This window comes from Myotis nattereri (assembly GCF_964212035.1).
Source record: "Myotis nattereri genome assembly, chromosome: 4".
In the NCBI taxonomy this organism is placed as follows: Eukaryota; Metazoa; Chordata; class Mammalia; order Chiroptera; family Vespertilionidae; genus Myotis; species Myotis nattereri.
The window spans coordinates 88,271,960-88,560,317 of record NC_138079.1 but is presented as its reverse complement, the minus strand read 5'-3'; the positions used below and the strand labels follow the sequence as shown (position 1 = coordinate 88,560,317).

General features: G+C 46.4%; 5 protein-coding genes across 12 annotated transcripts; all 5 read right to left on the bottom strand.

Annotated features, from left to right (window-relative positions):
- Positions 1-36,000: 36,000 nt before the first annotated feature.
- On the bottom strand, positions 36,001-55,418 carry CLEC19A (C-type lectin domain containing 19A; the record flags this gene model as incomplete). The annotated part of the gene is given in 9 exon segments (XM_081090277.1): positions 36,001-36,038; positions 36,041-36,079; positions 36,819-36,828; positions 37,812-37,902; positions 41,573-41,738; positions 48,516-48,545; positions 48,548-48,621; positions 53,948-54,005; positions 55,337-55,418. Coding segments are annotated over 9 exon segments (588 nt in total).
- Positions 54,447-129,311, bottom strand: SYT17 (synaptotagmin 17). Of its 6 annotated transcripts, none has more exons than XM_081089845.1 (8): positions 128,924-129,311; positions 125,229-125,246; positions 124,432-124,580; positions 117,699-117,847; positions 115,657-116,276; positions 88,055-88,175; positions 86,114-86,269; positions 54,447-55,792 (listed from the first exon to the last, which is right to left on the bottom strand). In XM_081089845.1, the coding sequence occupies exons 1-8, from the start codon at positions 128,936-128,938 to the stop codon at positions 55,596-55,598; spliced, it is 1,425 nt and encodes a 474-aa protein (XP_080945971.1). In that variant the 5' UTR covers positions 128,939-129,311; the 3' UTR covers positions 54,447-55,595. The 6 variants fall into 6 exon arrangements, with proteins under 6 accessions (XP_080945971.1, XP_080945975.1, XP_080945972.1 ...); XM_081089849.1 differs by having other exon boundaries at positions 124,432-124,542; positions 128,924-129,307; XM_081089846.1 differs by lacking the exon at positions 128,924-129,311 and adding an exon at positions 125,385-125,708.
- Positions 129,312-138,316: 9,005 nt separating this feature from the next.
- COQ7 (coenzyme Q7, hydroxylase) lies at positions 138,317-218,385 on the bottom strand. Of its 3 annotated transcripts, none has more exons than XM_081089842.1 (7): positions 218,237-218,385; positions 213,076-213,254; positions 211,384-211,498; positions 210,544-210,683; positions 209,244-209,312; positions 208,585-208,663; positions 138,317-139,285 (listed from the first exon to the last, which is right to left on the bottom strand). In XM_081089842.1, exons 1-6 carry the CDS (start codon positions 218,307-218,309, stop codon positions 208,586-208,588), a joined length of 654 nt encoding a protein of 217 aa, XP_080945968.1. In that variant the 5' UTR covers positions 218,310-218,385; the 3' UTR covers positions 138,317-139,285; position 208,585. The 3 variants fall into 3 exon arrangements, with proteins under 3 accessions (XP_080945968.1, XP_080945967.1, XP_080945969.1); XM_081089841.1 differs by lacking the exon at positions 138,317-139,285 and adding an exon at positions 190,678-190,960; XM_081089843.1 differs by lacking the exon at positions 138,317-139,285 and adding an exon at positions 190,678-190,960 and having other exon boundaries at positions 213,076-213,307; positions 218,237-218,354.
- Positions 176,352-177,959, bottom strand: ITPRIPL2 (ITPRIP like 2; the record flags this gene model as incomplete). Its single annotated transcript, XM_081088584.1, has 1 exon — positions 176,352-177,959. The coding sequence occupies one exon, from the start codon at positions 177,957-177,959 to the stop codon at positions 176,352-176,354; it is 1,608 nt and encodes a 535-aa protein (XP_080944710.1).
- A 3,616-nt stretch (positions 218,386-222,001) lies between the features above and the next one.
- On the bottom strand, positions 222,002-275,596 carry TMC7 (transmembrane channel like 7). The gene is made up of 17 exons (XM_081089920.1): positions 275,359-275,596; positions 258,273-258,516; positions 256,986-257,134; positions 254,780-254,947; positions 251,725-251,807; positions 246,724-246,869; positions 242,960-243,107; positions 241,878-242,051; positions 240,675-240,832; positions 237,937-238,054; positions 237,545-237,642; positions 235,339-235,525; positions 232,398-232,528; positions 229,887-230,042; positions 226,809-226,887; positions 225,829-225,961; positions 222,002-222,149 (listed from the first exon to the last, which is right to left on the bottom strand). Exons 1-16 carry the CDS (start codon positions 275,423-275,425, stop codon positions 225,896-225,898), a joined length of 2,172 nt encoding a protein of 723 aa, XP_080946046.1. The 5' UTR covers positions 275,426-275,596; the 3' UTR covers positions 222,002-222,149; positions 225,829-225,895.
- Positions 275,597-288,358: the final 12,762 nt, after the last annotated feature.

The following is a 288,358-nucleotide window of genomic DNA, read 5'->3' as shown; positions in this document are numbered from 1 at the left end:
ACCAACAGCCCCAAGTCCCCTAAGAAGCAGCAACCAGGAAGGTAGGAATTCTTGGGGAAATCCCGGGAGCTCCCCGTTTTCTCTCTCATCCTGCAATTAGAAAGGCCCAACTGCTTCTTGGAAACCCCAGTGTAGCATCACATGACCTAGTTGTCAAACTGAGACTAGTTAAAACAGGATTTAAGCCCTAGCCAGTTTGGCTCAGCGGATAGAGCATTGGCCTGTGGACTCAAGTGTCCCGGGTTTGATTCTGATCAAGGCACATGCCCAGGTTGCAGGCTGGGTCCCCAGTGGGGGATGGGCAGGAGGCAGCCAATCAATGATTCTCTCTCATCATTTGTGTTTCTATCTCTCGCTTTACCTCTCCATTCCTCTCTGAAATAATTAAAAAATATTCTAAAACACGCGCGCGCACACACACACACACACACCACCACCACCACCACCACCACCAGTATTTAAGACTTTGAAAATGGTCAGGGAAGATGGATGCATCTAGAAAAAACAGAAGGACTTGGGAGCACCCACCATCTCTGTAGATTCAAGGTATCTCCTGTGAATAAATGAATAAAGACACAATACTTGCCCAAGGTCACACAGCCAGTTAGCCAGGGCTGGAGCTCAACCCCAGGACGGCAGCCACGGCTGCTGGAAACTTCTATAGTACAGTGTAATCATCTGGAATTTCTTTCTTCTTTTTTATTTATTTTTATTTTATTTTTTATTTATTGTCTTAAGTTTTATATATGTCTCCTTTTCCCCCCATTGACCCCCCCATCAGTCATTCCCACCCTGTGCAAGCCCCGACAGCCCCAGTGTCTGTGTCCATTGGTTATGCTAATATGCATGCATATAAGTCCTTTGGTTGCTCTCTATCCCTTCCCCCCCTACCATTTGTCTCTGGATCTATTCTTGTTCATCAAATTATGTTGGTCATTATATCCCACATATGAGTGAGATCATGTGATATTTATCTTTCTCCAACTGGCTTATTTCACTTAGCATAATGCTCTCCAATTCCATCCATGCTGTTGCAAATGGTAAAAGTTCCTTCTTTTTTATAACAGCACAGTATGGAATTTCCTTCTTCCATGAGCATCTGTCTGCCAGGGCATTGCCCACACTAGAATGCAATGATGTGTGACTTGTCTGTCTTCGCCATATGGCTTTGAGCTCCTGTGACATATTATCTATTTACCTATGGGTTACTTTCAATCTACTCCCATTAGGATGCAAACTCTATAAAGGCAGGGCCTTTCCTTTTTAGTTGATGTGAAACTCACATAACATGAACGTAGCCATTGTAAAGTGTACATTGTTTCAGTGGCACTAAGTACATCACAACGCTGTGCAGCCATCACCTCCGCGTAGTTCCAAAACTTTTCCATCGCCCTAACGGAGACCAGGACCAATGAAGCAGTCCCTCCCCAACCCCCTTCCCTCCAGCCCTGGCCACCATTGTCTGCCTTCTCTGCCTACGGATCTGCCTCTTCTGGGCATTTCATATAAATGAAGCCATACAATATGTGATGGCCTCTTTCACTTAGCATTCTGCTTTTGAGATTTATTCATTCTGTTTTTGAGATTTATTCAGGATGTAGTATGTATCAGTATTTTATTCCTTTTTATGGCTGAGTAATATTCCATTGTATGGATAGACCACCCGTTATTTATCTAGTCAGTTCTTACGGCATTTGGATGTTTCTTTTTTTTTTTTTTTTTAAACTGATGCTCCGAGAAGATAATTCCTTCCGTTTTCTTTTTTTTTTTTTTAATATATTTTATTGAGTTTTTACAGAGAGGAAAGGAGACAGAGTCAGAAACATCGATGAGAGAGAAACATCGACCAGCTGCCTCCTGCACACTCCCCACTGGGGATGTGGCCGCAACCAAGGTACATGCCCTTGACCAGAATTGAACCTGGGACCCTTCAGTCCGCAGGCCAACGCTCTATCCACTGAGCCAAACCGGTTTCGGCGGATGTTTCTATCTTTTGGTGACCGTGAACAGGGTAGGATTTTTATTTCTATTTTTTTGTCCACTTGTTTTCCCCAGTGCCTAGAACTGAGGAATGAAGGACAGGCCAGGCGTTACACATTTCTGGTACAGCACAGGCCCTACCAAAACGCTTATAGATCTGAGATCAAAAGGTGATCAGAGAGTCAATAACAGTAGAAGCCACTTCAGGGGAGGAAGGCGGGGGGAGGAGAGGCATCGGGAGAAAAGCTTTCTATTTTCTCCCTTTTGAACCTGAAAAAGTGAATCATGATGGGAACAGACAGACATATTTATATACCCAGTTCTGAGGAAGGAGGTCATCTATCATCAGACAGCAAAGGCAACACGATGCATTAAGATGTTGGGAGAGTCACAGTAAATCAAAAGGAGGCGGAGAAGGCAGAGCCTACCTGTGGGCGAGCTCCAGGGAGCAAGCCACTGCAATCCAATTGCTTCCCCACAGAGGACTTCATCACATTGCTGAAATTACCACGGAGCCTACTGCAGAAAAAAATAGAAAGGGCGAGGGAGTAATTTCTCTTTAATTGTTGATGCAATTTGGAAGAAATTAAATTGCAATTATGTTCGTTTACTTATGAGGAGAAGGAGTGTGAACACCCTGTGGGGCCCCCTATCAGCCTTTTGAAAATAAGAAGGCTCTTTGTTCGGAATGGTTCCCTTGGGACCGCCCTGGTCCTTAGCGGGTTTGGCTGCTTCGGGGCGCCCTCTCGTGGCCATGAGTGGAAGGTTTGTCAATTACTTTCCGTTCCCCATCACAGGCAACCACAAATTAATGCAAACCTTTTTAAAAAAATATTTTTATTGATTTCAGAGAGGATAGGAGGGAGAGAGAGAGAGAGAGAGAGAGAGAGAGAGAGAGAGAGAGAGAGAGAGAGGGAGGGAGGGAGGGAGAGAGAGAGAGAGAGAGAGAGAGAGAGAGAGAGAAACATCAATGATGAGAATCATTGATTGGCCGCCTCCTGCACGCCCCCCACTGGGGATCGAGCCGGCAATCTGGAATCGAACCCGGGACCCTCCAGTCTGCAGGCCAATGCTTTATCCACTGAGCCAAACCAGCCAGGGCCAAACTTATTTTTTTTTAATATTTTATTGAGTTTTTACAGAGAGGAAGGGAGAGGGATAGTTAGAAACACAGATGAGAGAGAAACATCGATCAGCTGCCTCCTGTACACCCCCCACTGGGGACTTAAACTGGAAAGTACGTCTCAGCATGTGCCACTTGGGGGTGCAGGAACGGCTATCTAGGTCAACAGACTTTAAAAACTGTAATTATAAAGTTAATTATGTTTATAATTTCAAGTAGTTTTGAAGATCGTAAAATGAAAAGTTAGGTTCCTGGACCAGCTTTCTCCCATCCCAAATGGGATTGATCAAGTGTGTATTTCAGAAAATTCCAGTTTTCCTAGGCATAGCCTCCTTTTCCTTCTTCCTCTTTCTCCTCCTCCACCGCCCCCCGTTCCTTTTCCTCCTTTCCCCACTTCTCAATTACAACAGTGCAGCAGCTATCCTTCTGTCTTTGCTCATATTCCTGGTAGTGGGGCAGGCACATCACTGAGGAAACAATAAAGCTAAGAGGCCACTGCTGACACTGCGAGTGCCTCTCCCCTCCCTCCCTTCTTGTCACAGCAGTCACTGAGAACCTCCTGGTTGTTGGGCCGGGAGCTGAGGATAGGGAGGTCCATGAGCCGTGGCCCCCACCCTAAGGTGCTGTGTATTTGGGCAGATGGACCCTTGAGCAAATCAACACCTGTGGTGTAATGTGCTTTACATACGAGGTGGAATAGAATGTACTGTGTGGACCTGGGCGAATCAGGAAGGCATCTCGGAGGAAGCAACACATTTTAGATGTCCAAAGAACTCTCTGAGATGGGAGGGGTGACATCCATTGCACACGCCCTGGTGGAGCCATAATTCAATGTGGCAAGAGTGATGGGAGGAATTAGGCAAGAAAGGACAGGGCCATATAAACAGGGGCCTTGTCAATCATTCTAGGGAGTGTGGGTCTCATCTTGTGAGCCTCTGGAGACCACCTATTTCAGAATTCCCTAGGGGAGAAGGATGTCTTTATTTAAAAATGGAGAGCCCAGCTGTGGTAGGCAGTTAGACAGACATGAGCAGATCAGGGACGACGGGCCAGGTGCAGAAGGTCACCAGGTTGGAAGGCCTTGAGTGACGAGCAAAGGACAAATGTAAGGTGTAACCTTGCCTCCAGGGCGACCTTTCCTCCCCTAGCATATTGCTGATCAAATGGTTTGGACTCCCTGGTCTTTCCTCCCTAGAGATAACATCTAGGTCTCAGTTGTATTTCAGCTCCAGGCCCCGAAAAGCAACAAAACCAGCCTGGGCTGACCTCAGGAACAGCTGCTTTGGATAATGACCCCTGCCCTGGCGTGGACCAATCAATCAGTGGAGACCTGGACCCTGATGAATATTCTGAGATCTTCCCCTGCGACCTCCCCTAAAATCTCCACCTTTAAGACGCTTTTTCCAGAGGATCCAGAGTGCTTCCTCCAGGGAACACACCTGCACCTTTCCCTTCTTTACCCCCCACCCCAACTTCCCAGGCGCTTACCTTTACCTTCACTTCCAAGCTTCAAGGGTCCTTCCTTTACCTCTATATCTTGTTTCCTAAGCTCATTTCTTCCAGGAATTACTCTAGCTCTGTGATTTTATAAATAAACTAGAGGCCTGGTGCACAAAAATTTGTGCACTTGGGGGGGGGGGTCCCTCAGTCTGTGCCCTCTCGCAGTCTGGGACCCCTTGGGGGATATCCACCCACTGGCTTAGGCCGGCTCCCCAGGAGATCGGGCATAAGCTGGCAGTCAGACATCCCTCTGGAAGCCCGGCAGCCCTCGGGGGATGTCCACTTGCCAGTGGGGAGCAGGCCTAAGTTGCAGTCAGACATCCTTAATGCTGCTGAGGAGGCGGGAGAGTCTCCCGCCACCACCGCTGGGCTGGTAGCCATCAGCCTGGCTTGTGGCTGAGCAGAGCTCCCCCTGTGGGAGCTCACTGACCACCAGAGGGCAGCTCCTGCATTGAGTGTCTGCCCCCTGGTGGTCAGTGTGTGTCATAGTGACCAGTCATTCCCAGTCTTTCTGCTGTTAGGGTCAGTTTTCATATTACCCTTTTACTATATAGGATAGAGGCCTGGTGCACGGGTGGGGGCCGGCTGGTTTGCCCTGAAGGGTGTCCCGGATCAGGGTGGGGGTCCCGCTGGGGTGCCTGGCCAGCCTGGGTGAGGGGCTGAGGGTCGTTTTCAGACTGGCCATACCCCCTTCAGAGTGGGGGTCCCCACTGGGATGCCTGGCCAGCCTGGGTGAGGGGCAAATGGCTGTTTGCAGGCTGGCCACCGCCACAGGCTGGAAGCAGGTATCTGGGATTTATTTAACTTCTATAATTGAAACTTTGTAGCCTGAGCAGAGCTCAGGGATGGCCAGGGCAGGCAGGAAGCTTGGCTTCCTCCATCGCCGGGGGCAATGCAAGCCTCCTGCTTGCTCCAGTTCCGCGGCTGCAGCCATCTTTGTGACGGACTGATGGAGTGAGGAGTGATGGTTAATTTGCATATTACTCTTTTATTAGATAGGACTAGGGGCACAGTGCACAGATTTGTGCACCTTGAAAGGAACAGTGGGCCACGAGGCTGCAGTGGGCACAGGGGCGGGTCTCAGCCCATCCTGCCGCGCCCCCATCCCCTGTCTGCCGGCAGCCCTGTCTGCTGACAGGGGGGAGTGATTGGGGCCAGGTGCAAGCAGGGCTGGTGCCATCAGTGGGTGCGAGCAGCGGCTGCTGCCCCTATGGCCCCTCAAGGGCAATTGGGGCTGGCAGCCGCTGTTCACACCTGTGATCAGGACTGGCGCCAGGCGCCGACAGCACGTGCAAGCAGAGCTGTCGCTGGCAGCGGGTGTGAGCACTTGGTGGGACCGTAGCGTGTCAGAGCAAAGAATTTTCAATAACGACTAGAGGCTCGCCCTGATGACAGTGACTGGCACCCCGCCTTGGTCTGGCGCCCCCGCTCACCTGCTCCACCATCCCGCTGCTGCCTATACCCACCATGTTCCACATGCGCCCCCTGGTGGTCAGTGCACAGTTGTTTGGTCCATTTGCATATTAGGGTTTTATATATATAGATATTCTCTGATACTTCGAGTCTTGGCTCTGAATTCTTTCCTAGCCAGAACTTGAGCCCTGAGGTTGCTGAACCAAGTTCCAGTCTGACCCCACAGGCCTGACACCCGGTGCTGTTCCCACCACCTAAAACACAAGGACTCACCCAGATCTACCAAGACATACTCTCTGGAGACAGAGCTTTGGCTTCTGTATTTTTAAAATCAAGTTCCTTTGGCTATTTTTAGATTCACTAAAGCCTGAGGACCCTGATGTTGGCAAATGTAAATGTGTAATTGCTCATTACCAGGCGTCATTGTTTACTTAGGTTATGTGGATGAAAAGGGGGCCACATACTAAACCCAACAAGCTCAGGGACTGCATGGCGAGCCTTACAAACTCAGAGACCAAAAGTAACCACATAGGATGGTCTGAACTTAAAAATTCCTAACTGAAAGTGAGTCATGGTGGGTAGTCACATCCTAGGCTGATACCTTTCTTTACCTGAACTGAGCCTGCCTATGATCTTTCTGCATCTATGATAACATGCCTTTGTAACAACAGAGTAATCCCTTTTTTCCAGACCCTTCAGGGCACAAGACCACAGGACCCTGAACTGTCATTGGTATCTTGTTCTCCTGCATACCATCTCTATGTGCTGTGCATGTCAATTGTTAACTATCCTGTACCCACCAATGTAAAAGAAGCATGTGTCCTCCATTTTACTCTTTATCTAATCCCATAGATTTCCCCGCTTAGCTTTCTCCTGCCTCCCTAATCTACCACTGTAAGGACAGGGAAAAGGCCTTTCCTTTTTTTTGCTGAGGTCTTCCACAATTTATGAGAAGCATCTGGTAATTAAGTCCCAAGATTGTTGGCTCCTCTGATTCAAACGGCTCCTCTGTTCAAACTGCGGGACAAGATAAGCTACTCTCAAGGCTACATTCTTGCATCCCCCTCCTCCCTTCTGTTTTCACAACTCAGGGATAACTCCTTTCTCCCTCCCCTTCAAATAAGCCTCTTTTAAACTCTTCATAACTTTTACTCTAAGCATGTTTTACAGGGTTGTGAAAAGTACTGATAAGACACCTCCCTAGGACCGTGGCTGGCAAACCACGGCTCGTGAGCCACATGCGGTTCTTTGGCCCCTTGGGTGTGGCTCTTCCACAAAATATCATGTGCGGGCGTGCACATACAGTGCGACTGAAACTTCATGGCCCATGCACAGAAGTCGGTATTTTGTGGAACAGCCGGTATTTTGTGGAAGAGCCACACTCAAGGGGCCAAAGAGCCGCAAGTGGCTCGTAAGCCCCGGTTTGCTGAGCTGCAGTTTGCCAACCACTGCCCTAGGACATCTACCAGACTGTCTCCTGGAAAGCAGACAAACTAACTTTTCAAGACAAACTCCCAGTATCTGTTCAACTTCAACTAAATCCTCCTCCCTTCCTTTTTGCTTAGCAACAGCCACTGCTTAGAAGAGCAGGCCACCCTTTCTCCCTCGCCCATTGACTAGCAATAGTTGGCCCTTTCCTCTCTTGGAAAGTAAAATAAACTTCCTCTCTGCATCTCTTCTTTTAATTGTGAATTCTTTCACAGCCCAGGCAAACCCTAACAATCACCAATGAATTTCATGTAACCCTCTTTATGCCACCTCTTTTGATTCTAATGTATAAAACAAACTGCAAAACTGTCTTTCTCCAGAGCATTTTCTCAACCCATTGAGATTTTGCCTCCTGGCATTGTCGTCAGTTTGGCTCAAATGAACTCATAAAAATTCTTACAGATTTGGTTGTTTCTTACTAATGAGAGAAACAGCCAGAAGCAAACAAACAAACAAACAAATAAAACAAAAACAAACAAGTAACTGTTTTGAAGAGTATTTGAGGGACAAGGTTTACATATCTGTCAGAAAAATAATGAAACAAATTAGATTAAGTTAGATAAGGCTGGGTAATTTTCTACAAGTCAAAACTCAAAAGTCATGTTTGGAGTTAACTTTGTTACTGGGCTGTAAAGTCATAACATATCACAATCTTACAGGACAGTGAACGGACTATGTTTGATCAACTGTGTTTTGTTCATCAAAATCCCATGACAAAAAGCTAGATTTTCCCAAAGTGTCAACTAGCGAGTCAAACAGGCTAATTAGTAAAGGTTCTCTCAGGGATCAGCAAACCTTTTCCATAAAGGGCCAGGTGGTAAATAATTTAAACTTCACCAAAGCAGGTGTTGGTCATATGTAAGTGAATGGGCATGGCTGTGTCCCAATAAAACTTCACAAAACCAGGTCAGAGGCCAGATGTGGCCTATGGCCCTAGTTTGTGAAGGCCTGCTAGGATTTAAACTCCAGCGGCTGTGCCCCTAACTACTAGGTGCGTGGCATCAGGTGCACTGCCTCTCTCTCTGGCCAGCCAGTCCTCTACTAGGGCACGGACATCAGCCAGTGGGGGTCCTGGAGCTCCAGGGAGTGATCAGGCTGAGCAGCTGTGCCGGGCACAGATGCAATGGATCCTTTTTTGTTCAGAAGAGCCTTTAACTTTAAACACACCAATGCCAGGGACAGTCATTTCACAGAGCAGCAAAGCCTCGGGCTTGCTTAGCAACGGCCACTGCTTAGAAGAGCAGGCCACCCTTCTCTAAGTGACACATGAACTTAGCTGCCGACTCTGGAGCAGTTATGGAAATTCCAGAGAAGGGCTCCATTTTTTATAATCCCCACCTGAGAATATGCCCATTGATCTTTAGAGAGAGGAAGAGAGAGAGAAATATCGATGTGAGAGAGAAACATTGATCCGTTACCTCCCATACACACCACATGAGACGTAACCCAGGTATGTGCCCTGACAGGGAATCGAACACACAACCCTTTGGCGTATGGGACAATGCTCCAACCAACTGAGCCACCCAGCTAGCGCAAGAACTTCATTTTTAAGGGCGAGCACCAAGCACCCAACGCCACTTAGGAATGTTCTGTTCTCATCAGAAGATGGCAAACGTTGGGAAGCATGGAATAGTTTTGTTCTCTTTGCAGTAACAATCTCAAGTTCTTGGGGATAATTCTTGACTGACTAGGTTGCATTTCACAGTCAGTGTGATAGAAGTGGCAGAATCACCAGGTCAACTCGGGCCTCAGGTATTTTCATTGTACCAACTGGAACCCTGAACCCATCATGATTGCAGATTTTCCCCTCCCTGAACTTCAGGAACTAGGTTGCAAGCGAATGAGTATGACAGGAGCCTTATCAGAGGTTGTCACATGGCCGAGGGGACTCAGATGTCCAAGGAAGCTCGCTCACAGGGCTGTGGACTGGAGGCCTCAGCTTCTCGCCACAGGAACGTTTCAGCAGGGTTGTCTGTGTCCTCACAACCTGAGGGATGATGTTCCCCAGTGAGGGACTCAAGACAGAGCAAGGAGAAACACACATTGTCTTCGATGACCTACTAGTAGACTTGGAAGTCACACGCAGTCATTCCCCCAGTGTCTTAAAGGTCCCACAGCTCTGCTCAGTGTGGGAAAGGACGCCAAGGGGCATGAGCACCAGGAGGTGACGATCACTGGTGGCCGCCTTGGAGTAACATTCTGGAGGAGCTGAGTCTGACAGAAGCAGAGCACGCCTAGGAACAGATGTGGCAGGAATTAGGGGGTGGTGGTGGGGGAGAGAAGCAGTTTCTGGCTAGGGTTGTGAGATCTATGTCCGCCAAATATAAGAGTTTTAACTGGAATCCAACAAACATTATTAATACAGGGGCATGACATGACCTGTTTCAGGATGCTCATTTGCTGGCAATATCTCTAGCAGATGGAGAGAAACATGAGGGACTGGAGGTAGCAGGTCTATCAGGGGATTGTTGTAACAATGTGAGTGGTCAGGAGACAGGTAGGGGCTGCTGCAACAAAGAGACCTTAGAATAGGTGTTTGTTTCTCTCTCATATAAGAGTCTAAGTTGGAGGTCGAGGGCTGGAATTTTGAGATGATCAGGTTGGGACACAGGCTCTTCCCATCTTCCCATTTTGCATGCTCAACACAGGGTCTCCACCTTATGATCGATGATCCAGAATCAAGTGCTCTTGCTGAGGGAGATATGATAGGATTTGGTGATTGGATGAATGAGGGGGGTGAGGGAAAAAGGTATCTCAGATGACAGTGAGCTTTCTAACTTACAGTGTAGAAGGCACCTTGCCCCTGGGTCCTGAGCATGTACTTACAGATACGTGCCTCTCCTTCCTCAGAAAACACTAACCCTCCCGATGAGTCTTCTCTTGTACCCAGCTTGTTCTGGCTGCTCTCCACCCCCAAGTGTACTGCCAGCTGCTGTTTACTTAGGAAATAAAAACTAATTTTAGTGTTAGCTTTAGCAGAAACCAATCTCAGAGCAAATCAGCTGCTGCCACCATCACACAAGTAACCAGGGACTTCAGAGCCAAATGGAAACGGTTTCTGACTTATCGGCTCTCTGGGGTTATCTATGCCTCAGCACAACCCTACAGTGGAGTTAAAAATGACTGTTTCACCCCCTCCCCCCCGAACTCTGAAAATACCACGTTCATTATATTTGCTTTTTCCTCCATCTGGGATACTTCTTCAGGTCTCAGGGATGGCGGTGACTACCCCGTGCAAACTAGCACCCCAGACTCCGCTCATAGTCACCGGCCCCTTGACTGCTCTAGTTGACTTCACAGCACCCATCACCAACTGACAAGTGATAGATTTACTTGCCAAGCAGGTTATCAGATCTCCTCACCCCTTCGGTAGATGATGTGCCCATGAGGGCAGCAACTTGTGTGTTCTGGTCTCTGCTGTGTCCCCAGTGCCTTGAGCCGTGGGACACCTTGACCTCTATTGGCATAGGGGCCGGTGCCAGCAAAGCTGGGAGGTACGGGAAATGGATCCTTCAAACAAACTGCTGGTGGCAATGTTGTTCAGAATCAACTTTCTGGAAACCAATTTGGCTTGATTCTCTTCCATGCTTATCCTAAGGATATAATCAGTGATGCTGACAAATATTTAGAACAGAGGTCAGCAGAGCTTTCTATAGAGAGCCAGATCATAAGGAGCTGAGGTTTTGTGGGACATATGGTCTCTTTTACAACAACTCAACTCAGCAGTGAGAGCAGCCATAGATTATATATAAATGAATGTGTGTGGCTGTCTGTGTTCCAGTAAAACTTTATTTATAAACACAGGCCGAGGGCCAGTTTTGGCCCACAAAACTGTAGGCCATTTATATTTAAGACAAAATGTCATTTATAATGGCATATGTTGAAAATATCCTAACTATTCAACAATTGGAAATTATTTAAACCAGATTACATCCACAAGGTGAAATAATGTAGCCACTAGAATTTTTTTTTAAAAGAAATCATAATGCGCTGGGGATTTGTTTAGTGCATAATCATGTGGATGAGAACCAGTTTAGACCAGTGATGGCGAACCTTTTGAGCTCGGCATGTCAGCATTTTGAAAAACCCTAACTTAACTCTGGTGCCGTGTCACATATAGAAATTTTTTTATATTTGCAATCATAGTAAAACAAAGATTTATAGTTTTGATATTTATTTTATATATTTAAATGCCATTTAACAAAGAAAAATCAACCAAAAAATGAATTCGCATGTCACCTCTGACTCGCGTGTCATAGGTTCGCCATCACTGGTTTAGACATTAATAAGAGCTTGAATTCTGAAGTCAAAGAAATCTAAGCTTGATTCCAAGCTTCCTGGCTGTTTGACCTTGGGAAAATTGCTTAATTTCTGGTAAATCTTGGTTTCTTCATTTGAAAAAAATGGAGGAAAAAAAAAGATCTATCTTGCAAGGTTAAGAGATAATGCATATATCATATTACTTAGCATATAATAATTACTTAACAAATAATTGTCCTAAAATGGTGAAATTAAGTATGGAGCCCTGGCTGGGTACCTCAGTTGGTTAGAGCTTGATTGGTTAGACCAGTGGTTCTCAACCTGTGGGTCACTACCCCTTTGGGGGGTCAAACGACCCTTTCACAGGGGTCGCCTAAGACCATTGGAAAACACATATATAATTACATATTGTTTTTGTGATTAATCACTATGCTTTAATTATGTTCAATTTGTAACAATGAAATTGGGGGTCACCACAACATGAGGAACTGTATTAAAGGGTCGCGGCATTAGGAAGGTTGAGAACCACTGGGTTAGAGCATCGTTCCAATAAGCCAAGGTTGCAGGTTTGATCCCCAGTCAGGGCACATACAGCTATCAGCCAATGAATGCATAAATAAGTGGAACAACAAATCGATGCTTCTCTCTCTCTCACTCACTCCAAAATCAATTTGAAAAAAGAAATTAAAAATGTATTTGCTTTTATAGTTTTGTGGATTGACAAAATATGTAATCCTAGATTCACTTTGTATCATGGCCCTGTGCCAGGTGGTGCTGAAGTCACAGCTACTGTTTCGATCCTCTTGGGCCTTTAAAATATACATGGTGCGATGATTGACAGTGGTAGGGGTTGAGTATACTGTGTTTCTGAAAATCCGATTCCTCCCTCTCCCCCATTTTTTTCTCTCCTTCCTTTTCCCCACATAAAACTTCATTCTCTGCTTTGTGCTATCTCTGTTTACTTCTCTGTCTCTCTCAAAATACTTGACAACTTTCTCCAATTATAACTGCCCTATTACCCCGATGATTTCCACCTGACATCTTTGCTTTACTTAGATTTCTATTCTTAGTGCATTTAAAATAAAATTCAACTTTCCAAGTTCCCTTTGCAATAACCCTCCCAAAACCAATCTACCCTGTCCACACTCATGTATGCATCAAAAGTCTTATTGAGTGTTGGTAGAAAATACAGATTCCCTGGGCCCCAACCCAGGCATATGGACTCAAATCTCTGGGAGAGGAAAATTTGGTAAAGGTTATTCTAATAAGATTCTCACACAGGATCTGACTAACAGCCAGGTTAGGGGATTACTTCTCACTGTTGAATTTATTACATTTGCAATTTTTCATTGATTATATGTGGGTGAATGTCTGCCTCGTATGCAAGATCCTGAACCTCACAGATATAAGACTGTGTGTGTCCAGCACATATAATGCATTCAGTATGTGTTTGCTGAAATGAATGAATGCCTGCAACAGGATGCAGTGATGAGGTTCCCACAACCAACCAGCAGGTGGCACAAGAGGCCAGGCCACAACTGAGAACTTAACATAAATTGTTTCCATTCTTTCTAAGATTTAGAATCATGGGTGGGTTTACAGTTTTAAAAATGTTTCTTACCAACAAGTCCACAAATTTAAGGAAGGGTTTCTATTTATGGCATATTTAAAGCCCTCTTGGGGATCCTTTTGACACTCATTTTGAAAAGGAAATGTCAAATGAATTTCTCTAGAAGAGGAGTGATTTTCTTTCCTCCAACAATTTCATCTATTAAGTATTTTCAGAGTGCTTGGTATTTGAAACATGCATCTTTTAAAAACATGGTGGGGAAAAAAGGTGGTACTGCTTGCACTTCCCTGGGCTTCAATTCTTCTTTCTGCAAAATGGAGTCAGAAAAGATGGTTTCACCGAGGGTCCTGGGGGGTGTGGGGTTGGAGTTGAAAAATTCTTAATCTGGGGGCTGGTTATACAGGTGTGCTCAGATTGCGGAAAATTTATAAAGCTGTATACTTACAATAGGTGCATTTTTCTGTGTGTATGTGATACTTCAAAATGGGTAAAAAAAAAAAAAAATCAATAAAGGCCCAATAATAGTTTCCTACTGCCGCCATAACAAATGGCCACACATTTAGTGGCTTAAAACAACAGACATGTATGGTGCAGTTGCTATGTAAAACATTATGTAGGTTCCTCACAAAAGTAAATAGAAGTACCATGTGATCCAGCAATCCCACTTCTGGGTATATATCCAAAATATTGCAAAAACAAGATCTCGAAGACATATTTGCACACTGGTGTTCACTGCAGCATTGTTCACAAATGCCAAGAGGTGGAAGCAACCTAAATGTCTATCAACCAATGAATGGGTAAATAAAGTGTGGTACATACGTGTAAAGGAATATTATTCAGCCTTAAAAAGGAAGGGAATCCTGTCACATGCCTCGACATGGATGAACCTGGGGACATTATGCTGGGTGAATGAGCAGACCATATAAGGCCAAACATTGCATGCTTCCACTTATATGAGTTATCTAAAGTAGTCAAACTCTTAGAAACAGAGTAGAAAGGCGGTTGCCTGGGGTCGGGGGCAGGGGGGGGGGGTCGGCAGGGGGAGGGGGGAGCGGAGAGAAAAACAGAGAGGTGGTTTTCAATGGTATAAAGTTTTAGTTTTGCAAAGTGAAAAAGTACTAGAGATTTGTTGCACAACAATGCGCATGCGGTTAACACTATTATACTTATGATTAAAGATGGTTAAGATGGTAGGTACATTTTACCTTATGTGTTTTTTTTTTTAACCACAATAACTTCCCTCCCCCAACTTATTATCATATGGATCTTTAGGTCAGAAATCCCAAATGGATTTTCCTGGGCTAAAACCAAAGTGTTGGCAGGGCTGCATTCCTTTCTGGAAGTTCCAAGGGAGAGGCAGTCTCCTGCACATTTGTGTTGTGGGCAGAACATAGTTCTTGTGATTATGGGGCCAAAGCCCCAGTTTCCTTGCTGGCTGTCAGCTGTTTTCGCTTCTGGATGCTGCCATGTCCCTTGGTCCCCTCGATCTATCTTCAAAGCCAGCGATGGTGAGTGGAGTCTTTCTCCTGTTGAATCTCTCTGACCCCTTCTTGTCCCTCTCTCTTCCATTTTTAGGACTCAAGTAATTAGATTGGGCCCTCCTGGATAATCCATTTCAAGATCTGTAACTGCCACACGTCCAAAACAGAAACCATCACCACATGCCATAATATTTTGAATTTAATTTAAAAAAATCAATTTGCAATGAATATTATAAAAATAAATATATTACAATTCGGGTGTTCTTGAATATTTTCAGTTGAAAATTCTTACGAAAAAATTATTTTAAAGCATCTAGAGATGCTTATAGTGTACAAAGTGTTCAATTTGCCACATAAAGTAACACATTCCCAAGCAAGTCCTGGGGAATTGGGGCGCGGGCATCTTTGGGGAGTCCATTATTCCCCCCACCACAGGCCCCTTTCGGCCCTCACCTGGTCATTCTAATGTATCGCCACACGAAAGCAGGAGAGATGATATGAGAACAGTATTGATTCTCATATGAATATAAGACTTCAGATTTATTGAGTGTTTGTGTGCCACACGGATTTGAGGTACATCACAAGCCTCATCTCAGATAGTTCTTCTAGGGGGTAAATGCAGCTTTACAGCCATGAAAACTGAAGCCACAGTGGTTAATTAACCTGCTTAACGTCACACTGACATTAGTAGTAGATTAATAAATTTGAGATCTACGTTCAGTCTGTGTAATCAGTTGGCTATAATGCCTCTCAAATAAATGTAATAATATTGATGGCAAAATATTAATTAAAAGATCATCACAGCCCCAGCTGGTTTAGCTCAGTAGATAGAGCACCGGCCTGTGGACAGAGGGGTCTTGGGTTCGATTCTCGTCAAGGGCACCTACTCGGGTTTCAGGCTTGATCCCCAGTGGGGGGCATGCAGGAGGCAGCCAATAAATGATTCTCTCTCATCATTGATGTATCTATCTATCTATCTATCTATCATCTCTCCTTTCCTCTGAAATCAATAAAAATATAAATTAAAAAATAAATAAAAAATAAAAGGTCATCACACTTGTATATTTCAAAGAACTATTAGTGAGCAGTGAGTTCACGAGAGTGGGGAGACATAGGACCATATTTATTTTATGATCAAAGACTGTGGAGCTCAGAGGGAGAAAGTTACTTGTCCAAGGCCATGCAGCCAGATGAGGCCTTAGATCAGCGGTTCTCAACCTGTGGGTCGCGACCCCTTTGGGGGTCAAACGACCCTTTCACAGGGGTCGCCCAACACCATCGGAAAACACATATATAATTACATATTGTTTTTGTGATTAATCACTATGCTTTAATTATGTTCAATTTGTAACAATGAAAATACATCCTGCGTATCAGATATTTACATTATGATTCATAACAGTAGCAAAATTACAGTTCTGAAGTAGCAACGAAAATAATTTTATGGTTGGGGCTCACCACAACATGAGGAACTGTATTAAAGGGTCGCGGCATTAGGAAGGTTGAGAACCACTGCCTTAGACTCTTAGTCCCGCTAGACTAGAAGCATCTTGTAATGGTAATCTTTCCCATCTCTCTGCATGTGGGTAGGACATTATATAACCCAGTTTACAGAGAAAACTCTGGCTTTGCGGGTGTAAGTGATAGTGCTGAGATAATGATGATTAACTTGCTTTCCTAATTGCACATGAAAGGAAGGGTTCTTTCAACTCCTGCTTCATTCAAAAGATCACACTGGGGAAGACCTGGTTTGCCCACCTGCAGCCTGAGTCCTGATTTTTATCCTGTGTCCTCCTCCCCATGGGACTCCAGAATAACCCCTGATTGATTCAAGCCCCTCGTGGTGGCACCAGGCTTAGCAATGGGGATTTGGTCCTGATCTGGCTCATGGGACACCAGGGGAGTCTGGTAGGAGTTTGTCCTAACTCCCCTGGGATTATAAGGATACATGTGGCAAGATGTTCATCCCCAGACTGACTCTGCCGATATTTGGCTCCCCTTTCTGTGGCTGGAGTATACTTTTTTGCCATCTGAACTCAGGCAAGGTCATGCGACTCGTTTCAGGGAAAGAAAATGGAGCAGGTGACTTGGGTCACCTGGGGCGTTAAGCCAGTGTGTGCTCTGTCACCCTCTCTTTTCTCTCTGTCACACTGTCCTGCTAATTCAGATAATGGCTGCGCTCTATCAGCCTGGTTCCTGGAGTGAGGATGACACAGGGCAGAGCCCAGGTGGCCAGCAGAGGAAATACAATAAGCAAAAATAAATAAGCCTTTCTTGTTTTCATCTAAGACTTGAAATACTCATCACAGCAGCCTAACCTAGCCCATCCAGACTGATGGAGTTTGTAACAGTGAAAATTGGAAGTAATGCTAAATCTACCACAGAGGACTAAGTTAATACATTATAGTACATTTCAACAACAGTCTAGTAGCACAGTCATGCCGCACCACGTCCCCGCAAAGCCCATCTCTATTACTGAGATGGAAAACTGTCCATATTGTTAAGTTAAAAAAAAAAGCAAGCTGTGGCACTGGACGGTGTGGCTCAGTTGGTTGAGCTTTGTCACATTTACCAAAAGGTCACCAGTTCAATTCCCGGTCAGCAGTCAGGGCACAAGCCAGCTCGATCCTCAGTGGGGGGCATGCTGGAGGCAGCTGATCTCACATCGATATTTCTCTTTCTCTCTCGCTCTTTCTCTCCCTCCCTCTCTTTCTTCCTCTCTCTCTAAAAATCAGTAAAAGCATATTTTTTTAAAAAGCAAGCGGTGGAACAGTTTATTCAGTATGATCACATTGTTGTAAAACAAAAAAACTTATGTCCATGCTAGCATGTGCATGGGAAAGAGCCCACTAGAGGAAGACATAGCACTGGCAGCAGCAGCAAGCCCTCCAGATCAGATTTCTGTATTGTTTCCATTTTTACAAAATCTGAGTCAAGATTCCCTTTGGTCTGGTGGGTCTGTTTCATCTGTCAGTTGGCAGCTAGACTGGATTATGCAAATTGGCTTTCCCCTTGGATGGATTTAACAACCGACAAGGTTAAGTCTGGAGGCGAACTCGTGGATTTGTTAAGTGGGAACAGGCTAATAAATAAGGCGATTTGAGCAGCATTCCTGTATTTTTTCTAAGCCCATCAAAAGCGCAGAATATAATTAGCAGTCATCTCAATTCCCAGCGTAAACAACGATGATTACAAACTGATGAAGACTTAGGCGGCCTCGGTGCCTCCATTTGTCACTTATGACTCCAGGACCATTGTTTTCACAGAGCGGCTTTCACAGCAGTGCGGAACCTGGCTGGGAGTGGGGGTTTGTCTTATTCATCGCTGAATCCTCAGCACCTGCTTCTGCCTTGGCCTAGGGTAGGTATTCATATAATGTGATTCAGAAAATGTCTGTTTTCAATAATAATTATTACTTTAAAGATATTTAGCCCTAGCTGGTTTGGCTCAGTGGATAGAGCATTGGCCTGAGGACTGAAGGGTCCCAGGTTCAATTCTGGTCAAGGGTATGTACCTTGGTTGCAGGATCGATCCCCAGCCCTGGTCAGGGTGCATGCAGGAGGCAACCAATCGATGTGTCTCTCTCACATTGATGTTTCTCTCTCTGTGTGTCTTTTCCCTTCCTTTCTACTCGCTCTAAAAATCAATGGAAAAATATCCTTGGGTGAGGGTTAACAAAAAATAAAAATATTTTACTTTTAAAATGATCATACAGCAAAATGGGCCTCTTCTTTTTGGCATGCAGATCTATGAATTCTAGCACATGTATAGATTCTATAACCACCACCTCAATCAGAATGGAGACCAGTTGCATCACCCCCAACTCCTGGCAAACAGGTAGGCTCTGTGTCACTACAGCTTTATCTTCTCAAGAACGTCATATAGATGTGATCATACATTAGATAATCTTGTGATACTGGCTTCTGTCACTTGGTTGGTTTTTTTTATTTTATTGCTGATTACTATTCCTCAACAACATTTTTTAAGCACCTACTATGTGTCAGACACTGTGCTAGGTACTGAAGATACAACAAAAGACACGGCAGATACGGTTCTTATTGGTTTAGAGCTTGTAGACATCCACCATAGATTCACAGAATGCCAGAGTCCTAAGGGGGCCCAGAGATCATCTAACCATAGCTACTCAAAGTGTGGTCTGTGGGCCAGGATCACCAGCATCCCCTGAGAACCTGACAGAAATGCAGAACCTCAGGCCCCACCCAGGACCCGCGGATCGCACTCTGCCCACTCACAGGATCCCAGGTGATTCCTCTGCCCAGGCGCTCTGAGAAGTCTTCCCTTGCCCTCCGTGGAGTACAGCAAATCCTGCATCCCGGCCCAACACCTGTGCGGTCTTTGCATGAAACCTCAGTCATGGGGAGCTGTTTCGTGCTTCAGCAGCCAGCCCCTTCATGATGAGCAGTGCAAATAAATTGTTTTTTCTTTGTCTCAATGGAAATTTGCTTTTGTATAAATTCCACACTCTGGGTCTCGTTCTGACCTTGGGTCAATCCAAAGCACACACATTCTTCTTTCACCTAATATCTCTGGTTATTTAGAGACTTAGTGTCCTTATCTCCAGGCTGAATACCTCCAGATGCTACAGTCATTTTTTATATTCATTTATTCACCCACTTAGTATATATTTATTGGTACTGACTATATCCAGTCACTGAACTTGACCTATTTAAAAACATGTTGACAGTTAAAATGGGTTAACTGGACATTACAGTTCTGAGTACTTATTTTTTATAATATAATGGGTTTATATTATAATGGGTTTATAATATCAACACCATTGGGGTATTACTCAGTTAACATAAAGGCTTTTAAAAAAAAACATCAAATCTCTCCTCTCTTTTAATGTCAAAACAAAGTATTTTTAAAAAATATATATATTTTATTGATTTTTTACAGAGAGGAAGGGAGAGGGATAGAGAGTTAGAAACATCAATCAGATGCCTCCTGCACACTCCCTACTGGGGATGTGCCTGCAACCAAGGTTCATGCCCTTGACCGGAATCGAACCTGAGACCCTTGAGTTCGCAGGCCGACGCTCTATCCACTGAGCCAAACCGGTTAGGGCACAAAGTATTTTTTTACAGTAAATCTTTTCTCCATTTCAATGTTAGATACACTGAATACATTTTTAATCTTTTTCCCCCAAAAGATATGAAAGTTTTAAGTCTTGACTGACTGTACTTTACATCTAATATCGAAGTACAATATTAACTTGGGAGATAAAACAAAAATCTAATAAAAATATGGAGACAAGACTCCTGAATGATGCAGGAGGCAGTGATTAGAGCTGAACAGGGGTGGCTTCCTAGGACTCTGGGCAAGAGTTTCCTGCTTCCAATTTCATGTCTTTGAGAATTTTGAGACTATTAAATATTATTATGCAAGTTTCAACCATCTTACTTCTCCGACCCTTTTTCTAACCAGCAAATACAAATTACAGAGTGCATTTTAAAAATATTTTATTTTATTATTTTTTTTAATCCTCACCTAAGTATATTTTTCCATTAATTTTTAGAGAGAGTGGAAGAGAGAGGAAAATACAGAAAGCAATATTGATGTGAGAGAAACACATTAATTGTCTCCTGCACACGCCCCAACCAGGACCTGGGCTGGGGAGGAGCCTGCAACCGAGGGACATGCCCTTAACCAGAATTGAACCTGAGACCTTTCGGTCCACAGGCCAACGCTCTATCCACAGAGCCAAACCAGCTAGGGCAGAGTGCATTTTTCAGTGCATTATTTGTTATTAAATTTTTTTCCCCATTCAACATATATACACTTATAGGGAAACTAAGAATGTAGAATTACCCTATTTACTGTTTCTTGGGAACAGTAAAGACACCAGAGCTCAGTTTTAACCTCAATAGCACAAATATTTTCAGGGCAAGGTTTGATTCAGGGGGCCCTTCAAGTCACACCTCTCCATTTCTCTTCATGCATGTGCCCCAGATTCGTGTAATGCTAAGAACCACGCCTAACAAGAGAGCGGCTGCATCTCTGGCTGCTGCTTCAACAACGGGCAGCGCCAAAAGCAGTGAAATGAGGACTGAGAACAATTGTGCTGAAACTGAGGTCATGATGCTGGGACCTGGAGGCAGCTGGACGTTGCGTGTGGAAGATTTCAAAGAAACAGTCTACAATAATAAAAGCGTAATATACTAATTAGCCCACACGTCCTTCCGGACGACCTTCCCGACAAACCCGGGGCTGTGAGGGAAGCCCAGGTCCCGGGTGCCGGCAGCCGGCAGCCCGGGGAAGGAAGGCCTACTCTTGCATGAATTTTGTGCATCGGGCCTCTAGTGTGTGTATAATTCTATCTGACCTGCAACACTCCCTCCTGGAGCTCAGAACGCTGAGGCTAAGAGGTTCCACGTGACTGCACCTTCCAGGAGCAGCCATACAGGAGTCTAGGTCTGAGGACTTTTCCCCCCATATGTTCTTATTTATTTCATAGAGAGGAAGGGAGATAGAAACATCAGTGATGAGAGAGAATCATGGATTGGCTGCCTCCTGCACGCCCCACACTGGGGATCGAGCCTGTAACCCAGGCATGTGCACTGTCTGAGAATCAAACCATGACTCCCTGGTTCATAGGTCAACCCTCAACCACTGAGCCACACTGGCCAGGCTAATTCTGAGTACTTTTGATAAGACATAAATGAAGGTTTAACATGGCTAGCTGGGACTGGAAGACACAAGCCCACACGCCAGGTAACCAAAATACACCATTTAAAGGGGCGTGGTGGCTGCTGTTCAGCACCAGTCTGTCGTCCCCCTTTGGAAAGTAAGCTCCACTACTGCACAGCCTTCTCATTTTTCAAGATGTGTCAGAGATGTAGACTTTGATGTGAATTTTCTAATTTTCAGATATGTGCAATTATCCCAGTCAGGGGTATCAACTGCTAACAGATCCTCTGTGGTTGGCTTTAAGCAGAGAAAAGGCTTATGGGAAAGGTATGTCAGGTAGCATAGACGGTGGGGAACTGGACTCAGGAAGTGGGCAAGAACCACGGGAGCCCAGCAGCTGGGAACACAGCTGGAACTTGCCAAAGGAACAGGCTGGTAAGAGCTAACACTGGCACTGCTGCACAGGACATGGAGCAGCACCCCCCTAGCTCATCAATCCCACCTCCTTTGACATCTTCCAACTACCCGCTGTGTTCAAAATGCTGGGTGTGGCCCTAGCTGGTTTGGCTCAGTGGATAGAGTGTCAGCCTGTGGACTGAAGGGTCCTGGGTTTGATTCTGGTCATGGGCACATGCCCGGGTTGTGGGCTCGATCCCCAGTAGGGGGTGTGCAGGAGGCATCCGATCGATGATTCTCTCTCATCACTGATGTTTCTAACTCTCCTTCTTCCCTCCTTTCTGAAGTCAATAAAAATATATTTTTAAAAAATTTCCTTCTATTTTTTCTTAGCAAGTTTATTTTGAAATAATTTCAGACTTAGAGCAAAGTGGCAGGAATAATATAAAGCATTTCCACATATCCGTCACCCATGTTCCCCAATTAACTTTTTGCCATATTTGCTTAATAAGTCTTTATTTTTTCTAAATTGTTTAAAAATAAATTGCAGGCCGTGCCCTCGGCAGTCCAGGATCTGCCTCTTGCTTCCACAGTGTTTGGGGAGCAGACCCAGGGCCGCCGCTTCCTCCCGCCTCCGGCCTCTCTCCGGTCTCATCCAGCGCCACCTCCAGCACCACCTCCAGGACCAGCCTCCCGCCGTGTGTCTCTCCTGCCTGACTCCTTACTGCCCACAGCCACGGGCTCCCGGACTCCTCGGGATGACCCCCGAGGCGGAGGCTCCCACCTACCTCTCTCTGGGGCTTCTGTCCCCCGACGCCGGGGCCTGGAGGGCGAGGCCGCCTCCCCTCGAGCTGGCGGAGAGGAAGCGCCAGGCGCCGAGCGGCCCTGACAGCGGCGCAGCCGGCGCGGTGGCCGGTCCTCCTCCAGGACGGGCGGAGGCCGCCCCACGGCGAGTGGGCGAAGCTCGGACGCCACGGGGCCGCCCTGGCCGTGGAGAGGGGCCTGAGCCGGAGGCCCTGGTGGAGCTGCCGCCCGGGTTCCGCCCCGCAGACCCTCAGCTCCGTGACCCCTGGGGAACCACTTCCGGGTGAGCAGGTGAGACTCACCAAGAACATGGGCGACACCTGACTCACCTCCGCGGGCGGCCGGCCCGGGCCCGGGCCCGTGGGCGAGGATCTCCTCAGAAGGCTCACCCGCAAGCACGGCCAGGCGCCTGGGAGCCCAGAGGCCTTTGAGGGGCCCCTCTGCACCCCCCAGTGTCTGGCTTTTACCTGAGCCTCTCCCCAAAACTACTAGCCATTCTCTTAGCCACCCTGGAGCCCTCTCCCATGCATTGGGCCAAATGAAACAATGAAGATTTTTGCAGGGAAAACACACACACACACACACAAAACACATTTAAAAAAATTGCAAACAGAGTGCTCTTACCTGTACACATTTTAGAGTGTATTGCCCAAGTACTGGTTTATTCTTACATATAACCATGGTAGAATAATCAAAGTCAGAAGTGACACATCAATACATGTGTGTTTTTTTTTAATCTCTATAGTGGACAATCTCTGTTCCGTGGGCAAGAGAGAAGGGAGTTGGGAATGGCCATCAGGGTAACTGGCCACAGCAACCAATTTTTTAAAAGTTCCATCAAACAGCCTGTGTCTACGGACCACAGAAGCCATCAATTTGCCTTAACAACCAAAACTTCTTGCTGAACTCTCTTTTGATTGGAATAGTGAGAATATTTCTATGGTACACACTTCACATGGATGCATTTTGTTCTCTAAATGGTGTTGAAAAGAATCTGTGGGAGATAACAGGCAAGTCTGGACACAGAGGATTATTCTCTCCGAAGTTCACTGAACAGATGAAAAATGGACAGGGTTCCTTTTTCTTCAGTTCCCTTTTAATGTCAATTTCCTAAAAACCTTCCCTAAATGATATAATTATATCGCTTTAATTCTCACAATTTATAATGGAATCAGAGGCTAGAAGAGGGATATTGAGAGTTCTTCCTTGTCTCCTAGCAAAATTCAATTCAAATTGTGCTGCAGAGATAGGAGACTGTACAGGTGGGGTAATATTTTCATATTATCCCTTTTAATGAAATTGAGGATAGGAAGTGTTCTTTAAAAAGTGGTGCAACGGCGGCCTGGCCTCTGGTCTGTTTGGGGACGGTTATGTGCGACTGGCTAACGAGAGAGTCAGGGATGGGAGGGTGGGGACAGGGACAGTGAATTTCCAATTGAGAGGGGGAGAGACATTTTTACCACACCCAGCCCTTTGCTCACCCCAATCTGCACTCCCCCTCACCCCCTCCTTTCATAGATCTGCCAGATGTGCCGAGGTCCAGGCTCAAGGTTTAATTGAAGCACAGCATGTGAAAGATGGGATAGAATGCACATGATTTCTCCACCCGGACAGGGAGGGAGGTCTTCTTGGAGGTGGGGTGGGTTTCGAAGCCAGGTTCCCAGAGTGCGGGACCAGAAAAAGAGCAAACAAGTTTCTTGTTTTAACCGATAAAATAATAACATCTCCAGTTGCTTCTAACTGCAGTCTGTGGGCTCCCTGCGAGAATACAGCTTCCTTGCTCCTGCGGAAACGGCTGTTCTCAGTGATGCTGAGAACGGAGGTTTGACGTGGGCTGGCCTGACCTGTCTCCTGGAGAAACTGGAGCCTGGTCGCATCTGCCACAGAATCAAGAAAGTACTTCCACTGCCACACATGGCTGAGAAGGGCTCCCCCGTCTCCCAGGAGGAAGGCTGGAATTTATTGAGCTCACTGATGCCAATTACCCAAAGAGGATGTGATCTAGAAGCAAGATAAGGATCAGCAGGACTCAGCTGGGGTTTGGCCTTTCCCAAGTGGAAGGAAGAAAATCTTCCATTGGCTCTGAAACTAAAACGGAAACACAGTCAGGCAATCGCAGACACAGTGTTTTGCTATCTCTAAGCTTAAAAAAAAATTTTTTTTTAAAACAAATGTTAAGCTTTTCCTGTGAGGATCTCAGACTCCAGCTTTTACACTGAAACCCAACGTCGCATTCAAAACACCTGTGAGCCATATGTGCTCCTGCAAGGGCTTTGGGAATGTCAGGTGCCCACCTGCTACCACACGAATGCCAAGACACATGGCCACCAGTGCCCCTCTGAGCCGTCGCCCAGAAGCCTTGCCAAAATCGACTGATGCCAATCAAATGAACACAGGACACGTGGCTTTTACCTGCAGCGCCACCTTTCAAACACCAGAGGCTTTGGGTTTTCAGTTCTTAAAGCCACATGGCAGCTCTGAGCCTGGAGAGAAGTGGCAGCCTTCCAAAGCCTGCATTGCCGTCGCTTTGGATAACGGGGTTTTAAAATGCTGGAGCTTGTCAGACCCTTTCCAGCCTGATATTTTGGAGGAGGCGTGTCTAACTTTATACAGTTATGGTGCATTGTGGACCCCAGAGAAATCGTTTAGAAAGTGAACTCAGGAGGCTTCTAAAGGGCCACTCCCACGGCTGCTGACGCAGGTCACCGATGGGGGTTGTGCACAGTCACGCCCTCTCATTGGGCCCTGGATCTGAGCAGAGCTGAGCTCTGCCTGGCGGCATGTACTTATGGTTTCACCATTAGTCAACAGCACACACGCACGAGACCGCAGCCTGCGAAACTGCTCTCAAAGCAAGGGAACAGTCTGCTTGTTCAAATACCACTGTAAGGTCAGCAGTGTCCTCCACATAAAATAGTAAATATGAAACCCACGGATCAATCACTCAACATCTGTCCAGAATAGTCCAGACTTTGTGACACTTCTAGGGTGAAAAATGAGCGGGTAGAATACTTTTTAAAAAATGTCATCGTCTGAGGATATGTTCATTGATTTTTAGAGAGAGGGGAAGAGAGAGAAAAAGAGAGAGAGGGAGAGACATTGATGCCTCATACATGGCCCAACTGGGGATCAAACTTGAAACCTGGGTATGTGCCCTGACCGGGAATCCAACCTGAGAACTTCTGGTGTACATGACCACACTCCAACCAACCAAGCCACACCAACCAAGGCAAAAAACTTTTTTTTTAAATTGTGATAAAATACACACAACATAATACTTACCATTTTATACTAAGTGACACTGAATTGTCCACAATAGCCACTCTTGCTTTGTTGTAATAGGATGTGATTAAAAAGAAGCCCATTTGGCAAAATCTTTTTTAAAATATATTTTTATTGATTTCAGAGAGGAAGAGAGAGGGAGAGATAGAAACATCAATGATGAGAGAGAATCATTGATTGGCTGCCTCCTACACGTCACCCACCAGGGATCAAGCCCACAACCTGGGTGTGTGCCCTGACCGGGAATCGAACCTTGTCCTCCTGGTTCATACATAGGTCAATGCTTAACCACCGAGCCCACCGGTCTAGCCATTTTGCAGAATCTTAATATCCATCTGCCAAAGCCAAGGCAGAGGTGGAATGGGACATGTTGCCTCTCTGCTGTCATGATTTTGAAAATCATTATGAGCATTTAGTGTGGACTGGGGTCCTAAAATTTTATATATTTTAACTAATTAAAATGTGGGTGTTATTAGTACTCCACTCACAGACAAGAACGCTGAGGTTAACTAACGACTCTGAAGGTCTCACAGCTGTGAACCCAGGTGGGCTGTGGAGTCTGTGTGCTTGGCCAATAGGCTAACCTGCTACATCTGCCGCTGCCACTGAGGGCTGGCTGTGTGCCCTTCCAGCAGTGGTTCCCAACCTTGGCTGCACATTAGCATCACCTGGGAATCTTTTTAAAATCCTGATTTCTGGGCCTCATCCTCCAGAAATTCTGTTTCTTTGTGATGGGGTGGGGCCACAACATTAGTAACAAAGAAACAGAATTTCCGGAGGATGAGGCCCAGAAATCAGGATTTTTAAAAGATTCCGAGGTGATTCTAATGTGCAACCAAGGTTGAGGACCACTGCCTTACAGACACATGGATATGCTCATTCTGACAGCTCAGCAAGGCAAGGCATTACCAATGCCTTTTTCTCAGACATGGAAACCGAAGTTCAGAGAGGTGAGTGCCCAAGGCCACAGGCAGTGGCCGACTCAGGATTTGAACTCGGCTCCTCTGCCCTGGCTCCTTCCATCACCCCAGGCTGCCTCTGTTGAGGGAATTAGCAAGCGGAAAGTGGCATCGTCAGCTCTGTAAGGGACGCAGGAAGAAGGGCGCTAAGAAGATGGCTGGGCCTGGTTTGAAATGCACATCACTGCCACTTGGGGACCAGTTCAAAACCAGTTCCAGAGAGAGAAAGATGACAACGGACTGACTGTTCTTCCTTCTGTGGGTGCTATCACCGGGGTTGGACCAAGACATGTGGGCACCTGGACAAGCAAATGACACAGTGTCCAGTTGAGTCAGGTGGTCAGGGTTAAAAACCTGGCTCCATCCCCTACCAGGTTTGTGGCTTTGAGAAAGTTTCTGGAGCTCTGTGCCTCGGGTTCGTCATCTGCAAATGGTATTAATACATAGTTTCTACCTTGTAGGGTTGTGATGAGGATCAACTCATCTGTATGCACAGTAAGAGCCCTGTAAGTCATTGTTAAAAATGACAGCTTTCTCTACCTGGTTACATTTCCAGGGATGTTCTAGGCCCAGTCCTCTGGCGTGGCACTTACTGTCCCACCCCTTAACCCAGTTCAGGCTGCAGCCTGGACCCTCTCCAAGCTCCAGCCTCTTTGCTAATCAGGATCTTATCGCATCTCAGTCTGGGCTCTCCCAGACCAGGCCGGGAGCCCCTGGGTCCTGCTGTCCTCCTGTCACCCTCTGCGTGGCTCCTAGCCAGGGAGACAGTAACCGAATCCTTGCCCAAGACACAGGGAAATTAGTTTAGCACCGTCTGACAGTGTGCGGTGACTCAGAGGCTGCCAGCCCAGCAGGGCTCACGGGCTCTGGGGTTTGAACAAGATTGATGTTGTCGTGAATGCAAAGCAGAGGAGAGAGCTGTGGGGCTGGGAGGCAGGGAGCGCCAGGGCCTTCCGTTTGTTTCCTGCTCCCGTTCTAGGTGAGCTGAGGGTTTCGGGAAGCAGGGCTGCCTCAGCTGCTCACCACGATGGCAGAGAAGCCAGGGGATCTGAGGAGAGGCATTGGGGTCCAGGGGAAAGCTAGCAGTTGGTTGCACGAATGTGAGTGGGCATCCCATACCGGTCACTTGCTGTGTGACCTTGGGCAAGTAGCTTAATTTCTCTGAGCCCCCAACTCCTGGTCATTCAACTAGGTATAATAATGGCGACTGGGGCTGCTGTGAGGATGTGAGATGAGGGATATAAAGTGCTTAGCCTAGCACAGCACATGGGAAGTGCTCAGTAGTCATGAGCAATTAATAACATTGGGATTTACAAGCCCCCATCCCATCAGAGCCTTAAAACTACACTCTGAAAGCCTGGCCAGCGTGGGTCAGTGGTTGAGCATCGACCTATGAACCAGGAGGTCACAGTTCAATTCCTGGTCAGGGCACATGCCCAGGTTTCAGGCTCGATTCCCAATAGGGGATGTGCAGGAGGCAGCCGATCAATGATTCTCTCCCATCATTTCTCATCATTGCTGTTTCTATCTCTCCCTCTCCCTTTCTCTCTGAAATCAATAAAAAGATTTTTGTTTTTTTTAAAGTAACTGAGCTCAACCAATAAATCTTGGGAGAGGCCCCAGCCTTAGGTGAGACTCCAGCTGCAGCTTACACTTGGAATTCAGACAGGTGAATCCAGAGCCATACCTTCTGACCCACAGAAACTGAGATACTACTAAATTTGTGTTGGTTTAAGCAACTACAGTATATTTGTGGTAATTTGTCATGCAGCATAGAAAACAATTACTCTGGTTTTTCAAATTGTGCTTATAAACACTATAATAAGTATCCTATATAATAAAGAGCTAATATGCTAATTAGACCAGCCAGTGGAACAACCTTCTGGAACAACCTTCCGGAATGACCAGTGGGTGGGGCTGCGGGGCAGCCAGGCTGCAAGGGCCAAGCCCCTTGCAAGAATTTCATGTGTCAGGCCTCTAGTGTAATAATAATATGAAATTTAAAATCATATCAAAGATAGCAAAAATAACAAAACAAAACACCTATTTATTATCTCACAATTCTGCAGGTCAGAGAAGTGTGGGCAGGCTTAGCTGGGCTCATTGCTTGGGGTCTCCCAAGTTGAAATCAAGATGCCAGCTGAAAAAAAAAAGATGCCAGCTGAGCTGAGTTTTTTTCTGGAGGTCCTGGGGAAGAATCTATTTCCAAGCTCACTCAAATTGGCGTAATTCAGTTCCTTGTGGTTGTAGGACTGACATCCCAGTCTCCTATTGGCTATGGCGGGGGGTGGGGGGAGCGGGGGGCGCTACTCTCACTTCCTAGCATCTCCTCCTCTTCAGAGCTATCAAATAGTTCTCACACTTGGTGTCTCTTTGATTTCCTCTTCTGCTACCAGCTAGAGAAAATATTCTGCTTGTAAAGGGCTCATGTGACCATATGAGACCCACTTGGATGATCTCCATTTTTATGTCAACTGATTAGTAACCTTAATTACATCTGCTAAATCCATTCTGCTACATAACATAACAGAATCATGGGTGTGATACTTTATCATAATCACGGAGTCCACCAACATTTAAGGGGAAGGGATTATACAAGGACAAGGCTCATTGTGGGTCATTTTAGAACTCTGCCTGCCACACTGAGCTTGTCCCTGTCCTTTCAAGTCCTGGCTCTCCTGTTTTCCTTCCTTACTGTGAGATATTCTATATGCTCTCCATAAATTTTTGCTTCTTTGTTTAAGGTAGACATTGTTTGTTTCTATTGTTTAAAGCCCCAGACCCTAACTAATTCATCTCCATTTTCTAAGATTTCCATCTACATAATTTCACTTTAATCCATCCAACCCTCTGGTGAGGTAAGCATCATTACACTCATCTATATATATAAAAGCCTAAGCAACTGTCTGACCGACACCTGACCACCTGACCGGTAGCTATGATGTGCAAGGTCAGATGCTCCAACCCCCAAGGTCAGATGCTCCAACCAGTAGTTATGATGCACACTGACCACCAGGGGGCAGACACTCAATGCAGGATCTGCCAAGCTGTGGTGACTTGGCAGCTGCAGTTCTCGGGTGATGCACCTGGAACCAGAGAGGAAGGAGCCCAATTCTAGTGCATCACCTGAGAACTGCCCTCTCGCAACAATCCAGGGACCCCTCGGGGGAAGTCAGAGAGCTGGTTTTGGCCTGATCCCTGCAGGCCAATCCAAGGGACCCCACCTGTGCACGAATCCCTGCACCGGGCCTCTAGTTTTAGAAATAAAGAGCTTGGCATGCAATCAAATGATTCACCTAAGATTACACTTGGTGAGTTTGCAGTGTGGTGAGGTGCTGAGCCTTATGATATCAAAACCTTTTTGGTCATACCAACTGGACATAGCTGTGGTTGCCACTTGTCCTCTGGACTGCCAGAAACAGCGGAGGTCATAACGACATCTGGGTGATCAACCACAGCCTCCCATCACTGCTGGATGGGAGGACAAAGGGACCGGGATGTGCTCGGCGAGGGCAGCGAGCCCATCAGCAGACGATGGGCATCTGCTCCTTCATGCCGGCCTCCTAGGAGGGCAGATTGAAATTCCAGAAATATGCACCTGTTCTGTCTTCAGGAGATTGTTTGTGCATAAAGAGACCCCTTGAGGTCTGTGACAAAGGTAATGGAGCTGAGTCAAAGTCTGGGAATTGATGAACGGAGGTCCTCAGTTGGCGATGACTCGTGAGCATACACTAACAGAGCAAATGCCATCGTGTTGAAATGACATTGCAGTTAAAAAGCACTTTCCCGTCCTGCGGGGCCTGCTACCCACACAAGGCAGATACTCAGCCTTTCCGGAGGTTGTATTTATCTTGGAAATTTACTCTAGCATTCTTTTTTCCAGAGACCAGAAGTTCTCTGAACACAGGAGAAAGTGGATGACATCACATCGTGTCGGTTATCACGGGGTGTGACTGCCCCACCTGACAGCCATTCCTGTCCCTGCTCCTACTTCCTTCACTCTGGGCTCGGAGTTTGAGATCAGAGAGCTCTGCATTCGAGTAGTGGCTTCCCTGTCACACTCTGAGTGCTGAGCATGGTGCATGATATGTAAGGAGAACTCAATAAGCAGTTTAAACTTCAATGACCTGCCTGCTGCTCAAAGTGTGGCCCCTGGACCAGCAGCTTACCCATCTCCTGGGATCTTGTTAGAAATGCAGGATCGCAGTCCCTGCTCCAGACCTACCGAAGCAGGATGTGCATTGTAAGAGGATCCCCTTCTTCATGTGCACCTTAGAATTTGAGAACCACTGGCCCGATTCATAGACTTGTTCTGACTTTTTTAACCTACTCCTCAGGAAGCAGTGACCTGCTGGACTATGAATTGTATATCATAATAAATCCCTGAGTCCGTAATACTTAATAATCTTTTGGTTCCAAGTGTTAAGAACAATTATCTGAAAGTTGAAAATAAAGTAAAAAGATGGCTGTATAATCTTTCAAAATCAAATTAAAACCCTGTCTGCTTAAAGGTTATCTGATTTTCCAGGGGATGTAAGTTTGACTTTGTTATTGATTAGGTCCAGATGCTGTAAAGTTAGATGTGAAATTGTAGAAAATTAAGTTGCAAATGATTTTTGTCCAGGAGAGAAGATCATCTCCAAGGGTATTGGCACGTTATTCCCCTACAGCAGGCGAAGGGCTGGATGATGAATATTGTAGGCTTTGCGGGCCACACAGTCTCCGTTGCAAGCATTCAACTCTGCCATCGCATTGTGGAAGCAGCCAGACTGCTACGAATGTGCATGGCTGAGCTCCAATACTATTTGAATTTCATGTCAGTTTCACGTGTTATGAAATATTGTCCTTTCTTTTTCCAACTGTTTAAAAATGTAAAAAACACTCTTAGCTCATGGGCATACAAAAATGGGTGGTGGGTCTGATTCGATGAGCAGGTCATCATTTGCTAATTCTTGGCCTAAAGGTTTCATTGCCCTATTGATCACTACCTTGTTTTGTATTTATCTTGGAAATTTTCTCTAGCATTCTTTCCCCCCTAAATGTATATGTGATGGTGTGTGTATATTCGTTTATCCTGTCCTTTGACCCAGTTTTTCCCCCCATCCTGCTGGTTCCTTCATGGATGAATTAAATAAATCTCTGACACATGACAGCCATAGATTCCCAATTCATTTAGAATCGGGAGTAGTTTGACCATCTCTTCCGTCACTTTGGCTCCCCTCCCCACCCAGTGTTTGATCAAGATGTTGTCCTAATAAAGATAAGTCTGTCCCTAATTGAAATTCGGATGCCTACAATGTTACCTCTACCGCTCTGTTAGTACTGGGGGGGCCCTTTTGCAACAACACTCTTCTCCGTAAAGCCCGTGGCTGGGGCTGGCGATGGGCTGGCCTGCGTGGATGAAAGGTAATGAGTTAATGACACTGGTGGTAGCTAATGCACTGTGGGGCTTGGCAAGGAGGTACCAGCAAATGTCAGGCTACCAGGGCCCACGTGGAGGGGAGCAGGCACGAGGGGACTCTCCTCATCTCTCCCCTGCACCTGTGTTTGCCGCACAGCTGGGGCCTTGCACCTGTGGATATACGGTGGCATCAACACCCACCAGCGCTCCCTACAAGACTTGGCTCTGACAGGCCAATGTTACTGTGGCAGTCTTTCTATTGCAACGCCAAGAGCAATAACTCTAGAGGGCGTGGGAGAAATATAGGCTCCTGCAGAGGGGAAGTTTGCCGGGTGCCTGGTTGGTTCTGGGCTGTGGGAGGCGGGGGGCATTTCCCAGCCACGGGGAGACTGGAAAAACTGGTACCCCCCGCCCCCTCCAATTCAAGAGGGCCCAAAACACTATGATACTGTTACAATGCTCATCCTCAATGGCAATCAAAGTCATATTACTTAAAACCAGTTTCAGCAAAGAATGTTATTATTTGCATAGGTAAGGGTGGAAATTGGAACTACCCTCTTAAAAGCATTTGGGCCAAAACCGGTTTGGCTCAGTGGATAGAGCGTCGGCCTGCGGACTGAAAGGTCCCAGGTTCGGTTCTGGTCAAGGGCATGTACCAGGGTTGCGGGCACATCCCCAGTGGGAGATGTGCAGGAGGCAGCTGATAGATGTTTCTCTCTCATCGATATTTCTAACTCTCTATCTCTCTCCCTTCCTCTCTGTAAAAAATCAATAAAATATATTAAAAAAAAAGCATTTGGTAATAAATATATTAAACATATCAGTGTTTGTCTCAATCACTAGCTGGTCCTGGGTTCTTGGCCAAGTCAAACCCAGCCCTGGAGGATGTGAGAGCGCATGGACTAAAACGTATAATATTTTTAACGCAGCTCTATATTTTTAACTACACAAGGATATATGAATTTTTGATCATTGTCAAACATTAAAAATTACAGAGCACACTTAAGTTCACCCCGTGGGACTGTTTCCCCCATCCCCGAGGCCCTTAGTTTTACACTTTTGTGTGAATCCTTCCAGACTTTTTATTCCATATTTACAGTTATATGTGTCTACAGAAATAAGAAGTGTAATTCTGTGGGGGAGATTTTAGATATGTAAGTGATATAATATTTTATCCATATTCCTGCAACTTGCTTTTTCCCTCAACAATGTGCCTCCTACATGTTCTCAGTCTGTATGTAAAGGCTGCATAGAGCCTCCTGAACTAACGGGCCATAGTTTATCTGTCAGTTACTTTAGGGCAGTGGTCCCCCACCTTACCACGCCATAGACGACGGGAGATGTCCACATTCATAACACATGGCTGGCAGAGCTCCTGTGTGGGGTTGTTGAAAGAAATGAGCTTCCATGGCTAAAGTCCCTGATGCTCAGTAGATGTTAGGAAGAAGAGCTCTGTGGCTAAGCCTGGGTTGGAAAAGAAAGCCCTGGAATCTTCTGTGAACATGCTAACATGTTAACTCATTTGTGAGGCCTGGGAGAGGGAAGATAGGGCTTCCTCAGAGAGCACCCGAGCTGGTTGGACACTCTTTAAAAAGATGGATATTGGGCTGTTGAATCTGAAATTTGCTTCAAAATAACATAAGGTCTGACTTCCCTGTTTCTTTAAAAAAAAATTATTATCCTTCAAATTGTTCAAATCACTTAACTATGCCCTATCTGATTATTTTGACAGTTGACGCATCTCCAGAGTCTCTTTTATAGCTGCCCCCCCCCCCCCCGAGAACACCCCACTTATACACTGAGCACAGGAGAAGCACACTCCCTCCAAGGGCCCCTCACAGGGGTGAGGTGCAGCCCTGCCCTTCTCTGAGAAGACTGCCCTGAGGGTGCGGTCAGCCTTCTGTGTTTTTGACCTCTTCCCAGTTTGAAATTTAGAGTTGATTCCTCATTGCCTTCTTGTCTGCCTATCTATCCATCCACCATCTAGATCTCTATAAATATCTGTCATCTCCATTCATTCACCTATTCCTCTATCCATGCATCTATTCATCCATGCATGCATCCATCCATCCATTAGTTGTCACTAATCTCTCTCTCATTATTCCCTCCCACAGCATCTCAGCAGTAACATCCTAGAAAAGGTGGGGGATTCTGTGAGCTGTCAGAGACTGGCACAATGACAGGAGACAAAAATACCCGAGGTAGACGCAGCCCACATGACCCTGAGTCACCAAGAGAAGACGAATCTCTTGGTATCTTCCGTTTAAGAAAGCAGGAAAATGCAGAAGATGGTTTAGAAAGATTTCCTGCCAAAGTGGAGAAAATAGAGATAGTTGTGATGCTCGAGGAATGAATGTTAGTTTTCTGGAGAAAACTAACTTTTTATTTCCCAAAGCTGCCTGATAACCCACAGCAAGAGCTGGAAGGGGCTGTTTCCATTTTACGAAGGAGGAAACCGAAACTCAGAAAGGACAAGCCACTTCCGTGAGGGCACACAGTAGGTGGCAGTGGTGGGATCTGAACCCACGTCTGTTTTATTTCAGATGTGTTAACACGGAGATGCACACCCAGGTGCTTCTTCAAGGAAGGAGGAAGCTGGACCTGCAGCCGGCATCTCCTTCAGGGTCAGCCTCATCCCAGAGAGCTGCTGTAACTGAAGTCACATCCTTTTCCGGGAAGCCCACATCAGTGACTGAGTGAAGTCCATCTGGGCCTAAAGCCCTGGCCGTTCCAGCCCTATGCGGTCCACTCTGATGGCCAATATTTGTCCCACATCTCCCTAGCAGGTTGGCGGATAATTTGCCAGGCCATGGCTCAGTTCCACTTCTTCCTCTGCCTTCTCTTTGCAAGTGTTGATCCCTAATAAACATCTACTCCAAACTCTGTCTCAGCAACCACTTCCGGAGGCCTGATCTGGAACCACCGATGCTGGGAGCAGCCCGAGGAAGCAGGCAGCCCGGTGGGGCTCAGGAGCTGGATCGCCTCCCTCCAGGCTGGCGGCGAGCGATGGCGTGGGGAGCACAGACTGCCCCCGGCACAAGGCGGTGTCCAGTTGTCCAAACGTTCATGGAGGGATCCAGGAGGGTGTCCTGGGGGAGGGAATACACTCGCAGGAGGGATGAATCAGATAGCCAATGACTAGAGAAACTAGATCTATAAGCATAACTAGATTGGATGGCTAGTGCTACAGGTTTTCTGCTACAGAAACAAAAGAAACAGCTCAGGACAAGGAACAGACATTTGCTCCAGGAATGAAAGCCAAGAGCCTGTGTGTGTGTGTGTTTTAATTGATTTCAGAAAGGAAGGGAGAGGGAGAGAGAGATAGAGACATCAATGATGAGAGAGAATCATGGATGGGCTGCCTCCTGCATGCCTCCTACTGGAGATTGAACCCACAACCCAGGCATATGCCCTGACCAGGAATCCAACTGTGACCTCCTGGTTCATGGGTCGATGCTCAACCACTGAGTAATACCAGCCAGACCCACCACCCTTTTTATTTATTAAGCCACTTATAATTGGGTTTCCTGTTACTTATGACCAAGCAACCACTCTGTGTCAAGATTCTTTTTTCAAATCTCTTTCTGGAGGATTTATCTCTTCTGTGCTTTACAGTTATTGAGTATAAACTCTACACTAGGCACAGCTACAAGATGATGCTAGAGTTGGGCTCACTCCAACAGGGCAGGACTGGCTCAATGAATGGTCAGAGATGCAATCTTGCAAACAAAAGCAACTTCCGGCTGCAGGTGCTGTCATTCCATGATCTCATTTCTCCATTTATTCAGTGTTTAGAAAAGTCTGCCCAAAGCACTGATGATTATGGAGACCATGTCATATAATGGGAATAGCTGAGAGAGAGAGAGAGAGAGAGAGAGAGAGAGAGAGAGAGAGAGAGAGAGAGAGACTAGAGCTTGAGATTCCAGCTCCACCCACTTCCTGGCTCTGCAATCTAGACAAGTTACTTAGCCTCTCTGAGCCTCAGTTTCCACACCTGTAAAATGGAGTTGGTATCTTGCTCAGAGAGTTATTGTGAGGATTGAATGACTAAAGCATGCAAAGGACTTAGCTAGTGCTTGGCACATGGTGCCTAGCCCTCAAAAGAAAAAAGTAAAACCAGCCCTTTTGCTGTATTTTTTTCATTATTAGTCTTAGAGCTTGTAATAAAAGTTCCTTATACTCTAAAAAAAGTGTATTCTTAATTCAATTTTAAAGTTACTATTATAAATGGAAATTTTTTTATTACAACTTTTATATGGGTTCTTGCCACATGAATTCTTTGATTTAAAAAAGGTATCTCTACTGAGTTTGGCCACTACTGTTACTTCTGCTACTTTGCAAGCCATTTGTACCCTCCATAATGAGCTCTGATACAGTACCAGGCCAAGCCCTTTGCACACAGCGGCTCATTTACTTTTTTACGATGAGGCACCATTATTGTCACCCTGATTTTATAGCTGAGGAAACTGGAGATCAGAGAGGCAAAAAAAAAAAAAAATTTGCTCAAAGTCACCTGGCGGCCACTAAGTGGCAGATTAGGAGCTGGGACTGGAACCCTGTCCCCTACAGTGCTCTGAGGCAGGGCCAGAAGCATGCATGCAAAATAGAGACGGTTTGCGGCTTGCCCAGGCAAAGTCTGGGGGCCACATCTCTGGGTGGAGTCTGCTGTGGTCTTGCCAGGTCTGAGGTCCAGCCCCAGCCATCTTCTGCAACCTTATCCTTCACCATCCCCCCCCCCCACCCCCCCGCCCCACTGTGTATCCCAGACACACTGGTCTTTAATGTCCTCGAAAGTGCCATGATCTCTCTCACCTCAGGACCTTTGCCCATGCTGTTCCCTCTACCTGGAATGCTCTTCCTCTGGCTGACTCCTGTTTGTCCATTAGACATTAGCTTAAATGTCTCTTATGCAGGGGGGCTGTGGCAGCCACGGACCGCACTGCTTAGAGCCAGAGAACCAGCTGCAGGGAGCATGGTTGACTGACAGCCTCAGCTCCCGGCCCCTTTGGACCCAGGGCCCCTTTGGATCCACCACTGCCTTCACAGCCAGACCACGCTTCCTCCGGGCTGTGCCATAACTTGTCAGTTACTCAGTATGTCAGGGTACGGGCACTGGCCCAATTCTGTCATGGGCATCCTTTGCCTGGGGACTCCCCAGGGGCCTAGCCAAGACCTTCTCACCACTGTGTTGTGGTCTGAGACTCTTCCTACCCGGGCCTTCCCTCCCCTCTCCTTTCACAGGTCTCAGACCCACATCACTGTCTGAAGACATTCCCTCTGTCTGTTTTTGGAGCACCCAAGCCAAACAGAGGCCTTCCCTGACCATGCTACCTGTTCCCACCATATCCTCTGCCACCATATTTGTGGAATTCTAACTGGGCACCTTGGTGTCTGATTTCTCTCTGTCTGCTGGGCACCCAGCACGACCTGGCACCCAAGTTCCACATGAAAGGCTGGTTAAATGACAATGGAATCTTGGCCGGAGCTTTGGCCATCGCTTCCTCACCTGTCTGTGGTCGTGAAGGCCCATCCAGGTGTCAGCTGGGATCTCAGGAACACAGCTGTTCATGAGGTCATTCATGAAGACATTCTCCCAGCTGTGAAGGTAAGAAACAGCAGCGTGTCACCTGTTGCCTCTGCTCGCAGGGTGGAGTTGAAGTCTGAAAGCAATCCTTGTTAACTGTCCTGGACCAGAGTAAATAGAGGACAGGATACAATCCTGCCTTTTTCTCCTTTTTCTTTTTTCATTAGGTCACCTGGATGTGACTGTCATCCCAGGGGCACCTCTGGATTTGATCCTCGCCAGCTCAGAGCAGGCCTCAGTAATGCCGTTCATCCTAAAAATGTAGAGCCACCTCAAAAAAAACTAGCAAACAAGGTGGGTTATATTGGCGATGCCATGAAGAGACAAAAAAGGAGTGGTGGGGCCCTACATGGTTTTGCTCAGAGGTTAGAGCATTGGCCCGTGGACCAAAGGGTTCCAGTTGTATTCCCCATCAAGGGCACATACCTGGGTTGTAGGTTTGATCCCTGACCCCAGTTGGGGCACATGTGGGAGGCAGCCAGTTGGTGTGTGTCTCTCACATGGTGTGTGTTTTCTCTCCCCCCCGCCCTCCTCCCTCCCTCCCACTCTCTCTAAAAATCAATTGAAAAATATCTTCAGGTGAGGATTTAAAAAACAGGAGTGGGAGGATTTCTGGGGACAAAGTGTTCTTTGGTCCAACAGGTCTTTGACCTTGGTCCCCCCCCCCCCCAGCTGAGCACTGGCATCCCAAGTGCCCTCTGATGCACCCTCCAGGGGCGCCTGCATCAGCTGCCGAGCATGCATCTGGGCAGCCATCTGTGGAGGGGCCGCCCGCTCAGTTTGGCGCTATCGCTGTCTTTGTTCGACAGCTCCTGCTTGAGAAACGATTTCAATATTTTATTGCATTTTCCCCATATCTGGCCAAAATAACTAGAAAATAGAAAGGCCCAAGTGTAACTGCGAGTGATAAGGAGATCGGACAGACTTACTTCAATTCAGCTGATGCTTGAAACAAAGACGGAAATTATTAGGTAAGAACCATGAACTTGAACTTCAACCAGCCGCTCCACAGACATAAGCTGATGTGTGGTTCATTGTGAAGGGAAGGTCGAAATTAAAAAGCATGAAGAAAATTCCAGAATTATAGAACTGGATTGTGTCTCAAAGACAAGATATAATTGGAAATTTTATAATAGTGTCCAGTTTTACGAGAACAAAACCTCATTGATAACGAATCATTGTTGGAATTCCAGGAAGGCATTCTGTGCCAAAGTGGAAAACTGCCTGTAAGAGAGAGGAGAGGGGGAGGATGTCAGTGTAAGAGAAAAAGGGAGGGGAGTTCAGAAGAGAGGAAGAAGGTAAGTTGAGGCAGAACAGGGGTTGGGCCGGAGATTGCTGGAAGACCCCTGGATTCGCAGAAAGTCCTTCTGATGCCCAGTTAACGGAGGTTTAGCTTCCAGGCACCACGAGACAGCCTGACTGCCCTTCGCGAGGGCCGGCTAGAGGAAAGGCTTCCGCTGGAATCAGTGGCACGTTTGCTCTTCAGTGGACGTACCTCATTTTCTCCTGTAGGCTGAGAATTTCTGAGAACTCATTTTATCCACCTTTATATGTGCCAGGCTTGCGCTGTGCTCTGTATCACAGGGCACTTGACTTTTCAAGGCTGCCTTTCCCTGTCAGGTCAGCCGCCCTCCTCGTAAGGGAGGCACGGATGGAGCACGGGAGGGAGAGAGAAGTCAGGGTATTTCTTTCCCTTCCTGCCTAGGGAGTCGGGGCTGGTGCTTCTCTCTGCCTAGGGACTGGCCTCGTTAGCGCTGGGATGGTCTTTCCTGCTGTTGCGAATCTCTAGATCACCTCACTACCGTCTCTTTAGGTTCTCAGATCCCATCACCTATGGAGATATATTCAATTCTCTGTTTTAAATATTTGTAGTGGTTCCTGTTCTCCTGGTTAGAACCTTTATTCTCACTATATTCTTTATTCTCACTATATTCTTCAGCACCACCAAGAACACAGTGGGTGCTCAATCTATCTGTTGGCTGAATAGATGGGAAGATTCAAGACTCCCTTGGAAACTAAGAGAGAACGAGGACCCCTTCTTGTTTTTAGCAAAACTCAGTGACTCTAAAGCACGAAGAACCAACTGTCTTTCTAACTCCAAGTCTCTGAGATTCTTGAAAAGCAGAGGCCAGTTGTGAATTCGTAGCTCGGGTGGCATGGAACATAGCACACCTGGCTTCAGGGAGCCCACAAGTCAGCAAGGACGTCAGATGGGAACACAGGTCATTAAATGCGGTGGAGAAAGTGCTCTAGGCGAGTGGCCGATGAGTGTAAACAGGCTGCCATGGAGACAGGGAGACTTTGGTGAAGAGATGTTATCAGAGCTATGTCTTTAAAAAATATTTTATGGATTTCCGAGAGGAAGGGAGAGGGGAAAAGATAGAAATATCAATAATGAGAGAGAATCATTGATTAACTGCCTCCTGCACAACCCCCACTAGGGATTGAGCCTGCAACCCGGGCATGTGCCCTGACCAGGAATTGAACCGTGGCCTCCTGGTTCATAGGTCAATGCTCAACCACTGAGCCATGCCGGCCCAGGCAGAGTTATGTCTTTTTTTTTTTAATTTATTTTTATTTTTTTCAAAGAGGAAGGAAGAGGGAGATAGAAACATCAATGATGAAGAGAGAGTCATTAACCGGCTGCCTCCTGCACACCCCCAACTGGGGATCAAGCCCGCAACTCGGGCATGTGCCTTTGACCAGAATTGAACCCGGTACCTTCAGTCCGCAGTCCAATGCTCTATCCACTGAGCCAAAGCAGCTAGGACAGCAGAGCTATGTCTTGGAGGTTGAGGAGCTATCTACCTGGAGTAGAAGATATGGATGGGAATTCCCAGCAGAAGGAACAGAATGTGCGAAGGTATGGCGGTGTAAAAGGGTTGAACCAGACTGCAGAACTCTGAGACGGTCAGTGTGGCTGGGGCTTAGGAGACAGAGGGTGCCTTGGTGGGTAAACTATGGAATTTGGCCGCTTAGGTTCAAACCAAGCTTCACCACTTTATAGCTTGCTCAAAGGAACTTTGAGCAAGTTACTTACCTTTTTGGAGACTCAGATTCCATATCTGTAAAATGGAGATGCCTACCTAATTTAATTTGAGGAAGGCTTAATAAGATGATGTACACCAACACTTAGCAAATAAACATCAGCTATTACTCCTTATGTTCTTTGTGTGTATATTGTGTGAGCTACCGTACAGGGCTAACCCCCTATGATTAAAGAGCAGGGAGGGCACAGCGCAAGGTCGACAATTATAAAGATGGATCTTCCAGCACACTCTTTGCTCCTCTTACTAAATGCTTTGCCTTCTATTGCCAACGACAGTTTTGATGAGAAATTGAGCTGGGTAAAGTTCAGTTTTGCCTAGCTGCCATGGCTCAGTGGTTGTTGACCTACGAACCAGGAGGTCACAGTTCAATATCCAGGTTCAATTCCCAGACAGGGCACATGCCCAGGTTGCAGACTCCATCCCCAGTAGGGGGCATTCAGGAGACAGCCAATCAATGATTCTCTCTCATCATTGACGTTTCTCTCCCTTCCTCTCTGAAATCAATAAAAATATATTTTTTAAAAAGTCAGCTTCAATTACTAAAGAGAAGCGCCAGTGGCAAATGCCATTCTCCACTCCCCTTTCCAAAGGGGGTGCTTGGTTGGGCTGTGGAGGACCAAGACGTCTACTCACCTGTGGGTGGAGGCCAGTTTGGTGCACTTCTTGCTGGCGGAGAACTCAGAACAGTACAAGCCAGCCTCGGCCCAGGTCTTATTGAGAGGGAAAAATCGGTAGCAGTGGCCTTTGAACTCCATCCAGAACAGCGGGCGCAGGGAAGCCTGGGGCAGTGCTGGCATGGCTAGGGGCAGAGAGGAAACAGGCTGGGAGGAAGGCGGGCACTGCCAACATTGTTTCTACAGCTTCTGACATATTTTCAAGAATGAAAGTAAAACATGTCCATTATGATTAATGCATTTCTACCCTTGAGGTCCAAAAAACACATGCATACCAAACATTTACAAATTAATCAAAGTCATATACGCTCATTATAGAACACCAGGAAAATGTCACTACTTTGATACATTTTTCTTCATGCCATGCTTGAATGAAGTGATTTTTTAAAAACACAATTGTGGCGCTAGCCGGTTTGGCTCAGTGGATAGAGCATCAGCCTGCGGACTGAAGGGTCCCAGGTTTGATTCCGGTTAAGGGCACGTGCCTGAGTTGCGGCCCTGACCCCCAGTGGGTGGGTGGGTGCGGTGTAGGAGGCAGCCAATCAATGATTCTCTCTCATCATTGATATTTCTTGAGTCTGCAGGCTGACGCTCTATCCACTGAGCCAAACCGGTTAGGGCTCATTATTGATATTTCTATCTCTCTCGCTCCCTCTTCCTTCCTCTCTGAATCAATAAAAATATATTTTAAAAAATACAATTGTGGCTCTGGCCACTTTGTTCATTGGTTAGAGAGTTGGCCTATGGACTGAAGGGTCTTGGGTTCGATGTACCTCAGTTGTAGGCTCCATCCCCAGCCGGGGTCAAGGCTTGTCTCTCTCACATCAATGTTTCTCTCTCTCTCTCCTCCTCCCCCCCTCCTCCATAAAAATCAATGGGAAAATATCCTCGGGTAATGATTTTTTAAAAATACAATTGTGATTATATTGTATTATACACACCAGTTAATATTCTGATTTCTAAAAATTAGAGTATGAGCATTCCCCCACACATGGTAAGTTTTATTAAACATTGTTTTAAATAGCTCTTGAAGACTCCGCTGAGTGGCCCCTCTAGAGTTTATGTAATCATTCCCCTATTTGTGGGTAATTAGATCGTTTCCCCTTTTAAACAACAATTACCCATTATGCGGAGATGAACAGCCATGAGCATAAAGCCTTTTCAGCATTTCTCATCATTTTCTGAGGAGAGATTTTGAAGGTTTGATACAATTTGCTAAATTGCCTCCTGAAAGCAATCTGTGCTCCCACGTTAATGTCTGAGTGCCCGTCTCACAGTGTTGCCACTTTCATGGCAATCTTGGCCAATTTTATAAGCAAAACATGGTATCTTGTTTCCCTTTGCAAGTCTGGGCTCTCTTGCAAGGGTGGGCATTTCTTCCACGTGTTTATTGACAAACTACAGCCAACACTATTTATATCGTCAGCCCATCGAACTGCTGGGGTTTGTTCTTAATTCTGAAGAGGCTTAAAGGGAAAACCCACATTTGAGACAATAAAGTTCTCCCGAACTCCAGCCCCTCTGGCGGCCCCTTAGGGAACGCGTGTTGTTGTTTTTTAAGCCATAAGTCCAGATGGCTGGCGGGAGGAAGGCATGCTGAGAACCATCCTTGAACTAGGTTGAGTGGCTAATCTGTGAGGTCAGACAGTGGCCAGAGGTGACATTTGATGCCCGAGTCCCAGCCACCAGCTCTCCACCTGAGGAGCTGTGTGATGCGCACACTCCTTCCCTTCTCAGCTGTCAAATTGGCTGATCTTTGGGGTTCCTTCTGCAGTGCTCAGGGGTGTAGAGCCTTTGCCTTTTAAGCCACTATAATAGCGGAATAAAAAAGGGAGTAGACAACAGTTATTGAGCATTTATGATGTGCCAAGTTCATACTGGGGAAACTGTGGCTCAGACAGGTTGACTTGCCCAAGGTTATCCTGCTAGCGAGTGGCAGAGCAGGGACTTGAACCGTGGCCTCCTGACGCCAAAGTCTTTGATCTTACAGCCCACGCCTGTGATGCTTCCTCATGGGGAAACCAGCCGGCCTGAGGATGGTTAATCATCTTTTAGCACCCATTTCACTGGGTTGAACACTGGGGACATTGCTAGAACATTGTATTTAAATTTAATGGTACAGACCTCACCGAAGGTTGCTAGTTGGGCCGAATAAATCTGGGGAGCACTTGGCATATATGGATCACTCTGTAACAGTATGATTATTAATGACTAGCTTAGGGTTTCATAATCGTGCTGATGTGCTTCAGGAGTCTAGGGAATCCCCCGAAATTAAATGCAAAATTGACAGTGTGCGTGCGCGTGCCTCCGTGCATTTTTCTGAAAAAGGGGACGGTTGCATTAATCAACAGAGCTCCGCTAAGCAGGCAGGTTCCAAGCCGTGCTTCCTGTCAGAGCCACTGAGCTTCTCCACTGACCAGGGTCAGCCTGGTGTGTCCCACCCGCTGGTTGGTCCTGGCCAGCTGTCTTTCAGTGTGCGCTATTTTCTAAACTGATGCACAATTTGCCGCCTTGATTCTCCTCTACATGGCAAAGGAGAGAGCTGCGCGTGAGCTCAGCGGGCTCCGTGTCCTCGGGTCCCTGCCCCTCAGGGTGCGGTCTCCTCCTTTCTCAGCTGAGGGCACTGGTCCAGGAGGCCATTGCTGCGATGCCTTTGCGCGGTGCTGGCCAAGAGGCTGCAGGACCCCTTGGGACTCTGTGTGTTATGAGCTCTTTGTGGGGACTTGCGGCACTGCCTTCCACACAGGCAGCTCGGCTACTTTGGAGCAGTTTCCCCTTCACGTGGATGGAAGCAGCAAACCGTTTCCACCTCCTTTCCACCCATCACTGTAACCACATTGGTTTGTCCAGGAGTTGGCTGGACTAATGGGCAAAGAGGATGGTATTTCTGGTGCTAAGCCGCCTCCCACTGAACTATTCCTCTTAGAGATGGAAGGAAGTAGGGTAGCCCAATCATCCCAGTGTGCCTGGGGCAGTCCCAGTTTTAAAAGTGAAAGTCCCACATCCTAGGCCTCCCTCGCTGCTCACCCTGGAGCAATGGTTTAGGGGCAATTTTCACCCCCAGGGACATTGAACAATGTCTAGAGACATTTTTGGTTGTTAAACACTGGGGGAGTACTTAGTTAAACTGGGGGTGTAACTCATATGGTTGCGTGTTATCCCATGCACCAAGAGGTCACCGGTTCAATTCCCAGTCAAGGCACATGCCCCGGCTCTGGCTCAATACCCAGTAGGGGGCATGCAGGAGGCCGCCGATTGATATTTCTCTCTCACTGATGTTCCTCTCTCTTCCTCTAAAATCAATAAAAACATATTTTTAAAAATGGGGTGCTATAGGTATCCAATTGGTAGAGGCCAGGGTTGCTGCTGAACATCCTACAATGAACAGGACAGCCCTCCCCCACCCCCCACCACAGAGAACTTTCCAACCCCAAATGTCAATAGGAACCCAGCCCTGGATGGAAGGCAGAACTCCAAAAATATAAAATAACCCCACAGCGCAGCAACACAAAACATCACAGCAGATATCCACGTTTCTCAGCCTATCTGTATTTTAACAAAAATTAAGCCACAGGCCACGCAACTGAGTAAAAGTAGAGTTTGGGTTATTTCTCTAATTTCAGAGTTAAAACATATTATTATTATACACTATGGCTTAAAAGCACTGGGGACATTGCTAGAACACTGGGTGTAAAGGTAATGGTGCAGACCTCACCAAGGATGCTGGAGAAGGCAGGGCTTGCTTTTCCTCCCTGAGTTTGGGATGAAACACATTTGTCATCCCTCTCTGGCAGTGGGAGGAGCTTTCTGTGTTCGGTTTTCCTCCTGGAGCCCCTTTCCCATAAGGTGGACCATCAAGGGTTCTGCTCTGTGAGGCCCCAGTCTCATCCCGGCTCCTTTCACACGTCCCCGTCTTGTTCAGGGCTGATCCCTCTGCCCAACTCAGGCCAACGACTATTGTAACAACCCTCTCCCAGTGCCTGGCACATACTAGGCACAAAATAACTAATATTCAATGACTAAATACGTGCCAGGGAATCACACACTGTTTCTTTTGGACAACTGCCCCCCTTTTGGGGACAGTGGAGAGAAGGGTGTGTGCCCCACCCACGTGTCCTGACTCTGGGATGGTTTTTCTCACTGAGCACTGAAGGCAGGCTGCTGCTTGATTTTCCAGATTATTTAGCAGAACAGCTGGGAAGGGCAGCATCAGCATGGTCAGGGAGCTTGTTAGAGATGCAGGATCTTGCCCTAGCCAGTTTGGCTCCGTGGATAGAGTGTCAGCTTGCGGATTAAAGAGTCCCAGGTACAATTTCTGGTCAGGGGCACGTACCTTGGTTGCAGGCTCCTCCCAGGCCCGGGCCCTGGTCAGGGCGCGTGCAGGAGGCAACCAATTGATGTTTTTCTCTCACATTGATGTTTCTCTCTGTCCTTCCCTCTCTCTTCCACTTTCTCTAAATTCAATGGATTGAGGATAAAAAAAGAAAAAGAAAAAAGAAATGCAGCATCTCAGCACCCCTGCCCCAGACTCACCAAGTCAGAATCTGCATCTTAACAAGACTCCCAATGGTTCGCGTGCACGGAAGGTCTGGGAGCACTGGTCTACCGTGTGCCAGGCCAAAGGGCAGAGCCCTGTAGAATCACTCACTCATTCACTCACTCCCTGCATCAGGCTTGGCCAGGAGGACTGGATGATTAATTAAATGCTTAGGGGGCAGCTGGGAGGGGAGGGGAGGATCCCAGCTCCCAGGAAGCTCTGAGGCTTCCCCAGGGCCCGAAGCCTGAGGACTGCTTTAAGAGCAAGTCCCCCTGTGGACAACTCTCTCCCACAGAGCTATTAACACCCCCTCCCGGCTCCTCACTCCTGATCCTTTTGATTTTCTCCCCCAAGCAAATGATGGTGATGGGTTCCTGGGGTGAAACATACCAGAAAATGAGGCTGTGACAGGTCATTGCTCAATTACTCCCCTTTCCAGGTGAGCAGGCAAAGGCCTTTAACTGGGAGGATCTGGGAGGCAGCAGGAGCCTGTGCTTGCACTGGGAAGGTAATGAACTCCACTCTGCCTGGTATCCACACACACACCCCCTCCCCCGCTTCTCATACTCACTTTTCCTCTGGGATTTTAGAAACTTGGAATAGAAGGATACCGGGAACATCTGTCATCAACCTAAACCCAAAAGTAGCCTTTGTTAAATGCCTTTCCTGTGAAGGGAATTCTACAGTTTTATAGCTTGACAGGTAGTAACGGCAACAGAATAACCAGGCCAACTGAGTTTTCATCGGAGCTAGGCATTGCGTCAAGTGCTGTGCACTTATCCATTTATTAGTCTTCACACGCCCTATGATGTAGGTCGCCCCCAGTTTACAGACTGAGAAACCAGAATCACAGAGAGGCTGAGTAACGTGCCTAAGAGCACACAGCTCCTCCGGGGCAGAGCTAAGGGATGAAGCCAGGCTGTCTGGCCCCAGGTCTCACTGAGAGATTTCAGCGGCATTCATGCCCTCTTCCTTTCGTCTCAGTCGTGACTGGCTGAACCTGCATGCGTTCCCTTATTCATGTAACAAGGCCTAGGTGAGCACTTCCTTGGTCTCAGGCAGCCGGTCGCAGGCTGGAGACGCTGTGTGGCAAACGACACAGAGGTGGCTCTGCCCTCAGGTCCATGGACCCCGATATTAAGAAAAATCAGCGCACACACAAAGATGTCACTAGTATGTAATTTGTGGATGTGTGTCATACAGGCAAGAACTTGAGGGAGCAGCCCCCAAATTATTTTGGCAGCTGATTGCTTGCCTCTTTTCTCTTCCTAGTTGAACTGGTGGCTGCCTTGCCCCTGTCTTCAAGGAGGTGATTATAACAGGCACCAGAATCCCCTTCCCCAGACGGAGGAAATATAGGATGTTGTCACAGGGGCACCTAAAAGGGACGCATCACCTCCATGTGGAGATCAGAGAGGCTCCCTGGAGTTGAATAAGAATCAGAGAAAAAGTTTCCCAGGTAGCAGAACAGTATGTGCAAAGGTATAAGAGAAAAAAGCATTTGGGGTAAGGGGGGGTGGGGGGCCGTTATGAGAAGAGGCCCAGGAGGTGACAGAGGGAGGGTAGGAAAAGGATGCACAAAGGAGCTTGTTGCTCTGGAAACCAAGCTGCCAAACTGCAAGGTCTTTTGCTTCAATTAGCAGCACCAAAGGCCCCCAAGGTCCCCCGGCAGGGACGGGAGTCGGAGCCTTTGGGACCACTGAGCTTATTAAGGAAAGAACACACCAGTGGAGCTCAAGGCTCATTTTCTTTCCCACTTTCTCTCTTTAAAAGAATAAATTGTCACCCTCCCACTCAATCTGGCTGCTCGCTCCTCTGGCCCCAATCCAGCCACCCACAAACTCGCTGCCCTGCTGCCTCCTGCCCAGATCGGCGTTGGGAGCCAGCCAGGGGAGGAGGAGGGGAGGCTCTGGGGGCCACCTTGGTGTGGGTCGCCCCACCCACCCACACTGCTGGACCCCAGGTGTCCCAGAGGGCCGGGAGGAAGTGTCTCTCAGTGTCCGGGAAGGTGGCCCGTAGGAGGGCTCCATCACTTTCATCACCTCCGCTTCCTGCTGCCTCCCTGGGTCCACACGTCCCACTGCCAGCCCATCCTCCTTCCCAGGGAGTCCTGGCTCTGGTGAACGGGACTGGGGGTCCACACCTCGCATGCCTGAGCTCTGCTTTCCCTGGGCTGCCTTAGTGGCCACACGATACAGAGGAGAACAGCGCCCATGAGGCGGGGGGAGGGGCGCTGGAGGGCTGTCAGGAGGCTCAGCCTGGCCCCCAACACCCCTCAGGTCAGGCGGCCTGCAGCCCAGGCAGCTGGGCCTCACTGAGAGCACCTCAGAGCCCAGGGGGTGTCCTCCTCTCCACGCGTGCTCACCTGGGCTGATACTGATGTCCGCTTTGGGCAGGCCTGTGCAGGGAGGAGGGTCAGGGCAGCCGGGGCCCACAGCTCCCACCTCTGCGTCCTGGGCCCCCAGAAGCCCCTAGTGGAGGAAGGAGGCCCCCCGGGGAGCTTGGGTCCGGACTGCTCTCCTGGGCACAGGTGGGGGCGGCCAGAGCTGGAAGGAACAGGGCAGACCCGTCTTCTCCTCCTCCCCTCCCTTCTCCCTGGGCCAGCCCCTCAGGGGAGCTAAGAGAAGCGGCAGCCCTGCTGCTGAGCCCCGGAGGCCCTGGCTGTGCACTTACTTCTGAGACTCAGTTTCCCCCTCTGTAAAATGGGGTGATAACAGAGCTCATGTCCCAGCTGTTTCAGGAGATAAGGCATTTCGGCCCCTCGGAGGAAATATGAACCAGAAGGTAAAAATGCAAGTTACCATTGAGGGCAGGGGTCTCTCGGCCAAAGCCCAGGGCAGTGAGGTGTTTGGTCCATGCTGTGTTTTAAAAAAATTTTTTTTAAATTGTTGCCAGGGTATTAAATCAGGAGATTTTAGGTGTAAGTCCAGATTTCTGCCTTCTGTTGAAAATCTGAAGATCTGGTCAGAGCGCCCTCATTGACACTGAGCCATGGGAACAATTGGTCAGAGCTGGGAAAGGGCACCCCCTGCAGGTGGGGCCTGTGGACTTCAGCTCAGCTGGTCCCCACCCTGTCCCCCTGGTCCCCAAAGCACTGGAGACCTGGTGGCGCAGGCGGCTCAGAGGAAGGGGCGTGTGCAGGCTCCCTTCAGAGTCTCTTGGAGGTTAAAGAAGGCTCGGTAGGAGGTTCTTGCTCAACAAAGAGGAGCAAATGTTATTGTTAATAAACAGTGCTAGTGTGTGGTTTGCTCAGACTTACAAGCTTTTAAACCCGCTGGTTTCATGGGGATCTCACTGCATTTACGGAGAATTATTACCGCTAAAAACCAGTCTTCCCCACACTTCGCGTCCCCTCAGTAAGTCACTGCCTCTCTGAGCCTCACTTTCCTCCTTTATACAATAGAAGTTGTAACAGTACCGACCTCAAAGACTAAGTGAAATAATCTGCTTAGAAAACTTAGTATAGATGCTGGCAAGTGGTAGGTGTCCAATAAATGACAGCAAACTTTGCTGTGATTATCACTGACCTCGTGCCTTTTCCTGGCATTCCACACTCCACGCACCCTGCACCACCCCCTTTCTTTCCCGAAATCTCAGCCGGGTGCCCTGACACTCTGTGCAACTGGCATTCACTCCCTCTCTCCCTGGAACACTCACTGGTGTGCCTGCGAGAATAACTTGTGCCAAGGCCTGACTCAGGCTCATAGCGCAGCCCAGCCACGTTTCAGCGGGCAGCGGGCCTCACGTCACCACTTGCCTTAATACTCCGTGCTGGTGCGCACGCGGAGCATGCACACTTATTATCTGTAAACGATAAACATTATTCTGTAAGTGATGTGTATGTGCTGCCTACTGTGCTAGCACACTGTGTCTGTTAGAACACACCTTTCCCCAAACTTTTTAAACATTTTAAAAAGTTGGCACAAAATATAAATCTAGAAGAAGGTTTGGATATTTTCTCCCCACCGCCTCTCACCGGGTGCACTCTACTTTGGGGGCCCTGCTGTCATGGAGATTACTCTCCAGTGAGAACCTAGCCAGTGGGGAGAAAGGGGGTAGTCAGATGCAGACCACTGAGATGTGAAGGATCCTTTGATTTGGCAAATAAACCTCCTAATGATCTGTTGATAATGCGTGCATGTGTGATGGCTGAAGGTGTTGGTAGATGGGTTCATGCCTGTCTCTGGATGGAAACTCAAAGTGTTCATTATAGGCTCAATCCTGAGTGTCTGCAGACCAGCAGGAGCACCTGAGAGCATGTGAAAAATGCAGACCCCCGGCCCCAAACCAGACCTGCCCAGTCAAACCTGCTTTGTCACTAGCTCCCATGGTGGAGGTAGGGGGAGGGGGTTATATGTACATTAACATTTATGAAGCATTGCTCTAGACAGGGGTAGGCAAGCTTTTCAAAAATTATATATTAAAAATATTTTTATTGATTTCAGAGAGGAAAGGGGAGGGAAAGAGAGAGAAACATCAAGGAGAGAGAATCATTGATCAGCTGCCTCCTGCATGTCCCACACTGGGGATCGAACTCGCAACTCGGGCATGTGCCCTGACCGGGAATCAAACCTTGACCTCCTGGTTCATAGGTTGATGCTCAACCACTGAGCCTCAATGGCTGGGCTAAAATTGTATTTTTAAATAAAATATTTAAGGTGTATGACAGGGTTTGATATACATACACATAGTGAAGTGATACCACAGTCAAACCAATTAACGTATCATCTCCTCCTGTGGTTACCTTTCTTTTGCGATGAGAGCACCTGAAGTCTATTCTTAGCAAATCTCCAGTCCTCAGTGCAGCGTGATTAACTATAGTCACCTGCTCTGCATTAGCTCTGTAGAATGTACTCATCCTACATAACTGTAACTAAACTTCTGTAAAAAGCCAGATAGTAAATATTTTAGGCTTTGTGGGCCATACGGTCTCAGTCACAACTATTCAACGTGGCCAGAGATTATAGGAATGGGCCTGGTTGGGGTCCAATAAAACTTTATTTACAAAAACAAGCAGTGGGCAGGATTTGGCCCGTGGGCCATAGTTTGCCAACCCCTGCTTGAGACCTCAAATTTACTGGCCATAAAGTAGGCAACTCCTTCAGTATATATTTTCTGGCTTCCTGAAGTTGTCTTTATCATGTGATGGCATTACCCATCCTCCCCCCTCTACACACACACACACTCATACATGTACTGTGCTCATGGTAGCCTGGGGGTTCAGTGAAGATCTATCACCTATCTATCCATCATCTATCTATCTATCTATCTATCTATCTATCTATCTATCTATCTATCTATCATCTCCTTAATGTCTTAGTTTTTTTAAAATGTTGTTTATTTACCAATAAAAAAAGTCTCCTGGCCTCTCACCACCATTAGAAAAGGGACAACAGAGGCTAGTTCATTCATGGCTTTCAATTCCGGCAGATCCGTGTTCAAATTCCAGACCTGTTTCTGTGTGACCTTATGTGGGGTGCGGTTACGGTGTTTGGCCAGGTTTAAGCCTCGGACTAATGAAAGGACAGGGTCCTCTCATTGCCACGTGCAAGTCCCAGCTGGAGGGCAGGGCCCTCCCAGCACAATTACAGCCAACGGCTGTGGTTGTGAGCTTGAACCTATGGTCCGAACACGTGGCCCCATGTGCCTTGTGATAGAGTTCGGGTGCATGTAGTTGAGTGAGGTTGGAACTCACGAGAATGCTGTAAACAACGTGATCACGCCCCTACTTTGCCTCGTGGCATCTGCTATAAAATAGAGACACGGCTTGTGGGCGCCGTCGTTGTCTCCTCATCAGGGAGGCAGCGTCCCACCGAGACCCAGCTTTCATTCTCTTGTCTGTCTTTCCTTAATCCTTTCACCCCCCACTCGGGATCACCCTTGGTCGTGCTGGGGCGGCACAACCATACGCTGATTACTTAATCCCGTTAACCCTCAGTTCCCTCATCTGCAAAATGGGAACAAATCAATACTTCCCTCACACAAGTGCTCAGAGCAATGCCTGGTACACGATCGGCACTCAGTGTGAGTTAGCTACTATTGGGCCACTCTGAGCCCCGGGAAAACACCGCACAGGAAGGTAGAGAATCGAGTAGCCAAACAACTTCCCGAAGGATAGCCCTGCCGACCTTCAGGACAATGCCTTCCAGACGTTTTCTAGGCAGACGTTTTTCGTTTTCACACAGCAGCGATCATTCCTGAGTTACTTTCAATGGCCCTGGGGAAATAGACAAGGCTTTCAAACTCCTACCCCACCTCCTCCTTTGAACGGGGGTCCTGCACCCCAAAGATGGTGCGCAGGTGGCCTGTGCATCTCCTTTCCCGTCTCCCGCTGAGGAGAAGGATGCTAATTAAAATGAGTGGGTGGCCCACAACAGGGCACCTTGGGCCCCGGTTTCTATAGAAACCAAGTCACTCCTTCACCTTTCAACACATTTCCCCGTCTCCTGACAAACTCTATCCTCAGAGACGTGGACGGCTCTGACATCTATTCCCCTCTCCGCATTAGTCCACAGCAAGCATTGCCTGATGCGCGCTGAGCAGGAGCAGCCATGGAGGACGGTGTTAGGCTTTGCAGGCGCTGTCCCGGGTTATCCTCACGCCAAGCATATGGGGCAAGAACTGTCACCCTATTTTCAGCTGAGACGGCCCGGCAGCACAGTTAGCCACACCAGCTCTGGATTAGTGACGGAGGGCTCCCGTAACCAAGTGCCGCAGGCTAGGCGGCTTAAACAGCAGAAATTCATGCTCACAGTTCTGGGGGTCAGAAGTCTGAAATCAAGATGTTGGGGGAGGGCCGTGGGGAAGGAGCTGTTGCAGGCCTCCGTGCTGGGCTTGTAGATGGCCGCCTTCTCCCGTGCCGCTTCACATCCTCTTTCTGTGCGTCTGTCAGTCTCTGGGTCCTGCCTTCCCCCTTTTATAAGGACGCCAGTCATACTGGATTAGGGCCCACCCTGATGACCTCACTTTAACTTGATTGCCTCGGTATATGGACCCTGTCTCCAGCCCTGTCCTGTGCTGCTCAGTGGTTAAAGCCTCGGCCCGTGCACTGAAGGATCACGGGTTTGATTCCCAGTCCAGGGCACGTACCTAGATTGCAGGTTCGATCCCTGCAATTGATGCGTCTCTCTCACATAGATGTTCCTCTCTCTCTTCCTCCTCCCTTTTCCGTTCTCTCCGAAAACAATGGAAAAAATATTCTCGATTGAGGATTAATAAAACAAAACAAAAAGATCCTGTCTTCCAAGAAGGTCACAGATTTAAGTTCTGGGGGTGAGGATACCTACATATCTTTTGTGAGGGGGGCACGGTGCAGCCTGTAACAGGCAGTCTGGCTCTATCATGGCCAGCCACTCTATCTCATTAAACCCTGGTTTCCTTCTCTGTTAAAGGGGAATACTATCTCCCATGTGGGTTGCTGCATGAGGACTAAATGAGATATCTGGCACTTCCCCTGGTGCTAGCCAGCCCTCTTGTTATCGAGGGCAGTAGGTGCTGGGCATGCCCACCGCAGAGCCCCCAGACCACCTGAGCTCCCCTGTGGCTGCGGGGACCCGGCCGTGCACAGAGACGCTTACCTGACTCAGCACATGTACCTCGTTCTCAGCCGGGGATTTCTCGGTGCTGCGGGAGCTTGCTCAGCCTGCACGGGACAGTCGAAAAGTACCAAACATTTAAAGCCCCCAGTGGCAACCCCAAGCCCTGAGGGACAGGGTCAGCAGTTCAACACTCCAGAAGTTGCCTGACAGTTCTTACCCCATATGCTTCCCATAATGATCATTCCCTAGTGTGTCCTACCTGGGTCCCAGCGTGATTGAACCCAGCTGCCCGCACTGGCAGTTGATGCCGCCCTCACCTGCTGCGCAGGAGACAGAGTGATAAACAAAGCCTGATGACTTCGTTTGAGCACCTGGATCCAGCTATGCCTGAAGGCAGGACTTCTTTTGTAACAAACGAATTTGTGTTAAACCCTTCTCTTCTCTGTGTAAGGTTTCTCTTATCAGTCATCAGATTAATATACTTTAGTGTTTCAACTGTTCTTCCTTCTAAGACCACACTAATGTTACCAACAATGTCTAGCACAGCTGGCTGTCTAGTTCTACCCCTTGAGTCTCCCAGCTGAGGGCCTAGGTACTATGGAGCGGAGATGAGCCAACCCTGGTGTGTCTGGTCTCAATTCTTGACCCACAAAATCCATGAACATAATAAATATAGGTGCTCCGAGTCATCAGGATGGTAACCAAACCAACTTCCCACTCTATGCGCCGTGTCCCTGAAGAAAAAGATAACTCGAATGCATGGCACAAATAAATAATCTTTAATTTCAACAGACAGCTCCCCAGCATACCAGACGATATGCTGTGGGAAAAGCTACAGAAGCATCCAACGGAGATACCTATTCTAACTACGCTAACTCCTTAGCACAAGAGAAAGAACTCTGGTTCGCACAAATACGGGAAGATCCTCAGCTATGACAGGAAGGAGCGCGTCCTGGATGAGGGTGCGGTGGCCGTTCTAACCCATGTCACTGTCCTCGGCAGGTCAAAGCCACCAGGATTTGGTTGAAAAAAAATGCTGCTTTTGCTCTACCATGTTCTATTTTCTTGACATACATACACGCTACTATTACTGAAGGCGGGGTCTTGGCCGACAGGACACAGGGTGAAATTTCACTGATGGGAGAGGCAGAGAGAGGGAGGCTCAGGACAGAGTCCTGGCCACTGCCTTGCTCACCAAGAGGACACACGGGCACACACGTTCACCGGTGAGGGCACACGCATGGAACATCCACGCACACCCACAGGGAGTGCCCGGGAATCGGCTGGCACAGGGAGACATTCAGTTAAGCCAGGAGAGGCTCCTTACGCTGCCAGCTGTTGGTTGCCCACTGGTTCTCCAAATGGTCTAATCTAGCTATCACGCCCCCGAAATAGAAGACAAGGGGCATACGCTCTGGGGAAAAGATACCAGGTTCGTAGCACCCCAGGGCACAGCAGCCTGCTCCAGTCACCCGGTGGGTGTGCATTTTGGCGTGGGGGTCGGGCCTTGCCCACACTGGCCAACTCTCGGAAGAGGTCCCCTTGGTGGAGCCGGCCCCCCTTTGGGACGCCCTTTCTCTGGCTTGAAGACTGAAAAGTGCATTTTTCGGGGGAGAGGGGTGTCAACAAGAGCAAGCACTGCCAGTACATCTCAGCAGCGCGCACTCACTCACGGCACATGGATGGGGCTTCCGGAAAGTTCTCAGGCCTCGCTCATCGAGGATGGCCATTTCGTGATCAATAGTCAGCTTCCTCTCAGGTCTGGGAGGATTTGGGGTGAGTGTGCGTGTGTGTGTGTGTATGTAATAGGTAGATGACACGATGACACATTTTTTTGTCTTAAATTTTCTTTCTTTTTCTTATTTTTTTTTTTCTTTTTACAACTGACTGGTGCCTTCCCTGCAGCCTCAGGTCACCTCCAGCGACGCAGGAGACACGCGGTCACACTCGGCCCGGGACCGCAGGCTGTGCCACTGCTCCACGGCCGTGCGGTGGGTGTTGAGCATCCGCCGCCAGTGGTTGGATTCCGAGGGGCCCGAAGAGTACTGGCCGATGACAATCCTCCCGATGAAGTCGTTGCTGCTCTTCATGTTGTGCCCGAACACTAGAGAGCCACAGGGACGAGGGTGGGGGTGGGGGTGGGGCGTGAGGCAGGAGGAGGAGGGGGACAGAGCAGGAGGCAGGAACAAGACAGGCCATTAGGCTACACATTCCGCAGCGGCAGACACGGGTCCTGGCCTTCAGGACACAGTCTGTCTTTGAATGGTGAGAACTCCCGATTCCCTCAGCTCTTCTCCCACAGGCTCTGCTCCAGGGGCACTGGGCTTGGCACGGGCTTCCTGCTTCTCCCCAGGCCAGGCACGTCCTGCCCCCCTCCCCCGCCCCCCATGCCTCGCACTGGATGCTGGACAGCTGCCCCTGCGATACGCAGCTTGGAACTCTGTCCCGTTGCCATGCTGCCTGCAGAGCTCGAGTACCGGACAGTCCTGGTGGGACGGTCACCGTCACCGAGTCCTGACATGGTGACACCAGGGTTTCTCAGCCTCAACACTGATGACACTTGGGGCTGGATAATTCTTGGTTGTGGGGGCCTGACCTGTACACAGAGAGGTTTAGCAGCACCTCAGGCCTCTACCTGCTAGATGCCAAGTAGCACCCCTCCCCCCACTTGTCACAACCCAGAATGACCATCCCCTGGGGGGCGGGTGGTCAGGACATTCCCATTGAAAACCACCAGGCTTAGCTGCGGGTCAAGGGGCCACACACCCCACGGGAATCCTGGCCATCATTTGACCAGCTCTGGGGCCCCGAGGCAAGTAAGGGAACTGCCCTGAAACTCAGCTTCCTGTTGGTTCAATCGCAATCCTAATGGCACCTTACCTTTAAGGTTTCGATGAGATAATGCATGTAAAGCTCCTAGCACGCAGTGCTTACTTCGCACACAGTAAGCGCTCCTTTCACGCACTGCTATTTCACATGTTCTGTTGACCCTTTTTAATGTTTATTATTTATTTATTTTCCCTTTTTATTGAATGTACAGGGGTGACACTGGCTAACAGAAATTACACAGGTTTCAGGTGCACAGTTCTACAACACATCATCTGCACCCGTCTCCGTCTCTGGACCTTTGTGAAAAGAGACTTCGTGTTCGCTCTGTTCCAGGCAACAGAAGCAAGTTTCCTGAGAAAAACAGCTGTGGCAGTTCCTTCCATCCCTGGCTGTACTGCATGTCTCTTTGGAAAGCTTTTCTGTTAATTCCAATGCAAGATTAATTTGTGTCTTTCAAGCCTAATGAGATAGTTAGCTTGATTTATCTTCCCAGCCAAGTTCCGCCTAATTCTTTATCTGCATGTGGGTAGTCCAGGCATGCCATCTCGCTACTGGGAAAGCAGGCCGCGTCTGTTAAAAATGAAGGACTCCAGAATGGGAAATATCACAGATTCACCCAGCGTGAGCCCAGCAAAGGCAGGCTGCATCCCAGGAGGGAAGCCATTATCAAATAAACCAGCTAAAATATGCAGCCCCAAACAGAGCTTGAATGCTAACGAGCCTCTGTTCTCCCCTGTGGGGTTCACATCAGAAATTCCAAATGATAAAAATGGTGTGTGTGTGTGTGCGTGTGCGCATGTGTGCGCGTGTGTGCACATGTGGAAAAACAAGAACAAAAACCTCATCCATTGTCTAAAAACCAAAAGACCTAGAGTGAACTAAGCTGAGTGAGCGAGGCTGAGTGAAACGCTGAGGGACCCGTGTCTATTGGCTCCATAGACAAAAATTGGACCATGTATATTTTTTGTACATTTGGTAAAGTGCTCAGTATGCATAGGTGGACTTCATTTTCATGAAAGTTGGGAATGGAATCTTTTGCTAAGGAGCTTTCTGATGCATTTGAAAAAAATTGTTTTTGAATAGGTAACACTCAGGACTGTTTTGAACCACACCTGGTGGGCAGTGCAAGGTTTGATTTCACCAAATAAGAAGTTATCAGAGTCCCCTTCTCTGTGGACCTCAAATCTAAAGCAAGATATTATTATTATTTTAGCAAGATATATGAGACCATTTCAGGCTCCATTTGGTGCCTGAAAATATTTGGGGCAAAATATTCTCTCTTTCTCTGCCTCCCCAGCATTCAAATGAAAGTGCAGAAGCATCTTAGTAAATAAGTACAGGTTTTGCTCCCCTGGGGTAAGGGTTTTAAGAAAGGAAATCTCTAACACTGATCATGCATTGTTGGTGAAAGAGGAAGTTGGTTCAACTTTGGAGAGAAGTTCACAGTATCTGCGCAAAATAAAAATGTCGTAACTCGTGATCCAGCAATTCTAGCTCTAGGGATTTACCCCACAGAATTATCTGCTCCAATGGATGAAGATATACAACCGAGGAGAGTTTCTGCAAATCTGGCTGCCACCTGATTTTTGTGAGTTTTATGGGGACCCCGTCAAGCCGGCTTGTTCACATCTGTCCACCGGCTGCCTTTGCACAGCAGCCCCCAGCTGAGTAGTTTCAACACAGACCATGTGGCCTAAAATTGAAAATAGTTACTGCCTGGCCTTGTACGAAACCTCTGCTGATCCCTGCTCCAGAATAGTGTTTATAAGAATGAAAAACGGAAATAACAAAAATGTCCATGAGGAAGTGTGGCCCAGGCTGTTGATGTCTTAACCCACCCCCCTCAGCCCGCTACCTGCAGCTTCTGTGGATGGTGCCCCACCACAGCCCCCATGGCTCTCTGCCTGGGCCCCCAGTCTATGCTAACAGGTGATTTATTGGGGGGGGGGTGTCCCTTGGGCCACTCGATATCAACTTGACCTTGGAAGGGTGGGGAGACTAGATGAAGCCACTTGGACGGGCAGCCATACAAGGTGGACACCAGGGCCTGAGTGAGCGTCCCCGGTGGGCAGGACTCTGAGTGTGTTGCCAACGCTGTTACAGGTGGAATGGACTGCTGTCCACAGGACTCCCCTGGGGAGGACGACTGGAAGCTCCTGCCTGGGCCCTCCTGGACTCTGCCCTCATGCCTTTCCCTTCGCTGGTATTAGTCTGGATCCGTTTGCTGGAATAAATGGTAACCATGAGTATAACAAGTCTTCTGCATTTCCTGAGTCCTTCCAGCTTCTATGACAGTACCGAACCCGAGGGTGGTCTTGGGGCCCCCTGAGCTGCAGTTACACACGCAAAATAACTGCTTCCGTCTCCTGCCCCCCTTCCCCACCCGCTTGCCAGTGCTTCCTGGGATCCCCTTCCTAGTGGCTTGCCTGCACCCAAGTCATTGTTTTAGGATCAAATTTGGGAGGCACCCAGACTAGGACTGGCGGGGACTAATCAGATAATTTCTGATGTAACAATACCATGGAAACCAATGCCACAGTTAAAAATGACACAGACCTACATATACAAATGGAAAAATCTTCCAAGACCAATTGCTAGGAGACAAAAGCAAGTTGCAAAGCAATATATGTCAACACAATCTCGTTTTGCTAAAAACATACTAATATACCGAATCGAAAACAGTATCTGGAGGAATGTTCCCCAAACTCTTAAGAGTGACTCTCTCTAGGGAGGAAAAACAGAGGGAACCTTCGCTTTTCTCTTAGGTCAGTGTGTACAGTTGACACTGCTCACAAGTGCATATTGTGATGGAAAGGAAACAGGAAGAAATTAAGCGCCTGTCAGAGAATCCACATCTAAGTCGCCAGAAGGGGAAGAAGACTGAAAGGAAATCATATCCTATGCTCCCTTCGTATCCCCATTTGCAAAGTGCGTGGGGAGTCACTTGGCTGGGAAAGGTGGGAAGCAGCTGCGGCTGTCCTGGTCCGAGTTAACTGGCAGGCTCCGCACTCACGAGTCACTTGGTCAAGTTACTCGGACAAATCAGTTGGCAACTTTGAAAGTCTTTGAGAAAGCAAACATTCAAAATGCAAATTACAGTAAGCTGAAGCTGAATAAAACCAATGCCTTCTAGTATAAAAGCTAACTGGGAGAATGTCAAGGTTTGCCATCACTGAACATTCTAGGCTAGGGACTGGCTACTTGCAGAAGACAGACAGGGGCTCAGCAACAGTGGGCCAGACACCTGCCCCCTCCCCTTTATACGTCAGGAGACCAAGTCACTGAGCCGGCTGGTACTAAAACTCGCAGTATTTGCAGCAAACAACCTGTAAAGGAAGCACATTCCTCATAACGAGGTCCCTACAATCCTCCTCTTCAGAAACAATCACACCTAGACATTTTGTTGTAAGGTACCCCAAATGTCCCCACCGGCTGCGACAGGGGACTCCCTTTTACTGTAGTCACTATATATATGACAATGTACATGCTCCAATGTACCTTAGTCATCTGGAAGCACCTTCCCAACAGTGTGTACAATTAGAGAGTGGCAACAGGCGTCTGAACAGTCAGAACAGATGTCACAAAGTCATGCACAAATCCCAGGAAGAGGGCTCCTCACACTTTCTCTAAGGACCTACAACCTATTCATGGATTTAGACACCCTTCGACTGAACGTGGTCGTCTGGTTTCCCCACCTGCAGTCATTTAAATTAACTTAGTGGACTGTGACTACCTGACAGACACAAGAACTTTAGAAAGTACGGCAGAACTGAGCCATTTGGTGAAGGGCAAACCCTCTTTACTCCTTCACAGAGCCCAGGGATACTCACTGTGTGACCGGGCTTTGAGGAAGTATGGAGAGTGGCACTGCTTTGTTAAGCACCTACTATGTGCATGGCCCAGGGCTAAGCAGGCCGCGTGGATTAACTTAGTCTTCACGTCCACCCTCTAGCGGGGCGTGTCCCATCCTCAGCACTACTGACATTCTGGGCCAGACCGTCCTGGGCTGTGAGGGGCTGTTCCGAGCATCGCAGGAAGTTTAGCAGCACATCTGGCCTCTGCCGACCAGATACCATTGGCAGCCCTCTCTAGTTGCAACAAGCAAATGTATCTCCAGACTCTGCCCAATGTCCCCGGGGAGCATACTCTCCCCCCCTCCACTCCCCAATGAGAAACACTGCTCTAAGGGGTTGCTATCAGCGGCCCATCTTGCAGGTGGGAGAGCAGGGCCTGGGGTGCAGGGAGAGCATGCACCGCTCCAGCCAAGATCCAGTTGCCCCGAGTGAGTCAGAGGCAAGTTGGGTCTTTCACATGTTGATATTTGCCGCAAAAATGAATTTGTTCTTCCCTTTCAGAGCTAAACTCTTTGGCTTGCTAATTTAGTTTGCCAAGATGATTCTGGAAGGGGAGCTGGATGACTTAGCGTGTGGGTGTGATAAATACTGCGAATTAAAAGGGAAAAAGAAACTTTACCAATGGGAGCCCATGTGACAGCTCCCCATTTTGCATGTTTGGTTCACAAGGTGAAGCCCCATCTGCAGCTCTGAGCCTGACAGCACAGTGCAGGGTGCCCCCAGATCATGGCTGTCCCCCGTAATCCACCTCTTGGGTGCTGGATGCACTAAGCCAGCAAAACCCATCCAGGCTGGTTCATGGTCTCCCTAATTCCTCACCACGGAGGGATCCCCACACTCATCAGGATGTTCATCGGTTATCTCAACCCTTGGAGGAGCCCCAAGCAGCCTACACAGCCCTGTTTCCTGCCCTCCCCTACCCTCCCTACAGGCCACCTCTGACACCCCAACAAAGGTGGTACCCATTCTTCAGCTTCTACAAAACTTCCCCAAATGACAACACTCCCTCTTTTTCCTGCTTCTCTCTGAAACCTAGAAGCTGTTTCAGGTTTTTCTTCAAAACAAGGTAGATCAGGTCCCTCCCCAGAGCCTCCGTTTCCCCATTTACACAACAGGTGAGTGCCTGTAGGTTTGAAGGCCTCTTTAGCTATGACATTTCTTTGGCTCTAAGAAATTTCTTCCATGACTTAAGGGTGATGTTTTTTAAGCTCTTTCGGCTCATTTTGTGATTCATAGCAGCTGCTTGGACAGAACTTTTTTCTTCATGTTTTTCCTTCCAAGAGTTAGTATGACAATTTAGATAACAGTATTATAATAATTAAAGAGCAGCCATAGTGAATCCTGAGTTCTGTAAACGAGGCACTGAGCAAAGTGCTTTAGATATACATTTTTTTACTTAATCCAAACCACAATCCTGCCAGGGGAGGTACTATTTACATCCCCATTTTAGAGGCTTAGAGGGTTAAGATGTTGAGGGCTCCAGGTCAACATGTGGCACCGCAGGAAAGAAACTCAAAGGTCAGCATCATTTTTCCTTCTCCCACCCCAGAAAGAAGTCTTACCCTCCCCCTCTTTCACTGACCCTGCCATGTGATCAGGACAAGATCAGAGGTAGGTATGTATTGTGCCATGTGCATTGAAAGGGAGTTAGATCCTCAAGCCAGCATGTAAGACAAGAGGTCCCACCAGTCAATGGCCCTCAAGAATCCCTCATGAAGGTGCCATGCTGGAGACCTTCACACCGTCTCTCTCGGGTCGGGTATGGTCAGGTTTGCCTCCAGTGTCTGAATGGATGGCTGCTTTTTCAAGCAAGCAGCAGACAAGGAAGTTGTCTTATGTTTAGGGGCTATCGATATGAACAAAATAATAACGGCACCTAACACTTACATAGCACTTATCATGTGTTTAACCTACACAATGACGCTATTCATAAGAAAAGTACCATTGTCTCCTTGGGCCAAAACAAGGAGACGAAATTCCAGAACAAATTCAGGGTAAGAGAAAATTGGGAAGTGGAGGGAAGGAGCCCCTGAAAAAGGTCGCCGTGGCTTATGAATTAAATCTGTCTCTCCTTCCTCAAGACATAGAAGTCAAGGTTGAAAATTCTTTTAAAGCTCCTTTGGACCACAGCTGGACCACTGCTGTACGCCTGTGTGTGGGAACTGAGCCATGGGGAATCTGCGTGGAGGAAGCCGACATATGGTTTGAAGAATCACTTTCAGATCTGTGTGTGAATCACGCCGTCCTGGAGGATGCATTTAAAGTGTGGCTATAAAGTAATGAGCTTGTTTTTACAAGAACAGCCAAAATTGATACATCTGAGCGAGGATCGTCTTTGTACATTTGTTTTAGAGATGCTGGTGTTGCTTGGGGGAAATGTTCTCTCCAGACAAGACACAAGACACCTACTGAAGCTTTACGGGGATAATCAGTCAAATCTTCCCCTTCCAGCTTCTAAAATAATTGAGGAATAGCTGAGAATATAAAGTAAAAATATCATGAACGCGAAAATCACTTGTGTGAAAGGTGACGTGAGTGGAGTCATATTAAAATAGAGCCAGAGTAGCAGTTCAGAGAAACTGCCCTTCACATCTTATTTTCTTTATCTTCTGAACTTGACTAAACTGCTACATTCCAAGAAGTCAATAAGAATGAAAATATCCTGTTTTTTTTATTTGTTTATTTGTTAATCCTCACCCAAGGATATTTTTCCATTGATTTTCAGGGAGAGTGGAAGGGAGGAAGATAGAGAGAAACATCAATGCAAAAGAGTCACATTGACTGGATGCCTCCAGCATGCACCCTGGCCTGGGTCAGGGATAGAGCCTGCAACCAAGGCACGTGCTGTTGGCTGGAATCGAACCCACAACCCTTCAGTCCACAGGCCGATGTTCTATCCACTGAGCCAAACCAGCTAGGGAGAAAATATCCTGTTTTTAAGGGCTGATGAAATTAGACCTTGTGATGACCAAGTCGCTGACCAATCAATGAAGTATAAATCTAGCCTTTTTCCTAATGACTGAATCTCAAGCCAACCTGTGAAGAAGGAATCTAACTTTACCTTATCTTGCACCAATGAACTCTTCTTTAAAACAACTTATCTCATTTTCTTCCCTTTTTTCCTCATAAAAACCCTGGGCCCCTCTCCTGCAAGAGGGGACACTATTCGGGCTTCTGTCTGAATTGGTGTCCCAAGAATTGCAATTCCTTTGATCCCAAACAAATGCTTTTTGTTTGATTCTTACCTCCGAGATTTCTTTGGTTGAGACTTAGAAGACTTTTTAAAAATACCAGTGCTGGGGTCTTACCCCAGGAGATGCTGTTGACTGGTTTAGGGGTGAGGGACTGGATGTTTTTCAAATGTTCCCCTGGTAATTCTCAGGTGCAGTCAGGTTAGATACACTATGTTAGATACAAATCAAAATATCATTTCGGCCTGGCTGGTGTGGCACAGTTGGTTTGAGCTCCATCCTGTGCACCAAAAGGTCGTGGGTTCAATTCCTGGTCAAGGCACGTATCTAGGATGCAGGTTTGATCCCTGTTGGGGTGCATAAAGGCGATCCATCAATGTTTCTCTCTCACATTGATCTCCCCCCCCCTTCTTCTTTCTCAAAAAATCAATGAAAAAAACACCCCAGTTTGATTTTGGTGGTTTGGTTGGACTGTAGAAAGGGGCCTGACCCCCCTATGTGCTCTCCTTGAATTAAACTTCTCTGACCTGCAGGGTTAAGCCTGACCAGCAGGCTCACTAAAGGAGTGACAGCGAATGCTGCTTATTGTGTGCAGGTAGGTCCTGGAGAGAGGAGGAGGCCTGGGAGACCTTTAACACCTTAATCTTATCCAGCAGAGGTCCATGGTCCTGTCCATACAAACTCACCAGCTGCCCAATCAGATAAGTCAGTGTTCCCTGGGAGGAGTGAATAAAGGAAGAAGAGAATCAATGAAATAATAAAAGAGAGCCCAGAGGTGTTTCTTTAGGGCATGGGTAGGCACCTTTTCCATAAAGGGTCAAATAGTAAATGTAGGCTATAGTCTCGGTCACAGCTACTCTGCCAGAGTCACAGAAAACAGCCACAGATAATATGTAAATGAGGGGGCATGGCTATGTGACATAATACAAATACAAATATCTGGTATTTACCCCCACTTCCTGACAACAGAGCTCCTAAAAGCCTTGTTATTTCCTGAGTGATGGGGGTGAGAGGAGCATCTTCTGTTATATTTGGTCTTAGTTCATGACACAAGAGTTCCTAGGAGGGATACGACTGTCTTCCGTAGGCTAATGAGATGCTGGTGGTGGGGTCTCCAGACAGTTTCAGGAGGGAGGCTGGTTGCAAGAAAGACCAAGGCGTGATGAGAGGGTTGGCACTTTCAGCTCCAACCCCCAATCTCTGGAGAAAGGAGAGGGCAGAGGATTGACTTGATCACTAGTGGTCAATGCCTTCATCAATCATGCCTGTGTAATGGTTTTCTGTACATATGTATGTTACATTTCAACAAAAAGTCAACTTTAAAAGACAAACAAATGGGACTTATAGCTGCAACTGACCTTGAAATGCATGAAAAAAATAAATTGAGAGATAGAGGGATGGATAGATGTATGATAAAGAAAATGCAAAATTTTATTGCAAAATCTAGGTGGTAGGAACATAGGTGTTGACTGAACAATTCTTTCAGGTGTTTTTTTTTTTTTTTTAAGTTTCTTTTAAAAATGTTGAGATTTTAAAACCCAAACCCACAATAGGCTCAATTTCCTACTTTTAGAGCCTTCGTTTGCTTTTTTATGCCACAGAAACATAAACGTCCAGGTCTGTGTGGCTAGGCAGTTCACAGGCTGGCCCCAGGCTGCTGGATCCTAGAGCAGGAAGGGAACTTGGTGAACCACTGAACGCGGGGAATGAGCAAGACAGACTATCTGGAGAGATGGCAAGGAGCTCCTAGTGGGTTCTGCTAGGTTTATCCCACGACAACCAAACCACACATGGCCAGAGCCGCTGTCCTGGGCCTGAACGGAGGGTCCAGCACCCTGATGTTTGGTCTATCACAACACAAATCAAAAGGTTCAAATCTCCTTTGGACCAGTGAGCACACATGTCCCTGCTCCTTCCCCATAAAAGATGTCCCACACCACGAGTCACCAGAGAACTGCCAATGAAAATCACAACCACTCGTTTCACTTTTGTAAAATTTCCCCTCGATTTTGTTTTCTAAAGTATTATTTACAAAAATATAATCCATCCACTTAAGTATACAACTGGATGAATTATAATCATTTTATACACATGTGTAACCACCACCACCCTCGAGATATAGTTCTCCCCCTGAAAAAACCCCCTCTTGCCCCTTACTCCTCCATCCCCTCCCATCCAAGCAGGCCCTCCACCCAGGCAGCCACAGATCTGCTGCTTTCTGTCCTATAGTTTTTTGCCTTTTCTAGAATTCCATTGGAATAGAATCATACAGAATTATAGTCGTTTCCTTAATGTTTTTTTTAAAATATATTTTATTGATTTTTTACAGAGAGGAAGGGAGAGAGATGAGAGTTAGAAACATCGATGAGAGAGAAACATCGATCAGCTGCCTCCTGCACATCCCCCACTGGGGATATGCCCGCAACCCATGCACATGCCCCTGACCGGAATCGAACCCGGGACCCTTCAGTCCGCAGGCCGACGCTCTATCCACTGAGCCAAACCGGTTTCGGCCTTAATGTTTTTTTTTAGATTATCCATGTGTATGTGCATTAATATTTTCTCCTTTTTTACTGCTGGGTAGTATTCTAAGGTATGGCTCTATCACAATTTGGTCATCCATTTGCAAGTTGATGAACATTTGTATTGTTTCCACTTTTTGGCTCTTACAAATGATGCTTCTAGAAACATATGTGTACATGATTTTTTTGTAAACATGTTTTCATTCCTCTTGGGTATTTACCTTGGATTGGAGTTGCTGATTTGTAAGGTAAATATGTATTTAACTTTATAAGACAATGGCACACTATTTTCCAAAATGGTTACAGCATCTTGCATTCCCACTCATTTTATTACTTTTTCACTCATTTTATTTTTAAAAAATTTCACACCCAGGTTTTGGAAGCCAGCAACCAATGTGGAGCTGCGTTGCCTATGCCAACTAAGAAATACAAATTGTAATAAAATCTGAAGTAGATCTGAGGGGGGCGGGGGAGGGTCAGGAGGGTCCATGGCTGCCTGTGATTGTTCTTCTGCACATTTCCATATGTTTGAATGATTAATAATGCATAATTAAAACTCAAAACAATTTCAAGGTAAAAAGAATGATTACAAAATCACCTCGTAGTTGTTCAGCACTTAATTTTCCAAGCTTGCTTAATTCACCCTTACAAGAATCCTTTTAAGGGGACAGGAGTTGGGGCCTCTCTGGGCCACAGGATGACATTTGCCTTGCCCAAGTCATCTGTTTCAATTGCATGCTTCAAGAAGGCACAAAATGTAAACAACTGTGCCACTTTTTGGAATTGCAAATTTTGATAATAGCTATCAAAATCGACAAACGTGGATGCTCTAACCAAACAGTCCCACGGCTAGGATTTTAGCTCGCGGTGCACTTGGGCATATAAGCAGAGAGACAGGTGCGTGGATGCTCAGTCCAATCGTGTTTGTAACTGCAAATAACGGGGATTAACCCCAATGTTACCAACAGGGGACTGACTACATAAATTGTTCTTCAACTCATGGGCTTAATGGAATATCATGCACCATTAAAAATACTTACGGGGCCTGGCTGGTGTGGCTCAGTGGTTGAGCATTGACCCATGAATCTGGAGGTCATGGTTCGATTCCTGGTCAGGGCATAAGTCCAGGTTGCAGGCTCATATCCCCAGTAAGGGGTGTGCAGGAGGCAGCCGATCAATGATTCTCTCTCATCACTGATGTTTCTCTCTCCCTCTCCCTCTCCTTTCCTCTCTCTGAAATCAATAAAAAAATACTTTAAAAAATACTTAGGGGGATCTGCAGTCCCCATCAGCCACACTGACCTCCTTGCTGCTCCCCCACGGAGGGGCCTTTGCACTGCCGTTCCCTGTGGCTACAACACACTTCCCACAAAAACCCACAGAGCCCATTCCTGACCTCTCTCACGTCTTGGTTCAAATGTCACATTCTCTGTGAGGCCTTCCCCACCACCTTTTCAACAATGGCAACCCTTACCCACCTGTCACACTCCCCTCCCCCTGCTGCTGTTTTTTCCTTAGCATTTAACATCATCTCTACGGGGCATAATTCAGTTATTTGCTCGTTGTCTATCTTCCTACATTCAAGTATGAGCCTGATGAAACCAGGATTCCATCTAATCTGTTCACTGCGGTAGCCACAGTGCCTGGCTCGTAAGAGGTGCTCAATGAATATTGGAGAACAAATATACATATGCTGATATGGAAACATGGGCAAGATATATTAAATCAAAAGAACAACTTGCAGGAAAAAAATATATGTTCTGGATGCTAACAACAGAGGATAGAGATATATACATACATATGCACAGATGCACACATACCACATATATGTCTAGATACAGCACACACATATCTATAATAATAAAAGGGTAACATGCTAAGTAGGGTGGACGTCTTCCTTGAGACCCGGTGGGTGCGAGGCCTGGGGCTCAGGCAGCTGTGGGCTCAGACAGCATGAGCCCTGGCAGCTGCAGAGGGAGGCCAGACTGCGGCTTACAGGCCTAAGCCGTCAGTAGGACATCCCCTGAGGGCTCCCAGACTGTGAAAGGGGGCAGGCCAGGCTGAAGGACCTCCCCGCCCCCCCTCGGCCCAGTGCACAAATTTTCGTGCACCGGGTCTCTAGTATACATATAGTAACAATCCTAAAAGCCATCAGCCCCCTTTTCCCCATGTATCCCTTCACATCACCACATGCACCCTTAAACCACAAGGTTGGGAAGAAGTAGAGATCTGACTTAAAAATACTGCACCCCTCTTCCCAAGAGGGCTCCCACCCCATCTCCCGCTGAGCTGGCTACAGTCTACCCGCCCAGGCCACACCACCTGGGAAGCGGGGCTTGTTTGCAGAGCCAGATGTTTCTGTCTGCCCACATTTTTATGGGCAGAAACAGGGAAGTCTTCTGAAAAATCTACCCAGGTGAGCAGGAATTCACTACTGGCTCTGCCTCCAAGTTCTGCACACTCAGGCAGCTAAAGAGGAACCAGTGGGAACGATGAGCGGTTAAAATGCCACAAGGAGAATAAACCAGACTCAACAGGAACATAACAAAAGCCACTGACTCCGAGCCAAGCCAACCTGCCTTTCAGAGCTGCCGAGGTCACCACCCCATCCCAGCAAGCTCCAGGAGGCTCTCGCTCAGGGCTCCCCACCTCTGCACCACTGACGTTCTCTGTTGTGGGTGGTCCTGTGCATGGCAGGATGTTTGGCAGCAGCCCTGGCCTATGCCCACTTGATGGCAATGGCATCCCTGAGTTGTGACAACCCAAACTGCCTCCAGACATTGCCAAGAGTCTGCTGGGGGAAATAATCAGCCTGGCTGGCAACCACTGATATAACGACTTTCCTATGTTAGCAGGGACCTGAGGCTTGCCAGACAAAAGGTATTTGGCGAATTTTTTGTAGGGACAGCTCTAGTTGGGCTGAATTCCACAAACCTGGAATTTGGTGGTGTGGGACCACCCCATGAACTTATGGGCAACAGGCACTCAGGGTGGCAGCTGAGCAAGTTAGTTCAGGGTCCAGGCTGGCTCTTTTATTTACCTGCCTGGATACCTGTGGCACCCGTGGCTGTGTTGTCACCAAAGCCTTCTCTTCCTGGACAAGCAGCTAGACTACATTTTCCAGCCTTCCTTGCAGGCAGCTGTAGCCAGTGGAGCCTGAGTGAAGTAGAAGTGATGTGAATAACTTGCAGGCACGGCCCATTAAAATTTCCCATTCAATCCTCAACTTTCTCTCTCAACCCTTGACCAGCTGGAGGGGAAATGCTCCAAGGCCGGGGAAGGTGGCAGAGCCACAAGATGGAAGGGGTCTGGGTCACTGAATCACCACACAGAAGGCCACTCGTAAAAGGAAAAAAAGCTTCTATTGTGTTAAACCACAAAACCTTGGGGGCTGACCTGTTATAGCAGCTAGCCTCCTCTTAACTAATACAGTGACTTTTAGTAAGTCACTTGCGTTCTCCGAGCTTCAGTTAATTCCTCCGTCAAGTGGGGAGAATACCAGTCCCTCCCTCATTTGGTTGCAATGAGGATCAATTGCGATATGCTCGGCACAGTGACTGGAACAAAGGTTGGTTCTTGTTACTTGTGGGGAGAAGAGCTACCACAGAATTCCTGCTCTCCTCAATATCCCTTTTGACTTCTTTTCCAAGTCACATGCAATAACTCAGAAAAGAATGACTTGCCCCATTGTCAATCCTTGGGGACACGTTGGATTTTAGGGATACTTCTTGAAGCAGAGAAACCTCATTTTATCGTATGGTTGCCCAGGCATCTCTTAAATGTCCTGGCCCCTCCTTACCAAAGAGGCCACTGAGAGGCCAAGGTGACCCTCAACAAGGACGGAAGGGGACCCCATCCGACTCTCCTTTGCTTCTCCAGCCCCAGTAAAATTAAAGCAGGATCAAATCTGAAAGCAGACCCACGACGGAGACTTTGGCACCAAGCCAGCGGACACCATCCCTGGGCCTGCTCTGTAACTCAAGATCCTAAAGGGAGTGGCCAGCAGTTAAGCCCCCAAAACCCTCCCTCCCCTGGCCAGTGTGGGGCACCTCCTTCTAAAGACAGAGGGAAGGCCGGGCCCTTTCACTCACTCTGCTTATTCTTCACCCAAAGGTTTGTGGTTTTTTTTCTGGTAAATAATGTCCTTCTCGCCTACGGCCATCTCCAGACATGACTGCCATGATACACTGTCCTCTTCTAACATGGGGGTGGGGGATAGGAAGGGGCCCAGGGAAGCAGTTTTCATGTCAAGTTACAAACAGGAGAAAACTGAAAGTCACACCCACTGAGCATCTGCTAAGTGCTGAGTGTCCTTGCACACATGTCCGCATCCCTTAGGAAGGCAGGAGGCACATCTGTCTTGTTCACTTCTGTTTCCCCAGGGCCTAGCAGCCTTCATAGTTGGTGCTCAATTAATACTTATCATCTAAGCTCCTTACCATGACTCCTACTTATTGCTCTGACCTCACTGGCCTTCTTCCTCTTCTTTGAACAAAATAAGCTAATTCTTGCCCCAGGGCCTTTGCATTTGCCATTCCTCTGCCTAGAATGCTCCTCGCCCCTATCTCTGCACAACTGGCCCTTTCTCAGTTTATAGCAATGCTCAGGTCCTCTCGGCTGCCTGACTCTATTATTATTTAGGTGTCTATTTTTTTGTTTGTCTCACCCCAACTAGAATGCCAGCATAACAATGGATGAATTATTTCTGTCTTTCTGCTATTTCTCCAGCAATTAGCGCAGCATCTCAATATAGTAGGGGCTTCATAAATATTTGAGGCTGTGTAACCCAGAGATTGAGAGCCCGGATTCTGAGTTCAGGCAACTTGTGTTTGAATCCTGGCTCCAGGATCTCAGGCAAGCTACTTACCCTACTGCTGCCTCAGTTTCCTCTTCCATAAAATGATGATTCCTGCACCATAGTGTTGCTATGAGGATTAAATGAGCTAATTTGTGTGAAATACTTGGAGCAGTGCCTGACACGAAGGAAGCTCCGTAGATGTGTTTGCTACTTTATTGTTGAAAACAAAATGAACAACCCTAAGGTAGTTCATTTATTATACGCATTTGAAAGATGGAAAATGGGTCCTGCTCAAGTTGATACAGCAACCAAGCTCCAGGAATCCGGTTTTCTGACGCCTAAGCCACAGCTATCTTCACTACAGCAAAAGGTTTCCTGGAAATGTATGGAGACTGGTGACGCTACCCTGCAGACCCTGGCATTTTAAAGGTTAAGCCTTCTCCCGCTCATGGGCAGCTCTGGGCTGGTGACGTCAGGACGGGTGGTGAACAGAAAGGATGCTCTTGGTCTCTGATGGTATTCCAGCATGAGCCTTCATCTCACACACCCAGGCAAACAGAGCCAGCGCCGAGGCACCAGGCAAGGCTGCTCCGGGCCTTGGCTGGCTGGGTTCCCACGCTACCCACCTCAGGCTCTGCGGGGACACGTGGGGTTGGATAAACGCCCAGCCCCCTAATGTTCTCCCCCATGAGGAGTTGCCTGGAACGAGGATCCATCCAAAGGCACCCAAATCATTAAAAAGTCATGAAAATGGGACAAAAATCCCAGGAGTCCTGGCAGCTGGCCTGGTCTTCAAAGGCTGTCACTGGAACCCGATGAATGTTTAAGATCCAGCCAAGGTTTACCACCCGGCTGGACTCGGCAGCCTCAGGGAGCTCTCCAGGGGAGAGGCTGGGGTGGAGGTGCCACTGTGGGCTCTGCGCTCTGCGAGAGAACCCCAGGGGAACAGGTCTCTGCTTCTATCCCGCAACCAGTGGCTGGAGTTCTGCCTCTGCCCACATCCAGGTTCAATGCCGCAATCCCCCGAGCCCTCCCTATATGCCTGCACTGTGCTAGCACGTTACACGCATCATTTCCTTTGTTCCCACAATGCTCTGTGAGGTGGCAACTGACATCTCAGACAAGGAAATCCTGGCTCAGAGGAGTTAAGTCACTTGTCAAGACGGGGACAGTCCTTCACAGCTGATTCACCAGCACGTTCTGTTGACTCTGCCTCTGGTGCTACAGCCCCCTGAGTTGCTTCTCTGAAACCCTCCTGCCACCTCCCTGCTCCAGGCCACCATCACCTCTGTTCTGGGCCAGCACTATGGCCTCCCAGATGGGCACTGGCTCCCCCCTTGCTCTTCTACAATCCATTCTCCACTCAACAGCTGGAATATTTTAAAACACTATCCAGATCATAGCACTTCCCTGGTCAAAACCCTCCGAAGACCTCTCTATGTACTTAGAAAGTGCGCGCGCGCACACACACACACACACACACGCACACACACACACACACACGTCTTATCGTAGGCTGGACACACTGGGGTAAAGTGGGAGGACAGAGGAAGGGTCTACTCCCTATTCATTCAAACCTGCAACGGTGTCACCCAGAGCTATTACAAATACAGATGCTCAGGCCCCACCCCACACTGACAGACTCAGAATCTGCATTAAAAAATACATATATACATATATATTATTGATTTCAGAGAGGAAGGGAGAGGGAGAGAGAGATAAAAACATCAATGATGAGAGAGAATCATTGACTGGCTGCCTCCTGCACGCCCCACACTGGGGATCGAGCCCACAATGTGGGCATGTGCCCTGACTGGGAATCGAACCGTGACCTCCTGGTTCATAGATTGACTCTCAACCACTGAGCCATGCTGGCCAGGCCAGAATCTGCATTTGAACAAGATCCCCAGGTGACCCATAGGCACTCCAGGTGTAGTGGTTAAGAGGGAGGAAGGCTTTGAAACCAAATGGCCTGCGTTGAAGCTCGGCTCAGCCACTCATGTGCTGGATGACCTGGCTGCGTGAACTCGCTTTCCTAGAAGAGAGGTCCGGTCTTTGCTCCTGGCTCCTGGCTCCTGGGAGGTGACCTCCAGGCTTCTGGAATGTCCTGCAGAAGTGCCTTTGTTTGCCTGGGGCTTGGGCCACTGGACAGTCTATGATGGCAGCTTTAGGGCCATGCATTGTCAGCTCAGACCTCGGGAGAAACTGATGGCTAAGGTATGAGGCCCTGGAGACTGAAGGTCAGTCGCCGGACCGTGACTGAGCCCCAGTAAAAACTCTGGGCGCCAAAGGCTCAGTGCGCTTCCCTGGCTCATAATACTCTGCGCACAATGTCACACTTAGCGACCAGGGGACGTAATGTGCCCATGACTCTTCAGGGAGGTGACTGGACCCTCCGCATCTGGACCCCTTGTCCTGTGTGCCTCTTTACTGGGCTGATTTTAATCTGTACCCTTTCGCTATCATAAAACTGTCGTCATAAGCAGTGCTGACCTCATTTGCTCTAGTAAATTATTGTACCCCGGGGTAGTCACAGAGATCCCAAATTTGTAGTGAACTGGTCTGAAGTGAGGGTGTCTCTGGGAAGCCCTGAGTCTACAGCTCATGTCCGAAGTGAGGCCAGTCTTGTGGGGATTGTTCTCTCAGGCTTTGTACTTCCTTACTCTGAACTTGTTTCCCTAACTGAAACGCAGGCATGAAATACATCAGACTTTAAATGCTTGTTGGAAGATTAAGTGAGACAATGAACACTTAAGAGGTTCATGATACATGTAAGTACTACTGTCCTTGTTGTTTAGACGAGGAAACTGAGCTGCAGAAGGGTAGAGACATTTGCCCGTAGTCACACAGTCTGAAGCCAGGTCTGGCTGACTTTGTCCACAGTGCAATACTGTCTGCTCATGACCGGTTAACGCTTTCTGGGAAGGGAAGGACAGCAGTGGCTCTCCTGAGCTGGGGGCCCAGGAACCTGCTAAGGAACTCAGGGATCCTCCGGGGTGAGTCACTCACCCCCATCCCAATGCTTCCAACTGTTTCTGCTTCTGGGATCCACAGGACATGAATATTGAACTTTTTAATATTATACCATAGTTCTCTCCGCTCCCCCCCCCCCGCCCTTCTGCTCCACTTTTCCCCAGTCTTTACTCTGTTGCTTAGCCTGCATACTTTCTCTTGATCTGTCTTCAAGTTCATGAACTCTTTCCTCTGTCATCTGCATTCTGCTTTTGAGCCCATCCAGTGAATATTTTGTTTCAGTTACTGTACTTTTCCATTCTAGGATTTTCATTTGGATTTTTTTTTATATCTTCTATTTCTCTTCTGATCTGCTGATATTCTCCAACTTACCATTCTTTTCTAGAGGTTCACCCTTACTTCTTGGATCATGGTTATTATAACTGCTTTAAAGTCTTTGATAATTCTAACATCTGGGTCATATTCTAGTTGGTGTCTACTGATTATATTTCCTCTAAGAATTTGCCAGCTTTTGCTGGTTCTTCATAAATCAAGTAATTTTGGATTGTATTCCAGACATTTTGAATATTATGTTACAAAGCTCTAGGTCTTGTTTAAATCCTATTTAATATGTTGATATTTTTTTTTTTTTTTTTTAGTTGTAGCTGGCAATTGACCAGATTAGGTTCAGACCACAAGTTCTAGCCAGCCTTCTGTGTGCTGTTATTCCATGTCAGTTTGGTTTTGAAAGCCTTTGCAGGTTATTTGCATCGGTCCCCCAGGAGTCAGCTCAGGACCTAGGTGGTGGTCTACCTGTAGTTTAGTTCTCACAGTCTCTGGTGTACTGTTGAGGGTCATATCCACTCACATGTAGCTCAGGAATGGGCCCAGGAGTTTATACCTAAGTTTATGGGACCCCTTCGTGAGGAGCTGCCTCCTTTCTGCAATCTTCCCCACACTCTAGCTCTTAGGGGCCCACTTTCATGCCCCTTTGGCTAGAAAGCAGTGGCTTTAGTGTCCCCACTCTGCCTCTCGCTTCCCATGACTGGGCGGGGCTTGGAGCCAAGTGCCTGCTGCCAACTCCTTTTACACATTGCCAACCCCAGGGCACTTCTGGGAGCACAAACTGGTCTGGTTCTGTGGCTGGTTGGCACAGCTTTAGTGTCAATCCCTGGCTCCCAGACTGTACCAGCTGGTAGCTTTGGGGTGATGGTGATTAGGTGAGGAAGATGAGGGGGAGATAACCATAGGCAGCTGGGCTGAGCTATTTATCTCAAAAGCCAGGGTTTCACCTCTCAGGCACATTGTGATGATTTAAAACAGCAGATGTGATCTTCCAAGTGACTCCTGGGGTGGATGGGACCACATGCTGATTTGCCTTTAGTTCCCATAGTAGGAATGATCTGCTACATTTTACACAAGAGAAAGTTGGAACTCAGAGAGGTGGAGCCATTTGCTTGAAGTCACACAGCTAGTTAACAGTAGGGCCAAGATGCAAACCCAAGTACGTGTAACTCTAGGGTCTTCTCTTCTATGGCAGGGTCCATCAATAATATCATCATCATCATCATCATCATCATCATCATCATATCTGGTATTTACTGAGCACTAACTACGAGGAAGGCCCTGTCTAAAAGCTTTTGACATGAAGTATCAAGATATGAAGGTTATACCCTAGCCAGTTTGGCTCAGTGGACAGAGCATAGGCCTGCAGAGCAAAGGGTACTCTGGTCAAGGGCAGGTACCTTGGTGCAGGCTCCTCCCTGGCCCAGGCCCTGGTTGGGGCTCATGCAGGAGGCAACCAACTGATGTGTTTCCCTCACATCAATGTTTCTTTCTGTCTTTCCCTCTCTCTTCCACTCTCCCTAAAAATCAATGGAAAAATATCCTCGGGTGAGCATTAACAACAACAACAAAAAAGATTGGAAGGTTGTAACAGAGGACACTCAAGTTCAGAAAAGGGATATCATTTGCCCAAGGTCACACATACTTGCTAAGTGGTGTGACATTTGAACCAAATTGTATCTCACTCCAATCTATGCTTTGCATGGCTGTTCAACTGTCTCTCTAGGAGGCAGAGCTGGGCCTGGTGCCCAGTACGTTGGGCTGGGAGGGTAGAAGCCATAGGCTGCTGGGAGGCTGCAGGGAGGAGGAGTGGCATGGGTGGGCTGAGACCAGAGCCAGATACTGGAGAACATCTGTGCCACAGAACAAATGCACAGCATCTCTCCATCTCAAGGGAGTTTCTGGCTCACAGAGGGGCTATGCCCCTCTCACGCTGGCTTCCTGTGCTGGAAAACCCCGGCTTCTCCACTGTCCCACTACTCAGACCCTGACACTTTCAACATGTCCTCCGATGCCCATTCAATCTGGGGTCGTCCCAGGCAAGAGGGTGGCAGCACGTGTCACAGACCTCCCATCTCATTCTCCACCATGCCTCCCCTCCCAGCTCATCTCACCAGCAGATTCAATTAACCAATTTGATGCTACAGCTGCAGAAAGCCAAGCAATTATGGAAAATAGACCAGGTGCCTTGGAACTCACTCACACGGAGGGGCCAGAGAGGCCTCCGAGCAGACAGCGGGGTGGGGTGGAGGCAGGACAGTATGGGCTCTATACTATAGACTCTACAGTGGGGCCTTGACTTACGAGTGTCCCCACTAACGAGTTTTTTGAGATACCAGCTGTCTCCCCGCCGATTTTTAACATTGAGTTGATAGAGTAATTTGAGTTAACGAGCTCCTTAACAAGCTCCTTAATGAGCTCGGTCTCGGAACGAATTAAACTCGTAAGTCAAGGCCCCACTTTATTGGGTTACTTCTGCCTTTACTTATTTATTTATTTACTTACTTACTTATTTTTATTTTTTAATCCTCACCTGAGGATATTTTTCCATTGATTTTTAGAGAGAATGGAAAAGAGAGAGAAAGACAGAGAGAAATATTGATGTGAGAGAAACAGATCGATTGGTTGCCTCCGGGGCCAGGGAGAAGCCTGCAACCGAGGTACGTGCCTTTGACCAGAATCGAACCCAGTACTCTTCAGTCTGCAGGCCAAGGCTCTATCCACTGAGCCAAACTGGCTAGGGCTGCCTCTTATTATTTAGAGAAGTTTTTCATTCAGTACAGTCTAAAATAATTATTATTTTTTTAACTTTTACAATTTTCCTGGTAATAATAGAAACTTCAAACACCTTAACTTCATTTTTGTTTTTGCATTGTTTGACATTTTCATTCTATTTATTTTAAACCCCACAAAACATTACTATCACTGTTCTGTACATCAATAGTCAATCAATATTCAGTTCTCTTATATGCCTATTAATTCTTTTGACTGTTCTTTATTACTTTATTCATTCTTTTAGTTTCCCTTTGATTATTTTTTTTTCTCTAAGAAGCTCTCCCTATAATGTAGGTCTTATAGAAACAAATTCTCCTGCTCCCCCCCCACCCCCTAAGAATAGCTTTGTTTATCTTCATTTTTAAAATATATTTTTGCTGGGTATATAAATAACAGCTGGAAGTTATTTTCTTCCAGTACTTTAAGAGAATGCCATTTATTGTGTTCTGATTCATATAATTTCTCTTGCAAAGTCAGTGGGAAGTCTTAATGTTGCTTCTTCTTCCTTGCTCCGAGATGTTTTTCTGAGAAGAGCCAATTCTTTCTCAGCAACTCAGAGCCTTATGAGCCTTAATGCTTTGCTACTCTTAGAACCCCACTCCCATAAAAACATTTTCTGAAAAAGGGAACTCTTCCTCAAAAGAAAATGTCATATGAGTTGATTAAGAGAATGTAATTTTTTCCATATCATGGTACATGTTTTATCTCTTTTGAAATTAACATTTTTTTCACTCTCCCTTTGCACATTTGAGGGGTTCTTCTTTTGAACACTATTTTGAACACTATTAAAGAGTTGGTTAGTGCTTATTTTATTTAGGACAAGGCAAGTGCTTTCATTTCCCAGTATCAATGTTTTTTAAATATCTAAGAACATTTTAACTGTATTATTGAATATTAATTATGTTCTATTTTGCATTCTTTAATTTTAAAAAATTGTTCTTTTTTTTAATATCTGAGTCTAAAGTCTTTACACCTGTCTTAACTTCTCCCATATTCTTATTTGGATTTTTCACTAGCAGAAATTTTATAAGAATTATACATTCCTCTCCAAATAACCAGTAATTCTACCTAAAACTTAATACCTACAGTCTACTTTAGAGACTGGTTATGTATTTATAAATTCTTTATGCTCTACAAATTTCTCAAAAGATTGATATAATTTAATGTGTGTATAGTTTTCCTCACACTTTCTTATGTTCCCTTGCAATTTTCTGAACTAATCTCATGAAAGCCAATGTTGTTGTTTTTAATTTGGTATAAATATACTTCGTAAAATTCACAGTTTTGACAAATGTATACACTCATGTAACCAACATCCCAACAGAGATATAGAAGATTGTCATACCACTTTAAAGCCCTCCTGTTTTCCCCTTACCAGTCAATCCCTTCCTTACCAAAAGAACCATTATTCTGATTTCCAACCTCATATATTCATTTTTTTTCATGTTTTTGAACTTGATATCAGTGGAATCATATTGTGTGTATACTTTTGTGTTTGGCTTTTCACCCAAAATTTTTTTGAGAGCAACTGATATTGTTGAATTGATTTATTCCTCTTTGTTACTGAGTAGTACTTCTCATATATCAAAATTTGTTTTTCCAGTTTCCTGCTGATGGACATTTAGGTTGCTTTGGAGTTCAAATTAGATTTTTTTTTTATTGTTTAAAGTATTACATATGTCTCCTTTTTTCCCGATTGACCCTCCACCCCAACCACTCCCACCCCCCAGGACAAGCCCCCATTGCCCCAGAGTCTGTGTCCACTGATTATGCTAATATGCATGCATACAAGTCCTTCCCTTGATCGCTTACTGTCCGCCCCCCGCCCCCCCCTCCGCCTCTGCCTTCTCTCTAAGGTTGGCCAGGCTGTTCATTGTTTCTTTGTCTCTGGATCTATTTTTGTTCATCAGTTTGTGTTGCTCATTAGTATTCCCACATATGAGTGAGAGCATGTGATATTTATGTTTCTCTGACTGGCTTATTTCACTTAGCATAATGCTCTCCAGGTCCATCCATGCTGTTGCAAAAGGTAAGAGTTCCTTTTTTTATAGCGGCGTAGTATTCCTTTATGTAGATGTACCACAGTATTTTAATCCATTCATCTGCTGATGGGCACTTAGGCTGTTTCCAAATCTTAGCTATTGTAAATTGTGCTGCTATGAACATAGGGGTGCATATGTCCTTTCTGTTTGGTGTTTCTGGTTTCTTTGGATACATTCCCAGAAGTGGGATTACTGGGTCAAATGGGAGTTCCATTTTTAATTTTTTGAGGAATCTCCCTATTGTTTTCTGCAGTGGCTGCACCAATCTGCATTCCCACAAGCAGTGCACAAGGGTTCCTTTTTCTCCACATCCTCACCAGCACTTGCCATTTGTTGGTGATAGCCATTCTGACAGGTGTGAGATGGTAGCTCATTGTCGTTCTGATTTGCATCTCTTGGATGATTAGTGACTTTGAGCATGTTTTCATATGTCTTTCGGTCTTCTTTATGTCCTCTTTCAAAAAGTGTCTATTTAGGTCCTTTGACCATTTTTTGATTGGATGGTTTATCTTCCTTTTGTTAAGTTGTATGAGTTCCCTGTAAATTCTGGAGATTAAACCCATATCTGAGATAGCATTGGCAAATATGTTCTCCCATGCAGTGGGCTTTCTTGTTGCTTTGTTGATGGTTTCTTTTGCTGTGCAGAAGCTTTTTATTTTGATGTAGTCCCATTTGTTTATTTTCTCCTTAGTCTCTCTTGCCCTAGGATCTGTGTCTGTAAAGATATTGTTACGACATATGTCTGCAATTTTGCTGCCTACAGAGTCTTATAGGATTTTTATGGTTTCCTGTCTTACATTTAAGTCCTTTAGCCATTTTGAGTTTGTTTTTGTGTATGGGGTAAGTTGGTGATCTAGTTTCATTTTTTTGCATGTATTTGACCAAATTTCCCAGCACCATTTATTAAAGAGACTGTTTTGACTGCATTGTATGCTCTTGCCTCCTTTGTCAAATATTAATTGAGTATAATGGCTTGGGTCAATTTCTGGATCCTCTATTCCAGCGGTTCTCAACCTGTGGGTCGCGAACAATGAAAATACATCCTGCATATCAAATATTTACATTACGATTCATAACAGTAGCAAAATTACAGTTATGAAGTAGCAACGAAAATAATTTTATGGTTGGGGGTCACCACAACATGAGGAACTGTATTAAAGGGTCGCGGCATTAGAGAGGTTGAGAACCACTCTAATTAGAAAAGAGGATCAGAGTGATTATTTCCATCCAATATGACTAGAACTATGACAGAGATAAGCACAGGATAGCACTGGGGCCCCAGGGGAGGGTACCTCACACAGAGAGGAGAAGGTAACTAGAAAGACTCCTAGAGTACATGCCCTTGACCGGGATTGAACCTGGGACCCTTCAGTCCGCAGGCCGACGCTCTATCCACTGAGCCAAACCAGTCAGGGCCCTTCTCCTCTCTTCTTTTTCCCTAGAAGAAGGAAAGGAGAAAGGCAGAGGGTTTTGAATCCGTACCAAAAGGAAGGAAAAGAACTCTACAGGGACACAGAGAAGTCCAAGTAAGACCCCAGAGGCTTGAAATAGTGTACAAGTTGGGGAATTATGATGTGTTCCAACCATTAAGTGAAAGAAAGGATGGAAGGAGATGAGGTTGGAGAAAGGGGTTTCAGGCTGTCCTCACATGGAAGTCATTACAAAGCCTCCCTTTCCCACACTACCTCCTCACGTTCTTTCTCCCTTTCACCAGGTTCATCTATTTGCTTTAGAATAACCCCTCAATTGAAAATTGAAAACAATTCAGGAAGGAAGACTTGCAACATAAATGGCATCTGTGAATGCTCTGGAAATTAATCCGTTATATCCATCATTCTTTTTGAGGTTGTTTTATTGTCCCTTGAAAAGCCTTGACTGGTTTGTCTCAGTGGATAGAGCGTCGGCCTGCGGACTGAAGGGTCCCGGGTTTGATTCTGGGTGAGGAAGGGGCGAGGGAGGGGCGAGGGGGGGCAGGGTGGGGGGGGGGTTGAGGGCTTGTTCCAGGCCTTTACATATATTAAGCCATTTTGGACTTGACAACTACCTACTGAAGCAAGGACCATTATCCCCCCCTGCCAGATGAGGAAGCTGAGGTACAGAGTGGCCAAGAAAAGTGCCAAGTTCACATAGTGAACCCCAGGCATCTGTGCTTGCCCTCTCAGAGGGGCAGTGAAAGAATGGTGACTGGTCTCAGGGAGACAGTCTGCAGGGGGCCAGCCTCAGCATCAGGCACTACCCTAAACTGCTCCGAGGGAGTCTGGTTTCCGTAGACATTAAGCTACATTTCTTTTCTCTTTCTTTTTCCCCCCCAAATTGTGGTAAGATAACATTTACCATTTTAATCATTTTTTAGATAAACAACTCAGTGGTATTAAAACAATTCACATTGGTTGTGCAATCACCTCTGCCATCCACCTTCAGAACCTTTTCCTCTTCCCAAACTAAAACTCTGTGCCCATGGAACAGTAACTCCCCATTCTCCCTCCTCCCCTCAGCCCTTGTAACCTCTATTCTACTTTCTGTCTCTACCAATCTGACTACTGGGGTACCTCACACCAATGGAATCATACGGTGCTTATGCTTTCAGATCTGGCTTACTTCACTTAGCGTCATGTCCTCAAGGTCCATCCATGTTGGAGCAGGTGTCAGAATCTCGTTCCTTCTAAGGCTGAATAACATTCCACCATATGCATAGACCACATTTTGCTTATCCATTTATCCACCCATCGATGGACACTTGGGTTGCTCCCGTCTTTTAGCTATTGTGAAACATGCTGCTATGAACATGGGTGTGCACATATCTGAGTCCTGCTTTCAATTCCTTTGGGTGTACACCCGGAAGTAGAATTACAGTAATTCCATTTTAAAAATTTTAGCAGCCAGCAGCAAGCTGCATATCTTTTTATGTTTCTTTTCTCTCCCCACCCCCCACTTCCAATTACAGCCCAATAACCTCAGTGGCCAACCCCACTCCACATTCCTGGACAGCCTATTGCTAGCCCAGGAGTTGAAAAGCAATTTCCTCCATTTTTTCTTTAAACTTCAGCTGCAGAAATCACTTGATTGAAGACTACAGAAGAACCCTCTCCCACACAGGAAAGGAATGGCTCAGGAGCCCAGCCCACCATAATTACAGGCTTTTTTTTTTTTTTTTTTTTTTTTTACCAGGATTCTTGGCAAATGCTCAAATTGCACATCAACCTTACTTTTCTTATGAAGTGTTTGGAAACAAGTTAATGGGCTTGGAGGTAACAGCTCTTTCCCCTCATTATAAACAACGCAAGCTAGAACCTTACGGATTTGGACTCAGGAGAACAGTGGCTTTGTCTAGATATATATCAGCTCAGTCTGTATTCTCTCATTATTCCAGCCAGTGCCCTTTATGAAAAATGTCACCCAGCTGGATTTCCACTCATAGCCATGGTTCTGAACCTGAATGAGCATTAGAAATATCTGGGGTGCTTTAGAAACATCGAGCCCAGGCCCCCCGCACAGTCTAACTGAATCATAGTCTCTGGGGTAGGGTGTGCCCCCTGGTAACATTTCAAAGTTCCCAGCTGATTCTGAAGTGTAGCCAGGGTCGAGAATCCTTACCTAAGGGGACAGGGAGGCCTGCAATCTTTCCTTGTCTATAAAGAACATTTCCAATGGGCTTTTAACCTGAGGAGGGGGAACCCTGAGCCAGGGACCCAAACCCGTGTTTAAAAGAGAGAAGCAAGTCTTCCATGAACGGAGAACACAGGCCTTGTCTGAGGGGTGCAGCTGACGACAACCACCTCAGGTAGGGTGGGTCCAACGAGAGATGTGGGGGTGAGGAGTTGGGGGTGCCGCTCCAGTTTGAGGCTTCTGCCTTATGGGGTTTATGGGTTTCAAAAAACCTCTGAACTACATGCAAAATTTTCTGTCCCCTCTGTATTTTTCTAAGGTGGGTCATCCAGAGTTCACATCACATTCTCGGAAGCTCTGTCACAAACCTCCCCCCACCACCCGGGAATGAATAACCCCCGCTTGTACCATAGTGTTCCACGCGGTGGTATATAACGCAGGTATTGAAAATAAAGAGTTAGATGCTTTCTCATTCCTGGAAGGACTGAACACACTCATTGTTAATGACGCAGAAGCACGTTTCAGAGTGATGTCTGCAGAATGGTCTGGAAGCCCACAAGAGCAGAGATGGTCTGTTTTGTCCACGACTGCATTCCAGTACTTGGAGACAGTGTCCAGCTCAGAAAAGGTGCTTCATGCACACTTCTCGAATTAATGATCACCTTCTTTTAAAGAACTGAATCCTCTACATGTGGATGATGTTTGTGTGAACAAGGAGAAGTGTGTGGAATGATTCACACCTGGACATTAAAGGTGCTGGCTTCAGAGAGAAGGGAGTGGAAGGGGGATGATGAAAACAGTAAGATTTCCTTTTAATAAGAGTTAACAGCCTGGGCCGGTTTGGCTCAGTGGATAGAGCATTGGTCTGCGGACTAAAGGGTCCTGGGTTCGATTTCGGTCAAGAGCACATGCCCGGGTGGCGGGCTCAATCCCCAGTTGTGGGTGTGCAGGATGCAGCCAATCAGTGACTCTCTCTCATCATTGATGTTTCTATCTCTCTCCCTCTCCCTTCCTCTCTAAAATCAATAAAAATATTTTTTTTTAAAAAAAGGTGCTAGGCACAGTGCTCAGCACCCCCCTCATTTAATTCATGCTACAATCCTTTGAAATGCTGTTGTACAGCGATCCCCATTTTACAGATGAGAAAAACCTAAGCACACAGATCTTGCCCAAGGCCACAAACCCAAGGGTCAGGCGCCCAACTCCCCCACATGTAGCCCATGCATTTCACCCCTCTGCTCTTCTGATTCCTTGTCCTTACACACCTTGGGTTGTGCCATTCTTTATAATACCCATGTGCTACATTCTTCATGAAATATAACAGTGTCAGGGCTTTCCCTATGGGCTCTCAATGACCTCCACCCCCACTCCCGCAACCAGTGCAACATTAAGTCCTTGATTCTCGGTAGGGATTTAGGAATCGATGTTCCATGCTTGGATCTGGTTTTGGTTCTATATAGAGTGGACCCTTGAACAAAGCTGGGGTTAGAGGTGCTGACTCCCATGCAGTCGAAATCTACGGGTAACTAGTCAGCCCTTCACATCTGTGGATTCCTAACTGTGTATCGAAAATACAATTGCCCCCTGAATGACACAGGTTTGAACAGCGTAGGTTCACTTACACACAACTTTTTCAATAAATACTTACTGAATGAAGTATAAAGACTAAATACTTATTGAAATTAACAAGTATTTATTGAATAAATAAGGTTTAACTGTAGTTCCCACTGCCTGCCAACATTTATAGATTCAGTGGAAGGTCTTGTGTTTGACCTAAAATCTCAGGGACAGCAGGGTCCTTGGACAGCAGCCACACAGGCTGCATCAGATAGAATCAGTATTACTACCTGCTTAGGGCAGGCATTCCCTAATTGGCTGCTGACTCTCCTGCTGATGGGCCCGAGAAAGCTCAGAACCAACCTGCCTGGAGGGGTCTCGGAGCACGGAACATTTCCAATCTTGGTGATGAGAAACAGTAAGCTCCTGCAGAGGAAGCTCTGCATGCAAGGGGGTTTCAGCCATGGCCTGCTTCCTTGGAGACCTGCAGCCAAGGACTCTAGACTAGATCTAAACCAATGAGAGCTGCCAATTACCCCAGAGCAGGACTCCTCAAAGTATGATGTCAGATCCCTGATGCCAGCACCACCTTGTGCTTGAGGAAATGCAGATCCTTTGATCTAACAAGAGTTAACAAGACCAGAGCTTGATTCCTAATTCTACCAGCGTGAGATGCTGGGTGGGTTGTTAAGCCTCAGTCCTCAGCCCTATAAATTGATGAGGATGATACTGACTTGACAAGGTAGGATCTAATGAATATTAACAGTAATATCAGTGAAGCCCCTGCCGTGAGTAGAACACAGGATGTAATAACCATTACTACTATGAACTCTAACCATGTTGTGGTGGGCAGCTTCTAAAAGGACTCCCAATAGGTTCTACCTTCCAGTAGTCATGCCCTCGTGCAATACCCTCCCCTTGAGTGTGAGCTGGACCAAGTGAGGTGCTTCTAATGAATAAAAGGGATAGGGTGTCATTTCTGAGATTAGGTTACAAAAAGGCTCTGGTTTCCATCCTGCTCACCCTCTCTTGCTCCCTCACTTGCCCACTCTGATGGAAGGCATCTGCCATGCTGTGAGTTGCCCTATGGTAAAGTCCATGTGGTGAGGGACTGAGGCAGGTCAACTGGTCAATGCCCAGGAAGGATCAGACCCCCAGTCTAACAGCCGCAAGAAACTGAATTCTGCCAACAACTATGTCAGTGAGCTTGAAAACAGATCCTCCCCCAGTTGAGCCTTCAGATGACAATGCAGCCCCAGCCAATACCTTGACTGCAGCCTATCCGAGAACTTTGGCTAGAAGCATCCAGCAAAGGTATTCCCAGATTCCTGACTCATAGAAACTATGAGACAATATATGCTCATTGTTTTAAGCCACTACATTTTAGAGTGATTTGTTATGCAGCAGTGGATAACTAGTATGCCCTGGAAACAATAGATTAAATCCAACCAGAGTGGCCTCTACTTAAACAAGAAGTCCTCTGGGAAGCCTTTCAAAATCCTCCTCTCTGAAGATTCTGAGGCTCCTATTTTCTGTTTCCCTATTAGATAGTAAGCTACTTGAGTAGTATCATAAAAACTTATCTAGTGAGCACTTATTATTCCAAAGTTGTAAGTCACTTAATCTTTACAACAAACCTAGAAGCAAATACTATTATTACCCACATCTGATAGCTGAAGAAACTGAGGCTCAGAGGGGTTAAGTAACTTGCTCAAGGCTTTAGTAATTATGAGGAAATATCAGGAAATACGTTTCCAAAATTTGTATTTGTAACAATTATGCTATGTGGCCCTAAGAGTCTTGCTTAAGTTCACAAAGGGTAAGTAGATTCAAAACTAGGTAGCTGAACACCAGACATGAAGGTTTTAAATATTACCCTTTCTAGGTGCCTTCTACTTCTAGGATAATAACTTGAACACACCTCACCTGGGGGGAGTCATCAGGGTCTACCTACCTGTAAACACTAGGCTGGCGTTTTCCAGTTCTTCTTGGGGAACTTTGAAGCTGAAGGATTCATTATAGAAAGGATCAATTGTGCCTCGTAAGAAGGATGTCTTTTTTGTTTTCACAAGCTTGAGTCCATGTACCAGCTGGATTTTCACAAAGGGGTCTGAGAATTGGATACAACATCACTGAACGTTAGAGATCATGAAATCCAATCCACCCATCCATTCATCCACTCAACTTCCCATCAGTTCATTCTGTTATTCATTCCTCCTTCCTTCTTTCCATCCATCTTCCCATCTATCTGACAACCCAACCATCTACCTACCCCTCCTTTCATTCATCCATTTTTTCTATCTATCTATCTATCTATCTATCTATCTATCTATCTATCTATCTATCATCTATCTATCTATGTATCTATCTTTCATTCCTCCTTTCCCCTTCCTCTCTTCCTCCAGCCATCCAATATTTATTGAGCTCCTCCTATGTGTCGGGCATTTTACAGATGAAGAAACTGAGGTCTCAAGCTGAGAAATGATTTGCTTAAGATCTGGCTAGTGGAGAAAGAGCCTGACCCAGAGCCTGTCCTGGCTTCTGTCCTAGAAACCCATTATCATGTCAGAATAGAGAAGGCAGAATTATAACTATGATTCTTAGATCACTTTACAGTGTACAAAGAGATTCATGTACATTATACAACTGAATATTGTTTAAACAACCCAATGAGAAGAATACTGTTATTATGTCAGTTTTTCAGGTAGAGAAATTGAGGCTTTTAGAGGTCAAATAACTTCCCCAAGGCTATGTTATTAGCAAGCAGTAGAAATGGGATTTGGTTCCAGGCAGTTTGACTCTGAAACCCTTAATCATTTTATCATACTGACTCTCCAGCCTTAATAACCATTCCTTCCATTGGTCCCTTCGAAACCTGCGTTTGTAATGTGATTTTTGAGAATGCAAACTGTCTTCTAAATTCAGCTGTCACCTTATAGCAAAAGTAATTTATTTTAGCTATTGCATTTAGAGAAGACAGTATTTCCACCTCTGAGCTGAAGAGATCCCAGCGACCATGGCTGCGTTCATGATAATATCCTTGCTGTCACTGGAGAAGCTACATACAGATGGAATGTAATCTGTTCCATTTCATTAAAAGTTATGTTTGAATTGGTTTGCTATAAAATAGACACTTTAAATATGACAGTCTTTTCAGAGCTTTTATTTATAAAGATTTATGGTACATTTGAAAAGAGCTGGGGGGGAAAACCTTAGGGTGTGTACACCACTCTCCCTGAGTAGGATGCAAGGCCAATGCTCACTAACGCCACCTGGAGGATGGTGTCTCTATTGCAGGCATAGCAAGGGGAAAGGCAAGTCACTTCCTCCCGGGCAGCAAGTGTACAAAGAGAATCTAAATTTCAGTAGTTATCACACCTGGTCTCAGTCAAATCCCCAATTCAAAAGGGATTATGAGATGGTATCATTTACCTGCCTCATTTAAAGAGAGATGTGATTATTTATTTTTCCTCTTGAACTAACATCCTAGTTCTGGATACTGTCTATCCTCACAAGATCTTATCTTACTAATAGTATCCAGGATGGTCTGGCTCTTTCTCCACCAGCCAGGTCTTAGGCAAATCATTTCTCAGCTGAGTCCTCAGTTTCTTCGCCTGTAAAATGCCTGACACATGGGAGGAGCTCAATAAATACTAGATGGCTAGAGGAAGAGAGGAAGGGGAAAGGAGGAATGAAAAACAGATAGATAGTTGGGGAAATGAATGAATGAAAGGAAGGGTGGGTGGGAAGATGGATGGATTGATGGAAAAATAGATGAAAGGATGGGTAGGTGGTTGGGCTGTCAGATTGTCAGAAAAAGAAAATCGGGTCCTTTGTGTCAAACAAACACAGTGCCCTGTTGAAGAAAAGGGAGAAGGAGGGAGTCACACTGTACCTGAACCTTGGCTCACATCTGTCTGAAGAAGTTGCTTGGCTCGAATGACATCAACATTTAGTCTCCCAGCACTTGGGAGATAATTCAGTGACAGAAGTAGCTCCCCCAGCTCCACTTCATTCTGCAGAAAAAGGAAATAGTCGGGAAGTTGCTTTTTTCTTTTATTTCGCACCTATTGCACAGAAAATTGATCCAGAAGCTCACAATTGGGCTTCTGTGGGTGGATCAGTTGACAGTGGGTGCTGTTTTCTTTGACTTCTTTTAGCCTCTGATCCCAATTATTTTTTTCTATCTCAGAAAGTTTTTTTCTGCTCTTAGAACACTTCACAGCAACAACAACATAATGATACCAAAAGCATCAACAGTGACAATAAATAAATGCTACAGGTCAATCAAGTATTGTGCTAAACACTTTACAGATAATAACTGGTTTAATCTACATAATAAGTTTACATAATTTAATCTACATAATACCTCATAATATGAGATATGAGTATTACTCCCATATAACAGATGGGGAAACTGAGGCTCAGAGGGATTAAATACTTAGCTGGAAAGTGACATTGCTGGCATTTGGATGCAGGAAGACTAATTCCAGATAGTATGACCACTATGGTTAATAATTTGGATTTCTAAAAAAAGGTAGTGAAGAGTCCTCTTACAAATACTGTTAACCTCACTTATTGTGTGTGTGTTTGTTAAGTGGGAAAGACAATGCTGGCTTTCCCGTCAGGTAGGACAGGTGGGTGCTCCGGGCCCTCTAAAAGCAGGGTATATCCCTCCACCTCCACTTCAAATAAAAAAGAGAAATATTATTTTTTCACAAGAATGGGATATTTGGTATTTCAGAAATAATACTGATGTAATCATTGTGGGAAACGTAGACCACTGCAATGACTTGTAGTTGACAATTATCCTAATCGACATAGATGAGAAGCTCCGTCATTTTCAGCGCTTGGAGTATCAAGGTCATAGCTTAACCCAGCCCTGGAGAAAGTGAGGGTCCTCACTTCCTGTGCCCCAGAATGTGTGACACCTCTGAGCAACAGCATCCATGTGGCATCAAAAACTGCAGCTCCGAACGGCCTGAGGACAAAACTGTCCCCGAGGGTTCCTGGGGCCAGTGTCTTCTTAGCCTCTCTTCCCTGGAAGATGCTACATTTAAAAGCTGACCAGCAGCCAGCTGGTAAGAAACGTAGGATGTGGGAACAGAAAGCAGGACCACCTACTCCAGTAGCTCCCCAACCTGACCCCTGCCCTGAAGGATCATGGAATTTATGGCGATCTTTGTGCTATGAAGTATTGGCGTATCAGACTTACATCAACCTGGGGCAATTTTACCCCCGCCCCTCCACCTCCAGGGACATGTGGCCATGTCTGGAGATATTTTTGGTTGTCACAACTGGGGAGAGGGTTGCTATGGACATCTAGTGGGTGGAAGCGCAGGACACTCCCCCTCCCCCACAACCCCACACAGAATGATCTCGCCCCAAACGTCAATAGTGCTGAGGCTGAAAATGTTAACTGAACCTGTGAACCCTGGGCTGATTCAGACTCTTCTCTTTACATGGTTCCAGCCTGAACAGGTGTTAGCGGCAACCAAAGGAAGAGCCACAGCACCAGCAGATCAAGCTTCAGTTTCCATCCTTTATCCTCCTCCTCAGGGCTTCCTCTGCTGTGAGCAGAAACCCAAGCACCAGACACAAAGCTCGCCCCAGGAAGTAGGCTACGCTGCCCCGAGGAGAATGGATTGCTTATTCTGGGAGGATCTACAACCCTTTGAAGTCTCCCTTCTCCTATCCAAATGTAGTCAGATAAGGCTGTCAGACCTGGAGTAATGTGGTCCAATACTCTAGGTTTCTAAAGGAAAACGGAACCAGCCCATTTCCCCACTTCCCTGCTTATTAACACCTGCCATCACTCTTAGAATGAAATCCCAAATCCTTAGCCTGGTCTGCAATAGGGTTTGTCAATCTTGGTCCAAAACGTGTTAGGGGTGTCGTCCTGGTCTCTACCCACTATATGCCAAAAGCCTAGGACCCCCCAACTGTAACCATCCAAAATGTCCCTACACATTACCGATCACCCACTTGAGAATCACGGGTCTACCAGGATCTAAATAATGTGGTCCTGCCTACATCTCAGACCTCACCTATTCCTTGAAAACACAAGACATCACTCTGTGTGTGCACCTGCTGTGCCCTCAGCTTGGGAATCTCAATGGAAATGCCACCACCTCATCCAGGTTTCCACCAGCACCCAGTGAAAAATAGTTCCGTCTCTATCGCTTTCCACCACATCACCTTGCTTACTTCTCCCGTGGCACTTTGTCCTTATTGGATATTTTTTCTTTTTTTTTTTTCTATGCATATATTTTTTCTTCCATTAAAAGGCATTATAATGTCAACACTATTCTGTAAACTTTTTTGTATTTAATACATTGAGGGCCTCTTTTCTTTCTTTTTTTTTTTAATTTATTGCTTAAAGTATTACAAAGGGTATTACATATGTGTCCATTTTATCCCCCTGCCCTAGACCCTCCCCTATCCCCCAGTGTCTTATGCCCATTGGTTATGCTTATATGCATGCATACAAGTCCTTTAGTTGACCTCTTACCCCCCTACCTCCTGCCCCCCAACCCTCATTGGATATTTTTTCATTCCCTATAAGGCCACCACTATACTCATAGCACCTGAATGACTTCAACAGATGACCGTGAGGACAGGCTGTGCAGCCCCGACTGGCGGCTCTGCTACCACATGATGACGGTTCCAAGGGAGTCATCGGCATGATGTCTGTCCCTGCCCTATCCAACCTCAAGAGAACGGGAGCTGAGGTGGGAGAAGGAACTGGGTGCCACTTCTACTTTTTCCTTCTCAAGGCAATGTCACAAATAAACAGGCGTTGTTTCCTTTTTTAAGATCCTGATGAGCTTAATTTGGTTGAACCACGTGGGGTAGCTTGGGAGAACCGAAATAGACTGTAAATTACTAAAATGAATCCAGAAGGCCCCCTGCAAGCTCCCAGCAGCCGGCTCGTACAGACACTCCCTCTCTTCCCAGACAAAAATTCTCTCTCCCTGCAGCCTTTGAACGCAGCTAAGTTCTAATCAATAAAAAGGAAATCAAAGAAAACCATCAGGGACAAAAGGCACTTTCTGGGGAAAACAACAGCCCGGCTCTCCTGCCGTGCTTCCTTTGAAGTACTTCTAAAGGGCCGCCTTGCTCTCGCACCCAGCGGAGGGTTTCAGGTTTGTGCGCACACTTTTACCACCGCGAACGCGCTGCTGTGAGCTCCCCTGCCTTTGTTCCCATGGGCTGGGAGAAACACTTTGTCTCTACTGCACAAATAACATCAAAATAGGAATGCGTTTTATTTATTTACTTACTGAAAATCCATTTCTTTTTTTAAAATATATTTTTGATTACAGAGAGGAAGAAAGAGGGAGAGAGAGATAGAAACATCAATAATGAGAGAGTCTTCATCAGCTGCCTCCTTCGCACCCCACACTTGAGGTAGAGCCCAGGCATGTGCTCTGACCAGGAATCCAACCGTCACCTCCTGGTTCATAGGTCAATGCTCAACCACGGACCCACACTGGCCGGACAGGAATGCATTTTTATTATTTTACTTTTATTTATTTATTATTATTATTTTTAATCCTCACCTGAGGATATTTTCCCATTGATTTTTAGAGAGAGTGGAAGAGAGAGGGAAAGACAGAGAGAAACACTGATGTGAGAGAAACATATCGATTTGTTGCCTCCTTCCTGAGCCCCGATCAGGGCCTGGGCTGGGGAGGAGCCTGCAACCAAGGTACATGCCCTTGACGGGAATCGAACCTGGGACCCTTCGGTCCTCAGGCCAATGCTCTATCCACTGAGCCAAACCGGCTAGAACAGGAATGTGTTTTTAAAAAGCAAAATCCAGCCATAATCTCTGCACTTTACATATTTCATCAAATGCTTTCTTTTCTCCAGCCCACTCCCCTTCAGGTTCTTTTCCAGTCCTTGTCATACAACCAAACTATATTTGTATAGCTGCACTGACAACACAGGCGAGTTCTGAGATCTCCCCCCGCCCCCCTTAAATTAAATAGACACTCATTTTCCATTACTACTTAGACATGGAAAGTATAATTTTTAATATCTACACAGAATATTCCATTAGGCTGAAACACTGTAATTTACTTTAAGCTTTTTCCTATTGTTAGGAAGTTAGGTTATTTCTAATGACCTAAAATCGGCAATTTGACATCTTTTATTTTTTTAGATTACATCATTCTAATAAAGCCCAGGGTGAGATCACTGGGTCAAAGAATATATCAAGATATATAAAAAACACTCAGATCTTTTTCTCCCACTCAATATGGATTGACAAAGCACTGGCCAAAAGGGCTAAACTAACCTTATGGCCAGAGAGAGAAAACAGAACCAGCACTGGGTAGTAACATTCTGATAAATGGCCTTGATTAGGGTGGTTGTTAAATATTTTTTGTTTGCATTTCTTTGAATATCTAGGCATATATTGAAATATTAATTGCATTTCCTGTTTTGCACGGAAACGATGACTTCCTGATTTCTGGTGTGAGTTCAACGCCCCTCCTCACATGTACATGGTGTGGCTACAAGGTCTGTTTCACACGGGATTGTTGTCTGTTACAGTCAGGCTTTCTAATGACTCCCGCCCCCTGGGTATTTTATTGTGGATTTAGCTTGTATGTCCCTTACTGCTTAAAAGGCTGAGCATCTTTTCAGGCTTATCAGCTATTCATGCTTTCTCTTCTTTGAAAACCCTGTTTGTTTCATATTACCCATTTTTTCTATTGGGTATTTGTCTTTCTTTTATTAATTTATAAATAGGCTTTTAAATATTATGGATACTACTAAATTATTTACCAGTTTTGTGTTGTTATGGGTTGAAATGTGTCTGGCCAATGTCCCTGTGTTCAAGTCCCAACCTCCAATATCTCAGAATGTGACCTTATTTGAAAATAAGGTCTTTGCAGATGTAATCAGTTTAGATGAGGTCCTACTGGAGTAGGGTGAGCCTCTAATCCAATATGACTGGTGTCCTTATAAAAGCGAGAAACTTGGATATGGACACACCCAGGGAGAAGACCACGTGAAGATTGAAGTTATGCTGCCACAAGCCAAGGAACTACCGGAAGCAAAGAGAGAGGCTGGAACAGATCCTTCCAAGGACCTTCAGACGGAGCATGGCCCTGCCCACACCTGGCTCTCCAACTGCTAGTCTCCAGAACTGTGAGACATTGCATGTCTGTTTAAGCCACTCCATTTGTGGTATTTTGTTACCAGCAAACTAATATGTGTGTGTTCAAACGCAGTCTCCCCGTTTGTGGGTTTGAGCAGAGTGCATGCTTTTATTGCAGAGTGCATCCATCCTTTCCCTCCATGGGGCACACTTTCTGGCCTTTCTAGAAATGCTTTGCTGCACTAAAGTCATAGGAATATTCTCCTTTTTACCCTTCTAGGACTTAAAGTGTGGCCTTTCAAATGCAAGTCCCTGGACTGCCTGGACTTAATTTTGGCATATGGTGTGAAATAAGGGCTCTGTTTTCATTTTTGAGATAGTGACCTTCTTTTCTCGGTATTTCTGCCCCACGTGGCTGTGATCTTATTGAAGGTGGTGATCTTACATTGCTTCCCCAGGGACAGAACACCCCCCTGGGGAATGTTGGCCAAGACCAACATTTGTCTACATCCTTCATAGAAGCTACACCTTCCAGGGAAGATTCAAGAGAAGCTTGATCTTTTGATGTCTGAGAGTTTATGTCTAGGGCTCAATGGCCATCCAAATTAGATCAACCTACTTCAGAACCACTCAAGCTTCTCGAAAGAGATATTGATTCCATCCTAAATTAGGCTCCCAGTGTGGCCAAGACAGCTGTTTAACAGAGATTGCGCCAGAACATGCAATGCTTTAGCCCAAACTAGATGACAGGCATGAAGCCTTGCCTCCAGCTACCTATAATGAAGGACTGAAAGTGGACAGATTATACTAGGGTGAGTCCCCCTGGAGTAGTAGCAGTAGCAGAGAGGACGGACCAGGGCACTTACAGAGAAGCAGTTGGGAGCCCTGGCTGGGTAACTCAGTTGGTTTGAGCATCATCCTGATAAGCCAGGGTTGCAGGTTTGATCCCTGGTCAGGGCACATATGGAAATCAACCAATGAGTGCATGGATAAGAGGAACAACAAATTCTCTCTCTCTCTCTCTCTCTCTCTCTCTCTCTCTCTCTCTCTCTCTCTCTCATCGATTAAAAAAAAAAGCAGCAGCTGGGAGAAGCTCTGCCAGCTAAGGGAGGACTTTTGAGCCTGGACAGTCCAGACCCCAGACCCTTCATACCTCTGCTTGTTCCATTTCTGCATAGAGAGATCCCATCTGTTCCTCTGTGTCTCACCAACCCCTACTCATTTAACTCAGATCCAGCCCAACTACCCAGTCCAACAGATATTTCCTGAGTACCTCCCACATGTCACGCACACCTAGCACACAATAGATGCACAACTAGGATCCACTGACTGGGAGATTGTACCAGGCATACAGGGCAAAGCAGCAGATAAGACAGGCAAGGGTCCTGTAATGCGGTGCCTGAGAGTAAACATTATTTAATTATTATGCAGAACTAACTGTGGGGTGATTTACTAGTAATCAGCTCTGTGGTGGGTGCTATGGGATCTGACCTTCCTCGGATAGCCCCTGTAGAAGCAGGAGCAGGAGTTACAGGGCGTCAAAGAGCACACAAGGAACAACTGGAAAGGCCAATATGGATAAGCGATGGGGCGAGGGCAGGTGGGCTGGGGAAAGACAGGTCTGCTCAGGCCTTCTTGCCAGGTACGGAGTTTGAACTTACCCTAAGGAATAAGGAGGCACCGAAGGCTTTAGGCAGAGTCACCTAATTAGATGTGCATTTTTAAAAGATCCCTCTGGCTGCACCTTCTCCCTACTTCCTTCTTCAGCCATCTTTCATTCATGTTGCAATTATTCACTTCTCTGCAGCTTTCATAACAGACTCTTTTAGGAGGCTACTTTACTTTTCATGTACTATTTTCATGTACAGATTTCTGTAGGGAAGGACTGCATCTTCTATGTTCTCACCCATCTTTCCTTTGTGCCCTAGTAATTGAAAGTAGCATGGTTGGTGCAGGTTGAATTTTGTCTCTCAAAAAATATGTTGAAGTACTAATCCCTGGCATCTATAAATGAGACCTCATTTGGAAATAAGGATTTTGCAGATGTAATCAAGTTAAGATGAGGTCATATTGGAGTATGTCTGGCCCTAAGTCCAGTATGGTGTCCTAATAAGAAGAGACAGAGAGGCAGAGGGAACAGCATATACTAACAGCGGCAGAGATTGAGGTGATACATCTATAGGTCAAGGAATGCCGAGAGCAGTCACTGGAGAACCAAGATGGCGGCATAAGGTAGAAACCTGTGTGTGCTGCCTCCCACAACAACACTGAAATTACAACTATAAGACAAAACAGCTATCATCCAGAACCACGGGAAAGCTGGCCGAGTGGAAGTTCTACAACTTGAAGGAAAGAAAGAAGCGCATTGAGACCGGGTAGGAGGTGCAGACGCGTCAAGAACACAGGTACAAAGGCGCGTGCGCGAGGCAGCTGCACCTTGATGCGCGGTTTTTTTCAATCGGAAGGGGATACAAGCTCTTCAACGCACTGAGCTCGTTTAAGGCGAGATTCTGAGGTCCCAGACTCCTACGGGGAGAAACTGGACTGTCTTGCAGCGGTTTGGAAAGTGAGGGGGGCTTTCTCGCAGAGCTGCTTGCAGGGATCATTGTTGCTGTGGGCGCAGGACTGCAGAGACATGGAGTCGCAGAGACATGAGGAGTCGCGGAGACGCTGACGACAATCAGTTGCTCTGCCCTGGTGATTCTCTGAGACCCCGCCCCACTCAATTTACATCCCCTCCCAAGCTGTGCTCAGTGGTGCAAAGGAATCACCTCGGCTTTTGCAGCCTAATCTAACTGCAGCTGGGTTGGAGAGTTCCAAAACTTCCAAATTCCAAACAAAGAGGAGAAATCTGCTGATATCGCTGTAGCTCCTGCTGGGTGGACTCACACTGTAGTTGACTTGGAGATCCAGGAGCCAGGGTACCCCTGGTCAGATACCAGATTTCAACTCCTCACATCCATTAGGGACACACTCGAGGCAGATTCAGTGAGCACCAAAGGCCCACTGAAGCAAGTCCTGCCCCATAAGGGTGTCTCCAGCACAGCAGTTCTTCTTATAGACACAGTGGGTCCTCGCAGTCAGCCAAAAATGTGAAGACAAAGAAACATGTCACAAATGAAAGAAATGGAGGAAAGCAAACTGATGGAGTACATAGAGTTCAGAACCACAGTTATAAGATTACTCAAGAATCTTCTACGAACCTCTGAGCAACTTAGTGAGACCTTCAAGGATCTTAATGAGAATGCCAAAAAAAAAAAAAAAATGGAAAAGGACCAGTCAGAAATTAAACATACACTGACTGAAATAAAGAATAATATACAGAGATCCAACAGCAGACGAGAGGATCCCAAGAATCAAGTCAAAGATTTGAAATATGAAGAAGCAAAAAACACCCAACCAGAAAAGCAAAACGAAAAAAAAGAATCCAAAAATATGAAGATAGTGTAAGGAGCCTCTGGGACAACTTCAAACATACCAACATCCGAAATATCGGGGTGCCAGAAGAAGAGAGAGAGCAAGATACTGAAAGCCTATTAGAAGAAATCATGACAGAAAACTTCCCCTACCTGATGAAAGAAATAGACTTACAAGTCCAGGAAGCAAAGAGAACCCCAAACAAGAGGAACCCAAAGAGGACCACACCAAGACACATCATAATTAAAATGCCAAGAGCTAAAGACAAAGAGAGAATCCTAAAAGCAACGAGAGAAAAACAGTTAGTTACCTACAAGGGAATACCCATACGACTGTCAGCTGATTTCTCAACAGAAACTTTGCAGGCCAGAAGGGAGTGGCAAGAAATATTCAAAGTGATGAATAGCAAGAACCTACAACCAAGATTACTCTACCCAGCAAAGCTATCATTCAGAATTGAAGGTCAGATAAAGAGCTTCACAGACAAGAAAAAGCTAAAGGAGTTCATCACCACCAAACCAGGATTATATGAAATGCTGAAGGATATTCTTTAAGAAGAGGAAGAAGAAGAAAAAGGTAAAGATAAAATCTATGAACAATAAAGTGACAAAAAATAAATACCTATCAACAAGTGAGCCTAAAAATTAAGTCAGAATAAATTGGTGAATATAATAGAAGCAGGGGCATAGAAAGGGAGTGAACTGACAATTCTTGGGGGGAAGGAAGTGTGGGGGGTGCGGGAAGAGATTGGACAAAAATCTTACACCTATGGATGAGGACAGTGGCGGGGGGTAAGGGCATGGGGTGGGGTGGGAACCAGGTGGAGGGGAGCTATGGGGGGAAAAAAGAGGAACATCTGTAATAATCTGAATAAAGATTTATTAAATAATAATAATAAAAAGGAATGCCGAGAATGACCACACCACCAGAAGTTAGGAGAAAGACATGGAACAGAATCTCCCTCAGAGCCTCCAGAAAGAACCAGCCCTGCTGACACCTTGATTTTGAACTTCCAGCCTCTAGAACTATGAGAGAATAAATTCCTGTTGTTTTAAGCCACCTGGTCTGTGGTGATTTGTTCTGGCAGCCCCAGGAAATACAGTGGGAATTAAGCAAAAGGACAGAATCGCAGACCATGTAGAGGACCTGGAAAATAGTATTTTAAACAAGTACCCCACAAGATATGCACCCCAGAAATACTGATAACATGGGTGCTTCAAGGTATGGGATCAGAAAAGATCACGTAGGGATCTTTAGTCCACTAGAAATATCCACATGAATGTGCCATACTCATGCTTAACACCCATATCCCAAACTGAACTACTCATCACCACCCCACCCCAATCTCACCTGTTCCTCCCACTTCACTGTCCAGTATCCTCACCTGGCAAACCTATCAATGTGGCAAAATGAGCAAGATCCTGGAGGTCTCCCTCACCCTCTTCCCTCCTGTCACTTCCAACTCCTAAACATCCTCAACCCCTCACCCACCACAGTCAGAGGTCATCTGCCTCTGTTCTCACACACCTCTAAACCAATGGTTCTCAACCAGGTGACTATACCCCCAGGGGAAATCTGGCAAAGTCTGCAGACATTATTTGTTGTCACCACTGGGAGAGGGGTGCTACTGGCATCTAGTGGATATAGGCCAGAGTGCTGTTGAACATCCTACAGTGCTCAGCACAGCCCCTCACAGAGGGGAGTGATCTGGCCCAAGGTATCACCAGTGCAGAGAGTGAGATCTAACTTATCTTGAACTCATCTCATCTAAATCTAACTCATGTATTGTCCCAGAAGGAGCAACCTAAAATGCAAACCTAACCAGGTTTCTCCCCCCTTTTTTTTTAAAAAAAAATATATTTTTATTGGTTTTAGAGAGGTAGGGAGAAGGATAGAGAGATAGAAACATCAATGGTGAGAATCATTGACCGGCTGCCTCCTGCATGCCCCCTACTGAGGATCGAGCCCGCAACCCAAGCATGTGCCCTTGGCTGGAATCGAACCTGGGATCCTTCAGTCCACAGGCCGACGCTCTATCCACTGAGCCAAACCGGCTAGGGCATCCCTTTTTATCTTTCAATGGTTCCTGCTTCCCCCCACAAATAAACACTATCTATGAGGTTCTTCAACCTCCAGTTCCCGTTCCCCTCAATCTCATGCTGTGACATTCCTTGTATGGACAAATTATGTGCCAGCCAAATGAAATATACCAGACCACTCAACTTCCCTCCCGCTCCTGCCCCACACTCACAAGTAGGGACAGGTGCCCATCCCCTGTGCTCCCATAGGCCTCAGACTTACCTCTTAAGGTGAATGCTACCAACAGGTCATTCATTCCACAGACAGAAGCTCTATTCTGAGCCAGGCACTGGCACAGCACTGGGTATAGAGCAGTAAATAAGACCCTCAGGAACCCCATCCCACGGAGGTGTCAGGATAGGGCATGACTTAGGACTTTGGGTTCTAACTGTCACCTTCTTTCTAAACTGTGAGCCCACGCTATAGCTGAAACCTCCTAACATATTCACTAACTAAATGAATAACCATAGCAGAGAATATTGACTGAGTACTTCTATACCACACATGAGGATGAGCATATGGCATGCATTATCCCATTCAATTCTCAAGAGAACTCTTTGGTATTGATGATGTCAATGATGGTATTGATGATGCTGCTGCTGATTTTGATGATAGTGTTGATGCTGCTGATGCTGCAGATGTTGCTGATTATAATGGTGATGAGGATGAGGATGATAACGATTACAATGATGTTGATGATGATTGTTATGATGATGATGATGATCACCATGATGGTATTGATGATAATGATTGTGATGACGTTGATGATGATTATGGTGCTGCTGCTGCTGCTGATCATGGTGTTAATGACCATCTTGATGATGATGAACATTATGGCATTGATGATAACTGTGATGATGACGATAATGTTGACGATAACTAGATGGTGCTGCTGCTGATGGTGATGTTAATCATGGTGTTAATGATTATATTGATGATGATTATAATGGTGTTGATAATGATTTTGATTATGTTAATGATGATGTTAATGATGATTAAGATGGTGCTGCTGCTGCTGATGGTGATGATGATGATAGTGTCAATGACAACGATCACCGTGTTGATGATGTTGATGATGATGATGATGTTGATGATGGCATTGATGATGATGATATTGATGATGATGATGATATTATGACGACAGTGATGCTGCTGCTGCTGCTGATAATGGTGATAATGGTGATGACAACCAACATTACTAAGAGTACATTCTGACAGGCACAGAGTTCTGAGTGCTTTCCTTTATTTTTTCATTTAATCTTCATTATAACCCTCTGAGAGCAAACCTATTATTATACTCATTGTACATATGAGTAAAAGAGACACTGGAAGTTTTAAGGCACATGCCTGACATCACACAGAAAGCAGGTAGCAGAGCCAGGGGAAGATACAATAAGAAATCTACATTTGGTTTATGTCCTCAATTCCAGGTACACAGCTCCTAAAAGCCTTGGAACCTCTGGAGTGGTAAGAGTATCTTCTGTATGCTAATGAGATTACTGGTGGCTGGAGGTTTCTGGATAATGTCAGAATGGTGGCTGGTTACCAGAAAGACAAAGGCATGATAGAGGGTTGGAACTCTCAGACCCAACCCCCATCTTCTTGGAAGAGAGAGGAGCTGAAAGCTGAATCATTACCAATGAACAATGATTTAATTAACCATGCCTACATAATGAAACTTCCATAAAAAATCCTTTAAAACAGGACTTAGAGAGCTTCTGAAGAGAGAAGGGGAAGTCTGCTCCCATCCCCCCAATACCTTGCCCTATGCATCTCTTCTATTTGGCTGTTCCTGAGTTGTAGCCCTTATTATAAACTGATAGTAGTAAGTAAAGTGCCTTGCTGAGTTATGTGAGCCATTCTAGCAAGTTCTAGAACCTGAGAAAGAGGTCACAAAAACCCCTGATTTGATCATAAGAATGAGTGACAACCTGGGACTTGCAATTGGCTTATGAACTGGGGCAGTCTTCTGGGACTGAGCCCACTCCCTGTTGGTGTGAGCTAACTCCAGGCAGTTAGTGTTAGAATTGAACTGCACGGCAGGACACCCAGTTAGTGTCCGTAGAAATGGAGAATTTGTTGGTGTGGAGGAAAACCCCACACATTTGGTGTCAGAAGTGTTATGAGTAAAAACAGTTTACGGGGTATGAACTTTTGGAGTCAGACTCCAGTTTGTGCCCTCTTGACAACTATGCTATTTGACGTTTGTCCTCACTTCCCCCCAGAGTAAACTGAGGCTGGGATAGGTCAACTAACATTACTAAGGCCACACAGCGAGTGTCCCCTGTGACAACACTACTGCTCTGCCTACGTGCTCAGTCACTATTTATGGAATGAATGAATTTAAGGGTCAAGTCAGGATTCGAACTAGAGTCTGTCAGTCTTCAAAGCCCAACCTCTTACCTAGTCCAGGGACTGGCATGTGGTGAGAGTCTAATATATCAACTGACTGACTTAGAAGGAAAGAAAGAAAAGCACAGGGCATCCCTTGTAGCTACTTAACCTTTCTTACATCTGTTGCCCTCAGAAGCCCTCCCTGTTATGAAAAATCGCACGTTTTGTCTCTTCAGAGCCTCTGCCCCCTTCTTCTGATATCAGAACCTCTTTGGAGTGGTCTGGGTGGGGCTCACCCTAGGCATTTGACCTCCCCGGCTGGAGTATGGCCCTCCTCTCCCTGGCCAGGTGATTGGCTCAGAAATGGCCATATGACCAAATCAGCCAAGCAGAGTCCTCTCCCATGGCGGGTAGGGAGACCAAATTCTAAGATGACCCCCTACGACTGGAGCCCCCGGTACTGTCACATTGAATAACTGCCCTAGGTCACACCTCACGAAGTGGTTGGGCTGACTGTTGCTTGAGGATATGGGCCATGCTCTTGACCTCCATAGGCACCACTGTATGCATGTGACAGGTTATGTGCTTGGAGCCTCATGTGAACTAGCCCTCTGGCGGCCCAGGAAAACGCTCTGAAGTTAGTACTTCCATGATCAGTGATATGCTGGTAAGTGTTTAACTCTCCAGGGGGGAAAGGCTCTCATTTGCCAATTTCATACACAAAGGCTGATTTCAAGCTAGCAATGTGAACTCAGCAGCTTGGAAAATACCTGAAAATTTTAAAATGGGCTCTATGCCCTAGCTGGTTGGGCTCAGTGGATAGAGCTTCGGCCTGTGGACTGAAGGGTCCCAGGTTCAATTCCGGTCAAAGGGCATATGCCTGGGTTGCGGGCTGGATCCTCAGTAGGGAGCATGCAGGACGCAGCCCATCAGTGATTCTCTCTCATCATTGATGTTTCTATCTCTTCTCTCTCCCTCTCCCTCTCCCTTTCTCTTTGAAATCAGTAAAATATATTAAAATAAAGAGATTTGGTGCCACATTCGCCACCCATCCTAAAAAAATAAAATAAAATAAAAATGGGCTCTATGAGCCAGTCTAAGCTAGCTCTAGCACAGAATCCCCATTCTACAGAGGAAGAAACTGAGGCTTAGAGATGGTAAGTTACCTCTCCTGGGCCCCCACCTCTAGAGGGTGGCAAAGCTGGGACCTGAACCCAGGTCTGTATGACTCCAGAGCTTGTGCTCTTGCCACAACAGATCCCTTCCCTTGAGGGGGGGCAAAGCTGTGTGGCACAGTGGCAAGACCCCCTGCCTGGAAGTCTCTAGTCTCATTTCTGTCCCTGAAGGCTGTGTAATCTTGGACAAGTCACTCAACTTCTCTGGGCTGTAGTTTTCTCCTCTATAAAATAGGGTTGGTCCAAATCATTTCTGGTTCCTCCTCTACTTCGCATTATAACTAGAAATTAAAAGCTCATGTTGAGGACTGACATGTAAACTCTGTTTCTATTTCAGGAGAAGTAAAACAAGAAGGAGCACATGAAATAAAACTTCCAGTTAATGCTGCCTTGCAAGGTTCCCGCCTGAGCCCAGGCGACTGCACGGTGTTGCCCAAACACAGCTATTCACCAAAACCTGGGCAGGAAACCCTTTTAACAGAGGCCAGGATTCTGCCAAGAGGATCAAGGCTGACAGCAGCCCACGGCAAGTTAAAGAGAGATTCTCATTTAAAAAAACAACAACCCAGAAAACAAAACACTGATGTTTGCCTTGTCAAGGGCCCTGCCTGCTATGGTACCAGGTGGTGAATGACCTCAAAATACAAAATGCAGCCAAGAGAGGCCAAGAGCATGAGTCACTCAGGCAGTTTCCAGGTACTAGGCCCAATCAGCATCTAACACTGGGCAACCAGAATTATCTACAATTTTTCCTTTTAAAAAATATCCTAAATCCCTTCTATCTTCATCTGCCTGGGGCATGGCTAAAACCAAAGTAGTCTATATTGAAAGGCAAATAGTATTCTAATGCCAATTCCTCCATCTCAGTTGCTCCCAACCTCACCTCCCTCTTTTGGTGCCCTCCCTCCCCAGGCCCTCCCCCAACCTCCCGGGGCCTCAGCTCCCAGTCACCCTGTGCTCAGTGTATGATTACACACCACGTACTTTGCCCACTTAACTAACCTTGGTTTATCAAGAGGCGATGTCTAGAGTTGGACAGCCTGGATTCAGACCTCAGTCCTGTGGTCTTGTACATGTTAGTTAATGCGTGCCTCAGTTTCCCCATGTGTAAAATGAGATGATGATTAAAATGAGGTAATGATTAAAATAAGCTGTTAATACAACATCACCATCCAGCCATCGTGCCTGGCACTCAGTGAGTGTTATGCCGGAGTTGTCTATCATTATTGTTATCTTCCTATGCCCACCCAACTCCCCGTGCATATGCATTATTATCCCTAGCTTACAGGTGAGGAGGTGGACCCAAGTTCACGCAGCCAGTAAAGGGTGAAGCTGGTCAGTGTAAATTTAAAGAGAATATTTTTTAATATAATGATATTTATTCAGTCCAAAACCATCTACCGAGTTCCCTGCCAAAGATACTGAGAATAAATAATGACAAAAGCTGAAGTTATGGAGTGTCTGCCTAAGCCTTTAGCTGTGTGTTGACAGGACAGAGGGGAACTTTTCTAGCTGACCCCAGAACTGGCTGCCTGAGCCCAAAGCTAGGGACGAGGGAGAGGTACCAAGGAGCCAGCAACAACTGGGGCAGCCCTCTGCAATTTTTTAAAGGGTAGAGACTGGGTCCTGCAGTGTTCACACCATCCTCATTCCCTGCCTCTAGAAGCAGACAGGGGGCAGACGGGGAGGCACTGGATGAGTGGGGAGAATTGGGGAGTGTCCCTGACCATCCAGCAAAAGCTGAGAGAAACGACTGCCGAGTCACTCAAAGGTCAGATTCTTCTCCAGGAAGGGGTGACTGCCGCTCTCTTCTCTATGGGCATCTGCCTAGCCAGGGGTTTTTGCTCATCTGCTTAGCACCTTCCCGACCAGAGGAAAGGAAAATGGACATAGGCTGGCCAGCGGAGAGAAGGGGTAAGTGTAGGGGTGCTGAAGGGCCCCCCACTGCCCTCCGCCCCAGCCTGACCGCATCACTGCGAGAGACCATAAGCTCCCTATTGCTAGCCCTGCATCTCTCATCTTGAGGAGTCTCTATGGCCACCAGAGTCCTTTCTTCCTGTGTCCATGAGGCAAGCCAGAGGAGCCCGGGGAATTAAGGGCTTCTGGAAGCATCCTTCAACCTGTGCCTGCTTAGAGCTGGTGAATAAACACCCCAGTGACCTCAGCCCTCAGGCTACTAAACAGTCCCAGGAGGATCACCATGCAGCTGCCCACTGTGGTAACTTGCCGATAACATGCCTTTTAGTATAGGTCTCATTCCCCCTTCCCTTCTGCTTTTTCTTGGCATCGCCACCCCCCCACCCCCCCCACCCCAAATAAAATACTTGGCCTCAGGGTCTGTTTCTAGAGGTGCCCAACCTAGGACGACAGGTGACCTTCCCACGGATCAGTGAGGCCCAGAGAAGGTAGCTGGGTTTGGGCCATCTGACCAGGGCCCATCCTCAAGGCTGGCTGCTCCCCTGGCGAAGGGATCCTTATAGTAAGAGGCCATGGGACACACTCCCGGCACCAGGGCAGCCCGCACCCACTGGCAGGACTTTTTCCTAAGCAGATTACTTCATAGAAGTTATGGGTGTGGGCATGAAGACAGCCTCAGATTCAAGTCCCCATTCTATCTGTGCAACCCTGGGTAAGTTCCCTAACCTCTCTGAGCCTTGGGGTCCTGATTTATAGGATGCAGGTGCCATTACTATCCATCTGGGAGGGTAACGTGAGTTCTGCCCCAGCCCCACAGGTGGTAGGTGGTGAGTGCCAGAACACATTTATTGCTACCATCTCTGAATCTTGGCAAAGGCAGCAAGCACAGGCTTCACTTCCTAAGCCACAGGGCCCTCAATTCTAAGCATCCAAGGTCCAAAAGGCGTTCCTTTGGACTGAGCAAATCTCAGGTTAAAGCGATTTTCTGAAACATAAATATCCAGCATCCCGGTGTGCAAATATCACTTTTGACTAAACACATTTTCTTCTTCTGGGCTCAAATCAAATATTCCTCCTCAGTGATAAATCTGGCTTGGCCATCAAAGACACACCCCACGTGACTCAGAATTATCCCCAAAGAATTCCTAAGGGCACTTAACCCGAGACTGCTCCTTTTCTGGATGGCTCCATCAACCATCATCCTAAGGGCAGCCTATATTGGGCACTCAGGCAGCCATCATCCAACCATCATAACAGCCCACCGTGAGTGGGGGAGTCACGTGTCCCACGCACCTGTCCTGCTCAAACAGCCAAACCCTTTCTGCCTTCCGCCGGCCACCTGGTGTTTCTCAGAATGACGTCCACGGTGTGCCTGCATTACAATCTGCCAGCGCATTCGTTAAAGTGCAGATTCGCCCAAGACTTAGGAAATTGGAATCTTCGAGGCAAGGGTCTGGGAAGCCCGTGGTCACAGCTCCTGGATGATCCTGAAGCTTGAGTTCAATGTCTAAGGCATCCGGGGTTCTGCCTTCACACTGTCTCCCAAGCTGACCACCTGTGCACCTGCACCTGACACCTGGGTCCAGGCTACCACCTCCAGCCTGGAGACCACAGCAAATGGCTCCTAATTGGTGGCTCTGCGTCTTTCTCTCTTTTGCTCCCCAACATTTTATCACGAACATTGTCAAATACAGGAAAGCTGAAAGAACTGTACAGTGAATCCCTCTGTACACACCACCACGATTCTACAATGAACGATTCATATGAATAAACCCTAAAACATTTTTTAAATATGCTGTTGTTTGCTTTATCACATATCTAGTGATCTTTTTAGAATGCATTTTAAAGTAACCTGCAAACATAGGGCGCTTCCCCCTAAACACTTCAGCAGGCATATCTTTAACCAGAGTTTAATATTTGTGTATGGCTCTTTTTTTCCCCCAGATAAAATTTACATACAATGAAATACATGAACCTTAAGTGTCGTAGGCGAGTTTGACTAATGCATAAACCAAAGCTCTATGGAGAGGTAGAACAGAAATGTCCCTCCTGCCCCTTCCCAGTCAATCCCCTTTCTCACTCCCCCAGTCATAATCACGGTTCTGATTTTTTTCACTATAGATTAGTTTCGACAATTCTTGAACTTCATATAAATGCAATCGTATATATGTGCTCTCTTGTGGCTGGCTTCTACTTATCATACTGTTTGTGACAGTCTGCCATGCTGTGTGTATCAGTACTTTTTTCCTTCTTATTGCTGAATAATGTTCCATTATACAAATAAACCATCGTTTGTTAGCCTTTATCCTGTTGATGGGCACCTGGCAATTTCTAGTTTGGGGCCATTATGCGCAAAGTTGCTGTGAATATTTGTGTGCAAGTTTTTGTGCAGACATAACGTTTTCATTTCTCTTACATAAATACCTAGATCATAGGACAGATAAATGTTGAGTTTTACAAGAAACTACTAGAACTTACAGTTCCTAAGTGGTTATGCCACATTATACCCCCACAGCAATGTGAGTTCCAGTTGCTCCACATCCTTACCAACATTCGGTGTTTCAACCTTTGTCATTTTAGACATTCTGGGGGTTGGCTGTGAAGTAGTATCTCACTGTGGTTTTAACCATTTGTCCGACATCAGCGTATAGACGCAAGCGGCGGGCCTTTTTAAATTAAATTCAAGCCGAACCGGTTTGGCTCAGTGGATAGAGCGTCGGCCTGCGGACTAAAGGGTCCCAGGTTCGATTCCGGTCAAGGGCATGTACCTCGGTTGCGGGCACATCCCTACTGGGGGGCGTGCAGGAGGCAGCTGATCGATGTTTCTCTCTCATCGATGTTTCTAACTCTCTATCCCTCTCTCTTCTTCTCTGTAAAAAATCAATAAAAAAAAAAAATTAAATTCAAAATATCGTGCCAGTTAACTGGCTAATCTGCATTTCCCTGATAGCTAATGATGCTGAGCACCTTTCCATGTGCTTACAGACAATTTGTTATGTGTCTTCATTTGTGAAGCATCAGTTCATAACTGTTGTCCATTTTTAAATCAGGGTGTGTTTTTTATCTTTGAGTTGTTGGCCCTGGCCAGTGTGGGTCAGTGGTGTTGGAGTTTTTTATATATTTTAGATATAAATACCTTGTCTCTGAATGTGTCCCCCAGTGACTTCTCTCCAGGGTACCCCTCCTTTTCAAAACTTTCCAGGCTTCCTATTACACTTAGGAATAAATGTCAAGTCTTTATCTCAGCCGACAAGATCAATGAGAAACGACCTTTTATACCAAGTCCACCTCATCTCCTGCTGCCTTTCCCCTTACTCACTCTACTCCCACTGTCAACATGCCACGCCAGCTCCTGCCTCAGGGCCTTTGCACCGCTTCACTCACTGTTTGGAATGGTCTTCTCCTAACAGCCTCCAGGCTTACTCCCTCATTCCATCCAGCTCTCTACTAAAATGTCATGTCCTCACCCATCTAAATAGCTTCCCCCCTCTCCCCACCCAGCATCCCTCTCCTGCTCTGTTTTCCTCTCGGCATAGACAACGCCAACACGGCATTATCTGTTAACACCTTTGTTTGCTGCATACCTCCCTCTACTAAAATGTACGCTCCCCGAGGGCAGGAAGCTTTGTTCTGCTTGCTGCAGAGAACCGGTCTAATGTCTTGGTTATGGAACATCATTTTTTTAAGCCAAATAGCCTCAGTTCCACCACTAGTAGAGAGGACAAGTTACTTAACTCCTCTCTGTCCAGCTGCCCACTTTGTAAAGGGGTCCTTGTGAGGATAAACGAGTTAACACATGTACATCCTTTAGAACGCTGCTCGGTTCACAGAAGACACTCACTGACGTACACTGTATTAGTAGCCCCAGGCCTTGGGGCTCCTAAGGATAAGCACCTAACAAATATTTATTGACTAAATAAATCAATATTTTTACACCTATAATGATTTCATTGTATATTTATTACGTACAATATATTATTATTGTCCCCAATTTGAGGGGCTTTCACTCCCAGACACTACTTTCTCCGGAGAAGGCTGTGTATCTCCACAGATGCACGGCCAGGGAGGGAAGACAGGGCTGCTGTCTCTACCTGACACGCGTGAACCCAGGCCCACAAGGCTGCGTGACTCCAGTCACAAGTGAACGTGAAAGGGCTGAAACAGCACTCTGGTCCTTCCTAATGCTCTGTGAGGTTCCCGCAGGTCCACGGGGCGTTTACTCTCTCTACCCCCCTTGCCCAAAGCCACGATCTCAACAGAAAATGAGCTGCCTTCATCCTGGATATGGTTCTGGTTCAAAAAAGAGTTGAAGAAATACCTGTACACCCACGCTCAGAGCAGCATTGCTCACAATAACCAAAACGGTGGCAACAACCCAAGTGCCCATCGATGGATGCATGAATGGACAAACAAAACGTGGTCTGTACACATAATGGAATATGAATCAGCCTCTGAAAGGAAGGCACTCCTGCCACATGTTACAATACGGATGAACCCTGGGGACGTCATACTAAGTGAAACAAGCCAGTAACAAAAAGACAACTATTGTATGATTCCATTTATATGAGGTACCTAAAGGACTCAAATTCATCGAGACACAAAGTAGAATGTTGTTTGCCAGGGGCTGGAGGAATGGGTTGCAGTTTCGCAGGATAAAAAGAGTTCTGGAGATGGATGGGGTGTTGGTTGCACAACAATGTGAATGTACTTAATACCACTAAACTATACACTTAAACATTGGTAACATAGTAAGTTTTATGTATATTTTACCACAATTATTAATTTTTTTTTAAAAAAAGAGTTGCACCTACATGGATTTCACCTCTAAATGGCCAAAGCATCAATTCACTCCAGGCCACTTGGATGAGCAGAATTTTTTTCAGTGACCAGTGTAACCTGACAGCTATGACAATCACCCAGCACACTTCCTGTTTCCTTGTCTTTATTTCCATTATCTTTTAATCAAACCTTATCAGTGAGACCAAAAAATATGCCGTAGCTCCATTAGTTGCTAAGTTCTTGAATGCTAAGATCAAAGACACAATGTTGAAAGGCACAAGACGTCTGGGACACCCTACTGTGAGCCAAGGATGCCTCTCTGTGAGACCCAGCAGCCACCCAGCCATGGGCTCTCCAAGGCAGAGAATGAGTGCCGGGAGCCGGTCCATGCTTGCTGTTTCAAGGGACCTGGCATATATGGCATACTGTTCTTAATATGTTTGCTCACCTTCTTGGCACTATGTGTTTTAACCAAGGTCGCCTCTCTGAGAAAGGTTGTTTCCCCAGGTAGGGATTTTCCCCTGAAGTTAGGGAGGGAATAAAACCTCTTAACTAAGTGCCAGGTGGGAAATTAATCACTTCAACTATGAATAATCATGCTTAAGCTACATAATCTTTACTCCCTGGAATGGAGATAAGAAACGCCCTAACCTTTGGAATAGAGATTGATAGGATTGGAATCAACTGGTATAAATACAGTTGAAACAAGACAACAGCAGACAGAACTTAGGAGACAGAGAAAGAGAGAGAGAGAGAGAGAGAGAGAGAGAGAGAACCTAGGCACAGAACCTACACAGAACGTTCACTAGAGACAGAAGAACTTCACTGGAGAGAACATGGCAAAAGATCCTGGACTGAACCTGACTACAGAAATTGGCAAGAGAACCTGACTAGAACCTGGTGACTGAACCTGGCTGGAGAACCTGGACAGAACCTGGCTGGAGAACCTAGCGAGGGAACATGGCTACAGAACCTGGCTGGAGAACCTGGAGAACCTGGCTGGAGAACCTTGCAAGAGACCATGGACACAGAACCTGGCTGGAGATCCTAAGCAGAACCTCTCTGGAGATCGAGACCAGAACTTGGCTGGAGATCCTGGCTAGGCTGCTGATCAACTGAACGCTGTCTCCATGTCATTCCTTCTTCGCCAACTCCGTCTACACCTTTGGGGACCCCTGGACCCGCTGGGGTTGGACCCCGGCATCTGGCACCCGAACAGGGACCCCTAGGTAAGCGCCCCACACTCGGGACGGATAGGACTCCACCGTAGGAAGAGGGTGGATAGTCTTCGCCGACTCCGTCCACACCTTTGGGAACTCCTGGAACAGGATTCCCCTAGGTAAGCCCCCCCCCCCCCCATTGAGAACCCCACACTCGGGACAGATAGGACTCCACCAGGGTACTGCAGACCCCCCTACAGAGGATAAGTAGGGTAAGAAGGTGGATAGTATAGAACTCAGATTGAGAAGATGTGCCATACTGAGTCCAAAGAAAGAAGACTCTGTACTGATTCTTAGATTGAGAAGATGTGCCATACTGAGTCCAAAGAAAGAAGACTCTGTATTGATTCTTAGATTAAGAAGATGTGCCATACTGAGTCTAAAGATATAAGACTCTGTATTGATCTTTTAACACATATGCTTGCTAGCAGAGGAATTAAGGTTACTCCCAGTCAGATGGAACATTTTATACAAGAAATACGTCCATGCTTTTCTGAAGAAGGAAAGGTGCCCGAAAGGTAAATGTAGAGGCATGGGAGAAGGTAGGCCCAAGGAGCCTTATCCTTAACCCCACTGCAGCCTTTCCACCCCGGGAAAGTGCAGGATTGGCAAGCTCTCCCTGGGGTGATAGATCAGGACTCAGGTAATAGCGGAAACCGCCAATCCTACTCTTAAAATGGATACAAGAGAGCATTTGGGGTTTTTCTTTTTAATGCCCGCTTTTAAAAAATAAAAAAGGGGGAATTTGCCGGGAGCCGGTCCATGCTTGCTGTTTCAAGGGACCTGGCATATATGGCATACTGTTCTTAATATGTTTGCTCACCTTCTTGGCACTATGTGTTTTAACCAAGGTCGCCTCTCTGAGAAAGGTTGTTTCCCCAGGTAGGGATTTTCCCCTGAAGTTAGGGAGGGAATAAAACCTCTTAACTAAGTGCCAGGTGGGAAATTAATCACTTCAACTATGAATAATCATGCTTAAGCTACATAATCTTTACTCCCTGGAATGGAGATAAGAAACGCCCTAACCTTTGGAATAGAGATTGATAGGATTGGAATCAACTGGTATAAATACAGTTGAAACAAGACAACAGCAGACAGAACTTAGGAGACAGAGAAAGAGAGAGAGAGAGAGAGAGAGAGAGAGAGAGAGAGAGAGAGAGAGAGAGAAAACCTAGGCACAGAACCTACACAGAACGTTCACTAGAGACAGAAGAACTTCACTGGAGAGAACATGGCAAAAGATCCTGGACTGAACCTGACTACAGAAATTGGCAAGAGAACCTGACTAGAACCTGGTGACTGAACCTGGCTGGAGAACCTGGACAGAACCTGGCTGGAGAACCTAGCGAGGGAACATGGCTACAGAACCTGGCTGGAGAACCTTGCAAGAGACCATGGACACAGAACCTGGCTGGAGATCCTAAGCAGAACCTCTCTGGAGATCGAGACCAGAACTTGGCTGGAGATCCTGGCTAGGCTGCTGATCAACTGAACGCTGTCTCCGTGTCATTCCTTCTTCGCCAACTCCGTCTACACCTTTGGGGACCCCTGGACCCGCTGGGGTTGGACCCCGGCAAATGAGAACTAGATACTAAGAGGCACTCAGACCCTGGGCACCATGAAGTCAGGTTGGAAATGAGAAACTGCAGAGTTGTGGCTTCCACCCCACTACACAACTGCATCTTCCCCTTCCATTCAACCCACCAACGAAGCGTGTTGGTGAAGGCAGATGCTGGCCTCCCACGACAGTCAGCGATGGCCTCAGCGCACTGCGCGAGGATTCTGGTTGCCGTCTCCAGTGCAGGCCTGTTTTACTTGATGTGGATTTTTGTTTAGAACCAATATCTCCTTTCCCACATATGGAATGAAAAGCAAAGCAGCAACCTGGAGATCTGCTCCTCACCCCTCCATCCTTGGCTCCCCCCCAACAACGGTCTCTCCCTGAAAAACCCTCCGCACCTTTCAGGGACCAGCCCTGCTCTCAGCTTGCCCGTCAGGGCGGATCCTGCTGCCGTTCCCCCAACCTCTGTTCCCCCATGCTTCCCCAGCAGGCTTCCACACCCTGTCTCGGCACTACGAGCATTTCTGCTCGGATCATTCTGTGTGGTGGGGCTGCCCTGTGCATTGCAGGATGGGCGGCAGCATCCCTGGTCTCCACCCAGCAGGTGTCGGTAGCACCTCCATCCACCAAACCCAGAATGTCTCCCAGCGCTGCCAAATGTCCTGAGACACAGACGTGCCCCTGGTTCAGAACCCCTGCTTATAGTGCAGGAGCTTTAGGTAGGCCCATGGCCACCCGACTGAAAATCCGATTTCCTGGTCTGATTCGCAGCCAGACTGACTTGCTTGTCTGACGGAGGAGCACTGCAGCGCACCACAGTCCAGAGTCCCCTCCCCAGCACAGATCAGGTGTAGGCCAGGCCTCACTTGATGCCATGCCGTGCCCTCCGCCCCACTGCCCCTCAGCTGTCACCCTTTACCTAGATGGTTTCACTCCCCCCCTGCAGGGTTTTCTCTGCTTCTTGTTTTGGGCTGAATTATAACCCCCGCACCCACCCCCACCCTCACCCCCCCGCCCCTGCCCAAAGATATATTGACGTCTTAACCCCCAGTGCCTCAGAATGTGACCTTATTTGGAAACAGAGTCACTGAAGATGTGATTATTTAAGATGAGGTCATAGCGGAGCAGGGTGGGTCTCTAATCCAATAGGACTGGTGTCCTTATGAGAAGAGAAGAGACAGACACACACACAGAGAACATCATGTGATGACGGAGGCAGATACGGACTGATGCAGCTTCAAGCCAGGAAACACGGACAGCCAGCAACCGCCAGAAGCCAGAGAGAGGCAGAAGGATTCCCTACAGGTTCCCCGGAGCACAGCCCTGCCAACACCTTAATCTTTGACTCCTAGCGCCCAGACTGTGAGAAGATCCATTTCTGAGTTTTAAGCCACCCGATGTGTGGTGCTTAGTCCCAGTAGCCCTAGGAAGCTAATCCACACCCAAATTCCTGTCTCGGCTCTGCTCAGGGAAACCCAGCCGCAGACGACTGGCCTGTGCTCTCAAGAGCATAAAGGCTGAGCAAGCCTGAGTCCCTTCTTCCCTCCGAGTTCCCATGAGCCTTTCTTCGTGTGACAAGAAAAGGAAGAAGGAAGAAGAAAGGAAAAATGGGAGAAAAGAAGGGACAGAGGGAGGTGAAGGGGTGCGAGAGGGAAGGAGGAAGAAGGAAAAAAGAAATCCTTCCTTCTATCCTTCATTCACCCAGCAAATCCCACTGAGCACCACCTCACGTCGGGCGCTGTTCTCGGTGCAGGGGAACAAAACAGACACCACCTCTGCCCTCGTGGGGTTTACCTGCCAGCATGGAAGACAGGCCCTAAAACGCATGCTCTGTGGGATGATGGTAAGCGCCATGGAGAAAAATAAAGCAAGGGGAGGGGTAAGTTGGACCCAAGGTGGAGGCAGCCACATGAACAGGGCGGTGCAGCGAATGCGGCCTCTGGTGTCAGCTACAGATGCTCCCATAGTCCTGCTCGATGTGGACTCAGCTCCGGCCGATACCGGCGCACCTGGTCTCCGCTCTCTCCCGCCCAGCCCTTCCGAGGGAGCCCCCTGGCCAGTGTCCACGCGCCAGCAGACAGAATGGAGACTTTCAAAACCACCACTGACTACTGACGTCCCCTCCTTCCTGTGTCCTGCTTGCCCCTCACGCCTTCTTCCTGGGATCGCCTCCGAAATATACCTGTACCCAGGTCCTCGCCTTGACCTCAGCATTCAGGAGAACCAAACTAGGGCAGATATGCCAGGAGGGCTTTGCTGAAAAGGTGATATTTCAGCCAAGACCTAAAGGAGGCAAGATTCTCTGCATCTCCGGGACCTTCCACTGATGTCAGCAATGGAGCTTGGCCATGAAGAAATTATTTTGTTGAGGGGGGGGTTTCCCTCTTTCAACTGTAACTTTTTTGACAGTTGAAAACCCAGTGATATCAAATACTGAGGAGGATACATGGAGAGCACCCAATACATTCGGATCCCGTGACATGGAGGGCTTAGGATTGTAGCAGACGCTATCAACACCTTGCCCACCATCTCTTGGCCGTGACCACGTCAGTGCACATGGGCCAGCATCTGTGGATGTCAAAGGTCTCTTCATCTGACAGTGTAACAGTCCAGAAAGGCCAGGAAATAAACCTCCTCCTCTCCCAGCAGCCCTCACCCAATAGCCGGTAACAGTTAGTGTATAAAAACGTTAGCTCCCCTGCCGGTCAGGCAGAAAGACCCTCAGGCACGTTCAATGCTGGCTCCCAGTTTTCCCAGCAAGTTGCCATTCCAGTCACCCACAGTGGTACCAGCCCCCAAATGCGCCCTTTATGTACCTTTCCCGTTCCTCCTGGTGTTCCCTCCAGTGCACAACCCTAATAAACGACCTCCCTTGCCTCAGGGTCTTCTTCTTGAGGAATCCAAACTAAGAGATGAACAATCCTCCTATCTCGGAGGATGCGCACAGACACGGACACGCTGGCAGTGGGGCAGCCCCTCCAGTCCTCATGTCCAGCATCTGTACCCTACACCTGTGGTGCTGGACCATTAAATCCCTGGCCATAGAGCTCAGCTTCGAGAAGCACCTCGGTGTGTTTGATGCAAAATAATCCCGCCTGTTATACAGGACTGCTGTCCGCAGCACAGGGGGGCTGGGCCGGCCTCCCCGGGCCGGGCTTTTCCTTCCCTCGGGCTCCCAGCACATGCTGCACCCCCAGTGGGAGCACTGTCGTCCTCCAGTCCACAGAGTGTCCAAGCGAGGGGGGGCGGGGCGGGCGGGGACTCTAACCACCATTAGGCACAGAGCTTGGTCCATGGGTGGCTTCTGAAGCAGCCAATTGCATGTTCCTGGGCTGGGATCTCACAATTTGCCTGCAAAACATCCATCTATCATCCTGTTCTTCAGCCCTCATTTTATTTTTCCCAAATCAATTTGGGAAAGTCAACATGACTGATAGCTTCCTACCCAGGCTAATCGCTCTCCTGATTAAATAACACGCCATCAATGACTGGAGAGTCCCAGGGTGGTGGTGGTTACATGCATCCATACATGTGATACAATTTCATAGGCCTACACACACACACACACACACACACACACACACACACAGCAGTGCATGTAAAAACTGGTGCAGACTGAGAAAGCCTGCAGGTTAGCTGCCACCATCACTTCCCAGTGCGAATGTACTCTGGTCGTGTAAGATTTATCACGGGGGGGGGGGGGGGGGGGGGGTTGCTGGGTGAAGGGTACATGGGAACTCCCTTCTGTGTTTGCAAGTTCTTGTAAGTAGAGAATTATTTCAAAATAAAATGTTTTAAGGCTCAAAACGATATTTTAAAATAAAAATCCTCATAACAGATCAACCACAAACTCCCAGAAGAAGGCACGGTACCCCCCGCCCCCCCTCCCCCCCCCTCCCTCCTTACCTGGGAACTGGGGATCAGCGCCTTCCACCAGTGCCCGCCTTTCACCAGGTCCACCTCGCACAGAGGCACGGACACCTTCCCGATGACGCAGTGGCGGGAGAACTTGTCGAAATCCAGCACGGTGAGGAGCAGGGTCCTCCTCTGCGCCTCGAGGAAGGGGATCTCGAAGGTGTAGCGCTCCTCGAACACGGGCTTCTGGGTCTTGCGTTTGACGCCCGTCTGCTTGGAGTTCTTCTGGTCCGGCAGGAGGCAGATCTTGACGTAGGGGTTGGAGTGCGCCATGTCCTGGCGCGAGCCGTCCTGGGCGATGGGCGGCGGCAGGTCCCGCGCCTCGATCACCCGCACCGTCAGGTGGTTGTGCAGCAGGTCGTACTGGGTGCTGAAGTGCAGCATGCCCAGCTGGTACTTGGACAAGATCTCCTCGTCCGTCAGGAAGTCCACATCGTCGCTGCTGGAGTCGAGGGAGTACAGCCGCGGCTCGAACTTTCTGAAATAGTCGTCGGGGGTATAGGTCCGTCTGAGCACCGAGGGCTGGATGGGCTCCTTCTTGGCGCTGAAGACGCCAAACTCGATGGGTTTAATATCGATGAGCGGGGAGCTGGGTCGTCTGGACTCCAGACCTAAAGAGCCGCCAGAAATAACCATGAACACCACCGCGCAGGGGACCGACCTGGCCCCTTCCTGAGGCGGGCAACATTTCCCAGCTTCTCACGTCGTCCACGCTGCTCCCTAAGGCTCTCGCCCTCTGCTCTGCACACCGGAAAGCCTCTTATTCATTCTGAGGCAGCACCGGCCCCATCACCATAGTCACCGCAGCGAAGCGCCAGGCTCTGTTCTAAACGCACTGCATGTCGCAGGTCATCTAACCTTCACAGGGCATTGGCCAATGAGTATTCCCACCACCCCCAGCCTTTTACAGAAACCCTCACCAACGGTCACACAACTAGTAAGAGGAGGAGCCGGGGTCCTGCCTGGCCTGTGTGGCTCCAGAGATGTGGCTCTAACCATTACCCTATACTGCCTCCACTTTCAGAGTGGACCCTGGGGCTGGAGTGCCTGGGTCAAATTCCAACTCAGCAACTTACTAGTGAGCCATATGACTCACTACCAATGAGCCATGTGACTTTGGCACATCTTTTAGACTCTCTGGGACTCAGTTTCCCCATCTGTGAAATGGAGCCAATAATGGCGCTTACCTCAAAGTAACTATCATACTTCTTCAACGATTCTATTTAGGGAGTCCTTAGGCTTTACCCTCCTTCCTCCTCCCCACCCAAATCATGCCATATGGTCAAACACATACGTTATACATCAGAGGGGAAAAACTCAGTGGCCTGCGAGCCAAATTCAGCCCAGAGATACATTTTATTTGGGCTTAAAAGTAAGAAAGTTTCATCTGAAAACCCAGGTTTCCAGTTTCTCTTTTAGAAAATCAGGCAATACTGGGCCCACCATCCCCCATGGCTATAGCTGAGCAGCAGCTACCCTTTCAACAGGGCATTAGCTTCCCAATTGGCCACAGTCCCCACCCTGCCCTAGTACCTCTCAAGGCTGAGAATCGGCTCCCATTTGTCATTGCATCAGGGTGATATTTATCTCTATCCAACCCTCTTTACGCAGTTACTGACACAACCCACCTGGACCCTGGAGTCACTAGAATTTGCAAGCCCTGCATGTAACATGGTGACACTTGCCTTTGGGGTCTGAAATGATATATGCTGACAATGTCAATCAGTTGAGCCAATTCAAGGAAAAGTGATCAGCAAAACCAAAAATCAGTCAAAACGATCACTGCAAGGCATTTCTGCCACGTTGTCATTATCGCTCCGTCATCCTGTCTGACTGTCATCCCACTCTACCCCTCCCAGGAACAATCGTGTCCTTCACATCGTTCCTTGGGGCTGCTGCTGAGTGTCTGGGAAAGCCAGCTCCCCTCCTCTGTCTGGGACCCCGCTAGTGGGATTAGTTCGTGGACTCTGAAGGGAGGTGAGCAGCACAAGACTGCCCGAGCCAGGACGCCCTGCCACGGCAGAGACGCTTACTTGAAATCCTCCGGGTCAGGCTGTACGTCGACTTCAACGTGTCTGAGGATGAGCATCTTCGATCTGGGGAGTTGGTACGTGGGGTCAGCGGGACGTCATTGGCTGTGTGGACAGAGTCCCCATCCTTGTCACTGCTCCTGCTGGCCATCCTGTGGGAGGGAAGAGGTCTCGATGGTTGTCAAAGAATCCCCAGGGACGGGCATCTCTGCCCTTGGAGAACAGACCACGAGGAAACCGCTCTCCTGCAGCTTATGCAGCTTGGGATCATGCAAATGTGAAATGGTGTGGTAGCCCCAAACTCTCAATAACGTCTTGCTTTTTGCACAAAATGTGAAATGATATGAATGAATATTTCCCAATTTAGAACAATCAGTCAAAGCTGGGGCCGGAGGGACAGATGTGGGGAACTTACTCAGGATGTGGCCATGGAGGCGGGGCGCCACTCTGACTAGCCAAGAGGAGACCTGTCAATCTTCAGTCCGGAAGGAACCATGTGGCTGCTCATGTGCATCCCAACTTTTACAAGTGGCTCTTGGTGAGAAATGCTCTGCTATCCCAACAGCCACTCTGTCTGCAGTTTAACATCTTTTAAAAATATCCATAACAATGTCACTCAAGGGTTCTTTGAGAGGCAGGGCTATAGCTACAAAACGGCCCTGAGAATCAATGATTGAAGAACAATAGTTGGATGTTAAGAAACAGCTAAGAATTAGCAGCAGGCACGATGCAATGTGCTCCCAATGAAAAGATGAAAAGCTTTGGGTCGGAGGGTGGGGGGACACGGAGTAGTAATGAAAGAGCAGGGCCTCTCAGCTTGAACCCTGGCTGGGTGACTTTGGGCGAGTCCCTTCCTCTCTCTGTGTCTCCCTCTCCCTCTCTGTAAAACGGTGCCCACCTGGCATGGCTGCTGTGAACACTGAACGCGTTCACACATAGGAAACGTTTAGAACAGGGCTTGGCATGCTGGAGGCAGGTGCGCAATACGTTTCAGCTCGCATTACTGGTGTCTTTAAGATCCCCCCAATATTCATAAGGTGCTGCAGGGAGGAAAAGGGAGGGGACAAAAGCTGGCAAAGTGGCCGTGAGATGGATGCTGCTAATAACATGCCCCAAGCTCTCAGCTGTGGATTGATATGTTCTAAGCCTGCATCCCCCAGCTTGACATTTAAGCCTGCAGGGAAACTAGTCCTGAAAAATGCAAGTTTCGAATTCTCCAAGGTCTTCCGACGCGTCCTGTGCATGAAATGAGATGGACCTGATGTTCTTCCAAAGTGATATAAGGGTCACGGCGAGGACAAGACCGGGGCTGTGATAAGGCCGGGAAACGCACAGTCCTCGCCTGCCCCCTGGTCCTGGTCTCTAGAACACAGCAGATGAAATGTGGGGGGTAGAAAGTTGGGGAGGTCACAGAGATGGGATCACACTGTGCCAATCGTTCTTGCTCTCCCTTAAATGAAAGCTGTAGCATCTTCCATGGAAGGAGTCACGGGGGCACCTCCACCTGCACAGCCTGTCCCCCCACTGTCATACCTCTGTGGCGGTCACCTCCACCTGTGAGGTCCCATCCAGCCTTCCAGGACCAGCTTAAATGCCATCGGCCCCCAGGGCCTGGGCTGAAGCCCTCTGACACAGCACCAGTGTAGGCCTGAGCCACCCCGCATCCTCTGCACCCACCAGGCCTCCCTGCCTTCCTCCCACACACTGCGCCGAATGCTCTTCCAGTCCCCATCGCCTGTTTGGTTCCTTGTCATCATTCAGGTCTCAGCTTCAATAGCATCTCCTCAGAGAGGCCCCACCCTGTCCCCGTCACCTCCTCCTACCCCCTTCCACCCTTATCCCAGCACCTGCTTGTCTCTCTTTGACATTGCGCATCACTTATCTTCAGTTGTGGCTTGCTTGCTTCTCTTCTGCATCTGACACCAAGCTTCAGCTCCACACGGGCAGCGACTGTATCTGTCTTATCTGTCACCACTGCCAACCTTGCCTTACTACCTGGCGCACCTGGGTGTTCCACATTTATTTTCTCAGTGAGTGAATGAATACACCCTTCCTGTGGTTCTTATCCCATTTATCTTGTGTCGCAATGATCTGAGTGCATGTCTTGTCAACCCTCCTATAACAGGATACACTTCTTAGTGGTGAGACATGTACCTACTATGATCAAAGGTACCAGGTGCTGAGTGCCCACTATGTGCTGGGCACTGGGCTAAATGTTCTGTATGAACCATCTCATTTCACCCTTAAAACAACCTGGGAGTTAGTTGTTATTAATAACCGTGCCCCTTTTACAGGTGAGGAAATATAAGCCCCAGGGTAGGGTGGGGAGAGGGATGGATAATTAATTGGCACCACTGTTAAATGGTAGAAACCCAACTGAGTCAAGCAATGCCAGGCTCCGGATCACAGTGCCACACGTCTGAGCTGGGCATCCCCTGCAAGGCCTGTGGAGCTTTGTACACAGTAGGTACTCAGCACATGCTAGTTGTAGAAACAAATAACCTGACTTTAATTCACTCTTCAATGAGGGTCTTTCTGGCACTGCCCCCAAGGAGCCAGCTGGACGGTGCAGTTTTCCTGACCCTCACTAGGCCAGCCCAGCCAAGGAAAGCTGGGGGCCCCCATGACAGAAGCACATGTGACAACTAACGATGTGTCGCCCACACAAAGAACCAGCTCATCTGCCAGCCCTGTGGTTCTGGGCTCAAACATCACAGCAGGAGCAGCACTGCAAAGCCTGTGCACTTGACATTTCTACTCCCTGCCTGTTTGATAACATGCAACTGCCCACTTGGTAAATAAAGCTGGGGAAAGCACAAGCTGTAAACTCGCTCTCTGAATGACTGAACCCGCTTCCCCTTTCCAGATTTCTCTTAACACTGTGCACTGTGCTGAGTGCCAAAAATGCACTCAGTGATGCCCAGGATTCCAGGAAGACCTGGCTCACCCTGGGAAGCATGGAGGTCATGTACAGTGTCCAGGCTGCAGACTGCACGATTGATTCTAGGTGGTACCATTCATAATAACCACCAGTCAACGGCGCCTCCAGAAGTTGCATGGTGTGTTGGCTCTGCTGGAAGTTCTCAGCCCACTTCTCTGCTTGTGGCAAAACCAAAAGAACTGTCTTCCCAGAGGGTCCTACCCCTGCCCCTGAAAGAATCCTCTGCATGCCCAAAGGGTCATCCAGCTCAGTGGCTGGGCACCTGGAACACTCCATCCAGATATCTGGGGGCAAACAGATTATGATTTGCAATGTCTATCAGGTTCCCTACTGGTTCAAAAGAAAATCCAAATTCCTTAATCTGGCATTCAAGACCCTGCATGATCAGAGTTTGCAGGCTCATTTTCTACGATCCTCACAACTCTTCCAAGACGTAGTGTCCATGTGTCGTGTTTGCCTGCTCTGGATCCAGTCACAGCATCCAAACTGTCTAGTGCAGTGATGGCGAACCTATGACACGCGTGTCAGAGGTGACACGCGAACTCATTTTTTTGGTTGATTTTTCTTTGCTAAATGGCATTTAAAGATATAAAATAAATATCAAAAATATAAGTCTTTGTTTTACTATGGTTGCAAATATCAAAAAAATTTCTGTATGTGACACGGCACCAGAGTTAAGTTAGGGTTTTTCAAAATGCTGACACGCCGAGCTCAAAAGGTTCGCCATCACTGGGCTTTTACAAAGGGCAGCGAACCACAGGGCCAAATCCACAGCCGGATTTTGTAAATGAAGTGTTACTGGAACACAGCCACGTCATTCATTAATGTATTGACTACGGTTGCTTCCGCACGGCAATGGCAGAATTGACTAGAATAAGCCCATGAGGCTGAAATATTTACTCTCGGGCCCTTTACAGGGAAAGTGTGCCAACCCTGTTCTACTAGCTTAGTTCAAGTGTTTCCAGGGGGAACGACCCTGCTCCTGGGTCCAGGATGGTCAGGCAACCCGGGGATGAATGATCCTAGCACCGTCTCCTCCAAGAAAAAGTGACTGGGCACATTTACACCAAACCAGGGCAAAGAGCGCTTCCTGGTGTTTTTGCTGCTGTTAAGAATGGGGCAGAGAAGAAGCGAGCTTAAGAATGAGGCCAGTACCCAGGACACAAGGACAGAGAGCGCACACGCATGCACGCCCAGTCAGTGTTTAAGCCTCCGGGTCCAGCTATGCCGGGGTGAAGCCATTCCCCCTGGATTTTCCCACTGGAAACTCTCTGCAGGACTGTCATATGGGTGTGCGGGGTGTGAATGCATAACTCTAGAGGGGGGCCTGGACTTGAGTACTCGCCTTATCTCCTATACGAGTTGCTTTTGTTTTAATTCTCACCCAAGGATATGTTTTTTATTGGTTTTCGAGAGACAGGAAAGGAGATAGAAACATCAGTTGGTTGTCTCCCATGCTCACACCAACAGGGGATCGAACCCCAAACTTAGGTATGTGCCCTCACTGAGAATTGAACCCACAACCTTTCAGTGAGCAGCACAACGCTCCACCAACTAAGCCACCCAACTGGGGCCCCTACACTAGACTTGAAATCCCCTGAGTACAGCAATAGGACTCTATTGAGTGCCTGCAGGGTGTACTCAAGAAATAACTACCAAAGAAACTGAGATTACATTTTTTTTTTTTTTTTTTTAGATTTTTAAAGAGGAAAGGAGAGGGATAGAGAGATAGAAACATCAATAAAAGAGAAACATCGATCGGCTGCCTCCTGCACACCGAGGCATGTGCCTGACCAGGAGGAACAGAACCAGTGACCTATTGGTTCATGGGTCGACACTCAACCACTGAGCCACCGGCCGGGCTCAATTGGATGACTGATGCTTTCAGGATTCAATTTCTGCCTGTACGTCAGTCAGCTGGCCAACAACTATTTTTTTGGAGTTAGACAGAGAGAAACCCTGCCCTCACAGAGCTGGCATTCTTTAAAGAAAAGACACCAGATGGGCTAAGCCAATCTCTGTCACACAGGGCACTGGAAAATGAGACTGAGCTCTTGATTAATGAGTCGATTTCACCAAACAATCAACTCTACACACATCTGCGGGATTAGGTCACTACCTATGAATAATGGAAGAGTGCCTTAACATCGCCTCTAAATCAGTTTAAAGAATCCCTATCAATACAATGACAGAAATGAATACTCACTACTGTGATAAGCATGGTATGTGCATATCTCATTACTCTGAATAACAGCCATATAAAATAAGTCATATTACTGTTCCCACTTCACAGATGAGGAAACTGAGACAAAAACAGGGTAAAAAGACTCTCATCTAGGTGTCAAGCGTTCTTAAGTCCTTTTCCATACACTAATTCATGCAATCACCACAACAACCCTATGAAATAAATACTATTATTTTTATCATCCCCATTTTACAGATGGGAAAATCAAGGCAAAGAGAGAGATCAAGCAATTTGCTCAAGGTCACAGAACTAGGAAAAAGTAGAAAAAATAGGATATCAACTCACAGAACCTGACACAGAACCACTTTGTTATGGAAATATGCAATACTTGCCTCTAAAAACAGAAAATGAGAGGAAGAACTGAAGCATGACCTGCCCCGCACCCCCACCCTCCCCCCAGTATGGAGGGAAAGATGGGGCACCAGAAGCTTCTGGAATGTCAGCCCAAGGATTTAGCTGAGGCGGCACTGGGTCCCCACGGAGGCTCCAGCTGTGGGCACGTGCACTGCCTCTCCTCTCGGGGCCTCCCGCTCCGTATCATAAGAAGTGGTACTCGATGATTCCCAGACCCTCTAGACCAGCCGTGGGCAAACTACGGCCCGCGGGCGGGATCTGGCCCGTTTGAAATGAATAAAACTAAAAAAAAAAAAGACCGTACCCTTTTATGTAATGATGTTTACTTTGAATTTATATTAGTTCACACAAACACTCCATCCATGCTTTTGTTTCGGCCCTCCGGTCCAGTTTAAGAACCCATTGTGGCCCTTGAGTCAAAAAGTTTGCCCACCCCTGCTCTAGACTCAACCCAGACTCTCTGGCCAAGTTCCTCTCCCAGCCACAGAGAGATGGGCCAGACACGTGGCTCAAAAGCTTCAAAACTGCGTTCCCAAAATATCTGAGGGACTGGCAGATGGAGATGTTGTATGCAGGCGCGGGAGGAGAACGAATTGGAAATAAAATGAAAGACGCCAGGGAGAGCATAAACAGCGTTGGAGGACAGGATGAAGCCCGGAGGTGCTTCTCGGCTTCCCTATTTCTGAAGCTCTTGGTCAGATCAGCTAAGATACACTTGTTTGCTCATTCCATCTACCCGGCCAGGCAACAAACATTTATAAGCATCTACCATGTGCCAAGCACTGGGTCAGCTGCCAGGCCAGTTGCCAGGTACTGACTTGGGTGGACACCTTTAGAATCGACAGCCCTTGAAGACTATAGATGCTCACAGATCGCTTTTTCCGCTTGGAATGACACCCAACGTGATTAAAAGTGCCCACATGTTTAGCATTACACAGTTCACATCTCAGAAGATGTGAAACTAGCTGAACAGAAGTCCCACCACCAGCTGGTCTCACCAGCTTGCCAAAAAAAAAAAAAAAAAAGAGAGGCACAGAGCATGTCCCATCAGTGGCAAAGAGGTCAATGGGCACCAGGCCTTCCCTGCTTTCATACCTCAAATCCTCCTTCCCCAGGTCCTACCCCCTCTCAGAAACAGACAATAAAAAAAAGGTCTTGAGATTGCTTTCAAGGCAGTTGAGAGCAGTGTTACTTACAGCCAGGGAGGAGTCTGGGCAGGAAAAGGTCCCAGAATTTCAACTTCATCCTCACTCGACTGGCAACAGCTGGACTCGTAACACTTCTGACAGCAGTGCCGGCAGGTCCATCTGCACAGCAGCAGATCAGAGATTCTAGAAAGAAAACCCTGAGGCCATTGGGGGAGGTGGGCGGGGAGGGGGGCGAGAGGAGATGCAGGAAGGGTGGAGAGGAGGAAAAGGAAAAACACCCGAATTACAAGCAGCCCATCCCTGGTGAGACATAACGACATGCAGGAGGTCTGTCAACACTTGGAACAAAATGTTTTCCATTTCTGTTTACCAATTGCAGGCACAAAGATGGCAAACACCAACTCGCCGGAGCCATTAATAGCCAGCGAGACATTTGCAGGTAGTTTCTTTTGTAGTTTATGAGAACGTCTTTCTTGACATGTGGGCGGCATACCCACCGTGGTGAGGGTTACACAATATGTTCCGAAACACAATGAATATTAGTCTGTCTTTTTGAGAGCAAAGCAAAAATAGTCTTTTTCAAAAAGATAATCTCAGTGACATGAAAGCACACAGAGATAATCAAATGGACTAAGTAGGGGGTGGGGAGGGAAACCTATCTTGTCATCTAGTGCCTTTTCACCGGGATCTCCCTGCCATAGAAAGGCATGGAAACAGTGCCCTTATCAACATCCGGTGACTGTTTAATATTCAATATTCCCCACAGCCTCACACAAGACTCCAAAATGAAAAGCAAGCATTTCTTGATTAGAAGCCAGACCAAACGAGTCATTGAATTAACCCACCTCGTTTAAAGGTTCCAACTGCCCTTTTAGAGATCCAAGATGAAGCCACGGGGTGGAGGGGGTGGGGGGCGACAAAAAGAGAGAGACAAGACCAGTTTAGCAATATTCCAGCAACTCAGAAAAGAAAAAGAAAAAGCCCTGGATCTTTCCACTTACCATCCTGGGGAGGGAGCTGACTTCCTAACTAGGTGTTGCTATCTTCAGGGCTGCGGATAGCCTCCTGGCTAGCCAACACCGAATAAATGGGAAACTTGAGCATTTCGGTTTGATGTGCACCGTATGCTGTTATGAATCAGTGCGGGTGGATAGATAGTCATGCTAGCCAATGCAGCCACACTTCAGAAGAGCAAACCTTCCTATACAGAAATAACCATGAAGCCAACCCCAAAAGACATGATTTGCTAACATGCAGGCAGGCACCGAGTGGATGTGACTTGGCTCCCCAACCCTCCTGGAGGCCCTACCTTCCAATTCTGCGCCAATGGAGATGGTGGGAAGCTTCTTAAGACCACCCACAAGTAGAGGGAGCCAAAAAGGAAGCCATAATCTGGTCCTTGGAGGAGGGACGGGCTGCCCCCCTTCTTTGCCGCCCCCCACCCCGCCCCACATCCCATCTTCTTCTCACAGGTTCCTAAGTCACAGGCTCCCTCCCCTCTTCCAGGGAAGAGTCTTGATGACTGTCCAAAGGGGCCAAGTAAACCAGGTAGGTTAGGAGGAGTTCCACATCCTAGCCTGGGACATGTCTCAGAGATGAACTGAGGCAGGACTCGAACTCAGAACTTTGAACCAAAATAACCAAAAGTTATTTTTTTTTCAATTCTCTTGCAAGGAGGAGAAAGACTCAATAACATCTTTCTAATCTTCTTCACCCCTTCCTTTTTAAACAGAGAGAAGGCCCCCAGCTCAGAGCCTTGCAGGGAGCCCTTTCTAGCTAGAATCCAAGACTGTGGCATTATTCTAATTGTGGTTCTTTTGTCCAATTGCCTTCTGCTTATATCAAGTCATCCTGGTTTTCTAAAAATGGTTTTGACATAAAGTTTCCCTTTCATATGAGTTTTTAAATTAATAAAAGTGTGAATCCATTTATAGAAAAAATATTAAGTAAATAACAGTACAGGTGGTACATAGCTCGTGAAAAATTCAAAACCCTTGAAGTGGTAAGGATATGGCTACAGCTTGGAAAACAAAGTCTCGGGCACTAATCACAAACTCTTCCAAAAGCAAAACTCAAACCAGAACAAGACCTGCTGGGTGTGCCGGGAATGCAGCAGGGGGTGGGGGGGTGGGGGTGGGGGTGGGGGGGTTACATGCAAAGAGCTGAGTAGAGACAGTGCTAGTCCTGGCCTCACCACTAGCCAATCAATCATGTGACTTGGGCAAGTGAAGGGGCCACTCTGAGCCTCAGTTACCTCTTTCCTCTATGGAAAGACTAACCCAGGACGCTGTGAAAATGCTTGTGTGTTGCCCAGCTGCAAAATATCTGCTCGCTCTCTGTGGTTCGTGAGAACAGGATGGTTTCTCAAGGCCAGTTTCTCAGGCACCAGGGACTATCTTGGTGAGCAAAGCAGCAAAAAGCTATGTCCTCATCGGGCATACAAGAGCAAGTGCTTTAAAAAGCTTCCAACAAAGTACAAGGATAAAGGGATGCTTTTTCACAATCCATGCCCATTATCTTCATTTAGGGAAGCCTTTCCTCCGTATGTGGCGATCAGAGAGCCGTTTATAAAACCGTGATGAGCAGAGATAAGGCCACCTCAGGGTCCCTGCTAAGGAACAACCAGCCAGCCTTCTCAAGACCCAGGTGCAAGGTAAGTGCCAGAGAGCAAAGAAAAACCAAGGAAGATGAAGAAAGAGGAAAGGGAAGATGCTCTGATGCTATCAGCAAGCTTTGTGAGCCTTTCCTCGCCCTGGGCCTCCTGGGTTCACGTGTTTGATCCAATGGAGGAGAACTGATTCAAGCCAGAAAGAAACAGGATGAAAGCAAACACAGACATTCTATAACAGGGCTGAGAAATCCAGCCCGCAGCCAGCCTATTTCTGTGCGGCACTTCAGCTAAGAACAGTTTGTACACTTTTAAATGTTTGAGGAAAAAAAATCAGAAGGAGATTAATACTCCTTGACTCAAAATATACAAAATTCAAATTTCAGTGTTCACAAATAAAGTTTTATTGGAACACAGCCACGCCCATTCATTGACTATTGTCTATGGCTGTTCAGCACCACAGTCAGAGCAGGATAGTTGAGACACAGACCTTGCAGCCTTCGAAGAAACAAATATGTACTACCTGGCCCTTTACAGAAAAAGTTCAACAACTTGTTCTAGAAGTGAAGGCAGCATCACCAGGCCATCCTCATACTGGACGCCTAACAAAAACCTCCCTGAGCCCCACGTTTAGATCTCACCAGAACCCCTAAGCAGCTGTGTCGCCTTGGTCCTGAAGGTGGGCAATAAGAACCGTACAAGCCTGTTCAGATGTTCTTCGTGTCTCACTAGATTTGCATTCTGAGAGGCAGGGACCATGCTGTTTTCACAGCTGTGTCCCCAGTGCGCACACATAATAGGTGGTCACCCAACTGTTTGTTGAGTGACTATTGAATAGTCCTCCTAACAACATCCAGCACACAGTGGGTGTGGACGTGACCTACAATGAACTTGAAAAGATGACCTAGGGATTTCATGAAAGGGGAGCCAATGGAGCGAACCTAAACCAGGAGAGAGATGAGGTGACAGAGCAGAGTTCCTGGCCGAATGAGAAGTCTGAGGACAAATTGAGGGGATGTGTAGGCCAGAGGGAAACTCGGGGAACAGCAGCCCCCCAACTGTGGCGGAGGAGATGAGAAGTGAGCCCAGATGCACCCTGGATGTGGGAGCCTGGAGGCTTCTCTGCCCGGCTCAGAGGAGCCAGTCCCAGAAGCAAGCAAAGGGTCTGACTGCATGACCTTGGCGCTGACCTGTCACGGCTTCCAGCCTTGTATTAAGGAGAAAGGTCTCTTAGTCAAGCAGCTCTCCCCCACTTTCCATCCCCCTCCAAAAAATCACGCTTGGAAATGATTTCGGCTGAGGATTCTTAGGGGAGTTTCCCCAAAATGATGGGGGTCCACAACTCCCAACCCCCAGACAACGGCCTTAGGCCCTAAGCAATCGGCTGCCCCACCAGCACCAGCACCAGCACCAGCACCAGCACCAGCACCAGCACCAGCACGCCCCTGGTGTGTCCCCCACCCCTAGCACCCAGTGCCCGGAAGAGACAACGTCCTTGTCCCTCCTGGCCAGAACAGCTGCCTCAGGCTCACTCCGCCTGCCAATTAGCCCGGCCGTCACCAAGGCAACCGCAGCTGGCGGGCCGGGTGGCTGGGACGCCCCGGGCCGCTCGCCTCGGCCCCTCCCTGGGGTGGGGTGCCAAGGGAGGGGAATTGGGGAGTGGGAAGAAAAGTCTGTCTCACGCTCCCCCCCCTTCCTTCCCCAGGAGGTGAAGGCGCCCGTGCAGAGTCCGCAAGGGGCCCTGCATGAGGGAATATGGGGGTACCCAGCCTCTTCTCCTGGGGCGCACAGGTTGCTGCGCTCGGGCACCCTTTTTCCCCAGGCAAGTTTGCGGGAGCGCAGCCGCGAGCCCTCTCTTACGCGCGCTCACGGTCGAAGGGGGCACGGCCTCCCCACCCACCCCGCGGACCTGGCCCCCAGCCCCAGCCCTACCTGGATGTACGCCATTTTCGCCCGCGCGACTCACTCCGGCCCGGGCATGGCGCCGCCACGGCCACTTTGCCCTCGCCGAGGGGAGCGGGGGGAGAAAGCAAAGGGGGAAAGGAAGAAAAGGCGGCCGGGCGGCCCCAGACGTGACTGGCGTGGCTGATGAGCGGCGCCCGCCCCTCCGCCGGCCGCCGGGTCCTTGCCTTTCCCTGCGTTTCGGCTCCCGGAGTCGGGGCCGCCTGCAGGTTGGGAGAGCTGAGGTGCCCAGGGCCCCCGCCTCGGCCTCCCTCGCTGTCCCGCGCTCCCCCCGAGGCGCTCCCAGGCTGGAATGAGGCCAGGGCGCCTGAGGAGGGAGCCGGGGGCAGCCGGGGACTGCAGCGACCCCGGCGCGGGAGGGGCGGAGACGCCGGGCCGGTGCGCGCGGGAGGCGGGGGAGGGGATGGGGACTGGGAAGCGGGTGGGAGAGGGCGGGCAGGGTCAGCCATCGGTCGGCGCCGGGGCTGGCACCTACCGAGAGCAGAGCCCCCGGGGTGGCAGAGGGCACAGTCCAGCCATGGAGTCTGTGGCCGGGAGGGTCCTGCCCAACCCCGCCCTCTCCCAGACCAGCTCGGGAAAACTTTATTCCCACCCCACCCGACGCGCCTAGAACTGTTGCCGTGAGGCATGCAGGGGCAAGTGAATGAGAGTCTCACGTTAAGATGGGGGTGTAGACTCCCCAGGGGAGATGCGGCCGAGGACGCAGGGGGCTCGGGGAGAGAGCGGAGCACCCCTTTCCCCTAACCTGGCCGACAAGCGCCCTCCGCGCAACAGGTTTGGCGCGGGGCGGCCCGGCAGCGCCACCCAGCGTCGTGCCCAGAGTCGTGAGCGCCTCTGCCCGCTGCAAGCTCCGCGCCACCGGTCGTGCGCCCCAGGGCGTGTCCACCCGCAGCTTCCCCACGTGGTTGGGGCGCCCTGGGCCTGGACGCCTCCTCCGAGCCGGTCCTCCCACCCCAAGGCCACTGAGCTGGGGCTGGCTCTCCTCTGGGGGAGCTGAGGTGGCCCATTGCCCGCCGCCGCTCTCTCTTTAAATGGCCAGCCGTCTCCAGTTGCCAGGCACCAGTTCATCAGCCTTGTAACCTCCCAGCACCTCTGCTTTTTCATGGTAAAAATGGCATAAAATCTCTAACCTGCCTATCCTCCAGGAATGTTTTGTGGGAATAAGTAAGAAAATGAATGTGGAGGTAATTGAAAGATGTGCTACACATGTTTATATATGTTGTGTTAAAATCTAGCATACGTGCACATTTTGAGTGTGATATACTATTTCACTTGGAGCACCTGCCATGTAACACATGTTGAACGTGTATAATTCGGCAGGCACTGTGCTCAACACATCACAAGCATTATTTCATTTCATCCTATACAGCTAGCACAGTCCCTAACCAGAATAGACACTCATTCAGTGTTTTTGTTGTTGCTGTTGACTTGATTCCTCTCAATTTTATGAGGGAGGGGCTGCAATTATCCCCAATTTACAGATGAGGAAACTGAGGTGCAGAGAGGGAAAGCCACTCTACCCAGCACAACAGCTGGCCCCTCTGGCATTTGAACCCACAGGGTCCAAACACCTAACCAGTGTATGGTATTTATCCACAGTCTTCTTCAGCACTGGTGGGAAGGAGTGATTTGACTATGGGAAGTGGGCCTCACACAGGAGGGGTGCCTTCTGGGATGGGTGCTCCTCGAGGGGACTGGCCAGAGGTGGAGGACTTTGCCAGGTGTTCCCATGAAGATAGCTAACGTTTTGGAGACTGTGTGTCCGAAAGACTGTTTTAAACCTTTTACAAAAATTCTATCTTTTAATTCTCTGATAACCATGAGGTGGGTATTAATACTATCCCACTTCTTAGAAGAGAAAAAAGGCATAAAGAAGTGAAGTAACTTGCCCAGGGGGTATGCAGCATCCAGGAGTTGGGGTTCAAAGACAGCCTAAGCCGGAACCTTCCCCTAACCACTGCACCTGGCTGCCTCACAGCGCAGATTCTTGGAGGAAAGGTGAGGGATGATACCTTTAGGGTTAGTTTGGGATCTTAGTCCCTAATGACTTAAAACTGTCTGAGAAGCACCCCTCTACCAATGGGGAGGTTTTTGGGGTGTTTTTTTAAAAATCTTTAATTTCTTTATTGGTTAAGGTATTACAAATGTGTCCTCATCCCCCCATTAACCACCACCCCCCGCCCCCCCCACACACACACACACACACTCATGCTCTCATCCCCCTGTTGTCTGTGTCCATAGGTTTGGCTTATATGTATGCATACAAGTCATTTGGTTGATCTCCCCCCTTTACCCCCACCTTCCCCTACTTTCCCTCTGGGGATTGACAGTCTGATCACTGCTTCTCTGTCTCTGGATCTGTCCCTGTTCATCAGTCTATGTTGTTCTCTATATTCCACAAATGAGTGAGATCATGTGGTATTTATCCTTCTCTGACTGGCTTATTTCACTTAGCACCAATGGGGAGGTTATTTAAAAAGGGAATAAGAGAACCTACCTCTGAAGGTATCAAATGCTTTCATGTCTGTAAAGCACCTGGCATGCAATAGGTGATTAATAAATGTTTGCTGAAAGAGGAAATGGATGATAATAATAGCTCATATGGATGCTTCTAACTCAAGTCATTATTAGGAGTGAGCACTACACATGCATTCTTGTTAAATCCTCACCAGAGCCCTACAGGTGGGCACTATTATTGTCTCATCCATTTTACAGGTGAGGAAGCTTTGAGAGGAAGTGAGTCCCCAATGTAAACAGGGAAAGGTGACAGGGACAGGATGAAAATGCAGACAGGTTTAGCTCTAAAGGACCAGCTCTTTGCGGCTGCACCATCTGCCTCAGATGTAAGAATGAATGAGAAGTCAGCCCTAAGCTATTCATCAAAAGTGTCAGCTGTCATTCCAAGGCTGGATTTCGGCATCTCCAGCTCGTCGAGCCTCTCCCTGCCCGGCTCAGGGACCCGCAGCCTGGCTTTGAGTTGTAACCTGGACTCAGACCAAGGCTGTGCCTCTGGACAAGGCAGCTGGCACTGCCACTGGCCTCGGAGGAGAAGCCCCGGGTCCAGGAGACTGACGAATGCGTGGAGTTGCCTGGGGCCTGTGGTATGATAACGGGGGCTGTGGGAGTGCATAGGAGGGGACCACACCTAGTGTATTTAAGGGCAGAGAAGGCTTTCCGGAGGGGTGACATTAAGCTGAGTCCCAAAGAACAAAAAGTGGGGAGATTACTCTAGAGCCCAGAGTTGCTTGACTGGGGGGGGGGGGGGTGTCCATGGATAGAATTCTGGAGAGTCCATGAAAGTTACAGCTCCATTGTCCCTAACCTCTACCTGAAATTCAGTATTTCCTTTCATTGTGAATACAGGCAGCAATATGGGACTTGGTTGCCAATAGAAATCATATCTATTCCTATCACATGACAGTTGTTGCAAATAACTTGAAATTTCTTTTACACTTTTTACTGCTTGAAAAGTAAAACAGTTATTAGGCTCACCACTCGCTTTTTCTATTCAATGCATTAATGATGAAGCACATACATTACCATATAAATTAGTTTGAATATTTTGATAACTAGATACCAATACAATGATAATTTCATTATAACCTTATGTATCCTAGTCTATGATTTAAAAAACATTCTTTTGAGAGGCTCTATAGGCTTCAACAGACTGGCAAGGGGTCCTTGGCACAGAAGGGGTTGAGAACCACTGAAGGTAGCATGTATGTTAGCTTAGACATGAGCGTGGGAGCTGCAAGTAGTTCTGCTGGAGACAGGAGAGAGGCTGGTGCCAGGTGCGGTTTACAGGTAGGAGGGGCCCGAAGTCCAGCAGCCTCGTGAATGACCCCACACAAGAGCAGGAAGGATCAGGCTCAGAAAGAGAGATCTTGGCTGGGGCAGGGGGTCTGTTTGTGGGCATGGAATAGACAAACGTGGAGGCAGGAGGCCACTGCCACAACCCAGTTAAATATATTTTTATTGATTTCAGAGAGGAAGGGAGAGGGAGAGAGAGAGAGAAACATCAATGATGAGAGAGAATCATTGATTGGCTGCCTTCCGCACGCCCCCTACTGGGGATCGAGACCACAACCCAGGCATGTGCCCTTGACCAGAATTGAACCTGGGACCCTTCAGTCCGCAGGCGGACACTCTAGCCACTGAGCCAAACCAGTGCCACAACCCAGCTAAGAAGTGATGCGCATCTGAACTAAGGTCACGGCAGTGAATAACGGCTGTAACTGAATGGGCAGTGATGAGGTTGTGGAAGGCAGGGGAAGCTAGAAGAAAGCAGTTTGCTGGGAGAGGAGTGGGCGTTTTGTGTTTGGATACTTTGAATCTCAGATATGTATTATCTAGGGTTCCTGCAAGAACCCAACTCCATCCAGCTTGAGCAAAGAACTACTTACGGGCTCATCAACTGGGAGTCCCAGGCAAATCCTACAGGCACGGCTGCTTAGGGATGCTGTTGATGCCATGAGGACCCATGCTCTCTCTCTCTCCATATCTCACCTTCTCCCAGCTTCTCTCTGAACATTAGAAAAATGGCCATTAATGGCCCTCAGCTTATATTTTAACACCTGATGCTCCAAAAGGAAAAGAGGCTTTTTATGAAATCTTAAGGAACAACTCTAACTGGTCCTGGGACCAAACTCTGAGGACTCGGCACTCTGCTTGGGTCGGCCTGGACCATTGACCACAGATGTGTGGGCATCGTGAGCCATGTTCCTGCAAGGACCATGTTGGGGGGCGGGGTGTGTAGGTTCTCTAAAAAAAAGAGATTCTGGCAGACAAAAAGGACACATCCGTGCTGATGGGGCTGTGGAACGTCCAGGCAGAGCTGTCCAATGGGCAGATTAGAGGGCTCTGCAGTTCAGCCCCTCCTCACACAGAACGACAGTGCTGTGATCAGGAGACGAGGCTGCAGTTACATCCTGGTGGCATTCCTGGGCTCCTCAGCCTACAGCGGCTAAACGGCTATGAGGGACCTGGCCTCTCACCTTCTGCCCTCCCAGCCCCACTCTGGATGGCAGACACAGGCACATAATAATGGTTTTCTCTGCAGGACTCTGAAGGTGGCGACGCAAACCACAGATCTCAGGACACCCATTATAGTTAAAAAGCGCCAGACTGGCAAAAGCAGTCACTGACATCCATATGGGCAATGCACATTTGGTTAAGCGACTTTCTATTTCTGCCATGCAGGTCCGTTTTAAGTATACAGCTTCCTGAACATGCCATTTAGAGCCTGTTTTAGCTGTGTCTGTAAACCTGGGCAGTGTGTCGGCACATTCAGGAAGTAAGAATTCTCCAGGCTAATGAAACGGCTGGTTTAAATAGGAAGGGCGGCTACCTTTTAAGTATAATCCTCAGGACTGACCCCTTTCATCTCCATCCTCACCAGGGGCCGTGTGATTCTATAGTAAGAGATCTGGCTTCTATTCCAGCTTCATCTACATAATAGCTGTATGGCCTGAGGCAACCCACTTAATCCCTGGGAGCCAGTTTTCCTTGCCTGCAGAATGGGTATAATATCCCTTCCCAAGGCTGGTGTAAGATAAGGCAAATTAGAAAAATGCATGTGAAGCAGTAGTGCATAGTTCAGAATTAGTGGTCGTCCCCCCGCCCCCCACCCCCACTCTGCATATATTTAATCTGTGGCCACGGTGCCTCTTATCCTGTCTCATAGTTGGAAAGGAAATGTGTGTCAGGAAGGAGAAGGGATAATGTGGAGGTTAAAATCTTGGCCAGCGTCAACCAGGCATGGGTCTAAGTCATGTTGCCTGCCATTTACCAACTGTATGACTTTGGGCATGTCTCTATGCGACTCAGACCCTCCTCAGGTGAATGGGATATGAACAGCCACTAATTTCATGGAGGTGAGGATTCCACAGGCCAATCTATATTCTTCCCTTAGCACAGTGCCTGCCGCCAAGGAGGCACTCAAGAAATGCTCGCTATTACTATTTTTTATTTCCAAAATATAAACACACCACACAGACAAGTCAATATTTTTCCTAGTAGCTGTACTCGGCACTTGATTTACCCTGAACAGTTTTCCCTTTTTGTTGGTGGCCAAGATTGAGAATAGAAAGAGCCATATCACACACTAGGACAGCCCTTCGCAAACTTGACTGTGCATATAAGTAGGAGTAGGGGAGGTGGAGTCGGGGGGCTGCCTTGTTAAACTCCCTGTTCTCAGACTCCTCACCCAAAGACTCTGATGCAGTAGGTTTAGGAGTAGGGTCTGGAGGTCTGCTTCCTAACAAGCCTCCCAGAAGATGCTGACACAGGTAGTCCAAAGTTTGGCCTTGACCTTGGGCACGCCAGGACATCATCTTTGTGATGTTCAGACACTTCCTACCTAGGAGGCTGATCACCACCAGCCGGGCTGCCCTGTGAGTGTTGTTCCATTGACTGGAATGGGTCAGGGTGGGAGACCTCACTGAGGTGGGGGTAAGCCTGATGGTGCCCATAGTCCCTGAAGATGTTTGACTCACCCGTGACGGCTGAACTCCAGCTGATTCCTGCGTCCCACCCGACAGCTCCTGATTTTGCATGCTGTTTGCCAGCGTCTCTTCTAAGGATCTTGCTTAGATGAAGGAGTCTAATGGTTTAACCTTTGAAGCCCCCACCCCATCTTACCTCCAGCCCCCACACTGGTTCAAGAATTTCCACCACATATGATCCTGTCAGAGGCTGGTAGCTATCGTCAGCCAAACCCTCTCCACCCCATGATTCAGAAAGGGTAGCTAATTATTTAGTCTTGGAGAAGGAAAATCTGAGGGCGATTTAATAATGGGCTGCACACATATGAAGAGTTAACAGCAGGGAGCTGGTGACCACCTGTTCCCGCTCTCTGCGCGGCTAGGAGAAACAGAGATGGGACTGACTGCAGAAATAGAACAGCACCAGGGTGGGCATGAGCGTGAGGGCACCGATGGGGTTCCAGGGGCAGCATATGAAACCTGCCTTCCTAGGATTTATGACAAGAAAGGAGCTTTGGCTCTGACATGTTGTTCTTCACCAGAGGCTGGGAGAAAGGCCTGATCCTGTGAGTAACTCGAAGACGGGGTTTGTCTTACTCAGCCCTCAGCCTGGCCCCAGGCACACTGTCGACCAGTGGTTCTCAAAGCATGGTCCCTGGACCAGCAGGTTCATCCGGGACCTTGCTAGAAATGCACCCGCTGAATCAGAAACTTGGGGTTCTGAACTCTGATGCACTAGTGCTTCACACGCATTTTTCTAATCTGCCTTATCTTACACCAGCCTTGGGAAGGCTGTGTTTCAACAAACCCTCCAGGTGATTCTGATCCCACTAAGGTTCCAACTTGCCTGTGCAGTGCACTTACCGGGGGAATCTTATTAAATGCAGGTTTGGATTCTGTAGGCCTGGGGCGGGGCCCGAGATGCAGCATTTCTAACAAGCTTTAAGTGATGGCGATGCTGTGGGGCCACAGACCACAGTTTGAGTATCAAGGATCTAGAATAATGTCAGCTCATGTCATTCCTCTGCTCAAAACCCTCCAGTGATTCCCATCTCATTTAAAGTGAAAGTCAAAAAGGTCCCACATAACCTGGGCCCCATTACCCACCCCTGTCCTCATTTCCACTCCCTTACCCCTTGCTCAGTGGACTCCAGCCACTTGCCTCCTCCCTATTCCTTGAACACTCAGACAAATCCTTCTGCCTTGTTCCTTCTGCTTCTTACACTGTCCACCCGCCCTGAGGTCCCCCAGGACTCACTGACAGGCAGCTTCCAAGAAGGCCCATAATGATCCTGCTTCCTGGTACTGACACCCCTGAAAAATCTCCTACCACTGAGTATAGGCAAGACCTATCACAGCTGTTGTTGGAATGTCACTTTTGTGGTCATGTTACATAAGGCAATACTTTCCTTGTTGGTGGCAGACTCCTTCCCTTGCTGGCTTTGATGATACAAGTTACTATAGAGAGACCCACGTGGCAAGGAAATGAGGGTGCCTAGCTAGGAATTGAGACCCTCAGGCCAAAAGCCCTTGAGGAACTAAGATTCTTATAATCCAATAGCTTGAAAGCAGATTCTTTCCCAGTTGAGCTTTTGGGTAGAACCCTAACCTAAGCCAACTTGATTGAAGCTGACTGTGGGAGACCCTGAAGCAGAGAATCCAGACTCCTAACCCTCATAAGCTGTGAGACAATAAATGTGTGTTGTTTTAAGCAGCTAAGTCTGTGGTGATTCGTTAGGTAGCATTAGATGACACAGCTTCCTTAAGGGTTTGCTGAAACATCACCTTCTCAATCTGATCTTCCCCAGCTTTCCCCTCTTCAAAATAGCAGTCTCTACAATGTCCCAGGAACTCCCTACTTCCCTCTTCTGCTCCATTTTTCTCCATAATACGTATCACCACGTAGCACATCTTATATTTTTCATGGTCTCCCCAACTAGAGATAAGCTCTAGGTATTTTTTGTCCATTTCTTGCACAGCTATTATTATAATACATAGACAGTGCCTAGCACCTAGAAGGCACTTAATGATATTATTGAATAAATTCAGTCTGCTTCCAAATAGTGAACAAGTGGCACTAGTGAGCACCAACTTTACATTTTCTCAGCATAGCAACCCCAATGAGAAAATAGATCATTCCAGATATCCATATATATCATATATATGTATGTGTGTGCGTGTGCGTGTGTGTGTGTGTGTGTGTGTGTATCAACCAAGGGACTAATTGGCCCCTTTTGTGTGTTGTCCTGCCTTGCTAAGGGAAATATGGGAAAATCCCTCACTTAGGGACTAAGACCTTCTGACACCCTCTATAACAATTTTGGCTTCTCAAGAGTAGCAGATGTTGCCCTAGCTGGTTTGGCTCAATGGATAAAGCGTCAGCCTGCGGACTGAAGGGTCCCGGGTTTGATTCTGGTTAAGGGCACATGCCTGGTTGTGGGCTCGATCCCCAGTAGGGAATGTGTAGGAGGCAGCCAATCAATGATTCTCTCTCATCATTGATGTTTCTCTCTCTCTCTCTCTCCCCCACTCCCTTCCTCTCTGAACCAATAAAAAAAATATTTTTTAAAAAAGAGTAGCAGATGAGTTTTATCACCCTATCCATTATTTTCAAGCAAGGTTCACAAAAGTTCTGCCAAGAGAGAGCTTGCCTTGCTGTGGTGAGGAAGGAGAATCCAGCATTGTCTAAAGAGCCATCGCTCTATGTGAGGCCTTGTGTGGGAACATTCAGAGTTGCATTATTCATAATTGCCCCGAAGTGGAAACAACCCAAATGCTCACATGGATGAATGGATAAACAAAATGTGGTGTCGGCATACAATGGGGTAATTTACAGCAATAAAAAGAAACGAACTATCAACTACTCATATAGCTACAACATAGATGAACCTCAAACACATTTTACTAAATGAAAGAAGCCAGACAAAAGCCGACCATGTATTACATCATTCTGTTTATAAGAGATATCCAGAAAAGGCAAAGCTATAGAGAGAAAAAGTAGATTAGTGGTTGCCAGGGGCCAGGGGTGGGGATGGAGAATGCATGCAGATAGGTACAAGAAATTGGAGGGAGGGGGATGAAAATGTTCTAAAATTGTACTGTGGTGATGGTAAATTACTAGAAACCATTAAATAGTACACTTAAAATGAGTGGCTTTTAAGGTATGCAAGTTATATGTCTACAAAGCTGTTTTTTAAAAGAAAACAAAATGAAAAGCCCTTGCATGGTTCCATGTCTTAAGGATCTCCTCTTAAATTCTCTTTGAGAATTATGCTTCCTCACTTTTTAGATAGCTGTTTCTATGGACGCTCAAAAAAAAAGCACCTATTGGTTCCCAAATAAATATCAATTTACTAACTAACTATATAAATAAAACAAACAAGTAGGCCTTATTTCTTCCCTATGGAAATAAAAGGGGTGGCGATATCCTGGACTTTTGCAGTGGTTTCCTGGTCCTGTTTGCAGGCCCTGTGTTGTCTGACCCCCTCCCTGAGTGAGCTGCACAGCTGCAGGGATCTGTGCCCATCAGAGCAATTGATGATTCCCACATTCAGGCAGCAACAGGAACAGTTGCATTGTGATCACAGAGAATTAAGGAAGAGCGAAATACTCTGATTAGTCTGTCTTTCAGTGACCTGCAATTTCCATCTCAATGCAATCAGAGGATGGAGATGGTTTCAACTTTGGTAGCCCCTAAACTGCCACCCTGCCTCACTCACAGACGTGGGGGTGGGTGGGGGGGATGTAGCCTTGTGATTGGTCCAGCCTGGGTCACGTGTCCATGGGCTGAGGACAGCACATCATGATTAGCAGTCCCACTGGAAACTCATGGAAAAGAGAAGGAGAGTTCCTGCAAAGGAAATAAGGATGCTGAGAAGGCAGAAACAGTATACAGTCATTACATTATTCCCATGTGCAGAAAAAAAAATCATAATAGGGCAAAATGTCCTATGGGCGAGGGCAGCCAGTGCGGACTTCTGATAGCATAAATCCACCATAGGTGCCAGCCTAACAGCTGCTCATAGGGAAATGCCTTCTGCCAGGGCTGATCAGCAGATCCTGAGCCACGGATGAATGAATTATTCTGACAGAACTTTTGCTGTGAAAGAGAGGCTAAGGGACTGCCTGGCTATAGCAACCAGACAGCCCCAATTGCCTGCCTCCTTAGGCTTTTATTGCAGTTTTTATCTTTAGATACAATCAATGGGGTGAGTAATCTTTGGGAGGACACATGTGTTTGCATTGGTCCTCAAGGCAAAGGCACCCAAAGATTAGGCATAGGATTCCAGTAAACACCTGGGGGTCTGCACATGCACATACTTGTTTGGAAAGGCCAGGGAATAACTAGGGGCGCCACCTTCGACACTCCCCTAAGTCTCCCCTAAGTTGGAATTCTGATAAACAGGGCAGGCGGCCTTCCACACACTTCCCTTTTCTCAGAATGTCCTCCTTACAAACTTTCCAACCAAGTCTCATGTGCTCCCCAACAGCCTTCCTGGTTATATCAGATCCACCTTGATCAGGGACAACAAGATTCCCCATTCTTAAAGACACCCATACACATCCAAGTCCTCCTTCCTCTCAAGGGGATTAAAAAGTGTTGATTCTGGGATACCTCGTGGTTCAAAGGTGATGATCACTGGGTAATCCACAGGGGCAGGCAGCTCAAGCTACACTGAGCCCCTTCCACTCCTCACCCTTATACTTATGCAGGACTGGACATATAAGAACATTTTCAGAGCTCAGTGCAAAATGAAAATTCAGGGCCCTTAATTAAAACTATTAATTTCAAGATGACAATGACGGCACAACATCGAACTAAGCATGGGATCTTTCTGAAAAGGGGTTTCTGTGTCATGGCTACTAAATGGACATTGTCTTCATGACATAAATTCTTCTTCTTTATCCCACCTGGAGGACTCCAGTACCTCATCTCCTTCCCTGAGTCACTCCTGCAGCCCTCTTCCTTCACCCAGCTCCACTCCTATCCACTATTAGAAACTTAAAAAAACAACTCTAAAAAAAAACCACACCACCTCCTCCTGCAAGCTGAAATCCAAATATCTCTGAGACAAGAAGCTGTGAGGAAACAGAGATATACAATTTAAGAGTGTTATTCTTAAAGTATGTCTTGTAATGTTTACCTTCATCTTTGCCCAGTAGTTTTTGTGGGCCATGGGCTGAAGATGATGAGTGGCTTTCTGAATGGAGCCCCCATCACCATGGCTGCTGCCACTTGATAGTGTTTAATAATAACCATTTCCATTTACTGAGCACTTACTGTGTGCCCAAGCGCTGCCCCTTAATACATGTTTTCATTCCATCTTCACAGCAACTCTGTAAGCCAGGCACAGAGACAATACCCGCTTTTCAAGAAAAAACTGAGGCTAAGAGATATTGTCCCAGATCAGACAGCTCATAAGTGGCAGAGCTGGGATGTGAATCCAGGTGTGACAGTGAGCACAGTTCCTGCCCTTTCTGCTACACCAAATAAAGTTTGATCATGCCATTTCTGACCCCACAGAGTCTTGGATGCTGGACACAGGGTGAATGAAAGCATTCTTATCTTAAAGTGCATTTTAATGCCTTTTGCAGGCTCAAATTCCATTAAAATTGATCAACTTGAAGATTATCACAGGGGAGGAGGGGTGGAATCAAAGATCCGCCAACCAAAGTGGTTTCAGTGAGGACCAATGGCAAACCGACGTAGCTACCCGTTGTTCTAGATATTAGTGGGTTCAGAGTTAAGATCTGAAGCTCAAGACACAAATTTTCCTAAATAAACCAAATGGGAGGCCAGTAAGTGCAAACCATCCTGCAGAGAAAGGATGGGCTGGAGGTGGCTTTAGAGCACTGGAGAGGAGGCTGTGCTGAAATAGGGAATTTCCTCAGCCCCTCCTAAAACGCTGCTTGGACCATTTACTTCACCAACTGTCCCTTGGAGCCACCACTGGTATTCAGTCTCAGGAGTAGAAACCACAAACCATTGGGAAGATGGGAATTTTGGGTTCAATGTCGGTCCTAACCAATGTGGTAGAATTTTAGCATCTTAGAACATCAGAGATGGCTGGCATAGCATAAAATGGGTGTTTGTGAAATATTTGTTAAAAGTTTAATAGGAATTAGCTTGCATTGAGATTTTGCTAATATTGTTGATGCTATTGAGACTAGGATCCAGGGATGCCTGAATCTTGCCCCTGTCAATCTCCTTATACCTTCCCTCCCACTCACCCTGCTCCCAAAGTTCCTCAGGGAACCATATGAAAGGAATAGTAGCTGGGTTGGACACTTATTGAAAGTTGACCTTGGGCCTAATAATCACCAATGCAGAACTCCCTAAAAAAAAGTTAAATTAGAGCACTTGGTTTAAACTCTAGACTAAAACAGTTTTCCTAATCCCCCAACCCCAACCATGAACATAAGTCTTAGAGTCTTATCAGCTTTAATATATAACCCAATCCCGTGGCCAACATTTAAAGGAAAGTATAAAATTTCAAGCAGGTGTTAGATCATGGTCCTACCCAGCCTTGTGAAGTGGAGGAGGCGGCAGAGCAGAGCTACAGCCATTGCCACACAATGACCCCTTCCTCTGGGACACATGGCCCCAGGAGTGTCCCAGACTCTGAAGGAGCCAATGAGCACCTTCCCCTTGGAGAGAAGCTAGAAGGGTGTTGGGCAGTGGGTGGCCAGGCATGAGGTCTGAAGAGTACTCTCTGCCTATACTACATATGAATAAATAAATAATCTGCCAGGCACCATTCAACCCTCCTCACTTTACGTGAGAAAACCAAGATCCCAAAGGCAAGTAGCTAGTCCCAGGTCATACAAGAGGGCCACTGGCACAGATGGATTCTCTTCCCAACTGGACTCCACCTTCAAGATCTATCTAATTCTTTAAAGAATGAAATGAACTCAAGTGTAATTGAATCTCCTGAAAGTGAAAGCAATACTCCCATTGGTCAGAGCAGATCACATGGCTACCCCTAGCTGCAAAGGAGTCTCAGAAAGCAGGGAATGGGATTGCAAGATTGATTGCCTTGTGCCCAATCATGATCCATAGTCTAAGGCAGCCATGGGCAAACTACAGCCCGCGGGCCGGATCCGGCCAGTTTGAAATGAATAAAACTAAAAAAAAAAAAAAAGACCATACCCTTTTATGTAATGATGTTTACTTTGAATTTATATTAGTTCACACAAACACTCCATCCATGCTTTTGTTCCGGCCCTCCAGTCCAGTTTAAGAACCCACTGTGGCCCCCGAGTCAAAAAGTTTACCCACCCCTGGTCTAAGGCGAGCCCATTTCTACCTAGAACAAATCCAGAGTAGGCAAAGAAGCCAGGTTGGGGTGGGGAAAATGGGTAATTTGTAGCTAACATTGTCCCACCCAGTCATAATATTATGTTCATATTACAAATGAAGAGCCTGATGTTAGAGAGCTAAAGAGATTTGCCTAAGGTCATAGCTAATTAACAGTCAGATCACATTTCTGCCTGATTCCAGAGTCTGAGCTCTTAGCTGCCATAAAATCCTGACTTTAAAAAAGGAAATAAAAATATGGGACTCTTCAAGATTCAGAGAATCACAATTTACAAAGCTATGCTAACCTTCTTCAAATCATCTCAGTTGAATGATACTTGAAATGTATACACATTTTTCATTCAAATCAACTAGAGGTCATTTTGTGTTCACCGTGGAAGCAAACAGGACTATCCCAGGAGGCGTCATTCACATGGAGCCTGTGTTACTAGTACCCTCTAAGTTCCGCAGTGCACAGCCTGCTCAGTGACAGACATTAAACCGTGCTGAGTTTAACCTGTCTGGTCTCCAATGTCCTCATCTGCAAATAGAGCTGGTTGTTCTCAAATGATTCTGAGGTCCCAGGTGACACCCTATGATACTGTGACAACCCAAGTGCATCCACACAAGAGGATAATAAACAGGCCAGAGCACCAAGGTGAACTGCCGTTGCTTTGCCAAAGTGCAGCAGAGAGATGGTTCTGGAATTCCCCATATTTCCCATAATGCAGCCTTTCTGGTTATAGAACAAACTTGCCAACAATTTGGAGCTTCATTGATCAGAACTTAATTTATCTCTGAAGCTTAATTGATCAGAAACAGAGTGTCCTTACAGTTCCATAAACGTGTTCTCTCTTCCTTGTCAGACTAACAGCGAACAGGGCGCTGGTCCTTGAAGGACACTGTCTATGGGCATTGTGCCCGCTGTGAATAGGCACGACCTTTTCCCCTCATATCTGTCTAGTCCCCCGAGGAACGGACCCTCTTATTACATTTTCCCAGCCCGGAGTTTAGCTCCACAGGCAACCTCCTGTCATTTGTTTGTCTGATGGGTATTATTTCTTCTAAGAATCTAATTAGGATCTTTGAAAGGGTTCGGCCTGGGAGTGAGGGAATTAAATATGACTCAGAGTGTGTGCTTCCCAAGCCAGGCAAAAAGTGAGGTGATCATTCGTTTGATTTATTCAGTCCACAAGTCCTGACAGTGCACCTTTTTGGTGCCAACCTGCTGGCGAGTGGATAGAAATGGCTCTCTCTCTGCCTTGGAGAAGGTTAGCACACATCACAGGTATGCTCCACTTAAACGAAAGTAATTAAACACATGGCACACGATGCCATGTATTCACCAAGCCCCCTTTCGTTTTCCCTTTTTGGGGGTCAAAGGAGATTACATGTCACAGCCCTCTTGCCGCTGGCTGAGGCCATTTAACTAGTTCTAACCAAAGGGCTGTGGCACAAGTGACCAATGTCTTTAAGAAGAAGGGTGCGGCTCGGCCAGAGTGGCTCAGTTGGTTGAGCATCGTCCTGTGCACTGACGGGTCGCTGGTTCATTTCCTGGTTCGGGCACATGCCTAGGGTGTGGCTTCAATCCCCAGTTGGGGCGAGTGTGGTAGGGCAGGCGATCAGTGTCTTCCTCTCCCTCCCCTTCCCCCTCTCCTCCCCCTCCCCCTCCCCCTCTCCCTCCCCCTCCCCCTCTCCCTCCCCCTCCCCCTCTCCCTCCCCCTCCCCCTCCCTCTCTCCCTGTCCTTGGGTGAGGATTAAAAAAAAAGAAGTAGGGTGCAGCCTTCAGCTCTCTCCTACTCCACTTTGGGGACCAAGAATGCAGAGGTTGGGGCATATGGGCATTTGTCAGCCTGAGTCTTGAGGGCTCCACCGCCCTAAGTTAGACAGGTAGCAGGAATGAGAAATAAACATTTGTTTTCTGAAGCCACAGAGATACCGGAATTCATTTACCACCACAGCATAACTTTGCCTCATCTGACTAATGAAAAATCTAAACGTCTAAACCAGTTAAACTGGTTGTGATGGACTTGGGGAAAACAATTATATAGCTCATTTATTTGGTTAATGTTTGTGGAGCACAGACTGTATGTCAGACACTGTGCTGGGTTTACCAACACACGTAAAGAATTGTCTCTGCCCTCACGGGCTCATGATCTGATAATAATAACATCACAATGTTTGGCACATAGTAATTGCTCAATAAATAATGATGCTATAATTGCAGCTCCAATACATAAGACATTCACACATACAATTCACTCCCATCAGCTCATCCAGACTGTAACAAAACCAAAAACCTGTTAGGAAGTAATCAGTGCCTCAAGACTGAATTTTCTTTTCGATGGTTCTCCTACTAACATTTTGTTAACCTATGAAAATTTAAAGCAGTCATTTAAAAAATGTCAAAAAGTTGCCCTTTTTAAAGGAAAGGCGAATAAACACACCCAACCTCACTTCCAAAAACATGGCACTTTAAAAGAAAGTCAGTTGTTAAATGCAATGTGGGATGCTGGACTAGATCCTGAGACAGAAAAGGGACATCAGTGGAGAAGTAGGATAAGTCCGAATAAAGTGTGGATTTTGGTGAATCCTCCTGTTACTGATGAATTTCTCAGTCTTGTGAAATGCACCAGGGTTTTGTCAAATGTTAACATTGGAGAACCTAGGTGAAGGGTGAAGCAGGGGGTCCCACAGGGGTGAGGACGACGGAGCCCCAACGCGCTAGGGCGTCCGCATGCACGACTATGGAGACCAGGTTCAGTGACGCACATCCATTTTATTGAGGAACTACAGGGGTATATATAGCATGAGGGGACCAATCAGAGGGAGACACGTTGCTACAGGCGGCCAATGGCTGAAAGGCTGGGGTACTGTGCACGTGGCTCTAGGAGTTCATTCAGGGGGGGCGTTGCTACTTCCTGGTGTGCCCAGGAAGCATGTCATGGTGGAGTGTGCTCACACCATTGCATCAGCCGCAGCGCTGAGACATACTTCCTGAGCTCTACGTACAGAAGGGCCTACTGGAACTGCCTGTACTATCACTGCAATTTTTCTGTAAATTTAAAATTATTGCAAAATAAAAAGATTTTTAAAAAATCAGTGTTAATGTTTTCCACGTTTCTACTTTACAAGGAATATACATGAGATGAGTCTGCATGTAGGGTTGCCAGAGAAAAATTCAGGAAGCCCATTTACAGTAGAATTTCTGAAAAATGATGATTATGTTTAGTATAAATATATCCCAAATATTGCATGAGTATATTTAAACTAAAAAGTATTCATTGTTCATCTGAAATTCAAATGTACCTAGGGTTCTGTATTTGTATTTCCTATATCTGGCAACCCTGTCCAGATGTATCACTGATTAAGAAGCATAAATAAACTTTATTATTTTAAATGACAGCACATAGGCTGTGTAGAGTTTAACACATTATTATTATGGAAAACATTATTGCACATTTCACTTGATTGACACTAATTCTATGATGTTAATCATAGAACTGATTCTATATGAACGAGCGATGAAAGGAGTTAGTGAAAGAAAGATTGAGAAGAAAGAAAGAAGGAAAGAGGAGATGAGTGGGTGAAAAATTAATGAATAAGTGAATGAGTGTCCCCGAATTCCAAGAAAGACTGTTAATTATTATTAATATTAATAATGATTCTATTAAATATTAGAAATACAGTAAGGCTCTCTAAAGTACCTGCACCCACTTTATAAATTGAAACACATTGGGATAAATTGGATATCACAGGTCTGTCTGTTTAAGATGCCATCACCATTGCAACTCTTTAATCAAGAAGGATCAGAAAATCAAGAGCATCTGGAACCTACTCTGAAAATGGCACTTCAGTCTCACTCCCTGTCCAGGCCTCTTACTACCGTGTCCAAGAAACCTGTGTATCCCCTTCTCCCAGAAAAGATGAGTGCTTTGCTCATGCTTTTCACCCCCAACATCTGATCATAAAAATTTCCAAACATGCCAAAAAATTTGAAGAATTTTACGGTGACCACATAAGCTCTACCACTAATATTTTACTTCATCCTTTATCATGAATCTGCCCATCCCACTTTCCATCTGTTAATGCATCTGAGTTTTGATGCATTCTAAAGGAAGTTGCAGATATTGTTGGCTTCCTCCTAAATACTTCACCAGGCCTGGCAGGCCGGCGTGGCTCAGTGGTCGACCTATGAACCAGGAAGTCACATTTCAACTGCTGGTCAGGGCACAGCAATTGCCTGGGTTGTGGGCTTGATCCCCCAGTGTAGGGCCTGCAGGAGACAGCTGATCAATGATTCTCTCTCATCACTGATGTTTCTATCTCTCCCTCCCTGTCCCTTCCTCTCTGTAATCTATAAAAATATATTTACAAAAAATACTTCACCAAGGTTATCATTCCCTAGAGTCCGTATCTGTTTACAAGTAAAATTGCATGTAGTACTTTGCATAAATCTTAAGCACCGTATTCAAAAGCACACAGCTGTGCAATCCAAACCCCTATGAAGACACAGCACATCACCATCACCCCAGAAAGTGTCCTCGTGCTCACGCTTTTTTCAACCCTGCTGGCCTTCCACCTTAGTAAACATATCTCCGTGGGTAAAATTAAAGGCAAATGCATGCAGTTCTAAAATAACAGCTAGTGTCCCCCAAGCCATGGATGGAGCCAGGAGGGTGGGCAGTGTGGATCCCTCTAGGGATTCTGGGCACATCTCTCCTTGCAAAGCATCACAACATCTGTCCTTTTTCTCATGCTCAGGAGCATGCAGTTGAATCAAGTAATGGAGGAGGGGGCTACATCCTCTATTCCTGTTTGCAGACTTCGGTACTTCATTATAAATAAGTAATAAATTACCTGCCACGTCATGACCCCACAGTGAGGCCATTCACCCTCATGACCAAGGTGTCAGGATATGTCAGGTCCTTCTTCCAACACACAGTCATTCAACAATCATTGGTCCAGCACTGCCTCCAGGCCAAGCCTGGGATGGATGTGGAGGTTACAGGAATGAATACTATGTGGCCCCTGACATCTGGTATCTCTCCATCCGGTATGGGGAACAGATACTTAGGCCCCCAGGTGTATCCCGGCCCCTGACACAGTGCCTGGTGCTAAATCATAGCTTAGATGCTGTTGATTGGTTGAGTGGGTGCATGACCTCATTCATTCAAGATACACTTAATGAGCACCTACTGTGCCCTCGGCATTGTGAATGCAGCAGTGAACAAAACAGGCAAACATCCCTCCCCTTGTTGTGTGGCAATAAACACACAAATAAGCAAATATATGGATTTCCAGATAGTGATAAATGCTAGAGAAAAATGAAGCAGAGAAGGGACTAGGGGCATGAGGCCAGAGGAAATGGGGTTGCAACTTGAAAGAGAGTGCTCTGGAAGCCTTGCTGGGCGACAGTTAAGTAAAGGCCTACACAAAGTAAGGTGTATATAAAAGTGGGAATGAAGGAATGCGTGAGTGTATTAGCTGCCTAGTGCCGCCACAGCAAAATACCACAGACTGGGGATCTTAAACACAAACATTTCTTTCTTAAAGTGCTGGAAGTCCAAGATCAAGGTGTCAGCAGGTTTAGTTTCTCCTGAGGCCTCACTCCTTAGTTTGCAGATGGCCACCTTCTTGCTCTTTCCTCACATGGTTGCCTCTCCTTTTATGTGTCTGTGTCCTACTCTCCTCTTGTTGTGAGGACACCCATTATATCGGTTTAGGTCCCACCAATATGACCTCATTTTACCTTAAGTATCTCTTTAAAGGCCCTATCTCCAAATACAGGGTTGGGCAAAAGTAGGTTTACAGTTGTGAATACAAAAAATACAGAGTTGGTTCTTGTATTATTATTTAGTAACTAGAGGCCTGATGCATGAAAATTCGTGCAGGAGTAGGCCTTCCTTCCCCGGCTGCCAGCACTGGCTTTCCTCCAGCACCCAGGGCCCAGGCTTCCCTCCTCTGGCCGCTGGCAGGCACCCAGGACCCCAGACGGCTTCGCCCAACCTCGACTTTGTCAGGAAGAACGTCCGGAATGACATCTGGAAGACGTCCGGACTATCTATCTAGTCTAATTAGTATATTACCCTTTTATTAGTATACATTATTTTATTGTTTTCCATGCAAACCACTGGAAACCTACTTTTGTCCCTCCCTGTACAGTCACATTCTGGAGTACTGGGGATTAGGATTTCCAACATATGAATTGGTGAGAGAAGGGTAGATACAATCCTACATAATAAAACCCTAATATGCAAATCAACTGAATGGTGGAACAACCGGCAGAATGACCAGCTGCTATGACGCACACTGACCACCAGGGGGCAGATGCTCAACGCAGGAGCTGTGTTGAGCATCTGCCCCAACCCCCCAAGAAGGAAGCGACTGACCAGTGGGCGGCGCCAGGCCACCAACTAAGGTGGGTGCCAGTGAGGGCCCCCCAATCACCCCGCCTGCCAGATGCCCCACAGATCAGCCATACTCATCGGCCAGGTCTAGTGACCATGCCCTATATTCTATATATTGGGAACAATCTCTTAGATTTAAAACTTAAAACCTGGCAAGGCTACTCTTAACACTGAAAAAACAGGATGATGCAGCGATGACATGCATGGACTCGGCTTGCACATTTTTTGGTCAGCCCTGATTCTGACACTTATAACTGTGTGACAAAGCCAAGTACTTAACTTCTCTCTGCTTCAGTTTTCCCACCCATAAGATGGGGAAAATGGTACTACTGCCTCAGAAGGATCATGTTATGTACTTCTTTTTATAATCAGGGCAAAAAAATGTAGCTGCCCATACAACAGCAAGATGCCTTTCAGCTATGTGAAAAGTATGGTCACTGGTGCATGCAGCGTCCTGGATTGCGAGAGGAATGTCCGACTGCCGGTTTAGGCCCAACATCCCCTGAGGGGTCCCGGATTGAGAGAGAACGCAGGCCGGGCTGAGGGACACTCCCCCCCCCCCCCCCCCGCATAAATTTTGTCCACCGGGCCTCTAGTTTCATCTATAATAGGAAATGTATGAATGAATGAATGAATGAATGAATGAATGAATGAATGAATTAACCAGTCTGATGCTTTGTTTCTGGGTAGCAGGGTGAAGATAATAGTGGACAAGTCACATCAGGAGAAAAGCCAAGGATATGACATATGTTATTTTTCAAATCTCTCTTGGCCAATTCAAAATGTGTTTGCTTGTTTGTTTCCAGCTCTAGGTCTTCACTATTTCCAGAAACAACTTTATCAACTGCTGGCCTGCAGCAGGATGTGGGAGAGGAAAGCCCTGAACTTGAGCCAGATGAGCTGGGTTCTGTATCTGCTCTGCTGGGTGACCTTGAGGGAGTCATTTAATCTATCTGAACCTCCTTTGCTTAATTTATAAAATGGAGATGAGAATCCTGTCCCTTCACAGAATTGCCAGAGAAGTGAAGTGAGGCAATTAGCAGGCAGATGTGAGCTTAGTAGACCGGGAAACATCTATACTAACAATAGAGGAATATGCAAATTGTCCAGGATACCGTCACAGTAACAGTAATGACCAAACAGCAGGCTGCATGGGGTGACAAGGCCGGCAGGGGGGTTAGTGAGGGACGACCAAATGACTGCAGGCTGTGTGGAGTGACCAGGCCAGCTGGGGGGGCAGTTGGGGGCAACCAGGCAGGTGAGCAGTTAGGAGCCAGTGGTCCCAGATAGTGAGAGGAATGTCTGATTGCCGGCAGTTGGACATCCCCCAAGGGGTCCCGGATTGAAGAGGGTGCAGGCTGGGCTGAGGGGACCCCCCGCCCCCCATGCATGAATTTTGTGCACCGGGCCTCTAGTGTTATAAATAAAAATGGAAGGCATTATTATGAAGCTTGCAGTGAAAACCAAGTAGACAGCTCATAGCTGGGGCCTTCTGGCCACTTCACAGGAAGCTTGTTTATTGAACTCCAGCCACTGTCCTGGTTGTTTACTCTCACTCCCCGCCCCCTCCCCCCCTACCCCCCCCCCCCCCCACACACACACACACTTACCAACACCACCACAGGGCAACTAGAGATCTGGGGAAGTGCAGGCTGGGGAGAGGAAAGGCTTATAAAAGGGGGACATGAGGGTGATCCCACCTGAGGCACAGAGCTGGCCATTCCTGTCTCATTGAGGATTTTTAAATCTATATCTATAGATTAATGTACACAATCTGATGCACTGGGAGGCAAACATACACCCATGAAACCATCACTATCAATGCCATAAAATTATCCATCACCTACAGTTTCCTCCTGCCCTCTTTGTGTGTTTTTTCCCTCTTTTGTGATAAGAGCACTTAACATGAGATCTACCTTCTTAGAAAAATTTTAAGTATGTAATACAGTTTTGTTAGGCACAGGCCCTATGTTGTTCTATACAGAAGATCTCCAGAATGTATTTTGCACAACTGAAATTCTGTACCCTTTGACCAACATCTCCCCTTTGCCCTTCCCTCCAACCCCTGGGAACCACTGTTCTATGGGTCTGGCTATGTCAGCTTCCACACATAAATAAGATCATGTAATTTTTGACTTCTGTGTCTGGCATATTTCACTTAGCTTAATGTCCTCAAGTTCCATTCATGTTGTTACAAATGGCAGGATTTCCTTCTTTCTCAAGGATGAATAAGCTTTCATCATATGTATATACCACATATTCTTTAAATATATATATATATATATATATATATATATATATATATATATATATATATTTGTACTGATTTCAGAGAGGAAGAGAGATAGAAACATCATGATGAGAATCATTGATTGGCTACCTCCTGCACATCTCCTACTAGGAATTGAGCCCAAGACCCGGGCATGTGCCCTGACCTGGAATCAAATCATGACTTCCTGGTTCATATGTCGACACTTAACCACTGAGCCATGCTGGCCAGGCTATACCACATATTTTTTATCAAGAGTTCTTGATACTAAGAGCACATCAGTGGGTACCCTGCTGGCCAGATTCTGTGCTAAGTCCTCCCCAGGTGTCAATTTGCCGAGTCCCCACAACACCCCTGAGGTTGGCACCATTATCTACCCATTTTCCAGGTGAGAAAACTGAGGCTCAAAGGAGTTAAATAACTGGCTAGTAAGAAGCAGAGTGAGCCCAAATCAGTCACTCTCTTAACTTCAACCTATACCCCCTCACAATTACACAAAATGCCCTACGATGTGCCTAGCACTTGGTAGTTGCTAAAGAAATTTAAGGCGTCTGCCCTAGATGGTTTGACTCAGTAGATAGAGCGTCGGCCTATGGACTGAAGGGTTCTGGGTTCAATTCTGGTCAAGGGCAAAGCCGGGGTTTCAGGCTCAATTCCTAGTGAGGGGTGTGTGGGAGGCAACTGATCAATGATTCTCTCTCAGCATTGATGTTTCTATCTCTCCCTCTCCCTTCCTCTCTGAAATCAATAAAAATATATTTGAAATAAATAAATACTGTATTTTTCCATGTATAAGACACCCCCATGTATAAGATGCCCCCCACTTTTCCAACCAAAATTAAGAAATCAATATTTTACACATTTTGCTGGCTTTCCTCTTTTTTTATATACATTTTATTGATTTTTTACAGAGAGGAAGGGAGAGAGATAGTTAGAAACATTGATGAGAGAGAAACATCGATCAGCTGTCTCCTGCACACCTCCCACTGGGGCGGTGCCTGCAACCAAGGTACATGCCCTTGAACGAAATCAAACCTGGGACCTTTCAGTCCGCAAGCCAACGCTCTATCCACTGAGCCAAACTGGTTATGGCTGGTTTTCCTCTTAAGGCCTTCTTCTTTTTTGGCATCTAAAGAAGTTGTTCTTCCTGTTTTCTCCACTGTCTGATCATACACTCAGTGGGAGGAGGTCCAAATTGTCTCTCTGCTGCTTCATTTCCATGCTCTTTTGCATAGCTGATTACATTCAGTTTGAATTTTGCAGAGTAAGACAATTGCTTACCGGTCGGTATTTATCTTTTTATTTTTTGACATCTTTATGGGCTCAGAACGCTCAGGTCCTGTTGCATCTGCACACTTTCCACCTCCAATTATGGCGTCAGTTGACGTCAGTCACAATAAGGATCATGACTGGAGGAAGCCTATTTGACAAGGTACAGGCAGCTAGGCACCCCCTCCTTGGCTGACTTCCATGTATAAGATGCCCCTCGATTTTCAGTCTAAAGATTTTAGAAAAAAAAAAGGGGGGGTCTTATACACTGAAAAATACGGTAAATAAATAAATAGAAATTTAAGGTGTCTAAATTCTCCTGTTTGGATCCCAGCTGTAGCACTTCTCAGCTGTGTGACCTTGAACATGATTTTTATCTTCTCTAAGGACTGCCCTGCCTGACTCTACTGCTGACAAGTGTGAGGTGAGGTGGGGGTTGATACGTAGCCTCTCTTAGCCTCAGTTCCTTTACTTATATGATGAGGATACTAACAGCCCATAACCTGAGTGTAAAACAATCCAGTACCTGGCAGCTATCATTGTACGATAGCAACAACATTGCACTTATACTTATACCCCATCTGGGGGGAGGAAAAAGATCAGAGATAGAAACACAGACTGAAAGCATAAATTCAAAAATTTCACATTCTGATCCTTTCAGAATTTAGAATCAAGACAATAATCATCTCAACTGAAGATGTACCATTTTCCTTTCATTAGAAAGCAAGAAATTGTGTGATGTGGTGTATTTCCCTTTTTGCTTTGGCTGCCAGAAAGCTCAGAGCTAAATTTAATTCCTAACAATAGTAATTGGATGTCCCTGGCTGGTGTGGCTCAGTTGGTTGAGCGTTGTCCCATGCACTGAAAGGCTGCTGGTTTGATTCCTGGTGAGGGCACATACCCAGGTTTCAGGTTTGGTCTCCAGTCAGGGTGCATAGGGGAAGCAACTCATCAATGTTCCCTTCTCTCTCTCTCTCTCCTCTCTCTCTCTCTCTCTCTCTCTCTCTCTCTCTCTCTCTTTCCCTCTCCCTCTCCCTCTCCCTCTAAAAATCAATAAAACATATTTTTTTAAAAAATTTAAAAAGTAACTGGATGAGTCTGGGCTTAGCCTTCCTTTATGTGAGGCATATTTTAAAATTTCTGTTCTATTGACTTTATTGTTCCTGTAATGCTAGTATTTGTTTAGAGTTAATTTTAAAAATTGTTATGCCAGCTGCTTGAAAAATAGGCCTGATAAAATGATAAGGACATATTATGTCGTTATAGTTTAAAGCAGTGCATTTGAAATCAAAGCATTGCTCATTGTTTGCATTTTAGATAAAGATAAAAGGCATGGAGATGCCTTTAGGCCAGAGAGTCATTTCAAAGTGGAGTTAGTTCACATGAAGCATTCAGAGAAAAACCTGTAAATCATCCTCGGAGCTGGTCAGTCCTGCCTGTGGGCAGAGGCCAGTCAGCTCTGGGTCCTCTGGGGCCACCCGGGCTGACACAGCGAGTTTTCAGGTCCCAGCTCTGGGTGGAACAGAGGCCTGCCCCATCTTCCCATGCAGTCAGGGATTTCCTGTTTATCTTTCCAGATCGTGTGTCTGCTTGCACAAGATGTGGACCCACAGCAGAAGCCAAGATGACAGGAGCTATTTCTGTCAGTCAGTTCCATGTTCAACATGCTGGGGTGAAGGAAATGTACACTTACATTGAATTCCGGTCCTGTTCGCATTGTCTGGGGTCTCCAGAAAGAGAAACTGTGTGTGTGAGAGAGAGTGTTTGTGTGTTTACATATACATACGATATTCTCTCTAAATACACTGCGACGAGGGTTCGCATTCTGACACTGGTGTAAAGGTCGAAAGATTGTAAACTCTATAAAGTTAATCAATGGGAACTGGTAAAATGATGCCCATGGGATAGAAAAGGATGCAAGCATTAATCAAGAATGAAGGCACAACCACTTTGGAAAGTAGTTTGGTGGGATCTAGTTAATCTGAACACACACCTAATCCAAAGTTCTCAGCCTGGTCCACAACAGCTTTCTCAGTGTTAGCACTACTGACAGTGAGGTTGTGTGTTCTCTGCCATGAGGCTGTCCTGTGAGTTGCAGGATGTGTAGCCGGATCCCTGGACCCCACCCACTACATACCAGTAGCATCCCCTCTGCAAGCTGTGACAACCACAAATGTCTCCAGACATTGCCAAAATGTTGTTACGCGCAGCAACATGGATAATCTGACACATGTTTAGCCAAAGGACACACACACACACACACACACACACACACACACACACACACAATATATTATTTACAAAGGCATTTTGGCAGGGAGCAAGAAGGGGAACGCAGGGGGCTTCTGGGATGAGGGGAGCATTCTGTTTCTGGATTTATTTATTTATTTATTTTTTAATATATTTTTTATTGATTTTTTACAGAGAGGAAAGGAGAGAGATAGAGAGTTAGAAACATCGATGAGAGAGAAACATCGATCAGCTGCCTCCTGCACATCTCCTACTGGGGATATGCCTGCAACCCAGGTACATGCCCTTGACCGGAATCGAACCTGGGACCTTTCAGTCCGCAGGCCGACGCTCTATCCACTGAGCCAAACCGGTTTCGGCCTGTTTCTGGATTTAACTAGTCATTGATTACTCACGTGTTTTTCACTGGAAATTCATCACACTGTGCACTTTTCTATAATTATGTTAAAACTCAACAAAACTTTGTTGTTTTAAAAATGAGGCATATTTAGATGGTTGATATAAAAATATCTCCAATGCACATAGTAAGTGAAAAACAAAGCAAGCTGAAGAACGTGCATCTTGTGCTGCGTAAAGAACGCCTAGGAGCAGGGGCAGTGCACACACGGGTGGGAGTGCAAACTGTTCATCACTGCAGAGCGCCCCTGGCCTTCATTAGTGACACTGAATTTGCCCACTTCCTACAGCAGGGACGTGCTCTGGAGAAACTCCTGCCCCTTGTCTAAGGAGATGGGGGCAGGAATGCTCACCACAGTGATACTGGGATAGCAGACTGAGGCTCAGAGGGCTTAAGAAACTTGCTGAAGATCACACAGCTTGTGAATCAGAAAACCAAATCTGATCCTAGAGCTTGAGCTCCTAACCACTGTCCTCCCCCTGGTCCCCATGGCACCCAGTGCATCGGGGACAGCATGACCTGGCTGTTGGCCTACTGAGCCGGCTCAGATTGCATCCCAAGGACAGGCCCACTAGTTCTCCACTTCAACAGGAAGTCCATGGGTGAGGTGGGAGGGGCTTCCCTAGTCCAGTCAACTCACCCTCTTAGCATGGGCCTCCTTCCTGGTCTCTACCGGACGCTTTCTTCCACACCCCTAGCATGCATCCCGAGCTGTCTTACTTGCAAGGCGAGGGAGCTGGGGTGTCTATCACCAGTCCCATGGTCATCAGTTGAGGGCTGCTCCAGGGCCTGACTCTCCAGCACTTCCCTCTGGTCCTGCACACAGTGGAGCGACCTGCTGCAGCCAGTTAAGAGCCCTCCGTCTGGAGGTGCAGGTGCTCACAGGAGGCAGCCTTCAGAGAGAGGAGGTCAGAACAGCATGACCGCACATGCTCAGGGTCACGACCGCACATGCTGAAGGTCACGACCGCACATGCTGAGGGTCACGACCGCACATGCTGAGGGTCACGACCGCACATGCTGAAGGTCACGACCGCACATGCTGAGGGTCAGGACCGCACATGCTGAGGGTCAGGACCGCACATGCTGAAGGTCACGACCGCACATGCTGAGGGTCAGGACCGCACATGCTGAGGGTCAGGACTGCACATGCTGAGGGTCACAACCGCACATGCTGAAGGTCACGACCGCACATGCTGAGGGTCACGACCGCACATGCTGAGGGTCACGACCGCACATGCTGAAGGTCACGACCGCACATGCTGAGGGTCAGGACCGCACATGCTGAAGGTCACGACCGCACATGCTGAGGGTGACTTCCACAGCATAACCCCAGACCTCCGTATACATGTGTGTCTTCTCCTTTCCACCTTGAGTTAGGCCACACAACGAACGTCCTCCTTTTATTGCCTCTTCCTTGGGAGGTACCAGCCTCAGGGAAATGAGGGCGCAAAGGAAAAGCCCACTCTCCCTCATCCTGTGGATTAACCTGGAAGCCCCCTCCTCAGTGGGCTCTGCCCTCAGCCCCAGCCCCACAGAGGAGTGATGGCAGATGGGCCTGGGCTGGACAGATCTGGGGCTGAGGACAGAAGCCAAGGGTGGCCCTGGCCTTTCGGAAGGGAGAAGCTGGGAGCTGATGGAGAGATCAAAAGCAGCTCCATCCCTTACAGATGCAAGAAGCTGCTAACACTTTCAAAGGGAGAGATGACATAAACATTGGAAAGGAAACTGTCCCTGGGCTGAAAAGACAAGTTGCTCCCAGGCGTGATCACACCCTGGAAACGCTTACTAGAGTCTGAGCTGTTCCCCTGTTTTTGCGTCTGATTTTAGATCATCCACCAAAGAAGTCAAATTCCTTCCCATATTGATGAGACGATGATGGTAACAATAACAGTGGCCTCTCTACTGAGACTTGTGCATGCCACTTTGGTATGTTACATCTAGTAACTCACCTAATCTTCCCACTTTCCAGTAGCCTACAGGGGAGGTTCTATTAGCCTTGTTTTGCCATTGAGGAAACAGGCTCAGAGAAGATGGGTCAGAGGTCACAAACTCAAATACCTGCTGAGGCAGGCAGGCAATATAAATGTGGAAGTTGGGAGATGTAAGATATCAATTGTGATTAGTGAGAACCCTGTGGACTGGAGGTGGGAGCTCATGTCCAGAATAAAGGGGCCCTCCTCACCCCCATCCCCAGTGAGCCACATAGGACTGTGGGCCCAGTGTGGCCAGAGCTTATTTTTCAAGTGAAGACAGAAATTTGGATTTGAATGTAACATCTTTCCATTTTTGTAAGCAGCTAAATCAATTAGGATTAGATTCCCCTCCTTATAACAAAAAAACTGGAAATAACAAGGCTGAGATAAAAGTTTATTTCTCTCTCACATAAAAAAAAAAAAAGAACTGGAAAATTAACATTCTGAACACAGTTACAATCTGAGCACTGGGAGTTACAGTTTCAACATATGGGTTTGGGGGGGGGGGCGGGCAGGGGAGGAGAGACACAATTCAGCCCATAACACTGTCCATCTCCCCCATTCGCCTACAAGCTCCATAAAGCATCCCGAGCTGTCTTACTTGCAAGGCGAGTGAGCTGGAATTCAGTCTAGTCAGACAAACTGTTGAGGTTTAATTGATTGGGGTAACATCCTATATAATAAAAGGCTAATATGGAAATCGATCAGACGGCAGAATGACTGGTCGCTATGACACGCACTGACCACTGGGGGGGGCAGAAACTCAACACAGGAGCTGCCCCCTGGTAGTCAGTATGCTCCCACAGGGGGAGTGCCGCTCAGCCAGAAGCTGGGCTCATGGCTGGCAAGCGCAGTGGCGGTGGCGGGAGCCTCTCTCACCTCCACGGCAGTGCTAAGGATGTCCTAAGCCGTCAGTAGGACATCTCCCGAGGGCTCCTGGACTGTGAGAGGGTGCAGGCTGGGCTGAGGGACCCCCACCCCACCCCTGAGTGCACAAATTTCATGCACCAGGCCTCTAGTTGGTTAATAAAACCATACAGGTTTCAAGTGTACAACTCTATAACCCATCATCTGCATACTGCACTGTGTGTTCACTACCCAAAGTCAAGTCTATTTCTGCCACCATTTACCCACCCTCCTTTGCCCTCTTCCACCTCCCCCACTCCCCTTTCCCTCTGGCAATCACCATACTGCCTGTGTCTGTTTTGTTTTTCTTAACCCCTTCACCTTCCTCACTTAACCCCCCTACCCTCTCCTCTCTGACATCTGTCGGTCTGTTCTCTGTATCTATGAGTCTGTTTGTATTTTGTTTGTTAGTTTATTTTGTTCATTAGATTCCACATATAAATAAAATCATATGGTATCTGTCTTTCTCTCACTTAGCATAATACTCTCCAGGTCCATCCACGATGTTGCAAAAGGTAGAATTTCCTCCTTCTTTTTATGGCCAAGTAGTATTCCACATGTAAATGTACCACAGCTTTTTTATCACTCATCTACTAATGGGCACTCAGGCTGCTTCCAAATCTTAGCTATTATAAATAATGCTGCAATAAACATAGGAGTGCATATATTCTTTCAAATCAGTGTTCCGGGTTTCTTTTAATGTATTTCCAGAAGTGGAGTTGTTGGGCATAAGGCAATTCCACTTTTAATGTTTTTGAAGAAACTTCATATTATTTCCCGCAGTGGCTACACAAGCTTGTGGTTTTTTTTTATAGTTGAATACATGTATAATTGGTAGAACATATGACATACATGTTCTTAACTAAATAAGGTACACTGATGGTTTACTTCAGTAGAGGTTTAATTAGAAATATATATATACTGGTAACTAGCACAATAAAACAATCACTTTACAGATATTGTTTGGAATGAGGCTAGAAGAAAAACTGCAACATTAAAAAAAAAAAGATTGCTTGGCCATGTGGCTCAGTGGTTGAGTGTCGACCTATGAATCAGGAGGTCACAGTTCGATTCCCAGTCAGGTAGGGCACATGCGTGGGTTGTAAGCTCAATCCCCAGTGTGGGGCATGCAGGAGGCAGCCGATCAATGATTCTCTCTCATCACTGATGTTTCTATTTTTCTTTCCTTCTCCCTTCCTCTCTGAAATAAATTTTTAAAAAAAATTTTTTTTAAAGAAAAAGAAATAACTACATAAGGTACACTGATGTAGCAAAGACTATGAAGGTGGTACCTCAAGGGCTGGAGCTGCCAAAACTCAGTACCAAGAGCTGGCTCTTGGTACCAAGAACGTAAACTTCTTTTTTGGCTCTCTCCTTGGCTGTATGATCCTGGGCAAATCACTCAGCCATTCAAAGCCCTGATTTCCTAATGTAGCTAATGAGGATTCCAAATACATGCGACCCATCTGTAATGCTGTTCTGAGCATTACATAAGGCTTGTGAAGAAGAGCTCAAGGCTGGGAACAGGCACCAATCCTGGCTCTGATGTTCACCAGCTGTGTGACCTTGGGCAAATATCTTTACCTCTCTGAGCCTGCTTCTGCTTAATGGCACTGTTAACGTAAGAAACGTCTAAACCTACAGAGAATTTTTATGAGTTTATTTGATCCAGATGGATGACAATTGCTAGGAAGCAAAATCTCAACAGGTTGAGAAAATGCTGCGGAGAATGGCAGTTTTCCATGTTATTTTATACATTAGAATCAAAGGAGGAGGTAGGTGTAAGGAGAAATCCATTGGTGGTAGATTAGGGGGCAGAAGAAAGCAAAGTGGGAAAATATCTGGGACTTGGCTAAAAAGTAAAACGGAGAACATATTTATTTTATATTGGTGGGTTACAGGGTAATTAATAGTTAACATTTACAGCACATAGAGATATGGTATTTGGGGAAAGAGATAACAATAAGGGTTCTGTGGTCTGTGCTCAGTTGCCGTGGTGTGCCCTGAGGGGTCTGGAAAAGGAGATTACTCTGACATTTCAAAGGTATGTTATCATAGATGCAAAAAGACAATAGACAGGCTCAGCTAAGGTAAAGGTCGACCTTTGTTAAGGAAGATGCTGGCTTAGGATGTGACTGCCTGTCATGACTCACTTTTAGTTAGGAAGTTTTAATTTCAGATCATCCTATGTGGTTACTTTTGGTCTCTGAGTTTGTAAGGCCTCCCCTGAGCTTGTCGGGTTTAGTATGTGGCCCTCTTTTGTCCACAGTCCCTGGCTGCTAGGGTGGTCATGAGGATTCAATGAGTTAATTCACCTTTTGAGTGATGCCAGGTATATTGTGAGAGTTCAGTCAACATCATCATTACTCACTCTGGGAACAGCTCTGGAGGCCAGCTGAACTAGTCCTCCTGGAGGTCTTGACTGGGGCCAGTCCCAGCTCCAGGCCAAGCCCTTTCCAACTAGGCTGATGTCAGAATTCGAAGTTAGAAGCCCACATCCTGCCATTGTTCCTAACACCACAGCCTCCAGGCAGAAACATGATGTCATGGGAACACGCTTTTGTCCTGAAAGGATGGGCAAGGCAGGTGGGAGGGGCCTTCCTAGGGCAGCCCTTTTTCCTTTTTCCTTTTCTTTCCTGCTTGCTTACCATGGGGAAGCATGGACCAGAAGTTCTAGGGTTGTCCAAAGATCTTTACTTCTTTCTCACATGCTTCTGCAGTCACATCCTAGGCCCAAATGAGCCACAGACTTTTTAGCAAGGTGCCAAGCACATAATGAGCGCTCAACAAATGGCACCTTTTTAAAATTATTCATGAGTGTTCACTATGTTCTATGCCAAGTACCTTGCATGCTTTATTTTATTTAATCTGCACAGGACCCAAGAGGCAGGTTCCCATTTTACAGATGAGGAAACTGAGACTCAGAGAGGTAAAGGTGATAGGGGCAGAAATAGAATATTGGGGATCAGCTATAAATGTACGAAATATTAATCATGCTCTGTTAACCATGACTGATTTGTTCTGATTAAAGAAGGCACATTCTAACCTGGCTGGGAATTGCATGTGGGACCTGGAAATGCACCCATCCTCTACATCTGGGAGCTGCCTATTATCATGGAAAGATTAACAACCTCGTTGCAGAAACCAGAGCGCCAGCCCTTTGCATACCCACAGGCCTTTGCAAACCCCCAGCCCGCATTACCTGTAAACTGCCCATTTAGCATACCTTTTGCCTACTTCCCCATGTAATCTTTGTCCCAATATAAGTAGCTGGCTTATGGTGGGGGGCAGAGCAGATGTTTGTGGATGGCCTGCTGTTCTCCCATACTGCCGGCAGTATTGGAATAAACGCTCCTATATGACTCAACCCTGTCTCTGCTGAATTGGCTCAAGTAGTGACAGGCAGCCCGGACCCATTGATTGTCCAGTTACAAAGGGATTTCCCAAAGTTCTGAAGTCAAACCACATTGCATCTTCTGCCTGCAAGTCCTTTCCCCAAGTCTGAATTCAGTCTGATGTCACTTCCCTGAGGGGTCCCTCCATTAGCTGATTCTCTCTGACCTTGCTTTGGGCTCTTTGGCCCTGCCTTCGCATGTGAATCATTTGGGGAGCTTTCAAAAGTCCTGTTCCCCAGCTGCACCCAAGTGAATCACAGTCTCTGTGGTAAGACCCAGGCATTGGTATTTTAAAATCTTCAGGTCACTATAGTGACTGGCTAGGGCTAAAGATAGCCGTGATAAATGGTCACCCAACGAAGGAGTAAAGGTGGATGTTTCTTCTCTACATCTTGTGTCTCTTTCTCACATCCCTGGTGTTTGACTCATAAAGTTTGGGGAGCATTTCTGTCCCACCAGCTCTCTACAACTAACAAGAAAGCAATACTGAAGCAACCAATATGTCTTTCAGTACATGAGTGGATAAATCAACTGTGGAACTTCAGGCGATGGAATATTATTCAGCACTGAAAAGGAAGGAGCTATCAAGCCATGAAAAGACACAGAAGAACCTTAAATGCATATGACTCAGTGGAAGGAGTCACTCTGGAAAGGCTACACACTGTATGATTCCAACTATATGACAGTCTAGAAAACGCTGAGCTATGGAGACATTGGAAGGATCAGGAGTGGTGGGGGGGAGGGATGAATAGATGGAGCACAGAGGATTTTTAGGGCAGTGAAATTACTCTGTATGATACTATAATGGTGGATACATGTCATTACACATTTGTCCAAATCCACAGAATGTACGAGCCAAGAGTGAACCTTAATGTAAACTATGAACTTTGGGTGATTATGATGTGTCTACATAGATTTGTCAATTGTAACAAGCGTACCACTCTGGTGGGCGATGGTGATAATGAGGGAGGCTGTGCATGTGTGGGGGGCAGAGGGGATATGGGAAATCTCCGTGCCTTCTTCTCAATTTTGCTGGGAACCTAAAACTGCTCCTAACAGAATAAAGTTGTTTTTTTAACTCAGTGTTGAACAAGAGCTTCAACTCATTTATTCATTCATTAGGCCTGGCCCAGCTGAATACTGGGAGGTCAGTGTGTGCTCCCAGCTGGGTAACATGGGCACCTTAACCTTCTTGTGCCTTGTTTTCCTCCACATCCAAAAGGACTGATGTGCCTGGGTTTTAAGTCCCATGGCCATTACAAGTGGGGCTGGGGATTCAGGGTCCTGAGCCTGTGGGCCTCTCCGGTAGAGGGAGACTGCACAATGGTGGGAAGGCAGGAGGGTTTTCTGGCACCAAGAGGACACCTTGTGTAAAAGGGAAGGAAAAGGTCTCCCGAGTCCATGTAGCAAATTACTGTGGTCAGTGGAGAGGGAGGAAACAGTGTGTGCATATGTGTACTCATGTACTCAGATACATGTGATTATGTATGTGAGCCTGGAGGGGGTGTCTCTGAGTGTGTGAATGCCAAGAATGTGTGTGTGTGCGTGCAGTGGAATGTGTCTGTGAATGCTTATGTGCAAATATGAATGTATGTGTATGTGACTTTGCATGAGGATTTGTTGTCTATGTGAGGATGTAAACAAGTGACTATGTACGTGTACATATATATGTAAATTGTGGATGTGTATGCGATGGATATATGTATAATGAGTAATCATGTAAGCATGTGCATATTTGTGTGTGTATGAGGGTGTGTGTTACTAGCTGGGTGTTGGTTGGCAAATTATTTAACATTTCTGTGCCTCAGTTTCCCTGTCTAAAATGAAGGCAAGTACTTACCATGGTGGATTAAAGGAGATCACAAATTCTTTGCCATTCTCCCCATTGATTGATTGGTGTGTAGGGAGCAAGGGTGAGGGGGGGGTGGAGGAGGGGGAGGGTCCATGCCAGTTCCCCTTGAATCTGGGCTGGACTTGTGACTCATTCTGACCAGTGGAATCTGGGCCTTGAAAGATCACAGTTCTGCATTTGCATACGCAAAACACTGCCTCTCAGAACCCAGTGCCCGAGCCATGAGAAGCTAGAGCCAACAGGTGAGGCCACAGGGAGGGAAACTGAGGCAGGCTGGTCCTCAGTGGCAGCTGAGCTCACAACCCACCGCAGTACCAACTGCCTGCCTCGGAGCGAGCCCTCTTGGACAGGATAATCCATCTCAGTGGATCCTCAGAAGACTGTGGTCCCAGCTGAGCAAAACCCTCAGCAGATCTCAGTTAACACACAGAATTGTGGGAGAATGGTGGTGGTTCGTTTGAAGCCATTTTAGCCTGGTTAGTTATGCAGCAAATTGCCATCAAAAGGTCACTGCCACCAATCCTCTGCCCCAATCTGGGTTATAGTAAAAGGAGAGATTTTATTCAGGTAAACAGTTTATAAAATAGGTAAAGAAAGCCACCGAAAGTACATTCCTCCAGACAAAGAGGAGGCCTATTTATACCGAGAAGGGGCACCCTGGTCCTTGATTGGTCCATTTTTATAAAATGGAGGACCTAAATTTGCAGAGTTTGATCCGTTCAAATTGCACTATCTGGACTGGTCAGAATAGCATGTCCTGATTGGCTGGTCATTATGGCACCAAATAAAGATGCAAATAAGAAAATAGCTGTGCAGCTCCAATTTGATGGGGCTTGTCTCGGCCCATTGATTGAAATATATACAAGGAATTCCTTTACAAGGGTCAGCAGAGCTGGCAGGAACACAGTGCTGCAGGAGGCTTGGCAGTTTAGTCTGTGGCTTTCCCCTAAATGCATCGTGCATAGGAGGTCCCCTATAAACAGCACTACTAGACTGATTATAAATTTGGGCCTACTTAACCACTGGAGTCCTTTTTGACAGGTGTATTCCTTCTTAGAGTCAAAATATATAACTGATACTTTGTAGAGTTTTTAAGCACTTAGAATAGGAGTTGGTAAACTTTTCCTTAAAAAGGCCAGGTGGTAAATATTTTAGGTTGTGCAAAAGCAGTTACAGATAATGACTGTGGCAATGATCAATGGAGGATGGTTTGTGTCGATAAAAATGCACGATTGCGTGCCAGTACAGCGTTATTTACACAAACAGGAGGCAGGCTAGATTTTGGCCCACAGGAAGTCACTTGCCCAGACCTGGAAAACTGCCTGGAACACAGTGCTGTAAAAGTGTTGCCCAGTGTTAGCTATCCATGTGTATGTGTGAGTTCAAGAGCATTGATGTCTATGCATGCATATGTGTACATGCATACATGTGTGGGGAGCATGTGTCTGAATAAGTGTAAATGTGTCTAGTGCCTAATCTGTTCAGTCCTGTAAAAACAAAGCAATTAGCTGTACCAGCCAACATTTCAAGGCAGCTACCCCAGGCCTTCCTGCTTCTATTCTGGGGAGAAAGGGAAGCATCTTAGAAAGCCAAGAGAAGAAAGAGCTGGTATGTCCCTGTCCATCTGGGTTAAGTTTGGAGGGAAGCCATCACTGGTGGCTGGGCTACTGTAGAGCCAGCAGCCCACGCCTTCCCTTCTGCAGAAAGGAGGATGAGGTCACCTCTCTTGGGGGAGGGGGAGGGGACACTGTAAAACTGAAAAAGGAACTCTGGAGCTTTTAAGGAAGGGCTTGGGGTGGGGGTGGGGAGAAAGCTACCCTCCCCTCCTTCTTGGGTGGGTGGCTTTTTTAGGCAACTTATAAACATCTGCCTGCTGGTTTCATTTTGATCTCCCACTGTGGGACTCATGAGGGACTACTTCCTGAATGACTAACCTCCTTGGCTGGGTTTGCAAGGGCCAGAAGTGCAGCAAGTGCTCCGTTAGGAAGCAGCGATGGTTGCAGATTCAAATCCCTATCTGCACTTACTTTGCTAAGTGGCCTTGGGGCATGTGGCCTCCTTTTGCTGGGCCTCAGTTTCCTCATCTGTAAAATGGGGATGATGTTAGTACCACTTCCTAGGAATATTGCAAGGATTAGCTGAAGATGATATGTGTCCAGCATTTGGCATGGAGTAGGTACCCTGCAAGGTGACACCCTGAGGCCCGCATGGTGTAGTGTGCTGGGCTTCCAGATTTCAGGGCAGCCTGTCTTGATCCCTTGGGGCTTCAGTAAGGTCTCTTCTGATTTAGTGTCACAGAAACCTGTTTCTTTCCTTCAAAGCATTCACCTCTGTTACTCAGCGCTCATTGGCATGCTTATTTGACAAGCATCTGTCTCCTCCAGGAGACTGGACACTGCAGACAAATGTATTTTGCTAACCACTCCATCCCAGGTGCCAGCACAGGGCCTGGCACATAGTAGGCCCTCAATGATTATTTACTGAATGAGTGAGTGGAGATGGAGCACTTCATAATCTGGAATTCCCTGGGGCCCTAGAGAAGAGCATCTTCTCCCCGTTTTTAATCAACACATCCATCTGAGGACCTTCCAATGGGGTCTTCCAGAACAAGGTGACAATAGGAGCCCTCTTCAGCCTCCTGTCCCATTGGTTAGGTTAGGTGGGGCTAGGCTGTAGTATCAAAGAACCCCAATGTTTCACAAACATTACAAGGGTGCACCTGTCACTCATGGGAAGCCCAGTATGAATCAGGTGACTGTCAAGGGCACCTGTTTCTTTGTAGTGACTCAGTTCCATCTGGTGATGCTGCCATCTTCATACTTGGCCTTTATCGCCTCTGCAAGGTCACACAGAAGTCCCTCCCGTTCCCTGCCCATTGGTCAGAACCAGTCACCTGGCTCTCCTACCTGTAGGGGGGCTGGGAGCTTTGGGGTTCCTCAAGGAGATTAAGCAAGCAGAAGTGCCTGTGCCACATGTGGGAAGGGCTCAGACTTCTCAGCTGGTCTCAAGGGGCCGGGTTTAGTGAGGTGATATGCAGATGCGTTTTGAAGACTTGGCAAGTGAAGACTCCTAGTAATTAGACTGCTTTTGAAAAACCAGGTATTTATCAGAGGAAAAATAATCAATCATCACAAATCCTTGGCTTGAAAAATGTAGCAGTGTTTTCAGTGCAGCTTCTGGAACGTTTCAGTAGAGAGGTGATTTCCCTGAGAAAATCAAGAACCTGCAGGGACCTCATCTCCAAATGCCACACCATTTTTTTACGTGGTTGAAATGTTTTCATCCTTTCCTTTTGGTAAGGATCCACAGTTGCCCATCAGCAGTATAGCTCCTAATTCCAGCAGACCAATGATTAAATAAACCATGAAGATAAAAATCTTTTCATGAGACAAGGTCCCTAAAAGCTTTTAGTTTGAGTCTGGCACACAGTGGGATTCCTAACCTGCTCCACCCCCTGCCCGACCCCCCAGCCCTACCCCCCAACTTCATTGGAAGGCGTCTTGATGGACTTTAATTTTTTAAAGTGCTAGCTCAAAGTCCCAGCATCTGAGGACAGTGGGGGCAGAGGAGTAGAGGCTGGGACAAAGTGTCAAAGTGTGGGCAAAACCATTAGATTTTCATGAAAAGAGCCATTTTGTGAAGACAGGCTGTATCGGATATATGTTCTCTCCAGACTAGACTGCGGTCACTGTCCCTCCAAATACAGAGGCCTGAGCTGAGAAGTATCAGGATGACTCCAATGACTTTTTTTATTTTTTCAAAACATTTTTCATCATTTCCACCTCCCTGGGATTGAAGAATAGGGGAACTGCTAGTGGGACTAACTCCTATGCCTACTTAGCAATGATATTTTGCCTTGTGTCTCTCAGCTAAAGAGTTCCGGCCTAGGACTTTATTCCACCACCACCCCCATTCAGCCATCTGTCTCTACCACAAAGCAAACTTCACACCCGCCAGCTGGTGTTTCCACAACACCTGGTGGGGAAATCGCAGGTTCTCTACTGAAAGGAGCCAGAAGGGCCATCTAACCTAAGTTGATTGTTCTCAACGCTGGCTCCATTCTACTAGTAGAATTACCCGGGGAGCTGTGAAAAGTGTCCATGCCTGGCTGCACCCCTTGAGTTTCTGACCTCGTGGGGCCAGGGTGGAGTTCTGAGCACGGATAATCTTATAAAGCCCCTGCTATATTATTATAGCTCCAGAGCTGAGAACCACTAGCTCAAGCTTTTCACCAGGACTCAAGCAAAGCAAATCAAATTTCATTTGAGAAATGAAATGGGGAGAAAAGCTTATAAGAAGATGACATAATTTAAAAGAGATATGGGGGCGGTCAGTCCTCTCACTAAATGTCCTTCCTTTCTGGGAACATGTGCAACAAATATTCACAACTGCAAACTCACTCGTAGTCCTGTGGGAAGGGAGGTTTGGGGATGGGGAGGCACTGGACAGAGTGCCTGAGGGTGACTCCCTCTTAAGAAATGGATTCCCCTTTCTGTTGTCCCAAAGCTGCGGGGGCACAATCCTGAGAGACCACAACTAGCATTTGGATAGCACTTCTCAATTTCACATGCATTACTCTCTGATTCTCACAACAAACCTACAAAAGGAGGTACTATCACTACCATTTTGCAAATCAGAAAACTGATGCCCAGACAAGCTAATTGACTTGCCCAAAAGATGATGGCCAGTGAATGGTAGAGCTGAGATGTCAACCCTAACATTTTTGGAGCATTTACTGTATTTTAGGATTTAGGCAAGTATAAATTATATAATTATGAAATTATAAATTCTCTAATTACTTCTCACTACTTTGACATAATCTTCTATTTGTTTCTGGCACTTATGAGGCAGAATCTTACTTACCCACAAACACCATTCTTCCTGCATATTTTGTTCAGAGCTGCTGTATGACAGGTACCAGCCTCTCTTTCCCAGCTTCCCTTGCTGCTAAGAATTAGCATGTGCCACCATTCCAGCCAATGAGATGTAAGAGGAAGTCTGCGGTGTTCCCTAATCCATTTTCTCTTCTCCATGCCTGTCCTAGCCACAGTGGGATCTTGACATGACAAGCATAAGGATGAAAATGAAAATGGCAGAGCAAAACGATGCCTGGATCCCAGCTTCATCCCTGTACTGCTGGCTGCCTACCTGTAGGCTTCTGGCTGATGAGAACATATAAGCCTCTGTTTGTTTATCACTGTATGTTGGGTTTTTATAAGTTGTGGCCAAATGTATTCCTAGGTGGTACTGTTTCCTAAATGCCCTTCATCACTGCCATTTCAGTCCTTTACAATTGAAAGCGCTGCCCACCAGCTTCCCACCAGCCAGCATCTATCTGGCTGAAGCCGAAGCTGAGCCATGTTGGGGATACCAGATCAGGGTCATAAATGTATTACCTTTGAGACCTGTGGCATTTTGTCACCTGAATCAGCGCTTAGCTTTCCCAGCTTCCGTTTGTTTTTACAAGATAAGGGCAAATACAGGAACGAAGTGCAACAGCTGTGTAAACACACTGCTCAGAGATGGCAACGCTGCCGAACCTGACCACTGAATGGGAGGCAGCAGCCCACTGTGCGTCAGCTGATGAGGGAACCTGGGTTCGCTGTGGGGAAGGTGGTTCACTGTCAGTTAAGTGATTATATCAAAGTCTGGCTGTTTGCAAGTCAGAAGCACAGAAGTCAAGGACAGCCTGTATTTACTCCAGTGCAGCCCTGCTAGCATCTGTATCAGTTAGCTTCCACAGCCGTTAGCTGTTGCAGAGCAAGGAACGACCACTAACTCAGTGGCTTAAAACAATGTCTATTATTGCTACGGGCCGGCTGAGTGGTTCTGCTGACCTGGGCCAGGTTTAGCTGGTCTTAAACGGGCTCCCGCAAGTGTTTCAATCAGTCGGTGGTCATGTCAGCTGGGGAAAAGGGGGCTGTGGGGCTGGTCTGGGATGGCCGCACCACCTGCCTCAAAGGTGCGGGCTATCAGCTCTGATGAGAGGGCTGGCTGGGTCAAAAGGTCTCTCTTCCTCACATGGCGTGGCAGGCTTCCAAGAAAACAATGAGAAGCAGGCAAGGTGTCTTGAGGCCTAGGCCCGTTACTAGCACAATGCCTATTGTGATATGATATTAAATTGCGCTCTAAAGGAATGTGCGGCACCACTCTAGTTTCCAGCAGTAGGCAGAAGGCCCCTCCCCTTTTTGATGGGCAGCTGCAAAGTCACTTGCAAAGGGCATGGGTATAGGAAGGGTGGGAGAACAGGGACTGTTTTGGTAATCAGCCCACTACAGTGCACAGAGTGAGAGCTTCTCACAGAAGAAAGATCATGGGCATCAAGGAAAGAGATGAACAAAGTCTGGGTAGCAGAGAGATGGCTGGATGGACAAAATGGAAACAATCCTGCAGTGGAGAAAGAATGAGCAGGAAAGGGAGCAGAGGAAGAGGCCGGAGACACAGACTGAACGACAATCCCATTCTGATCATGACTTCTACACTGCTTTGCACTGGGTGCTTAATATACACGTTAAGCACTTTGCAGGCACGAGCGCACCTACTCCCCAACTACTCCTATGAGGGAGGTTCTGTTACGAATCCCATTTACAGAGGAGGGACTTGAGGTTCAGAGAGGATTAGGTAATTTGCAAAGAGAGACACAGAGAAGTGCAGGAATCAAGACTTGAAGACTGGTCTCTTGGCATTAAAGCTCTGGCCCTACTTCTGACACTGTTCTGTCTCTACGGTAACTGGTCTCCCTGTTCCTATTTCAATCCCACTCACCCCACCACACCCAGGCCCAGACCACTGCAGCCTCTGATGACTTCCAGTTTGATTACTTCCAGCAATCTTTTCTGTAGCCAGAGAGTTAAGTATTTTCAGTGTTGCGTCCCAATTACTCAACTCTACCCACAGGGTGAGAGCAACCAGAGACAGTATATAACTGAATGGGTGTGGCTGTGTTCCCATAAAACTTTACTTACACAAAAATTAAAAAAAAGAAATAAATCATTTGCTAACCCCTGCTTAATCCAGTCTCCTCCTTGCAGCCAGAGTGAGCCAAACTCAAATGTTGATCCTGCCATTTCTTGCCTATCCAGTATCTTCTGGATCAGTCCCAACTTGCAGTGTGGTTTACAGCCTTGCAATCAAAGCACGGCCCCTGAATCAGCAGTAGCACCCTCACCCGGAAGCTAGTTAGAAAAGCAGTCTCGCCTGGCCAGTGTTGCTCAGTGGTTGAGCGTTGACCCATGACTCAGGAGGTCACAGTTCGCTTCCCGGTCAGGGCACATACTTGTGTTTCAGGCTCAACCCCCATACGGGGTGTGCAGGAGGCAGCTGATCAATGATTCTCTCTCATCATTGATGAATCAGAGCTTGCATCCTAAAAGACTCCCAGGTGATTTGCACACGTTTGAGCAGCTCTGGCTTCAATACCCCTGGTGTCCTGGTGCCTTCCTAACTCTCCCTTCTCATCCTTAGCCTCTGAAGCTTCCTCGCGCCCCGTCCCCACTTTCCAGCCAAACTGAAATGCTCCTTTCACCTGTGCTTGAGGCATTCTTCTCCAGCCCAGCTCCCAGCCTGTCTTTGGATCTGGACTTAGACATCACTTGTTCCAAGCAGCCCTCCCTGAACTGCACGAGGTGCCCTCTTCCGTGCTTCTATAACCCTCCCCACACCTAACATCCACCACTGTATGGAGACGTCGTAACTGCCTGCCTCTCATAATAGTCTGTGCTCATGAGAAAGAGATCACGTCTGTCTTTGTCATCACTGCGTGTGTCCTCCATGCCTGGGGCAATAGCCACTGAATGACTACTTGTTAAAAAACTAAAGGCAACACACCCCCCACTCTCTTTTCCATTGGGCAAGTGTCCTACACAACTACTGTTTAATCAGCCTGTGGGTACAAGTTTCCCTGAACTTCCACTGGCTCCAAGGCTTTGAAGAGTCCAACCTAGCCTCCAAGCTGCCACCTCTCACTAAACCGGTGGTTTTTCATATTAGCAAATGTTTACCATTTGCAGAGGGCCTGAGGGCCTGAGAGATTTCTGGGTAAAATTCTTGAGCTATGAATTAGCCACAGGCCAAGACTTGAACTGCATTTAGGAGAGTGTGTGGAAGTGGGAGGAGAGGAGGGTAGAAGAGGGGCATGGGCAGAAGGTTCTAGGCAAGGAAAACGAACACTGGAAGGCAGGACTCCAGGCTGTAAGCCTGCAGAGCTATGAACTGGACTCCTTTCCCACCTGTGGATGGAGCCAGTTCTGTACAAGCGACGATCCCAGCTTAGCTGCGTGGGAAAGTCTCCCACACCCCCAGACGCTGAGAGCAGGTAAGGAATCATAAGCCAGGGCAGCCACAGGGAAGAGGAGACCCCTCCCCAAATCTGACGTCCAGTCCAGAGGTTTCTACAAGATCCTTTATTAACAAAGCAAAGTATAAAAGAACAAGGCCCCCAAACGATCCATGTGGTTAAAAGTGCAAATTTACTCCAACCTGAAAAAGAAAACAAATGGCAGGCCTCAGCTATTCGGGCCATAGAAACTTGGTGTGATTAAACGCCTTTTAATCACACAACTGTAGCAGCTGAACCACATTTATTAACTCTTTAGTCTCTGTTATTGGGACAAAACATATGTTCTGACGGCAGCTGACACACTGCATCATAATACACAGTTTGGGGTCAGAACACACATTAAAAATCACAATAAAATAAGAGGAATGTTTTAAAGTCAAGTGACTAAATCAAGGCACTTTTTTTTTTAAAGCAAAAGATGCTCAAAATATTCCTGAATATCTGATACTTCAAAAACCAGATTACATATAATTTAGCTGCACATTTTAGTCTATTCTCTCTGTACACAAGATCACATGTATCTTCACCTGCTCCCAATTTATACTTGCTTTATCCCCACCAAATCATGAGCTGTGTAAGTATAGAAAAATAAGCAGTAGTGTCTTAGTAATAGACATGAGATTTTAAAGAAATTAACAAATGCCACATGATAACACTGAACTTCTTTCCCTCTCCAGGGACACTGGAAATGTTAATGAGAGTCATTTTTTCCACCACTGGGAAACATTTAAGTCTTCAGCATCAAGGTCAAAAGCCACATTTTACAGAAAAAGTGACTTACTCCAGGAGGGTAAAAGAGACGCCCTGGAAGCTGTTAGGTTCATTCCTTCAAAATGTTGATTTTGGTGGGAGCCACTGCGTCAGAAAGGGATAGACACATCTGATCAGAACAGTGTTCTTGGCAATGGGAATGGTAACAAGCCTAAGAAGCTTGGCCCAAAGACCCAGCACTGTTTTTCTGGTGTTCAAGGCCACTGCTAAAAAAATAAAAATAAAATAATAACAATAATAATAATAATAAATTTTAAAATAAGAATAAAATGCAAATAAAAAAGAAACAAGTTATTCTGCAATCCTTCCTGATGAGTCATCTTCAAACTCCAACACAGCCTAGGAGTTTAGCCCGGACTCACCAGGAAGGAAATGCCAAGAACGGGCCTCATGGTTTGCTGGAGGATCTGACTGCAAAGAACAGCTCCATGAGAGGGTCCTCCTGGGAATTGTGAGTTAAGTGTCATCTGTGGCCATGTTAATATTTTTGGTTTGTTTCTACAATAAAGCTTAGCTCTGAGAGATAAAGAAGACTGAGATATCACTCCCCCAACTAAGTATAACAACATCATATCCATAACAATAAATATAACCTTATACATACTTGGGGGTTTAACTGTGTAAGTCAGGGGTCGTAAACTGGTGGCCTGCAGGCTTAACCAAAAGTTTTGTTTGGCCTACATGGTACTTTGAAAATTTTAAAATTACTTCAAAATCAGAAATTTAACTTAAAAAAAAATCCTGATTTCCAGCCCCTCTGTACCCCTTCCCCCTGCATGGAGCCGAATAATGGCTGTTTCCCTTAAGACAGGGAGTTCCCACTGCCCACCCACACCTTCTCTACCTTGCTTCTGCAGGCTGCTGAGTTTGTGACCCCTGGTTTTGATATAGCACATACCTAAAAATGTGTTTCCTAACCCAAACCTCTCTCCCACCCTCATGATTTCCACCCCATCTCTCCTTCCTTTCACTTCCATCTTAGGTCCTACGTCCCGAGTCCTTCAGATTTCTCTTGGTTCACTCACATTCTCCCTTCTTTCACTTCAGTTTCATTTTGCAAACCCCACCTCCTACTCTCAGCCCTGGAGCATTCTAGGATGGCTCCCAAGACTGCTCAGTGGAGTTACTGAAGGGTGTCTCGTGGCAAAATGGCTGAGTCATTTTCTCCAAACATTTTCTTTGGGCACTGCCTGGACAATTAATCTTTTTTTTTTTTTTTAAATGTAAGCAATTCTGAGCCTTCCCGTATAAGATTATTTGCAAATATGAATCTCCAGTACCAGGTATACACCAAAAATGTGTACTTTTCAGATCAAGATCATGACGGAGCCCTAATAAAATACAGAACTGAGCTTAATTTAAGTGCCTTGGGCAACCATCACACCTGGCTAATATGCCATATTATTTCATTTGTACACAGTACATGTTTGGGATTACTAAACATTGATCAAAATCGATCGAAAATTCTAAGTTTTGGTTACCATGTCCAGAGAACAATTACTCAGCATGGTATTTAAATAAAACATTAATATTAAAAAAATTAACAAATACAATGCCCATTAATTAAAAAATAATAATAAAAATTTAAAATATTGAGGATGGATGAGGCTTTGGGTAATTAACCTGAAGAAAAAAATAAAAATAAAAACCTACAAGAACAGTATGTTACCAGATTTAAACTTCAAAACACTACAAAGATAAAAAAGGAACCTATCAACTTAGCTAGAAATATTTGGAAAATTCAGCTTTTAAAGCTTTATAATCCCTCCAGAGCCTCAATGTCCCCCACTCCAGTAGACTTAAATGACGACAGGGGAAACTGAACTCTGTACAGTTTATGTCTTTGCAGAAAGCTGGTAGACTGATCCCTTTGCTAAATGCAGTACCTTATAACCTAATACTGACCTCAAAAGCTAGGAATGATCTTTGTGGTTTCAAGGGGAACTCTCCCCAAAACAACCTCAAGGAGAAAGCAGAACATCTGCAACTGTTTCTCTTACAGTCCAAGGCTGCAAAGGATGTAAGAAGTCTCTGCAGTTCTGATGAGGATTTCCTATAAATCATTTATTCACAATGATTTCCTGCAGTGGCCAACTAGGTCCCTTAAAGAAAGTTTAGAGTTCCCTCAAAGTAACTCAGGAATTAAACAATGGCCCTATTCAGGTGGCTATTTCTGTCTCCCAAGCTTTACCCTTTAAGAGCCTAAGAGAGTACGTGTCTTTGTTTAAAAAAAAAAAAATCCCAAAGTAACACTGGGACTGGCTGCAGTTTCTAGTAGGAGAGCATAGGATGGACCATTCTAAACTTGGAATTGTGGGCTGTTAGAAATTTGGGAGGACAAAGAGGGATTTCAGAAGGGGCTCCTCCTGGTTGCAAGACACACCCAACCTGGTGATATTTCTGTCCAAAGGACAAAAAAAACCCCAAAAAACAAACAAACAAAAAACTGACAAGGGCTATCTCCCTTCATCTCCACCCATCTCCTCATGCTCTCTTCTGTATTTCTCCTCTGCTGATTGACCAGGGAGTCGTGGATCTTCAAATACTGAGCCCAGATACCGAACTATACATAATGAAATGCTTTGCAAGACCTGCGCTGACAACCGCTCTTCAAAGTCACCTTAGGACCACTTAAAGGCAGCTTGGGCAACAGGAGAATAACTTTCAACCACTAACCATTACTGAGCATTGAGAGCACTAACTACAAGTTAGGCACTACAGTAGGCATTTCCTCTTCATTACCTCATTAGACTCTGAAAGAAATCTCATGCAAAGGAGTTTGCTTAAAAGCCTTAAAAAGAGGTTTTTCTCTGCAGCCAGCAGCAAGTTCCAGTGAGACTCCTTGATAGGCAAAGACTAAAATACATCTTTCTCGAGACCCAACACGTTTTCCGCCCTCCCTGGTGTCTTAAACGTGCACTTTGATGCTACTTTGCACTGTGCCTGGATCACAGCATGGGCTCCATGAATGGCTGTTGACTGGTACACATTCTGGCATGTGCCCGGAGGGATGTAAATAAAGTAAGCCAGCTTTTCAAGACTGCACCTTTCTTAATAGCAAATATAGCTAGTCTCCCTTTTAGATGTAACACTTGGCACTAGCGATTATCACAAAACAATTGATCAAAATAAAGTGCTATTTGCTCTGGAATTTTCTCTAACCAATTCTTGGCTGCCTCTCAACCTGTGTGACTTACTTCTTCACAATCCCATCAAACACTAACGATTACACCATTTAAAAAATACATTAATATTCATTTGAAGAGTGGAAACTATGTTCCTCAGAACAGCAGCCCCTAGACTAGAACTTCAATTCCAATTGTAGATATTTATGTTTTTTACAAAATCAATCAGGAACCCAGGACCTAGCAAGTCGTTAAGCCAAAAAAAATTTAACTTCTTTAAATTTGAGGGCAGAGAGATCTGTGACACAAAAACCAACAGAGGGAACTATTCCTGCTGCCAGCTCTCTCTTCCTTCATGGGACCTTCCTAAAATCTGCAGATCCTTCCACAGAATCATTCCACACAAACCAACATTTGGACTAACTCTTAGCTGCTGCTGTTGGATGTTTTTCTGGAGCCTGCCTAGGACACTCTGGTGGGTGTGAAGAAGTTGCCATAACTATACTGGATTGTGGACCCAAGGGTGTCATTTAAGCCACTAAATATCATCCTCTGAAGTTTCCAACACCTTCTGCAGCTCATCTTTCTGGAGCTGAACTGGCTTCATGGCCATCCCCACCCCCACCTGGTGGGAGAGGCTTTAGGAGCATTAGGCCAGGGTTTATGGTTCATCTTTGGGGAAGCCCTGGGTGTGCTGGGGGCGCTGACTCCGTGGTGGAGAGCACCTGGCAAGGTAGCGGGGACCCCCATAGGCCCGCAGAAGCTGGGGCAGCCTTCGCCATGTGGACAGCAACCGTGCAGCCACGAGTTCCCGGGCGTGACGATCAAAAGCAGCCAGGAGGTCAACTGGGGCGGCTTCACGAAGTACCTTGGGCAGTGGGCCCACTTCAGCGGCTGCCCCGCCAAGGCCGAGAACACAGTGGAAGAGTGTCTGGCGTCCCAGCAGGCAGTCCCTAAGAAACCGAACTAACTGTTCCATGCGCTTGCCCAGGTGAGCCTCATCCCAGCCTTGCTCGGGCGCCCTCTCGCACAGCAGCACCGCCAGCAGCACTGTCTTGAGCACGTATGAGGACAGGATGCGTCCCCACTGGGTGGCAGCCCTTGGGTCCAGCCCGCGGGCACCCAGATCTCGGAGGGCTTTAAGCAACTGCAGGCACTTGAGGTAGCAGGCACCTGGAGGGGCCCGTTCCTGCAGCCAGCCCAGCAGCTTCTGCTCCTGGCGGGCTGTGTTCACGCCCCAAAGTGCATCTGCACGCAGGCCTTCCGGGAGCTCCGGCAGGGGCCCAACGGGTGAGGATGGCGGTGGTGGAGCCACGAGGAAGACACCGTCACCCAAATGGACGGCGGGAATGAGTCGCACGGCCATGGAAAGTCTGCAGCAGCCATAATCGGTGCGGCAGGGCAAGATGTGCAGGGTGGGAGGTTGCTCCAGGCCCCCCGGAGTCAGGGTGACCCGACAGCGCTCCTCCAGGCTGTAGCGCACGGTGGCCAGGGAACGCTGCAGATGTGACTGGAACCAGCGCAGCACCAGGGTGGCCGAGAGGTGGCGCCGCCCGCGCACGTCCACACAGAAGCCCTCGGCGAAGGGTTTGCAGTCCCGGAGCCAGTGACCCCCCGAGGCCCCCGGCGGCGCCTTGAGTGCGCACACGAAGCAGCCGTGAAAGGCTGGGGCCAAAGCGGGCTGCGCGCCCAGGCTCCGCGGCTCCAGCGCCACCAGCGGCGGCAGGCGCAATGGCACCAGAACGTCGAAGGCGTCCGGCCGGCGGATTTTATGCTGCTCATACGCGCTGCCCACCTGGATGAAGTCTCCGCGGAAGGCCAAGGCCAATGTGCCCCCAGGAATAGGGCCTGGGGACCCCCGGGCGCGGCCAGCCCGCACCAGCTCGCCCACGATCCGGCTCACGTGTGCCTTGCTGTGGCCCAGCACGTGCGGTGACAGGCGAACCTCATGCTCGTAGTAACTCTCCAGCAAGATGTCGAGGCTGGGCTCTTGGAAGTGTCTTGGAGAGAAGGTGGAGTGGCCCCCCAGGCGGGGAGACCCGGGCAGGAAACGCTGCCGGACAGCGTGGCGACATCGGAGGAGGATGTAGCCGAGGAGGAGCAGGGCAGATATCTTGAGCAGCGGGAAGCCGCCGTCCGCGCCGTCGGGGGGCTCAGCCCGGGCGCCCCCACTCCCTCGCAGGACATGGTATAGGCACACGAAGGCAGTGCACAGGCCGGTCACCAGGGGCCAGAAGACGCGCAGGTTGAGGGTGTAATGCACCGACATGCCGGGCGCCAGCCCCGGCGGTGCCCCCGGCCCAGCATGCGCGCAGCACCCCAGCAGCCCCGCTGTCCCGGTCTCCTTCGCCTTCGCGGCGGCTCCCCCCTCGCAGGGCTGGGGGAAGCCGCCTTCCAGCTCGGCCTCCTCTCCCAGCTCAAGTTCTCTTTCCAGCTGCGGCCCGCCCTGGGCTCCCAAGCTCCGGGCCGCGCCCTGCGCCGGCAGCGCGCTGCGTCTGGCCGGGCGGCCCTCCCCACCCAGCGCCCCGGCGCGCTGCCCACGGCCAGCTTCTGGCCCGGCCCGGCCCGGCCCGCCTCCTACCCTGGGCGGCCCTCCTGACACCGGGCTCCCCCGCTGCTCTCCTCCGCGCTCGTTCCCGTTACTCGGGCCCCGGGAGTTTCCTCTTCCGAGGGGAGGCGAGGCCGCGCCAGCTAGCGGGGAGGAAATGCCGAAGTCAGGAGCCGCGCGCCCAGCCGGCGGGCGGGGTCGGCCCCCTCCCCAGCCTCCGCCTTAAAGCGACGCGGGACGGCGGGAGGGGCTTCAGGACGCGCTTGGAACTGGTCTTCTGTGGGCCACCCCCATTCTCCCTCCCCTAAGGCAGAACTGGGAAGGCCCTGATTCCGGGGCGGTGGCCTTGTCCAGGGAACTTCTAGGATGCACTCACATGAAGTTACACTGGAAAGTTAAAAGGAGCAAAGAGCTGAAGCCGAGACTGTCTCTCCTCCACCCGCAGCAAGTCGTGGCGGCGTGGTATTGGGGAGGTGGCAGGCCCCCAAAGAAAGCAGTCCCTACCAGAGTGGCGCTGTCTTTATTCAAACCAATATTTACTGAACACCTACTATGTGCCAAGTAGGAGTCTAGGTGCTGGGAAAATAGCAGTTGACAAAATATACAGTTTCTGTTCTTCATACAGCTTGCAGCCTGAAAGAGAGGGGAGAGGGGAGGGGGGAGTGGGGAGTGGGGAGGGGAGAGAGGAAGAAGAAGAGAGGAAGAAGAGAAAGAGGAAGGAGAGAGAGAGGAAGAAAGATTGAAAAAAGGAAGGAAGGAAGGGAGGGAGGGAGGGAGGGAGGGAGGGAGGGAAAGAATCAAAAGAGAAGGTCATAGAAGAAAATGCTCTGGATGAAACAAAACTGTATGAGGGAGTGAGAAGATGGGTTTTGCTGCATGGCAGCTGGAGGTGCCATTTGGTCTGAGAACTGCATGAGGAGGAGCCAGCCTCTGGAATAACAGCCATTACAAGGGACTTACTGTGTGATAGTACTGTCACCTTACACATGTTCACTCACTCCTCCTGTTAATCCTATGAAGTGGGCACTATTTCCATTTTTCAGATGAGGAACCAGGGGCACAGGCAGGATCAGCTGCTTGCCCAAGGTCACACAGCTTTAGCAGAGCTGTGCCTTGAACACAGGCACCAGGGTCCCTACCAGAGTGCTGCTCAGAGAAACCAGGGTCAGGACTCAGGGAGGGGACCAGAATTCCCCTTCCTCAACTGCTGGGAATTTGTCTGTATCTTTTATCAGACCTACATTGGGACCTCAGTCAGGGGGAGCTCTGTTTTACTGCATAATCAGGGAGCACCCCCTGAATTTATCTACATAATCATCTTTACTTAGTTAACACTCATTCCACTTTCCCTGCTCTCACCATCAATGAAGGAGAGCAGGATGAAGGCAATAAAAATGTTCAGAGTCCAGCTGCCACCTGGGAATCTGAACTGAGGATGGCTCCTGAGTTAAGCGCCAAGATTACTCCCAGGAAATCCTGAGCTGAGCCTGTTAGAGCTAAGCGAACTTGCTTTCAGATCCCATCGCCACTACTAGCTATCAGACGGCAGTCTGTCAGTCAGGATTCTTTGGGTTGTAAGTGACAGAAACGCAGCTCAAACAGAACTGATTGTGCCACGTTAACAGAGATCTAGGGGACCCTACTTCATTCAGTGAGGCTGGATTTAATTATTCTCCATAGGCCTCTCAGCTCGGTTTTCTTCTAAGTTGGCTCACCCTCTGCCAGGTCCTCTCCATATGCCCCTGGCTGCTCTGGCTTCACTTTAGCCTCACTTTAGCCTCGCTGCGAAGGAAAAGAAAGTTTTGCTTGCCTGAAAGTTGCAGTAAATGCTATGCCGACGGGTAGCCTTGGGTCATATGCTACAAGCATCCCAGTTAGAGAATGCACTGATTAGCCTGGCCTGTGGTGGAGCTATGGACTGAACTGTGTCCCTTCAAAATTCATAGGTTGAAGCCCTTATCCCCGACGTAACCATATGTGGAAACAGGGACTTTAGGAGGTAGTTAAGGTTACATGAGGTCAGAATCCAATGATGAGCCCGAATCCAATAGGACTGGTATCATTATAAGAGGAAGAGAGAGAAAGAGAAAGGTCTCTCGTTCCCACACACCAAGGAAAGGCCTTGTGAGGACACAGGGAGAAGGTGACTGTCTGCAGGCCAGGAGAGCCTTCACTAGAAGCCTGACCTTGCTGAATCTTGACCCTGGACTTCCAGCCTCCAGAACTGTTAGAAAATAAATTTGTTTTTTAAGCCACCCAGTCTGTGGTATTTGTTATATATACAGCCCCAGCTGACCAAGACTGTTGGCTCCCCAATTCTGGAACCAGGAGGTGAGGTGAGCCTTGACCAGACCGTGGGGGCTGTGGTCCCCAAAGAAGTCAGTATGCTATGCTGGAGAAGAGGGAGGGGATGTTTTGGCATGTGAAAGCAACAGGTGGCCACCATATTTTGATAAATCCCTTAATCACACTTTGCTTTAACTTCCCCATCTATAAAGTAGGGGTAATACTAACAGGGTGACTTATTTTTCCCCTAGTAGATATGATGGCATGCTATCATCAACAATACAAAAAGGGCGATGCTCTAGATCAGAGGTCAGCAAACATTCTGTGTAAATATCTTAGGCTTGTGGGCCGTACAATCTGCTACAACTACCAGGGTTGGCTGCTGTAGTTCCAAAGCAGCTACATTTATTTTCTGGGGCTGCTGTAACAAAGTACCACAACTGGGTGGCTTAGAACAACTGGAATTTATTCTCTCACAGTTTTTAAGGGCAACAGGCTGTACTCCCTCTGAAGCCTTTAGGGGAGGATCCTTCCTTGCCTTGTCCAGCTTCTTTTTTTCCCTTTTCTTTTTTAAAATATATTTTTTATTAATTTCAGAGGGAGAGGGAGAGAGATAAAAGCATCTATGATGAGAAAGAATCATTCATTGGCTGCCTCCTACACACTCCACACTGGGGACCGAGCCCACAACCCAGGCATGTGCCCTGACCCGGAATTGAACCATGACCTCCTGGTTCATAGGTCGACACTCAACCACTGAGTCAGGCCGGCTGGGCAGCCTTGTCCAGTTTCTGGTGACTCCAGGCATTCCGTGGCTTGTGGCTGCATCACATTAACTTCTGCCTCCATCTTCACGTAATAGCTTCTCTGTGTATCTTTTTTTTTTTAAATTGATTTGAGAGAGAGAGGGAGAAAGGGAGAGAAACATCGATTTGTGTTCCATTTATTTATACATTCATTAGTTGATTCTTGTATGTGGCCTGACCAGGGATTGAACCTGCAACCGTGGTGTATTGGGACCAACTGAGCTACCCAGACAGGGCCTGTGTCTGTATTTTTTCTTTTCTTTCTCTTATAAGGACACCTGTCATTGAATTTAGAGCCCACCTGGGTAATCCCAATGGTCTCATGCAGAGATCCTTACCTTAATTATTTCTGCAAAGACCCTTTTTCCAAGTAAGGTAACATTCACAGGTTCCAAGGGTTGGGATGTGGACATGGCTTTATGGAGGTATACTGGAAAAAGCTCACTTTTCCCTCCTGTATCCCCTTTATCATTCACACGAACACTTCACCCCACTGCACTGAGTCAATGATGTGTTCCTGTTACTGTTTTTCCAGTCCGTAATTGGTTCCCATAGCTCACTTCCTCCAAAGAGTTCAGGTACAGACCTCAGAACTTTGCCCTTGGAAAATCTACTGTATGTGTCAGAGCAAATACAAGCCCACTTATTTATTAGTTTATCACCCACTTTTGTGGGTTCTTACTGTATGCCAGGCAGAGGGGAACCTGAAGGAAAACAGGGCACTCCCAGCTGACGGATTAAAACACCACACAATATGGGTGGATTCAGAAAAAGGTTTTGTAGACTTTTGATAATTATTTCATTAAAAATGTCCTTTAATGTTTAATACTTGACAAAGTCCACTCCTGTTGTTGTTTTTTAACAGCTTAGCAAATATATACACACAGCCCTCCCAACATTTCTGATATCCCAGAGGTGTGTCTCCCAACACTGATGAGAGGAAAAGTGAAAGAGGAGGTGACTCATTTCCCATGGAGGCTGGGGAAGGCTCTCCGGAGGAGACATATGACTAGGCTGTGAAGGATGGCAAAAGACAACACTGTATCATATATACCATGTGCCTCCTGGACACAGCCCTTCCTATAGTTTCTCCTAAAATGCTCAGAACAAGCCCAGTGAGATAGGGGCTGTCATCAATGTCTTTTCAAATGGGGAGAAAGTGAGGCTGAGAGAGGATGAGTCACATGGCTGGCAAGGCTACTTCAGAGCTGGCTTCTTATTCCTGGTGCTTTTCTTTCTTGCACATTGTAAACGGTTTTATTGCACAGAAAGAGAGCACTCTGGGAAGGCAGGTTAATTTATGTTTGTATCTATCTTACTAACCAGCTGATGAGGTTCTTGGGAGGGACTTTGCCATAGTCATCTTAGTATCAGAAGCACCCAACACTGTGCCTGGAACATTATAGGGGTTTTCTGAATAAATGAATGAATGATGTTTCTATCAGCAGAAATTCAGGGAGGCCATTACAGGTAATGGGAACAAAATGTGTAAATGCTCAGGTCCAGGAGCATGTGATAGTTGGGGGCAGGGGGAGACAGGTCATCGGTCCTATTGTTGTATAAGTCTAGAGTTGCTGAGTGGATACTGTGGCATTCACTGACCATCCATTCCAGCCTTCTTCTGCAAGCTGTGGCTGGAAAGCGAAACACATTCCCACATTCCCTGGCATGGGGACAGGAGCTGCCCCGGACACCTGCTTTGCTAGTGCAGCTGGCAGCAGAGGTGGGTGGTTTTGAAGCCCACAGCTGGGCCCTGATTCCACAGGCAGCTCCCTCAATGGCCCAACTTGCTGTGTAACTTAGGAATCCTTTCTGGAAGTCCCAGAGTCCTTTCCTGCAGCTTTCCCAGAGCTTCTCAAACTAAACTGCAATAACTGATCTGTTGCTGTTTCTTAAACATGTCCTGCTGGTTCTACTATGCATGACTATTACACAGCACATGGCACATGCTACTCAGAACACCCACATGGCCTAGCCTCTGTTCAGAGAGACAAGCCCATCAATCACACTTTTGTGGCTGTCACAGCAATATTAAGTTGATGCAGATGTCTCTAAACACTTACTCTAAAGTGACTGGAGCAGAGCAGCCAGTAACAAGGGCTGACACACAGCTTTGCCAACAATGCCACCCAATATTGGATGGTGGCCAAGTGACCTAAACCTATCTAAGCAAGACTGTGGGCAGAGACAGGGGAGGGAGAAGGATGCATACATTCCGGTGCCTTACGAAGCTGGCCACAGCTTTGCAGCAGACACAGCTGGCTCCCTGGTTTGAATGGGACACAGAAACCATGAGGAAGTAGAACTCAGAATTAAGCAGCAGGCATGGAACAGACAAAGGCTTTGAGAAAATAAAAACCATAGCAGGTCAGGGGAGGGTAGGAAGGAGCAAGGACAGCAAGCAGCTGATCTGAGAATGGTGGGTATCAGAGCTGATGTTGGGGCACAAGGGCTGCTGTGTGCCTGTGACAAGCTAGATCGTCCCTTCTGAGCGAGCAGCTGCTGCCTCGGTTCCCTGTGGATCCTCATAACAATCACTGCTAGACTCAGGGGTGGTTGTGGCATGAGTTGGGAGGCATTTTAGCTCAGTCCCCTAGAAAACAGGACCTAAGTGGACGGCTTGCATGTGAATGTGTTCTGGGGAGTACAAAGCCAAAACCAGAGGGGAAGTGAAGCAGGGAAGGGAGGAGGGTGCATACATGTGGTGCATTACCGAGCTGGCCACATCTCTGCGGCAAACATAGCTGGCTCCCCAGTCACCAAAGATGCTGCACAGAGTCCCTTTATCTCTAATCAGCCGTTGAGAAAAAGGGCAGCCAATTCAACAGATGGTTCCTTCCCACTTCCTGTCCCTCATCTGTCAAAGTATGCCCACTGGGCATTAAATGCCGGCACTTCCTGGCTGTGTCTCCAGGTCGATGGAGAAGCCAGTCCCTGCAGGTCTAGCCTAGTCTGTACACATGCGGTCAGTCTCTACTTCTTGGTTGGCTCCATGCAAAGGCAGGCCTTGGTTGGTAGCAGTGATGACAGTGCTCTTTCCAATTGTGATGGATAATGGAGCAAGCTGTCACTAGAGCTACTCTGGGCAAGAAGCAAGGCCAGGAGAAAGGCCGAATTGGTCTGGGGTGGCCCATCAACTGGGTCTGGTACAGAATGCTCCCTGAGGAGGTGTCTGCTCAATTGATTCTGGAAGATGCACTGATCATTGCCAGACAAAGGAGGTAGAGAAGGACAAATGTGCAGAAGTCCGTTTGTGTATGGAACCCTGGACAGATGAGAGAGCATGGTCTGGATTTCAGTAGGTCTGAAGTTGGAGGCTGGAGGGAGAAATGTTGCGAGATGAGACTGGAGATCTGGTCACAACCTGTGTACCATACTGTTTGGTTAGGAAACTCTTGGTGACTAGTAAGAAAAGACCCCAACTCAGTTGATTTAAATAGCAATAACATGTTACAACCTCACCAAATGGAAGTCTGGAGGTGAAGTGGCTCCAGGCTTGCTTAATTCAATGGCTCACCCACATCACCAGGATCCTTCCATCTTTCTGCTCTACCTTCTAGACTTGCTCTCCTCCTGGTTACACAATGGCTGCCATGGGTCCAACATCACATCCCGACACACAAACATCCATCAGAAGATGGACCTAGCACCATGTCTTATACATTATAGAGGTGGCTGTCTCCTATGGATCTCTATTTTAGAGCAAGGAAATATTTCACGGGAATTCCCCAGCAGAACTTACTGCAAGTTTCATGGTCTACAATTGCATCATGTCCAGGCCCAAGCTGATCACTGGCCAGGAGAGGGAATTGCCCTGATTGGCTTATATTAATGAGGACTTACCTCTGAGCTAGGGCTACAGTCAACTTTGTTAAGAGTTGATACCTGAATAAATTAGGGGTTCTCTTAGTAAGGAAGGAGGAGGACTACAATATCAATGGAAATATTAATTAAAATATAAGTTCTGCTATTGTTACAGAAACACTTCACTTGTCTCTCGTGACACAGTCATGGTGTCAGGAACATGGGCTCCTTCAATCTCCTTGTTCCACCCTGCCTAGGTGCTGCCCTGACATCTACAGTGCAAGATGGCATTCCAGCCCATGGGAAAGAGTAAACGGACAAAGGAAGGGCATGACATGAAATTAATTGCACACCCCATGTCTGCACATTACGAGGTATTGTGATCTTTAGTAAGAAACATAAACTTGGTCTTTGTCCCTATTTCTGGCACAGATCTCCTAAAACCCTTGGGATTTCCTAAGTGACCAGAGTGTCAAGGTATTTTTTGTTATGTTACTGAGGTGACATTTTTCACCAGCATCTGAGGATGGGGGCTGTTTGCCAGGAGAACCAACCATGTGATTAGAAGGATGGAACTTTCAGACCCCTCCAGTTCCTCCTTCCCACTCCCCTTTCCACCCTCCATCTCCAGGGAGGAGAAAAGGGCTGGAGATGGAGCTCAAACACCAATGGCCAGTGGTTTAATCAATTAATAATGAAGCCTCCATAAAAATCCAAAAGGATGAGTTTGGAGAGCTTCTGGGTTGTTGATTCCATGGAGATGTGGGGAGAGTGGTGGGCCTGGAGCAGGCATGGAAGCTGGGTGCCCTTCCCCTATGCGTCCTCCCATCCGGCTGTTCCTGAGTTTTATCCTTTCATAATAAACCAGGGATCTAGTAAGTAAAACGTTTCTCTGAGTTCTGTGAGCCACTATAGCAAATTAATCAAATCCAAGGAGAAGAGGGTTCATTGTCAGAAGCAGAGGGGACAACCTGGACTTGCAATTAGCATTTGAAATGGGGGGTAGGAGCAGTCTTGTGGGCCTGAGCCCTTAATCTGTGGGATCTGATGCTACCTCTAGGCAGACAGTGTAAACACTGAGTTGAATTGTAGGGCACCCAGCTGGTGTCCAAGAATTGCTTGGTGATGTGGGAAAATGTCCTTCCACACATTGGAATTGGTTCCAGAAACATACATGGCCACATGTAACAGCAAAGGAGGCTGAGAAATGTAGTCATTATCCTAGAGCAGCGGTTCTCAACCTGTGGGTCTCGACCTCTTTGGCGGTCGAACGACCCTTTCATAGGGGTCACCTAAGACCATCCTGCATATCAGATATTTACATTAAGATTCATAACAGTGGCAACATTACAGTTATGAAGTAGCAACGAAAATAATTTTATGGTTGGGTCACAACACGAGGAACTGTATTTAAAGGGCCAGAAGGTTGAGAACCACTGTTCTAGAGCATGAATCCTGCTAAAAAATATGTTATTATGGAAAAGAAAGAGAATGAATATTAGGGGACAATCATCAGCCTTTGCCACAGTAGTCAACCAACAGTATCTATTCCAGGGGCTGCTATCGGATCAGTTCTATCCTAATTTCGATTCATTATTTGTGTGATTACTAATTAAATGTTTGTATTTCTAAATATACTGTAATCTCTTCTTATGAACAGTGACCTTATCTGTCCTGTATACATTCAATTACTAATTGTTAAAGGACCAACTAAATGAAAGAATGAATGAATAATCCTTATTTCAGAAGTCCGGCAAAGTAGTCCCATAAAGAGCTTTTCACTAGAGAATGTTCTTCCCTGGTCTGTATTTCCAAAGCCACGGTTTATGAGTCATGAATAATGAAACCAGCATCAGTCAAAGGGAAGCTTTGGTCCAGCAGAGATGAAGGGCCAAGAGAGAGCTAATGAGTCTGTAATGCAATTTTTTGCCAATAAAATGGTGCGATATTAAATTCAAGGCCATGAGATTTACACTATAAACCCAACACAATTAGAGAGTAAGAACCCACTTCCCCACCTGCTCCAGTTCTTCTAGTTTGAATCATTTAATGGACACAGATTTCCCACTGGCATTGTCTGGTGATGCCACGGTGAGGATTTTGACAGGCATTTAATTTCTGGTTGTAGGGCCAATGGGGCCAAAAGAGACTCAGAACTGAGTGGAACACAGAATTGCTGAGTTCAGAAAACCACTGTCTGCAAAGTTAAGAGTCACATACGAGGCCCCTTCTTCCCTGCCTCCTGCTATCAGCGTGGAGATAAGAGTCAGCATGTCCTGAGTGTTTCCTGTTCCACAGGCAACGTCCTAATTAAGCACTTTAGTGGTTCTCAACCTTCTGGCCCTTTAAATACAATTCCTCATGTTGTGACCCAACCATAAAATTATTTTCGTTGCTACTTCATAGCTGTCATGTTGCTACTGTTATGAATCGTAATGTAAATATCTGATATGCAGGATGGTCTTAGGCGACCCCTGTGATAGGGTCGTTCGACCGCCAAAGGGGTCGCGACCCACAGGTTGAGAACCGCTGCTTTACATTGTTTTCACTCATTCAGCCCTCACCACACAGAACAACCTTATGAGGTGGGTTCTATTTTTATCTCCATTCTGTAGATGCAGAAACTGAGGCATAAGCAGAATACACACGTTGTCCCAGGTCATACAGCCAGAAAGTGGCAAAGTTGGATTCGGACCCATACCTCTCATGCCGATACCTTTAACAACCCTACACACTACCTTGAGTCAGTCATTTCCCAAGTGGACATTAGATAATGTTTTCCAGGGCATGGGGGAAAAGATCAAAGTAAGACATAAGAAGGAAATTTTTCATAATACCCAATTTACAGTGGAGTGTCTCTTACAGGGTAAGGACACTTCAAAGTCAGCGTGTAGCAAAATAAAACTGCATTTAGTTCAAATTGCCCTTGACAGATTGGCAACAGAAGTTAGGATTACACATTTGTCAAAACATTTAATGGTCCACTTCCAACTTACACATTTCACTGTATCTAAATTTTATCTTAAAAAACACCACAGACATTCTAGTGAGTAAAATGCATGCTGAAGTGTTTAGGGGTGATGTGAACTGGTCTCAGCAATTGCCTTCAAAATTTATAAGAAAATTTGCCGAAACCGGTTTGGCTCAGTGGATAGAGCGTCGGCTTGCGGACTGAAAGGTCCCAGGTTCGATTCCGGTCAAGGGCATGTACCTGGGTTGCGGGCACATCCCCAGTAGGAGATGTGCAGGAGGCAGCTGATCGATGTTTCTCTCTCATTGATGTTTCTAACTCTCTATCTCTCTCCCTTCCTATCTGTAAAAAATCAATAAAATATGTTTAAAAATATATATATATAAAAGAAAATCAGAGGAACTGATGGGTGGAGAGAGGGATGGGTAAGTGGACAGACATATGATACAGCCAGTGAAGTTAAATGTTAATGGTAGAATCTCAGTGATTGATGTATGGATGGTCTCTGTACAGTTCTTTTGATTTCCCTGTTTGCTTGAAAAAAATATTTTAATATAATGTTGAGACGAAAAAAAATCAAACATTTAAATATCTGTTAGGATGTTGCTAGTTTGGAAACTGATATCCTGTTTCTCATTGACCATCATAGCCAGATTTTTTCCAGCACCAAAACCAAAGTTTCATCAGCTGAGCACCCAATGAAGGAACTGGTTTGAGTTCATGGGCCAAGTTATGTGAATTCATACGTATCTTTAAGCACTCAGCATGGTGAACGAGCCATTGTAAGACACGGACACTGGGAGACGAGATCAGCTCTTTAAGTACAGTCATTTAAGTAAAACAGTATTGTCCAGACTATTTAAAGTGCTCTCTCCCACACACAAAGCATTTTTGTTTATTTAACTAAGCCACAGCAATTTAAATTTGCATTCTAATACAGTCATTTAAAAAATCAATCCACTCTGTTGAATGTTAAAATAACCATTTTCTGCCCTGGCCAGTTTGGCTCAATGGATAGAGCGTCAGCCTGAGGGTCCTGTGTTCCATTCCAGACAAGGACACATATCTAGGTGGAAGGCTCCATCCCCGGCCCAGTCAGGGAGTGTGTGGGAGGCAACCAATTGATGTGTCTCTCTTACTAGTACATTGATGTTTCTCTCAGCCTTCCTCCCTCTCTTCCACTTTCGCTAAAAATCAATGGAAAAATATCCTTGGGTGAGGATTAAAAAAACAAACAAACAAGCCATTTTCTTCTAAGGAAAAATTGATAACAATTGTGGGAAGTTGGTTTCTCTCCTTCAGTCCTAACAGCAAAATGAAAAGTTGGCAATCCTAGATCAATAAATCACTTCATCTGCCACTTGCATGTGGGCAGGGCTCTGTTTGTTTGCTTTGTGGCCCCTTATCTCACCAGTGCTTGGCACAAGTGTCACCCCATAAATAAATATTTGTTGAATTCATTTTACCAGCCTGTGAAATCTAAAGGGTTGGGGAGAAAAAAGCCTGCAGCTGGATGTAAGAAATCATTACTAAACCTATGGACCGATTGACAGATGGGCCTGCACTAGGGCCCGGCCCCACACAGACATCCTGTGATCATCTATCTAAGGACACAGTTGTCAAGGCATTCCAACCACAGCCTGGCCAGGATCCTCCCAATGTAACTCATATGCCACACATTTCACTTGGGACAACTTTCTCTCAAGGAGGGAAAGTATTACCCTTTTATGTGCCTCAAAAGCCAAGAGGACCTTTGTGTTTTGACACCAAAAAAAGGATCACTTGGGATTTGCATCTCTTGGAGGAGGAGGCACAGCAGAGATGAAACCCAGGACCACCACTGGGGACCATATTTCCCTGCACTCTGGGTGGCACAGTGGGAAATTCTGCCACTTACTCATGACAACTGGCTTCTCGGCACCTGGGTGCATCTACAAACCCACACCTGTTCCTGCGCCCCTGCTATGTGTCAAGCACTGTACTTTCCATATGTGTCATCACTAATGCTCATAGCCAACTGGTATATAACAGGTGGGTATTAATGTCATCTCCTACTTTACAGATGAGGAAACTAAAATTCAAAGGGATTACAAGACATGTATAAGACCATCCAGCCAAAAGCAGATAAAACCAACAATTAAACTCAATTCCATTAGACTTCCACTCCAATGTCCTTACCATGATAGCTCCTTGAACTGAATGTCAAAGAGGCAGTGTTGTCCTTAGGGATATGCTGCAAATGAGAACTAGAATTGAGGCCATTAATGCAAGCTCCCTAGATTACCAGTATGGGTTAGATCGTTCTAGTAGGTATCTCTTGTTTCTGCTTCCTTGGTACCCACCTGGTGGTAACAGCTTAATTTTTCTTGGGAACTCCCCCTCCCTCAGCTGTTTGTTTGATTTGGATGTCACTGCTCACAATCCCCAGCTTGAGGAACAGGCACATGACCTAGGCCAGTCTGTTGAGAGTACAGTATTCCCTTGCTCACTATGTGATTCACAGTAAAAGGTGACCCAAGTTGATCCATAAGTATTAGTTAGCTTTTGCTACATAACAAACATCCCAAACCTTGAAGGCTTAAATAATAAACATTTATTATTTTTCACAATTCTGTGGGTAGGCAGGGTGGTTCTTGTGCTCTAGGCCAGCTCAGTTGATCGCAGTGGTCTCTTGGTGGCTTGCCTGGAGCTGAATGGTCTAGGATGGCCTTCTCAGTGTCCAGTGGTTGGTAGACTGGTTTGTCTAAGTGCATGTGGAACAGCATGTTTCTGATCCGTGTAATTTTTCATCCTCTGGTAGGCTATTCCAAGCTTGTTGCTGTGGGAGCAGCATTCAAAGAAATCCAGAGCAAAGACTGAAAAGCAGATTGAGACTTAGGCTTGGAACTCATATACTGTCACTTTTACTACATTCCATTGGTCAACACAAGTACAAGATCATCCAGAAATAAATGGTGCAATAAATTCCACCTCTTGGTGAAAGGAGCTGCAAAGAATTTGAGGTCATTTGCAATTTACTCTAGAGTCAATTTCACTGGGAAATTGAGAAAAAGAAGTCCTTTTTTTTTTTTTTTTTGAGAAGTCCTTTTTCTATCAGAGTTGCTGATCCATTAGGCTGTAAGCCCTGAGATGCTGGCAGGCAGCTTTGCCAATACAGGGCAAAGGCCTGATGGAGAGGAAAGGACTACCAAGACTAGAGATAGAAACTGCTGATGGTTTCATTTGAGCTCCACTCATGCCTATATTTAGGTTGGTTTGAGTCTCTCCTCTGAGATTGGAAGTGAGAGAAAGGAGGGTTTCTTTCCTTCTGAATACCTTCCTCAGACTCCCAAAGCATAGCCCACTTCTTAAATGGTGGCAATAGCTGTCCTCCATAATTGAATACTGTCATTCTCAGTCAGTGTGAGATGCTATAACAGAGTATCATAGATTGGGTGACTTATAAACAACAAAAATTTCCCTCTCACAGTTCTGGGGACTGGAAAATGCAAGGTCAAGACACCGGCAGATTCAGTGTCTGGTGAGAGCCCACTTCCTGGCTCAGAGAGAGCTGTCTTCACTGTGTCCTCACATGGCAGAGGGGCAAGGGAGCTCTCTGGGGTCCCTTTTATAAGGACACATTCCACATGTGAGGGCCCCACCCTCATACCTTAATCATTTCTCAAAGACCCCTATCACCTAATACTATCACCTGGAGTTCAGATTTCAACATATAAATTTGGGGGTACACAGACATGCAGCTTTGAATTCCACTTGAGCTCATGGCCTTTTGGTATCCTTCTACTGAAATAAATGATTTCCACGGAGGTGGGAGGGACAGGCTGGTAAAGAAGACAGGTGTGGTGAGTTTCACACAAGTGTTTGCTTTGATTTCAACAGAGACAGGGTAAGTCCACAGGGATTTTTCAGAAAAGATGTCAGGAATATGGTAACATACTAATTTAATGATGAGCAGGCACCAAGAAAAGGTGCCTAGTTTTGAAGACTGGTCACTTTTTGGTGGTATCTGAATCTCTCCATAGCATCCAAATCTCTACCATTTATGGTTTTCCTGTTAGGGTCAAATAGAGAAGCCATCCTCTGTAGTTTATGTGAATTCAATCATAGTATGTGCAGGAAGAGGTAGGAACAAAAATGGAGGGAGGGAGGGGGGGGGAGGAGGAGGAGGAGGAGGAGGAGGAGGAAGAGGAAGAAGAGGAGGAAGAGGGGGAAGAGGAGGAAGAGGAGGAAGAGGGGGAAGAGGAGGAAGAGGAGGAAGAGGAAGAAGACGACGACGAGGAGAGAGAGAAAGAAATGTGTCACCATGTAAAACATTGTGGGGGGACCTACCCATCTACCTACTGTTTTTGTGTACAAGCACAACCTTTTGGTGGGCCTAAGATGGAAACTGTGTATCTGCTCTTATTCCCTCACGCCATCCCAGTCCCCACCTGCTGGGTGCAATCAGTATTAAAGGTGGCTATTTCCCTTCAACATGGTCCTAAGAAACACCTTCCTATAGAGCTCAACCAGAGAAACACAGTGATGGGTTCCAGCCCTGGAAAAAAATCTACTAGGTATAGGGAGCTTCTGGGAGACAGCACAATGCTGTGCTGTCTAGGCCCCCTAGACTCCAGGGAGTTTAAGAAATGGTTTCACCTGGAGAGTAGCATACGCAGTGAAATAGGTCAGTCAGAAAAAGACAAGTATCACATGATCTCACTCATATGTGGAATCTAATGAACAACATAAACTGATGAACAGAATGGCTCCAGAGACATGGAAGCATGAAACAGAGTGCAGAATCTCGGAGTGAATGGGGGGCGGGGGGAGGGGGGCAGTTTGTGGCAGAGAGGGGTCAACCAAAGACTCTGAATGCATGAATGCATATATGCGTAACCCGTGGAGGCAGACAACGGGCTGGCAAGGGCCTGGAGTGGGGGTGGGCTAGAGGGGATCGATTGGGGGGGGGGGGACATATGTAATACATTCAACAATGAAGATTTTAAAAATAAATAAAAAGAAAAAAAATTATTTCATAGGAGGAAGTCTTTGTCAATGCATGCTTTTCACCATCCTTACTGACTTCGGAACCTCCCCTATCTCATTTCCTCACTGGAAACGATGGGGAACAGGAACAAGTCACCCACATTCTCTGAAGCCTGCCACTCTCATCCTTTGTAATGTCTTTGTCAATTGTAGCTTTGAAGACCCTCACTGGAGGGTGTGACACCCTTCATTGGACCACTTGAGCCCATCACTAACGCAGATGTGATTTCGAAGACTCCAAAAGCCAGCACTGGCAGTAAACTCAGACTCCTCGCCCTGAAGCTCCTAAGCAGTCTTCCCAAACTGCCTCCCTGGTCCTATCCTGATGGCACCAGCGGGCAGCGTGAAAGGGTGCCCCTCTGCTGACTGCTGGGCTCTCCAGCCACATTTCTTTTATACACACAGTGTGTCGAGGGCCACTTCCAGCCGCTGCCCGGAACCTAAGCAGCATCTGGCCATCAGCTTGACAGGATGCTGAGTGGCCTGTGTGTACCTTTCACTGGGACACAGAAGCCCTTCACTTTTCCCCCTTTGTTAAAGGCACACTGGGAAGACAGACGTGACTTTTTATAGCCTCTCCAAAGGTCAGGCTTTCTCCTGTGGCTGGAAGTGGCCCTCGACACACTGTGTGTATAAAAGAAATGGATTATCAGCCTCACCTTTACGTCAGGGCTGTGCTGAGCACATAATCTACCTCCCTTTTCTTCCACAAAGCCACCCGGGGCTCGATTTGATGTTTTATTTCTGACCCTGCATGAGGGATCCACCAAAACACCCCATCCTGCAGGAGGCCTTGAACAATGCTCACTTCCTTCTTCACCTGGGATAACCAGCCTGGACCATCCGGAATGAAGCAGGTGTTTGATTTGCATGAGTAAAAACACAAGACTCAAACTAGGCACAGCCTGCTGTAACCACAGGGAGGGACCAAGAGCCAGGCATCCATATATGTGCAGAGCTATTTTAATAGAACAGTCCTCATCCTCATTCCACTGTGTGGCTTTTGTTCTCCTGAAGGTACCTGTGTGGATTACCGATAATTCACTCAACTTTCATTGGTTCAACTCATACTTACTGAACACCTACTCCGTGCCAGACTGTTCTAGGTGCTGGGAATATACTCAGTGAACAAAACAGCATCTCAGCCCTCACTGAGCTGGCACTGAAAGCCTTGTCCATTATAGTGGGGCCATAGAATTTATTGCCCAAACTCAGACACTCTCGAGAAGGAAACTGATTGCCGTGGATTATTAAGTCGGACAACAGGCAGAGACCAGAACCTTCCTGGACAATCCACAGGGGAGGTGCAGCAGGCCAAGGCATTGCCTGGTAGTGGACACTGCTCAGTAATCAGGTGCTTCTAGAGCAGAAAGAGCAATGTGCTTTGGAGGTAAGCAGTGCTGGGTTTGAGTCTCAGCTCAGAGACTTACTGAGTGTCATCAACTACTCATCCCTTCCGCTTGATGTTCAAGTTTCCTGGTAGTATGGATTACGTGAAGTAACACTTGGAAAGACCTAGCCCCTTGGCATGTAACGCCGTAGACAGGTTCTGTGACTTTAAGCAAAATGACATACAATGAAACCAGTTTTACTATAGACTAATTGGTATAAACAAGAGTTAAGCTTCTACAGCATCTTATCAATGTTATAATGAAACGATGCTGAACAAAATGATGCCATTCAAGGACCTGCTGTAGAGGCTTAACAACCATTGCCAACACTCCGACCCTCCTCCCACCCCCAACACACACATTAACTAGATTTGGAAACTACCCTTTAATATCTAAAGCAATCTACCTGGATTAGCAAAAAACTTACATTGGTTAAATAATTATAGGAAAAGTTTCTACTGGAGCAGCAGAATAAAACCCATGAGAAAATCATAACCATTACTACATTATTGAGTTTACTGTAAGTGCTAAGTAGCTTTTTACATTAACTGTGTTCCTACAATCTCTATGGATCAAGTCATGTTTTACAATCCATTTTAAAGATGAGAATAAGGCCTAGATCGGGGGTCAGCAAATGTTTTCTGTAAGGGCCAGTAAGTAAATATTTTAGGTTTTGCAGGCCACAAGCATACTGTTGCAACTATTCAAGTTTTCAGAGGTAGCATGCAGCAGGAAAGCAGCCAAAATATGTAATGAAGGGTGAGTTTCAATAAAACCTGACTTAGAACAGCTGGATTTGGCTACAGAATCTGTCTGCTGACTCCTGACCTAGAGAGGTAAAGCCTAGCTCAAGCTCCGCAGGCTAGTGAAGTGGTTTAGGTGGGATCTGAGCTACACCTATACACACAGTTCTGCGTCCTGGTTTACCCCTCACTACAGTCAATGTCAGAGATTTTTCCATATCACAACAGAGACACCTCCTTTTTCTTAATGGCTACAGAGTAATCCCTGTTGTGGCTGAACTGTAAGCTGCTTAGCTGGTCCCCTCCTGGCAGGTACTGAAGTCAGTTACAGCAGTTTGCTATTAAAAATAACTAGAGGCCCGGTGCACAAAAATTTGTGCACTCGGGGGGGAGGGGAGGAGTCCCTCAGCCCGGCCTGTGCCCTCTAGCAGTCTGGGACCCCTCGGGAGATAACGACCTGCCTGGTGGCAGAGGGCAGGCCTAATCCCTAGGTGCAGCCCCTGGTCGGGCTCAGAGCAGGGCCAATTGGGGAGTTGGGGCACCGCCCCCTGTCATGCACAGAGCAGGGCGGATTGGGGGTTGCGATGCCACCCTCAGCCATGCTCAGGGTAGGGCCGATTGGGGGGTTGGGGCACCGCCCCCTGTCACACTCAAGGCAGGGTCGATGGGGAGGTTGCGGTGCCACCCCGTCACGCACAGAGCAGGGCCCATCAGGGGGTTAGGGAGCTCCCCCATTACGCACAGAGCAGGGCCCATGAGGGGGTTGGGGAGCTCCCCCGTCACGCACAGAGCAGGGTGGGTCAGGGGGTTGGGGCGTCGCCCTCTATCACCCACAAAGCAGGGCCAATCAGGGAGTTGGGGCGCTGCCACTGTCACACTCAGGGCAGGGCCGATGGGGAGGTTATGGCTCTACCCCGTCACACACAGAGCAGGGCCCGTGGGGTGGGGGGGTTGGGGCGCCGCACCGTCACACACAGAGCCGCAGGGCGATCAGGGGTTGGGGAGCTCCCCCCTATCAGGCACAGAGCAGGGCCGGTCAGGGGGTTGGGGCGCCTTCCCCTGTCAGGAACAGAGCAGGACCACAGAGGTTGTGGCCCCGCCCCCTGTCACACACAGAGCCGCAGGGCAATCAGGGGGTTTGGGAGCTGCCCCCGTCATGCTGATCCCGGTGCCGGGAGGCATATTACCCTTTTACTATATAGGATAGAAGCCTGGTGCATGTGTGGGGGCCGGCTGGTTTGCCCTGAAGGGTGTCCTGGAACAGGGTGGGGGTCCCCACTGGGGTGCCTGGCCAGCCTGGATGAGGGGATGATGGCTGTTTGCAGCTGGTCACACACCCTTCAGGGTGGGGGTCCCCACTGGGGTGCCTGGCCAGTCTGGGTGAGGGGCTGAGGGCTGTTTTCAGGCTGGGGGTGACTGAACTCCCAACCGCTCCTATTTTCTTTTCTTTTTTTTTTTTTTATTCTGGGCCAGCTTTAGCTCCAAGGCTCCAGCTCTGAGGCCTCAGCTGCTGAAAGTAGGTATCTGGTTTGTTTTGGCTCTATAATCGAAACTCTGTATCAACTCCAGCTCTGAGATCCCTGGCTCGCTGAAAGCAGGTTTCTGGGGTTTTGTTTAGCGTCTATATTTGTTACAATGTTCAAACTGCAGGCTCAGAGGCCGGCAAGGCAGGCGGGGAACGTTGGAGTCCTCCGTCACTGAAGCAAGCAAGCCTCATGTTCAGTTTAAGCTGCCTGGCTGCCGGCCGCCATCTTGGCTGGCAGTTAATTTGCATATCTCGCTGATTAGCCAATGGGAAGGGTAGCGGTCGTACGCTAATTACCATGTTTCTCTTTTATTAGATAGGATGCTGCAGCAAATACCTGCGCACAAGTCATTTTGCGCATGTTGAACTGCAGTGTATTTTCAGAATGGCTGCTGGAGTTCCAGCCTTGATATCATTATCTCAGGCTGCATGCAACAGTTGGGGGAAGGCAAGAAAAGCAGCTTCCAGTTGTCTGACCCTTCCCTGAAAATCCTACCTAAGAGTTTCTGTTTATATATCACTGACCCAAACACAGTCCCATGGGCACATCCAGCTGCAGTGGGAGAGAGAAGTCTGAGGGCCTCCCCTGGGATCTCGTGGAAATGGATGGATAAGCACGATGTCCCATGTTACTCCAAGCAGGTGGGAGTGGTCCAAGCTGTCCCTTCTTGCTGTGGCTTTCTTAAGGTTCCCTTCCATCAGATGGGGATAAAGTATGGAGATAAAGCCAGGAGGCCAGACTCGCAGCCTTAGCCGTCACCATGGGTATCTTTGTCTCCCAATCTAAAGATGCCCTCTCCCCCTCCCATCTTTCCTCTACTTTAGTCTGTTTTAACTAATGGCATTTCATAGAAAAACTGCAGATTTTTCTTCAGACAAGATCTCTTCCCCTAATAAACACTTAACATTGTTAGCAGCACCCTTCCTTATCACCTTAAAAATAGTGAAATGGGAAATATACTTTATGTCTATATACTTTAACCAATACCAGTGACTTTCCATTTCCTAATTTCACATACAGTAACTCTTCAAACAGCTCAAACAGGTTTCTGGCTCCTCCTGAATCCTAATTAAATCAGTACAAATGTTGTGGCTCTAAAAGGATGGGGGATGGTGATTCCAATGAAAGCCCTCTCTACCTGCCAAGGAAATGGATTTGAGAGCAGTTTGAGGGAAAATTTTAGACCTTAAGATTAATTCGATGTGGATGGTGAGGCTGAAGAGAGTCAGAAGGCTGGATTTTGGCCTCTAGTTTACACAGCTGGGTAGATCTTTTAATCCCCAGTGGCTGGCTGGCCCTTTATCTGGCATAGGGCAGATGTTAAATTTTGTGAATGAAAAAAACATAAAAAACCTTCTTTCAATACTAGTCACTTCCCTTGACATGATTTCCTTATTTCTGTCCTGTATTTTGACTATTTTCCTATTCAGCCTGAAATTTACCACTAACTCATGTTCCCTTCAGGCCCTGTATTAGTCAGGATTCCCGAGAAAAGCAGAACCAATGGGGGTTGGAGGTGGTGTACATATAAGGACTTGGCTCACGTGATGACAGAGGCTGCAAGTCTCAAGATAATCAGTCGGCAAGCTGGAGCCTCAGCAGAGCAGATGGTGGGGGGAGTTCCAAGAGCCAATGTTTCAGTTCAAGCCTGAAGGCAAAGGACCAACGTCCCAGCTCGGCAGTCAGGCAGGAGAAATCGCCTTTATTTTCAGGAAGGTCAGCCTTTTCATTGTAGTCAGACCTTCAACTGATTAGATGAGGCCCACTCACATTAGGGAGGGCAATCTGCTTACTCAGTCTACCAATTCAAGTGTTAACCTCAACCAAAAACACCCGCACAGAAACACCCAGAATAATGTTTGAAAAATGTTTGGTACCCATAATCCAGTCAAATGGACACAGAAAACTGACCATCACTAGTCAATTTTATGAGTGCACCTGACTGATTAGCCAACAAGTCCCGCTCTTTTTCTGGAGAGGTGTTTTCTATGCAGTCAGGGTCTTGACAGAAATAAGAAGCACTCAAATGGGAGAACTGAGTGGAGTTTATCGATGAGACTTGTTCAGAAAGGTGAGGGCAGGATGAAGGGAACTTAAACTTGAGGGATGGTGAAGCCTCCAAGGTCCTGAGACAGTCAGAAGCTTTTATGATTTCCGGGTCTGATGGGGCAGACAGAGGGAATGTGCCAGCCATGTTCAAAGCACTTGACTCATTACCTTTAAAAAAAATGCTTTTTTTAATTGACCTTAGAGAAACACTGATCAGCTGCCTCCTGCACGGTCCCTACTGGGTATCAAGCCACAATCCAGGCATGTGCCTTGACCAGGAATGGAACTGGGACTTCTCTGTGCATGGGATGACGCTCAACCAACTGAGCCACGCCAGCCAAGGCTACACATATTACCTTTAAAAAAAGTTTTATTGAGACACTAGAGGCCCGGTGCACGAAACTCGTGCACAGGGAAAGGGGATCCCTCAGCCCAGCCTGTACCCTCTCCAATCCAGGACCCCTCGGGGGATGTCCAACTGCTTCTCCCAATCTGGGACCGCTGGCTCCTAACTGTTTGCCTGCCTGCCTGCCTGATTGCCCCTAACTGCTCCCCTACCAGCCTGATTGCCCCTAACCACCTCTCACTTGCCCTGCACCCAGGACAAAGGATTCCCTTTTCCGGCTGGTCACAGGCACCCAGGACCTGAATTTCCCCTCCTCTGGCCGGCCACAGGCACCCAGGACCCAGGCTGGCTGCAGCCACAGAGGACTGTGGGTGGGCGGCTTCGCCTAGGCGCAGCCGCAGGTGCCTGGGACCGCAGGGCGGGCAGCTTGTCCCTCTCCTGGGTAGCAGACTGGATGGTCCCCATTCCTCTCTCACGAGCTCATTTGTGCCTGGCTGGTCCCCATTCCTCTCTCCCCAGTGTTGAGTGTCTGAGCTGTTATGGCATGATGGTGTGACAACCACTTGCATATTAGCTCTTTATTATATAGGATAACTCACACACCAGACAAGTCTCTAATTTAAGGTGTACACTTCAATGGCTTTTAGTATATGCACAGTGATCTGTAACCATCACCACAGTCAAATTTAGAACATTATCCTGAAAAGAAACCCTGAACTCCTTAGCTATCACCCTCCAACACCCCCATTCCCTCCCAGCCCTAGGTAACCACTAAACTACTTTCTGTCTCTATGGATTTACCTGTTCCGGACATTTCATATAAGTGGAATCATACAATATGTGGTCCTTTGTGACGGGCTTCTACCACTTAGCATACTTTTTCAGGTTCATCCATGACAACCCAGGTGCACCCATTTTACAAGTGGGTAAATTAAGGCACTGAAAGGTTAGGTAACACCTGATAAGTGGAAGAGCAAGAATTCACACCCAGGTGTTTTAGATCATTATGCTACGCTGCCTCTCTGTTACAATAGAGTCCTCACCCACCATCAAGGGGAGCACTATAATAATGTCCCCCCTAATTGCATCCTCCCTGACCCAGTCCATCCTGAACCTACTGCCCCATTTATATCCACTCAAGTTCTGTCTCCAACACGACTTCCTGGGCTCAGGGGACATCAAGCCTTTTTACCTTCTCCCTTCTCCTGGTGAGGGAACTCTGGCTTCCTTTGTGGGAACCATCCCTACCCAACTCGAGGCCATGTGGCTTGAGTGGAGTTGTTCCCACTCCACCAGGCAATTCCCCAGCCACAGTAATTGGTCTAGGGAGAGAAATGTGACCTAATTGGAGAAAAATTAGACTGGAGTGGGGGAGGGGCATCGTTGTGGGTTCTGGGAAACCAAAGTTTTCTCTCACTTCTGTAGAAGCTAGAGCAGTGGTTCTCAACCTTCTGGCCCTTTAAATACAGTTCCTCATGTTGTGACCCAACCATAAAATTATTTTCATTGCTACTTCATAACTGTAATGTTGCTACTGTTATGAATCGTAATGTAAATATCTGATATGCAGGATGGTCTTAGGCGAAACCCCTGTGAATGGGTCATTCGACCGCCACTGGGGTCACAACCCACAGGTTGAGAACCGCTGAACTAGAGGAAGAGATCCTCTTTATGTGGCTGGAGGAGTATTAAGAGGTGATGGAGGGAAGTGCTGCAGCAATTCTGCTGCCATATATGAGGCGGGCCACTGGGAGCCATGGTGAGCCCAATTTCAACACTATGAAAAGCAGAAATAGGAGAGAAAGAGAAGCCAAGTATTTGGCTCGAGCTCCTGGGTCAAGCGATACCTGAAGAAAATGACCTCTGAATTTTTCATTCTTCTTATTAGAAGAACTGTGAGATGTTTTGACTCTTCTAAATGATATGAGAGAATTTCATGTTCTAAAATTCTTTTCTTATATAGCACTTAGAATATGGGCCCTTGAAGCAGTCAAATAAATAACTGAGATAATTAATCTTTTAATGCCCATGCTGTCTTATTTAAACACATACAAAGAGCATCAGCAAGTGAGTGCAACAGGTGGCATCTCCATGCAATTTATTGTTTCAATAAAGCCACTTGGAAGTTAGGCATGGAAAATACCACACAAAGGCGCCACTCCCCACCCCCTGTGGAATGGGAGCATTGCTGTCACCATTGTTTCCACCTGACAACTTGCTCTGGAACGTATTTCCAGCTGTCACGTTACCAGGTGGACTGGAGAAAACTGGAACAGCAAGTCACATCTTAGTGGAAAAGTGGGACAAATCTTGAATCACCCTCAGGGAAAAGCATCAATTTGGGGGTAGATTTAAAATAAAGCGCTTGTGGAATTAAACCACTGATTCTTAACCAGGGTGCATATCAAATCCTTGTGTGAGCTTTTAAACTATATCCATCCCTTAGGCCAGCTCTGCAGTACCTGCTTCAGTAGGACTGGGGGAAGCAGGAGAAATCAGTCAATATTTTTTATCTCAAGAGTTTAATTTGATTTGCATGCCTAATTAAGAATTCCAAAATTAAACATTAGGAAATTCTGTGTAACTGGAAATATAATTGAGATTTTTTAAAAAGGGACAAAAAGTGTCATGAAGAGAAATTCTCAAAAAACACACACAACAGCTATAAATAAAAAGCATTCTGAGGAAGGAGTTGAGACATAGTGGCGGGTGAAATGTTTGTCAGGCTTCCGCTGGGTTTGGAGTGCAGATGGACAAGAGGACTGAAGGGCTCCCACAAGTCTGAGCCTCCTTCCCCCCAGCATACTCTGACCTAGAAGTTTCTAGGTGAGCTCGTATTGAGATCAGGTGATTGTCATTACTTGTTTCAATTCGTTTTGTTCCATTCCATGAGCCCACGTGGTTTGTTTTTAGCTTAGATTCGTTTATCAAATGTTGGCTGAGGGCCTGCTAAGCTCCAGGAACTGGCAATAGCCCCTGCCTTTGAGACGCTCGCTGCCAGGCTGGAGAAATGGTAGGAAAGCGGGCAACAACCATACAATTATAGAATGCAATACCAACGCAGGAAGCTAGAATATGCAGGGATGGGAACGAGGGTATGGGAGGATTTCACCTAAGAGATAGGGGGTTTGAAAGGGCAAACAGCCTTAATCAATAGAAGGGCAGAGCATGCAGATTGCAGGAAGGTGGGGGTGAGCAAGGTCCAGGGAGCAGTGCCAACTAATGAATACGCATTCAGTGCGGCCCCTTGGACGCTACTTGGTGCTTAATGCGGGTTTCTCCACATGTGGTACCCTCCAGACACAGACTAACGGAGCTCCCCTGTGTTTTCCTCTCTCCCTTTTCTGAAAAGGAAAAGCCTCCTCTCTGAAAAGGACTCTCAAGTTAGTGGCCCAGCAGAGTAGAATAGCCAGCTGAGCAAGTCCTCCATATCTTGCAGTGTGCAAATGTGACAGTCCACTCTCATCTAATGGCAAAAATCAGGAGGTGGGCTTATTGGGGCCAGAATATCACCACGCGTAGCAACTGCTTATCTATGCTCTCCAGGGATTATCCCTAGGACATTCTGGAAGTGACAGAGCTGGTAGGGGGCGCTGGACTCGGAAATCAGGGGTAAGGGCGCCCTCTGGTGGCCACAGGCGGGCGCTGGGAAGACCTTCCTTGCCCTTGGCGTGCCCAGCAGCAGATCTTTCTTCTAGAACCAGGATCAAAGGGCCCCTCCTGTTCAGTTACAGTCCTGCAGGGCTGCCATTTCAGGAGGCAGGAGTGGAAGGAAGCACGTCCCGAAGGCAAGAGGAGCCTTTTAAACATTTGAAAACATATTCAATAGAAAAGTGCTTTGTGCTCTAGCAGAACCAAAAAAGGTGGTTTTGAAAAAAGGTTTCTTTTGTTCCCCTCCTGTTGGAAAAGGTCATGTTTTCTTCTCCACAAATCACTCAGATCCCGGGTCTTAAGGAGGACCTTTAGGAGTCGGGGGGGGGGGGGTGTCCAGAGATTTTATCATATTCTCAAGGAGGTATGGGATCTCCAAAAGGAATAAGAACTCCGAGGGGTCCCTCCTCCTGAAATTTCATAGAAGCTATGTTCAAATGTGATCTCCTTGAAGCATTAGAGGTCCCCAAAGTCTGTTCTTAATAACCATCCACCGATAGGGTAAGAGAGGGAACAGGTAGAGGCCGGATAGCTTCCTGGTTAAGTGCAAGCTCTTCAGCACCTAGCAGACTCTGTAAATAGGGGGACCAGGAGAGTGCGTGTCCCATAGGGTGGTCCTGAGAGTTCAGGGGTAAAGCAGTTAAAATAGTACATAGTCTGAGCAGGTAAGGAGCTGGCACGGTGCCGCAGTGGCTCAGCTGTAAGAGGGAAGAAAAGTACTGCAACCAATGAAAAGAATGAGGTAGATCTACACATACTGACTTGGAAAGATGGCCAAGTAGGTCACTGAATGAAAAAGGCAAATTGCAGATCTAGATGTACAGCATCACTCCATTTGAGGTACAACACAAACCCAAACACCTACATGTACGGATAAAAGGTCATGTTGGGTTTTTTTGGTCTGGAAAGGCACACGATGAATTATCAATAGTGGTTACTTCCAGGGAATAAGTTTGGAAGGGGTGCTTTCTTTTTTAGTTATATGTAGTTTATATTGTTTGATTTTGAGGCAAGCATTACTTCTGGAAGGAAAAAAAAGGAAAAAAATGTGCTGTCCTCTGTGGCAGATTGCTAATAGTTAACTACAAAGTAAGGCAAGTGGTCAGTTTCCTGCTAACAAGCAATCTACATGGAGATTTACCTGTCACTGCACATACGGAGTATTTTACCATGTGCATACATGCATTATTTATTACAAAAAAAGTTTTAATCTTTTAAAACAGGGCAATTTAGCCCTGGTCTGGTAGCTCAGGTTAGAATGTCGTCCCCATATACCAAGGTTGTGGGTTCGATCTCTGGTCAGGGCACATACAAAGAAGCAACCGATGAATGCATAAATAAGTGAAACAACAAACTGATGTTTCTCCCTCCCTTCCTCTCTAAAATCAATAAAAAAAAAAACAGAGGCAATTTAACTTTGTATTTAGTCTAAGAAAGATTTACTGAGTGTCAGACACTGTGCTAAGTTCTGAAGATACGGGAAGGATGAAGACAGTCTCTGCCTTCCAGTTCATGGTCTAGTTCAGTGCTTCTCAAACTTTATTGTGCTTCCAAATCACCTGCAAATGTTACATATTGGTTATCTATTGCTTTTTAGCAAATCAGCCCAGAACTCTGCAGCTGAAAACAAACATTTATTATCTAACATGATTGCTGAGTCAGGAATTCAAAACTGACTGAACTGGGTGATTCTGGCTCTGGGTCTTTCATGAGGTTGCAGTCAAGATATTGGCTGCAGTCATCTGAAGGCTTAACTGGGGCTGATGGGTTCACTTCCAAGATACTGCACAAATATGGCTGTAGGCAGAGGGCCTCAGTTCTTGGACATATGGCCCTCTCCACAGAGTAACTATCTGAGTGTCCTCATCACATGGCCTCTGGTTTCCCCCAGAGTGAGTGCTCCTGGAGAGAAAAGTAGACGCTGCAGTGTCTTTTATGACCTACCACCCCTGAAGTCAAACTTCATCATTTCCACCATATTCTCTTTGCTAGAAACAAGTCACTAAGGACAGCCCGTCTCAAGGCAAGGGGAATTGGGTTCCGCTGAGCAGAGGAGTATTGAGGAATTTGTGGACATACTTTAAAACCACGACTGGGTTTGGAGTGCATATTAATAAAATGCATATTCTGATTGAGTAGGTCTGGGGAGGAGCCCAAAGTTCTGCATTTTGAACATGCTCACAGTTGATAGCACTGCTATTGGTCATGGACCACACTTAGAGTTGAGAGGGAATCACATATGCAAAGAATGATAGCTCAGATCATGTCTTTGGAACAATACTGCTTGCAAGAATAACATCCTCTGTTATGCTGGCATTCTTTGGATGATGTCCAATTTTAAAATCACATTTCCCCTGAAAGGTCAGAGCAGTAAAGTAAGGGAAAGACAAGATTACCTTGTTAATACACGAGGACAAGCTGTAATGAAATAAAAAACAACCAAAGGGAGATCCATAAAATCTCTCTGGTCTTGTTTTGGAAGCTCTCAAGCATAAAACATCAGCCATCAATTCTGAAGGGGATGCTAAACAAACAGCAACAAATCTGGGCTTTTAATAAGGATTGTGCAAAGTGCCTTCATATGCCTAAGATTCCTGCCTGCAATACTTACAAAATTAGCTCTGACATGAGGGCAATAAATAGTACCAGCATTTCAAAGATCAAAGAACAAATACCATCAGCAGCAAGATCCAAAGGAGAGGGAGAACAGCCTAGGAGGCCATTTTCACAGCAGTTTTGCAATTGCTTAAGATATTTTTTTATATGTTTTTATTGATTTCAGAGAGGAAGGAAGAGGGAGATGGAAACATCAATGATGAGAGAGAATGATCCATAGCTGCCTGCAACCTGAGCATGTGCCCTGACTGAGCTCAATCACTGAGCACACTGGCCAGGCCTTAATAACATCTTGATCCTTCCCTCACCTTGTCCTTTCTCCTTCTCCTTCATTCCTTCCTGTCTTCCTTCCTTTAAATGGGCGCCTACAATGTATTAGGGACTGGGAAAGATTATTTGCCTTCAAGAAGCTCTTGGTCTTATATAGGAAAGACATAAAATGAGCATTTATAAAACAATGTAGGCATGAAGCAGTCACTGTGCAGAACAGTCGTTCTCAACCTTCCTAATGCCGCGACCCTTTAATACAGTTCCTCATGTTGTGGTGACCCCCAATTTCATTGTTACAAACTGAACATAATTAAAGCATAGTGATTAATCACAAAAACAGTATGTAATTATATATGTGTTTTCCGATGGTCTTAGGCGACCTCTGTGAAAGGGTCGTTCGACCCCCAAAGGGGTCGCGACCCACAGGTTGAGAACCGCTGGTGTAGAAACTTGGCTTTTCAGTTGTTAAACAACTACACTAAACTACACTGCAGGTGTCTGTCTGTAACCTAGCACTAAAGAGCTGGGGATCTAAATTGTCTTTGACCTTTCTCTCCCATGTTGAACTTACTGCAATTATCATCAGAAGACTGATTGACTTATCACATAAATTAAACTCACTCTTGCTCTAGGAAAAGAGAAATTGACTAAACCAAACTATCCCCGTGTCCACTATTCTTCAAAACTGGACCCCTTGGAGGCAAGTCATGCCTCGTCAGGCAGTGCTGATTAAACCCAGAAAGGCAAAAACCTTAATGCTGTAATTCTTCACCACAAGAAGCTTAACACATTTTGTTCCGCTCAGGAGTGTTCTCGTTTGTCACGCCCATGGAAAAAGGAGCAAATCTAGATACTTATGTAAGTTTTGTTTGGTCCCTCTTCATAGAGGAAAATGTTTTACGCAGTACCATATGTTAAAAAAGTACTAGGAACTTTAATTGTTTAATTGTTTTTGTAAATAAAAACATTATAATTATTGAAAAACAACACCTAAAATGCATTATGATGATTTAAGTAACGTGAAGTTTGCCCAAAAACATGCAGTCCCTGGCATATGTCTTAGAGATTTCTATGCGGTACCCAATGTGTTAAGAGTGTAGGCCCAGGAGTCTCCAGTCCTGACTCACATTAGAATCACCTAGGAGCTTTGGAAACCATTCTGATCCTGGGTCCCACTCTAATCCTGAATTTTTAGTTTACCTACCACCTGGAAAAAGTTCCTCAGGACATTCTAATGTGCAGCCAGAGAGAATTACTGATCTAGGTTTTTCATAAATTATTTTAGAACTAGAGGTCTGGTGCACAAAATTCATGCAGGGGTGTCGGGGGCAGGGGGTGTCCCTCAGCCCAGCCTGCACCCTCTCCAATCTGGGACCCCTCGAGGGATGTCCAACTGCCTGTTTTAAACGGGTAGTCAGACATCCCTCTCACAATCCAGGACTGCTGGCTCCCAACCGCATGCCTGCCTGATTGCCCCTAACCACTTCTGCCTGCCAGCCTGATTACCCCCTGCCAGCCTGATCGATGCCTAACTGCTCCCCTGCCAGCCTGAATGCCCCTAACTGCTCTCCCCTTCCGGCCTGGTCCCTCCCCGCAAACTGCTCTCCCCTGCTGGCCCAGTCACCCCTAGCTACCCTCCCCTGCAGGCCCAGTCCCCCCCTGTTGCCCTCCCCTGCAGGCCTGGTCGCCCCCAACTGCCCTCCCCTGCTGGCCTGGTCGTCCCCAACTGCCCTCCCCTGCTGGCCATCTTGTGTCCACATGGGCGTGGCCATCTTGTCTGTTGGAATGATGGTCAATTTGCATATCACCTCTTTATTATATAGGATGTGCAAATCACATAAGACTTCAACACAGTATGAAAAGTTTAGTCCTTTTTGGTCCATTTTTTGGTAACAGCCCTAAAGAAAATTATTATAATGCAAATTCACAAATAATTCACAATTTAGTATATTCTCCAATGGAAGTAATCCGCCTTCAATCCACAATTCAAAATAGAAACGAGTTTCCACTTACCTGATGAACTTCACAGCCTTGCTTTGTGTCAAACTTAAATACCTTTGTGTTTTCAATTTCCTTTTGTTACCAGTAAACTCAAATTTTTCCTTTAGATTCCTATTACTTTCTTAATAATTTATTCTTGATGTTTTAGGAAAAAATTAGCTATGGACCAAACACTGACCAGCTTTGTTTGCTGAAATTTGAATGTACCTGGTGCACTGTCAGCCTTACAGCATACACAAAAATCAACACTGGAGAGTTTTATTAAAAAACAAACCTCTTGCAGTTTAACAAAACTCATATAACAATATTATAACCACAAAACTAGCATAAGCTGGCCTTGTTCTGTTCCTAATGAGATACTCAGTTGTTTTTCAGAGTTAGCAGAATAAGACTGCAGACCATGTACTAGAATAGTAGGACAACACGCTAGAGAAAAAATTTACCCTAAAGTAACTTTTCAAAGTCACCGGGTCAAAATCCACTGTGGACTACAAACCCCTACCCGCAAATTCAAACATTCAATTCAAAAGCTGTGATTCCCAAGCACCTGCGTCCTAGGCTCTTATTATGTTAAATCAATGTAACTCTCTAAATATGCAAAAATTCCCCTGCTCCTTCCTTTAACTGTAGCCCAAAAACCCTCACCAGGGAGACAGATCTGAGCTCACCTCCAGTCTCATGGCTGGTGGACCTCACAATTATAGCCTTTTCTTTTCTCAAAAGATGACGTCACAGTATTGGCTCCTATGCATGTGGGACAGTAGCTCTTGCTCAGTAACAATATTGTACATTTCCTTTCTACCAATATCACTTGTTAAATTACTATCATCTTTTATAGACAGGGAAAAGTGGTCATACCTTAGAATCTTTCTGATAAATATATCGCTGCACTGCATCCAGCCTGGATAACCTTCTTCAGAATGGCATATGCTGGAGCCTGTTAAAGACAATAAGCAAACAAAAGAAGCACTCTCTATGTTCACTTTTTAAAAATATATATATATTTTTTTTATTGATTTCAGAGAGGAACTGCCTCCTGTACGCCCCACATTGGGGATTGAGTCCGCAACCCAGGCATGTGCCCTGACCTCCTGGTTTACAGGTCGATGCTCAACCACTGAGCCACGCCGGTTGGGCTATGTTCCCTTTTACTTGTGAAATCTGCCTGGCAGGACTGAGACTTCTCTGGAAAGAAATAAGATCTAAGAGATAATCCATTTTAATTTGGGGGGGGGGGTGAACTATTCAAAAGATTAGAATGCCTCTGCTACTGCCAAAGCACTGAGTCATCTGGTTTCTCACTGGAAAGGGAAAAGAAGCTGCCAGGGAAAATGATAAGGAGGAAGCAAGAAGATTCCCAATTGGAAGCTTGCTCTTTGTCAAAGCAGTGTATTCGTTTTCTTCCCTTGGCAGTCACTTTGAAATCTATTTTTTGGGGAACAGAAACCTTCCCACCCTACAGCCTTCAAAATAAGGTAACCAAAGCACCACAAGCAACGGTAAAGGTAGGTCCTCACCAGTTCTGCATCATGTTCCAGGCCTATGTCATGGTGCTCAAGCTCTTCATCCCTAAATTTCTTTATCACCTGGTTAAATAAAAAGAAACAGAAGCAAGTCAGCATTCCAACTCTCCGGGTGAGACTAAAAACTCATATTATTATCTAAGAAGATAGGGGTAGGTAAACTTTTTCTATAAAGAGACAGAAGCGCCGAAACCGGTTTGGCTCAGTGGATAGAGCGTCGGCCTGCGGACTGAGGGGTCCCAGGTTCGATTCCGGTCAAGGGCATGTACCTGGGTTGCGGGCACATCCCCGATGGGGGATGTGCAGGAGGCAGCTGATCGATGTTTCTCTCTCATCGATGTTTCTAACTCTCTCTATCTCTCTCCCTTCCTCTCTGTGAAAAATCAATAAAATATATTAAAAAAAAAATTAAAAAAAAAAAAAAAAAAGAGACAGAAGCAATACTTGAAGCTTTGTATGGTCCCTATCATATCTACTCAACTCTGCCATTGTAGAGGGGACAGCGGCCATGGACATGTGAACAAATGGGTGTAGCTGTGTTCCAACAAAACTTTATTTAGGGAAACAGGTGGTCAGTCACAGGCCATAGTTCACCAACCCGATTTAGGCTTTAAAAAAAGCCATGCCTGCCCTAGCCGGTTTGGTTCAGTGGATAGAGCATTGGCCTGTGGACTGAAGGATCCCAGGTTCGATTCCGGTCAAGGGCACATGCCTGGGTTGCAGGCTCAATCCCCGGTAGGGGGCATGCAGGAAGCAGCCAATAAATGGTTCTCTCTCATCACTGATGTTTCTATCTCTCTCTCCCTTTCCCTTCCTCTCTAAAATCCATAAAAATATTTTTAAAAAATAAATTTAAAAACCAGACCTGTATCTGTTCCCTTACCTGCCGTGGAAAATTATCTGAGAGTATCTTTCATTTTATTTATTTTTTAAAGATTTAAAAAATTGATTGTTATTTGTTTTTTAAAATCTGAGGGTATCTTTTAATTCATTTATTTTATCTGAAGGGTTCGTGCTAACAGCATTTGCTCAAGACCTACCAATAATCCAGAAATGGGGAGAATACAGGTCCGGGCTCAAAAGACATGGGGTTCTGACGTCTGCCCAAGCATGTGACCAGGGCACACGGCTTCAGCTCTCAGTACCTTAGTTTGCTTGCCTTTAAAATGAGGTGCTGACCTAGATTTCTAAGGTCCCACCATTTTCTAACATTCTATTATTTTTTTCTTCTTACCAAACTGCATATCTGCCCCTTTCCCCCTTTATCAGCCCCTTTCAGAGTGTAGTCAAGTACCTGAAGAAGCTCCTCATATTTTTCAGGATCCTCCTCCATCAATGTCCTGATCTGGTTGTTGTAGTGATGTGCTATGGACTCTTCCACGGCCACAGTGCAGGCCATCGCTCCTTCCCTCCCAAGCAGGGCAGTTCCTGCGCCTGGAATTGTCAGATCCAGAGCAGTCAAGGATGGGACTGACTCCACTGTTAAAGGAGAGCACTACAGACTCTGGGGCTGGATAACCAATCCCTTGTTGTGAGGGCTGTCCCATGCACCATAGTATGTTTAGCACCATCCCTGGCCTCTACCCACAAGCATTCCCAGATATGACACCAAAAATGTCTTTAGATACTGCAAGTGTCCTCAAGAGCAATTTGACCCCATTGAAAACCACTGTTTTAGGGGGTACCAGATTAAACCTTGACTAATGCAATAAGAAGGCTATTCTCTTCCAGTGATCTCCCTAACCTGATTATGGCAAGGAGAAAGTCGTCATTTGGGGTGTGTCTTAGATTCTCCTATACCATTTACTTTTCTCCCTTGTTAAAAGTGAGCAGCTTTGCCAGGAAACATTATCTGGCTACAACTGAATTAGTCTAGCTTTGTTTCCCCCCTCCTGTTGTATCTATTTTTACTGTACCTTTTATTTACAGAACTACTGATTTTGAGAGTCTATCTGAAATAAATTTAAGCAAAAAAAAAAAAAAGAAAAGTTAGCCAATTTAACTTTAGAAAAATATTAAGTAAAAAAAAAAAAAGGCCGTAGAAGGACACAGCAAGAATTGTGAAGTGGCACTTAAAGGATATGTTCATCTCAGACCTTTCAGCTCCCATAAGCTCTTCTGGACAGACACGCACCTAACGCAAACCCCACCACGTTCCAAAAGGGCATCAGAATCGTCGGCCGGACCCTGAATGCAACCATCAGTTCATTGAACTTTTTCAAGTGGTCCTTTTCTTGATCCCACATTTTCTGTAAGAAACATAACAATAAAAACATGTAGGCATTCCATATAGGCCACCGCTGTATCCCAAGGAAGCTACGTGCCCTATCCATGAACCATGATTCTGGCAGAAGCCCTTAGACCCACAACGTACCTAAAGCAGTGGTTCTCAACCTTCTGGTCCTTTAAATACAGTTCCTCATGTTGTGACCCAACCATAAAATTATTTTCATTGCTACTTCATAACTGTAATGTTGCTACTGTTATGAATCGTAATGTAAATATCTGATATGCAGGATGGTCTTAGGCGACCCCTGTGATAGGGTCGTTGACCGCCAAAGGGATCACGACCCACAGGTTGAGAACCGCTGGCCTAAAGGCTGAGGAGCCATACTCATAAGAAATGAGATGTTTAGCTCATTTAAAATTAGGAGGGCAGAATATTAGGTATCGTATAATTTCCTTCCAGATTGCTAGTATATAAGTAACATGTATATCAGAGAAGAAAGGGTGGATGATAATAGCAGCTAACACACAGCACTTCCTGCCAGGCACTCTATCAAATAGCTTAATGTAGGCAACTCATTTAAGCTGCACAACTGCTTTGTGAAGGACAAACCATTATTATCCCCATTATACAGATGAGGAAAGTGAGGCACAGAGAGGTTAACTTGCTTGATGACTCAGAAAAGGCAATTTAACTTATGCTGAGTGTCTGTTACATGCCAGGCATGGTATCAGCTGCTCTATACCAGCCATTTATTCCTCACCAAAACCCAATGAGGTAGGTGTTATCAGCCCATTCTGCAGATATGGAAGTGAAGACCTAGAGTTTATGTGACTTCCCCAAGGTCACAAGGTAGCAGGTGGGAGAGAGTTGAAATGTGAAGGTGGGTCTGTGTGAGTACAAAGCCAAGGTCTCTCCTTTTCATCTCTGCTGGGCTCCAATGGGGGCCGGAGTGCAACCTCTCAGCAACTGGAACTTTTACCTAAAGGTGTTTCTCAACCCTTTTTTCTTTTCTTTTTTTAAAAAATGCCTGCAAACCGGGCATGTGCCCTTGACCGGAATCAAACCCAAGACCCCTTCAGTCTGCAGGCTGATGCTCTATCCACTGAGCCAAGCCAGCTAGGACTCGACCCCTTTTTCATTATCACCCACCCCCACTATAAAAATTTACTACTTCAGATATACCATATTATCTGTTTATGTACTAAACTAGAGGCCCAGTGCACGGATTCATCCAGGGCATGTCCGGCCCGTCCCAATCAGCCGGATCCCAGCAGCAAGCTAACCTACCAGTCGGAGCGTCTGCCCCCTGGTGATCAGTGTGCGTCACAGCGACTGGTCAAACAGTTGAACGGTCAGACACTTAGCATATTAGGCTTTTATTATATAGGATGTCCATCTGTGCTCTATACATAGAAAGAATAATATCCTTTTCACTCTTCTCTCCCCAATATCCAATTTTTACTCATTTGGGGACAAAGAGTACGTCCCCTAAGAATACATGACCTAATATGATTCATTATTTTGAAGGCCTTTGGGTCCCCACCCCTGTAAGCCCTGTTCAGTAGACCAGGCTGAGAGATATAAAGCAGCGCCCACCTGAATGACCGGCCCGACACTTGTGCGACCCAGGACAGCCATCTGCCCTGCATAGATGCGGTTTGCTCCATATTCACCTGCATGATCCACACGGATAATTCGATCCACAGCTGCCCGATTGATATTGTCTAAAGTCATTCTTGAGCTGCAAAATCTGACACTGATTCTTCTTCCATAAGCTGCAATGCAAGTGTTTATTCTTCATTACTCTCAAGTAAAATTGAGATGTTTCCTTTTACAGACAGAAGAAAGGGGCATCTTAGAACAAAGGTAACAAGTGAGTTCCCCTAGGCTGACATGCCCCTAAGTGTACTGTCTATCCTGCAGTATTGGTTTTTAAAAGAAGCGAATGTTACCTACACTTAAAAGACTTCAGCTAAATATCTGGATTTCTGGTTTAAGTGTATGAAGATAGGGAAATGCTGAGTCTGCCTTCTCTTAAGGCAGCTGATGGGGCAGCTGGCTCTAGATAGGCATGGTTCTCTAGTTCACTCACCGCTCCGGGCCCACTTCGTGCCCAACCCTGACTACCCAGAACCTTGTAGGGAGCTTACAAAACCATGAATGCTCCTCCCCAACTGACTTCTGGAAGGGGACACTGACATTTTGAAAAAGCTCTGTACACAAATCTTCTCTGCAGCCAAGGTTGAGAACCATAGATTTAAATTCTCTTAAAATACCCATATCCATGAGCATCTGATTTTGAGAAATAAGCCTTAGAACTTAGGTTTCATCTCATTATGGTACAACTGAATTATTCTTGCCTTCAAAATGTAAATTCTTTAGGACAGATTATATATTGTCTTTAAAAATTTGCTAATAGTGACACCTGGATTTGTATTCTAAACCTCATATGGCAGCATCCCAAAAGTTTTTTTCCCTGAGAAGAGTTTTGTAATGTGTTTAGGTATGTAAGCTGTTTTCAGTCCATTTTGCAGATATGGAAATGGAGACCCAGAGAAAATATTTAGAGTGAACTTTAACCTGTATTGGTATCACCTTGAGATGTGTTCCAAGCCTTATGTATGACAACCATGTCTTCCTGTCTTTAATAGATATTTTTCATTTAGTCTAACTTCAACACCCAGAAAATGTGTGGAAATTTCCATTTGGGGTACATCTATAGTTTTTTCATTAAAAAGCTGGAGTGCTTTGGACATAAGGTGATGGGGTAGGCCTGGTGGGATTTAGGGCCAATTATTCTGCATTTGAACTTTTTGGCCAGGTGGGGTTTAAGGTGCCTCACTGAACACAACAGTGTGGGTGGGCATGGAGGTGTGAAGCATGGTGACCCAGCTTTGGTCTACTCCACTGCACAACCTGCTCCACCTCACTGAGCATATTTGACTCGAGAAACTAGACTCCAGTTCCTGCACTCCAAATTCTGCCAAGTATAATGCACTACTCAGTTCTGTGCCTTCTGACAATGGGTCAATGTTAACTGTGGCCATATTTTTATGTGGACATTTGATAAAGTCAAGGTAGCCTCTTGCAAGTTTCTGCCTCCTAGTCCAAAGACTGGTGCTTTCATCAATCTGACCTTCTTATAAAGTCTAGCGGCCTGATGCACGAAATCCATGCAAGGGACTTGGCCCTCACAGCCCCGGCTGCCTCACGTCCCCATGGCCCCGCCCACTGGTCCTTCTAGAAGGTCATTCTGCCGCTCGGTCTAACTAGCATATTAGCTCTTTATTATATAGGACTAGAGGCCCGGTGCACAAAAATTTGTGCACTCGGGGGGGAGGGGGGTCCCTCAGCCCGGCCTGTGCCCTCTGGCAGTCTGGGACCCCTCGGGAGATAACGACCTGCTGGCTTAGGCCCGCTCCCGGGTGGCAGAGGGCAGGCCCAATCCCTAGGTGCAGCCCCTGGTCAGGCTCAGAGCAGGGCCGATTGGGGAGTTGGGGCGCCGCCCCCTGTCATGCACAGAGCAGGGCGATCGGGAGGTTGTGATGCCACCCTCAGTCACACTCAGGGTAGGGCCGATTGGGGGGTTGGGGCACCAAGCCCTGTCACACTCAAGGCAGGGTTGATGGGGAGGTTGCGGCGCCACCCCATCACGCACAGAGCAGGGCCAATCAGGGGGTTGGGGCACTGCCCCCTGTCACTCACAGAGCAGGGCCCATCAGGGGGGTTGGGGCTCTGTACCCTGTCACACACAGAGCAGGGCCGATCAGGGGGTTGGGGCGCCTTCCCCTGTCACGAACAGAGCAGGGTGGATAGGGAGGTTGTGGCCCTGCCCCCTGTCACACACAGAGCTGCAGGGCGATCAGGGGGTTTGGGCGCTGCCCCCTGTCACACTGATCCCGGTGCCCGGAGGCCTCGCAGCTCCGCTGATCCCGGTGCTGGGAGGCATATTACCCTTTTACTATATAGGGTAGAGGCCTGGTGCACGGGTGAGTGCCGGCTGGTTTGCCCTGAAGGGTGTCCTGGATCAGGGTGGGGGTCCCCACTGTGGTGCCTGGCCAGCCTGGGTGAGGGGATGATGGCTGTTTGCAGCTGGTCACACACCCTTCAGGGTGGGGGTCCCCACTGGGGTGCCTGGCCAGTCTGGGTGAGGGGCTGAGGGCTGTTTTCAGGCTGGGGGTGACTGAAGCTCCCAACCACTCCTTTTTTTTTCTTTTTTTTATTCTGGGCCAGCTTTAGCTTTGAGGCTTGGCTCCAGCTCTTAGGCCTCCGCTGCTGAACATAGGTTTCTGGCCTTTGCTTATATAGTTGCGATCTGGCTGGCTGAAGCCCTGCGGACTAAAGCAGGTTTCTGGGGTTTTGTTTATCTTCTATATTTGTTACATAGTTGCTTAGAGTTGCAGCTCAGAGGCCGGCAAGGCAGGCGGGGAACGTTGCAGTCCTCCGTCACTGAAGCAAGCAAGCCTCATGTTCAGTTTAAGCTGCCTGGCTGCCTGCCACCATCTTGGCTGGCACTTAATTTGCATTATCACCCTGATTAGCCAATGGGAAGGGTAGCGGTCGTATGCCAATTACCATGTTTCTCTTTTATTAGATAGGATTATATAGGATGGGGCAAAAATCTGACCCAGGAATTGACACTGAAAATGATGAGCTGGCTCTACTTCTCAAATTAATCTTGTTTGCTTGTTCTTTCTTTTGTTACTCCCACCCCAAAACATGTCAATGGGAAAGAACTTTACAGACATCCCAGTACTCATTTAAATAAAAACACACACAAAAAAATACACTTTTTTAAAAGTACATAGAATGAATTCCAACGAACAGGTGACTTTTTGTGGGTAGGATTATATTTAGATTAAAAACATACTAGATTGTTCCCTAGGCCTGTACCACCTTTCCAGATTCAGACACCTAGTAAATGATCTGGGGTGAGAGGTAACATGGAAAATTGAGTATCATAACATTACCCATTTCTATCTTTTCACAATCTCTGCAAGGTGTCTTTACTAAGCATGAAGGGACCTTAGAAAAGGCACAGAGCGAGGGCCAGGAAATGTGTTTTGTCTCAAAACACTAACTTTGGACAAATCAGAATTGCCATTTCTTACATACAAATTGGTAATAATCAGGTTATTACCCTTTTAAGGGAAACATACAACAAAACCTTTCTTACTGAGTTACCACGAAGATAAAATGAGATACAGGAAGGAAGGTAACTTTATAAATGAAAGAAGATTCTTATTCTGTTATGCCCATTGGCTCAACAAAGAAGCATTACAATCCATGTTCAACAATCCTATGAGTTTTGCCTGTATTGTCACACACTTTAAAAAAAATAAATTAAACTTGAGAGCCAGTGGTAGAAGCTCTCAAATGCATCGTTTTTATATTTGTGTTTTCCAAAGTGTGAAACATATACCAATAATGTTACCCAGAAGACTTTAAGTGGTATATGGGAAGATTTTACATGGCTTATGATCGTACATTAAATAATGCCCATGTGGTAAGAGTTATTCTCTTTTAAATTCTCTTCCAATCCTTTTGATTTAATCAAGGACACTGGTCTGTTTATAGCTGACAAATCCTAACACTTGGTAATCTCCCTTTTTAAAAAAATTTTTAAATCCTCACCCGGGGATATTTTTTCATTGATTTTTACAGGGAGTAGAAGAGGGAAAGACAGAGAAATATCGAAGTGAGAGAAACACATCGATTGGTTGCAGAGGTACCTGCCCTTGACCAGAATCGAACCCGGGACCCTTCGGTCTGCAGGCCGACGCTCTACCCACTGAGCCAAACCGGCCAGGGCTAATCTCCTTTTTTTTTTTTTTTTTTTTAACCAGGAAAAGAGATGGTCTTGGGCTCAGGCCTTGGTAGGCCACAGTATCTAACACAGTTTAATAACTTTTTGGTTTCAGTGTATTGATTACTTGATTTGGGGCAGGCAATTCGGGTCTTCTGTTTACCATAAGGACTTAGTTTCCCTGAAACGATTTAATTTAAAAACGGAATACGGTTATAAAATACATTGAATAATCAAAAGTACATGATTTTGCTATGAGGCAAAATCCCGAAGATGGCACACGAACGACTTCACTTGCAGGAAGTGACCTCCCCATTTTCCGAGGCAGCTCAGGTGAACCGAGAAAAGGAGAAGCCAGGACCCAAACCCAAGCCTCCCTGCTCCCGACTCGATGCTCCTTCGACTACCCGGGTGCTTCTCAAACTTCCTACTGAAGTACACGGCTCCTCCCCAGAGCGCGTTAAAGTACCACCGGCAGGCAGAGCGGCCCAGCAGGTCCGGGACGGACCCGAGCCCAGCGCGTCTAACAAGCTCGGGGTGGAGAGGGGGGAAGCGGGCGCCGGTCACGTGACTGCACTCCGCCTGACCAGCCCCGAGGACACCCCGGGGGCACTGAACCTTCAAAGCTCACACGTGTCCTCCGCCGGGGGCTCCGACACCCGCAGTGACGTGACGGCACAGGTGTGCCCTTCCCCAACGCGCCAACCCTTAGAGGCCGCCCCGGAGAGTCCCTGCGGAAAGCCATGCTCGCATCCCGCGGCGCCCTAGCCGTCAGGGCGCCCTAGCCTTCAAGTCTCGAAGCCCCGTGTTTCAAGTCTCGCAGCCGCTCTCCGTCGCAGGCCTGTGACGTCATTGTAAACGTCTCCCCCGTGACCTCGCCGGTCCAAACCCCAGGCGAAAATCCCCGGGCTTCCCGCCCAGCGCCGCGCCGCGGCCGCGCTCCCACTTTACCTGAGAGGGGTCGCGAGGCACCGGAGCACAGCCGCCACCGGCAGCCAGACGCCACCCACCGGGCACAGCTCATTGTCGGCAACAACAAAGCAACGACTCCCTTGAGCGAAGCGGGCCCAACGTGCCCTTAGCGCGGATTGATGACGCACGACAGACGTAGGGAAGACGCTGCCCCTAGCTGCATCGGTGGTAACGCCCCAAGGCCCCTGCTTCCATTCGATTGGTTGGAAATCGCAAATGAAAACATTCTATTGGATGCAGTTGCTATCAATCACTTAGGGGGTGGCGAAGGAACCTTGGGTTGCCATGGAGGTGAGAATGCTAAATTGCTCGTCCGAAGATCTGACAGGGTAAAGATTTTTAAAATCACATATTTCTTTTTAATTTTTAAATTACAGTTGAGTACAATATTATATTAATTTCAGGTGTACAACCCCGTGATTAGATATTTATTTAACTTCCGCCCTTGACCGGAATCGAACCTGGGACCTTTCAGTCCGCAGGCCAATGCTCTATCCACTGAGCCAAACCGGTTAGGGCTGAAAATAATGTATGTGAGGGTTTGAGTATGTAAAGTATGTATGTGAGGGTAAAAAATCAAAGATGTATATCTGGGAGGATATATAACAAAACATTTATATTGATAACTTCACAGGGTTAGTATTGTGAGAAAGGGGCTATCAATTTCTACTTTACACCTTTATATTATATATATATATATATATAAAATCTTTTATCCAAGTAACTATAAAACATGTAAGGAACACTGCTCTTGTAAAATAATTGAAGTTGCTAGTTGTTTTCAAATCACTTTAATACACTGCAGTCATTAAAAATTGTGATGAACTAATATAGTTTTTTAAACCCAAATACTTCTTGAAAGTGACAGTGATATAACATTCTCATCTAGAGCTCCTAAGAGTGTAAATCTGGCTCTCAAAAGCATTAAAAGGTTCTGAGTTTTGTTGTAATCCCACTTGTAGGTCTCTATCTCTAAGAAGGAAAAATGTTGACAAAGATTTATATGGATGACTCAGTTATTATCAGGAAAATTTGGAAACAAAATGTTAAGTAGCAAGAGAATGTTTTTAAAAATTATCCGTATGATGTTGCTATTATGTAGCCCACTGAAATGTTTATAAAGAACTTTTGATAAAAGAAGAAAACTTACATTAAGTGAAAAAGAAATAACATTTTTTTTTCTTCTCATCCTCCTTCCCTCCCTTTGTACTTTCTATCTTAAAAGGAATTTTGTCAAGTTTAACAGTGGCTATCCATAAATATTGCTTATACATGATTTTTCCTCCCCCCCCCCCACCTGCAGCTTTCAATGTTCTCTGCATTTTCTATAATAAATATTTTTATAATGAGGAACAAAATTTCAAAAAGAAAAGGCATACTTATCCCTAATTCAATCCTCAAAAATAAAAGTGATTGTATTTTATTTTTCTATTTAAAATAAGTGTTAGGACAAGAAAAAGGCCTCTTTTTTCTTGCTGTAGCCTTCCACAATTTATGAAAAGTACCTGGTAAGTAAACCCCAAGGTTGTTAGCTGCTCTGATTCAAAGAGCCCCTCTGTCCAAATGGCTGGACAAGATAAGCTACTCTCATGGCAACATTCTACATCCCCATATTCCCTACTGTTTTTACAACTCAGAGATAATTCTCACCAAGGAATCTCTAGTTCCAGGGTGGGGAACCTTTTTTCTGCCAAGGGCCATTTAGATATTAATAGCATCATTAGAGGGCCATACAAAATTATCAACTAAAAAATTAGCCTATTGTTTGGTCAAACATTTAATTAATTCACCCCTAATGCCTTGGCAGGGCCAGACCAAATGATTTCTCGGGCCTTATATGGCCCCAAGGGCCAGATGTTCCCCACCCCTGCTCTAGTTAGAAAGTTCCCTTTCCCCCTCCCCTTCAAACAAGCCTCTTTGGAACTCTTCATAACTTTTACTCTAAGCATGTTTTATAGGCTTCGGAAAAATACTGATAAAACACCTCCCTAGGACATCTGCCTGGACTTCTCCTGAAAAACAAACAAACTACACTCCCCCCCCCCCCCCACCTTAATGTCTACTCAATTTCAGCCCCCCAAATCCTCCTCCCTTTTTTATCACCTAGCAACTGCAGCCATTACCCTTTAAAGGGGGAAACCATGTTTTGTTTCTTGCCCTTTTATTGATTAGCAATGAATGCACTAGCCCTTTCCCTTTATGAAAAGTAAAATAAACTCCCTCTCACTACATCTATCTCTTCTCTCAGTTATGAATTCTTTCACAGCCAGTGTCACTGGCCAAGCCTAACAATAAGGGAATTTTATCCCAGAAAGATGAAGAAGATACCTATACAAAATCACACAATTAAGCAAATAGCAAAGCCATGCCATGTCCCAAGCACATCCCATGCATTGGAAAGAAAATACGCCAAATGGAACTAATAAAGCCGTACCTTATATAAAGAAGGTACATGCAGAAGTTCAATCTTATCTTGCAGTGCTAACCTAGAAAAATCAATTCCTTCCTTCTCCAACACTTACTTGCATTTAGCTGCAATCAGATATGTAGCTCCAGGGATTTAGTTGGTCAATTTACAAGTTAATTCAAACTAAAAACTTGCCTAATTGGATTCTTCTCTTTCCTGGATGAGAATATTTTGTGATTGTAAGAATGTGCAAAGCATCCTTCCAAAAGAGTCTGTAGCAGAATGAGGCAGAACAAAGAAATAAAGAAATGCTGGGCGGGGGAGGGGGGGGCGCTTTTAAAATTCCAGCTCCTAGTGTTTTTAAGGGGTGTGGGTCGAGGGCTAAAAACAATTTAAGTGTCCAGAAGAGAGCAAATCCTTATGGAAGCAATCACTTGTTAGATAGTACAAGGGTCTCAAGATTAGGATTAAAGTTAGGGTGGTTCTTAATAAATGCTCTTCTTGTTAAATGTTTAAAAATACAGTCCAGTATTTTGCAGATGCAGCTGTAAACAGGATGAGCTTGACAGGAACTCAATGGGTAAATGCAGCCAACTGCAAAGAAGAAATCAATGTGTAATTAACCAAACAGTGTATGTATAAGGAATGGCTAAGGCTCCCCTTGGGGAGACAGAGCTTTGAATGTGAATCTCCTGTGCCCTTTAGTTGCTGCAAGTAAATAAAACAACCACCTCTCATTGTTGTTGTTGTTGTTGTTAATCTTTAATTTTTTTAAAATTGATATTTTGAGATAGAAAGGGAGAGATAGAAATATTGATTTTTTTCAATTATTTATGCATTCATTGGTTGATTCTTATATGCGCTCTGACCAGGGATCAAACCTGAAACCTTGGCATATCAGGAGGATGCTCTAACCAACAGAGCTACTCAGCCAGGGTCACATCTTGTTCTTGACTAGAACACCCCAAGTGGTGCACTCCTTGAGTTCGGTAACACATATATAATGAAATGCCATGTAGCCATTAAAAAAGAATGTGCCACTACTCATATGGAAAGATCTTTAAGATGTTATTGAGAAAAAAGGGAGAAGCTCAGAAATATATCTCTCATACATTCACACAAATATATCTGCCTGAATATGTATTATAATTTTCTGGGAGAATAAAATAAACATCATTAACAGTGATTACCTCTGTGGGGGAAGGGGGTAGGGTGACGGGGGAAGGGCATGTAATAAGAATTGTACCACAGTTGTTTAATGATTTTTTGTTTGTTTGTTTAATGATTATTTACCTTACTATTAGGGGTGCTGAAGGAGGAAAGCACGAGGCTGAAAGTGGTAAAGAATAATAAATTTATTAGGTCATCCAGAAACCAGTTGAATTGAACGCCAAAATAGTGCCAGCACACCCAGGGACAGGGAATCAGAAGTTTTAAAGGGCTCTAGGCAGGCTTTTCTGGCAGGACTCTGGGCAGATCCAGATCCTACAAGAGTCCAGAGGGGAAAGATAACAGTCTTAGCAAGTGGAATGTCGGTTGTGAAATGGTCTAAAGGTCAGTTTTCCAGGGGATGGGTATCAATTCAATTATTTGATGACACCTAGCACTAACTATAGATAAAATGAGGTTTTCTTACAAACCCTGGGAAACTGAAGGACATGTTGCAAAAAGAAAATACATTTTAAAAGCAGATCAAGGCCTGGCTGGCATGGCTCAGTGGTTGAACATCGAACTGTGAACCAGGAGTTCACAGTTTAATTCCTGGTCAGGGCACAGGTTGTAGGTTCAATCCTCAGTGTGGGGAGTGCAGGAGGCAGCCAATCAATGATTCTCTCTTATCACTGATGTTTCTATCTCTCCCTCTTCCTTCCTCTCTGAAATCAATAAAAATATATTTATAAGATAAAATCCTATATAATAAAAGGCTAATATGCAAATCGACCGAACAGCAGAACGACCCGTCGCTATGATGCGTACTGACCACCAGGGGGCAGACGCTCAACGCAGGAGCTGCCCCTCTGGTGGTCGGTGTGCTCCCACAGGAGGAGCACCACTCATCCAGAAGCCAGGCTCACAGCTGGCAAACGCAGTGGTGGTGGCAAGAGCCTCTCCTGCCTCCGCAGCAGTCCGACATCCCCCAAGGGCTCCCAGACTGTGAGAGGATGCAGGCCGGGCTGAGGGACACCCCCCTCCAGTGCACGAATTTTGTGTACCGGGCCTCTAGTAACAAATAAAAGCAGATCAAGGACAGGACACACTTTGACTTGGTTGCTGTGCCTAGACCATGACCCCTTCCTGGGGGTGGGGGGTTGCCTCAGGAATGCTGACCATTCTCCAGTCCCAGGTATGGGCTGAGCTGTTTGTAACATCATAGGAGATTAGTCAGCTTGTTGTTGGACTTCAAGGTCCTGAAAGCTAAACTGCAGACCCTCCCCTCCCCTTTCCCCAGTTACACTGTTAGCTGTAGGTCGCCCTTTCTTCCTCACTGTAATAAGCCAGCTGGCAAAGGGGTGGGGGTGGGGGCAGAGCAGAATTTCCAGGATGCTCTCCTGCTGCTCTCCCCATACTGCGGGCATTATTGGAATAAACGTCCATATATGGCCCTGGCCGGTTTGGCTCAGCGGATAGAGCGTCGGCCTGCGGACCGAAGGGTCCCGGGTTCGATTCCGGTCAAGGGCATGTACCTTGGTTGCGGGCACATCCCCAGTTGGGGGTGTGTAGGAGGCAGCTGATCGATATTTCTCTCTCATTGATGTCTAACTCTCTATCCCTCTTCCTTCCTCTCTAAAAAGAAATCAATAAAATATATTTAAAAAACAAACAAACAAACAGAAAGTCCATATATGGTTCAACCCTGTCTCTGCTGAATTTGGCTCAAGTAGTGACAGGCAGTCTCAGACCCGATTAGTGTCTAGTATCAGGCGGAGCACTTGAAATACTTTTATCTTTTAAGTTTAAACCATACACACACACCACCCTCAGCTTCAGCAGAGCCAAGGAGTTATCAAAACACTCATCTGATGATCTCTTATAATTAAGCACTTCTTTTCTCTCTCTGATTCTAGGAAAAGACAAAGAATGACTTTACAAATTTATAATTGTCCCTGCTCACTTGATTATTGACAAGAAAGCTCTGTGAATTCAAATATATACAATCACATTGAAAAACCTTCAAGAGTGTTTAATCAGTAGTTTTCATGCACATTTGTTAGTGAGAGCTGCACTTGAACAATTATACAGACATCGCTTAAAGTTATTAAAGTTATCAAAATACATATATCAAAACATTCAAGAGGTATGTAAATTAGCATTTAAAACAAATATGTTAGCATATTTCAGTATCATTTTTATAATAGGGAAAGAAAACAGCTTCCATCTCTTTCTTCTCTCTCTCTTTTTCTCTCTCTCTCTCTCTCACACACACACACACACACACACACACACACACACAGAAAACTTGGCTCTCCTCAGAAGTATGGTAAAGGTGAGAACATTATATATATATATAAATACTCTAGGTAGCAATGCCCCAAATTGGAATTTTTTAAAAGTGAGGGTTGCATGAACTTTTGTTCACTCAAAATTCCATGATATTGGTTTTTAGACTTAGGAAATCGTAAACCTTAACAAGAGAGAAAAAGCTTGAAAGCCTCATTGGTGTCACAGGTACAAAAATATCCCATGTTACTGCTCACTTTGTGGAAGGCAAGTAAGTGACCTGGGGCAAAGAGACAAGTATACCGCAACGTGCAAGCCACAGTCAGCTGGCTCTGCTTCTCAGAGCAGTCGTTTTTTTCTAATGAGGGGTGGAGGGGGGTGGGAAATAGTCTTAACAGCAGCAGCTTTCTGAAACCTGCATCCAAGGTGAAATTCCAGCTACCCCCCAGGAGAAGGTTTAGTCAGTAAAAGGCAGGCTGCCTCAAACAGTACGTTACAAAACAAATGACCTGAAGATGTAAAAATGAAACCGTTATCACATTAAACAATAACTTAGGCTTATGTTAAAAAGTTCAGACCTATCCATTTCGGAAAGCTTATGCTGAGGTATTGATTGCATACAGTTTTTACTGTAATTGAAATTACCTTCAGAGGTACTCTGCATGTTTTGTAACATAAAGGCACTTATGTTTAAAATTTGAAGCACAAGAAAACCAACAGTAGCCCTGAACGATTTGGATATATGTATTCAAGAACACAATATTGTCTGATTTGCTACACTGGCTACTAGGCTGGTCTGATTAACAGGCAGAGCTGCAACTCATATCCCCCAAAACACTTCTGCCCATAAACCCACAACTCAAATAAATACTCAACAGTCTTTCCAGCCTGGCTCTGAAATGGACAGCGTCCTTCAGAAATAGAGACCTCAGTGCAGGAAGGGAAGTGGCATTTGGAAGACGGAGAGGCACCCTTTGTCTCCCTCTTCATTTTGATGGCACAGGGCCCTCTCCCAAGTCCCCAAATTCAAGACTGGAAGGGAACCGAGGGCTTATGGATATCCAGCCCCGTAGAGGCACCGTCCCCTGAGTAATAAGGCCGCAGCGAGGGAATCACTGCCGCCTGCAGCCATCCCCTCCGAAGGCTTCCTCGGTACATCTGGAGGCTGTGCCTCACACAGCAGGACCGGCTTTCCCCACATCACTACCCCGTGTGGCTGAAATTACACAGCCGTCCTCCCCATGTTCCCACCACGTGTTCCCAAATCATGATTCAAGGCTTTCTCTTCATTAAAAAAAAAAAAAAAAAAAAAATCAGGTTTCATTTTAAGTCCACAGAACCGTCCAGAAGGGTCACTACTTCTTAAGGAACACTTCTCAGTGTAAACCCCCAGAACCTGGTTTAAAAGAATGACCCCAGCCTCATGAACAGATGACCCTACAGTTAACTGTAAAAGACAAGACCAAGAAGCCCTTAAAAATATGTAAGGTCTCTCCTCCCCCATTTTTGGTGTAAAAGCTTAAAGGCTGCATACATCAGTCACTGAGTGGCTGGTCAACAGGCAAGAGTTGGTTTGGAACCTGCTTTTCTACGTCACTAAAGCCCTCGGTAGGAGCCGGGTCACGGAAACATGGCCACCACAGCTGCACACATGAGGCCACCTTCAGGAAAGGCCTGGACTCCAGAAAAATACTCCTTAAAAAATCCGCTGCAAATCCAGCCGCACCTCTGCAGGCTCAGCAGGTCGCCGAGCCAGCTTAGGAACATGCAGCAGCATCTTCTCATCCGTCTCGTCAGTTCCTCATATCCCTCTGGGCTTCTGTTAGTTTCTGGATTAGGTAACGCTTGTCACGACTTTCCTAAGAAAAAGAAATAGGTTCAGGAGTACATCCAGTATACTTGGAAACAAATATCCTGATTTCAACCTGCTCAATTACCTACCAGACACGAGGCCAACGATGCTAAACACTGGACGACTGTAATGGCCTCCTGACTGGCCTGTCTCTCTCACTCTTGCCCCCACCACAGCCCCCTGTCCAAAGAATGGACAGTAACCTTTAAAAAATGTCCATCAGACTTCTACTTCACACCCTCCGGTGGCTCCCTGTCACAATCAGAATTCCACCTAAACTTCCGACCAGAGCCGTCAGGCTATGCTGTGACCCAGCTGCAATTCCGCCTCATCTCGCCTCTCCAGCCCCACCACCCTCCCTCCCTGCCCCCAGGAGAACCCAGCTCGTTCCGCACATGGCCTCTGCCTGTTCCTCTCATCCCCGAGACCTCCCACAATCAGCTCCTTCTCATCATTCAAGTCTCAACTACAAGGTCATTCACCTCCTCCAAGAGGCCTTCAGTGGCCACCATCTGCAGCAGCAGATGGCCCACTTGTCACTTTGCCTTGTTCATATTATCTTCTCAGCAGTTACGGCTATCAACATTTCTTTTGTCTTTAACTACTTAGCATTCCTTCCTCACCACTGTAAACCAGCCCAGTATGAGGCACAGATAGTGCTTAATACATATGCTGAAGGAATGAATGAGTCAGTGGATGAATGAAGTTGGTGGAGGCCTGGCTTGAAGGCAGAGTTTTGGGGGAGTGGTGGTGAGGGAGGGACGGTAGCATTCCTCAGAAAGAGGCTATTTTCCACTAGATGCCCTGGGGAAATGTCCCCCGTCATGACGCCCAGGGCCTGCATGCTTCCTTACCAGGGACAGTTGCTCTCGGAGCTGGACGACCACCCGCTTGTGTGCTCCGGCCAGGGCAATGAAATAAAACATAACGAGGCTGCAACACAAGGTGAAGTGGTCACTAGGGTGTCTGTACCATTGGAAGGCCACTTAGAAAAACAACTTGACAGGTTTCGCCTGCAACAGTTTTACTCCTTAGACAAAGACAACCCACACCTCTTCCAAACAGGGCATCGAAACAGTCAGAGGGGTGAATGATCACTGTGGAGTCTCTCTGGACTCAGTCTTCTCATCTGTAAAAGGGGGATGATACAGTAACACCCAGTGATATCAGGCCTGAGATAATCCAATTTTGAATAAAAGCAATTGGCAACCGGCTTCTGTTTTCTGTGCAGCCCTAAATCTCAAATGGGGGTAGGGGTGGTCAATGAAATTATTATCTTTGGGGCGTGGGGCAAGTGGAGTGGAGAAAAACAGCGGACAAGCTCATTACATGAAGGGAAGGTGGTTTCCTGTCCATTCTCCCCAGATAGTGCTGAGGAAATGAGGGCCACTGGAATCACTGTTATGATCGATACGCTCCTGGAAGTCCCCACAGCCAAGGACAGAAAAGGTCCCCAAAGATGCTGAAGCCAGATCAGGTAACCAGCACCAGATGGTGCCAGCCAAACCACAGCTGGGGTGAACGAATTAGGATGGAGTAGCTCCATCGCGGGGACCTCGGATGCAGGCTGGCTGGCTGCCCAGCTCCCCAGGTCATTTTATTCATCTCATCCAAGGGATCCTGCCTTTCACAGATGAATTTTTGGGCCCACTTCTTGCACTGTGGTGGGGTTTTACTGCAACAATGTCACAGGGTAATTGTGATGCTTTCATGAGCTGCAATCAATTCCAGTTATTTGTAGCAGTCTCTAGAGCAATGGTTCTCAACCTTCTGACCCTTTAAATACAGTTCCTCATGTTGTGACCCAACCATAAAATTATTTTCATTGCTACTTCATAACTGTAATGTTGCTACTGTTATGAATCGTCATGTAAATATCTGATATGCAGGATGGTCTTAGGCGACCCCTGTGAAAGGGTCGTTCGACCGCCAAAGGGGTCACGACCCTACAGGTTGAGAACCGCTGCTCTAGAGTCTCCAGGAACGCTGAATTAGTGAATTTTGGACCAATGCCCTTAGAGCAGTGGTTCTCAACCTTCCTAATGCCGTGACCCTTTAATACAGTTCCTCATGTTGTGGTGACCCCCAATTTCATTGATACAAATTGAACATAATTAAAGCATAGTGATTAATCACAAAAACAATGCGTAATTATATATATGTTTCCCGATGGTCTTAGGCGACCCCTGTGAAAGGGTCGTTTGACCCCTAAAGGGGTTGCGACCCACAAGTTGAGAACCGCTGCCTTAGAGGAACTGCAGGCTTAGGTTCCGATGGTCACAACATTTTCCTCAACTGATCAATACCTTGTCTTATGTTTCTTGTTTACTGCGAAAGGTTATCCATACATAACCTTGTTTCTGTTTAAAGAGATTTAATATTCATTAGCATTGAACTTACAGCCAACAGCACTGTAACTCATGACTGACCGAAGCTAATCTAATATACGGATTATCTCTGTAAAGCACATCACAGCCTTCTTGCACTTAGGAACGCTAGACGGCACTTCAGCATTACACTTGGGGCCTTCAAACAGTGGAACCGCCAACCAAAAGCATAAGATGCAAGAAACACAGCCCTAACTAGATTGCAAACAGGGCACGTGCTTGTGGTGTGAGAACTGAAGTCAGATGGCAGTGTACTTAAGGCCTTGTTTCACCTCAGCTGGGAAGGTGCATGCGATGGTCTGAATATTTGTGTCCCCACTAAGTTTACATGTTGGAATCCTAATCCCCAATGTGACAGTGTTAGAAGGTGGGGCCTTTGGGAGGTGATTATGTCATGAGGGTGGAGCCCTCAATATTTGGATTAGTGCCCCGATAAAAGGGACTAGAGGCCCCGTGGCCCCTTCTGTCCTGTGAGGACGCAGTGAGAAGGCTGAAAGCTGGAAGTGGGTCCTCATGCAGCCATCCGGCACCCTCATTTTGGGGCTCGCAGGCTCCAGAATTGCGAGAGATTCCTGTTGTTTATAAGCCACCTAGTCTGTGCCGCTTTATTATAGCAGCTTGAACAAACTAAGACTGCACGGCAAGAGACCCAAATGACCATGGAAACGGCTGCGAGTACTGATTTTGAGATCTCAGCAATCTTTTAGTGAGTGGGCACATTGACACCACAGGAATAAAACACACAGACTCCGTGAACAATGTACAGACTCCCACTGTAAGGAGAACAATGCCCCGCTCGTAGTAAGCCCTCGATACACGTTTGTGATTAGAATTACTTTACCACTCAATATCAGTCATCACTGTGTAGCGAAGACCCTCGTCACCCTTGCATATAGCACCTCTCATTTACTGGGCCTTTAACAGCCAGGTCCTCTGCTAAGCATTTTTTTTTTTTTTTAATATGGAACGCTTCACAAATTTCCATGTCATCCTTGCACAGGGGCCATGCTAATCTTCTCTGTCTCGTTCCAGTTTTAGTGTATGTGCCGCAGCAGCGAGCACTCTGCTAAGCACTTTACATGTGTTATCACCTCTCCTCCTTCTCACAGCCTTATCAGGTATGTGCCATTCTTATCCCCATGTTCCAGGTGAGGAAACGGAGGCTCCGAAAGGATATATATGGGATGACCCAAGGCCACACAGCTTATCACCGGTAGAGCCAACGTTCAAGTTTATGCTCTTTTCTCTGCTCAATAATCAGTTTCTTTTTCAAAAAGCAGTGATTTTGAGAATAATCAGTAATTATTATTACTTTATTAGGTTTTTGTAAGTCAGGCATTGGATTAAGTGCCTTACATGTAGGATCTTACTGAACTTGCTCAATGATCCTCGGAAGGAATTGCTATTATTAGGCCCATTATAGAGATGGGAAAGTGAGGCTCAGTAGCATCTGAAGTGTAGCAGGTGAGTCCCCATTTCCCAGCGGAGAGAAGCCCACGTGCTTCCCTGGGAGTTACTCACGGGGTCCAGGTGGTTCTCACTCACCAGATGATCATGAAGAAAGGCACTGCGAAGGCTTCCGACGTGATGCCGTGGACCAGGGACTGCAGCGAGCTGGGGAAGGTGCTCACCGTCTTGGGGACCACCTCCCAGGTGGTGTTGGAGTTGGTGAAGGGCCCACAGGCTTTCGAGGAAGGGATGCTGCAGACACAGACCACGGAGCTCAGGTGAGGCGCGCTTCCAGGCTGAGCGTTCCCCCTTTACACACCTACCAGGTTTTGTTAACAGCAACCTTCGAGCAACTGCCTGACCTCATGGCCTTCTGGAATATTCTGGTCAAAAATGCTTACCCTGAAATTTCATCAAATCACTAGACCTGACTTCCAATTTACAGGAAATTCAGAACAGAACAAGTTACATGACACCATGAGGAAATAATCTGACAAATGCACAATGTGGGGATTCCATTCTCCAGGCTCTTAGAGGTGAGGAAACTGGCCTGGACTCTTCAAAAAAGCAAAGGTTAAAAAAAGACTAAAAACACATACCCGAGAGCAATGGGTAAAGCTTGAAAGATCCTCATCCTATATAATAAAAGGGTAATATGCAAATTGACCAAACAGCGGAACGACTGGAACACCCACGGTCCCTCGCCCCAGCCAGCCCACCCCCGATGGCTCCCACTGGGTGGGCCGGCTAGAACCCTCCAGTGCACAAATTTGTGCACCAGGCCTCTAGTTCTAAAACAAAGCTACGAAAGGCTATTTGGGGACAATTGGAGAAATCTGAAAATGGCAGGACTGTGATGTTGGTATTAATTTTCTTATGTGTGACATGTTTTTGTGGATGCACAGGAAGGAGAATGACCTTATTTTTAGGAGCTGCATCCTCAAGTACTTAGGGATAAACTCATGGTGCCTACAACTTAATTTCAAGTGGTTCATCACACACACAAAAAGGTATGCATAGAGAGAGAGGAAATAACTGTAGCAAAATGTCAATAATTGGGGCATCCAGTTGAAGGGTATATGAGTTTTCATTGTGGCTATTCTTCAACTTTTCCATAGGTTTGAAATTGTTCAAAGTACAAAGTAGGGAAGAAGTAAAACTATGTTGGAAAAAAATTAAGCTCTGCAAAGAACTGCCTACATTCACATCACAAAGTTCTGTGTAGAAAGTTTTCCATTGCAGCCCTATTTTTTACGGGTAAAAATAAATTCCTGAAAACCATCTAAGTGTTGTCTAAGGAAATGGATTAACAATTTATTATTTTTTTAATTTATTGATTGATTAGAGAGAGAGAGAGAGAGAGGAAGGGAGAAATAAATATATAAATATGGATTATGTGCCATGTCAATATATGTATTCTATTTTAAAAATTAAAGTTAAAAACTATTTTAAAAGAATGAGAATTCTATATATACTGGCATGGACAATGACACAATATAAAATTAAGGGGGGAAAATAAGCTGCCAAACAGGATTATAGCATTATTCCATAGGTAATATTTTAAAAAAAATATTTTGCTTATGAATTTCTAGAAGTATTCACAAAATGTTAACAGTGGTTGCCTAAGAGTGGGATTATGAGGTGAAGATAAAGAGTGATTTTTCCTCTTTAATTTTCACCCTTCTGTACTACTTGAAAATTTTATGTATAATATATATTACTATAACAATGAAATATATGTTTAGGTTAATTAAAAAATAAAGTATGAGAGACAGATTCCAAATTGAAGGATTTTTAACTTAAAGATAAAGAAATTAAATTCCATGAGAGTGTAAGTCAGCAAGCTAGAGAGCCCATGGACCAAACTTGACCCCCCCCCACCACCTGTTTTTTATAAGTAAAGTTTTATTGGAACACAGTCATGTTCATTAGTTTTTATATTGTCTATGGTGGCTTATGAACACCATTTGGCCCTTAGAGCCTAATTATTTACTCTCTTACTTTTACAGAAAAAGTTTGCTGGCCTCTGGTATAAGTGTTTACCCACCAAGGGAGTGGCAAGACTGGGGCTTGAAACCTCAACTTCTGCTCCTCAGTCCTGAGCTGAGCATCTCTGCTCTTTCCAAATTCCAAACCAGGCTCTACATTCATATGTCATGTGTTAAGTGTCTTTATATCCCTAGCATCTAGCATAGTGCTTGGCACATAGAAGGTGTTAAGTAAATGTTTGCCAAGTGCAAACCCTCCACTAAAGGGGCAGGAATATGGGTGACTTCCTGCTTCTTTTTATAATCAGACACAATCCAAATGGGGACTAGCAGAGAAGTCTCAGGAAAAGGGAACAGATAGGACAGACCCACCTGGCACTCTCAAAAGTAATGGCCACCCAGCAAGCCCAAGTTCTGGAAGTGGACCCAGAGGATCCAGCCACCAGAGGGAGCGTCCAGAGCAAGGACGGGCCTGGCTGAGCCAGGAGCAACTTCTTGACCCGAGCTCTGCGGGTGGCGCCCTGTGAGCAAAGCCCATAGAAAACGCGAGGGACCCTTTAACAAAAGGGGATCCTGTCAGGAAGCAGGGAAATGTGTTAGAAAACCAAGTGGAACTCACTGTGCCATGCTGATTGTCAGCGGTATTACTGCCAAGCACAGGCCGATGAGCAACACCAGCAGGAAGAAGAAATTAGAATTGGATGCTCTGAACTGCCTTGGGGAGGGTCTGCAGGTATGAAGAAGGCTCATCTAAGGGGAGAGAAAAAAGAGAGGAAACGTTAAGAGTACAGCTTCCTTGAGGATAAATGAGCAAAGTCAAGCATTACAGTGGAAATGTAAATTGGTCTAATCTTTCTACAGGGCAGTAAGCAATCTAGATCAAAATGAAAAATGTTTAATCCAGACCCCAACATTGGGCCAAAATACATGTATGTGGACGTTTACTGCTATAGTTGTTGTTATCAAGGAATAACTAAACTGGAGCAACCGAAATAGCTATCAAGGGGGTGGGGGTAGTCCTTAAAGGTTAAAAAGTTACATCCAGCCCTAGCTGGTTTGGCTCAGTGGATAGAGCATCAGCCTGTGGACTGAAGGGTCTCAGGTTTGATTCCATTCAAGGGCACATGCCATGCTTGCGGGCTCAGTCCCCAGTAGAGGGTGTGTACGAGGCAGCCGATCAATGATTCCCTCTCATCATTGATGTTTCTATCTCTCTCCCCTCTCCCTTCCTCTCTGTAATCAATAAAAATATGTGTGTTTTTTTAAAAAAGTTACACCCACACAACGGAATACCATGTAGCCCCTAGAAAGGAGGAGAAAGCGAGCTTTACCTCCTACGTGGTGCTGTGAAATGAAAAGGGTAGATTTCAGCACTCTGTCCTGTATGACCTCATTTAAGGTTTTTTTTTAAAGTATTCTTTACTAGAGGCCCGGTGCATGAAATTCATGCACAGGAGGCAGGGGAGCGGGTCCCTCAGCCCGCCTGCACCCTCTTGCAATCCAGGACTGCTGGCTCCTAACCACTCCCCTGCCTGCCTATCTGATTTCCCGTAACCACTCTGCCTGCCTGCCTGATCGCCCCTAACCGCCTCTGCCTCAACCCTGCCGCCATGGCTTCATCAGGAAGGACGTCCGGAATGACGTCTGGAAGGTCGTTCAGCTGTCTGGTCTAATTAGCATATTACACTTTTATTATTATAGATAGGGGTTTAAATATGTATTAAATGGACCTACAACCCTGGCCAGGTAGTTTAGTTGGTGAGAGCATTGTCAGATTTGATCCCCAGTCAGGGCACATACAAGAATCAACCAATGAATCCATAAATAAGTGGAACAACAAGTGTCTCTCTCTCTCTCTTTCTCTCTCTCTCTCTCTCTCTCTCTCTCTCTCTCTCTCTCTCTCTCCGTCTTACCAATAAATAAAAATAAAAAAATTGATCTACAATACTCCATAAAAAATTAAGATATATTTTACTTGAATTCTTATAAGCATATTTATTTTTCCTATATTTTATTTTTTAATCCTCACACGAGATATTTTTTTTCCATTGATTTTTTTTAGAGAGAGTGGAAGGAAGGGTGAGGAGGGGGAGAGAGAGAGAGAGAGAGAGAGAGAGAGAGAGAGAGAGAAACATCAATGTGAGAGCAATACATCGATTGACTGCCTCCCACTTGCACCCCCAATAGGGCAGGGAATTTGGTCCACAGGCTGACGTAACCACTGAGCAAAACTGGCCAGGGCAATTTTTCCTATAGTTTAAAATAAGTATTTCCATTGAAAGAAATATCAAATGGGGAGGAGGAGAGAGGTATAATAACAGGCATAATATTTCTCCTTATTATTTTAAATGCAATTATTGGGAGTAGGCATCAAGCTCTTCTGATTTCAGCAGTAGCCAGAACATCCTGTGAGCAGAGGACACTGAGTTCCAAGGACACTTGGTGTTCTGTCTGGGGGCAGCCGGTCAGTCAGGCCTGGAGTGAGTGTCAGAACAGCCCAGTGCCCCTGACCCAGGCCTTCCCACGCTGTCTTTACTGTGCTGCAGGCTGGGAAGTCACTGGCCAACCAATATTTTCGGGAAAGGGAAAGAGTTCCTATGAGCTTTTTCTCCTCTATTTCTTCTTTGGTGACTTCAGCCAAACAAAGTTTCCAAATGAAAGCATCAGAACATTCTTCAAAGGCCAAACCATCCAGGTAGAAAGTTTGGCCCAATTTCAAGATCCTGCTCACCAGGTTAAGTGGCTCTGGAGTGAGATAAATCCAGATTCAAATCCGAAGACTCACTTATAAGCTGTGTGACCTTAAACCAGTTACTCAACCTCTCTGAACTTCAGCTTCCTAAGTGTTCATCAGAGTAGGGGCACATGGCATTACAATCATCTGCTATTATTATTAATACTATTATTATTTCCATTTCTGAATCCTCAGGCCTTGGTATTAGAGGTAATAGATGAATGTTGGGCTTGTTAACAAAGGATACCTCTGGAAGAAGGGATGAACGTTACTGTATACATATCTCTACTGTTTAAATGTTTAATATTGAGCATACACTGCCTCTATAACAAAGAAAAATAAGTTTGGTTAATAAGCCCAGGTAGGTTAGTCATCTGCAGGCCACTTCTCCCATTAAGCACTTATTTCAGACACAATGCCTAGGGTCTGCCAGCTATTTGAGAACCTACACAAATAATTGAGACCAGAACATAAATTCACAGGCTCCAAAATCCAAACAGAAAATTACAAAGTTTAAATTAATAATCACTGCATTAAATATGACCAAAATGTCCCACTGTCAACTGGTCAATAATTGCAACTCAGCTCCTAGACAGTGACACATAAAAATGCCATTTAAATTACAGGAGCAAGACAACACTTAACAGAACTCTCAAAATTATAAAATGCGAACATCTTTTTTCCAGAACAGAAGTATATATCAAATAAGGGGTGCAATTTTGAGGTATCTGACAGAATGTGGGTGAGCTCCAAACACGGGTACTGAATGCCGTGCAAGGTCAAGAATGGTGCCGGGTATCAGCTTGTCATCCCCACCTCTCCTTACCTCTTTCACGTAGAAGATGATGATGAATTTCACGGTTGCAATGGCAGGGAGAAGGGGTGAGAAAAAGGCTCCGATCCAGCAAATGGTTTGCCCATACACGATCCCCAGGACATTATCAGGAATGGCAAATTCCTGCTGCCCCCAGCACTGCATCAGCTTCCAAGAGGAACAGTACGTCACCAGGAGCCTGGAGACAAACGGGACAATTTCTCACTTGCACCACCAGCGTCCGCCAAAGCCACAGAACCACGTCCACAAAATTAGGGCCATTTCCACACAGATCTGGAAACTGGTTAGTCACAAGGCTAGAAGATGCAAAAGACAGTGAATTCTGGAATCATAAAACCAGGGTCTGAGTCTCAGATCTACAACTGAGCAGCCGAATAAATTAAGAGAAGGCTCATTTTTCTCATCTGGAATATGGGGGGTTTATGACACAATTTAGTTCACAGGGTTGAGGTGATGATAAACAACATGGGCAGTATCTGTGCTCTGGCCTGCACTCAGCCCACGAAGTCATGTGCATCCACACAGAAAATAGCTTATGAAGACCCTACCACCTAGCATGCTGAAGTCCTAAAGCTTCCTACTGACACCCTCAGGCCAGAGGTCTGAGATAAACACACACCATTGTTCACTACAGCATTGCCATGCATTAGCAAAAATACCTAAATGCCCACAATTAGGGCCTGGGTTGACAAATTATAAGCCATGGATACAGTGGTGCATTATACAGTCCTTAGATGAGGAAAATCCATGTGTCCTTCCATGGAAAATTCAAGATGTTTTGTTTGTGTGGGAGGAAAAAAAGCAAGCTGCAAACCAATCGATGCACCGTGATCCCATGTAAGGGGGGAAATGAACATGTCTATATAGCAAGGCTGTGTGTCTATGTACACATGTATTTATGCAAATGACTTTTTACTGTTAAGGACTGCTGGATCTGCCCCCAAGTATTAACAATGGCCATCTCTGAGGAATGGGATGGGTTTGGGGAGTTAGAGGTATGGTAACAAACAAGAACTCTCACTATTCTTCAGACTCCTGTACTTATTTAAATTCTCAATATTTACAAAATTTTAAGAAGCACATATTCATGGCACATTTGCATAATGTTTATTTAAAAATATATATCTTTATTGATTTCAGAGAGGAAGGGAGAGGGGGAGAGAGAGAGACAGAAACATCAATGATGAGAGAAAATCATTGATTGGCTGCCTCCTGCATGTCCCCCACTGGGGACCAAGCCTGCAACTCGGGCATGTGCTCTGATCGGGAATTGAACCATGACCTCTTAGTTCATAAGTCAATGCTCAACTAATGAGCCATTAAGGCTGGGCTGTATAATTTTTAAAGGGCAGTTTCTTTTTTGTAACTTTTTAAAATATGTTCTTATTGATTTTGAGAGAGAGAGGAAGGGAGAGGGAGAGATAGAAACACTGTTGAGAGAAACATTAACATTGATCGGCTGCCTCATGCACACCCCCTGCTAGAGACTGAGCCCACAACCAGCGCATGTGCCCTGGCCAGGAATCGGACAGATGACTTCTTGGTGCATGGGTAGACACTCAACCACTGAGCCATACCACCGCACAAGGACAGTGTCTTTTTTAATGTTTATTTTAAGGGCTTACTGGACTTCTGACATGCTCACAGAATAGTACTGATAATCATAATGGTGATAGTTAATGTTTTGCTGAGTTTCGAAGCATGGAGTGTTCTTAGTACTTTTCTCTGCATTTTCTCATTTAACTGTCACAATGGTGCTGTGAGGTGGGCACTGCTACTGCCTCATTTCACAGGTGGGAAAATACGCCCAGACCTTCCTTAAATTGCCTGCCCAAGGTCACATGACTAGCAAGTGGCAGTGCTGGGGTTTGAACCCAGATCAGGAAATGGGGTGTCCACTGAGGCCTGGAGGGTCTTCCCTGACAGGGCTGTGGCTGTGCTAATGGCAGGAAGTCATCCCCATGGAAACCTCATGAAAAACAGACATTTCCACTCCTCACACTGCCTTTTTGGGGAACCTAATGGACTATGGGGTTGATGGCTGGGAGCTGTGTGAAAGTCACGGGATGGTTGTCAGTGGTTTCCCGGGACTGAACTCACCCAGCGCTTTATGGAGGGCAGCTATGAGAGGATCCTCCAGTAGGCGCAGGGGTGGGAGGAGTAGGGTAGTAAAGGGGGGGGAACCCCTCACACTTACTTTCTGGGAAAATCCACAAAAAGGGTCACAGCCAAGATGATGATGAAGTCGAATATCATCAGCTTGTACATTTCCTGCCCAACTTGGGTCTCCCAGCACTAAAACCAAAGACAGGGAGAGACCATGAGACCCGACTCAGGGCAGAGAAAGCCAGGTTCTCAGATTCCTCCCAACGCCCATCCTCGTCCCCGATCCTGTTGCCTCTGGAGCCTGTCAGCTGATGCTCCTCTGAGCTCCGGCACAAACTGGTTTTCAAGCCCTTAGAAGTGAGAAAGCGGATCAACTGGAATTCAAGCCCATGACCTCCAGATTCTTCTCTCAACCTTGAGACTGTTTCTCCAAAATGACCCACTCAGCGGGACGCGCCCCTTCCCCCCCCCCCCCCACCTCACCGGGTAGAGTTTCTGGTTGTAGCCACAGAGCTCACACGAGTAGTTATCACAGGATGTAATCTTGGAGCCCAGGGTGAACACCAGCACACAGATGGTCGCCAGCCGCATGAAGACACACCTGCAGGAAGAGAGGAAGAGACGGAAGGGAAGAGGAGGCCCTGGGGCAGGCTGGGCCCTTAAACGGGGCTAGGGGGCAGAGAAGCTGCCTTTCTTAAAAGCAAACTCACAAATGGGTAGAGTTTCCGTTTGGGATGATGAGCAAGTTTTGGAAACGGGTAGTGGTGATGGTGGCTCAACACTTAATGCCACTGAGTTGTACACTTAAAAATGGCAAATTTTGGCCACCCGGTGTGGCTAAGTGGTTGAGCGCTGACCCATGAACCAGGTCGCGGTTGGATTCCTGGTCAGAGCACATGCCCAGGTTGTGGGCTCGATCCCCAGTAGGGGGTGTGCAGGAAGCAGCCCATCAGTGATTCTCTCCCATCGATGTTTCTATCTCTACCTCTCCCTTCCTCTCTGAAATAAATAAAAACATGTTTTAAAAATGGAAGATTTTATGCTAATATAATACAACAATTTTTTAAATGGCAGGAAAAAAAGATAAGAAAACGGAGACCTCCTGAATCTATGATGCTTTAGCCATATTATAGAACACTGTACATTTCTGGGGGGGGGGGGAAGAAAATACTAATTGAATCTTATAAGCATCAGCTTTGAGAGATGTCTGATATATTGAAAAATGAATAAAGCATATTGCAGAGTTTCATACAGATACGAATCTACTTTTTTTTTTTTAATGTGGATGTTGGCATGAGCAGATGAGGGCTGCCTGGGGAAGCTGGATTCAATAAAGGAGGGCAGAGGGTACTATTGTCTTTTTTAAAGATGCTTTCTATTATGTGGTTTGTAATTTTTTTTATGCCATTAAAAAGTGGGCAGTAGAAAAAAGCAAGTCCACACCATTGGCTCACTCTTCCCAGTGGGCAGCGTGCCGCCTGACCCTACGTGCCTGGTGGTGAGATGAGAACCCAGAGTCACTGAGGAGTTTCCATAACGAAAAACTGAAGCAGAATATAATGAAGAGTTTGAACCTACCCAGTAGTTTACCATGACTATGGTACAGAAAAACAAACTCACCATGAAAAAACAACTAAATGCTGCCTACAGGGCATTCTACAGGACAAATGCACCAGTGTCCCCCATAAATCAATGGCATAGCACAAGGGGAAGGAGAATTCTTTAAAGAATAGAAGGAGCATACAATTCTATAATACATCGTCTGTATATTATAGTGTGTGTTCACCACCCCAAGTCAAGTCCCCTTCCATCACCACTTATCTCCCCCATGCCCTCTCCTACCTCCCCCACCTTCCTTTCCCTTTGGTAATCACCTGGTTGTTCAAACCAGGGCCCCACCCTACGCCCCGGTTTGAACAAACCAATCATACAAACCCATCTGCAATTCCATCAGGGAACTGACAGTTTTATTAGGGGTCATGATGGTTATATACATATTTTTAAATCCTTGTCACTTAAAAGATATACCGAGGTGTTTACAGGTGAAATGACATGTCGCCTGAGATCTGGGGGGGAGGGGGGGGGAAGCGGGGGATGAAACAAGACTGACAATATGTTGATAATGGAAACTAAATGACAGGTGCATGGGGGGTTCATTATACCATTCGTTCTGTTTAAAATTTCCCAAAATAAGAATATTTTCTAAAAATATGCAAATGGTCCTGGTTGGGTGGCTCAGTTGGTTGGAGCATCGTCCTGTACACCAAAAGTTTGCGGGTTTGATTCCCAGTCAGGGCACATACCTAGATTTCGGGTTCAATCCCCATGTATGGGAGGCAGCTAATCAATGTTTTCCTTTCATCTCTCTCTCTCTCTCTCTCTCTCTCTCTCTCTCTCTCTCTCTCTCTCATCAATAAAAACATATTCTTGGGTGAGGTAAAAAAAAAAAAAAGATGCAAATGTAATGAGGCATTTGAGAAGCAGCAAAAAATGCTCACATCACATGGTCCCCACCTGGTCCTCTCCAACTCATTTGTGTTAACTTCCTGCGCCCTGCTTCATACCTGTCATTATTTTTAAAATGAGACTGAATATTTATTTAAAGTGAGAAGAGGTATTACAACAACTTACAGAAAGTCAACTGTAGCACACACTGTGGGTGAAATGGCCACATTTTCTCAGCGCTCACTATTCCAACAAATGCTTCAAGTTCATCCTGCAAGGACTTGTAACTCTCTACCCAAAGCCCACCCATGGAGGTAGTGGGTGGAAGTGTGGGGAGTTAATGCCTCTGGGAGCCAGCCACCCTTAGGCAGTAGAGGCAGAGTATCTGGTTTGGTTGGAGAACTGAGCCCCAGTAACCACCAGCAGTAACTTGCCCAATAACACACCATTTATCAGCTGCCTTTCCTTCTCTCTCACTTCCTTACCCCCCTCGGCATTTCTAACATCGTCAGAGCAACATCTCCTGTAGGGCCCCACCCTAAGCCCTCAGATGTCGATGCGCCAAAACATGAACCAAAAATATAACACTGATGAGTAGACTCTTAAGTCAAAGAGATTTCACTGACTGTGCAAACCCTGATTCATTCCTGGGAGCTGTCTGAACATTGAACAGGATTCTTGGCTTAGCAGGAAAATGTGTCGCCATTGATTAGCAATGTCTGCCAGAAGCAAGGGATGGGGCAATTGGTGATCTGAGTGGCATGTCTAGACATTACCTAAGGATTGTCAGCCTGATCTCAAAGCCTGGGGAATAATCCTCATAGTGGATGATCCTGGCGAAGATCACTGGGGTGATAAAATTGGCCAGAGTGATCACAATAGAAGGCAGGTACAATATCAAGAGGTTCTCTCCAAAAATCATCTTGTCGATTTCCTATGAAGATAACAAAACTGGTCAGGAGAATAATACGGAAAGTTGCATCACAGATGAACTGATCTTAAAAGAACTCAGCTTACATGTATTAGGCCGTACACTTTCAACTTACACAGTGTTGTATGTCGATTATACTTCAATAAAACTGGGGGGAAACCTCAACTATACATGTTCATTAGCAAACAAAACAAAATAAAACATACATGTCATTCAACAAGGCCTTTAAACATAAGCCATCCTCCTTCCTTGGGTGTTCAAATACAGGAAACATGATCTAGCACATACTAGAAGAAAAATGAGCTCTACTGGATTTGCTTGGGTGAGATGTAAGAAAAACAATCCATATTTCTGTATCAATGGGCAATGTATTTTCAAGGTTGTAATAATTACTTATAATAGCCATTCTTTCCTTCTTTAATTATAATAGACTATTTAGCCACATACAGTATAGGCCTATCCAGGATAAAACTACATTTCCCAGCCTCCCTTGTAGCTAGGTACAGCTACCTGACCAAAAGGATGTAAGTGGAACTTTTACGTGCAACCCCAGGTCACGACCTTAAAAGGGAAGGGGTGTGCCCTTCTCATCTCCTTCCCATTGGCTATATGGTAAGCTATCAAGTACCATACAGAAGGGGGCCACACTCTAAGGGTGGCAGAGCCACAGGCTGGAAAGCATCTGGGCCCCTGATTGACTTTATGAAGCAGAGCCACTAGACCGAATTGAGTTTTTAAAACCACTGTTATTTTAGGTAAACTGAGGCCCCTACTAATAAGTAGAGGAGTTGGGGGTTAAATCAGGCAATCCAGCTGGATTTAAATATTGTGAGTCCCAGGGAGAGTAGAGCCACAAATATTCTATCCTGGATGTTTTTTCTTTCTATTAGAAGTGGAAATTGGTCACCTCTGATCTCTGGTTCTCTGTCATATCAGCCAGATGACTGACATGTAAAACAAATGATGGTGGTGTCTGCCTCATAGGTTTACAAGGCACTTAGCTTAATGTCCCAACCAGTGTAAAAGCTAACTTTCAAGGAGTCCTTACTTTTTTCATGTGTTCTTGTGAGAATATAGTTGCTCTATAGATTGCATAAAAGCATGCCGCTAAAACAGCCAGAACAATACAGTTCAAAAACAGCCTCAAAGAGTAAATCCGTATCGTTTCTTCAGAGGTCCTTTCTGCTATTTTCTGCCGTATTCGTTCTTCCTCCAGATCTGCCTGAGGAGCAAAGAAGACTCATTTGTGAGCATGAGGGTGAAGGGACACTCAGGGGTGGAACCTCTGGTTTTATCTTCAGACCCTATCCCTCTTTAAGACTTTCCTTAAATATTCATCTTTCCCAGGATACCTTCCCAGATAAAGCCCAACTAGTTTTTGTGTTTAAAGGCCAAAGGCAAGGTAGAACCTTCTATTTGAGATAGCAATTACAACTGCAATAAATGGGAAAACAGAACTATTAGCCTATTCATGATATTACTTATATGTTATATGCATTATTTCTTGAAACAATATGTAAGGTGGGCATATTTGGTGTTTTTTTTAACTCAACCTAGTCTCTGCTTTTAATAAAATTCAGTCTGTTCATATTTAGTATAACAAATAACACATGTGATTTTATTTCTTCCATCTTACTTTATTAAACTTTGATACAATTGTCTCCTCCTCTGAGGAGGGAGGTAGGTTTGATCACAATGCTATTTATTACTCCTTCTCTCCTTATTGAGAAATTCTCCTACTTTTTCATGTTCACTCCACTCTACCTTATCAGCCTAGCATTCCGTCTTTTGTCCTATTTTTCCTGGTATAAGTGATGTTTATGACGGGTTCTCACGAGATAACAGGGTGGCAGGGGGAGGAGGAAAGGTACCACTTCCTCCACTCACTGTCCAGTCCCCACGTCCCTTCCCAGCCCTAGTTTACAAGCTCAATTCCAGGAGGGACAAGGGTAGAAGGAGATCAACCCCAGGAAGCTGTTCTTTGCTAAAAGCTCTTGAAAATTACAAAGTGCTTGCTAAGTACTGGAGAAGCCTGGGCCCCACCTAGCTCCTCTGCAAGCCGCAAACCACCTCCCAAGGCACCACCTTGCTGGCAAAGCAGCCACCAAGAGAAAGCCCAGCAACACTCACTCGGAGCTCGTACCGCAGGCTACTGTGCTTGAGGTTCGCCATGCTTTGGTTGGTGATGCAGAAGTCCCAGCCAGCAAAGATCTTGTTGCAGTAACTCTGGAAGTGTTCCTCACTCCGGATCAGGTTGATTTTGAACCCTTCCACCGACCTGACCCCAAAACACGATTATGCTTCTTATGAGAACAACAAGATACAAGCCCATGGATTGACTTTGTCTAGACTAAAACAGTTACACATGGCGGCATTTCCCACCCATTTTGACACAGTCACGTTCTGGACCATCCTAAATATATGTGGCAGCGAACCAGGCATCTCCTGGATGAAAATAACTTCCTGTCATCCACATGACAGCTCTTCTCACAGTTGGAATAAAATCCAAATTCTAACACAGCCTATATGATCCTGCACGATACCATCTTTCTTCCCATATGGCCACTCTGTTGATACCACACCGACTTTTTTCCTTTTCATAAACACACACACACCTCTGCTCCTGCCCCAGGGCCTTTGCACTTGCAGTCCCTGCTACCCTCTTCTGGGACAGTTTTCCCCCTGCCACTTCCTATGTCTGCCTCCTTCCCATCTTTTAGGATTCAGCTCAAATAACCCCTCCCTGGATTCCCCACCACACCATCTAAAGCTGTGACTCCCACTTTAAATTAGTCTCTTTCATTTCCTTCACAGCAGTGAACCTACCCTGCAATTATCTTACTTACCTGTTTATTGCTTCTAGTCCCTGACCCTGATTAAATTTTAAATTCCTTGAGGGCAGATACCCTGGCTGCCTCGCCACCTTGATATCCAAAATGCCTGGACCATAATGTGGCCACTATCCAACTGATGGATAAATGAATGAATAGATTATTTTAAATAGTAAATGAATCCAATATTTAGTCAGCATCTGCTCCAATCAGGTGCAACTCTTGCATGCTTCATAACTGTTATTCATTCAAATGCTTTCATGGGGGGAAAAAACACTTGATGACACAGATATATGAAATGTCACATACTGTAGATGAAACGGGGAGTTTTTAGGATTTGCCAGTGAGTTGTGAAGACAATAAAAAGCTAAAGGAATTATAAAGCTCAGTCATTCTGCCAAAGTTCATAGCAAAGGATGTTAATCAGAACCATCTGGGTGTTTTTCCAAAATGCAGACTCCCAGGTAGGGTCACATCCTGGTATTTTCCATCAAGGAGCTCTCAGGGTGGGAGGGTTCAGAAATGTGTTATTTTATAAAACTCCATGGTGATGCTGAGGTACCACTGCAGGTGAAAAATCTGATTTAACCCAAACCTACATTTGACAGATGAGAAAGCCAAGGTCTGGAGGAGAGGAAACTAGTTCCCTACAACAGTGGTTCTCAACCTTCTGGCCCTTTAAATACAGTTCCTCATGTTGTGACCCAACCATAAAATTATTTTTGTTGCTACTTCATAACTGTAATGTTGCTACTGTTATGAATCGTAATGTAAATATCTGATATGCAGGATGGTCTTAGGCGACCCCAGTGAAAGGGTCGTTCGACCGCCAAAGGGGTCGCGACCCACAGGTTGAGAACTGCTGCCCTAGAATCAGTTAGTGGCAGAAATGGGGCCAATTTGATGATGATTTTAATTTAATAAATGTGTCAGGCCCACATTTATTAAATTAGGATCTTTACATGCCTTGTTTCTGCGAATTCTCCCAACAACCAGGTGTCTACATTTCACAGAGGAAGAAAATGAGTTTAAAGAGGTGAAGTGACTTTCGAACCTCAGTCTCTGAACCCCAAAGTCCACACTCTTTGCCACCCTACCACTTCTTCCTCCAGGGGTGGGCCTCTCCCCATTACAGCACACCCAGCCCTCCCTCCAGGCTGCCCCAGGGAGCAATCAAGACCCAGACATGAGGAGCTTGAGCAAAATCTGGAGATGGAGTCACTATTTGGCTAATAAACTTACTTCTTTTTCAGGGCCCCTTCCAAGGCCCTAGAAGCACCTCTAGCAATGTGTTCATCTGGTCCTGTTTCTTTTTATATTTTACTAGAGGCCCAGTGCACAAAATTCATGCACGGGTAGGGTCCCTAGGCCTGGCTGGCGATCAGAGCCAATCGGGGCCTCCCGGCTGCCAGCCGGGGCCTTCCTTCGTTCCATGCCACTACCTGCACGTCATAGCAAGCGATCAAACTTCTGGTCTCCTAGTCGAACTCCTGAGGAGATACTTTGCATATTAACCATTTATATATATATAGATACTTCAAAAAAGATATTTTCATATCCTTTGTCTTAAAGAGGACTCCTCCAAATCGTCTAAACTGCAGGTCTGTAAAACTTGATCTGCCCTGCCACCATTGCCAAGCAGCAAAGCCAGAACTGGAGTCAACCAACATTTCTTTACAAGAATCTCTCTGTCCCTCCAAATGAGCCACTGCTCCTTCTTGTCCATACTCTGCCCATTTGGGTTGGGGAATGGACACACACCAGGCAATTTTCATCTCAGAGCTTCTGCCTCAGGTTATGAGTGGCCAGCTGGGCTCTGGGGCTGGTGTCGTGGTGAACCTGAGGCTCCATGGAGGGAAACTCGGTCCCAGCATCTTGGTCTCTTCTACGCCTGTGATAAGGAGCTTCACAGCCCCCCGGCTTGTAGCACTGTTCACACTCTCACATGGACAATGAAGTGGGTAAGAGAGGTGCCCATCATGATCCTGTCTGCCAAGCAACCCCTTGGGGCAGAGACAGAAAGCTGTCCATCAGAAATTTGTGGTTTCCCTTCCACAGTATAGTGTCAGTGCTGGGAAGTGGCTCCCAGCCAGGAATAACATTTCCTAGCCTCCCTTGCAGCGATAGTCAATGGAAAGTGAGTGATGAGTATCACTTCAGGCCTAGCCCATAAACACCTCCCACGGGATACTCCTCCATGGCTGTTCTCCCTTCCAGCTCTCAACGGGAACGTCAATGCTGACAATGGCTGAACTTTGGCCCACTTGAGTCCCACAGTGACTAAGAAGATGTCTACCACACTAGCCTGTGTCCCACTCAGAACTTTATGTAAGAAAGGTATACAACGTCCATTGTGTTTGGGCCATTGTACTTTTGGGGGAAGTTATTCGTTAATAGAGTAATTAATATTCCTCACTTTTCTTTTCCTGTAAATTGATACTAAACCACGTGTCTACTGGGGAAATGCCAGGTTCTCCTGTGATCCTAATCCACTGGCCACGGCTGAAGGGTCAGGGTTGGGTACCTGAATGAAGCAGAGTCAACAAATCTCTTTAAAGGATTTCTGAACCCGTGACCCAGAGAGGCCACATAAGGGAACTGCCACCAGGAGAATCAGAGATGAAGGAGCTCTTGCTTTGGGATAGTTCGAAGTCACACCTGTATCCTTGTCCCTCCTGTAATTACTTTCCTCCCTTCCTTGGTTCTCTGAGCCACTCAGCTGTCCTTTGCCCCAGTTAGTCAGACGTGGGTTTCTGCCATTTGAAAACTGTGAGAGACGTGGTTAATATACACACCAGACTGAAGATAAGGTTGGGGACATGGCATTGGCACATGTGTGCAATAATGACTGAGTGACGATCTGCAGGCTGCTCCTCCAGCTCTCAAATCCTCCTCCACTGCCTTCACATCCCCAGTCTCCAGAACATATAAATCTTTCCCCCGCAAAGCCCACCCCTGGACTCTGCTCATCCTCTGGGCAATGCCTCCCAGGGTCCGTGGCCTCCAATAAACTCCAGCCATCAGGGTAATTCAAAGAGAACACAATGATAAGGTAAACTTTACCTTTTCACTATCCAAAGAAGGCTCAGGGCCAGGTAGGCAATTGTGCTTAACAAATAAGCCAGAGGCAAATCATAGGTGAAATTCTGAAATTTCACCCCGTCAATGGTGTAATGTCCATAAAAGAGGCAGGTCTCTTCCAAGAAACCCTAAAACAAAGTCATAGGCATGAGGTCAGGCTAGTAAGTTCACTGCAAGAAACCAGTCTCTATCTCAAGAACTCACATTCCAGTGTCATTTCTCATCCCTGAATTCCCAGATTCTGAAACCATCCCAGGGATATCAGGGTTGCTTAATGTTTGGGGAATAGAGCATGGATAAATCCTGAGCATTAAAAATACACAGGTCTGGGATCCAAATATGAAATTAAAAAAAACCCCAACAATTCCATGTGCAGTAATAGCAAAAAAACAAAAAACTTAAGAATAGATTTAACACTGGAAATGTATATTCTTAAAGCTATAAAACATTGTTTAAAAATTAAAGAAGATCTAAATTAATGGAAAAACATCCCATGTTTATGGATCAGGAAATCCATGGTAATACGCCCCAATTGATCTATAAATTCAACACATCCCTATCAGAATCCCAGATGGCTTCTTTGCAGAAAATTACAAACTAATCCTAAAGTTCATATAGAATTGAAAGGGATCCAGAATAGCCAAAACAATATTGAAGAAGAAAAAAAAAAAGAAGAACAAAGTTGGAGGACTCACACATTCCAATTTCAAAATTTGTTGCAAAAACAACAGTAATCAAGACAGTGGGGTAGTAACATAAGAATAGAATATAAATCAATGAAAAAGAATTGAATTCAAAATTAAGCCTATACATTTATGGTACATTGGTTTTTGATATGGGAAAAGAAGAGTCTTGTCAAGAAATGATGCTGAGACAACTGAATAAACACATGCAAGAAAATATATATAAACCATATATAAAAGCTAACTTCAAATGGATAAAAGACCTAAATGGAAGAGTCAAAACTATAAAACTCTGCCGAGGCCGGTTTGGCTCAGTGGATAGAGCGTCGGTCTGCGGACTGAAGGGTCCCGGGTTCGGTTCCGGTCAAGGGCATGTACCTGGGTTGCGGGCACATCCCCGGTGGGGGATGTGCAGGAGGCGGCTGGTCGATGTTTCTCTCTCATCGATGTTTCTGACTCTCTGTCTCTCTCCCTTCCTCTCTGTAGAAAATCAATGGAATATATTAAAAAAAAAAAACTATAAAACTCTTACGAGAAAAAAATAGAGGGCTAGCCCAGCCAGTGTGGCTCCATGGTTGAGCGTTGAAGTATGAAACCAGGAGGTCACGGTTCAATTCCTGGTCAGGACACATGCCCAGGTTGCGGGCTCAGTCCCAAGTAGAGCATGTGCAGGAGGCAGCCGATCAATGATTCTCTCACCATGGATGTTTCTATCTCTCTCTCCCTCTCCCTTCCTCTCTGAAATCAATAAAAAATATTTTAAAAAATAGAGGGCTAAATCTTCATGACCTTGGATTTGGCAATGGATTCTTAGCTATGACACCAAAAGAAAGAAGAGCAATAATGAAAAAAATAAATTGGACTTTATCAGAATTTAAACTTTTGTGTTTCAAAGGACACTATCAAGAAAGTGAAAAGACAATTCAGAGAATAGGAAAAAATACTTGTAAACTACATATTTGATAAGGTATTTGTATCTAGAATATATAAAGAACTCTTATAACTCAACAATAAAAAGATATATAATCCAATAAAACATGGAAAGAGGTCCTGCCTCGGTGGCTCAATTGGTTGGAGCATCATCCCATTCACCAAAAGATTCGGTTTTGGTCCCAGGTCAAGGTGCATATAAGAATCAACCAACGAAAATATAAATAAGTGGAACAACAAATTGATGTTTCTCTCTCTCCCTTCCTTTCTCTCTCTGAAAGTTTAATAAAAAAATAAATAAACACAAAGTCATTACACTTCACACAAACCAGGGTGGCTATATAAAAAGTCAGGTAATAGCAAGTGTTGACAAGGGTTGGACATCAGAACACTCATACAGTGCTGGTGAGAATATAAAATGGTGCAGCCACTTTGGAAAAGTCTGGCATTTCCTCAAAAAGTTAAAGATAGGGTGACCATGGGACCCAGTGATTCCACGCTTAAGTATATTCTCCCAAAGAAGTGAAAACATATCTCCACACAGAAACTCACACATGAATGTTCATCGCAGCATTATTCACAATAGCCAAAAGGTGGAAACAACCCCAATGTCCATCATGAATGAATAAACAAAATATGATATTTCCATACAATGGAATCTTATTTGGCCATAACAAGGGATGAAAAACTGATAGCTGCTACAACATAGATGAACCTTAAAAACATGTCATGTGAAAGAAACCAGAGACAAAAGACCACATATGATTCCATTCATATGAAATGTCCAAAATAAGTATTTCATAGAGACATAAATCATTAATAAAATAGATTAACGATTGCTTAGGTCTAATAACAGGGAGTGGGAAGTGATAGCCAAAGGGTATGAAATTTCTTTTTTAGGTGATGAAATATTCTAACATTTATTGTAGCAATGACTGCCTAACTCAGTGAATACACTAACAACCACTGAATTGAACACTTTCAACAGGTGAACTGTATGATAGGTAAAGTACACCTCAATAAAGATATGAACAAAAAAAACAATAATAATAAAGTGACCTCTGAAACTATAGCACAGAACAGTCCCTGACTTCTTATGGAAAGAATAACTGACCAGCTCAACTTCCTCGTTGGGTGGCAAGGAGATTCCAGGAGAGTGAGAAGAGGACATACACAAAAGCAGCAGTATAGGTAACCAGAGGTGTTCACCACGGCACTGTTTATAAAGAAGGAAAAAGGAGGCAACCTGAATGTCCGGTGGCAGGGGCCTGGCTAGACTGTGGAAAATCCATACTCTAAATAGTAAGCAAGACCTTGTTAGTGCCCGAGAAAAGGCAAGAAGGCTATGAACCACGGTGTTCAAGGTTCGGTGACCTGCAGGAGGGGTCCTGTCACACTTTACTCTATAAATTCTGTTCTTTATGACAACCATGTATTCTTATCGTAAGTAAAATTTTTAACAGAAAAAAAAATGTAGAAACAGAAGACTCCGTGTTCTTAATAACTCTCCCAAGGCAGCGCACACAGGCCGGAAAAACTTGCCCAACGGCATGAAACCTGTTTATATTTCCCTGGGGTTGATATCAGGGTTATCATTAATCCTCCCCCAAAATTATGTAACATTACGGGGTAAAGGTTCATGGGCCAGGAAAATAATTTGTCTGATTTTATAATGAGCTTGGCTTAACTGTTTCCAACAAAGACAAACCACTCTTGGATCTCTCTAGCTCTAGGGGCAATTTAAACTTAAATTTTTAATAAAATTAAAATTCAGTCTCTTGGTCACACTAGCCACATCTCAAGTGCTCAAGAGTTACTGGCTATCAGAGTTTACAGCACAGTGCCAGAACATTCTTATCACTGTAGAATATGCTTTTGGACATGCCTGTTCTTTGCCATGCATACTTTATTGAACACTGGTAATCAGGTGCATCTAAGTTTCCTATAGAATATTTCCTAAAAGGCCCTGGCCAGGTGGCTCAGTTGGTTGGAGCGACATCCGTACACCAAAAAAAGGGTTGCAGGTTTAAATCCAGGTCAGGGTGCATACAGGAGACAAGCAATTGATAGTTCTTACTCACATTCTCTCTCTCTCTCTCTCTCTCTCTCTCTCTCTCTCTTCTCTCAAAACCAATAAAATCATATCTTCAAGCAAGGATTTAAAAACCAATTTCCTATAAGGAAGAAGATTATGATGTGTGGAAATCTACAGATTTCTCTTTTGGGATGTAATCTAAAGAAATGGGGTTAACAGCAGTTCTGGGATTTGATCCTACTTTGCTTTCACTAGCTGGGTGAACTTGGGTGAATCACTGAACTTCTTTTCTCCTTGCACAGTGGACATTTCAATACCCACCTGATAATTCCTCTCAGCTATTTTGAGAAATACATCAGAGACGTAAAAAGCACTTTTTCAGAATTAAACACAATGGACAAATTCAATACTTTCTATTTATCTATTCCAAAAAGTGGAAGTTCAATGCAGTATTTTAATACCAATAACTTCCAGAAATGTATTTTTATAAATATCGAACAAAGTGGTTCTTAATGAGGGGCAATTTGTCCCCCAGGAAATATTTAGCAGTGTCTGGAGACATTTTTGGTTGTCACAACTTGTGGAACTGCTACTGGCATCTAGTGGGTGGGGACCAGGGATGCTGCTAACACCCTAGGGTGCACAGGACAGGCCCCAGGGGCAAAGAATTATTGGGCCTGAGATGTCAACAGCGCTGAGTTGAGAAACCCTGATCTAGAGGGCAGATGGCCACTTTACATAGCTCACACCCACACACAAAAAATGAAAGCTCACAAAATACCACATTTTAGAGGAATGTTAAAAAGCCCTTTTGAAACTACTATAAGAAGGATGAGATTAATTACACTTTAGAGAAGGGTGTGTTAACCTGGGATCAGGAAATGTGTATGTAGGCACACACGTCTGGGCATGTGTGTGCACTTGTGCAACACGCACGTCTGTGTGCGTAATGTCTGCAGAGAAGAGCCACAGCTTTCATCCAGGTGATCTAGAACACCCAAATCTTATAGGTTTTCAATGTCAGAGAAATTAAGTAATTCTGCCTGGGTTTATTTTCACTGACTATTCTGTGGAGGAACTCAGTATTTTGTTGCCGTTCAATCTGAAGGTGGCAGAGGCTAGGAAAAGGACAATGGCTGACAGTGACAAAGCACAGTTCCTGCATATTCTAGGAGGGGGTGGGTGAACATTATCCTTGTAGATGAGATCACTGCAAATCCTGTTCCTTTTATTGGTACTTGTGCCAACACTGACGACATTCAGGAAACTGATGTTTAAATTAACCTATTTTCAGGATCTTAAGGGCTGAAATACAGAATTATGTTAAATACTTACAGTGCCAGAGAGCAAGTCTATGATATAACTGTAAAAATAGATGAGTCCAGAACTACTTATTGGATATACTGTGCATTGAATATCTATAAAAACAAAACAAAACAAGGTCAGTGGAAATAGCTTTACAGTCTCTATAACTTGTCTATCACCCTTTGTAGAGATACGCACATACGGATATATATACACATTTAGATGTCATTATATATTGGTATATTTGTGTAGGGATGTGTGTGTGACTTTCTATTTGCAAACCAAACCCCATTTGTGAATGATAAAATAGTTATTCCATTTTAACAACATCCAATTCTAACAGATCTCTGTGTATATGGGAATAAACATGCAGTTTTATTTGAAAAATATATATATTTACATATGTTTAATTAACCAAGAAATATTTGAATAATAATTTTAATGACACTACCTTATCCTTGAATTAATTCATTCCTCTGTATCAGTCAGCTATTATTGTGTAACAAATAATCTCAAAGTTTCAGTGACTTCACATACCAACCATTTATTTTCTCATTCATGGATCTGCAGTTGGGGTTAATTCAGCTGATTTAGGCTAAGCCAGGATGGACTCTAGGCTTCCACTTGGGCTCAGGACTGCTCCCCATGACTCCATTCTGGGGCCCAGGATGAAGAGTAAATGGCTCTCCTCATGGTTTGTCTCATAAGGCAAGCCACACAAAGCCATTTCAAGCTATCATTCCAATAGACAAAACAAGCCACATGGTCAAGTATAATATCAATGGAACACAAAGTATTCTCTGTCCACAGTGAGAGGTCCTGCAAAGTCACAATTACAGGGGAGTGACAAATTGGGGGAAATAAACCAATTTATCACCCCTTTTCTGGGTCTTAGTTTCCCCTGTGTTAAAATAAGAGAGTTGAAGCAGTCTCTTCAAAGCCAAATTCAGCGCTGTCATCTTATAATTCTAACATGCATATGTTCATTTATTCATTCAACAAACATTTCTTAATCACTTGGATGTTGGCGATAAAATGATGAGTGAGCAGCAGTTCCTGCCCGTGTAAAACTCCCCATTAAGGAGAAAGAAAGACAAGCAGCAGTTACATTTACAGAAGGTACTCAAGTGGTTGCATGAATACGGTATTATATGCAGACGAAGGAGACAGTCATTCTATTTGGAGGGGAGTCAGGAAGATGGAATGAGATGCCTGCCATTCTGCTCCTCACTCACTGTCCTCCAGCCTAGAGGGCGGCAAACGATGGCCCATGGGCCACACCTGGCCAGCTGCCTTGTTTTTGTTAATACGGAGTTATGGGACCACAGCCACGCCCATTCATGGATCTGTCTGTGGCCACGTTTGTGCCACAGTGGCAATGTTGAATAGTGGCAACTGAGACTGTATGACCTGCAAAGCCCAGAATATTGACTACCTGGCCTTTTATGGGAAAAGCCATGCCAGGCGTCTCATTTCTCTAATACGCCAAGTTACTTGCCAGCCCTGGACCTTCGCAGATGCTGCTCCTCTGCATGAAGGTGCTTCCCTGAGCTCCTCCACAGCTGCCCTCTCCTCACCCTCCTGGACTCGGCTTAAACGTCCCTGCCTTCACAGAGGGCTTTGGGGCCCCTCGGCCTCCAGTGTCCTGGTGTCCAACTTCTCAGGACTTTATCCCTTTCCTCTCCCATGGCCCAATTCACACCTTCTATACTTCGTGTGGTTCACTCCTCAAAGCCCACCTTCTGCTGGAATGTATGAACCCTGTGGATGCAGGTGTGATGTTCCCTGTTGTAGCCTCAGTGCCAGGCTCAGGGCCCAGCACACAGTAGGTGCTCAGTAAACACTTGTTGAAAGGAATGAAGAAAGGAAGGAAGGTGCTGAGCATTGTACTATCTTATTTAATACTCACTTTTAAATTACGAGTATTGCTTAATTATTTAAACGTTTTTATTTTCTTTTAAGTAATATAGAATTTGTATTATTGCTTTCAATTATTTCTAATTTAAATAAGTATTTATTATTTTTAATGAGCAAAGTATTAAATAGTGAGGTGTTATATGAATAATGAAAGTAATCACCTCATTATTTAAATTATCACCAGCATTTGTATGGATAAGGAAACTGAGGCTGAGAAAGTCTAATCAGCTAGCAGAGCAAGGCCTTGAAATGGAGCCCAGGGTTCTCACAAAGCAGCAGTAATATTTATCTGTAAAATGGACTTCTGTGAAAATGAGAGTGTAGTGTTGGCATACAGTAGGCACTCAATATGGGTGCCACAGCCCTGAACTAAGTCTGGGTTTCCACATTATCCTCCTTTTATTTCGAAGTGTAATAGAATTAAGATAGAAACAAACATGAGGAGGAGGAAAGTTTAGGGCCACAGAAGTGATTCTAGAGGAGGGTTCTTCTAGGGAAAGGAGTTCTATGATCTGAGAAGCATGAGGCTCCAATTCCAGCCCCAGCACAAAACCTGGTCACAGAACCTAATCAGATGTCTGCAGAATGACTGAAACTCGCCCCATTTGAATAAACAAAGTGCCCAGAGATCTGACCTACGTTAAGAATTCAAAAAAACAGCCCACACAGGTCCAGCACTTGCCAGTGGCACATGATTGGCGTTTAATAAATGGTAGCCCCGAGCATCGCCATTGTCAGAGACGAAGGCCTTAATTGTATTAAGCCTTAATTACTTGCTAAATATTCCACTTTCCAACCCTGCGATTCTCCTCCCACATGCCTTGATGAACTCAGGAGTGGCTGAGCGACTCGCTTTGGCTAATGAGATTTGGCAGAAATGGCATGTGTCATCATCAGGCAGACGCTTTAGGAGTCAGCACATCTGTCATGGCTCCAGCATGAAGACAACACAGAAAAAAGCCCCCACCAAACAGTGGTGGACATGTACTGTGAGCAAGAAAGAAACCTTTGTGGATATCAGGTGCAGAGAGTCACAGGGTCATTTGTTTCTGTGGCATAACCTGGCCCATCTTGACTACGGTAACCAAGATTAAGAATATAAAGATTTCTAAAGAAGCAGGCATTGTAACCAGACAACACTCTAGGGAAAACCAGGCCGTGAACTCACCCGAGTCTTTGGCTGGGATGAGCACGAAGCTGCTGTTGGTGATCTTGTATTCGGTGAGCAATATTGGGAGCAAAACCAACATAAAGATGATCAGAAATATCACCAAATTCAGCAACACCAGAAATCGCAAGAAGGAGAAATAGGACTGAATCCCAGTGCCAAATTTCCCTGGAAAAAAAGAAATCATTGAGCAGGAGTACTGACCCACTGCCCACTGTAGATTTAATCAGCCACACTGGGCTGAAGATGGAGGAATCCTGGTGGAGGGGATGGAGAAAGAAACATTTTATTTTTTCTACTGTTGGCGTTAAGGTTCTACTTCTAATGGTTTAAACTTTGACTTATAAATGTACATTCAATCTTTTTTTTAAAATATATTTTATTGATTTTTTTACAGAGAGGAAGGGAGAGGGATAGAGAGTTAGAAGTATCAATGAGAGAGAAACATCAATCAGCTGCCTCCTGCACACCCCCTACTGGGGATGTGCCCGCAACCAAGGTACATGCCCTTGACCAGAATCGAACCTGGGACCTTTCAGTCCGCAGGCTGACGCTCTATCCACTGAGCCAAACCAGTCAGGGCTGTACGGGAGGACTCAATAGTTTTCTTTTCTCACATAAAAATCTAGTTCATTTCTGCACCATTTATTGAAAGACTAAACTTTCCCCCAATGAATTGCAGTAGTGCTTCAGTAATTGTCCGTAATGTATGAAGCCATTTCTGAATTCTCTATTGTATTCTATTGGTCTATTTCTCTATCCTTGCACCAATACCAGGTTAATTATTTTAGATAAGTATAATAATACTTGACATATAGTGCTGTAAGTCTCAGCTTTATTCTTCCTCAGGTCTGCTTGATCCTTTGTATTCCTATATAAATTTTAGAACCAGTGTGTTAATTTTCACATGAATACATATACACACATATACACAAAATCTGCTGAGATTCTGATTAGGATTACATGGAATATGCATGGGTCAATTTGAAGACAAGTGACTTGTTTATAATATTGAATCTCTGATCCATGAACATGAGATATTTAGGTTCTTTAATTTTATTTTTTTTTTAAAATATATTTTATTGATTTTTTACAGAGAGAAAGGGAGAGAGATAGAGAGTTAGAAACATCGATGAGAGAGAAACATCGATCAGCTGCCTCCTGCACATCTCCTACTGGGGATGTGCCCGCAACCCAGGTACATGCCCTTGACCGGAATCGAACCTGGGACCTTTCAGTCCGCAGGCCGACGCTCTATCCACTGAGCCAAACCGGTTCCGGCAAGGTTCTTTAATTTTAATGTTGTACATTTTTATGTGCAGAATAATTCATATCTTTCTTTACATATATCTATATTCCTAGGTAGTCAATGATTTTTTTATGCTACTGTAAATTGGATCATTTTTAAATATTCATTTTCCAAGTGTTTGTTGCTGGTATATAGAAATACAATTGGTTTTATATAGAGATCATGTATGTAGCAACTTTACTCGATGAGGTCATGAGGGTGAGGCCCTCATGATGGGATTAGTGCCCATATAAGAAGAGGCGCCAGTTTGAGTCTTCTCTTTCTCCCGCTCCTTAACCCTCTCTCCTGGAGTGTGCACAAAAAGAGGTCATGTGAGGAGGTGACCTGATCTTGAACTTGCAGTCTCAGAACTATAAAAAAAATGAATGTCTGTAGTCCAAGCTCCCTAATCTGTGTTACTTTGTCATGACAGCCCGAGCTGCCTAATGCAATCCTGCACCCCACTGTCACTATTATGGGAAAGAAGGGATTATAAGTATCCTCAGGGTCATGGGTATCTGTGGCTGTATGGAGAAGCCTAATGAACTTCATCTCAGAATAATGTTTTAAATGCACAAAATACAAACAAAACCAAACTTGTGATGGGATAACACATGGACATCTCCATTGGCACATTAAATAATCAGATCTATTGGTAGATCTGAAAACTGCTATAATTTCACAGTAGGGATGAGCATAAGTGGTTTCCCAAGATAACTACAACTGGAAGGAATAGGAAACTATCTGTGATTTTCCTGGTGACAAAGACACAGGTTCTGCTAATCCTAACGGTGGTGTTGCTCACATTCATCATGGAAGGAAATGCCAGATTTCAGCTAAAAGTCCATGAAAATGAAGCTGAATCCCCCCCCCAGGCACTATTGTGGCAGAGCCGGTGCAGAGTGTGGGGTGTGGTACCTCCTATGCTGCGAATGTCGTCCCGCCACAGCTCCAGGTGGGTCGTCATCTCACGAGCTTTCTCTAGGAACCTCTTCCAAGACTTGCTGCTATACCGTTTCCACTGGTCCCACTCAGATAAATACTTCATTTGGGTCTCCTGAATGTCCCTGCGTTAAAAAAACAAGCGTGACAATGACTATGGCACCCCTGACAAGCCTCAGCATCATATAAAACCCCAGCAGAGAGGATGTGGAAACCCTGGAGCCCTCAGACATTGCTGGTGGGAATGTAAAATGGTGTGGCCACTAGGGAGAGCAGAGTGGCCATTCCTTGAAAAGTTAAACCTAGAATTAACATTTGACCCAGTAATTCTACTCCTAGGTAGATATCCCAAAAGGACGGAAAGCAGGGTCTCAAACCAAAGCTTGTACCCGAATGTTCACAGCAGCACTATTCACAATAGTCAAAAGGCGGAAACAAACCAAATGTCTGTCAACAGATGAATATATAAACAAAATGAGCTATATATCTACACAATGGAATATTATTTAGCCATAAAAAAAGAAGGAAGTACTGATGCATGCTACAACATGGATGAATCTCAAAAACATTATATTCTGGGCTGGCCTTGTGATCTGTGCAGACCACAGAATGCAGCAGAAGTGATGCTGTGCCAGCTCTAAGCACCGGCTCCCAGAAGACTTGCAGGGTTCTGCTCTTCTCTTGGATACCAGCTGCTGCCATACAAACCTGCTGCAGGATGAGACCATTCCAGACCAGCCTACAGCCAGCGGAGCCTGAGCCTGGATGAGCAGAGCCGCCTCTCTGACCACAGCTGGCCACAGGTACATAGTGAGCCCAAATGGAACTAGAAGAATTGCCCAGCGCCAACTTGTAGACTTGAGAAACTGTTGTTTTAAGCTACAAAGTTGTGGGGTGACTTACTACGCAGCACAGCTAACTGGTGCACACATACTCCATACTCTCTCCCTTTACATTGGCTAGATGCAGATAATAGTTCAGCTTTGGGAGGGCTGCAGAGCTACAAGATGGAAAGAACCTGGTCCCTAAATGACTGCAAAGTCCTCCATTGACCTGACCCAGGACTTTTATGTGAGCAAGAAATAGATTTCTAAAAGGCTGACCTTTGACATGTTTGGGTATCTTTGTCACAGCAGCTTAGCTTACCCTAAGTAATAGTTTTGATTATGTGAGCTCTTGAGGAAATAAATGCATGCCATGCACAAAACGCACATCTGCCCCAAAACCTACATCAGATGCCTTCCAGGCGGCTACCGAACGAACCTTAGTCTCCGCTTCTCAGAGATGTTCAGTGCATACTTTCGAATGGATTGGCTATTGAGGTTTTCAGCGATTCCTTCCTCCAGTTGGGAGCTGTAAGAGTCTGTCGGCTTCAACAAAGTGCCACTTTGCTTGTCTCGGGAGGGGATGTTGGTCCTCCTGCGTGCAATGGACCGGTAGCTTGGCAATTCTTGGAGGAAATTCACAGGTGGAGAAGAAAAGAAACTGGAGTCCAAAGAGAGGCTCTCTGGGTAGGAAAGAAGAAAAGCATCACTCACTTCCAGTGAGCCAACAAACCAAAGTTGTGTGGGAGACTTGGCCCTCAGAGACCGTAACGAAACCCTGCAGGCAGCCACTAGCCTGGGCCCCCGACCAAAGCGTTTGTATCTTAATTCGTTTATTTACCAGGATGGTGCTCAGGACAATGAAATCATCTGCAAACGGGTTCCCTTTCCACAGACGTGTTTGTAAATATGCTTTAGGTTACATGACATCTGAATGCTAGAGTTTGGCTGTGACCACTAACTAAATGGGTGACCTTGGGCAGTTATCTAAATCTCTGTTGTTCATTGGTCAAATGGGGCTAGTACATTTGCCCCAATTATCCTGACAGTGTAGGGCAGAATGACGTATGGAATAAAACATGAAAAGGGTAAAGTGCCTTGCAGAGTAATAACAATAATGTTTACAGAACAATTCCTAACAATAATGTTTACAGTATGTTAGCTTCACACACACTCATGGGATCGGGGCTGGCCCTATGATCTGCTTGGACCAAGAGTATGCAGTGGAGACGATGCAGTCCAGTTCTAAGCTTGCAAACTTCTGCTGCTCTCTGGACCCCAGCTACTGCCAAGTGAACCAGCTGAGCTAACCTGCTAGACTGCAGTGGTTCTCAACCTTCTGGCCCTTTAAATACAGTTCCTCATGTTGTGACCCAACCATAAAATTATTTTCGTGGCTACTTCATAACTGTAATGTTGCCACTGTTATGAATCGTAATGTAAATATCTGATATGCGGGATGGTCTTAGGCGACCCCTGTGAAAGCGTCGTTTGACCACCAAAGGGGTCGCGACCCACAGGTTGAGAACCACTGTGCTAGAGGATGAGAGGATGTGGATCACGGATGATCGCCCTGCTGAGACAACCCAGACCGGCCTACAGCCAGCCGATGCCCAGCAGACCACAGACACTCCAAGCACTGGGGATGGGTTTATTATTATCCCCATGTTACAGGTGAGAAAATAAAGTCATTGACGGGTTCCCCAGCCCCTTGCCTATGCAAAGTCCTGCATGATCTGACTCCTGCCTGCCTCTCCAGCTCCTCAGGCTCTTTGCCCTCCAACCACACATTTTTAAAGGTCATTCTAATACCAAAATGTGTTTCCTCCTCCTCAGAGTCTTTGCATATGCTGTTCCCTCTGCCTAGAAAGAACCTGCCCACCTCTTTAACCTCTTAGCTCCTACTCAAGTGTCAGTTCCTCAGGACACTGTCCACTCCACTGCACTATCACAGGTGCCCTGTTACACATCTTTCCACACTGGGGACCTATTTATTTGGGTGACTGTGTGAGTATGTCTGTCTCCCCCAGTGGACCCAGGACCTAGCACCACCCTTGGCTCAGAGGAGGAGTTCATAAATACCTACTGGGTTGATAGATGAGGGATGGTATTCCTAGATCACCTGTTTAGAGAGCCTGTGAGTAGGGGTGCTGGAAACAGAACCAGGTCTGCCTGGCTCAAAAATCTATGTTTGCTCAACTACATCAGGCCACGGCTGGAGGTCGAGCTTTGCTGTGTCTGGTGCAGTGGTCTAAGAAGGGAAATTTTCCTGTTAAAGGTGAGAGACACCACCTTCAAGATGGGTTTTACGCCTGATCCGATTTTAATTGTGGGAAGACCACTGTGAGTGGAGAAGGCAAGACACAGGGAGAGAAAAACATGAAGCAGCCATAATTAACTAAGTAATTGACCCTACATGCAGCAAAGCTTCTACTAGTATGGCTCAATGTTAGATGCTAAATTGCTTGGGTTTGAATCCTGGCTCTGTCAATTATAGCTGTGTGTCTTTGGGAAAGCTACTTAACCTCTCTGAGCTTCAAACTTTAATACACATTCATTCAACTTTAATACACACTCAGTCAACAAATATATCTACCATGTGTCAAATCTGGAGCTAGAGCTACCACAGAGAACAAAGCCCTATTCATGTGACACTTATATTCTGAGGTGGGGGCAGGGGGAATCAGACAATAAGTAGGCAATACATATTAAGCCAGGAGGTGATACGTGGAAGAAAACCAGAGGGGGTTAGGGGCAGAGGTGCACTGTTTTGATAAGATGGGGTCAGGTATGGTCTCTCTATTAAGGTGGCATTTCAGCTGAGGCTGAATGGAGGGAGGGTGTGAAGTAGGTGGGTATTTGGGGAAGAGCATCCCGGAAGAAGAGAACAGCAAGTGCAAAGGCCCTGGGGCAGGGATGTGCATGGTATGTTTGAAGAAGAGCAGAGAGGCCTGTTTGGCTGCAGAAAAGTAAGTAAATGAAAAAGTACATGAACAGAACTAAAGTTTCATTGGTGGCCCCGAGGAGCCACGCCAGCCCTTCACTGCCCCCAACTCTTGAATCTGGGCTGAATCTGTGACTTAACCAAAGGATGCAATAGAAGTGATCCTCTACCAGTTGCGGACCCAAGCCTTAAAGGAGTCTGAAGCTTCCACTTCTGCCCTCCGGTGAGCCTGGCGCTGCTGTGTAAGCAGTCAGGCTAAGCTGCTGGGACAACCACATGGGAAGGAGGAGGCTCCAGACTCAGAGGAGGAAACCCAGGTGCAAGGCTGAGGACCCCCGCGGGCTATGACAACCGGTCCCCAGTCCCCCGCGTCCTCCTCGCCAGGCACCGCCATGGGTGTGAAGAGGCCACCAGGACTCAGCCCCAGCAGACTTGACACGCAGCAGAGCAGCCACACTCTGCTGATTTCCTGGTGCATAACATCAGCAGGAACAATAAAATGGCTTTAGTCCTCATGTTTGGAGCAGTTTATTAGCAACAACAGGTAACTGGGACAGGGAGATGGGAAAAGCGGGGGGTCAGAGAGGTGGTGGGGCCAAACCAAGTCATGCTGCGATCCTTGAATGTGACAGACGGGAAGCCACTGAGGGCTCTGGGTAGAAGTGTGTCATAATCTGACTAATTTTAAAGGATCACTTTGGGCCCTAGCCAGTTTGGCTCAGTGGCTAGAGTGTCGGCCTACAGACTGAAGGGTCCCAGGTTCGATTCCAATCAAGGGCACATGCCCGGGTTGTGGGCTCCATCCCCAGTAGGCGTGCAGGAGGCAGCCAATCAATGCTTCTCTCTCATCATTAATGTTTCTATCTCTCTCTCCCTCTCCCTTCCTCTCTGAAGTCAACAACAATAACAATAATAATAATAATAATAAAAGGATCACTTTGGAGGCTGCAAAGCTAAAGAGAGGGCCCACTTATAAGCATTAAAGGTTAAAGGTGATCATATAGATAGAAGCGCCCAGTCCAGTGCCCAGCATGCAGTAGACTCCATAAATGTCCATGTAGATAACAGGACAAGGGACCGAGGGAGTGCTGCGAGGGAGAAGGGGTGGTGGGAGGGGGGTACAGCCAAGGCCTCGCTCTGAGTGGGAGTCTGACGGGGCAGAGCTGTAATCTTCGCCTCTCTGATGGGCCTGTGAGACACAAGGGAGCAGCTGTCCCACTGCAGATGACACACAGCCACGTGTCTGGAGCCCGGCCAGTCACCAAGTGCAAGCCTGCCAGTCTCCCTCAACCTCCCACTTCCCTGCCCAGCACACCCTGGGATCTGTCACACTTCCAGTTAGTACTGGTGGCCTCCTAAAGCCAATCAGGAGCGTGGCAGGTGGGTCCTAGAGGCGACAGGGTCCAAGTCCAGGCTGGAGGCTACTCCTCCCTCTGGACAGCAACAAAGAGCTGTTATGAACCACAAACAAAGGCCTTTGAATATGGAGCAGCACCGACCGGCTGACTATTCAGCAGCTGTGGGGTCAGGGACCGAGCACTGGAGCTGGAGCCGGAGCTGGCTTGTCAGCCAGTAGCCAGGCCAACCCAGCCAAGAAAATGAGCGTCTCTGAATCATGTTTCTCATCTCCGGAACTGGGGGTGTGACCCCATGGACCTCATAGGCATGATCGTGAGGACAGAGTTACAGCCTAGGATACACTGAGCACTTACTGTAATAGGCTATTCGCGATACTCAATACGTGTCTCCACACTTAATACTCTGAACTACCCTTTGAGTAGAATGATCCCATTTTGCAGATGAAGAAACTGAGGCTCAGAGAGGTCACGTGGCCTTTCCCATTCACACAGCTGTTAACATTGGAACTAGGCCCCAATCACAGGTTTGTCAGATGCCAAAGCTGGGGTCTTCACCATGAAATGATTCAATGGGCCATGGATTTGAAAGTTTTTCTTAATCACTACAAAGCCATACCGATTAATGACTTGATTGTTCTTGCAAACGTTCCACAGGAAAGATACATCTTATTTACATTTCATCATGACCGTTCCTGGTGGAAAACGATTATTTTCAAAATGGCCATCATTGAAGAGGAATGATTCTTTCCTTTTCAGACATTCCTGGGAAGTTCTCGATCTTCAAATAACATTAAAAAAATCACAACCATACCTTTGAACACAGGCGTCGTTATTTTTATAACTAGGTTCCGCCTCCTCTCGCTCTCACATAGGACCACACTTTTCAAAGCCTGACAGCACCTGCTTTCTCACGCCAACCTGCAGAGGCGGGCAGCGCAGGGCCCCGGCTTTGCAGCAGGGAGGCTGGGGGCCCGGAGAGCTGGCAGCCCGCCCAAGGCTCTGATGCCCAGCAGACTCCTGGCTCCACTGCTTCTTGCAGAGACAGGCACGTCACCTCTCGGAGCCTCGATTTTCTCGTCCCCGGAAATAAGAAGAATGTGTCATTACAGTTACTGCCCGATGTTCTCCTGAGTTGGTCCGGCTGAAAGTGTCATCCGTGTGGCCACTTAAGTCCTGGGGTCAGTGTGCGGGCTGTTTGTTGACCATTTGCACAGGGGTGGAGGGAGGGACATATTTCAGATGTTGAGGTGCCTCCATCTAGGAATATATAGACTGTTTGCCATCAAAGCCAGATTTCAGCAATTAGATCAGTGGTTCTCAACCTTCTGGCCCTTTAAATACAGTTCCTCATGTTGTGACCTAACCATAAAATTATTTTCGTTGCTACTTCATAACTGTCATGTTGCTACTGTTATGAATCGTAATGCAAATATCTGATATGCAGGATGGTCTTAGGCGACCCCTGTGAAAGGGTCGTTCGACCGCCAAAGGGGTCGCGACCCACAGGTTGAGAACCGCTGAATTCGATGATCAGTGAGGTGGGCGGGTGAGTGGGTAATTGCAGGAGGGTTGCGGACAGGGGCGGGCATAAGTACTTTTTGTGGTGTCTTGTATTCTTCCAGGTTAAGGACCAAGTTAGTCTCTCCGAGGCTTAGAGCACAGTCTTGCTCATAGAAGGGCCTCCATCGGAAGAATGAATAAATGAACAAATGGACAGATGCAGGCACATCTGGAGAGCATCTTTAGGTCCCAACTCTTCTTCACAGCTCTTTCCACAAGACGCCAAATCCCCCCAATGGGCATGAACACTCCCAGGATGTGGGCATAGGCCGACTGTGAGCTGAATGGTACTAACATCGCCACCAGCCTCCCTCAGATGCTTGCCAAGAACTGATCCCAACCATATTTGGTGCTGGGTTCACTTCAGGGATTTTCTTCCCACTCGCAGAATCATGGAAACTCCGGATAAGATGGGACCTTCTGGGTCACCCAGTCCTGGCCTCTCGCCAGCTGCCGTGGGAATTAGTTTGGTTGCATGGAGCCCCTCTGGGCAGGGACTCTGAGCTGGGCGCTGCGACTCTGAGAGGATGAAGGTTTGCAGACTGGCTTCCTGCCTCCCTAAGCACCAGCCCATCACACACACCTCTGCCATTACTCCATCCCCTGCCCGAATTGTTTCCTTGTGTTGTGTCTGGTCTTTTCCCTCCCCCATTATTCTGTAATCTCTAAGAGGCCAGGGACCCCATCTCTCTCCTTCACCACTAAATGAATGAATCATGAATGAATGAATTGGTGCTGGGGATACAGGCAACATTGGATCATCCACAGACAGACCAAAGTAGAGGCACCAAAACGTGAGAAAAATATTTAAGGAACTTAAGCTTTTAACATTATTCTTTTCTATATGGATGATATTTTTCATAATTTAAAAAAAATTAAAGTTGGGGGAAAAGCTGGCAAAAAATATTGAGATGTTGACCATATATTACATTTTTCCTATTTTAGGTGCTTTCCACAAACCAACCCAATTAGGAACATGCTTTGCTGTTACTGCTCAGAGATCATCAAATGGCACATGCTCACCCAGTTTTGGTATTACTACCAAAGGAATGTGGACATCAATTTCAGGACTTTCTGGACTTCTTTATACTTATATTCTATGGTTTGACATTGGTTTTATTTTGAATGCTAATCAGAGGTGGGGTCCCTGATTAATTTGTGCTCACAGCCACCAACGGGTCTTAACCAGGGGCTCACAGACCAGGGAATCTAGTTAAAGCTGCTGACATCTCCACCAAGTGCTCAAAAACCTCCGAGGCCAGAGACTCATCGCTGCTCTACCCCCGGAAAGGCCACCCACTCATCCACCTGTTCATTCACTCACATACTCGAAAGCATTTGCTGTGCAACTGCTATGTGCCATGCACTGTCCTAGGACTGGAACACAGCCCTGAATATGACTCACAAATTCCCCGGCCTTTGTGGGACTTATATTCTAGCTAGAGGAGGCAGACAGTAAACAAACAAGAACAAAAATATTTCAGGTAATATGTGGAGAAAAATAAGGCAAGGGTGGGTTTGAGCAAAGCTTAAAGGGAGAGAAAGAACCGCATAGCTAGGTGGAAGCGCAGGTGCAAAGGCCCTGGGGCAGGACCATGCCCAGCCAGTTTGAGGAACAGGACTGGAGAAGAGTTAGCACAGAGGAAGGTATTAAGGTAGGAGTCAAGGCCACCAGGGCCTATGGGCCAAGGTGAGACTATGGCAGAGGAATGACATGATCTAACTCAGACTTAACAGGATGTCTCAGCCAGCCCTGCGACTATTTCTGTCTTTGGGCTGAGCAGTTTGGCATGGCTATGCACCATGCCAGGGCATCGTGTGTCAGGCTGTACTGTCCTTCTGCAATGGTAGAAATGTTCTATATCTGCACTAATATGGTGAGTATTAGCCATGTGTGGCTACTGAGCAATAAAAACGTGGCTGGTGAGACTGAGGAAACTGCTATGTGAATTTCTAATTTGATCAGACTTCATTAAATTTACTTCCTCATAGCCACACGTGTATTGAACAATGTAGAGGGGCCTCATTCACAGGAGCCCAGAGCCTAGCCTGAGAGGGGAGAAGCCAGGAGCACTGGGAGCCTCCTCTACCTGCCAGACTTAAGAACTGCAGGGCTGGGCGGACCTGCATGAATCATGGCACCTGGCGCCTGGCAACAGGGTGGGACAGGCCAGGTCCAAGGCCTCATAAACCATGAGCAAGCAGCCTACGGGAGCAGTGACTAACTGGGTAATCAGAGCCATGCTGGGCTCAGGACCCAGGTCTCCTGGTTTTCAAACCAGTGGAGCATCCCGTGGGCTGTCAGTGGAGCAGTGACTTTGATTCAATCTGTTTGAGGAGGTAACATCACCTGGTGGTTAAAAGCATAGCCTCCGGAGTCCGCTGCCACCTGGGTGCCCTGGCAAGTTTCTTAACCACCCTGAGCCCTGGTTCCCACGTGTTAAATAGGGATGGTAGTTTCCACCTGCACAGCCATCCTGGGGGTTAAACAGCTATGCTGTATAAAGTGCTTAGAAAACATCCTTTTTTGTGAAGGGCCAGATAGTAAATACTCCTTACCACATGGTCTTTGAAACAAATACTCAACTCGGACGTTGGAGTAGGAAAGCTACATAAGTCATAAATAAATGGGCACAACTGTGTTCTAATAAAATTTTATTTGTAAATATAGGTGGTGGCATGGATTTGGCCTGCGGGTTGTGCTTTGCAGACCTCTGGCTGAGAGCAGTGCCTGGAATACCGTGCTATACATGGGTAGTTATTGACTGGTGAACTGACTTGATTTATTATGAGCCTTGAGAAAGAAGATACCTACTAAAGATGACTCCTGGTGGCTAACTGGGCTCAAACTAAAAATAATAATAATACAACAAAACAACAACAACAACAAAACAGAGCCCAGCAGCCATTTCTACACAGGGGTCTCTCACGCAAACTGCACCTCAAGGAGAAGCCTGCTCTGAACTACCTGCCTCTGCACTGAACTGCCTGCCTGCACTGTGTTTCTGCCATCTGAGCCAGCCCTTATCGAGGAGTTCATGGAATCTTAGTTCATCCAAAAGGATTGAGGCTTTCCCCATCCAATTGGAGATGTGTGGCTCCAGCCAACCAGAGAGCCTCTATTCTGACCAATCAGGACAGTGCCTTTTGGACCAATCAAACATTGAGGATTTGGAGTCCTCATCTGCAAGAGAACAGACGAATCAGGGACCAGGGGTGGGGACTTCTGTCCCTATAAGCCAGCTCCCCCTCTGGCTCTGAGAGTATATTTTCCCTTTCCACTGAAGACAAAAGAGTGGGTTTCCCTGGCTGAGCTAAAGCACTGAAGATACCTCACTGGAGCAGAGCTGAGGAAGCCAGCACAGGCCAGAACAGACCAAAGCACAGTGGAGCAGACCAGCACAGAGCAAAGCAGACCAGCAAGGAGCAGAGCAGATAGGGCCCTGGCCTCAGGCCCACCTGGTCCCAGGACTGCCTCACAACCACGCTATTTTCACAGCTGTGCTGTGTCACAATTGGGCTCTTTTCCACTGAATAAAGTTTCCTTCTTCACCGCACCCCAAACAGAGGATTCCTGTTGGTGTTGAGTTGGTGCCAATGACCATCGGTTGACATATTTACTGATGAACTTAATGAACATGGAGAATTGTATCTGCAGTGGGGGATCTTCTTGCTATGGACCAAGCTACTCCCTATGTGGCTGGTTTATCCTCCTTGGCCAGGTTCTCTCCAAAAGAGATTTTCCTGGGGGTGACATTCATGACAACTAGTATTTACCATGTGCCACGATTATGCCAAACTCTGCACGCTTACCTCCTGTGACCCTCAAAATGACTTCATGTATCACTGATTCTGCAATACGGGAAGTTCGGAGAAAACAAGAACTTTGCACAGTTTGAGCTAAGGTCTGAACCCCCAGGGCAAAGATGCCAGCAAGCCTTCCTCACTCTGACACCCCTGGCGATCAGCATGGGGCCTGGCACACGACAGGTGCCCAAATAAACATTTGTCAAGTGAATACATGGGCCCGCTGGCTCTCGGTTCACCCCATAATGTCCTTCTGTCTCAGGGGCTTGTCACGTAACTTTTCAGAGCCTCAGTTTCCACAGGGATAAAATGGACGAATAACACCTACTTCATGGAGTTGCTGTAAGGAGTTCAAGCAAGTTACGTATTTGAAACCAAAATCACACAGAGGACCCGGGCTTAGCGGAGCCTCAGGAACCGGTTCCTGCTTGCCTGACCTCATGCCATCTCCTCCTCTAAGCGCCAGCTGGGAGCCTCCTCCAACACACCGAGGTCATTCCCACTCCAACCTTTTGCTCTTCCTGTGCCCCCCTCTGAATACGCTTTCACCTGCACTTCAGAGAGTCACCTACACTGAGTCCTTGACATCCTTAGCCTGGGCTCTGAAGTCCCTCCTCAGAGAGGCCTTCCGGACCACCCACCTAGGCAGGTCCCCCCTCCTCCCTATGCCATCACCTGTTAGTTCCTTCTCAGCAGTTCTGGTGAACTGTAACTACCCGATTTTTGTCTTTACCTGTTCAGTGTTCTCCCTGCTTCGTGAAAGCGTGTCCCTGGCCTGCCTCTTCCACCACTAGGCCCCACGCCTGGAGCATGCTTAAGGCTCAAGGTCAGTTCCCTTCCTCCTCCTCCTGGTGGGTGGAGGGGAAGGCCCCACAGCAGCTCTGGGTGGGTCCCGCACCCAAACAATGCTCCTTTAAAAAGCAACCAGACTACAACAAAGGTTACAACACTGAAAAGTCATTTCCCCCTTTTATCCCTCTAAATTCTTCACTTCCTAAAAGAAACAAACACACCGAAAGCCACTGGGGGACTCTGGGTCTAATCTGGGCCTGGGTTGCTGGGCAGAATTCAGCCTCTTGCAGACAGGGGGGTGGGGGGGAATAAGCCAGATGGCTGGCTCCCCAGCGAACCATTGCAGCCTGAAAATGGTCCATGCAATCTCCAGCTGTTCCAGACCTGCAGAAGATCCCAACCTCTGGGACCCCTGTAAGGGTGATGAGTGACCCGGACGAATGGGCTTAGCAGATAAGGGAGGGAGGGGGGAGATAAACACTGCAGGTGGAATGGTTACTTCAATTTTAATACACTCTGTTGCAATAAAACAGCCCAAAGAATAGTTGTTTAACTCTATAAATATCTAATAGCGTACCTCCAAAAAGCACAGGCACACAGCACATGCAGTCATAAATTTTATAACGTTAGAGCTAAGAAGGCCCGAGTAATAATAATGCCAACAGCGACCATTCAAGTGCACAGAACTGGTGTGGTGCTAGATTCTTGACATGCTTATCTCTGTCTATCCCAGGGGAGGGCAAACTTTTTGACTCGAGGGCCACAATGGGTTCTTAAACTGGACCGGAGGGCCGGAACAAAAGCATGGATGGAGTGTTTGTGTGACCTAATATAAATTCAAAGTAAACATCATTACATAAAAGGGTACGGTCTTTTTTTTCAATAGTTTTATTCATTTCAAATGGGCCGCATCTGGCCCGCGGGCCGTAGTTTGCCCACGGCTGGCCTGTCCTCTTGGTGACCCTAGCAGAGGGGGATGATTATCTCTGCTTTACAGATAAGAAAAGTGAGGCTGAGAGAGGCAACATGACTTGCTCAAGGTCACACAGCTGATAACTGGCCAAGTCAGGGTTCACACCTAAGCCAGGTGGTTCCATAAAAACGACCACCAGAGGTTCTCTTCATTTATCTTTAAAAAACAAAAAAGTTCCACCTCCCCACACAGGAGGAGTCTAATGGGCCTGTTTAGTTTTATCCCTTCACCCTCTAGGGCAGTGGTTCTCAACCTTTCTAATGCTGCGACCCTTTAAAACAGTTCCTCATGTGGTGGTGACGCCAATTTCATTGTTACAAACTGAACATAAAGCATAGTGATTAATCACAAAAACAATATGTAATTATATATGTGTTTTCCGATGGTCTTAGGCGACCCCTGTGAAAGGGCCGTTTGACGCCCAAAGGGGTCGCGACCCACAGGTTGAGAACCGCTGCTCTAGGGGGTCCCTGCTTCAGAGGCCCAGACATCTGGCAAGTGGGGTCAATCCAAACTGTCCCAGCAGGGCCCGCCAGGTCCCCTCCTAAGAGCGGTGCCCTTGAGGAGGAGAGAGGGGTGGTCAGTGGCCCTGGAGCCATCACACAGGTTTTAATTCTGTCCAGCCCCCACATCGTGGTGATATGATCATCTTGGATGAGTCACTTGGGTTTGCCCACTAAACAATGAGATAATGGTCACAGTCACTCCCCACAGAAGTGTCAGGAGTCTCTGAGCTTGGCCCTTCCTCAAAAAAGTTAAATACAGAGCCAGGCCTTTGTGGTTCAGTGGGTGAGTGTCAACCCATAAACCAAGAGGTCACTGGTTCAATTCCCGGTCAGGGCACACGCCTGGGTTTTGGGCTTGATCTCCAGTAGGGGGCATTCAGGAGGCAGCCAATACACTGAGTGGCCAGATTATTATGACCACCCCATCAGTACTTCATTGACACTTCCAAAAATACTGAATATTGAAAACTTCCTAAGCAAATACTCTCAAGGTTTCATTATTATTTGCATAACTAATTCACTTCATTGTACTGATGGGGTGGTCATAATAATCTGGCCAGTGTAGATGATGTTTCTTTCTCATCGATGTTTCTACCTCTCTATCCCTTTCCCTTCCTATCTTTCTAAAAATCAATTTAAAAATATATTTTTAAAAAATTAAACACAGAATTACCATATCATCTAGCAATTCTACTCCAGGGAGTATGCCCCAAATAACTGGAAAGAGGTGTTAAAGCAGAAACTTGTGCATAAATGTTCACAGTGGCATTTTCCCCAACAGCCAAAAGGTGGAAACAATCCAAATGTGCATCCATGGGTGAATGGATAACCTGTGCTATATCCACACAATGGAACAGGATTCAGCCAGAACATGGAATCAAGTACAGTACCAATGCATGCTACAACAGGGCTGGAGCTCACAAACATCCTTATTGCCCTGGCCAGTGTTGTTCCGTGGGTTGACGTGTTGTCCCATACACCAACAGGTTGTGGGTTCGATCCCTGGTGGGGGTGCATGCAAGAGACAACTGATCAATGTTTCTCTCTCACATAGATGTTTCTTTCTCCCTCCCTTTCTCCCTCTAAGATTAAAATAAATACTTATTTTAAGTGGGAAAAAAACAACCACCATAAATGGTCACATATTCTATGATTCCATTTATATGAAACTAGAGGCCCAGTGCACAAAATTTGTGCGGGGGGGTGGGGGGGTGTCCCTCAGCCCGGCTTGTACCCTCTCCAATCTGGGACCCCTTGGGGGATGTCCGACTGGGGAAACTGGGGCTCAGAAGAGGAAGTCACTTGCTCAAGGTCACAAGGCTTTTTTTTTTCAGCAACAATAACATTCTGGGCCAGAAAAGTGATCTCTGGATAGAAGGCTGATGAGTAGAATTCTCACCACCAAGACTTTCTTTTATACACAATCTTTATTCTTTTCATGATTTGGAAATCCGTATAATATAGGCATCAGGGGGCAGTAACCAAGGCAACCAGAGCTGCAAGGTTGCCCACAGAGAACTTTGTATCACTGGCCACGATTCCACCTGGCCACAGACAGGGCTTGTAAGAGGCTAAGTTGGTGTCTTCACCCAGCGGTTCTCAACCTGTGGGTCACGAACCCTTTGGTGGTCCAACGACCCTTTCACAGGGGTCGCCTAAGACCATCCTGCATATCAGATATTTGCATTATGATTCATAACAGTAGCAACATTACACTTATGAAGTAGCGATGAAAATAATTTTATGGTTGGGTCACAACATGAGAAACTGTATTTAAAGGGCCAGAAGGTTGAGAACCACTCTCTTAACCCCACCCCTATTCTTAAGAACAAAACAACTCAAGAAAATTGAGAATACAGTTCAATGGATACTTTGAAAGGGTGAGGCCAGGGTCTGTGTGGATTACAGAGAAGGGACACAGAGTCCAGCCTGTGGGAGGAGAGGTAATCAGGGAAGACTTCCAGAGGGAAGTGACAGCAGATGGAAAGAAGAGAAGAGCAGTATGCCTTATAAAGAGGCACGGTAATGGCCCGCGGGGGAGAGGGCACAGAAGGAGCGTCTCAGTCTCAAGAAGCAACATGCAGACGGCAGGTGTGGGGGGATATGGGAGCTAAGACAGGGACCAAACCACAAAGGGCATCCCTCAACTAATATTTACTGAAGGCCCACTATGCACCAAATACTGTGCTAAGCATGTGGATGCAATGGGGAGCCAAACAGGCCCAGCACCTGCCCTCCTGGAGTTTATTATCTAGTGGGGGGGGGGGGCAGAGATATTCATGAACAACAGTTAACACTCCCATGGCAGCCAGTCTCCAGGATGGGCCCCAAAGATGCATCCTCTCCCCCAATATCCTGACACTCATAACTTTATATAGGCTCCTTCCACACTGAACGGGGCCAATAAAATATTGCAGAGCCAGGCCAGTATAGCTCAGTGGTTGAGCACCGACCTAGGAAACAGGAGGTCACGGTTCAATTCCCAGTCAAGGCACATGCCCGGGTTGTGGGCTCAATCCCTAGTGTGGGGCATGCAGGAGGCAGCCGATCAATGATTCCCTCTCACCATTGATGTTTCTCTCTCTCTCCCTCCCCCTTCCACTCTGAAATCAGTTAAAATATATTTTAAAAAATATTGCAGAAATACCACTGTGATTTCTGACACCAGATCATAAAGGCATTACAGCTTTGGCTTTGCTCTCTCTTAGATCACCATCTGCTCTGGGGAAGCCAGCCGCCAGGTCATGATGACGCTCAGCAGCCCCCTGGGAGGTCCATGTGGAAAGGAACTGAGCCTCCTGCCAACAGCCAGTGTGAGTTCGCCATCTGTGTGAGCAGGCAATCTCGGGAGGGATCTTCCAGCCACAGGCAAGCCTTCAGATGACACCATGACTGAAACCTCACGAGAGACCACAGCCAGAACCACCTAGACAAGTCGTTCCCAAAGTTCTGACCATCAGAAATTGTAAAGAAAATGAGTATCACTGTTCTAAGCCACTAAGTTTTGGGGTGATTTGTAACACAGCATAGATAATGAATACAAACATTAAGTTCTTTATATAAATCAACTCTCTTAATCCTTATAGCACCCTGAAGTGGGTTCTATTCTCAGCTCCACTTAATACATAAGGAAACTAAGGCACCAAGCAGTTAAGTGCCTTGTCCAAAGGCAAATCCAGGAAATGGGAAGATGAGGATTTGTATCTGGGTATCGGAGCCTAGACTTACCATCACTACAGTGTAGCTGTGGTCCCCTGCTTGCCTCTCTCCTCCCCTCCTTCCCTCCCCTCTTTCACTTATTTGTCACAATTTAGCATCTCTTATGTGCCAGACACTGTTCTAGGTCCTCAGGGAACAAGACAAAGCCCCTGCTTTGCATGGCACCCATATTCCAGAAGAAGAGACAACTAACAAAAAAAGTAAACAATCAAACTAGATGACTTCAGGTGGTGATAAATGCTTTGAAGGAATAAGCAAGGTAATGGGTCAGGGAAAGAGAGCTGGGGTACTTCTTCAGACAAGGTGACTCTAGCGGTCCCCCTCTCTGAAATGATATTTGAGCAGACCTGACAGGAGAGGGAGGAAGGGGAGGCTGACATACAAAGAACAAAGAGAAATGTAGTTGAGGCAAAGAGAACAGCAGATGCAAAGACCCTGAGGCAGAAACCACCCTGATATGCTGAAGGAACTGGAAGGCAGCCCGCGTAGCAGACCGGGTTAAGGGTGATGAAGGCCTGGAGAGGAGGCTGGGGTCAAATCTCCAGGCCTTGTTGGCCACCAGAGAAAAGCCTGGCCTTTATACTCAGAGCAATGGGAAGCTACCTGGAAGTTTAATTACGAAGGGGAATGGTGTGATCGATCACTTAGATACAGGGGTGGGGAGCCTTTTTTCTGCCAACGGCCATTCGGATATTTATAACATCATTCACGGGCCATACAAAATTATCAGCCTAAAAATTAGCCTGCTATATTTGCTCAAACAGTTAATTGACTCACCCTTATTGCCTTGGCAGGGCCAGACCAAATGATTCCTCTGGCCTTATACAGCCCTGGGGGCCAGACACTCCCCACCCCTGACAGAGGAGGCACAAGCTGCATTCCATAAACCAGATCCCCTATGTTTCCTGCCCACCTCCAGTTGTACTCCCATAATGCCCATATAACGGATAACCCTTTATAGTTACAAAAGTGCTACAAAGTTATAAACATGTCCCTTCTGAGCCTTCCACCCATGCTAGTGGGTACAAGGTCAAACATATCATCTGTCCAAGGTCTGGGGGAGACTTTAGAAGAGCCAGTTATACTCATAAAAAGATGCTTAGAGTCCCCTTAAACACCCAGGAAAGATCCAAAAAAGATGAATCTCACACCTTCTGTATAGGAAACCATGGCATCTTAAATGTGATTGATTGTGCTAAAATAAGAGGAAGATAAATAGAAACTAACTAAAATAATCCTTGAATGGCCGTTATTGAAAGGTTAAAGCTGATTCCGCAGGATGAATAATGAGCTTAAAAAAAAATTACCATCAAGCCCAGTCTGAGTTCTGATTCCTGAGCAAGTTCCCAGGGTTTGGGGCCCTTCTGGATGTCTTTCCTTTTTCTTCTTCCAAATGTTGAGAACAATCCAGTCATAAGGGTCTAATGCCCAGATCTACACTCATGTTTTACTGTACATCCTTGCAACAAAACCACCCTTCTCAAATTGAATTAGAGAAAGCACTGCAGATAAAACTCAGAATACACTCTTGTGTTTTGTTAAGGGAAAATATAAGATACAAATGCTACAAGGAAGCCTGCCTGGGTGCTGGCAACTTTTCTATATTGACTGGGTGGTGGATGTCCATGATTTTGTAAAAGTTCACAGAGCAAGACACAACTTTCTCCCAAGGGGAAAAACAACCACATTATCATGCTTGCGTGGTTACCATTTATTGTGCTTTCTCTGTACCAGGCACTGTGCTAGGCACTTCACAAGTTTTTCTCTCATCTATAATCCCACCAGCATCCTATTCCCACTTGACTGCTTAAGAATCTGGGGCTCTTCGCTTGTCACCTCCGACACGCGTGACATAGGTTCGCCATCACTGCTTTAAGCAATAAAATAAATAAATAAATTTTTTTAAAAAAAAGAATCTGGGGCTCAGAGAAGGCAAACCACTTAGCAAAGATCACACAGCAATAAACAGCTGAGGCAGAACTCGGTTCCAAGTTCATCTCATTGTAAACCCTGAAATGTTTGGGGGCTGGCGCCTCCTGTCAGAATGTTAGAACTGGTGGGGATCTCAAAATCTTTTCATTTAACGGATAAGGCTATTTGGAGACTAGCCCAGGATCCCTCCGCCAGCAACGGGAAGACAAAGCCACCTCGCTCTGGACTCCCAATGTCCTGCTCCTCTGGTGGGGCAGGCGCCCTCCTAACTGGGCGAGGATGGGTGAGAGGAGGGAGAACGGGAATAAGAAAGACCGCTTCCCACCCCCACCCCACAAAGACTGGGAGGGAGGGAGGAGGCTGGGCTCTCGCCAAGTTCCAGGCACCTCGCCGCGTGCCCTCCGACCACTAGGAGCACCGTCCCGCCGCCCTACCTGGATGGACGAAGGGCTGCCTCCTGGGCCTGCCGGGCGGGAGCGCACTGGCACTGGCGTCGCTCATGGCTGCGCTGCACGCCCCGAAGAGGCCGCCGGAGACCCGCTCCGGCCGCCGCCGCCACCTCCTAGCCTTCCCTCCCGGAGCCGGGATTCCAGGTTCCGGCGTGGACGTCACAGAGGCCGGGGCGGGGCGCGGAGTCCGCTCTTCCCACGCCCGCCCCGCGCTGGACCACTCCGGGGCGGGCGCGCGCCGGGATGTGCCCGCCGGGGGTCGTGTGATGTAAACCCCGTGTCGCGTCCCGGCTCGGGGATGGGAGCCTCGGCTGGAGATCTGAGAGTGCTCCATCCAGTGGCCTGATACGGGGCGACCTCCCAGATGTCTCACTAAACATTTTGCAAGTATAATAAAAATAACCGAACTGTAAACAAGTGTTCCTATAAGTTACCATTTGGGCACAAACGGGGGTGGGGGGCAAGGATATAGCTGGACATGTCTGTAAGCGCACAAGGTGTCTCTGGAGCGGGGAGCTGCACGGCTGGGTGAGAAAGGTGTCAGAGAGCGTTCTCCCTCTGTGCCGTGTTTGTCTGTTAAATTTTACACCGTGTCCACGTTCCATTTCTGCCTGTATACCTCTATTCATGGACAGTTTAAGACATAGAATTACAAGGAATTGCCAAATTAAGTAAGTAACGGGGAAGTGCCCTCCGCAGCAGAACTCCAACTAATATATATGGGTATGTGGATAGTTCAAGGAGGTGGAGCTTAACTCCCCACCCTGTGAGTGTGAGCTGCACAAGTGACTTCCTTCCAAAGAGGGCAGTATGGAAAGGAGAGGGTGGGGCACACAAGTCACTGTGCCTGGAAAACACCCGCCCAACACTCTCAGGCCGACAATCAAGATCAACATCTACAGTCCTAAGTCATGTTGATGGGAGGCGCTCTTAATGCGAAGTCATGAGAATGACCCTTTACCTAGGGGGGTCTTTCTCACCAGTAGATGTGGGAAAATCTTTCTCACCAGTAGATGTGGGCCGTTCTTTGGGAAAATAACCCGTCTTACTCATAAGAAAAACATCAGACAAACCCGAATGGAGGGACGTCCTACAAGATATTGATGAGCTCCACGAGGTTGTCAAAGTCATCAGAAACAAGGAAAGGCTGAGAACCGCCCCTGCCCAGGGGAGCCTATGGGGACATGCCCACGTAAGGGTAATGTGGTCGCCAGGGTGGGCATGCGGGACAGGAGAAAGCAACAAGTAAAGTGCTTTACAAATCACGCGTGGACTTCAGATAATAACCACGCGTGGGTATTGGTTCATCTGTTGTGAGACATGTACCATGCTGATGTAAGATGGCCATAATCAGAGAACCTGGGTCTGAGGTGTATGGAACCCCCCTGGACTCTTCTCAAACTTTTTCTGTAACTCTAAAACTATTCCAAAATAGAAAAACTGATTTTTTTTTTTTAAAGTAATTGTCTGGCTCAAAAGAAAGACGCTTTTTATTGCATCAGGGTAGGGTCACTGGTTTCCCATCGGAACTTCGTTTCCAATTATTCCCGGAGTGAGCTGGACCCATGCCTCTGTCTTCTCAGCGATGGCGTAGACTGCTCGGTCCTGAGCTGCGGGGAATTATCACCCGCAGTGCCTGGGCAGCGCATCTCATCTGGACAGCAACACCGCACTTACATAGAAGAAAATCCAAAGATGTAAGTGTAAATAGTAAAACCATGGAAGTACTAACATCAACATATTAAGAGGGTTGTTTTTTTTTTAAGTATCAGAGAGGGGAAGGTTTTATTAAGTTTGACTCAAACCCAGAAGCCAAAAAAGCATGATAACTTCAACTCCATAAAAACTTTAAATAATGACATTTGTACCAGGATAGTCCTTGCAATGTTATTTATAATAGCAAAAAAGTGGGAGCAACCTAAATCTCCAGATCAATTTTGACACACACGTCCAGCTGTTCCATAGCTCTATGTGTAGATATAAAGAAAGTTCTATGTGCATGTCAGTGAAAAAAGCAAGGTGCAGAGGTGTAGTAGGTGAGCTACCATTTGGGGAAGGAAAAAACAAGAATATGTATGTGTTTGAAAATGCATATATCGCTGGACGACAGTGGGAGTATTACTATTATCATCACCAGAGCTGCCTCCCTGCCCCTTGATCCAGCCCTTAGCTCCGGAAGGGGCTGGATGGAACCCGTTCTCTTTACAAATGGAGGACAGAATGGGGTGGATGTGGTGGGGACTGGTCAGTGACCCTAGAAAGAAGGCTCAGACCTCCTGGCACTCCTCTCGCTCCTGCCAATGTCGCCGGGCACCTGGCCCTGGCTGGGGTCTGCATTCTGGCCAGGTGAGGCCTGGGCTTCTCTCCGGGGCGGGGACCAGCGCGGGCTCCTGAAGGAGACTCCTCCCTCCCCACAGAGGACTAATTTTACAGGAATAGAAATGGGGTCGTTTTCTGGGAAAATGCCACAGAAATACCTTGTTTGAAGGAGGTAGAAGAGGAAGAAGGCCAGACGCCAGACAGATTCAGAGGATGGCAAGTTCCAAGGGGAGCCACCTCTTGCCACAGCGCCCCCTCGGAGCATTCTCATTTCTAGCGCTTTTTGGTACAACTTCTGTCTACATTATTTGCTACACTAGAGTATACATAAGCGTGGTGAGGGCTCTCTTTTATTATTAGGGGGATAATAATAATAATAATAGCCACCTGTTGAGGACTTACTCTGCACCACAACCTTATGATCACAACACCTCGTTTAATTTTCATCATCCCTAAGAAGACAGGAGGAACCTTCAATCCCCATTTTATAGAGAACGAATGCATAAATAAGTAGAACAACAAATTGATCTCTCTCTCTCTCTCTCTCTCTCAAATCAATCAATAAAAAATATAGTAAGTCTGCCCTGATCGGTTTGGCTCAGTGGATAGAGCGTCGGCCTGGGGACTGAAGGGTCCTGGGTTCGATTCCAGTCAAAGGCATGTACCTTGGTTGCGGGCACATCCCCAGTAGGGGGTGTGCAAGAGGCAGCTGATCAATGTTTCTCTCTCATTGATGTTTCTGATTCTCTATCCCGCTCCCTTCCTCTTTGTAAAATAGTCAATAAAATATATTTAAATATATAATATATATATATATATATAGAGAGAGAGAGAGAGAGAGAGAGAGAGAGAGTAAGTCAAAAGTGCATTTAGTAGCCCTAACCTATTGAACATCATTGCTTAGCCTAGCCTACCTTATATTGCTCAAAACACTTACATTAGGGGGAAGGTCAAGGAGGGGAGGGGGAAGGAGACAAATGTACTACTCTTTGTAATATTTTAAGCAATAAAAAAAGTTTAAACTTAAAAAGAATTAGGTATGCTTCAAAAATAATTTTAAAAAAACACTCTGTGACCAGAAATAAAATAGAAAACAAAGCAATAAACAGAACTAAAACCAAAAGCAAAAACACTTACATTAACCTACAATTAGGCAAAATCATCTAACACAAAGCCTATTTTAAGTGTTGAATAGCTCCTGTAATTTATGGAATATTGTACTGAAAGTGAAAAACAGAATGCTTAACTGCACAGCATCGTTAAGTTGGAAAATCCTAAGTCAAACCATCATGATCAGGGACCGTTTATATTCCACAGGCTTGCTCCGGCTATGAGGCTGGTAGAGGGCACGAAGGCGCCTGTGAAGTTCATTTTAGGGCGGTGAAGGATGGCATTTCCTCTGGACCCTGCTGAAATGTGAAACATAATGGGGTGAGGGAGGGGAACCTCTCTTTCTTTCTGGTATGAATGGCTCCTTGATGTTTAAATGCAACATTTCTTCACTTGGGGTCATGAGAGGCGATCTTCAGGCAAACTGCAGAGTGATTCAGAAAAGGTGACACACCTCTGAGGTCAGGAGAGGCCGGTCCACTTTTAGCTGTCCAGGCTCTTGGCTGCCAGCAAAGGGCCCTTTCACAGAGAGGTTCTTTCCCGCCTGGAGAGAGCTCAGCTGTCCCTGTAAGACCTAAGTGCTTATGGTCAGGCCCCCACACAGGCCTGCCCTTTCCCAGGGGGCCCATGGGTGGACCGCGGGCCCATCTGGGAGGCACTTCCTACCTGCTTCCCAGTCCCTACATCTACCACAGCCCTAACCCACACCCTCTTCCCACCAAGCACAGAGCATGCCCCCTCTTCAGGGACAAGCCAGTTTTAATCCACTTCCCTCCAAGGCTGAATCCCAACAAAAACTGAGATAGGATTCCCATGGGGCTGCTCACAGCCTAAAAACCAAGGCCCCCTCTGCGACCAGCCAGGGAAACTCTCCATCAGCTCTATTTTGCACTTACCACCAAGCTGTGGCGCAGGGGACATTGCAACATTAAATCTTTATTGCAAGCCCCTGCAAGTACATTTATCTGTGTGCACGAATGTGTCAAGTTGCAAAGCCCTCTTTTTGGGAAGGACTGTTATGTTCTGGTCTGTAATCCTCCTTTTACACATTGAAATGTCCTATTTGGCAGAGAGAGAGGTGATTATAGCATGGATGCTGAAGCTACACAGCCTGGGTCCCACGGCTAGCTCTGCCACTCACTAGCTGTGCGATCTGGGGCGAGTTGCTAACCTCCTCTGTATTCCTGTTTTCTCATCTACCAAATGATTCTCATAACACTACCTCCCACCAACACAGGCCTGGGACTAGAGTCAGGCAGGAGCCTGGACAACACTGAAGGAGACACGCAGGGTTTTGCAAGGGTAGTGTTGGTACCTGAGCTCATGTCTCTGGCCCTCCCGGCACCCCCCGCCCCCGCACCCCAGCCCAGCTCTTAAAGTTGTTGGAAGATGACATAATTAGGTTATCTTTGTAAAGCACTTAGAGCAGTGCCTAGCCCATAGTAAGTGGTATAAAAATATGTTTGCTAAATACACTACATTTTTTCATTAAATGTTTGTGTTCATAAATGGTAATGTTGTTTTTTCTTCTTTATGTAACTGTACCTGGTGTTGGCCATGTTAAAAAAAAAAAAATGGCGACCCTAAATTAGTTCCCAAAGTTTGTGGCAGAAATTTGATTGCTTTGTGTATTTCATATTCCGTCACCAGGAGGCACAAGTTGTCAGATTGTCCCTCTGTTGGTGGCATTGAGTTCGGTTGCCTTGTTGAGGTAGTGAATTTGGAAAATTTAAAGCACCAAGTTTGGAACATTCTGACTTGTTAACATTGCAGTTATATCTGTAAATGATATTCCTTTTTGTTAACATTTATGATTCTTCTTTAGGATCCTTTCTCAGGGTCAACATTTGGATCTACTGAAGCTTTGCAATTTACAAAAAAAAAAGTCAAATATCAGAGTGACTTGTGATCATCATCATGAAGCAAACAGTATCTGTACATTAGAGAAACTTGTGGGCAACACCACTGAGATAAAACTTTTAATGTGACACAACCTCAACTATTAACTGAATCAATTCAGAGAAAAGAGGCAAGTCCCAACTGTGGGACTTCCTGGGAGGCAACTGGCCTAAATGGTTCAAAAATTCCAGTGAGGGGACTCTTTACCCCTCGCACCTGGGAGTCTATGCTGTGAGATTCTTTCCCCTTCTGTCCCCAAGTGCTGTACTTGTTCTTCAATAAATCTCCACCTTTTCTATATATATATATATATATATATTTTAAAAAGCCAATGATTTGAACGACAAAACAAAAACAAAACAGGAACAAATTAAAGACTAAATGATTAAAGGAGAATAAAGAGCCCTAGCCAGTTTGGCTCAGTGGATAGAGCGACAAGACAGCCTGTAGACCAAAGGGTCCTGGGTTCAATTCCGGTCCAGGGCAAGTACCTGCGTTGCAGGCTCCTCCCCAGCCCTGGCCCTGGTCAGGCGCGTGCAGGAGGCAACCAATAGATGTGTTTCTCTCCTATTGATCGTTCCCTCTCTCTTCCACTCTCCCTAAAAATCAATGGGAAAATAACCTCAGGTGAGGATTAACAAACAAAAAAGGGAGAATAAAGAGGCATGAAACTAAATGCAATTCATGACCCTGGATTGGATTCTGGCCTTGGTTCCTGCCCACCTGGGTCTTTCCACGGGGCTTCTTGAGTGTCCTCCCAACATGGCGTCTGGCTTCTCCCACAGCAGGTGCTTAAAGAGAGAGAGTGAAAGGCAGAAGCAGCACTGTCTTTTATGACCTAACCATGGAGGCCACTTACTGTAATTTCTACAACATCCCCCTTGGTTTCACAGATCAGCCCTACTCCGTTTGTGGGGACAATGCATAGGGGCTGGAATACCATGGGGCGAAAATAGTTGATGACCACCTTGGAGGCTGGCTACCACAATACCTACCTCACAGGGATGTTGTGAGGACTAAATGCGTTTACAGGAAGTGCTCACAAATGTTAGTTTTTGTTATTATTGGCCCACAGGGCAACATGTTCACTTTCTTCAGCTACCTATCACTGTCACAATTTAGAAGATAAGAATATTTCTATCTTTAATCTAGGATGCCCCTTGGAATCAGCTGTAGAGTTTTCAGTTTAATATTACCTTTTTAAAATATGTTTACTTACTGATTTTTTTTTAAGAGAGAGAGAGAGGAAGGGAGAAACATCCATCAACTGCTTCCTGCACGCCCCCTACTGGGGTTCAAGTCCCGCATGTGCCCCAACCAGGAATCAAGCCTGCAATTTTTTGGTGCACGGGATGATGCCCAACCAACTGAGCCACACTGACAGGAGCTTAAAACTATTTTAAATGGCTTTTGAATTTATGAAAATAACAATGCTTGCTCAACTTTACAGGAATATGTGTAACATATGCTTGTTTCCAATAACACAGAAATAAGAATAAAAGGTAACATCCTTTCCATGGCCTATTTGGTTCAGTGGATTGAATGTCGGCCGTGGACTGAAGGGTCCTGGGTTCGAGCACCTGCCCAGGTTGTGGGCTCGATCCCTAGTAGGGGACGTGCCAGGGCTCAAGGGTCACCAGCATTCCGGGCTCCTTGTCCACACCTCTCTGCTAGTGAAGACAATAGGCGGCTTCCCACAGCCTCAGGTACTTAGCCTGGTCAGCAAACTGGGGCTCGCAAGGCACATGCGGCTCTTTGGCCCCTTGAGTGTGGCTCTTCCTACGCCTTAGGAGTACCCTAATTAAGTTAATAACAATGTACCTACCTATATAGTTTAAGTTTAAAATATTTGGCTCTCAAAAGAAATTTCAATCGTTGTACTGTTGATATTTGGCTCTGTTGACTAATGAGTTTGCCCACCACTGGGAACTTCCTTTCCTGCAACCTCACCTTCTGAACAGACTTCCCTCAAGGGGGCGCAGGGTGAGCGTGTGAGTATATTGCAGTCTTTGGACTGAGCACAGACCCAACCAGCAGAGGGTGAGAGGCTATATCCCAGCATGTAAACACCATCCTCTCAGGGGATGCCGGGGTAAGATTGTGTCTTGGACATAATGAGTGCTCTAGGGAGTGACAACCGCTCCCACTCTGCCTCTGGGGAGCCTGCCTTCTGGTTGCTATGGATGTTTCCCAGCCACTTTCTTCCCAAAAGCGCTGATTAAAAACCCTTTTGTGACCAAAGCCTTCATTTTAAAGTAGATGTCTTCCTACTTTCCAGTCCCTCCCCATCAGGTTAGCTGAAGAAATTTTGGCAGATTTAGAAGTCCACTCAAAAAAAATGATTGAATAAACAGAAACATGATTGTGTTAAAAAATTTAAACCAGCTAATTGTGATATCCGAGATCTCATCTCATTCAACTCTATGAGGTATTATTATTTTCCCTATTTGATGATTGAGAAAATGGAGACACAGAGAGGGTTAGCAACTTCCCCAATGTCACACACACAGCTAGGGAGTGATAGAGGCAAGTTTCAAAGTCTTATCTGTCCAATATTTCGCATGCCTAACCACTGCACACATGGGCTATCTGCTTGCGATAAAGACTCCTGGGCTGGAGCCAGAAGACATGGTTGAATCACAGCTCTTTTACGCTGAATAAATTGGTCCTGCATTGCGGTAGGGGATAGTGTGACTCTTGACTCCACTAAATCCCTCTTACGGGGTTGTGTAGGTGTCACATGTGACAACAGGTGTGAAAGTGCTTTGTAAACTGTAAAGAGAAGTACACAGCTGGGGGCAAGATGCAGCTATAACTAGAGTGATGAGGATGATGGCTACGGCTATATGAGTCTGACAGCGAAAGAAATGAGGGGTCGTGTAGATTTCTGAGGGCACATTGCTCCAAGCAGAGGGAATAGCAAGTGGAACCGCCCCGAGGCCAGTGCGGTGGAGCTGAATGGGCAAGGTGGGGAATTGTGGAAGATGAAGTCAGAGGGTGATGGGGAAGAGCCCCAGACTTCACAAGCATTGTAGGGACTTTGGCTTTTACTCTGGGTCAGGTGGGAACCACTGAATGGATTGGAACAGAAGAGGGACAGGATCTGATTGTGCCTTAGCAGGATCAATCTGACTGCTGGCTTAAGAATAATGCCCTAACCGGTTTGGCTCAGTGGATAGAGCGTCGGCCTGCGGACTGAAAGGTCCCGGGTTCGATTCCAGTCAAGGGCATGTGCCTTGGTTGCGGGCACATCGTCAGTGGGGAGTGTGCAGGAGGCAGCTGGTCGATGTTTCTCTCTCATCGATGTTTCTAGCTCTCTATCCCTCTCTCTTCCTCTCTGTAAAAAATCAATAAAATATATTTAAAAAAAATAAAAAGAATGAACTGTGGAGGGACAAGGATGGATGAAGGCAAACAATGCAGAAATCAAGAGATGCTGGTGGCCTGGACCAGGGAGGTAGCCGTGGATACAGTGAGAAGTGGTCAGATTCTGGACATAACTTAAAGGTTGGACCACCAGGATTTGCTGACAGAGCAGATGGGAGGAGTAATAACAGAAGAGACATTGATAGTTTCTTCAAGGTTTCTGAGCTGAGAGGCCATCTGGGAGGATGGAGCTGTGATTTCCTGAGAGGGGAGATTATGGGAGGAACAGGGTAGAGGGGGGACCCTCAGGGGTCAATATTAGCCTTGCTGGGTTGGGATGCACCCTACTTTTACATGAGAAGATAGATTCTGATTCTGCAAGGTTATATTTGCAAAAGGTATGCTTCCAGGGATGGGAAGAATGTGTGACTGCAATATATCATAGCACGTAACGTTGTTAGCACAGTTGGTGGCACACAATTACATTTTCTTTTATTTAACAAGCACTGACAGTGGGGCAGTGTAGCATAACTCATGGTATATGCTACCCCATTAGATCCTTGAAACAGCCCTACGTGGTAGGTCTTGTTATTGTCCCCATTTTATAGATGAGGAAACTAAGGCACAGAGATTAAGTAATTTGCCCAAGATTATGAAGTTAGTAAGGAATATAGCAGAGTTAGAATTTGAACTCGAGTAGTCTGGTGCAGAATTTCTGCACTTACCATTGATGTTAATTAAGTAATTGACTGTGGATTAATTTTTGGCTGTTGTCATTATCAGCATTGATTTGATTTATGAAACAGGAAAGTTCTCTGCACTATATAAAATGAATTCTTTTTCACAGCTGCATAGTATTCCATTGTGTAAATGTACCACAGGTTTTTAATCCATTCATCTACTGCTGGGCTTTTGGGCTATTTCCAGATCTTAGCTATTGTAAATAATGCTGCCATGAACACAGGGGTGCACATATTCTTTTTGATTGGTGTTTCAGGCTTCTTAAGATATATTTCTAGCAGTGGGATCACTGGGTAAAATGGCAGTTCTGTTTTTTAATGTTTTTTAAAATTGATTTTTTGAGATAGAAGAAAGGAGAAGAATAGAGAGATAGAAACATCAATGAGAGAGAAACATCATCCATTGGCTGCCTCCTGAAAGCCCCCCACCCGGGGATCGAGCCCACAACCAGGGCATGTGCCCTGACTCAGAATCAAATTGGCAATCTCTCTCTCTCTTTTTTTTTTTAAATTTCAGAGAGGAAAGGAGAGGGAGAGAGAGATAGAAACACCAATGAGAGAGAATCATTGGTCGACTGTCTCCTGCATGCTCCACACTAGGGACCAAGCTCATACCCTGTCATGTGCCCTTGACCAGAATCAAACCTGGGACCCTTCTGTCTGCAGGCTGACACTCTATCCACTGAGCCAAACCAGCCAGGGCTTGGTGATCTCTTGGTTCCTGGGTGAATGCTCAAACACTGAGCTACACCAGCTGGGCCCATTTTTAATTTTTTGAGGAAATTCCACAGTTTTCTCTATAGTGGTTGTATTAGCTGACATATGCACCAGCAGCATACCATGCAGCTGTAAAAAAGAAGGAACTCACCCAGCCACCATGGCTCAGTGACTGAGCGTCAGCCTATGAACTAGAGGTCACAGTTCGATTCCCAATCAGGACACATGCCCAGCTGCAAACTCGATCCCCAGTGTGGGGCGTGCAGGAGGCAGCCAATCAATGATTCTCTCTCACCATTGATGTTTCTATCTCTCTCTCCCTCTCCCTTCCTCTCTGAAATCAATAAAATATATTTTTTTAAAAAAGAAAGAAAACGTGGCATATAGATATAATGAAATATTATGCAACTTTTTAAAAGAAGGAAATTCTGATATATGCTACGACATGGATGAGCCTCAAGGACATCATGCTGAGCAAAACAAGCCAATCACAAAAAGACAAAGAGTGTATCATACCATTCATATGAAGTATCAAAAGTAGTCAACATCATAGAGACAGAAAATAGGAAGGGCAATACTGGTTCACAGGGCAATACTCAGCCTCTGGGCCATGCCAGCTGGGTTAGGCCACATGTTCTTTACCCATTCACCTAAAGATGGACATTTAGGGTCGTTTGTACCTCTTGTCTCTTGTGAATAAAACTGTAATAAAGCTGGGTGTGCAAATATCTCTTTGAGATCCTGCTTTGAATTCTTTGGGATGTATACTTAGAAGTGAGATTGCTATTTTTAATTTTTTTTTTTTAAATATATTTTTTTTTATTGATTTTTTACAGAGAGGAAGGGAGAGAGATAGAGAGTTAGAAACATCGATGAGAGAGAAACATCGATCAGCTGCCTCCTGCACATCTCCCACTGGGGATGTGCCCGCAACCCAGGTACATGCCCCTGACCGGAATCGAACCTGGGACCCTTCAGTCCGCAGGCCGACGCTCTATCCACTGAGCCAAACCGGTTTTGGCTATTTTTAATTTTTTAAAGGAACTTCCATCCTCTTTCCCACAATGACTGCACCACTTTACATTCTCACCAATAGTGCACAAGAGTTTCAATTTCTCCACATCCTCACTAACCCTGTTTGTTTGTTTGTTTGTTTGTTTGCTTATAGTGGCCAGCCTAATGGATATGAGGTGATATTTCATTGTGGTTTTGCTTTGCATTTCTCTTCTGGTTAGTAATGTTGAGCATCTTTTTATATGTGTGTGTGTTTTTTCCCCCACTTGTATATCTTCTTTGGAGAAATGTCTATTCAAGTCCTTTGACCATTTTAAAATCTGGTTATTTGTTTGTTGTTGTTGAGTTGTAGAAGTTTTATTTATTTATTTTTTTAAAATATATTTTATTGATTTTTTACAGAGAGGAAGGGAGAGAGATAGAGAGTTAGAAATATCGATGAGAGAGAAACATCGATCAGCTGCCTCCTGCACATCTCCTACTGGGGATGTGCCCGCAACCCAAGTACATGCCCTTGACCGGAATCGAACCTGGGACCTTTCAGTCCTCAAGCCGACGCTCTATCCACTGAGCCAAACCGGTTTCGGCGAGTTGTAGAAGTTTTAAAAAATACATTCTGGATATTAATAGTTTATCAGATCATTTGCATATATCTTCCCCCATTCCTTAGGTTGCCATTTCTAGTATGGACCTCAAAAAGGAATATATCTGCCAAGAAGGACTCCTTTTAACTGGGCATAAATTTATAACTAGAGTCTAGCAGTCATTGCTGACAGAGGTCTCTCATACACACTGCACTCCAGGGAGAAGCCACAGACTGAGCTGCAGTCCTGTGGGCTGAATCAATCAATCCTTATAAGAATGTTCCCTACCCCTCAACTCTGATTGGTTCATCTTCATGCACATGAAGGCTCCAAATCCTTGCAGTTTGATTGTTCCAAAAGGCACTGTCCTGATTGTTCAGAATAAAGCTGTTCTGATTGACCAGCGACGAAGCTGATGAGATACACCTGTGCAGTTCCCATTGGGTGATGAAAGCTTCTGTTCTATTGATTGAAATAGGATTCCAGGAACTCCTCTATAAGGGCTGGCTCAGGTGGCAGGAACACAGTGTACAGGCAGGCAGGTCAGTGCGGAGGCAGGTAGCTCAGTGCAGGCTTTGCCCTGAAGTGTAGCTTGCATGACAGACCCAAGTATAGAAATAGCTGCTAGGCCCTGGTTTCTAAATTGGAGGCCAGTTACCCCCCAGGAGCCCTTCTTAGGATTTTCTTTCTCCGGGCCCACACCTGTCAGCAATATAAGGCCATGGACAGGATCTGTTTTGCTCCTCATTCTATTCCCCCAGTGTCTGGCTGTTGGGGGAAGAATAGAAAGGAGGTGGCTGCCCGTTGACCAGAGAGCTGGGACCCGGGCAATTGGAGGATCCTCACCCCCAACCATCCTTGGAATGTAAGTTCTGCTTACTCTTCACACACGAGGAGCCTTTCAGCAATGCAGCCTTGAGAAAGTAAGATGTTGTTGAGAGCATACACGTGACTGAACCCTGTTAAGGCCTCTGTAGAAACTTCAAGATTCTGGCCCTTGGGTTTTGAGATCTACTCCTCTAATGGCACCCAAGACAAGCCTCTAGGTAACTTCCCTTGATTGTTAACACTGCCACCTACCCATCTGGAGCAATCTGCCTCTTTCTTCTCTCTTCCTGCCCTCCATGGCTGCGCAGGGGAAGGGGAGGGGGAGGTTCAGATGTAACCTGAGAGGCTCCCAAGTTTGTGAACCAACACTAGCATCCTGACTGGTGCATACCAGGTCTTCCTCAAATA

What these genes read in the sequence shown, in the direction of transcription:
- SYT17 (XM_081089845.1), bottom strand. An exon ending in GCCCAGACTCCTCCCTGGCT is followed by an intron (nt 117,848 to 124,431) that starts GTAAGTAACACT and finishes TCCCTCCCACAG; the next exon opens with GATGGCCAGCAGGAGCAGTG. An exon ending in AGATGTGAGCCAAGGTTCAG is followed by an intron (nt 86,270 to 88,054) that starts GTACAGTGTGAC and finishes TCCAATTCTCAG; the next exon opens with ACCCCTTTGTGAAAATCCAG.
- COQ7 (XM_081089842.1), bottom strand. Translation starts at nt 218,309, where the DNA reads ATGAGCTGTGCCCGGTGGGTGGCGTCTGGCTGCCGGTGGCGGCTGTGC. An exon ending in TGCCTCGCGACCCCTCTCAG is followed by an intron (nt 213,255 to 218,236) that starts GTAAAGTGGGAG and finishes CTTGCATTGCAG; the next exon opens with CTTATGGAAGAAGAATCAGT. An exon ending in CGTGGTGGGGTTTGCGTTAG is followed by an intron (nt 210,684 to 211,383) that starts GTGCGTGTCTGT and finishes TGACAATTCCAG; the next exon opens with GCGCAGGAACTGCCCTGCTT.
- TMC7 (XM_081089920.1), bottom strand. Translation starts at nt 275,425, where the DNA reads ATGAGCGACGCCAGTGCCAGTGCGCTCCCGCCCGGCAGGCCCAGGAGG. An exon ending in CTTCTTTGGATAGTGAAAAG is followed by an intron (nt 243,108 to 246,723) that starts GTAAAGTTTACC and finishes TTTTGGGGTCAG; the next exon opens with GTCGGTGGAAGGGTTCAAAA. An exon ending in TTTGTGGATTTTCCCAGAAA is followed by an intron (nt 235,526 to 237,544) that starts GTAAGTGTGAGG and finishes GTTTGTCTCCAG; the next exon opens with GCTCCTGGTGACGTACTGTT.